The following is a 288,358-nucleotide window of genomic DNA, read 5'->3' on the forward strand; positions in this document are numbered from 1 at the left end:
ACTACCACTAATATCCCACATCATCCCATCAGCCAGAGCCACCGACTACTACCCCTAATATCCCACATCATCCCATCAGCCAGAGCCACCTGACTACTACCCCTAATATCCCACATCATCCTGTCAGCCAGAGCCACCTGACTACTACCCCTAATATCCCACATCATCCCGTCAGCCAGAGCCACCGGACTACTACCCCTAATATCCCACATCATCCCATCAGCCAGAGCCACCTGACTACTACCCCTAATATCCCACATCATCCCATCAGCCAGAGCCACCTGACTACTACCCCTAATATCCCACATCATCCCGTCAGAGCCACCTGACTACTACCCCTAATATCCCACATCATCCCGTCAGAGCCACCTGACTACTACCACTAATATCCCACATCATCCCATCAGCCAGAGCCACCAGACTACTACCCCTAATATCCCACATCATCCCGTCAGCCAGAGCTACCGACTACTACCCCTAATATCCCACATCATCCCATCAGCCAGAGCCACCAGACTACTACCCCTAATATCCCACATCATCCCGTCAGCCAGAGCTACCGACTACTACCACTAATATCCCACATCATCCCGTCAGCCAGAGCTACCGACTACTACCACTAATATCCCACATCATCCCGTCAGCCAGAGCTACCGACTACTACCCCTAATATCCCACATCATCCCGTCAGCCAGAGCTACCGACTACTACCCCTAATATCCCACATCATCCCATCAGCCAGAGCTACCGACTACTACCCCTAATATCCCACTTCATCCCGTCAGCCAGAGCCATCTGACTACTACCACTAATATCCCACATCATCCCATCAGCCAGAGCCACCTGACTACTACCCCTAATATCCCACATCATCCCGTCAGCCAGAGCCACCTGACTACTACCACTAATATCCCACATCATCCCATCAGCCAGAGCCACCTGACTACTACCACTAATATCCCACATCATCCCATCAGCCAGAGCCACCTGACTACTACCCCTAATATCCCACATCATCCCATCAGCCAGAGCCACCGGACTACTACCACTAATATCCCACATCATCCCATCAGCCAGAGCTACCGACTACTACCCCTAATATCCCACATCATCCCATCAGCCAGAGCCACCTGACTACTACCACTAATATCCCACATCATCACATCAGCCAGAGCCACCGGACTACTACCCCTAATATCCCACATCATCCCGTCAGCCAGAGCCACCTGACTACTACCACTAATATCCCACATCATCCCATCAGCCAGAGCCACCTGACTACTACCCCTAATATCCCACATCATCCCATCAGCCAGAGCCACCGGACTACTACCACTAATATCCCACATCATCCCATCAGCCAGAGCTACCTGACTACTACCACTAATATCCCACATCATCACATCAGCCAGAGCCACCGGACTACTACCACTAATATCCCACATCATCCCATCAGCCAGAGCCACCGGACTACTACCCCTAATATCCCACATCATCCCATCAGCCAGAGCCACCTGACTACTACCACTAATATCCCACATCATCCCATCAGAGCCACCGGACTACTACCACTAATATCCCACATCATCACATCAGCCAGAGCCACCGGACTACTACCACTAATATCCCACATCATCCCATCAGCCAGAGCCACCGGACTACTACCCCTAATATCCCACATCATCCCATCAGCCAGAGCCACCTGACTACTACCACTAATATCCCACATCATCCCATCAGAGCCACCGGACTACTACCACTAATATCCCACATCATCCCATCAGCCAGAGCCACCTGACAACTACCACTAATATCCCACATCATCCCATCAGCCAGAGCCACCTGACTACTACCCCTAATATCCCACATCATCCCATCAGCCAGAGCCACCGGACTACTACCCCTAATATCCCACATCATCCCATCAGCCAGAGCCACCGGACTACTACCCCTAATATCCCACATCATCCCATCAGCCAGAGCCACCGGACTACTACCACTAATATCCCACATCATCCCATCAGCCAGAGCCACCTGACTACTACCACTAATATCCCACATCATCCCATCAGCCAGAGCCACCTGACTACTACCACTAATATCCCACATCATCCCATCAGCCAGAGCCACCAGACTACTACCACTAATATCCCACATCATCCTATCAGCCAGAGCCATCTGACTACTACCACTAATATCCCACATCATCACATCAGCCAGAGCCACCGGACTACTACCACTAATATCCCACATCATCCCATCAGCCAGAGCCACCGGACTACTACCCCTAATATCCCACATCATCCCATCAGCCAGAGCCACCGGACTACTACCACTAATATCCCACATCATCCCATCAGCCAGAGCCACCGGACTACTACCCCTAATATCCCACATCATCCCATCAGCCAGAGCCACCGGACTACTACCACTAATATCCCACATCATCCCATCAGCCAGAGCCACCTGACTACTACCACTAATATCCCACATCATCCCATCAGCCAGAGCCACCTGACTACTACCACTAATATCCCACATCATCCCATCAGCCAGAGCCACCTGACTACTACCCCTAATATCCCACATCATCCCATCAGCCAGAGCCACCTGACTACTACCCCTAATATCCCACATCATCCCATCAGCCAGAGCCACCGGACTACTACCCCTAATATCCCACATCATCACATCAGCCAGAGCCACCAGACTACTACCACTAATATCCCACATCATCCCATCAGCCAGAGCCACCGGACTACTACCACTAATATCCCACATCATCCCATCAGCCAGAGCCACCGGACTACTACCCCTAATATCCCACATCATCCCATCAGCCAGAGCCACCGGACTACTACCACTAATATCCCACATCATCCCATCAGCCAGAGCCACCTGACTACTACCACTAATATCCCACATCATCCCATCAGCCAGAGCCACCTGACTACTACCACTAATATCCCACATCATCCCATCAGCCAGAGCCACCAGACTACTACCACTAATATCCCACATCATCCCGTCAGCCAGAGCCATCTGACTACTACCACTAATATCCCACATCATCACATCAGCCAGAGCCACCGGACTACTACCACTAATATCCCACATCATCCCATCAGCCAGAGCCACCAGACTACTACCACTAATATCCCACATCATCCCGTCAGCCAGAGCCATCTGACTACTACCACTAATATCCCACATCATCACATCAGCCAGAGCCACCGGACTACTACCACTAATATCCCACATCATCCCATCAGCCAGAGCCACCTGACTACTACCCCTAATATCCCACATCATCCCATCAGCCAGAGCCACCTGACTACTACCACTAATATCCCACATCATCCCATCAGCCAGAGCCACCTGACTACTACCACTAATATCCCACATCATCCCATCAGCCAGAGCTACCTGACTACTACCACTAATATCCCACATCATCCCATCAGCCAGAGCTACCTGACTACTACCACTAATATCCCACATCATCACATCAGCCAGAGCCACCGGACTACTACCACTAATATCCCACATCATCCCATCAGCCAGAGCTACCTGACTACTACCACTAATATCCCACATCATCCCATCAGAGCCACCTGACTACTACCACTAATATCCCACATCATCCCATCAGCCAGAGCTACCTGACTACTACCACTAATATCCCACATCATCCCATCAGCCAGAGCCATCTGACTACTACCACTAATATCCCACATCATCACATCAGCCAGAGCCACCGGACTACTACCACTAATATCCCACATCATCCCATCAGCCAGAGCCACCAGACTACTACCACTAATATCCCACATCATCCCGTCAGCCAGAGCCATCTGACTACTACCACTAATATCCCACATCATCACATCAGCCAGAGCCACCGGACTACTACCACTAATATCCCACATCATCCCATCAGCCAGAGCCACCTGACTACTACCCCTAATATCCCACATCATCCCATCAGCCAGAGCCACCTGACTACTACCACTAATATCCCACATCATCCCATCAGCCAGAGCCACCTGACTACTACCACTAATATCCCACATCATCCCATCAGCCAGAGCCATCTGACTACTACCCCTAATATCCCACATCATCCCATCAGCCAGAGCTACCTGACTACTACCACTAATATCCCACATCATCACATCAGCCAGAGCCACCGGACTACTACCACTAATATCCCACATCATCACATCAGCCAGAGCCACCTGACTACTACCCCTAATATCCCACATCATCCCATCAGCCAGAGCCACCTGACTACTACGCCTAATATCCCACATCATCCCATCAGCCAGAGCCACCTGACTACTACGCCTAATATCCCACATCATCCCATCAGCCAGAGCCACCTGACTACTACCCCTAATATCCCACATCATCCCATCAGCCAGAGCCATCTGACTACTACCCCTAATATCCCACATCATCCCGTCAGCCAGAGCCATCTGACTACTACCCCTAATATCCCACATCATCCCATCAGCCAGAGCCATCTGACTACTACCACTAATATCCCACATCATCCCGTCAGCCAGAGCCACCGGACTACTACCCCTAATATCCCACATCATCCCATCAGCCAGAGCCACCTGACTACTACCACTAATATCCCACATCATCCCATCAGCCAGAGCCATCTGACTACTACCACTAATATCCCACATCATCCCATCAGCCAGAGCCATCTGACTACTACCACTAATATCCCACATCATCCCGTCAGCCAGAGCCACCGGACTACTACCCCTAATATCCCACATCATCCCATCAGCCAGAGCCACCTGACTACTACGCCTAATATCCCACATCATCCCATCAGCCAGAGCCACCTGACTACTACGCCTAATATCCCACATCATCCCATCAGCCAGAGCCACCTGACTACTACCCCTAATATCCCACATCATCCCGTCAGCCAGAGCCACCGGACTACTACCACTAATATCCCACATCATCCCATCAGCCAGAGCCATCTGACTACTACTACTAATATCCCACATCATCCCATCAGCCAGAGCCACCGACTACTACCCCTAATATCCCACATCATCCCGTCAGCCAGAGCCATCTGACTACTACCCCTAATATCCCACATCATCCCATCAGAGCCACCTGACTACTACCACTAATATCCCACATCATCCCATCAGCCAGAGCCATCTGACTACTACCACTAATATCCCACATCATCCCATCAGCCAGAGCCATCTGACTACTACCACTAATATCCCACATCATCCCGTCAGCCAGAGCCATCTGACTACTACCCCTAATATCCCACATCATCCCGTCAGCCAGAGCCACCTGACTACTACCCCTAATATCCCACATCATCCCATCAGTCAGAGCCACCGGACTACTACTACTAATATCCCACATCATCCCGTCAGCCAGAGCCACCTGACTACTACCCCTAATATCCCACATCATCCCATCAGTCAGAGCCACCGGACTACTACTACTAATATCCCACATCATCCCGTCAGCCAGAGCCACCTGACTACTACCCCTAATATCCCACATCATCCCATCAGTCAGAGCCACCTGACTACTACCACTAATATCCCACATCATCCCGTCAGCCAGAGCCACCTGACTACTACCACTAATATCCCACATCATCCCATCAGCCAGAGCCACCTGACTACTACCCCTAATATCCCACATCATCCCGTCAGCCAGAGCCACCTGACTACTACCCCTAATATCCCACATCATCCCGTCAGCCAGAGCCACCTGACTACTACCCCTAATATCCCACATCATCCCATCAGCCAGAGCCACCGGACTACTACCCCTAATATCCCACATCATCCTGTCAGCCAGAGCCACCGGACTACTACCACTAATATCCCACATCATCCCGTCAGCCAGAGCCACCTGACTACTACCACTAATATCCCACATCATCCCATCAGCCAGAGCCATCTGACTACTACCCCTAATATCCCACATCATCCCGTCAGCCAGAGCCACCTGACTACTACCCCTAATATCCCACATCATCCCATCAGCCAGAGCCACCTGACTACTACCCCTAATATCTCACATCATCCCATCAGAGCCACCTGACTACTACCCCTAATATCCCACATCATCCCGTCAGCCAGAGCCACCTGACTACTACCACTAATATCCCACATCATCCCATCAGCCAGAGCCATCTGACTACTACCCCTAATATCCCACATCATCCCATCAGCCAGAGCCACCTGACTACTACCCCTAATATCCCACATCATCCCATCAGCCAGAGCCACCTGACTACTACCCCTAATATCCCACATCATCCCATCAGCCAGAGCCACCTGACTACTACCACTAATATCCCACATCATCCCATCAGCCAGAGCCACCTGACTACTACCCCTAATATCCCACATCATCCCATCAGCCAGAGCCACCTGACTACTACCCCTAATATCCCACATCATCCCATCAGCCAGAGCCATCTGACTACTACCCCTAATATCCCACATCATCCCATCAGCCAGAGCCACCTGACTACTACCCCTAATATCCCACATCATCCCATCAGCCAGAGCCACCTGACTACTACCCCTAATATCCCACATCATCCCGTCAGCCAGAGCCACCTGACTACTACCAATAATATCCCACATCATCCCATCAGCCAGAGCCACCGACTACTACCCCTAATATCCCACATCATCCCATCAGCCAGAGCCACCTGACTACTACCCCTAATATCCCACATCATCCCGTCAGCCAGAGCCACCTGACTACTACCACTAATATCCCACATCATCCCATCAGCCAGAGCCATCTGACTACTACCCCTAATATCCCACATCATCCCATCAGCCAGAGCCACCTGACTACTACCCCTAATATCCCACATCATCCCATCAGCCAGAGCCACCTGACTACTACCCCTAATATCCCACATCATCCCATCAGCCAGAGCCACCTGACTACTACCCCTAATATCCCACATCATCCCATCAGCCAGAGCCACCTGACTACTACCCCTAATATCCCACATCATCCCATCAGCCAGAGCCACCTGACTACTACCCCTAATATCCCACATCATCCCATCAGCCAGAGCCACCTGACTACTACCCCTAATATCCCACATCATCCCATCAGCCAGAGCCACCTGACTACTACCACTAATATCCCACATCATCCCATCAGCCAGAGCCACCTGACTACTACCACTAATATCCCACATCATCCCATCAGCCAGAGCCATCTGACTACTACCCCTAATATCCCACATCATCCCATCAGCCAGAGCCACCTGACTACTACCCCTAATATCCCACATCATCCCATCAGCCAGAGCCACCTGACTACTACCCCTAATATCCCACATCATCCCATCAGCCAGAGCCACCTGACTACTACCCCTAATATCCCACATCATCCCATCAGCCAGAGCCACCTGACTACTACCACTAATATCCCACATCATCCCATCAGCCAGAGCCACCGGACTACTACCACTAATATCCCACATCATCCCGTCAGCCAGAGCCACCTGACTACTACCCCTAATATCCCACATCATCCCATCAGCCAGAGCCATCTGACTACTACCCCTAATATCCCACATCATCCCGTCAGCCAGAGCCACCTGACTACTACCCCTAATATCCCACATCATCCCATCAGCCAGAGCCACCTGACTACTACCACTAATATCCCACATCATCCCATCAGCCAGAGCCACCGGACTACTACCACTAATATCCCACATCATCCCGTCAGCCAGAGCCACCTGACTACTACCACTAATATCCCACATCATCCCATCAGCCAGAGCCATCTGACTACTACCCCTAATATCCCACATCATCCCGTCAGCCAGAGCCACCTGACTACTACCCCTAATATCCCACATCATCCCGTCAGCCAGAGCCACCTGACTACTACCCCTAATATCTCACATCATCCCATCAGAGCCACCTGACTACTACCCCTAATATCCCACATCATCCCGTCAGCCAGAGCCACCTGACTACTACCACTAATATCCCACATCATCCCATCAGCCAGAGCCATCTGACTACTACCCCTAATATCCCACATCATCCCATCAGCCAGAGCCACCTGACTACTACCCCTAATATCCCACATCATCCCATCAGCCAGAGCCACCTGACTACTACCCCTAATATCCCACATCATCCCATCAGCCAGAGCCACCTGACTACTACCCCTAATATCCCACATCATCCCATCAGCCAGAGCCACCTGACTACTACCACTAATATCCCACATCATCCCATCAGCCAGAGCCACCGGACTACTACCACTAATATCCCACATCATCCCGTCAGCCAGAGCCACCTGACTACTACCCCTAATATCCCACATCATCCCATCAGCCAGAGACACCTGACTACTACCACTAATATCCCACATCATCCCGTCAGCCAGAGCCACCTGACTACTACCCCTAATATCCCACATCATCCCATCAGCCAGAGACACCTGACTACTACCACTAATATCCCACATCATCCCATCAGCCAGAGCCATCTGACTACTACCCCTAATATCCCACATCATCCCATCAGCCAGAGCCACCTGACTACTACCCCTAATATCCCACATCATCCCATCAGCCAGAGCCATCTGACTACTACCCCTAATATCCCACATCATCCCGTCAGCCAGAGCCACCTGACTACTACCCCTAATATCCCACATCATCCCATCAGCCAGAGACACCTGACTACTACCACTAATATCCCACATCATCCCATCAGCCAGAGCCATCTGACTACTACCACTAATATCCCACATCATCCCGTCAGCCAGAGCCACCTGACTACTACCCCTAATATCCCACATCATCCCATCAGCCAGAGACACCTGACTACTACCACTAATATCCCACATCATCCCATCAGCCAGAGCCATCTGACTACTACCACTAATATCCCACATCATCCCATCAGCCAGAGACACCTGACTACTACCCCTAATATCCCACATCATCCCATCAGCCAGAGCCACCGGACTACTACCCCTAATATCCCACATCATCCCATCAGCCAGAGCCACCTGACTACTACCACTAATATCCCACATCATCCCGTCAGCCAGAGCCATCTGACTACTACCACTAATATCCCACATCATCCCATCAGCCAGAGCCATCTGACTACTACCACTAATATCCCACATCATCCCATCAGCCAGAGACACCTGACTACTACCACTAATATCCCACATCATCCCATCAGCCAGAGCCATCTGACTACTACCACTAATATCCCACATCATCCCATCAGCCAGAGACACCTGACTACTACCACTAATATCCCACATCATCCCATCAGCCAGAGCCATCTGACTACTACCACTAATATCCCACATCATCCCATCAGCCAGAGACACCTGACTACTACCACTAATATCCCACATCATCCCGTCAGCCAGAGCCACCTGACTACTACCCCTAATATCCCACATCATCCCGTCAGCCAGAGCCACCTGACTACTACCCCTAATATCCCACATCATCCCATCAGCCAGAGCCATCTGACTACTACCACTAATATCCCACATCATCCCATCAGCCAGAGCCACCTGACTACTACCACTAATATCCCACATCATCCCGTCAGCCAGAGCCACCTGACTACTACCACTAATATCCCACATCATCCCATCAGCCAGAGCCACCTGACTACTACCCCTAATATCCCACATCATCCCGTCAGCCAGAGCCACCTGACTACTACCACTAATATCCCACATCATCCCATCAGCCAGAGCCACCTCACTACTACTACTAATATCCCACATCATCCCATCAGCCAGAGCCACCTGACTACTACCCCTAATATCCCACATCATCCCGTCAGCCAGAGCCACCTGACTACTACCCCTAATATCCCACATCATCCCATCAGCCAGAGCCATCTGACTACTACCACTAATATCCCACATCATCCCGTCAGCCAGAGCCACCTGACTACTACCCCTAATATCCCACATCATCCCATCAGAGCCACCTGACTACTACCCCTAATATCCCACATCATCCCGTCAGCCAGAGCCACCTGACTACTACCCCTAATATCCCACATCATCCCGTCAGCCAGAGCCACCTGACTACTACCCCTAATATCCCACATCATCCCATCAGAGCCACCTGACTACTACCCCTAATATCCCACATCATCCCGTCAGCCAGAGCCACCTGACTACTACCCCTAATATCCCACATCATCCCATCAGCCAGAGCCACCTGACTACTACCACTAATATCCCACATCATCCCATCAGCCAGAGCCACCTGACTACTACCACTAATATCCCACATCATCCCATCAGAGCCACCTGACTACTACCCCTAATATCCCACATCATCCCATCAGCCAGAGCCACCTGACTACTACCCCTAATATCCCACATCATCCCGTCAGCCAGAGCCATCTGACTACTACCACTAATATCCCACATCATCCCATCAGCCAGAGCCACCTGACTACTACCACTAATATCCCACATCATCCCATCAGCCAGAGCCATCTGACTACTACCACTAATATCCCACATCATCCCATCAGCCAGAGCCACCTGACTACTACCCCTAATATCCCACATCATCCCATCAGCCAGAGCCATCTGACTACTACCACTAATATCCCACATCATCCCGTCAGCCAGAGCCACCTGACTACTACCCCTAATATCCCACATCATCCCATCAGAGCCACCTGACTACTACCCCTAATATCCCACATCATCCCGTCAGCCAGAGCCACCTGACTACTACCCCTAATATCCCACATCATCCCGTCAGCCAGAGCCACCTGACTACTACCCCTAATATCCCACATCATCCCATCAGAGCCACCTGACTACTACCCCTAATATCCCACATCATCCCGTCAGCCAGAGCCACCTGACTACTACCCCTAATATCCCACATCATCCCGTCAGCCAGAGCCACCTGACTACTACCACTAATATCCCACATCATCCCGTCAGCCAGAGCCACCTGACTACTACCCCTAATATCCCACATCATCCCGTCAGCCAGAGCCACCTGACTACTACCCCTAATATCCCACATCATCCCGTCAGCCAGAGCCACCTGACTACTACCCCTAATATCCCACATCATCCCATCAGAGCCACCTGACTACTACCCCTAATATCCCACATCATCCCGTCAGCCAGAGCCACCTGACTACTACCCCTAATATCCCACATCATCCCGTCAGCCAGAGCCACCTGACTACTACCACTAATATCCCACATCATCCCGTCAGCCAGAGCCACCTGACTACTACCCCTAATATCCCACATCATCCCATCAGCCAGAGCCACCTGACTACTACCACTAATATCCCACATCATCCCATCAGCCAGAGCCACCTGACTACTACCCCTAATATCCCACATCATCCCATCAGCCAGAGCCACCTGACTACTACCACTAATATCCCACATCATCCCATCAGAGCCACCTGACTACTACCCCTAATATCCCACATCATCCCGTCAGCCAGAGCCACCGGACTACTACCACTAATATCCCACATCATCCCGTCAGCCAGAGCCACCGGACTACTACCACTAATATCCCACATCATCCCGTCAGCCAGAGCCACCGGACTACTACCACTAATATCCCACATCATCCCATCAGCCAGAGCCACCTGACTACTACCCCTAATATCCCACATCATCCCATCAGCCAGAGCCACCTGACTACTACCCCTAATATCCCACATCATCCCATCAGCCAGAGCTACCGACTACTACCCCTAATATCCCACATCATCCCGTCAGCCAGAGCCACCTGACTACTACCACTAATATCCCACATCATCCCGTCAGCCAGAGCCACCTGACTACTACCACTAATATCCCACATCATCCCATCAGCCAGAGCCACCGACTACTACCCCTAATATCCCACATCATCCCGTCAGCCAGAGCCACCGACTACTACCCCTAATATCCCACATCATCCCATCAGCCAGAGCCACCTGACTACTACCACTAATATCCCACATCATCCCATCAGAGCCACCTGACTACTACCCCTAATATCCCACATCATCCCGTCAGCCAGAGCCACCGGACTACTACCACTAATATCCCACATCATCCCGTCAGCCAGAGCCACCGGACTACTACCACTAATATCCCACATCATCCCGTCAGCCAGAGCCACCGGACTACTACCACTAATATCCCACATCATCCCATCAGCCAGAGCCATCTGACTACTACCACTAATATCCCACATCATCCCGTCAGCCAGAGCCATCTGACTACTACCACTAATATCCCACATCATCCCGTCAGCCAGAGCCATCTGACTACTACCCCTAATATCCCACATCATCCCATCAGCCAGAGCCACCTGACTACTACCACTAATATCCCACATCATCCCGTCAGCCAGAGCCATCTGACTACTACCACTAATATCCCACATCATCCCGTCAGCCAGAGCCACCTGACTACTACCACTAATATCCCACATCATCCCGTCAGCCAGAGCCACCTGACTACTACCCCTAATATCCCACATCATCCCGTCAGCCAGAGCCACCTGACTACTACCCCTAATATCCCACATCATCCCATCAGCCAGAGCCACCTGACTACTACCACTAATATCCCACATCATCCCATCAGCCAGAGCCACCTGACTACTACCACTAATATCCCACATCATCCCATCAGCCAGAGCCACCGACTACTACCCCTAATATCCCACATCATCCCGTCAGCCAGAGCCACCGACTACTACCCCTAATATCCCACATCATCCCATCAGCCAGAGCCACCTGACTACTACCACTAATATCCCACATCATCCCATCAGAGCCACCTGACTACTACCCCTAATATCCCACATCATCCCGTCAGCCAGAGCCACCGGACTACTACCACTAATATCCCACATCATCCCGTCAGCCAGAGCCACCGGACTACTACCACTAATATCCCACATCATCCCGTCAGCCAGAGCCACCGGACTACTACCACTAATATCCCACATCATCCCATCAGCCAGAGCCATCTGACTACTACCACTAATATCCCACATCATCCCGTCAGCCAGAGCCACCTGACTACTACCACTAATATCCCACATCATCCCGTCAGCCAGAGCCACCTGACTACTACCCCTAATATCCCACATCATCCCGTCAGCCAGAGCCACCTGACTACTACCCCTAATATCCCACATCATCCCATCAGCCAGAGCCACCTGACTACTACCACTAATATCCCACATCATCCCATCAGCCAGAGCCATCTGACTACTACCACTAATATCCCACATCATCCCGTCAGCCAGAGCCATCTGACTACTACCACTAATATCCCACATCATCCCATCAGCCAGAGCCACCTGACTACTACCACTAATATCCCACATCATCCCGTCAGCCAGAGCCATCTGACTACTACCACTAATATCCCACATCATCCCGTCAGCCAGAGCCACCTGACTACTACCACTAATATCCCACATCATCCCGTCAGCCAGAGCCACCTGACTACTACCCCTAATATCCCACATCATCCCGTCAGCCAGAGCCACCTGACTACTACCACTAATATCCCACATCATCCCATCAGCCAGAGCCACCTGACTACTACCACTAATATCCCACATCATCCCATCAGCCAGAGCCACCTGACTACTACCCCTAATATCCCACATCATCCCGTCAGCCAGAGCCACCTGACTACTACCACTAATATCCCACATCATCCCATCAGCCAGAGCCACCTGACTACTACCCCTAATATCCCACATCATCCCATCAGCCAGAGCCACCTGACTACTACCCCTAATATCCCACATCATCCCATCAGCCAGAGCCACCTGACTACTACCCCTAATATCCCACATCATCCCGTCAGCCAGAGCCATCTGACTACTACCACTAATATCCCACATCATCCCATCAGCCAGAGCCACCTGACTACTACCACTAATATCCCACATCATCCCGTCAGCCAGAGCCACCTGACTACTACCCCTAATATCCCACATCATCCCATCAGCCAGAGCCATCTGACTACTACCACTAATATCCCACATCATCCCGTCAGCCAGAGCCACCTGACTACTACCACTAATATCCCACATCATCCCATCAGAGCCACCTGACTACTAACCCTAATATCCCACATCATCCCGTCAGCCAGAGCCACCTGACTACTACCCCTAATATCCCACATCATCCCATCAGAGCCACCTGACTACTACCCCTAATATCCCACATCATCCCGTCAGCCAGAGCCACCTGACTACTACCCCTAATATCCCACATCATCCCGTCAGCCAGAGCCACCTGACTACTACCACTAATATCCCACATCATCCCGTCAGCCAGAGCCACCTGACTACTACCACTAATATCCCACATCATCCCGTCAGCCAGAGCCACCTGACTACTACCCCTAATATCCCACATCATCCCGTCAGCCAGAGCCACCTGACTACTACCCCTAATATCCCACATCATCCCATCAGCCAGAGCCACCTGACTACTACCACTAATATCCCACATCATCCCATCAGCCAGAGCCACCTGACTACTACCCCTAATATCCCACATCATCCCATCAGCCAGAGCCACCTGACTACTACCACTAATATCCCACATCATCCCATCAGAGCCACCTGACTACTACCCCTAATATCCCACATCATCCCGTCAGCCAGAGCCACCGGACTACTACCACTAATATCCCACATCATCCCGTCAGCCAGAGCCACCGGACTACTACCACTAATATCCCACATCATCCCGTCAGCCAGAGCCACCGGACTACTACCACTAATATCCCACATCATCCCGTCAGCCAGAGCCACCTGACTACTACCACTAATATCCCACATCATCCCATCAGCCAGAGCCACCTGACTACTACCCCTAATATCCCACATCATCCCATCAGCCAGAGCCACCTGACTACTACCCCTAATATCCCACATCATCCCATCAGCCAGAGCTACCGACTACTACCCCTAATATCCCACATCATCCCATCAGCCAGAGACACCTGACTACTACCACTAATATCCCACATCATCCCGTCAGCCAGAGCCACCTGACTACTACCACTAATATCCCACATCATCCCATCAGCCAGAGCCACCGACTACTACCCCTAATATCCCACATCATCCCGTCAGCCAGAGCCACCGACTACTACCCCTAATATCCCACATCATCCCATCAGCCAGAGCCACCTGACTACTACCACTAATATCCCACATCATCCCATCAGAGCCACCTGACTACTACCCCTAATATCCCACATCATCCCGTCAGCCAGAGCCACCGGACTACTACCCCTAATATCCCACATCATCCCATCAGCCAGAGCCACCGGACTACTACCCCTAATATCCCACATCATCCCATCAGCCAGAGCCACCGACTACTACCCCTAATATCCCACATCATCCCATCAGCCAGAGCCACCGGACTACTACCCCTAATATCCCACATCATCCCATCAGCCAGAGCCACCGACTACTACCCCTAATATCCCACATCATCCCATCAGCCAGAGCCACTGGACTACTACCACTAATATCCCACATCATCCCATCAGCCAGAGCCATCTGACTACTACCCCTAATATCCCACATCATCCCATCAGCCAGAGCCACCTGACTACTACCCCTAATATCCCACATCATCCCGTCAGCCAGAGCCACCTGACTACTACCACTAATATCCCACATCATCCCGTCAGCCAGAGCTACCGACTACTACCCCTAATATCCCACATCATCCCGTCAGCCAGAGCCACCTGACTACTACCCCTAATATCCCACATCATCCCATCAGCCAGAGCCATCTGACTACTACCCCTAATATCCCACATCATCCCATCAGCCAGAGCCATCTGACTACTACCCCTAATATCCCACATCATCCCATCAGCCAGAGCCACCTGACTACTACCACTAATATCCCACATCATCCCGTCAGCCAGAGCTACCGACTACTACCCCTAATATCCCACATCATCCCGTCAGCCAGAGCCACCTGACTACTACCCCTAATATCCCACATCATCCCGTCAGCCAGAGCCACCGGACTACTACCCCTAATATCCCACATCATCCCATCAGCCAGAGCCACCGACTACTACCCCTAATATCCCACATCATCCCATCAGCCAGAGCCACCGGACTACTACCCCTAATATCCCACATCATCCCATCAGCCAGAGCCACCGGACTACTACCCCTAATATCCCACATCATCCCATCAGCCAGAGCCACCGACTACTACCCCTAATATCCCACATCATCCCATCAGCCAGAGCCACCGGACTACTACCCCTAATATCCCACATCATCCCATCAGCCAGAGCCACCGACTACTACCCCTAATATCCCACATCATCCCATCAGCCAGAGCCACCGGACTACTACCCCTAATATCCCACATCATCCCATCAGCCAGAGCCACCGACTACTACCCCTAATATCCCACATCATCCCGTCAGCCAGAGCCACCGGACTACTACCCCTAATATCCCACATCATCCCGTCAGAGCTACCGACTACTACCCCTAATATCCCACATCATCCCGTCAGAGCCACCTGACTACTACCCCTAATATCCCATATCATCCCATCAGCCAGAGCTACCGACTACTACCCCTAATATCCCACATCATCCCATCAGCCAGAGCCACTGGACTACTACCCCTAATATCCCACATCATCCCGTCAGCCAGAGCTACCGACTACTACCCCTAATATCCCACATCATCCCGTCAGAGCCACCGGACTACTACCCCTAATATCCCACATCATCCCGTCAGAGCCACCGGACTACTACCCCTAATATCCCATATCATCCCATCAGCCAGAGTGTTGGAATAAGTTTAAATGCAACAACTCCATTCCTGTTGTAGTCTGCATTGAATGTCTATGAGTGTTCATTTGTCAGCTATGCTGTGATTGTTAAAGTTTGTACAAAAAAAAAAAAGGTCAGAGGACTCTCACTGATTGCATCATTCTGCTGCTGTTTCCTTCACAGAGAGACATGTGTTACATGGACTAGATTATATCGGTAGTTACTGTCAAAGCTTTCTTATTTTGTTCCAGTTCAAGCTGCATATATTAAACACAGTTTGCCTTACGTTGGATTCTGCTGCTTATATGAAGTAACACGCGCTGCTGTGGTAATACTCCGGCTAACAGGTTATGGGCCCAGCCACCGGAAAGTAAATGGTAAAAAGCCCAGTCACCGGAATAAGCAGCGAGCCAAGCGCAGACAGCACAGAGGAACCCCCGGAATACAAGGACACCGGAACGCAAAGGTACCGCAGTGTACAGAGCACCGGACAGCGCAGCTTAAAGGGCCAGTAACAAACAAAAAAGGTACAAGAGACAAGAATGTCTACAGAAAGGAATGCAGTGAAGTACACAGTGCCAAGTCTCACAAATCACAATTACAGCTCCTGGAAATTCAAGGTAAAGATGTTACTTATAAGAGAGGGTACATGGAAATGTATTGAACAGCCTGTGCCTGACCCAGTACCGGGTGATTGGCTAGAGACTGATCAGAAAGCACAAAGCACTATTTCCCTCAGCATAGATGATAACCAGATTGTACATGTATGCAAATGTGATACTGCAAAGAAAATGTGGGAAGAATTACAGAAAGTGCATGAAAGGTCAAATCTCAGCAATAAGCTATATCTTATGAGAAAGCTGTATCAGTCTAAATTAAGTGATGGCCAGCATATGCAGGACTATATCAGAAACACCCTAGAGATTGTGGAGCGCCTAAGGGGTATTGGTGAAGAAATTAAAGATTTTCATGTTGCTGCATTACTATTAAGTGGTCTTCCAGAAAGTTATGACACGCTTGTGACTGCATTAGATGCCAGACCAGATGATGAACTCACACTAGAATATGTGAAAGGGAAACTTGCAGATGAATACAAGAGAAAGTCAGAGACTATTAGCAATAATATATGCAAAGCAGAAGCAGCATTAAAGACACAGTACTTTTCTAAAGCTCAGAGTCATTTAAAGGAAACTCGTGAATGTTTTGTCTGTAAAAAGCCTGGTCACCTTAAAGCAGACTGCAGAGTGTGGAAAGCAAGAATGAATCAGTTTAAAAAGCAGGACAGTCATCAAAAGGTTAAAACAGCTGTAAAGAAGGAAGATGCATGTATTGCGACTGCATTTGGGGTCAGCACAAGCCCATATGCAAACCATGTTTGGTGTATTGACTCTGGAGCGACTGCTCACATGACACGTGATAAAGATTTCTTCATTAATCTAGATGAAAGCAAGTCTGAAAAGGTAATTTTAGCTAATGGTCACTATATGACATCAGAAGGAATAGGAGATGGTTATCTCCATTGTCAAGTTCAATCCTCAGCACAAGTCAGAAAAATCCCAGTTAAAGACGTGCTGTATGTTCCCAAACTTGAAAGTAACCTTTTATCTGTAAAGAAGCTTGCACAACAGGGAAATATAGTTACATTTAAGGATGACAGATGCATCATTTCAAAGAAGGGTCATACCCTTGCCGAAGGAAAAATCAAAGATGAACTTTATCAGCTGAAATGCAATGAAACTGTTTACAGTGCTAGACAAGATTTTCATAAGGACTGTATTCATGTGTGGCACAGACGCCTAGGCCACAGAGATCCAGAAGCAGTAAAGAAACTAGCTCAACTTGCAAATGGTATTGCAATCAACCAGTGTAATCAAACAATGAAGTGCACAAGTTGCCTAAAAGGGAAAATGTCCAGAAAATCGTTTCCTAAAGTAAGCACTACTAAATCTGCACAGATACTGGATTTGATACATACAGATGTGTGTGGTCCAATGAGTGTTCTTACTCCCAGCAAGAAGAGATATTTTCTCACATTCATTGATGATTATTCCAGATATACTGTTACTTACCTACTTCAAAGTAAAGATGAAGTTCCACAGAAACTTGAAGAATATCTTGCTGCAGTTCTTAACAAATTTGGAAGAATACCAAAGGTACTGCGAGCAGATAATGGAACTGAATATACAAGTGGTAAAGTGCAAACCATCCTGAAAAAGAATGGAATCGTGTTCCAGACAACCGTTCCATACAACCCAGAGCAGAATGGCACAGCAGAGAGAAAGAACCGAACTCTTTGTGAAAGTGGAAGAAGTATGCTATTTGATGGAAACCTACCTACAACATATTGGGGAGAAGCCATCATGACTGCTACCTATCTTCAAAATCGACTGCCAAGTAAAGCTACAAGTAAAACTCCATATGAGCTATGGAACTGTGAGAAGCCCAACCTGAAGCATCTCAGGATATTCGGAAGCAAAACTTTTGTGCATGTTCCCAAAGAAAAACGTTCTAAGTGGGAATCTCATGCAAAGGAAGGAGTTCTTGTGGGGTACAGTGAAACTCAGAAAGGATACAGAATCCTGCACCCACAGACCAACACAGTAACAATCAGCAGAGATGTAGTGATTGATGAAAACTCAGTATCGCTCAAATTTCATGAGGTTACGCAAATAATTCAACCTAAGGAACAAGAATTTCAGTCAGTGATTCCAGACATTGAAGAGAATCTCAAAGAAAATACTGAAGTCTGGATATGCTCTGAAAGTACTGAAAAAGAAACAGAAGAACCAAGCCAACCTCAGGAGATCAGAAGATCAGAAAGATCAAATAAAGGAATTCCAGCTAAACGCCTTTCTTATATGGTCAGATCAATTCCAGAAGAAGAGCCACAGTCATGGCAGGAAATGCAAAAACTGCCTATTCATAAGAAGCAAAAATGGATAAAAGCTGCTGATGAAGAAATGGAATCCCTTCATAAGCTCAAAACATGGGAGCTCACAGAGCTACCTCAAGGCAAGAAAGCAATTGGATGTAAGTGGGTCTTTAAGAACAAATATGACTCCGAAGGTAATGTTCACCGTTTTAAAGCAAGATTGGTCGCAAAAGGATATTCACAAAAATATGGTGAAGATTATGATGCTACTTTTGCTCCAGTTGCCAAGCAAACTACATTCAGAACTTTATTATCCATAGCTGCTGTTCAGCAGATGAAAGTAAGACATTTTGACATCAAAACAGCCTTTCTACATGGAGACATTGAAGAAGAGCTGTACATGACTCAACCAGAAGGCTATGTTAAAAGGGGTAAAGAGAACCTTGTTTGCAGAATGCAAAAATCTCTCTACGGCCTTAAGCAATCAGCAAGAGCATGGAACACTAAGATGAACAAAGTGTTAATCGACGAAGGATTTAAAAGGTCTCAAGCGGATCCATGTTTGTATACAAAAGGTGTATCACAAGATTGGATGTATGTTATTCTATATGTGGATGATGTAATAATAGCGCATCAAGAAGAGAGAGAAATTTCAAAACTAGGTCAAATTCTGAACAAGCATTTCGAGACCAAGGACCTTGGAGATGTGACATACTATTTGGGAATCCAAATCCAGAGAGAGGAAGATGGAAGTTTTCTTCTTAATCAAAATTCTAAAATCTCCACAGTTCTAAACCAGTTTGGAATGTCAGAAGCCAAAGGCATATCAACTCCAATGGATCCATCTTACCTAAAATTGGAAGGAGAAGAAGATCTGCTACCCACAAATGACAGTTACAGACAAGCAGTGGGGGCACTTCTATACATAGCAACCACAACCCGTCCAGATATCTCAGCCACAGTGGGAATTCTCTGCCGACGTGTAAGCAAGCCACGCCAAAGAGATTGGAATGCAATTAAGAGACTTCTTCAGTATCTTAAGGCAACCCAAGAGTTAAGTCTAAAGATTTCTGCATCAGGAGATCTAATTCTCAGAGGATATGTAGATGCAGATTGGGCTGGAGACTCAAGTGATCGAAGATCAACAAGTGGTTACTTGTTCAAGTTAGGACACACTTCAATCTCATGGTCCAGTAGAAAACAAGTGTCAGTTGCATTGTCTTCTACAGAAGCAGAATATACATCAGCTGCTCATGCAAGTCAAGAGTTAATTTGGTTGAAGCAACTTTTGGAAGAATTCGGCAAACCACTAGCTGAACCAACTGTTATCTATGAGGACAACCAAGGATGTATCAAGCTCGCCAGCAGTGAAAGGATAAGTGCAAGAACAAAGCACATTGATGTTAAACATCATCACTTGCGTGACTTAGTAGAGCGTGAAGTTCTAAAGTTTGTTTACTGTGAATCTGACAAGATGTTAGCAGATGTTTTGACAAAGCCATTGTCAAGAGCCAAGTTTGAAGAATTCAGAACTGCAATGGGACTAACAGGATAAGCAGTTGTTGAGTGGGGGTGTTGGAATAAGTTTAAATGCAACAACTCCATTCCTGTTGTAGTCTGCATTGAATGTCTATGAGTGTTCATTTGTCAGCTATGCTGTGATTGTTAAAGTTTGTACAAAAAAAAAAAAGGTCAGAGGACTCTCACTGATTGCATCATTCTGCTGCTGTTTCCTTCACAGAGAGACATGTGTTACATGGACTAGATTATATCGGTAGTTACTGTCAAAGCTTTCTTATTTTGTTCCAGTTCAAGCTGCATATATTAAACACAGTTTGCCTTACGTTGGATTCTGCTGCTTATATGAAGTAACACGCGCTGCTGTGGTAATACTCCGGCTAACACAGAGCTACCGACTACTACCCCTAATATCCCACATCATCCCGTCAGCCAGAGCTACCGACTACTACCCCTAATATCCCACATCATCCCGTCAGAGCCACCGGACTACTACCACTAATATCCCACATCATCCCGTCAGCCAGAGCCACCGGACTACTACCCCTAATATCCCACATCATCCCGTCAGAGCCACCGGACTACTACCCCTAATATCCCACATCATCCCGTCAGAGCCACCTGACTACTACCCCTAATATCCCACATCATCCCGTCAGAGCCACCGGACTACTACCCCTAATATCCCACATCATCCCGTCAGAGCCACCGGACTACTACCCCTAATATCCCATATCATCCCATCAGCCAGAGCTACCGACTACTACCCCTAATATCCCACATCATCCCGTCAGCCAGAGCTACCGACTACTACCCCTAATATCCCACATCATCCCGTCAGAGCCACCGGACTACTACCCCTAATATCCCATATCATCCCATCAGCCAGAGCTACCGACTACTACCACTAATATCCCACATCATCCCGTCAGCCAGAGCCACCGGACTACTACCCCTAATATCCCACATCATCCCGTCAGAGCCACCGGACTACTACCCCTAATATCCCACATCATCCCGTCAGAGCCACCTGACTACTACCCCTAATATCCCACATCATCCCGTCAGAGCCACCGGACTACTACCCCTAATATCCCACATCATCCCGTCAGAGCCACCGGACTACTACCCCTAATATCCCACATCATCCCGTCAGAGCCACCGGACTGCTACCACTAATATCCCACATCATCCCGTCAGAGCCACCGGACTACTACCCCTAATATCCCACATCATCCCGTCAGAGCCACCGGACTACTACAAATAAAAATAAAGAGAACATTAAAATCCCACATCCTAGATATCACTGGATGAAATATTCCAGTTGTAAATCTTTATTCATTACATAGTGGAATGTGTTGAGAACAATAAAACCGAAAAACGATCAATGTAAATCACAACTAATATCCCACGGAGGTCTGGAGTTGGAATGATGCTCATAATCAAAGTGGAAAATGAAGTTACAGGCTGATACAACTTCAGTGGAAATGCCTCAAGACAAGAAAATGATGCTCAGTATTGTGTGTGGCCTCCACGTGCCTGTATGACCTCCCTACAATGCCTGAGCATGCTCCTGATGAAACGGCAGATAGTCTCCTGAGGGATCTCCTCCCAGACCTGGACTAAAGCATCCGCCAACTCCTGGACAGTCTGTGGTGCAACGTGACGTTGGTGGATGGAGTGAGACATGATGTCCCAGATGTGATCAATCGGATTCAGGTCTGGGGAACGGGCGGCCAGTCCATAGCTTCAATGCCTTCATCTTGCAGGAACTGCTGCCACACTCCAGCCACATGAGGTCTGGCATTGTCCTGCATTAGGAGGAACCCAGGGCCAACCGCACCAGCATATGGTCTCACAAGGGGTCTGAGGATCTCATCTCGGTACCTAATGGCAATCAGGCTACCTATAGCGAGCACATGGGGGGCTGTGCGGCCCTCCAAAGAAATGCCCCCCACACCATTACTGACCCACTGCCAAACCAGTCATGCTGAAGGATGTTGCAGGCAGATCGCTCTCCACGGCGTCTCCAGACTTTGTCACATGTGCTCCGTGTGAACCTGCTTTCATCTGTGAAGAGCACAGGGCACCCGTGGTGAATTTGCCAATACTGGTGTTCTGTGGCAAATGTCAAGAGTCCTGCACGGTGTTGGGCAGTGAGCACAGCCCCCATCTGTGGACGTCGGGCACTCAGACCATCCTCATGGAGTCAGTTTCTAACCATTTGTGCAGACACATGCACATTTGTGGCCTGCTGGAGGTCATTTTGCAAGGGTCTGGCGGTGCCCCTCTGGTTAGTCCTTGCCCAAAAGCTGAGGTAGCGATCCTGCTGCTGGGATGTTGCCCTCCTATGGCCCCCTCCACATTTCCTGGTGTACTGGCCTGTCTCCTGGTAGCCCCTCCAGCCTCTGGACACTACGCTGACAGTCACAGCAAGCTTTTTTGCCACAGCTCGCATTGATGTGCCGTCCTGGATGAGCTGCACTACCTGAGCCACTTGTATGGGTTGTAGAGTCTGTCTCATGCTACCACGAGTGTGAAAGCACAACCAACATTCAAAGTGACCAAAACATCAGCCAGAAAGCATTGGTACTGAGATGTGGTCTGTGGTCCCCACCTGCAGAACCGCTCCTTTATTGAGGGTGTCTTGATAATTGCCAATAATAATAATAATTTTTATTTATATAGCGCCAACATATTCCGCAGCGCTTTACAAATTATAGAGGGGACTTGTACAGACAATAGACATTACAGCATAACAGAAATCACAGTTCAAAATAGATACAGGAGGAATGAGGGCCCTGCTCGCAAGCTACAAACTATGAGGAAAAGGGGAGACACGAGAGGTGGATAATTTCCATCTGTTGTCTATTCCATTTGCACATCATGTGAAATTGATTGTCAATCAGTGTTGCTTCCTAAGTGGACAGTTTGATTTCACAGAAGTTTGATTTACTAGGAGTTATATTCTGTTGTTTAAGTGTTCCCTTTATATTTTTGAGCAGTGTATACACACACAAATATACACACACACACTGACTGCACCTACAATGGTACACAAATGCACACAGTCATTTATACATATATACACAGTGGGGAAAATAAGTATTTGATAAACTCACGATTTTGCAGGTTTTGCACCCTACAAAGAATGGCGAGGTCTGTAATTTTTATTATAGGCACACTTCACCTGTGAGAGTCAATCTAAAAATGAGAACCAGAAAATCACATAGTATGTATTTTACATAATTCATTTGCATTTTATTGAATTAAAAAAGTATTTGATACAAAAGAAAAACAGAACTTTTGTGTGTAAATGGGTTAGTAACTGGCTTGGTGATAGAAAGCAGAGGGTGGTTATAAATGGCATAGTCTCTAACTGGGTCGCTGTGACCAGTGGGGTACCGCAGGGGTCGGTATTGGGACCTGTTCTCTTCAACATATTCATTAATGATCTGGTAGAAGGTTTACACAGTAAAACATCGATATTTGCAGATGATACAAAACTATGTAAAGCAGTTAATACAAGAGAAGATAGTATTCTGCTACAGATGGATCTGGATAAGTTGGAAACTTGGGCTGAAAGGTGGCAGATGAGGTTTAACAATGATAAATGTAAGGTTATACACATGGGAAGAGGGAATCAATATCACCATTACACACTGAATGGGAAACCACTGGGTAAATCTGACAGGGAGAAGGACTTGGGGATCCTAGTTAATGATAAACTTACCTGGAGCAGCCAGTGCCAGGCAGCAGCTGCCAAGGCAAACAGGATCATGGGGTGCATTAAAAGAGGTCTGGATACACATGATGAGAGCATTATACTGCCTCTGTACAAATCCCTAGTTAGACCGCACATGGAGTACTGTGTCCAGTTTTGGGCACCGGTGCTCAGGAAGGATATAATGGAGCTAGAGAGAGTACAAAGGAGGGCAACAAAATTAATAAAGGGGATGGGAGAACTACAATACCCAGATAGATTAGCGAAATTAGGATTATTTAGTCTAGAAAAAAGACGACTGAGGGGCGATCTAATAACCATGTATAAGTATATAAGCGGACAATACAAATATCTCGCTGAGGATCTGTTTATACCAAGGAAGGTGACGGGCACAAGGGGGCATTCTTTGCGTCTGGAGGAGAGAAGGTTTTTCCACCAACATAGAAGAGGATTCTTTACTGTTAGGGCAGTGAGAATCTGGAATTGCTTGCCTGAGGAGGTGGTGATGGCGAACTCAGTCGAGGGGTTCAAGAGAGGCCTGGATGTCTTCCTGGAGCAGAACAATATTGTATCATACAATTATTAGGTTCTGTAGAAGGACGTAGATCTGAGGATTTATTATGATGGAATATAGGCTGAACTGGATGGACAAATGTCTTTTTTCAGCCTTACTAACTATGTTACTATGTCTTACTAACTATATAGAACTTAATATTTGATACAGAAACTTTTGATTGCGATTACAGAGGTTAGACGTTTCTTGTAGTTCTTGACCAGGTTTGCACACACTGCTGCAGGGATTTTGGCCCCCTCCTCCATACCGATCTTCTCCAGATCTTTCAGGTTTCGGGGCTGTCACTGAGGAACAATGAGTTTCAGCTCCCTCCCAAGATTTTCTATTGGGTTCAGGTCTGGAGACTAGCTAGGCCCCTCCAGGACCTTGAAATGGTTCTTTTGGAGCCACACCTTAGTTGCCCTGGCCATGTGTTTCGGGTTATTGTCATGCTGGAAGAAACAGCCATGACCCATCTCCAATGCTCTTACTTAGAGAAGACTGTTTGATAAAATCTTGCGATACAGGACCTCAACCATCTTCCCTTTAATATGCTGCAGTTGTCCTGTCCCCTTTGCAGAAAAGCACCTCCAAACTATGCTGTTACCCCCACCAAACTATGCTGTTACCCCCACCATGCTTCACAGTTGGGATCGTATTCTTGGGGTTGTACTCATCCTTCGTCCTACAAACAAAGCGAGTGGAGATGATACCAAAAAGTTCTAGTTTGGTCTCATCTGATCACATGACCGTCTCCAATGCCTCCTCTGGATCATCATCAAGATGGTCATTACCAAAGCTCAGACGTTCCCTGTAGTTCTTGGCCACAGAAACTTTTGTTTGCAATTACAAATATTAAGTTCTGTTTTTCTTTTGTATCAAATACTTATTTCATGCAATAAAACGCAAATTATATACAAATCATACAGTGTGATTCTTCTAGTTTTTATTTTTAGATTGTCTCACAGGTGAAGTGTACCTATGAGAAAAATTACAGACCTATCCATAAAAATTCACACTCACCTGTGGCAGCCAATCAGGGTGCAAGAAACTAATCACAACGTCATGACAAGGTCTTCTGTGATTGGCTGCCGAATTCACATGTCCCTGGCCATATAAAAAGCAGACATCTTGTTTTGCTGGCACCATTGTCTCAGTGTCAGAGTGCAGAGAAGCCACACCTGATAGTACTGCTGCAAGGGAACCTGTCAGTGAGCGAGATACGATCCTGTCCTATATTAAATCAATCTTCCAGCATCGAACAAGATTGTGCACAAAATGTGTGGCAGTCTCCAGAAGCCCCATTAGCTACACCAAATAGCTTGAGATAAAACGGTTTCAGAGTCAAATCAGGAGGCCAGATTTCCACTAAAACACGGTTAGGTATAACAGTGTTCTTCAGGCACACTAAGAAAATAAATCGTGTTTGTTCATTTAGTGACAGGTGACTGACAGCTGTGGGCCTAAGGGTGTAAAACAGCAGGGTACAAGAGGGGAAGGCTACAGAGAACATTAGTGGGAAAGAGTGAGGTTGTGGTGGAAGGGGGAATAAGCAAAGTCTCGTCCTATCCAAAGACCACTGACAACAAGTGTTACTGGACAGGCTTCTCGACTCCCTTCCTTTGGAAGCCGCACAGCAGTACACCTTGTAGATGAGGCTCAGAAAGAGCATGCGCTACAGTGGATGGCAAGCAATGAATCAAGTTGACTCTCCTCCTCTTCCTCCACCTTAACATCACACACACAGTACAATCCTCAGAGGTGCCACCCCAATTTCCCCTGCCGCAAAGATTTTCAAACACCCAACTGACTGTGGGGAATCACAGAAGGGCCATTCTGCATAGCTGTCCACACATTCTATTCCATGGGCATCAGCAGTCTGCTCCAAAGAATCACGGAATCCAGAAGAGGAAAGCATATGAACCGATGCCCAAAATTATTTCATGTTGGATTCGGGGCAGCACGAAGTAAGGTTGGAGCACAATCAAGACCCTCGACACCAGACGTTAACCACCAAGGGTAGAGTTGATCCTGATGAGGCTTAGATACCAGATGTGCACATGGACTATTATGGTGTCAGGGCAGGAAGAGTAGTAGGGTGATTCTCAGGGTGAGGAGTGTGAGAACAGAGAGGTTGACGATGAGGTAGTAGATCTCACATGTTGTGAACCCAGAGGGAGGAACACAGGTGAGTAGCTTAGCAGAGGAGGAGGAAGATGAGGAGGTTACATTGCATCTTCCCACACAGACATGAAGTGACGCAACCACGAAAAGCACTGCATCCTCAGCCCCCACTCTGGCTGTGGCCAGCATCGGTCGCGAGTGTGCAATTTGCAGAGGCAGCAAGGGTTGCCTAGCCTGGGCCTTTATTGAGACCGCAAATGATGACAACACATGTTATCTGTGAAATTTGCAAAAAAAAAACTCAGTAGAGGCAAAAAATGCAATAATTTGAAAACTACATGTGCAATCAACATGCCTTAGTGTTGGAATCTCACTGCGCTAAAATGTGGACTAGCGGGACTCACCAACCACCAACCGTCCCATCAACCCCATCTGCTGCTTCATCCTCCTCCAAAGTTTTCTCACACAGGTATCCAGCTGCAGAAACTACACTTGTTTACCCCCTACAGTTGGGGTGAGTGAGAGCCCATCAGCTGTTATGGAAGCAGACAAGACTGCTGCTTTTGTGTCAACTCTCATGAGCATAACACATCTTTCTCAATCCACCATAGCATCTCCACTTGCACCTCACTCAGTCCAGAATTTTGTACTGTTCTCTGTCCTCCACCCTCTCAGCACAGCAGCCAGCTCCCAAGTCGCAGGGTTGTGGTCACATAAAAACATTTTTCCCCCTACTCATGCCAAAGATAAGAGCTTGAACTCCACCATCTCCAATCTGTTGGGCACAAAAATGCTGCCTTTCTGCCTGGTGGATACAGACAATTTGAGAAAAAGTTGATGGCCGTCAGAGAGCCAAAGGTGACTAGGCAACTGGTACTGGGGAACTCAGAAAGCTGTGCCTGCGCTACACCAGCATGTCGCCGACAATATCACCCGTTCCCTGAAAAAATCTATGCCTGCCAGGGTGCATTTCACCACTGATACATGGATGAGCAAACATGGGCAGGGTCGTTATATATCAGAGACTGGGCACTGGGTGACTGGTGGCTGTGAGGGCAGGAGGTCAAGGAGCTGCTACACAAGTCTTTGAATCCTCAAGGCATGCGGGACAAACCTCTATCTAACACTATCTCCACTGCTTTTGGCTGCTCCACCTCCTCTAGGGCCTCCACCTGTGTCCTCAACCTCTCCAACACACATTCCAACTGTGCCGATAGATTCCCCCCACCTCCATAATGCGCAGCCAGGGCTCACTGCAATCAGGAAGTGTTCAAATTAAGGCTACTTTCACACTAGCGTCGTACTCGGCCCGTCGCAGTGCGTCGGGCCGACATACCAACGCTAGCAGTGAATGCGCCGCACAATGGGGGCAGCGGATGCATTTTTCCAGCCCATCTGCTGCCCCATTGTGAGGTGCGGGGAGGTGGGGGCGGAGTTCCGACCGCACATGCGCGGTCGGAAATGGCGGACCGTCGGCAGCAAAAAACGTTACATGTAACGTATTTTGCAGCCGACGGTCCGCCACAACACGGCGCAACCGTCGCATGACGGTTGCGACGTGTGGCAAAGTGTTGCAATGTGACGCTAATGCAAGTCAATGGATAAAAAATGCATCCTGCAAGCACTTTTGCAGGATGCGTTTTTTCTACAAAACGATGCATAGCAACGTGCAGTGCACGACGCTAGTGTGAAAGTAGCCTAATATGACTTGGAGATCACAGTCAAACAGCTCAAGAGTTGTGCAAAACAATCTAGGCTAAGTTAGAGCAAAAGCTGTCTCCACTGAATCTGGAGCCAGTGAAGTGTTATGAACTGGTGATTCAGAAACACAATGGACCTGGTGGTTAAGAGCACACAAAGTGACCTGATAGTTACTAATAACATAGGACGAGCTCTGAGACGTGGGAACTCTGCTGACCGCAATCCCTAATCCTATCACACCACACTAGAGGTAGCCGTGGAGCGCTCCTGACCAGACCTAGGCGCCTCGGGCACAGCCTGAGAAACTAGCTAGCCCTGAAGATAGAAAAATAAGCCTACCTTGCCTCAGAGAAATTCCCCAAAGGAAAAGGCAGCCCCCCACGTATAATGACTGTGAGTAAAGATGAAAATACAAACACAGAGATGAAATAGGTTTTAGCAAAGTGAGGCCCGACTTACTGAATAGACCGAGGATAGTAAAGATAGCTTTGCGGTCAGCACAAAAACCTACAAACAACCACGCAGCGGGCGCAAAAAGACCCTCCGTACCGACTAACGGCACGGAGGTGCTCCCTCTGCGTCCCAGAGCTTCCAGCAAGCAAGAAAAACCAATATAGCAAGCTGAACAGAAAAAATAGCAAACAAAAGTAACACAAGCAGAACTTAGCTTATGTAGGGCAGACAGGCCACAAGAACGATCCAGGAGAGAGCAAGACCAATACTGGAACATTGACTGGAGGCCAGGAACAAAGAACTAGGTGGAGTTAAATAGAGCAGCACCTAACGACTTAACCTCGTCACCTGAGGAAGGAATCCCAGAAGCCGCAGCCCCACTCACTCATAGACAGAACCAGCCAAAGTACCACTCATGACCACAGGAGGGAGCTTGACCACAGAATTCACAACAGTGAAGGCCATGTGCAAAAACAGTGCAAACCTGGTTGCGGTCCCTATGCTGGGGCAACCTCACACACGTGCCTTGCATGGCTCTTGTCTTGAACCTGGTGGTACGCCAATTTCTCCTCGACTATCCTGGCCTGGATGTGCTGATGCAGAAAGCACGGTCGCTGTGTGGTCACTTCTGATGATCGCACCATGCAGGTCATCGACTTACATCGCTACAGAGATTTTTTGGCCCACCAGTTAACCGTTTGATTTGCAATGTTCTGTCATGGTGGAATTCCACTCTGCACATTTTGTAGTAATGAGCCCTGGTGCAGTATGTTCTTTTGCATAGCCTGTGCCACTGTACTCAGGATGTGGTGCAAATCACGCTTGCGTAGTGAGCACAGAAGATGGACCTCTGCACCCTTCTGCACAGTTTTTAAATGGCCACTAAGATGGTTAGCACTGACGATGCCATCATCAGCATCACTATTCCGGTCATCAACATGCTGGTTCACACCTTGGATAGTCTGTGTGAGGAGGTGATGGTCCAAGAGGTGGAAGCAGAGGAGGATGTAAAGGAAGCACCCTTTAGTGTTACCCCGCCACCAAAGCACTACGGACTTGGACCTCATGGAAGTGCCCAACACATGAGTGCAGCACTATTGAGGCTGACTACTGGGTTGTGACTTGTTTTCCCCAAGACAGCAGTGAGGCACACAGTGTGCATTGCAGTTCAAGATGCCCAACTCTGGGAACGTCAAGGCGTTATCACAAAAACATACACTGCTGATGTTGCTAAAGTGGCATAAGCAATTTCTATGAGTAGTTTAACACATTTTTTTAGACCAGTCCATACACCAGCAGAACACAGTACAAGTCTGACACGTGAACAACTGGAGAGGATGGTGCAGGAGTATCTGGAGCTCAAAATCAATGCCATCAGGGAAGGTTTGGACCCTTTTGCATTTTGGTCTTGAAAAATGGAAGAGTATCCTGAGCTAGCCTGTCACACCTTGGAGGTTTTGCCATGCCAGGCAGCCAGCATTCTCTTAGAACATGTCTTCATTGCTGCTGGTGGTGTCTCGACGGATAAGTGCATCTGTCTGTCCCCTAAAAGTAGAGACTGCCTAAAGTTCAAAATGAACAAGTGTAGGATCTCCAATGACTTTTGCACCCCAGTCACAGACTGGGCAGACTAGGCGATGTTGTAGTTTTTGGTGTGATGCATTGATCTGGCATTATTGCAGTCTGTACCATCTTTGTGGTGTCTTCTGTGTCTGCTGTTGTGACAACTGCTGATGTTACAATTTTTTGAAATGTGGAGACTCCAAGATAGGTCTCCATGTGGAGAATTGCCTGTGGTGGAAGGTGTGTCCGAGGCCTATCATCATTTTTCTGCTCTGTGGAAATTGATGCCACTTTAGTGCTGTATGACAATTATTTTTTGAAATGTGGAGACTACAGGTTGGGTCTCCATCTGGTGGGTTGCCTGTGTAGGTAGGTCTCCTAGACAGACAGGCTGCACTTACTTTCACTCAACTTCCTGTGTTACTTCCCTTACATTTTTCTAGCCATAGTACTGTATGAAACTCTAAATCAACATGGGAGAAGGGGGAAAAGGGATTTTCACAGTGCTCACCAGAGTATCACAGGACCACGGGTGCCAAGTTCAATGTGGCTGGAGTCCACTTGTAAATGCAAGCAAAAAAGGAAAAACAGCACCAGGTGATTTCCATAAAACTTCAAATTTTGTCTTATTTAATCCATTGTTTGTAAAAAGATAAAAACATACAGTACATCATAGAAGGTCAAGGGGCAAACATCCCCCGCACAACTCATGCATTTCGGACTAGTGTATGGCACATGGCTTCTACTACCAGGGGCCCCCAGTGTATGGCACACGGCTCCTAATACCAGGGCCCCCAGTGTATGGCACACGGCTCCTTATTCCATGCCTCCATCCTGTTGTGCAAACCTTGCTTCTCAGAGACCCCGCTCTTCTTGTCACAGGCAGAAATGGTGCCTGGGGGCCTGTGCCAATCATTGGATGAGCGATCACTGGCATCAGAGTCCCCAGTGATGAGAAGAGTGTCTGCTGAGCTGTCAGGTCGGCCATGTTAGCCGTTAGGGAAGAGAAATCTTCTTCCACCTTCATAGGCGACTCTGCTACTTGAAGTTTCCATAAGTCTCGAAAGAATCCAGATAAGTGCGAGCGAGCGAGAAACAGAAGGAGAACTGCGCCTGCAAAGACAGGACACAGAGTGAGATCCGTAAACAGCAGGTGACATGTCCGCCCCCATCGCAGTCAACTGTGAACCCCTCATACACAGCTCTTACCTTACTAGGGATGAACTGGCAGCGTCTCTTCCTGAGAGAGCGGACGGCCTGCGACACGTCTACCATTCCATCACTGCGGATCTGATCACACAGCACCATACCGGCACAGAACAGCCCGCAGCGGCTCGCCCCATCCCTGCAGAGACAGAGGGTCAGAATGATCTGTGCCTGACCCTACAGAGCGGAAACTGGGACCAGCAGCAGCTGACAAGTAAAGATCGCTATGTATCATCACATCCTCCATACACAAACTCCTAATCACCTCCAGAGCTGCGCTCACTATTCTGTCATTAAATCATGTCTTCTCCTCCAGTCACCTCCAGAGCAGCACTCACTATTCTGTCATGAAATCATGTCTTCTCCTCATAGATGTTGCCAGGCTGAATGTGTTTGATCATCTAAAAAAAAACCCTGGTGTGCTGGCCCCAGCTGCCAAATTATCCTCAACCAGTTCCCACAATCCATCTCTTCTGACTCAGCATTCTGGACTATAAATTTAGAAACATCCTTAGGGGTGCACACATGTGGGGGTGCACGCAAGCATCCCAGAAGCAAAGTGTCATGAAGCTAAGGGTCATGATACAGCAGTTATTCCATGGCAGTTAGTCAGGGCAGGAGTCAGGTAACCCACACTCTGCTCTCCCATCTATCCATGTGCTTTGTTCCTATCCTCCTGTGTTCCCTTGCAATCCACTTTCACCGCCCCATCCCCCCTCCATCACAACTCATATACATCAGCTCATCTCTCCTTCCCTCTACCATTACAGCTCCCATGCACTTCTCACCTTCCTGAAAAACCTCAGTCCATCTTACCCAAGCACTCTGCACAAAAAAACTTCATACAATTCCACAAACTACTTGCTTTTTATCTTCCTTCTCCTACTGATTTCAGGGGACATCTCCCCCAACCCTGGTCCACCATCCACCAACCTCAACCCCTACCCTACCTCACATCGAAACCTTAATAATCTTACTAATATTACTTGCACTCCCTCATCTCCTCCTTTTAATTGTGCCCTTTGGAATCCACGGTCTGTATGCAACAAGCTTCCTTTCCTACACAATTACTTTCTGAAAAACTCTCTGAATTTGTCAGAATCCTGAATCCAGGTTTCTGTGAGGGCCAACACTGTCTCTCCTGCTGCCATTTCCCATGGTGGCTTACAATTCTCACATTCCCCGAGACCCACAAACAGACCTGGTGGTCTAGACGGCATACTTATGTCCCCACAAAGCACTTTCCAGATCATCCCTCCAGCTCCATCACTCTTATTCCCTTCTTTTGAGGTCCACACCATCAGGCTCTTTCGTACCCTCTCCCTCAGAGAAGCGGTCATATACTGGCCCCCAGGCTCACCCATCCACTTCCTGGACCATTTCTCTGCCTGGCTGCCGCTCTTCATATCCTCAGAACTCCCAACCCTTATCCTGGGAGACTTCAACATCCCGACTAACAGCCCCACTTCCACATCTGCATCCCAGCTTCTATCACTAACCACTTCTCTAGGCCTCTCACAGCTCTCAACCTCTGAAACACACAAAGACGGTAACACCCCTGAGCTGGTCTTTGGCCGACTCTGCTCAATCTCCTACCTAGGTAACTCACCGCTTCCCCTCTCTGGCCACAACATTCTATCCTTCACACTCACAAATACTCGCCCACACCAGCACACTCCTACCTACCATACATTCAGAAATCTACACACCATTAACCCTCATATACTTTCAGAATCCATGCACTCATCATTGTCCCCAATCTCTTCTTTTTTCCTGTCCTGATCTGGCTGTACATCACTTCAATGACACTCTTAGAAGCACCCTTGACCAAGTAGCTCCCCTCACCCTCAGAACCTCCAAACACAGAGTAAAACAGCCCTGGCTAGGTGTGCTGAACGCTTATGGAGGAAATCACGCACACCAGAAGACTTCATACACTTCAGATTTATGTTAAGGACCTATAACTCTGCCCTTCACCTCGCCAAACAGACCTACTTCACCACCCTGATCTCCTCACTATCCAACAACCCCAAGAAACTTTTTGACACCTTTCACTCCCTCCTCAGGCCATAAGCACAAGCCCCTATCACAGACATTTGTGCTGATGACCTGGCCTCCCACTTTATAGAGAAAATAGACAATATCCATCAGGAAATCCGCTCCCAATCACCAAGTTCAATGACTCCCAACCCTCCCTGCATTTCCCTTGGCTCACTCCACATTCGATCCCATCACAGAAGAAGAAGTCTCCAGGCTCCTCTCCTCTTCTCGTCCGACTACATGCACCACCGACCCCATTCCCTCACACCTCTTCCAGTCTCTCTCTCCAGTCGTCACAGCTCACCTAACTACAATCTTTAATCTCTCCCTCTCCTCTGGCATTTTCCCCTCCTCCTTCAAACACTATCGTTACTCCATTACTAAAGAAACCCACGCTCGACCCATCCTGCACAAACATCTACAGACCAGTCTCCAATCTCATTTTCATCTCTAAACTCTTGGAGCGCCTGATATACTCCCGCCTCACCCGTTACCTCTCCACTCACTCCCTCCTAGACCCTTCACAGTCCGGTTTCCACCCCCTACATTCGATTGAAGCTGCACTCATCAAAGTGACCAACGACCTTCTGAAAGCAAAATGTAACGGTGACCACTCTCTGCTCATTCTTCTCGACCTTTCTGCAGCTTTCGACACTGTTGACCACCCTCTCCTACTCTCTAGGCTCCAGTCACTTGGCATTAAGGTCACTGCTCTCTCCTGGTTCTCCTCCTATCTTTCTGACCGCTCCTTCAGTGTTCTGTTCTCTGGCTCCACTTCATCTCCTCTTCCTCTCACTGTCGGGGTACCTCAGGGCTCAGTCCTTGGCCCCTTCTCTTCTCCCTCTACACGGCCCCAATTGGACAGACCATCAGCAGATTTGGCTTTCAGTACCATCTTTACGCTGATGACACACAACTATACACGTCATCCCCTGACCTTACTCCCGCTGTACTACAGAACGCCACTGACTGTCTGTCCGCAGTCTCCAACATCATGTCTGCTCTCTATCTGAAACTCAACCTCTCCAAAACTGAACTTCTTCTGCTCCCGCCATCTACTAACCTCCCTAAATCTGACATTTCCCTCTCCGTGGGTGGCACCATAATAACACCCCGGCAGCAGGTGCGCTGTCTGGGTGTTATGTCTGACTCCGATCTCTCCTTCACCTCCCATATACAATCTCTTGCCCACTCGTGCCGCTTACACCTAAAGAACATCTCTAGAATCCGCCCTTTTCTCACCATAGGAACAACAAAAACCCTCACTGTCGCCCTGATCCACTCCCGCCTGGACTACTGTAACGCTCTTTTAATTGGCCTCCCCCTTACTCGACTTTCCCCTCTCCAGTCTATCCTTAATGCAGCAGCCAGGGTCGTCCATCTGGCTAATCGTTACTCGGACACGTCCGCTCTTCGCCAGTCGTTACACTGGCTGCCCATTCATTACAGGATACAATTCAAAGTAATTGTTCTCACCCACAAAGCTCTCCACAGTGTGGCCCCCTTATTTCTCCCTCATTTCTGTCTATCGGCCTAACCGACTGCTGTGCTCTGCAAATGACTTTCGACTAACCTCAGCACTAATCCGTACCTCCCACTCCCGACTCCAAGACTTCTCCCGCGCTGCGCCAATCCTCTGGAATGCTCTACCCCAAGATATTAGGACCATCCACAATTTGCATAGTAATAGGCGCTCCCTCAAAACACATTTGTTCAGAGCGGCCTATCATGTTCCCTAATCAAAGTCATGTTATGTTTGTGTGTGTAGCCCATTCACTATCTCCATCTATCCCCCACCCCCTGAAGATGGCCGGACCCTCATTGTAAATACATCATTGTAAATACACACCTGTGCTTTGTATCTCCCCACCTCATTGTAGAGTGTAAGCTCTCACGAGCAGGGGCGGCTTATTGTGCTTTAATTATTGTATTGTTAACGTTGTTACTTATGACTGTTGTGTTTGAAACTGTTAAACTGTAAAGCGCTGTGGAATATGTTGGCGCTATATAAATAAAGATTATTATTATTATTATTCTCCTCCAATCACCTCCAGAGCTGCACGCACTATTATGTCATTAAATCAGGTCTTCTCCTCCAGGCACATCCAGAGCTGCACTCACTATTCTGCTGTTACATCACGGCTTATCCTTCAGTCACTTCCAGAGCTGTGGTCACTATTCTGCACTTTCATACGTCAATTGAGTTCAACCTTTGCACTAACTTTTTGATCCAGAGGAAATTAAAAACCCCATGAGGCAAGGGGGCCATACTGCATGTGCAGCCTATGTGGTTGCACAGGGGCCCGGAGGAGAAAATGGCAGCGGAGCGGAGCTGCAAGGATCCGCCCTGCTTCCTGGCTACGCTTCCTGTGTTACACAGTAGCGCTGCTGGATGACGTCATTATTCAGTGCACGTCTTTGTCAGACAGAAAGCTGCCGGCGACGATTATGCTTCATAGAGGTGAGTGGGTAGGTGTGTGTACATGTGTGTGCTTTTGTGTGTAGGTGTGAGTGTGTGCGTAGGTGTGTGTTTATGTTGATATATGTGTGTCTGTAGGTTTAGGGGTGTGTAGGTGTAGGTGTGTGTGTGCAGAATACTGTAGGTGTGTGTAGGTGTAGGTGTGTGTAAGTGGATGTGTGTCTCGGAGAACAATCAGAGTGGTGCTGTTTGTGGTGGAGAGGGAAATGATGGGGATGGTGGGGGAGAAGGCAATGATGGGGGTGGTGGGGAGAAGGCAATGATGGGGGTGGTGGGGAGAAGGCAATGATGGGGGTGGTGGGGAGAAGGCAATGATGGAGTGGGAGAACAATGCTTTCTTCTATTACTTCCTTGTCTCTTAGCCTTACATTATTTTCTTGTCTCTTCTCTCTTGTACTATTTTCTAGTCTCATAGAATCCTAGAATAGTAGAGTTGGAAGGGACATCCAGGGTCATCGGGACCTTCAATGTCATCGTGTCCAACCCCCTGCTCAATGCAGGACTCACTAAACCATCTCAGACAGATGTCTGTCCAGTCTCTGTTTGAAGACTTTTATTGAAGGAGAACTCACTATCCCTATTATTTTCCCTCTTGTATTATTTCCAAGACTCTTCCCTTTTGTATTATTTCCTCATCTCCTCCTTCTTGTATTATATCCTCATTTCCTCCCTGTTGTATTATTTTCTTCTCTCCTCCCTTTTGTATTATTTCCTCGTCTCCTCCCTGTTGCATTATTTCTCATGTCGCCCCTCTTGCATTACTTCCTTGTCTCTTCATTCCTACATTAATTTCTTGTCTCTTCTTGTACTATTTCCTTGTCTACTCCCTAATCTCCTCCCTCTTGTATTATTTCCTCGTCACTTTCCTTACATATATTATTTCCTCGTCACTTTCCTTACATATATTATTTCCTTGTCACTTTCCTTACATATATTATTTCCTCGTCACTTTCCTTACATGTATTATTTCCTCGTCACTTTCCTTACATGTATTATTTCCTCGTCACTTTCCTTACATGTATTATTTCCTCATCACTTTCCTTACATATATTATGTCCTCATCACTATATATATATATATATATATATATATTTTATTTCCTCAACACTTTCCTTATATATATTATTTCCTCGTCACTTTCCTCTTGTATTATTTCCTCATCTCCTCCCTCTTGTAGGATGGGTTTTAGGGATGATTTTACATATAAATAATCCCCTACCTCTCACCTTTTTTGTATGGTCATTCCTGACCACACTATATACCTGTAATATACCAGCCCAGTCATAACTCTCACCCGGTCTCATCTGCTATCTCTCGCCCGGTCTCGTCTCTGTTATCTCTCGCCCGGACTTGTCTCTTATCGGTCGTCCGGTCTTGTCTCTGTTATCGGACGTCCGGTCTTGTCTCTGTTATCCGTTGTCCGATCTTGTCTCTGCTATCGGTCGTCCGGTCTTGTCTCTGCTATCGGACGTCTGGTCTTGTCTCTGCTATCGGACGTCCGGTCTTGTCTCTGTTATCGGTCGTCCTGTCTTGTCTCTGTTATCGGACGTCCGGTCTTGTCTCTGCTATCGGACGTCCGGTCTTGTCTCTGTTATCGGTCGTCCGGTCTTGTCTCTGTTATCGGACGTCCGGTCTTGTCTCTGCTATCGGTCGTCCGGTCTTGTCTCTGCTATCGGACGTCCGGTCTTGTCTCTGCTATCGGACGTCCGGTCTTGTCTCTGCTATCGGACGTCCGGTCTTGTCTCTGCTATCGGTCGTCCGGTCTCGTCTATGTTATCGGTCGTCGGGTCTTGTCTCTGTTATCGGTCGTCCGGTCTTGTCTCTGTTATCGGTCGTCCGGTGTTGTCTCTGCTATCGGACGTCCTGTCTTGTCTCTGTTATCGGTCGTCCGGTCTCGTCTCTGCTATCGGTCGTCCGGTCTTGTCTCTGCTATCGGTCGTCCGGTCTTGTCTCTGCTATCGGACGTCCAATCTCGTCTCTGTTATCTCTCATCAGGTCTTGTCTGTGTTATCGGTCATCCGGTCTTGTCTCTGTTATCGGTCGTCCGGTCTCGTCTCTGCTATCGGTCGTCCGGTCTCGTCTCTGCTATCGGACGTCCGGTCTCGTCTCTGCTATCGGACGTCCGGTCTCGTCTCTGCTATCTCTCATCCGGTCTTGTCTCTGTTATCGGTCGTCCGGTCTCGTCTCTGTTATCGGTCGTCCGGTCTTTTCTCTGTTATCGGTCGTCCGGTCTTGTCTCTGTTATCGGACGTCCGGTCTCGTCTCTGCTATCGGACGTCCGGTCTCGTCTCTGCTATCGGTCGTCCGGTCTCGTCTCTGTTATCGGACGTCCGGTCTCGTCTCTGCTATCGGTCGTCTGGTCTTGTCTCTGTTATCGGTCGTCCGGTCTTGTCTCTGTTATCGGTCGTCCGGTCTTGTCTCTTATCAGTCGTCCGGTCTTGTCTCTGTTATCGGTCATCCGCCCGCATCTCTGTTATCTGTCATCAGGTTGTATCGCCTTCCCTCTCAGTTTCAGGTCACTATCTTCCCTCTTGTACAGGAATGAATTCCACCTTCCCCCAATTCCTGGATTAAACGCTCCTCCAAACATCTCACCGTTCTTTCCCGAACAGAGCAGCCCCCTCCCCATTGAGGAGCAGCCCATCCCTACCGTGGAGCCTGAAGCCAACAGACAAGTCGGCTCAGTTCTCCAAAAACCCCAAACATTCTTTCCTGCACCAATTCCTGAGCGATTCAACCCCCTCCCTAATCTCCCGCTGCCTCTCTGGTGTGGCGCGTGGTACAGGCAGTGTATTCTACCTTCGAGGTCCTTCCTTTAAGCTTACAGACTAATTTCCTGAAATCATTTTTATGGACCTTCCACATACCACTAACTTTGTCATTGTTGCCGATGTTCACCATGAGTCCACACCGGCACCTCCCTGTAATTTGCCCACTCGATCCTCAATGTACTGAACTTGAGGTTGGCGATCTGGTCCATCTGTGCCCCTAATAATGGAGCCCCGGACTCCTACACCTGCCTGGCCTGCTCTGATGTCCAATTTCCCTCCTTACTGGAGCAGACACTCCCCTGACATCCAGAGGACACCACCAGTGCTGCCCTGTACCGACACCACCATCATCTCCCAGATAAGGACGAGCCTCCCTGACGCGCTCATGTGGTCGCCCAGGCAGCGGGCCTCGCTGTCTTGCATCTTCGCCCACATAGTATCAAGAAATAGGGCAGCGACTCACCATTTCTTTGAGAACTATTGCACAGACTTATTCCCTGTCTCGGGTGTTAGCAAGCAGATTCCAAAGAAATTCCAATAATGTAATATATAAAATCCAGGATAAAAAAGCAACGGTCTTTATTTCAGATTTACCAGTTAAGTTTCATCATGCAAAACATCCAGATAAAATGACTAGTGATGAGCGAATATACTCGTTACTCGAGATTTCTCGAGCATGCTCAGGGGTCCTCAGAGTATTTTTTAGTGCTCAGAGTTTTAGTTTTTCTTGCCGCAGCTGAATGATTTACATCTGTTCGCCAGCATAAGTACATGTGAGGATTCCCTAGTAACCAGGCAACCCCCACATGTACTTATGCTGCTAACAGATGTAGATCATTCAGCTGCGGCAAGAAAAACAATCTCCGAGCACTAAAAAATACTCGGAGGACCCCCGAGCGTTCTCGAGAAATCTCGAGTAAAACGAGTATATTCGATCATTAGTAAAAATGACAAGTGCAATAGTTTACATGTCTTGGGGGCTTCAAACACTTGTCGTTTTATCTGGAGGTTTTGCATTTTTTGCATGATGGATTTAACTAGTAAATCGGAAATAAAAAAAAGTTTTTTAATCCTTATGCTGGACTTAATATTCCATGATTGGAAATTGTTTGGAATCTGCTACCTCCACCCCAGCGAACACCCCCTCGATGAGAGGCAAACTCTTTTACAGCTGTTCATTTACATCCAGTACCTGAAACTTCTAAAGTACAATGTGCCCACATCTCGCAAGCTATAAGCCTCACACCGCTGCTTAAGGATTACATACACGTGACAAGATGTACAAAATAGACAGCGATGTCAGTAATGGAGATTACACAACAAAGAACTAGAACAAGTAACTATAGACAGTGAATCAGTGCACGTCACTCCCAACCAAACTCCCTGATTCCGAGGTCACTGAATAACAAAACCACACTGGGCGCAAACCACACTGGGCGCAAACCACCAAACGGGGCGCAAACCACCACACTGGGCGCAAACCACCACACTGGGCGCAAACCACCACACTGGGCGCAAACCACCACACGGGGCGCAAACCACCACAAAGGGCGCAAACCACCACACGGGGCGCAAACCACCACACGGGGCGCAAACCACCACAAAGGGCGCAAACCACCACACTGGGCGCAAACCACCACACTGGGTGCAAACCACCACACGGGGCGCAAACCACCACATGGGGCGCATACCACCACAAGGGGCGCAAACCACCACAAGGGGCGCAAACCACCACACTGGGCGCAAACCACCACACGGGGCGCAAACCACCACACGGGGCGCAAACCACCACACGGGGCACAAACCACCACACTGGGCGCAAACCACCACACTGGGCACAAACCACCACACTGGGCGCAAACCACCACACTGGGCGCAAACCACCACACTGGGTGCAAACCACCACACGGGGCGCAAACCACCACACGGGGCGCAAACCACCACACGGGGAGCGAGCCACCACACGGGGCGCAAACCACCACACGTGGCACAAACCACCACACAGGGCGCAAACCACCACACTGGGCGCAAACCACCACACGGGGCGCAAACCACCACACGGGGCGCAAACCACCACACGGGGCGCAAACCACCACAAAGGGCGCAAACCACCACACTGGGCGCAAACCACCACACTGGGTGCAAACCACCACACGGGGCGCAAACCACCACATGGGGCGCATACCACCACAAGGGGCGCAAACCACCACAAGGGGCGCAAACCACCACACTGGGCGCAAACCACCACACGGGGCGCAAACCACCACACGGGGCGCAAACCACCACACGGGGCGCAAACCACCACACGGGGAGCGAGCCACCACACGGGGCGCAAACCACCACACGTGGCACAAACCACCACACAGGGCGCAAACCACCACACTGGGCGCAAACCACCACACGGGGCGCAAACCACCACACGGGGCGCAAACCACCACACTGGGCACAAACCACCACACGGGGCGCAAACCACCACAAAGGGCGCAAACCACCACACTGGGCGCAAACCACCACACAGGGCGCAAACCACCACACGGGGCGCAAAACACCACACTGGGCGCAAACCACCTCACGGGGCGCAAACCACGACACGGGGCGCAAACCACCACACTGGGCACAAACCACCACACGGGGCGCAAACCACCACATGGGGCGCAAACCACCACACGGGGCGCAAACCACCACACAGGGCGCAAACCACCACACGGGGCGCAAAACACCACACTGGGCGCAAACCACCTCACGGGGCGCAAACCACGACACGGGGCCCAAACCACCACACGGGGTGCAAACCACCACACGGGGCACAAACCACTCGCTGCTCGCTCACTCATAACAGATGAGTTACATACAGTTGCTTTTCCTTAGCTGCAACTCACTGAAATGTCTGCAGCTTTAAGATGCTGCTAATTATAGTTATTAATTAGTTACCCCTACCTGTAATTACTTAGCTCTTCAGCAGACCTGCAGCCGATCCCTCTAGTAACCCTGCTACACCACATTTTATACTCCAGTCACCTCCAGAGCTGCATCCAATATTCTGCTCGTCTCCGTGATCTTTGTTGGGTGCAGTCATCACACTGACTGTTGTCACTTGTGGTATCTAGATACACGACCCCAGGGACGGGCACTTACCCACAGGTTACCAGGATGTGGCTGCCCTCAATCTGCTGCTGACATTTTTCCACTTCCCCGATCATGGTGATGATGGCGGTTGGATTCTGAGGAAGGTCCTCGTCCAGGGGCCATGAGTCCAGCTGCCACATAGTCACGTCCAGTCTGGAGTCTGACGACTAGAAGGTAATGAGCCCCGTGATTAGTCACATGACCCTCCCACCATGCTGCCCCCCGTCTACACTCACCTCGCTCTCCCGACTCACACTCAGTGACCTCCGCCTGTAGCCGTCTCCTGACCGCTTTACAGATGCCGTGACCGTAAAGTCACCGAAACGGCAAAAACCTTCATCCGGCCAAAAGCGCATACCGATCTGGAAATGAAAAGTCATTATAGTGTATGAGTGCAGACAACTAAACACAGCAGCAAACATCTCTGTCTGTTACAATGTGTCAGTGGAAAAGAAATGTATCAGCCTGGAATCCACAGAGGATTATCTAAAAGTAACACAACTGTACCAAACCTACAGCTGTGAGAAATACTGCAAGCATCTTAGTCTCAGGATATACCGTCCTATTCACCGATAGCAGAGATCATGAAAATGGTGAAGAAACTACAACAAGAAGGTGCCAGCTCATCAATACGGGCAAAGCCCAGTCTAAAAGTGCCCAACACGTCGTGAATTTGGGCTCCTCTTCTCAGTGGCGTCCACCTCCGCGTGCTGCGCCAGAAATGCTTCTCCGCCAGCAGCCATGATGAAGTGTCCACGCGGGTGTAGCCACGCCCCATCCTGCTCAGGCTCTTCCCCATCCTGCAACATTTTGTGCAACTTTCCAGTGGGAACATTTTTGGCAACTTTTCAAAGCTTTAACGTCACTTTTTGGGAAAAGCTGCAGAATTATTCTAAGGCCATGATGAAGCTTTATTTTCACTATTTACTGATGCATCGGGGTAGGACTAATCGTGCCCGGTGACATGGTACTAACCTGCTGCAGGTCCACCGCTCGGTGCATCATCACCACTGACGTACACTTGTAGTCCCACACCAGGGACCAAAAATCCACCAGAGTGTCCTTCATGGGAAGCTGCGTGACGATCATCACATCATCTAGAGAGTTAGACTGAAAGGGGAGAAAAAAAACCTAAAGATATGAACTGGGACTATTTCTACTTATTGATTTACTGCAGCGTATTCAATCATTATAGTTCTGTCTTTGGTTTTCTTTTGAAAAAGAAAGGAGAGGCTGAGAGACCTGACATGGTGGAGGACCATGAGCTGGGACCCCAAATGTTGAGAGCTGACATGGGGGAGGACTACGAGCCGGGACCCCAAACGCTGAAAGAGCTGACATGGCGGATAACCATGAGCCAGGACCCCAAATGCTGAAAGAGCTGACATGGCGGATAACCATGAGCCAGGACCCCAAATACTGAGAGAGCTGACATAGGGGAGGACTATGAGCCAGGACCCCAAATGCTGAGAGAGCTGACATGGTGGTGTACCATGGGCCAGGGCCCAAATGCTGAGTGAGCTGACATGGTGGAGGACCATGAGCCAGGACCCCAAATGGTGAGAGAGCTGACATGGTGGAGGACCACAAGCCAGGACCCCAAATGCTCAGTGAACCGACATGGTGGCGTACCATGGGCCAGGACCCCAAATGCTGAGAGAGCTGACGTGGTGGAGAACTATGAGCAAGGACCCCAAATACAAAGAGAGCTGACATGGTGGAGGACTATGAGCCAGGACCCCAAATGCTGAGAGAGCTGACATGGTGGAGGACTATGAGCAAGGACCCCAAATACTGAGTGAGCTGACATGGTGGAGGACCATGAGCCAGGACCCCAAATACTGAGAGAGCTGACATGGTGGAGGACTATGAGCCAGGACCCCAAATGCTGAGAGAGCTGACATGGTGGAGGACCATGAGCCAGGACCCCAAATACTGAGTGAGCTGACATGGTGGAGGACCACAAGCCAGGACCCCAAATGCTGAGTGAGCTGACATGGTGGTGTACCATGGGCCAGGTCCCCAAATGCTGAGAGAGCCGATATGGTGGAGGACTACGAGCCAGGACCCCAAATGCTGAGAGAGCTGACACGGTGGAGGACCATGAGCCAGGACCCCAAATGCTGAGAGCTGACATGGTGGAGGACCATGAGCCAGGACCCCAAATGCTGAGAGAGTTGACATGGTGGAGGACCATGAGCCAGGACCCCAAATACTGAGTGAGCTGACATGGTGGAGGACCACAAGCCAGGACCCCAAATGCTGAGTGAGCTGACATGGTGGTGTACCATGGGCCAGGACCCCAAATGCTGAGAGAGCTGACATGGTGGAGGACCATGAGCAAGGACCCCAAATGGTGAGAGAGCTGACATGGTGGAGGACCACAAGCCAGGACCCCAAATGCTGAGAGAGCTGACATGGTGGAGGACCACAAGCCAGGACCCCAAATGCTGAGTGAGCCGACATGGTGGCTTACCATGGGCCAGGACCCCAAATGCTGAGAGAGCTGATGTGGTGGAGAACTATGAGCAAGGACCCCAAATGCAAAGAGAGCTGACATGGTGGAGGACTATGAGCCAGGACCCCAAATGCTGAGAGAGCGGATATGGTACAGAACCATGAACCAGGACCCCAAATGCTGAGAGAGCTGACATGGTGGAGGACCATGAGCCAGGACCCCAAATGCTGAGAGAGCTGACATGGTGGAGGACCATGAGCCAGGACCCCAAATGCTCAGAGAGCAGACATGGTGGAGGATCATGAGCCAGGACCCCAAATGCTGAGAGAGCTGACATGGTGGAGGTCCAGGAGTCAGAACCCCAAATGCTGAGAGAGCTGACATGGTGGAGGACTATGAGCCAGGACCCCAAATGCTGAGAGAGCTGACATGGTGGAGGACTATGAGCAAGGACCCCAAATACTGAGTGAGCTGACATGGTGGAGGACCATGAGCCAGGACCCCAAATACTGAGAGAGCTGACATGGTGGAGGACTATGAGCCAGGACCCCAAATGCTGAGAGAGCTGACATGGTGGAGGACCATGAGCCAGGACCCCAAATACTGAGTGAGCTGACATGGTGGAGGACCACAAGCCAGGACCCCAAATGCTGAGTGAGCTGACATGGTGGTGTACCATGGGCCAGGTCCCCAAATGCTGAGAGAGCCGATATGGTGGAGGACTACGAGCCAGGACCCCAAATGCTGAGAGAGCTGACACGGTGGAGGACCATGAGCCAGGACCCCAAATGCTGAGAGCTGACATGGTGGAGGACCATGAGCCAGGACCCCAAATGCTGAGAGAGTTGACATGGTGGAGGACCATGAGCCAGGACCCCAAATACTGAGTGAGCTGACATGGTGGAGGACCACAAGCCAGGACCCCAAATGCTGAGTGAGCTGACATGGTGGTGTACCATGGGCCAGGACCCCAAATGCTGAGAGAGCTGACATGGTGGAGGACCATGAGCAAGGACCCCAAATGGTGAGAGAGCTGACATGGTGGAGGACCACAAGCCAGGACCCCAAATGCTGAGAGAGCTGACATGGTGGAGGACCACAAGCCAGGACCCCAAATGCTGAGTGAGCCGACATGGTGGCTTACCATGGGCCAGGACCCCAAATGCTGAGAGAGCTGACGTGGTGGAGAACTATGAGCAAGGACCCCAAATGCAAAGAGAGCTGACATGGTGGAGGACTATGAGCCAGGACCCCAAATGCTGAGAGAGCGGATATGGTACAGAACCATGAACCAGGACCCCAAATGCTGAGAGAGCTGACATGGTGGAGGACCATGAGCCAGGACCCCAAATGCTGAGAGAGCTGACATGGTGGAGGACCATGAGCCAGGACCCCAAATGCTCAGAGAGCAGACATGGTGGAGGATCATGAGCCAGGACCCCAAATGCTGAGAGAGCTGACATGGTGGAGGTCCAGGAGTCAGAACCCCAAATGCTGAGAGAGCTGACATGGTGGAGGACCATGAGCCAGGACCCCAAATGCTGAGGGAGCTGATATGGTGGAGGTCCAGGAGCCGGAACCCTAAATGCTGAGTGAGGGACCAAGAGTTGGGCCCTAAAAAGCTAAGCATTTGGTCATGAAGTTTTATGAGGCAGGAGGACCAGAAGTTGGGACACACTGGCCCCGCTTCGTCATTGTCTTGGGCTTGGCGCTTGTCTTTTGTAGTTTTGTGCATTTTTTTTTTTTATGTGCGCTAGTGTGTTTTTGTTTTCTGCATTGGAGGCAGAGTGTAGAGATCTCAGATGTTTTCAGCAGATTCATCAATTGCGACTTTTTAAAAAGTCTCAAAATTTAAACAATGTCACCCCAGTCCTCCCTGGTGTATTTCTGAGCACACTAGTCATTTAGAGCATTTTGTGTGATTTTGGGTGGCAAAAGAAGCTCATGGTGTGAAAAAGAATATTTTTTAATTGCTGCCAAATTCATGAAACCAATGCGCAATTTTCAATGAATTTGGCAGCAAAAATGGAAATGAATATCACAATCTAAAGAGAAGGAAAGTAACGAAAAGATGCAACCGATGAATCGGCCCACTGTGTTCTGGAGGAGCTCAGTGCTTCCTGTAGGACTCGATAACCAGTGGTGTCTGGCCCACCATTCACTGCACCGGTCGGAGAGACTGGGACCCAGAAGTCCTGAAGGTCCATGGACATCGTAGCCTGAGGCCCCTAAATATTAGAACTGAAGAGTCCATACAGGGGTCCATATTCTAGAAGTATTCTCCTTACATTCACAAACACAGCATTGATGTAGCCGGGGGCGCCATGTTGTGCCAATACCGAAAACAGGATGGGTCGAAAGTGATCACCTGAGGAGAGAAGAGGAGAAACATCAGTAAGAGTCCATGACACTCACCTCACGCCCAGACTCATCCACACTGACGAGGTCATAAAACCAAAAAAAACACCACAAGAAAAAAATACCTCCCCAGAAAGAAGGTCCCTTTACCAATCTGTGGATCTGGTGATCTCCTTTATGTGATGATGGACACTAAAATCCAAATAAATATTTGTCTATCACAGAGTGATACAGAAATCACTCCCATTATGAAAGGACGGGATTCTTTACTGTAAGAGCAGTGATTGTGTGGAGCTCTCTGCCCGGAGGAGTTGTCATGGGGATTCCCTATAAGAGCTGTAGAGGGGCCGGGATGTCTGTCCGGAGGGGAATAATATTCCCGGTTATGGCCCCAGATTACTGGACACGTTACTGATCCCAGGATGTCATCTTTACGAGCTCCCCCAAGCTCCGCACCCACACACAGTGTGCCGACAGGATGGTGATGGCGGCACTGCAGTACCAGGTACGGTCTGAGCACGGTTAGTACCTGGCAGGATCCTGGGGTTGCGGTTCTTCCTCTGGTTTTCTGGTTTCTTCGCCTCTTTACATTGATAGATCTGATATACTTGTGTGATCTCCTCCAGAGCCTGAAAAGCAGAACGTGTGATCATTGGGGGCCACGTCTGGTGCCAGGATCGGGCGTTACCAGGGCGTGCGTACAGTAGTAGTCAATAACCGCCCTGGACAGACCACCCCAATCCTGAGACAATATATTCTGGAGGAGCCATGTTACAGAGCATCCTCCCAATGATGGCCCCAGAGGTGGGTATAACGCCCGATATCTCTGGTCACCCTGACCGGACCTCCACGATCTCACTACATTATTATCAGGTGGACCCCACCTGGCGCTCCACAGGTGGATATAACACCTGGTGTGTCGGGTCACCCTGACCGGGCCTCCCAGATCTCACCACATTATCAGGAGGATCCCACATGGCGGCCCCAGATGTGGATATAACACTCATTGTCTTGTGTCACCCTGACCAGACCTCCCAGATCTCACTGCATTATCAGGAGGACCCCACGTGGTGCCCCAGAGGTGGATATAACACCCGGTGTGTCTGGTCACCCTGACCGGACCTCACTGCATTATCAGGAGGACCTCACATGGCAGCCCTAGAGGTGCATATAACGCTTGGTGCCTTGTGTCACCCTGACCGGACCTCCCAGATCTCACTGTATTATCAGGTGGACCCCATGTGGTGCCCCAGGGGTGGATATAACACCCGGTGTGTCGGGTCACCCTGACCGGACCTCATTGCATTATTATTAGGTGGACCCCACGTGGCGCCCCAGAGGTGCATATAACACCCGGTGTGTCGGGTCACCCTGACCGGACCTCCATGATCTCACTGCATTATTATCAGGTGGACACACTGTAATGTCCATTGGCCCATACTCTTACCTGGAATTGCCGGTCATATCCGTCCATACCGGTGCGGGGATCTCGTCTGGTCATGTGACTGAGCTGTCTCCCCATGTCCGGCACTGGCACACTGGTGGTACCGCACAGCAGCGTCTCCAGGAGGGCGTCGTACAGGAAGGCGTACTGCTCCTGTGGTACAACACACCATCAGTCCGGCCGCTCCGCACAATGTACACTGCTAGTGATGACGCTGATATTTTATGTCTGTTGCGCTTGCTCTGGGGTAGCCATGGTAACATCTAAATACTGGCTCTGCATGCACTTCGTGTCATGCGACTTTAGCAAGATACCACAGCAAGGGTTAAGAACACCCCTTGATGGCTGATGATCATTAGTCTGCTGTGTTCTTCCTCACAGTCCTGCAGTGTAGTGATGTTACCATGGAGACCAGAGCAAGCACAACATTTCCATGAGCCGCACACAGGAGATCTGGGGATGATGAATCCTGATAGAATGAAGATATCTAAAATCCACCATTCCCTCAGAGTCGGGTTAGATACAGATATTCGAGCACATGATCTCCGCCTATCCATGTGCTACATGCACGTCCCACTACGTATGACATGTGCCACATAGTGCCCATATGGTTTACGTTCTCCCACATAACAGCCCATGTGTCACGGACATAAGGCGACATATCGTCTGTGTACCTTGTTCTGCACCATGTTCACACGGTTCTTCCGGAGCCGGAGGACACATCCGAAAACATTCACCTTCCTCACAGCCTGCGCCATTTTCAGGAGAATATCCAACGCCACCAACGACCCGGTCCGACCGATCCCCGCACTGAAAATAGGGGAATGAGAAACATGGAGGATCCAGGCATGGCTCTGATGTATGGTAATATATGGCGATAATATAAAGCGCTGGTGTATGGCATTAATATAGGTCACTGGCATATTGCAAGAATATATGGAGCCAATATCTGGCACTGCTGTATGGCACTGGTATGTGGCACTGGTATGTGGCACTGGTATATGGCGCTAATACAGTATATGGCAGTAATGCTCATATTATAGTCCCAGCCATAGTTCCCACATAATCGGCCCATGTTATAGCAGTCATGCTGCTGTAATGATAGTACCACCTAGTGCAAATATAATAAATGACCCGTATAATAACAGTGCCTTGTGGTACCAATGTTGTCGCAGCAGTCAGTAGGAGCGGCCCTGGCCACTGTGTGTCGGGTTATGACACAGTGCCCGGCACCTCGGTGCTGTGGGGCGGCCATAGTCTTATACCTGCAGTGCACTATGACAGGGCCCGATCCCGGGGTGTTACACCTGTTCATCTGCTCCACCAGCTGCACTAGACCAGACAGCGTCCGGGGCACCCCATGGTCCGGCCACTCCAAGTACTGCAGCTGTTCCACCGTCACCTGCACCATCGACTGCACCTGGGGGAGAGGGGTCACCTGTCATCAAGAGCGGGGTCACGATGGGGGGACACAGACAAGCCACAAGCCGGACAATAGAGCAAGTCAGTGTAGGGGATGTAGTGGTACATACTGTGTAATACTCCACCCCCTTCTCCTGTGATAAAGTTATTATAGCTGCTAAGTGTCTAATGTATACAGTTATATTGCTTGTACTTGTTATGTAGGGAAAGCGTAGTACCGAAGTTTGCCCACTAGTTGGAGTACCCTAGAAAAATGTACATAGTACTAGATAGGAGTTCCACATAGTTAGGAACTAGTTAATGTATGAGGGGTCAGCTGCAGCTAAGAGAAGGAGCATTTCCTAAATCGAGTTAGAAGGGCTAGGGCGCTCAGACAGTCTATGTGGGCTTAAGTGCCCAGGACAATAAGCAGCAATCATGCACCATTGTTTTATTAAGAGGAGAAAGCCCAGCCATCCAGCCATCCACAACATCAGGCCAAAACAGCGGAGGCCAGTACAGCAGCGGGAAAGGAGAAACAAGACACTACAAGGACACAGGTAGCTCCAGGATGTAGCAGCTTATAGCTTGGGCAGATGTCCTCAGTACCGGGGCGAAACGGTTACTGGGGAACTCCCAGATGCAGTGAGCTTGGAACAGGAGGACAATGAGTCACCCCAAAGCACAGTACTGAAGTGCAGGTCACTCACCAGGTGGCAACTAGCTTTGGAGATGGAAATTCTCTTGTCTGGTGAGAAACAGACTAAGGAATGTCTAACCATAGAGCTGAAATAGGACGACGCTGAGGAACCGTACGGCACCGTCTGACCCTGGTGTGCGCTGTGTGACAGGAAGGAAAGTGTAGGGAAAGAAGAGGAGATGTGTAATGCTGATCTTGTTGTAAATGCGGTGAAGAATCTGGATGTGCTGTGTAAAGCGAACAGTAAAGCTGTTTACTTGAAAGTTGAAAATGACTGTGTGTCAATCTTTATTACACAGACTGATGGGAACCTACAGTGAAACAGAGGTGACCCTGACGGCGCAGAAAGTGGAGCCACAGGTACGCAAAGTGATGGACAATGTTTTCATGTATTGGGAGGCCAGGGCACAGATGCACCGAAGTGTTCGGCCATGACTATGGCCCTGGTCGTGCCCCTTACATCAGCACAGAGTGTTTTCAGGGTGGGGTGTTGGTTGTCTGCCCCTTATAGGAGGAGGGTAGTGAAGCAATGCTGCCTGTGATCTGAGCAGTCACTATGGGGGGCTCTAGAGCTCCTGAGCAGCACGGAGGACAAAAAAAAACAGCAGACAAATCAGAAAATTGTGACCAAACACCGGAGCTCATCTGACCTTCTTCAGGCAGAAGCTTCTGGTGATGATGACGCCAGTCTGAGCCACCTTCACTAAAGACACTGTGATGTCACCGTACGTCTGGGTCTGATCTGGCCAATAGCAATGACACTTTACCTGCAGAGCGTGGATAAGAACCTGAGTCTCAGCTGTGTATATACTGTATACAGTGGATACGGAAAGTATTCCGACCCCTTTACATTTTTCACTCTTTGCTTCATTGCAGCCATTTAGTAAATTCAGTAAAGTTCATTTTTTCTCATTAATGTACACTCTGCACTCCATCTTGACTGAACAAAAACAAATGTAGAAATTTTTGAAAATTTATTTAAAAAGAAACTGAACTATCCCATGGTCATAAGTCTTCAGCCCCTTTGCTCAGAATTGAGGAGAAGCCCCTTTTTAGCTAGTACAGCCATGAGTCTTCTTGGGAATGATGCAACAAGTTTTTCACCCCTGGATTTGGGGATCTTCGGCCATTCTTCCTTGCAGATCCTCTCCAGTTCTGTCAGGTTGGATGGTGAACGTTGGTGGACTCCATTTTCAGGTCTCTCCAGAGATGCTCAGTTGGGTTTAGGTCAGGGCTCTGGCTGGGCCGGTCAAGAATGGTCACAGATAGGGTTGAGCGAAACGGGTCGGCCACTTTCAGAAGTCGCCGACTTTTGGCAAAGTCGGGTTTCATGAAACCCGACCCGACCCCTGTGTGGGGTCGGCTATGAAGTCGGCGATCTTCTGAATCTGGAATCGGAATTCCGATACTGATTCCCGATATGTTTAAGATATCGGGAATTGGTATCGGAATTCAGATTTAAGTGTAAAATAAAGAATAAAAATAAAAAATATCGCTATACTTACCCTCTGACGCGCCCTGGTACTAACCGGGAACCTTCCTTCCTTCGAATCAGCGCTTTCAGGACCACCGCGCGACCACTCAGAAGCCGTGACGTCACCGAAGGTCCTGGAAGCGCTGATTCTTAGGAAGGAAGGCTGCCGGAAAGAAGCAGGGCGCGTCCGAGGGTGAGTATATACCTAATAGGAATATACTCACCCTCGGACGCGCCCTGCTTCTTTCCGGCAGCCTTCCTTCCTAAGAATTAGCGCTTCCAGGACCTTCGGTGACGTCGCGGTGACGTCACGGCTTCTGATTGGTTGCGCGGCGGTCACATGGGCGGTCGCGCGACCAATCACAAGCCGCGACGTCACCGCAAGGTCCTGAAAGCGCTGATTCGAAGGAAGGAAGGTTCCCGGTTAGTACCAGGGCGCGTCAGAGGGTAAGTATAGCGATATTTTTTATTTTAATTCTTTATTTTACACTTAAATATGGATCCCAGGAGAGTTTCTGCTCCTTCAGACCCTGGGAACCATTGGAAACCCAATGCACTGCATTGGGTTTCGAGTTTCGGCCGACCCCGACTTTTTTATAGGATCGGCCGATTTCACTCGACCCGACTTTTGAAAAAGTCGGGTTTCGTGAAACTCGACCCGATCCTATAAAAGTAAAGGTCGCTCAACCCTAGTCACAGAGTTGTTCTGAAGCCATTCCTTTGTTATTTTAGCTGTGTGCTTAGGGTCATTGTCTTGTTGGAAGGTGAACCTTCAGCCAAGTCTGAGGTCCAGAGCACTCTGGAAGAGGTTTTCATCCAGGATATCTCTGTACTTGGCCGCATTCATGTTTCCTTCAATGACAACCAGTCGTCCTGTCCCTGCAGCTGAAAAACACCCCCATAGCATGATGCTGCCACCACCATGCTTCACTGTTGGGATTGTATTGGGCAGGTGATGAGCAGTGCCTGGTTTTATCCACACATACTGCTTAGAATTATCACCAAAAAGGTCTCTCTTCATCTCATCAGACCAGAGAATCTTATTTCTCAGTCTAGGAGTCCTTCATCAGTTTTATTTTTAGCAAACTCTATGCGGCTTTCATATGTCTTGCACTGAGGAGAGGCTTCTGTCGGGCCACTCTGCATAAAGGCCCGACTAGTGGAGGGCTGCAGTGATAGGTGACTTTGTGGAACTTTCTCTCATCTCCCTACTTCATCTCTGGAGCTCAGCCACAGCGATCTTGGGGTTCTTTACCTCTCACCAAGGCTCTTATCCCTTGATTGCTCAGTTTGGCTGAAAGGCCAGGTCTAGGAAGACTTCTGGTGGTCCCAAACTTCATCCATTTAAGGATTATGGAGGCCACTGTGCTCTAAGGCTACGTTCACATTAGCGTTGCGTCGGGGGTAGCCGCGGCAACGCATGCGTCATATGCCCCTATATTTAACATGGGGGGGCGCAAGGACATGCGTTGCTCTTGTGTTTTGTGATGCATGCGTCACTTTGGCGCAACTGTCAGGGCGCAGAGGATGCTGCATGATGCAGTGTTTCTGCGCCAAAAATCATGAAAAAATGAACGCATGCGTCACAAAATGCTGCGTTGTGCATGCGTCGCCGACGCTGCACCGCACAACGCAAATGTGAACTTAAGGAACCTTGAGTACTGCAGAAATTATTTTTTAACCTTGGCCAGATCTGTGCTTTGCCACAATTCTGTCTCTGAGCTCCTTGGCCGGTTCCTTTGGCCTCATGATTCTCCTTTGGTCTGACATGCACTGTGAGCTGTGAGGTTTTATATAGACAGGTGTGCGCCTTCCCAAATCAAGTCCTTTCAGATTAATTACACACAGCTGGACTCCAATGAAGGAGAAGAACCATCTCAAGGAGGATCACAAGGAAATGGACAGCATGGGACTTAAATATGAGTGTCTGAGCAAAGGGGCTGAAGACTTATGACCATGGGATATTTCAGTTTTTCTTTTTTAATAAATAAGCAAAAATTTCTACATTTTTTTTTTTTCAGTCAAGATGGAGTGCAGAGTGCACATTAATGAGAAAAAATGAACTTTTTTGAATTTATCAAATGGCTGCAATGAAACAGAGTGAAAAATTTTAAGGGGTCGGAATATTTTCTGTACTCCTTATATATGTGCGATAGTATCCATTGATTACAATGGGGACAATAAGTATTTGATACACTGACGATTTTTCACATTTTCCCCTTACAAAGAATGGAGAGGTCTGTAATTAATTTTTACCCTAGGTACACTTCATCTGTGAGAGACTTGATCTAAAAATAAAATCCAGAAAATCCCATTGTATGATTGTTACATTATTAATTTGCATGTTATTGCATGAAATAAGTATTTGATACAATAGATAATAGTCAGAGGTTTCTCTTCAGCAAGTTTGCACACACTGCAGCAGGGATTTTGGCCCCCTCCTCCATACAGCTCTTCTCCAGATCTTTCAGGTTTCGGGGCTGGGTTACGGTCTGCAGACTGGGAGGCCACTCCAGGACCTTGAAATGCTTCTTACATAGCCACTCCTCGGTTGTCCTGGCTATGTGTTTCGGGTCATTGTCATGCTGGAAGACCCAGCCTTAGACCCATCTTCAATGCTCTTACTGAGGGAAGGAGGAAATTGGCCAATCGTGATAAAAACCCCATCAATCCTCTCCAATATGGTGCAGTTGTCCTGTCCCCTTTGCAGAAACGCACTTTCAGAGTATGATAGTTGCACCACCATGCTTCACAGTTGGGATGGTGTTCATGGGGTTATACTCATGCTACTTCCAAACACGGCGAGTGGATTTGATACCAAAAAGTTCTATTTTGGTCTCATCTGATCACATGACCTTCTCCCATGCCTCCTCTGGATCATCCAGATGGTCATTGACGAACTTCAAAAGGGCCTGGACATGTGCTGGTGTGGGCAGGGGGACCTTGTGTGCCCTGCAGGAGCCTCAGACTGAGGAAGGATGACAGTCATCTCGTGTTTCTTCCATTTTCTAATAATTGTGCCAACAGTTGTTGCCTCTCACCAAGCTCCTTGCTTATTGTCCTGTTGTTCATCCCAGCCTTGTGCAGGTCTATAATTTAGTCCCTGGTGTCCTTAGATCAGGGGTCCCCAACTCCAGTCCTCAAGGCCCACCAACAGGTCATGTTTTCAGGATTTCCTTTGCATTGCACAGGTGATGCAATTATTACCTGGGCAAGACTAAGGAAATCCTGAAAACATGACATGTTGGTGGGCCTTGAGGACTGGAGTTGGGGACCCCTGCCTTAGACCTCTCTTTGCTCTTGGCCATGGTGGAGATTTTGGAGGGTGATTGATTGTGTGGACAGGTGTCTTCTATACAGGTAACAAGTTCAAACAGGAGCAATTAGTACAGATAATGAGTGCAGAGTAGGAGGCTTCTTACAGAGAAACTAACAGGTCCGAGAGCACCAGAATTCTTGCTGGTTGGTCGGTGATCAGATACTTATTTCATGCAATAAAACGCAAATTAATTATGTAACAATCCTACAGTGTGATTTTCTGGATTTTATTTTTAGATTCTGTCTCACACATGTGAAGTGTACCTACGGCACAAATTACAGACCTCTCCATTTTTTGTAGATAGGACACCTGTCCCATATCAATCTCTCAGGTACACCTGTCCCAAATTATACTCTAGTACACCTGAACCCCATCATCCATTCTGGTACACCTGTCCTATATCGTCTATCTTGGTACACCTGTCCTATATCGTCTATCTTGGTACACCTGTCCTGTATCATCCATTCTGTCACACATGCCCCATGTTCTGCCCTCCGGCACACCTGCCCCATGTTCTGCCCTCCGGCACACCTGCCCCATGTTCTGCCCTCCGGCACACCTGCCCCATGTTCTGCCCTCCGGCACACCTGCCCCATGTTCTGCCCTCCGGCACACCTGCCCCATGTTCTGCCCTCCGGCACACCTGCCCCATGTTCTGCCCTCCGGCACACCTGCCCCATGTTCTGCCCTCCGGCACACCTGCCCCATGTTCTGCCCTCCGGCACACCTGCCCCATGTTCTGCCCTCCGGCACACCTGCCCCATGTTCTGCCCTCCGGCACACCTGCCCCATGTTCTGCCCTCCGGCACACCTGCCCCATGTTCTGCCCTCCGGCACACCTGCCCCATGTTCTGCCCTCCGGCACACCTGCCCCATGTTCTGCCCTCCGGCACACCTGCCCCATGTTCTGCCCTCCGGCACACCTGCCCCATGTTCTGCCCTCCGGCACACCTGCCCCATGTTCTGCCCTCTGGCACACCTGTCCTGTATTAGGCCCTGCAGTACACCTGCCCCATGTTCTACCCTCTGGCACACCTGCCCCATGTTCTGCCCTCTGTCACACCTGCCCCATGTTCTGCCCTCTGTCACACCTGCCCCATGTTCTGCCCTCCGGCACACCTGCCCCATGTTCTGCCCTCCGGCACACCTGCCCCATGTTCTGCACTCCGGCACACCTGCCCCATGTTCTGCCCTCCGGCACACCTGCCCCATGTTCTGCCCTCTGGCACACCTGCCCCATGTTCTGCCCTTCTGTACACCTGCCCCATGTTCTGCCCTCCGGTACACCTGTCCTGCATTATGCCCTGCAGTACACCTGCCTCATGTTCTACCCTCTGGCACACCTGCCCCATGTTCTGCCCTCTGGCACACCTGCCCCATGTTCTGAACTCCGGTACACCTGCCCCATGTTCTGCCCTCCGGTACACCTGTCCCATGTTCTGCCCTCCGGTACACCTGTCCCATGTTCTGCCCTCCGGCACAACTTCCCCATGTTCTGCCCTCCGGCACATCTGCCCTATGTTCTGCCCTCCGGCACACCTGTCCTGCATTATGCCCTGCAGTACACCTGCCCCATGTTCTGCCCTCTGGCACACCTGCCCCATGTTCTGCCTTGCAGTACACCTGCCCCATGTTCTACCCTCCGGCACACCTGCCCCATGTTCTGCCCTCCGGCACACCTGCCCCATGTTCTGCCCTCCGGCACACCTGCCCCATGTTCTGCCCTCCGGCACACCTGCCCCATGTTCTGCCCTCTGGCACACCTGTCCTATGTTCTGCCCTCCGGCACACCTGTCCTATGTTCTGCCCTCCGGCACACCTGTCCTATGTTCTGCCCTCCGGCACACCTGTCCTATGTTCTGCCCTCCGGCACACCTGTCCTATGTTCTGCCCTCCGGCACACCTGTCCTGCATTATGCCCTCGGCTTCCTCCATCTCACCTTATTCTGCTCCTCTAGTGCAGTCAGCATGACAATGACGGAGCTGCTCTCTTGCCACACCATGCTCCAGAAGTCAGCCACCGTCTCCGGGAGGGGACCTGCAGAGGATAATTTCACACATTAATCTAACAGACCACTGGGGTGTCTTATAATGGTCTCGAATAAAGGGATTCTCCAGGTTAAACAGTGTCTACTTGTTAGAAGGCTTCCTTGAACATAATCGGTTCACATGTCCCATTGTTTGGGCCACCAGAAATAATCTGTGAGGATACCTGGCAGCAAGTGTTCAGTTTCACTGCAGCGCCCCCACTAGGAGAATTAAGAATCACACAGTGTCCATTTATATTGGTATGGCAGGACAGAATTTCATTCATTTGGCATAAAATTAATCTGAATCAAAATTCACGAGATAAAAGCTGCAGGACAGGTGAGGGTCGAGAGAGAGGAGGGGAGCTGCAGAGGCAGGATGTGAGTGGTGGTAGACTAAAGAAGAGGTGCAGGATAGGTGAGGGTCGAGAGAGTGACTGGAGGGGAGCTGCAGGACAGGTGAGGGTCCAGAGTGACTGGAGAGGAGCTGCAGGACAGGTGAGGGTCCAGAGTGACTGGAGGGGAGCTGCAAGACAGGCGAGGGTCCAGAGTGACTGGAGGGGAGCTGCAGGACAGGTGAGGGTCCAGAGTGACTGGAGGGGAGCTGCAAGACAGGTGAGGGTCCAGAGTGACTGGAGGGGAGCTGCAGGACAGGTGAGGGTCGAGAGAGTGACTGGAGGGGAGCTGCAGGACAGGTGAGGGTCCAGAGTGACTGGAGGGGAGCTGCAGGACAGGTGAGGGTCCAGAGTGACTGGAGGGGAGCTGCAAGACAGGTGAGGGTCCAGAGTGACTGGAGGAGAGCTGCAGGACAGGTGAGGGTCGAGAGAGTGACTGGAGGGGAGCTGCAGGACAGGTGAGGGTCGAGAGAGTGACTGGAGGGGAGCTGCAGGACAGGTGAGGGTCCAGAGTGACTGGAGGGGAGCTGAAAGACAGGTGAGGATCCAGAGTGACTGGAGGGGAGCTGCAGGACAGGTGAGGGTCCAGAGTGACTGGAGAGGAGCTGCAGGACAGGTGAGGGTCCACAGTGACTGGAGGGGAGCTGCAAGACAGGCGAGGGTCCAGAGTGACTGGAGGGGAGCTGCAGGACAGGTGAGGGTCCAGAGTGACTGGAGGGGAGCTGCAAGACAGGTGAGGATCCAGAGTGACTGGAGGGGAGCTGCAGGACAGATGAGGGTCCAGAGTGACTGGAGGGGAGCTGCAAGACAGGTGAGGGTCCAGAGTGACTGGAGGGGAGCTGCAAGACAGGTGAGGGTCCAGAGTGACTGGAGGAGAGCTGCAGGACAGGTGAGGGTCAAGAGAGTGACTGGAGGGGAGCTGCAGGACAGGTGAGGGTCGAGAGAGTGACTGGAGGAGAGCTGCAGGACAGGTGAGGGTCCAGAGTGACTGGAGGGGAGCTGAAAGACAGGTGAGGATCCAGAGTGACTGGAGGGGAGCTGCAGGACAGGTGAGGGTCCAGAGTGACTGGAGAGGAGCTGCAGGACAGGTGAGGGTCCAGAGTGACTGGAGGGGAGCTGCAAGACAGGCGAGGGTCCAGAGTGACTGGAGGGGAGCTGTTGTGAATTCTGTGGCTGAATTCACTCCTGTGGTCACAAGTGGTACTGCAGCTTCTGAGCTTCCTCCCTCAGGTGTTCTGGTGAGCTCGTTGGCTGCTTTGTTATTTAACTCCACCTGATTCTGTCTTCCTTGCTCCTTGTCAATGTTCCAGTGTTGGATCTGAGCTTCTGGATCTTTCCTGTGGCCTGCTGCTCTGCTTAGATAAGTGCTTCTTTGCTTTTGTTGCTATTTTTTCTGTCCAGCTTGTATTTTCGTTTTGCTGGAAGCTCTGAGACGCAAAGGGTGTACCGCCGTGCTGTTAGTTCGGCACGGTGGGTCTTTTTGCCCCCTTTGCGTGGTTTTTTGCTTTAGGGTTTTTTGTAGACTGCATAGTTCTCTTTGCTATCCTCGCTCTATCTAGAATATCGGGCCTCACTTTGCTGAATCTATTTCATCCCTACGTTTTGTCTTTTCATCTTGCTAACAGTCATTATATGTGGGGGGCTGCCTTTTCCTTTGGGGTATTTCTCTGAGGCAAGTCAGGCTTGTATTTCTATCTTCAGGCTAGTCAGTTCCTCAGGCTGTGCCGAGTTGCATAGGTAGTGTCAGGCGCAATCCACAGCTGCCTTTAGTTGTGTTTAGGATAGGTTCAGGTATTGCGGTCTACAGAGATTCCACGTCTCAGAGCTCGTTCTATTGTTTTTGGGTTATTGTCAGATCACTGTATGTGCTCTGATTGCTGGCACACTGTGTCACTGGATTGCCTACATAACAGTACAAGGAGCCAACCTAATGATTCTCAATAGAGGGAAAAAAGAAGTTCTGACATCATTTTTTTTTCTCAGCTCTGTGTTCAGTCTTTTTTTTCCCCTAGACATTTGGGTGTTTCAGGACACAGGTGTGGACATGGATATTCAGGGTCTGTGCTCTTCAATGGATAATCTCGTTACAAATGTACAAAGGATTCAAGATACTATTGATCAGAAATCTATGTTAGAACCAAGAATTCCTATTCCTGATTTGTTTTTTGGTGATAGAACTAAGTTTCTTAATTTCAAAAATAATTGTAAGCTATTTCTGGCCTTGAAACCTCATTCTTCTGGTAATCCTATTCAACAGGTTTTGATTATTATTTCTTTTTTGCGCGGCGACCCTCAGGACTGGGCATTTTCTCTTGCGCCAGGAGACCCTGCATTGAGTAATGTCAATGCGTTTTTCCTGGCGCTCGGATTGCTTTACGATGAGCCTAATTCAGTGGATCAGGCTGAAAAAAAATTTGCTGGCTTTGTGCCAGGGTCAGGATGATATAGAAGTATATTGTCAGAAATTTAGGAAGTGGTCAGTACTCACTCTGTGGAATGAATCTGCGCTGGCAGCTTTGTTCAGAAAGGGTCTCTCTGAGGCTCTTAAGGATGTCATGGTGGGTTTTCCTATGCCTGCTGGTTTGAATGAGTCTATGTCTTTGGCCATTCAGATCGGTCGACGCTTGCGCGAGCGTAAATCTGTGCACCATTTGGCGGTATTGTCTAAGATTAAACCTGAGCCTATGCAGTGCGATAGGACTATGACCAGAGTTGAACGGCAAGAACACAGACGTCTGAATGGCCTGTGTTTCTACTGTGGTGATTCCACTCATGCTATTTCTGATTGTCCTAAGCGCACTAAGCGGTTCGATAGGTCTGCCGTCATTGGTACTGTACAATCCAAATTCCTTCTGTCCATTACCTTGATATGCTCTTTGTCATCGTATTCTAGTAACATAGTAACATAGTAACATAGTTAGTAAGGCCGAAAAAAGACATTTGTCCATCCAGTTCAGCCTATATTCCATCATAATAAATCCCCAGATCTACGTCCTTCTACAGAACCTAATAATTGTATGATACAATATTGTTCTGCTCCAGGAAGACATCCAGGCCTCTCTTGAACCCCTCGACTGAGTTCGCCATCACCACCTCCTCAGGCAAGCAATTCCAGATTCTCACTGCCCTAACAGTAAAGAATCCTCTTCTATGTTGGTGGAAAAACCTTCTCTCCTCCAGACGCAAAGAATGCCCCCTTGTGCCCGTCACCTTCCTTGGTATAAACAGATCCTCAGCGAGATATTTGTATTGTCCCCTTATATACTTAAACATGGTTATTAGATCGCCCCTCAGTCGTCTTTTTTCTAGACTAAATAATCCTAATTTCGCTAATCTATCTGGGTATTGTAGTTCTCCCATCCCCTTTATTAATTTTGTTGCCCTCCTTTGTACTCTCTCTAGTTCTGTCATGGCGTTTGTGGATTCAGGCGCTGCCCTGAATCTGATGGATTTGGATTATGCTAAACGTTGTGGGTTTTTCTTGGAGCCTTTGCGGTGTCCTATTCCGTTGAGAGGAATTGATGCTACACCTTTGGCCAAGAATAAACCTCAGTACTGGGCCCAGCTGACCATGTGCATGGCTCCTGCACATCAGGAAGTTATTCGCTTTCTGGTGCTACATAATCTGCATGATGTGGTCGTGTTGGGGTTGCCATGGCTACAAACCCATAATCCAGTATTGGATTGGAACTCTATGTCGGTATCCAGCTGGGGTTGTCAGGGGGTACATGGTGATGTTCCATTTTTGTCTATTTCGTCATCCACTCCTTCTGAGGTCCCAGAGTTCTTGTCTGATTATCAGGATGTATTTGAGGAGCCCAAGTCCGATGCTCTACCTCCGCATAGGGATTGTGATTGTGCTATCAATTTGATTCCTGGTAGTAAATTCCCTAAAGGTCGATTATTTAATTTATCCGTGCCCGAACACGCCGCTATGCGCAGTTATGTGAAGGAATCCCTGGAGAAGGGACATATTCGCCCATCGTCATCACCACTGGGAGCAGGGTTCTTTTTTGTAGCCAAGAAGCATGGTTCGCTGAGACCGTGTATTGATTACCGCCTTCTTAATAAGATCACTGTTAAATTTCAGTATCCCTTGCCATTGTTATCTGACTTGTTTGCTCGGATTAAGGGGGCTAGTTGGTTCACTAAGATAGATCTTCGTGGTGCGTATAATCTGGTGAGAATCAGGCAAGGAGATGAATGGAAAACTGCATTCAATACGCCCGAGGGTCACTTTGAGTATCTAGTGATGCCGTTCGGACTTGCCAATGCTCCATCTGTGTTTCAGTCTTTTATGCATGACATCTTCCGTGAGTATCTGGATAAATTCCTGATTGTTTACTTGGATGACATTTTGATCTTCTCAGATGATTGGGACTCTCATGTGAAGCAGGTCAGAATGGTTTTCCAGGTCCTGCGTGCTAATTCTTTGTTTGTGAAGGGATCAAAGTGTCTCTTCGGTGTGCAGAAAGTTTCATTTTTGGGGTTCATCTTTTCCCCTTCTACTATCGAGATGGATCCAGTTAAGGTCCAAGCCATCCAGGATTGGACGCAGCCGACATCTCTGAAAAGTCTGCAAAAATTCCTGGGCTTTGCTAATTTTTATCGTCGCTTCATCTGTAATTTTTCTAGCATTGCCAAACCATTGACCGATTTGACCAAGAAGGGTGCTGATTTGGTTAATTGGTCTTCTGCTGCTGTGGAAGCTTTTCAGGAGTGGAAGCATCGTTTTTGTTCTGCCCCTGTGTTGTGTCAACCAGATGTTTCTCTTCCGTTCCAGGTCGAGGTTGATGCTTCTGAGATTGGAGCAGGGGCGGTTTTGTCACAGAGAGGTTCTGGTTGCTCAGTATTGAAACCATGTGCTTTCTTTTCCAGGAAGTTTTCAGCTGCTGAGCGTAATTATGATGTGGGCAACCGAGAGTTGCTGGCCATGAAGTGGGCATTCGAGGAATGGCGTCATTGGCTTGAAGGAGCTAAGCATCGCGTGGTGGTATTGACTGATCATAAGAACCTTACTTATCTCGAGTCTGCCAAGCGCTTGAATCCTAGACAGGCCCGTTGGTCGTTATTTTTTGCCCGCTTCGATTTTGTGATTTCATACCTTCCGGGCTCTAAAAATGTGAAGGCGGATGCTCTGTCTAGGAGTTTTGTGCCCGACTGTCCGGGTTCATCCGAGCCGGCGAGTATCCTCCAGGAAGGAGTCATTGTGTCTGCCATCTCCCCTGATTTGCGGCGAGTGTTGCAAAAATTTCAGGCGAATAAACCTGATCGTTGTCCGGCGGAGAAACTGTTCGTCCCTGATAGGTGGACTAGTAAAGTTATCTCTGAACTTCATTGTTCGGTGTTGGCTGGTCATCCTGGAATCTTTGGTACCAGAGAGTTAGTGGCTAGATCCTTCTGGTGGCCATCTCTGTCACGGGATGTGCGTGCTTTTGTGCAGTCCTGTGGGATTTGTGCTAGGGCTAAGCCCTGCTGTTCACGTGCCAGTGGGTTGCTTTTGCCCTTGCCGGTCCCAAAGAGGCCTTGGACACATATTTTGATGGATTTCATTTCTGACCTTCCCGTTTCTCAAAAGATGTCAGTCATTTGGGTGGTCTGTGATCGCTTTTCTAAAATGGTCCATCTGGTGCCCTTGGTTAAATTGCCTTCCTCCTCTGATTTGGTGCCTTTGTTCTTCCAGCATGTGGTTCGTTTGCATGGCATTCCTGAGAATATTGTTTCTGACAGAGGTTCCCAGTTTGTTTCAAGGTTTTGGCGAGCCTTTTGTGGTAGGATGGGCATTGACCTATCTTTTTCCTCGGCTTTCCATCCTCAGACTAATGGCCAGACCGAACGAACCAATCAGACCTTGGAAACATATCTGAGGTGTTTTGTTTCTGCAGACCAGGATGATTGGGTGTCCTTTTTGCCGTTGGCTGAGTTCGCCCTTAATAATCGGGCCAGCTCGGCTACCTTGGTCTCTCCATTTTTCTGCAATTCTGGGTTCCATCCTCGTTTCTCTTCAGGACAGGTTGAGTCTTCGGACTGTCCTGGTGTGGATTCTGTGGTGGACAGGTTGCAGCAGATCTGGACTCAGGTAGTGGACAATTTGACCTTGTCCCAGGAGAAGGCTCAACTTTTCGCTAATCGCAGACGCCGTGTGGGTCCCCGACTTCGTGTTGGGGATCTGGTTTGGTTATCTTCTCGTCATATTCCTATGAAGGTTTCCTCTCCTAAATTTAAACCTCGTTTTATTGGTCCGTATAGGATTTCTGAGATTCTCAATCCTGTGTCTTTTCGTCTGACCCTCCCAGACTCCTTTTCCATACATAATGTATTCCATAGGTCGTTGTTGCGGAGATACGTGGCACCTATGGTTCCATCTGTTGAGCCTCCTGCCCCGGTTTTGGTGGAGGGGGAATTGGAGTATATTGTGGAGAAAATTTTGGATTCTCGTATTTCTAGACGGAAACTCCAGTATCTGGTTAAATGGAAGGGTTATGCTCAGGAAGATAATTCCTGGGTTTTTGCCTCTGATGTCCATGCTCCAGATCTTGTTCGTGCCTTTCATGTGGCTCATCCTGGTCGGCCTGGGGGCTCTGGTGAGGGTTCGGTGACCCCTCCTCAAGGGGGGGGTACTGTTGTGAATTCTGTGGCTGAATTCACTCCTGTGGTCACAAGTGGTACTGCAGCTTCTGAGCTTCCTCCCTCAGGTGTTCTGGTGAGCACGTTGGCTGCTTTGTTATTTAACTCCACCTGATTCTGTCTTCCTTGCTCCTTGTCAATGTTCCAGTGTTGGATCTGAGCTTCTGGATCTTTCCTGTGGCCTGCTGCTCTGCTTAGATAAGTGCTTCTTTGCTTTTGTTGCTATTTTTTCTGTCCAGCTTGTATTTTCGTTTTGCTGGAAGCTCTGAGACGCAAAGGGTGTACCGCCGTGCCGTTAGTTCGGCACGGTGGGTCTTTTTGCCCCCTTTGCGTGGTTTTTTGCTTTAGGGTTTTTTGTAGACTGCAAAGTTCTCTTTGCTATCCTCGCTCTATCTAGAATATCGGGCCTCACTTTGCTGAATCTATTTCATCCCTACGTTTTGTCTTTTCATCTTGCTAACAGTCATTATATGTGGGGGGCTGCCTTTTCCTTTGGGGTATTTCTCTGAGGCAAGTCAGGCTTGTATTTCTATCTTCAGGCTAGTCAGTTCCTCAGGCTGTGCCGAGTTGCATAGGTAGTGTCAGGCGCAATCCACAGCTGCCTTTAGTTGTGTTTAGGATAGGTTCAGGTATTGCGGTCTACAGAGATTCCACGTCTCAGAGCTCGTTCTATTGTTTTTGGGTTATTGTCAGATCACTGTATGTGCTCTGATTGCTGGCACACTGTGTCACTGGATTGCCTACATAACAGGGAGCTGCAGGACAGGTGAGGGTCCAGAGTGACTGGAGGGGAGCTGCAAGACAGGTGAGGATCCAGAGTGACTGGAGGCGAGCTGCAGGACAGATGAGGGTCCAGAGTGACTGGAGGGGAGCTGCAAGACAGGTGAGGGTCCAGAGTGACTGGAGGGGAGCTGCAAGACAGGTGAGGGTCCAGAGTGACTGGAGGAGAGCTGCAGGACAGGTGAGGGTCGAGAGAGTGACTGGAGGGGAGCTGCAGGACAGGTGAGGGTCGAGAGAGTGACTGGAGGGGAGCTGCAGGACAGGTGAGGGTCCAGAGTGACTGGAGGGGAGCTGAAAGACAGGTGAGGATCCAGAGTGACTGGAGGGGAGCTGCAGGACAGGTGAGGGTCGAGAGAGTGACTGGAGGGGAGCTGCAGGACAGGTGAGGGTCGAGAGAGTGACTGGAGGGGAGCTGCAGGACAGGTGAGGGTCGAGAGAGTGACTGGAGGGGAGCTGCAGGACAGGTGAGGATCCAGAGTGACTGGAGGGGAGCTGCAGGACAGGTGAGGGTCCAGAGTGACTGGAGGGGAGCTGCAGGACAGGTGAGGGTCCAGAGTGACTGGAGGGGAGCTGCAGGACAGGTGAGGGTCCAGAGTGACTGGAGGGGAGCTGCAAGACAGGTGAGGGTCCAGAGTGACTGGAGGGGAGCTGCAGGACAGGTGAGGGTCCAGAGTGACTGGAGGGGAGCTGCAGGACAGGTGAGGGTCCAGAGTGACTGGAGGGGAGCTGCAAGACAGGTGAGGGTCCAGAGTGACTGGAGGAGAGCTGCAGGACAGGTGAGGGTCGAGAGAGTGACTGGAGGGGAGCTGCAGGACAGGTGAGGGTCCAGAGTGACTGGAGGGGAGCTGCAAGACAGGTGAGGATCCAGAGTGACTGGAGGGGAGCTGCAAGACAGGTGAGGATCCAGAGTGACTGGAGAGGAGCTGCAGGACAGATGAGGGTCCAGAGTGACTGGAGGGGAGCTGCAAGACAGGTGAGGGTCCAGAGTGACTGGAGGGGAGCTGCAAGACAGGTGAGGGTCCAGAGTGACTGGAGGGGAGCTGCAGGACAGGTGAGGGTCCAGAGAGTGACTGGAGGGGAGCTGCAGGACAGGTGAGGAGAGGTTCGTACAAGCATTTGGCACTTTTTTAATCTTTTTCCGGCCTTATAAAAAGTCCAGCCTTACGTCGGCCAACTAGCTGATTATGTTACTTGCTTTGTGGGAATCAAATGACAAAAATACAGATTTGTGTGAATCCAAAACGTTGTCCCCAAGTGTTTCTCATTGGAAAAGTTATTTAGTGGGATGAGTGTCGTAAAGGATGCCAACAATCACTTTGTACAGCAACCTTCATGGAGGAACCTCACAGGTCTGTGGTGCCTCTTCGCTGAAGCCCTTCTGGCAGTCTCACATCACAATAATTCCACCTCCCCGTGGGATGAATGATGCCGTCACTTACCCTGAGTTGCTATGTAGAATTTTGGGGCTCTGTAACCCTGTACATAGAGATACACTGTGAGGATACATTGTTACATACACAGGGCGTATATATAGTACATAAGACATATACAACCAGCTGTAGGATATCACATACATCAATGTAAGAAGCGTTGATATAATCGGATTCAGAGGGCCCCGATCTCAGAATCACCCGGGAACCATCATCTGTAAAACCAAGATGAGAACAATCAGAACCTGTCAGTTGTGAACTATCAGGTCCATCACAGAGAATGATCATGATAACGTCCTCCATGATGAGTCTGGAGTCACCACCTGAAGCCTTGACATGTATCGTGTCTGTTATCCATCACTAATCTCCTGATCAATGGACTGATATCTCGCCCATCCACAATTTCACCTCCCATTATTGTGTATCACGTGCTGGTTTGAATATAAAACATTTGATTATATTCATAGTAGAGATGTGAAAATCCAACTTGGGTAGAATTTTTAGGAATTTGCCGAATCCGGTGTTTTGCCTAAAATGGTGCATGATGCACTGTCAAAGGTTGGAAAGGAATCACCTGACCTCGCATGCAATCATAATGTCTTGCAGTTATTACATCACATGGTATACATAGCTCTTCCAATCAGGAGGAATTATTATAGCCAGTAAAAAAGCTGAGGCAGAGAGTGCAGCAGCCGCTTTGTTGTGACTCTAGATAATAAAGGTCATCGCAGTTCAGTAATAGAGACAGGAAGAAAAAGCCTTAAACACTGAAGAATGTATGAAAGCACAACAGGGAAGAAGATTTGTGAGGAGGAGAATAATACAAAATGAAATGATAGAGAGGAGAGCAGATAAAGTCTGTGAGGCCGGCCAGGGAGGGACACAGCTGCTTTAGAATTAAAAGATTCGCCTCTAATTTATAGTCAGCAATTTTGTAAATTAAGGGTTAAATAGACGCGATACATTGCACTCACAGGGCACTACTGTTTTATACCGGTTTTTCTTCTGGTTTTCCTCGGCTTCCGCTACTTTGCGCGAATACAATAACCCACTGGGAAGTTCCTGGAGAAACACAGGAGAATAAACAATGGGCACTGGATGACGGACATAACAGGTATAGTCAGACGGCAGTAACCTTGTACTCCAGGTAACGGCCTACGGGTAAGATATTGGCGTTCTCCTCCTCCTCCTCCTCTTCATAGTCACACATTTCCTTGTAGCGCAACGTTTTAACGACGTTCAACAAGTTCTCAACAGGAATGTCCTTCATCTTACCTGGAGATGTAAATCATAATCTTATCACTTATATTATTATGAATTCCTATCACCAAGAAGATGGGAGACGTGGCGGGCATCGAGGGTCAGTGGTCACTCTTCTTGTACCAGTAAAGAATGATATTCAACGTGTTAAGGCCATTTTTCGCTTGGCCAACGGCTCCCGATTAATGAAAACCAACAGCTTTCTGTCTGGTCTCAAGTAGGTGGCACGTTGGAGTCAGACGCTTTGGATTCATGAAGAGGCGCACGCCTGTGAATGAAGCCTGCGTGTCTGTCTGGTGGCACAAGAAGTCTAGGCTGTTAAATATCACATCTCGTAATGAATTAGATAAGCTGTAGCACCACAGCCCTGCTTCACCCCTGTCCCGGCCCAGCTACGACCATTTCGTTGGAGCTGAGAAATACTTCCACGTCAAGTCACAAAAAATTGGCAACTTTTCAAACCAATTAACTTACAAATTTAGGTCAAATTGCTTTGATCAATCATGACCAATAAGTTTTCTTTATTTTTGCTGTATGTGGGATGAGTTTTAAATAACAAAAAAGTCCCAATAAGTATTCAAACCAATAGGTCACGGGGTCACTTCAAAATATATAATCGTCAAAAAAATATCCCAATCCAATATCCCTGGAAATAGAGTGAAGAGTAGACCACTGATGGTTCTAAAATAGAATCTTTGTTAGAATATAGTAAAATAACATTATAAAATAAGGTGCCTAAAATAGGAGGGACACGGGACAAGATCTTTTTAATACCCATAAGTAAACAAACAGGTTATAAACAATAGCATCAGACAAGAGTGACTGATATCTAATTGTTCAATAGCTATTACAGATCTGCATTTGCATGGACAGACTTCAGCCTATTATATATTTACCAGATTGTGAATCGCAGGAGAGCTTGTACTGTATTCTCATGTGTCCCTCACCCCGACGCGCGTTTCATACCACTTCATCAGCGGGCGCCCATATTAGCGAAGTCAGTTCTCCACTGGATGATTTGGAGAAGAGGTAATTTCTACATCTGATGCAAGATTTAGAAGCAGCACGATTTTCACCACATTGGATCCACTAGTAATAGAAGCATTAATCTCAGAATGCTCCATCCAATGTATTTTTGTTTTTTTTAGATTTTTCCCTTACCAACTCCAGATCTCACAAACACGTCAAAACAGCATCAAATCCCATCAAAATAATTTTTTACGACTGTCGCCCATTATAGGAACACAGCGGAACCAGAAGGGCTCGAGAAAAAGAAAGCTAGGTATAGAGGCAGCAGGGGGGGGAATTCAGAAAAATACAAAAATCTAATATAAGATCTGGAACAGGGTTAGAAAAGATATCAGACACTTAAAAGGAAATATTCAATCTATCACCACGTTCTCTTACTGGTCAGTAAACATCTGTTCTACAGAAGGGCCTCTCATATTGTCCTTCTCAAGATGTTAATAAGATGGAGCTTTTTATAGAACTCAAGGTCTTCACAAGGAAATTCACTCTTGGGGCATTATGAGATCTCTAAAAATAATTGAACCCCACTAGTCACTAGATCAGATGGAGACAATATTCCCCTGGAAGATCCGTTCACACATGTCAATGTTACTGGTGGTTCATTTCTGCCTACACCACCATGAGGACCATTGTTTACAGGCGATTTACAATCTCACTCAAGAGGAGTTCCAGGATTTGCAAACAGGAAGAAAACAAATGCAAATATAAATAATAAAAAGTTTAAAAATAATTGGACTAGTAATGAAATCCATTCATTGAATAAACTGTGCCCACAAGCCATCCCGAAGACCAAACAGTCTGTGTCTATGATGAGGAACAGGTTTGTGCTTTGGTTCAGCCTGTGGACGGGTCTGTGCGTGGGTCTGCTGGAGTGGCAGTGGGTGGTCTGTGGTCAGGTCTCTCCTTGGGTTTCTCTGGCTTAGAGCAGGAAGATAAAACCTTGCCTACAGTCCCGCCCACAGGCCGCCTACTGTCCCGACCATAGGCCACCTACAGTCCCGCCAACAGGCCGCCTACAGTCCCGCCCATAGGCCACCTACAGTCCCGCCCACAGGCCACCTACAGTCCTGCCACCTACAGTCCCGCCCATATGCCACCTACAGTCCCGCCAACAGGCCACCTACAGTCCTGCCCACAGGCCACCTACAGTCCTGCCCATAGGCCGCCTACAGTCCCGCACACAGGCCACCTACAGTCCCGCCCACAGGCAGTCTACAGTCCCACCCAACAGCACGAGCATCTCTAACTGAAAACTTCTAAACCAGCTATCATTTTAATCAATGTAACAGCGGCAAGCTGACAATGTCTGTAGTTACTGAGTACAATCCTGCTGATGACAGGTTCTCTAACTGTTGCATAACTATTGACTTGGATTATGGTAAAGACAATGATTTAACAGACAATTCTACGTATCATAATAAATTGCAATCATGGCGCCTGGACTACGTGTGAAAAACCACCATAAACAGCTTGTCCTCGGCAAACATAGAAGTTTGAGATTTCCCACTATTTTGCAGAAGAGGGGAATTTTATGTCCATGTCTCCCATCTGGTGGGCCAAATATTACTCAACATTTCCAAAAACAGGGATGTCATGGAGCCACAGATGATTAACACAAAAATATGTTTAGAACTGAATTTTAAACTCAGAAAGACATATTTAAATCAGCATGGAGAGGTATATCGAGGATAAATATACAGTACAGACCAAAAGTTTGGACACACCTCATTTAAAGATTTTTCTGTATTTTCAGGACTATGAAAATTGTACATTCACACTGAAGGCATCAAAACTATGAATTAACACATGTGGAATTATATACTTAAGTGTGAAACAACTGAAAATGTCTTATATTCTAGGTTGCTTTGATGACTGCTTTGCACACTCTTGGCATTCTCTTGATGAGCTTCAAGAGGTAGTCACTGGGAATGGTCTTCCAAGAGTCTTGAAGGAGTTCCCAGAGATGCTTAGCACTTGTTGGCCCTTTTGCCTTGACTCTGCAGTCCAGCTCACCCCAAACCATCTCGATTTGGTTCAGGTCTGGTGACTGTGGAGGCCAGGTCATCTGGCGTAGCACCCCGTCAAGAGAATGCCAAGAGTGTACAAAGCAGTCAAAGTAAAAGGTGGCTACTTTGAAGAACCTAGAATATAAGACATATTTTCAGTTGTTTCACACTTTTTTGTTAAGTATATAATTCCACATGTGTTAATTCATAGTTTTTGTTGCCTTCAGTGTGAATTTACAATTTTCATAGCCATGAAAATACAGAAAAATCTTAATAAATGAGAGGGTGTCCAAACTTTTGGTCTGTACTGTATATATTACTAAACAACCATCATTTGTCTTGTAAGTCATGACATCCAAAAACAGTCATCTGACAACATATATTGCATAGGTAAATTGGAGTCCAATAGAATTTGTGTTGAGACTCTGCATAAACTGTGAGAACATCTCATGTGGGCCCCTCCATAGTATAAAACACATAATCAATAAATTATACCTCAAATCAATATGTGCGGTGAAGTTTACATTGGTATCCATGAAGACAAGTGTCTTCCCACCAGGCCAGGGACAGATTAGCATAACTGGGGGCACATGGGTTCCCTATAGCTGGGCACCTGAGCTGGTGGTACGTTGTGCCATGGGGGATGGAGGAGTAGCGCCTCAACATCTATACTTACCAGGCAGACCTCATCCTCCACTGGAACACCATGCAGTCTATTGAGGAGGTCCATAGTGTCCCTGATATAAGAGGGCAGGGCTACCACAAATGGTCATAGAACTCTATCCAAATAGATCCCCACCTTGTCAATCCCTGATCAATCATTTTATTTTGAAGGCATAAAAGTTAGCCATAACTGGATAAGAGGAGGTCACGTAGTCAAATTCATCTTTATCCATAAGATTTGTTCTTTTTGCTTCAGAGAGGAAGTTGGATAATTTATGGACCAAATCAGATATCTGATTTTTGGTATATACAGCAAATGTCAGTCGGTCCCCCAAAATGGTAAGACACATGTTCCGATATCCGTTTGTATCTAAAATGACTACACCCCCCCCCTTTTGTCCTATTGTTTAATTGTGATGAGAGGATGTTTCTCCAAAGAGCACAAAGCCGTCATTTGTTGTTTGGAAGGATTATACTCGTTCCCTAGGTCTTTTATTTCCATAATCTCTTTAGTAACCAAATTGAGGAATACATCAATGGAAGGGAGGTCACACGTGGGTGGAGGCATTTTAGGACTCTGTTTTTTAGGTTTGTAAAGGGTCCCAATCCGAGAGGAGACAGTAAGAGGTTTGTCAAGGTCGGCCAATAATTTAACGCCAGGAAGGATGTCTATGGGTATATTTTTCACACATTTTTCTGTCCTTTTGGGCATAAAGCTTCAACCATCTCAACCTCTTGATAAACAGGTTATCTTTAATCCTTTCGAATGCTGAAAAGTTACTTGCAGGTACAAATCTGGGTCCTTTGCTTAGTACTGACATCTCCACGTTGTTAAGTGGTCTCTTGGAGAAATTGATCGCCTGTAATTGTGATCCTATTACTTGTGTGGTGGGGTGCGATTCTGGAGTGAACAATTCCATTTTTACAAATAAAATGTCTATAATACCCTGTGTTTTATTCTCTTTGTCGCCCTCGGACTGGTCTGTCACCTGTTGCGGTTTAAGTCCCAATACATCATCGCCTCTTTTTATTTCCATCATATTTTCTACATAGACAATTTGTTCTTCATTTAGAAATGATCATTAAATCTAGCACCAGAACTCACACAGTTCCTTAATAACAACGATTGGGGACTGCCATTAACTTCTCACATCAGCCAAGAATCCATGATATTTCTCGATTTAGTAGTGGGACACCAATCCATGGGTCACATCACCACCATAACCCATTGTAAAAAGGTGGATTCTAATAGCTTCCTAAATATTGGATAACTACAGCAAAACTGACTAAAGGGAACATTGTGTGTCCATTTCTTGTATTAGCAAGAACTCTTAAAAAAATGGTGGACTACGAGAAGCAATCTCCTTTACGCTCTAGGCTATCAGCTCAAGGACCTCCAAAAAGCCAGCGAATGTGGTGAGGACCAAACCGATATCGCGAAGTAGATGGTGGAGTCCTGGACAGACTGCATGAATCCAATCAATACCATTCCCCACACAAACCCTAACAGGTTCAAGACTCTGGGAAGTGGGAATCCTGTTGGATCCTTAAAGCACCTCTCCAGCATTTTTTTTCTTTCAGTGCTGGAGTTGCATTTTAAACGTAAGCCCCCAGCCCTGCTCACATCCAATGGAGCCATCTTGTGCCCATAATGACTGGCTGGAAATCAGAGGCTGCTCTCATAAGAGCTCAATGCAAGTCTATGAGAGCCAGAACGAGGACAGAACGAGATGTATTGAAAAGTAACCTCCGCGCCGCTCCATGAAACACTGGAGAACTGTGGGAGCGATGCTGGGAAAGGATGACGGTGGCGGCAGGTGAGTACGAGATGGGGCCGGGGAATTACATATAAAGCAACACTCCAGCGGTGCATAGCGGGATCATGGTACTAATGGTTCAGGTGAGGCGTTAGTGTCTACAAGCTGAAGAAATGCCCATTTACATAACTGACGACTATCTGTGGCATTAGCCTCAAAGATCACGGATGGTGGGTGACACGCGTTGCCGTCGTTGGTTTTAGCGCTCAGTTGTACCATTTGAGGGAAATTTGACATTTTTATATACCGGTAAGTGCTGGTACTAAAAGCACAAATTCTGTCCTTTTCAATTGTGACTTTTTTTCGGTATTCCCCTGATGGGATGAATATTTGTAAATGTTATTAGTTTGGATAATTTTGCCCACATTAATACCACATATGTATTATTATTATTTTACATTTTTAATTTATGTTTGGAGAAAAGAGGGCTGACTTAAATGTTTAGATTTATTTTTTAATATTTTTAAATATTTTTGACATTTTTAAGTAGTCTCCTTCAAGGAATCAAATCTACAATCACTTGATTGCGTACAGCATGCACTACAATGCTCCAGTATAGAAGTCTATTGTGACATTGATGGTCTCCAACAAAGACAAACAGCGGGCGAAGGGGTAACGGCTCTCAGAATTCATGGCCACCACTGTCATGCTGGAGAGCAGCATTTAAAAGTTTAAAAAGTTTCAGTTCGAGCTCACCCCGATTGCTGCAAGTACTGTCAGGTGCCGGCTGTACAGCGCAGTAACATTGTCATTATAAAGTATTAACACATAAGTGCAGGTAATATAGAATGTGTACACTACCCACTGCAGACTTCAGAGGGATTTCTTTCCTTTGTAACTTTCTGCCAAAAAATAAAAATGAGATGAAATATTAGCGACACAAATAATATTGTAGAAAACCAGAAAACTTGTAGAAGTTCCGACATAAGGATGAAAGAAGCGAGAAGAGCAGTGAATATATCAGTGTCCATAAAGACGAGCCTGATCGAGTGATGTCCTTACAATAGTGTCTCTACATCAGTGTCCAGACAGAGGTGTCATCCCCAGTAATGTCCTTTAGTGATGGGCGAGCAATAAAATGTTCGGGTGCTCATTGCTCGGGTCGAGCAGAGTGGAATACTCGGGTACTCGGCCAGAACAACTAGACCAATGTAAGTCTATGGGAGACCCGAGTATTGTTACCACGATCCCCCCGGGGTCCTTTTAAGGTCTAAAAACGTCTGAAAATGATGGAAACACTGCTCAAATGAGACAGGGACCTGTAAGGCCAAATAAGGGACTCAAAGTCACAGAGCCTATTTTTACTGGTGCATCAGGCGGCATTAATTTTCTTAAAGGGCCATTATTAAACAGTGGGTGTCCTAAACTGTTATTGCCTATGCTGTGAGTGGATGGGCTGCCATGAATTACAATGCACCACAATACCCCCATCATAAGATGTCCAGGGGGACTCCTGAAAAAGTGTTGCGCTGAATTCAAGGCCTGCCCTGATAGCAATTCATATGCAACCCAATAAGCCTTTTAACCCACATACTGGATGGGCCCATGAAAATCCACTTCACAAGATGCATTTTGTACTCCTTGGTTTTACACATTGGCACAAAAGCCAGCCCTGCTGCATAGTCAGTCATATGCACCCCATTAGGCCTTGGAACCCACATACTGAATGAGCCCCTGAAAATTCTCTCGTATTTTGTAATGGTGTGATGGTTCTCTCTTTGCACAATTATTTACAGGAGAATTTGGCAATTTTATTTGACATGTTTTTAACACCAAGGTTCAGATACGGCTTTAAAAAAGGCTAATACTTGCAATACAAGGCAATTTTATTGCAAACTACAAAATTCAAGGAATAGTATGATTGAATAGTGTGAGTGCATATACTTTTGTATATGTTAACAATAACATACACAGGTTAATAAGTACATATAAGGATTAAATAAATATAGTGATTACGTATATGTGAAGATTAACTACATGCAGTATAGGAGCTGCGGAGACACCATCACGTGTTTCTCAACGCAGGCAGTGAATAGCCAGGCCTTTCACCGGGAAGGAACAACCAAGGGAAGGGCAGCATCCAATAAAGGAAAACCACCTATGCCAAGCATGGTATCCATCCACAGACAGCTGTTTCGGGGTTTTTGCCCCTCATCAGTGTGGAGTAGGAAACTGGCTATCAGGAGCAGTGCCTAGTAGAAAGTCTATAAAGGCACGGATGATTGACCTCGTGGAGACCAAAACATCCAACACCGCGGAGACACCATCACGTGTTTCTCAACGCTGTGATCCAGAACACTGCCCCCAAATATGCAAATGCAAGTAGAGGAGCTGCGGAGACACCATCACGTGTTTCTCAACGTGATGGTGTCTCCGCGGTGTTGGATGTTTTGGTCTCCACGAGGTCAATCATCCGTGCCTTTATAGACTTTCTACTAGGCACTGCTCCTGATAGCCAGTTTCCTACTCCACACTGATGAGGGGCAAAAACCCCGAAACAGCTGTCTGTGGATGGATACCATGCTTGGCATAGGTGGTTTTCCTTTATTGGATGCTGCCCTTCCCTTGGTTGTTCCTTCCCGGTGAAAGGCCTGGCTATTCACTGCCTGCGTTGAGAAACACGTGATGGTGTCTCCGCAGCTCCTCTACTTGCATTTGCATATTTGGGGGCAGTGTTCTGGATCACTGCGTTGAGAAACACGTGATGGTGTCTCTGCGGTGTTGGATGTTTTGGTCTCCACGAGGTCAATCATCCGTGCCTTTATATACATGCAGTATAGTTAGATCATCACCAAGAGGCTTTTAAACATCATCCGTCTGGAATATCAGAGAAGCAACACCAAGACAGAACCCCTGGGGGATTACCTACACTGGATGGGCGTCCCCAATTATGCAGGTATCAGCACACTGTACATGTACAGGTACCTCAGTTTTGGCATCTATCTTAGTCATGTTTCTCTGGTCTTATATAGTGATTTACACTATGTAGTAACTCTAGTTTCAACCAGACCTTCAAGTGGCCAGCTTTTCAAGGTTGGATTAAACTGAGATATCATGGAGTCATCAGACGAGGGGCCATAAACCCCTAGAAAAGATTTAGATCAAACCACCACTGGCATAGTTTCAGTAAACCTTAATGTTTTACAATGACAAACAGCAAACATATAGAGGCTCAGAACTGTTTGTTAAGTGAATAAACAGACATTTATCAAGATTGTGTCACTATGAACATTGTCTGTCACATCTGTAAATGTTTTGCAAGAAATGCAGCTGCGATTGTCTGAATGCATTCGGTGGACAGTATTTCAATCTTATCTACAAATCGCCATTTGTATATTGTTTATTCACCATTTGTACATTTGAGGAAGAGTAAGTTATCGCTCTCAAGGAGAGAAATTAATGTAGTCGACAAAGAAATATTTGTAATGAACTACTGAGCCAAACTAACAGCATTGCTTTATCAAATTTATATGAAGTGTATTGTGTCCAATGTGAGCAACCAGGCAACACAAAAAGGAGCTTTTCAAGTGAGCTCTTTACGGTTCACAAATGTTATGAAGTGTTTGCCAACAAGGATGTAGTTTCACAAATGTGGGGTACCTTTTTTAAAAATATACTAGTGCCATCGCAGCCCCCCTTGCCCAAACTTCATTGGCCTATAACAGTACAGAACACATTGACCCTGATGATCTAGTGGTAGTTAAACAAGAGACATTGCAGGAGACAGAGTTAAGAAATAGGCCCAGTGTAATGGTGTGTTTCTCGGAGACTTCTAATGCAGATCATGATCTGCCAAACAATTCCCCAATGTGGGGTACCTTTTTTAAGAATATACTAGTGCCATCACAGCCCCCCTTGCCAAAACTTCACCAGCCTATAACAGTACAAAGCACGTTCACCCTGGTGATCCACTGGCAGGTACAGGACAGGTTGTAGGAGACAGAGTTCAGAAGTAGGCCCAATGTAATGTCATGCCCAATTCCCCAATGTGTTGTCCTTTTTGGACTTAAAAATATAGTTCCATCACAGCCCCCTTGCCCAAAATTCAATGGCCTATAACAGTGTAGGTCACGTTCACCCTGGTGATATAGTGGTTCTGGATGAGGAGGATGAGGATAAGGAGGAGGATAAGAACAAACAGACCAAATGTGGAAGCGTATACCCATGTGTGGTTGTGAAGAGGTGCATGAGAATACACCGCCCCAAAAGAGAGAATGTATTTGAGGTTATGTTTCGCTGTTTTCACTCGGTGGTGTGCAGAAGTCTTTCCCAATCCAGCCCTTGTTCATTTTTATAAGAGTCAGCCAGTCAGCATTTTCAGTTGACAGGTGGATGCGCTTATCTGTTATAATTACACCAGCAGCACTAAAAACCCTCTCTGACAGAACGATAGCAGCAGGACAGGCCAGGACCTCCAAGGCATAGAGAGTGTTACACCAGGTCCGTTTCCTGTACCTCTTAAGGGTCCCCGTCAAGACTCCCACTCTGTGCCGGCTTCACGCTGTCTGAATGCAGCTCCTTCCCCTCCTTCCTCTCCTGCTTCTTGGTGTGCAGCCAGCGGGTTCCCAGGCAGGGTTCTTAGGTCGCGCGCGCGCTCGCTCCCGGTCTCTTAAAGAGACAGTGTGCATTTTCCAAAAGTTGCCTCTAACCAATAGCGTGTGGCTGGTTACTATTTCTAGCTCCTCCACCTTAGGGAGGGCATCGGAGCAAAAAGTATCCACTGTTGCTAACTTCCGGTTCCTGTTAACAATAATTTCTGTTAGGCTTGGTTCCCATTGCGTTAATGGGAAAGCGCTAACGGACAGCGTTGCACGGCGAAATTAACGCCGTGGAACGTGTCCGTTAGCGCGCCCATTCACGGCAGTGGGAACGCGCAGCACTAGCGCGTGCCATGTTCGGCACGCGCTAGCAACGTGCCGGTGTTTCCTGGCGCGCCGCGGACGCTGCTTGCAGCGTCCGAGGCGCGCCCGCGGTCCGTTCCCCGCTAAAGACGCGGCCCCATTAAAAACATTGCGTTAGTGCAACCCGCTAGCGCTAAACGGATTGCACTAACGCAATGTGACCCTAGCCTTACTGAAATATCGGCCAAGTACTCCACTTACACTGTCTGTCTCCACAGAGTCTATGCAACCTGTTACCCGGCTTATCAGGACTGCATCCGCACTGGCTAAGCTGGATCAGTCTAGTCCCGCCAGTCTGCCAGCCACTCTTCCGTACTTCGCCAGCACTCCTGGTACCAGCTACTATTCAAGCACCCGGTATCTTCCGACCTGTTCTACAGCATCTGCTAACCCTGCTGGTCCATCTGTTCTGCTGGGACAGCCGCCACGAGTTTGGGGTCTAACTGGAGATAACACCCATGTACTCCAGACATTCCACTCTGTCCCTGTTCGAGGGGACTTACTGCGTGAGCCCCAAACACCCGTAGTAACGCCTCATTCGGAGCCCCCTGTACTGTGGTCTAGTGGTTCCACATCTAACCTCAATAAATACGAATGTGAACTTATACATCTGTGCCTCCGTTTCCATTCGTTACAGATTGCTCCGGCCATGGAACCTGCTGGATCCCAGAAATCACCAGCCATGGGGTTACGTCAGGAGATCTCCCAGCTGAGGGAGCAACAGGACAAAATCATGCCTTTCCTGCACAACGTTTCTGCTCACCTGGATAGTCTGGCTTCTGTGACTGCATCTGCTCCTGCCACCAGTGTTCAGGTATCTAACTGCACAGCAAGTAAGGATACTCGCTTAGCGGCTTCCACCTGCTTCTGAGGTGATCCCGTTTTGTGTTGAGGGTTCATAAATCAGTGCACACTACACTTCGAACTGCTGGGGCATAGGTTTGCTTCTGATCGGGCCAAGGTTAGCTTCATCATGTCCCACCTAGATGGAGAGGCGCTCGCTTGGATGAATCCGTTGTTGGAGAGGGTGGATCTGTTGGTTTCTAACCTCCAGTCTTTTCTAGAAGCATTCCGCAGAACCTTTGATGAACCTGATCGTACTACGTTGACGGCTTCTGCTCTTCTTCGATTACATCAGGAATCTCTTACTGTGGCTCAGTATGCAGTGCAGTTCCGTACCCTGGCGTCTGAACTGTCCTAGAACAATGAGGCTTTGGTGGCTACCTTCTGGCAGGGGCTTTCTGGAAAAATTAAGGATGAACTGGCGGGACGAGACTTGCCTACTCACCTGGATGACCTGTTTTCCCTGGCAGTTCGGGTAGATCTACTGTTTCAGGAGCAGTCCAACGAGATCAGTCGTGAAAAAGAATCCAATCACCAGGTTGCTGTGCTCTGTTTGTTCCTTCAGTACCCTGGCAGTACATCGCAATGGACTTCATTAATAATAATAATCTTTATTTTTTTATATAGCGCTAACATATTCCGCAGCGCTTTACACACATTATCATTACTGATCTTCCTGTCTCCTCCAGCTGCTCGGTCATCTGGGTCATGGTGGATTGTTTTTTGTTATAAACTTAGTGCTAAGTGCAGTGGAGATCAGTATCATGGGTCAGAAAAGAGGCCAAGAGACAACAGGTTAAGAGTTCAATAATATTTATGATGGTATGCAGGTAAACAGCTATGACACAGCAAGTTAGTAGCAGACAGAGTTGGATAAGCAGTAAGCACGTGTACAGACCGTGGAAGTCCAAGTATGTCAGATCCAGAGACCTGGAGACCAGGCCAGGCCTCCTAGCAGGGAACAGTCCAGCAGCAGAGACGAGTGCAGAGCAGATCCAAGGAAACAAGTCTTACGATGAAGAGATGTAGATCCGGAGACAGATGGGGTATCCCAAGGTAACGAAGAAACCAGCAAGATAGCAGTTCTTCCAGCTTGATCACAAGTCCAGGAACAAGATAGTCAAGCAATGAGTAATATACAGAGCTCCCTTATATACACCACAGACAGGAACAAGGAAAGTCTGACAGGAAGCAAGATGGCCCCCGTGAGGCCAGTGACTCCATCTTAGGTAAGGGCAAAAGTAACCGAACTGAGGGCAGCAGCAGACAGGAACAGATGTACAGTCCAAATCCTTACATTTTTCTAAGATGGCTCATTTTGTTCCGTTACCTGGTCTCCCATCTGCTTCGGAGCTCGCTGACCATTTCATACAACATATCTTCAGTCTTCATGGGTTTCCTCTCCACATTGTGTCCGACAGGGGTGTCCAGTTCACCTCCAAGTTCTGGAGAGCACTTTGTAAGTCTGTACAAGTGGAGCTGGACTTCTCTTCTGCTTATCACCCTCAATCTAATGGGCCAGTAGAGAGGACCAATCATATTCTGACGGGATTCTTGCGTCACTTCGTCAACGTGCATCATGATGACTGGATCAAGTTGCTGCCTTGGGCAGAATTCTCGTACAATAATCAAGTGAGTCCTCTGGTAAATCTTACTTTCAGATTGTGTTTGGACTCCAACCCAGGATTTCGCTTACCATCTCTGGGTCTTCTGGTGTTCCTGCAGCTGATACCTGTACTGAAGAATTCTCGAAAGTATGGAGCGACACCAAGGTTGCCTTAGAGAAAGCTTCTCTACATATGAAGAAGCATGCGGACAAAAGACGTCTGGATGCTCCCTCCTTTCGGCCTGGAGATAAGGTATGGCTCTCCTCCAAGTATATCCGTCTGAAGATGCCCTGTTACAAACTGGGTCCCCGCTTCATTGGTCCATTTGAAGTCCTGAAACAAATTAACGCAGTCTCGTACAAATTGAAATTGCCAGCTTCTTTACATGTGCCTAATTCTTTCCATGTTTCCCTCCTCAAACCCATATTTTTGAGTTCTTTTTTTAAAGACCGTGGTTCCACTCCAGAACCCGTCAGTGAGGAGGATGTTTTTGAGGTAGAGAATATATTGGCCACTAAAAGGATCAGGGGTAAGATCTATTTTTTGGTGGATTGGAGGGGCTTCGGTCCTGAGGAGATGTCATCGGAGCCTAGAGAGAATATTCAAACTCCTCTTCTTCTGAAAAAATTCTACGCAAGCTTGAAAAAGAGGGGGCGTAAAGAGGGGGATACTGTTACACCCGGTCCGTTTCCTGTACCTCTTAAGGGTCCCCGTCGGGACTCCCGCTCTGTGCCGGCTTCACGCTGTCTGAATGCAGCACCTGCCCCTCCTTCCTCTCCTTCTTCCTGGCATGTGGCCAGCAGGTTCCCAGGCAGGGTTCTTAGGTCGCACGCGCGCTCGCTCCCAGTCTCTTAAAGAGACAGTGTGCATTTTCCAAAAGTTGCCTCTAACCAATAGCGTGTGGCTGGTTACTATTTCTAGCTCCTCCACCTTAAGGAGGGTGCCGAAGCAACAAGTATCCACTGTTGCTAACTTCCGGTTCCTGTTAACATGAGTTTCTGTTTCTGAAATATCTGCCAAGTACTGCGCTTACACTGTGTCTCCACAGAGTCTCTGCAACCTGTTACCCGGTTTATCAGGACTGCATCCGCACTGGCTAAGCTGGATCCGTCAAGTCCCGCCAGTCTGCCAGCCACTCTTCTGGACTTCGCCAGCACTCCTAGTACCAGCTACTATTCATGCACCCGGTATCTTCCGGCCAGCTCTGCAGCATCCGCTAACCCTGCTGGTCCATCTGTTCTGCTGGGACAGCTGCCATGAGTTTGGGGTCTAACTGGAGGTAGCACCCGTGTCCTCCAGACATTCCACTCTGTCCCTGTTCTAGGGGACTTACTACGGGTGTTTGGTGCTCACGCAGTAACGCCTCCTTTGGAGCCCCCCGGGCTGTGGTCTAGTGGTTCCACATCTAACCTCAATAAATATGAATGTGTGCAGTGGACTTGTGGCTCCAGGGGTCTCTGCAAGTCTCCGCACTGGGCTGCAGTGTTCTTGTGGCTTCAGAATCTATGCCAGTATTAGCACTGAGCTGCAGCGGTCTTGTGGCTCCAGGGGTTTCTGCAAGTCTTAGCACTGAGCTGCAGTGGTCTTGTGGCTCCGGGGGTCTCTGCCAGTCTCAGCACTGGGCTGCAGGGGTCTTGTGGGTCCGGGGGTCTCTGCCAGTCTCAGCACTGGGCTGCAGGGGTCTTGTGGGTCCGGGGGTCTCTGCCAGTCTCCGCACTGGGCTGCAGTGTTCTTGTGGCTCCAGGGATCTATGCCAGTCTTAGCACTGGGTTGCAGTGGTCTTGTGACTCCGGGGGTCCCCGTCAGTCTCAACACTGGGCTGCAAAGGTGTTGTGGCAGCACCTCATTATAGCTGCAATGTGAATAATAACTTTCAGGGACCCCGAACCATCGGCCGTGGAGCCAGAGGGGAGCAGAGTAGTTTGGGGGACATGTAGGACTTTTTTTTAATCACTTTTTATTCTGCTGTTTGTGAGGTTGGATATAGAAAAAGACGGCTATTCTGGGGTCTCTGCCAGTCTTAGCACTGAGCTGCAGTGGTCTTGTGGCTCTGGGGGTCTACGCCAGTCGTAGCACTGAGCTGCAGTGGTCTTGTGGCTCTGGGGGGCTCTGCCAGTCTTAGCACTGAGCTGCAGTGGTCTTGTGGCTCTGGGGGTCTACGCCAGTTGTAGCACTGAGCTGCAGTGGTCTTGTGGCTCCAGGGGTCTCTACCAGTCTTTGCACTGAGCTGCAGTGGTCTTGTGGCTCTGGGGGTCTATGCCAGTTGTAGCACTGAGCTGCAGTGGTCTTGTGGCTCCAGGGGTCTCTACCAGTCTTTGCACTGAGCTGCAGTGGTCTTGTGGCTCTGGGGGTCTACGCCAGTTGTAGCACTGAGCTGCAGTGGTCTTGTGGCTCTGGGGGTCTACGCCAGTCTTAGCACTGAGCTGCAGTGGTCTTGTGGCTCTGGGGGGATCTGCCAGTCTTAGCACTGAGCTGCAGTGGTCTTGTGGCTCTGGGGGGCTCTGCCAGTCTTAGCACTGAGCTGCAGTGGTCTTGTGGCTCCAGGGGTCTCTACCAGTCTTTGCACTGAGCTGCTGTGGTCTTGTGGCTCCGGGGTTTCTGCCAGTCTTAGCACTGGGCTGCAGGGGACTTGTGGCTCTGGGGGGTTTCTGCCAGTCTCCACAGTGGGCTGCAGTGGTCTTGTGGCTCCAGCGATCTATGGCAGTCTTAGCACTGGGTTGCAGTGGCCTTATGGCTCCGGGGGTCTCTGCAAGTCTCAGCACTGGGCTGCAGGGGTCTTGTGGCTCCGGGGGTCTCTGCCAGTCTCAGCATTAGGCTGCAGGGGTCTTGTGGCTCCAGGGTTCTCTGCCAGTCTCCACACTGGGCTGCAGGGGTCTTGTGACTCCGGGGGTCTTTGTCAGTCACAACACTGGGCTGCAGGGTGTTGTGGCAGCACCTTATATTATAGCTGCAATGTGAATAATAACTATCAGGGACCCCGAACCATCGGCCGCGGAACCAGAGGGGATTTAGCAGAGCAGTTTGGGGGACATGTAGGACTTTTATTCTGCGGTTTGTGAGGTTGGAGATGGCAATTCTGCAGTTTTCTATTATGTAACTGTACGGCCCCTTCACACAACCAAGTATCATGTTTTTCACGGATGTAACGTGTGCCCTGACCTACGGTGCTGCACTCATGTCCGTGTTTTCCCAGCAGCACAGATGACGAGGGCCAATACAAGTCTATGTGTCCATGTAAACATACCGTCCGTGTACCGTCCGTGTGCTGTATGAGCTTAACATGGAAAGTATGCCAGAAGCTTTGTAATTTAATTTCCAGTATTCATATCTTGATCAGGGTCATTTGGATGTGTTGGATTGTCATTATGATTTGTAAAGAGAAAACACAGTAGTCTGACAATAAATGGCTTCACCCAACCACTAACCATGAGTGGAGGAAAAGGTTTTGGTGTCATCATTCATATTCTCTGAAAAAAAAGGCCAAGAAAGCAAAAATTCTGCTGAGTTAAGTAAACTTTTGAGCACAACTGTATATATTCCAGGATAGGGATATTAGTGCAGAATTGACCACATTTTTTGCTTCAATTCTTTTTTCTAATCCCCTCCTCTAAACCTAGGGACACAAGTACAATATGAGGACCTGGATGGGGATAGGACTACAACATGGGGACATGACTAAAATAGGAGAACCTGTATGGGGACATAACTACAATATCTAGGTGCGTTTTATGGTCCGGTGCTTCTTATAGTCCAAAAAATACAGTATTTGATGCAATAGAATAACAAACCTTGATATTTAGTACGGAGACCTTTGATTGCAATTACTGAGGTCGGACGTTTCCTGTAGTTCTTGACCAAGCTTACACACTGCAGCAGGGGTTTTGGCCCCTTCCTCCATATAGATCTTCTCCAGATCTTTCAGGTTTCGGGGCTGTTGCTGGGCAACAGAGTATCAGCTCCCTCCAAAGATTTTCTATTGGGTTCAGGTCTTGAGATCGGCTGTGCCAATTTGCGACCTTGAAATGTTTTTTATGGAGCCACGCCTTAGTTTTCCAGGCTGTGTTTTGGGTCATTGTCATGCTGGAAGAATCAGCCGCGACTTCAATGCTCTTGCTGAGGGAAAGGTTGTTGGCCAAAATATCACAGTATATGACCCCATCTATCCGCTTTTCAAAATGGTGCAGTTGCCTTCTACCCTTTGCAGAAAAGCACCCTCAAAGTATGATGTTTCCCCCACCATGCTTCATGGTTGGGATGGTGTTCTTGGGTTGTACTCATCCTCTATCTTCCTTCAAACACGGTGAGATGACTTGATACTGTTTGAGACTGTGGTTCCAGCTCTCTTCAGGTGATTGACCAGATCCTCCCATGTAGTTCTGGGCCGATTACGGACCTGTCTCAGAATCATCCTTAACCCATGAGGCGAGATCTTATATGGAGCCCCAGACAGAAGAAGATTGTCCGTCATCTTGTGTTTGTTCCATTTTCTAATAATTGTGCCAACAGTTGTTGCCTTCTCACCAAGCTCCTTGCCCATTGTCCTGTAGCCCATCCCAGCCTTGTGTAGGTCTACAATTTTGTCCCTGGTGTGTTTGGACAATTCTTTGGTCTTGGCCATGGTGGAGAGGTTGGAGTGTGATTGATTGTGTGGACAGGTGTCTTTTATACAGGTAACGAGGTGCAATTAAATACAGGTAATGAGTGCAGAGTAGGAGGCTTGTTATAAATAAACTGACAGGTCTGTGAGAACCAGAATTCTTGCTGGTTGGTCGGTGATCAAATACTTATTTCATACAATAAAATGCAATTTAATTACCTAAAAATCCTACAACGTGATTTCCATGTTCTTATTTTTTAGATTATGTCTCTCACAGGTGATTTGTACCTATGGCAAAAATTACAGATCTCTCCATTCTTTGTAGGTGGGAAAACTTGCAAAATCGGCAGCGTATCAAATACTTATTGTCTCCACTGTACATATTGCAGTAATGACAACCAGATTTCATATACAGTGCCTTGAAAAAGTCTTCATACCCTGTGGAATTTTCTACATTTTTCATGTTACACCCACAAATTTAAACATCTTGCATTGGGATTTTTTATGATAAAACCAAGTAGTGAGTATTTGTGACGTGTAAAGGAAACAATACGAGGTTTTCTAACTATTGTAAAGATATAAATCTGACAATTGGGAGATGCATTTATATTCCGTGTTTGCAGACGTGTCCGTGTATACAGAGACTGCGGTAACACATATCAGTGCCCATATATTAACTGATGAAATAAACCAGGGCTGACATTGGTAAGACAGGAGCCCAGGAGCTGGTATCTCCATCAGATAATGTAACGGTGGGATCGGGAGAACATTTCACTTATAATGTCCCTTCAGGGTTTTACAAATATTTCTCAATAACTTTTGAGAAAACACAAACCGATAATATCCAGTCCTCCATAAAACAGCCAGGACCAATAAAACCAGGAGCAGGAGGAGAACCGCCACCGACCCCGCGATCATGTAACCCGCGCTGACGACAGGGTCTTTAGCTGAAAGAGAGAACAGGGAAAAAGAGAAACAAGTGGGTCAATAGCAGAAAAGGATAGACTGATCATTCTGCTGTGCCGCTGGTCGAGAAGACATGCCATGGAGATGATGGTGTTGGACAAAGAGCAGTTTCATTACTCTACGTTTTTCAGAGTTGAAAAAAAACTCCTACTTCAGGAAAAAAAAAATGCAAAGAGCCGCAGCAGCAGCTGGTATCGATATCTGCATAGTTGTGGTGGTCACAACCCAGCCAGGTGAGCAATACCAGACTACGTACAACGTTTATTGCCCGGGTGATGTGCACTTTTTGTCACTTAGCTATAAAATAAGTGGGCCACTCACTTTCTAGATACACTTCCTCCATCCCCAGTCGGGATTTACTTCCTACGGTACAGACCAAAAGTTTGGACACACCTTCTCATTTCAAGATTTTTCTGTATTTTCATGACTATGAAAATTGTACATTCACACTGAAGGCATCAAAACTATGAATTAACACATGTGGAATTATATACTTAACAAAAAAGTGTGAAACAACTGGAAATAACTCTTATATTCTAGGTTCTTCAAAGTAGCCACCTTTTGCTTTGATGACTGCTTTGCACACTCTTGGCATTCTCTTGATGAGCTTTAAGAGGCAGTCACCGGGAATGGTCTTCCAACAATCTTGAAGGAGTTCCCAGAGATGCTTAGCACTTGTTGGCCCTTTTGCCTTCACTCTGCGGTCCAGCTCACCCCAAACCATCTCGATTGGGTTCAGGTCTGGTGACTGTGGAGGCCAGGTCATCTGGTGTAGCACCCCATCACTCTCCTTCTTGGTCAAATAGCCCTTACACAGCCTGGAGGTGTGTTTGGGGTCATTGTCCTGTTGAAAAATAAATGATGGTCCAACTAAATGCAAACCAGATGGAATAGCATGCCGCTGCAAGATGCTGTGGTAGCCATGCTGGTTCAGTATGCCTTCAATTTTGAATAAATTCCCAACAATGTCACCAGCAAAGCCCCCCCACACCATCACACCTCCTCCTCCATGCTTCACGGTGGGAACCAGGCATGTAGAGTCCATCCGTTCACTTTTCTGCGTCGCTCAAAGACACGGTGGTTGGAACCAAAGATCTCAAATTTGGACTCATCAGACCAAAGCACAGATTTCCACTGGTCCAATGTCCATTCCTTGTTCTTTAGCCCAAACAAGTCTCTTCTGCTTGTTCCCTGTCCTTAGCAGTGGTTTCCTGGCAGCTATTTTACCATGAAGGCTGCTGCACAAAGTCTCCTCTTAACAGTTGTTGTAGAGATGTGTCTGCTGCTAGAACTCTGTGTGGCATTGACCTGGTCTCTAATTTGAGCTGCTGATAACCTGCGATTTCTGAGGCTGGTGACTCGGATAAACTTATCCTCAGAAGCAGAGGTGACTCTTGGTCTTCCTTTCCTGGGGCGGTCCTCATGTGAGCCGGTTTCTTTGTAGTGCTTGATGGTTTTTGCCACTGCACTTGGCGACACTTTCAAAGTTTTCCCAATTTTTTGGACTGACTGACCTTCATTTCTTAAAGTAATGATGTACACTCGTTTTTCTTTACTTAGAATTTGTATTATGGCAAGAAAAAAGCAGCAACAGTCTATTCAGTAGGACTATCAGCTGTGTATCCACCAGACTTCTGCACAACACAACTGATGGTCCCAACCCCATTTATAAGGCAAGAAATCCCACTTCGTAAACCTGACAGGGCACACCTGTGAAGTGAAAACCATTCCCGGTGACTACCTCTTGAAGCTCATCAAGAGAATGACAAGAGTGTGCAAAGCAGTCATCAAAGTAAAAGGTGGCTACTTTGAAGAGCCTAGAATATAAGACATAATTTCAGTTGTTTCACACTTCTTTGTTAAGTATATAATTCCACATGTGTTAATTCGTAGTTTTGTTGCCTTCAGTGTGAATGTACAATTTCCATAGTTATGAAAATACAGAAAAATCTTTAAATGAGAAGGTGTGTCCAAACTTTTTGTCTGTACTGTACATCCCTGACACTAAGGGTAAGAGAGTGGATTTTTTCCTACTCGTGTTACATGGCTTTTGCTGGAGTCAGACATTGCTCTACAGTCGAGCTATCTGATGATTGAACCGGAGTGAGTTTTCTTCCTTACGGAGGAAAGCAAATTTGAATACTTTTAACCAAGTAGCGCTGTCTGTAGGACAAGCCAGATATCCATATACCAATCTCCTCAAAACTTCATAAAGCCCATGATTGCTTTCATACAATCAGAGATGGGCAAACCCGAACAGTAAAGTTACGCGTCCGTACTGAACACCTATTATTCGGGCACAAACACCGGACATGGACTTCACCAGAAAGTCCAGGTTACTGTTCGGTTTCGGCTGCCCTAACACCAAGTGTTTGACGCGCTGTCATGCACTTGACAGTGCAGCAAACACTGTATGTTCGGGCCCCCATTCAAGTGAACGGTTTCTGGGTTCGGGTCCATTTACTGTTCTGGTACCCAAATGTTTTGTAACTGTTCGGCCGAACCCACCACAACTTATAAAAACAACTGGGGTGAAGGATCAGATGAAAGAATGGTCCATTATAGGAATTACACATACCTAATAAGCAATATAAAGACTTACCTGTGAAAAAGCCCAAAAATGCACACGAGGACTTCTCCTACAAAGTACAAAATACAGATGTTAAAAATAATATATAAATCAAATATTACAAAAACCCCAATGACAACAAGAGGTTTTGGATAATTTATTATAGGTGGAAAGTCCTAAATATGAACGTAACAGTGGAGGTTTCTGCATAATTGTGAATTTTCCATTATGGCTCCATATCGGAGTCTACAATAGAAGTTGAAGTAGGCTCATGACAAGGACATAACAGAAGGGATTACTATAGATGAGCAGATCTTTTGAAATCCAATTGACCAAATGTTCCAGAATATTTCAGTTTGAGGTGAAAATATGTGTAGAACAGTTCTTGGAGTCAATTCAACACATTTTAAGCTCCATAATGCAAACACAGCCTTACTATTGTCCAAATGACTTCCACCTATCTGGCTAGGAGAAAATAGATGGTAACCAGAGGTAATCAACAGCACATTTAACAACACACTGCAGTGTCAAACCTTTTAAGCTACCTATATTGTATAAACTGTCTAAAAATTATCCCTTTTTTGGGTGAGATGGCAGATGCATACATTGCTGCTATTTATAGAGAGGCAGTCCTAACATAAGAAGTCCTGGCATTTTCACATGGTTGGGTGTAACAATTATTCTTGTTTGGAGAATATCAAAGCTTTGCACTTTACTAAATGAGGAAGTTATAGCATTTTTTATTAGCCATCCAAAAATTATCCTGTTAGGGAGATAAAACAGGTGTACTGTAAAATTTTGAAGGTGAAGAAGTAATGGCCTCTCAACCAGAAGTGAAAAAGTATCTCTTTTTGTGGAGCTCCACTTTGGGGAAAAAAATTCCTTCCCGACTCCACATACGGCAATCAGACTAGTTCCCTGGATCAACGCCCTATCAAGGAATCTAGTGTATATACTCTGTAACATTATACTTTTCCAGAAAGGTATCCAGTCCCCTCTTAAATTTAAGTAATGAATCACTCATTACAACATCATACGGCAGAGAGTTCCATAGTCTCACTGCTCTTACAGTAAAGAATCCGCGTCTGTTATTATGCTTAAACCTTCTTTCCTCCAGACGTAGAGGATGCCCCCTTGTCCCTGTCTCAGGCCTGTGATTAAAAAGATCATCAGAAAGGTCTTTGTACTGTCCCCTCATATATTTATACATTAAAATAAGATCACCCCTTAGTCTTCGTTTTTCCAAACTAAATAGCCCCAAGTGTAATAACCTATCTTGGTATTGCAGACCCCCCAGTCCTCTAATAACCTTGGTTGCTCTTCTCTGCACCCGCTCCAGTTCAGCTATGTCTTTCTTATACACCGGAGACCAGAACTGTGCACAGTATTCTAAGTGTGGTCGAACTAGTGACTTGTATAGAGGTAAAATTATGTTCTCCTCATGAGCATCTATGCCTCTTTTACTGCATCCCATTATTTTATTTGCCTTTGTAGCAGCTGCCTGACACTGGCCCCTGAACATGAGTTTGTCATCCACCCATACACCCAGGTCTTTTTCATTAATGGTTTTGCCCAGAGTTTTAGAATTAAGCGCATAATTATACATCTTATTACTTCTACCCAAGTGCATGACCTTACATTTATCCCCATTAAAGCTCATTTGCCATTTATCAGCCCAAGCTTCTAGTTTACATAAATCATCCTGTAATATAAAATTGTCCTCCTCTGTATTGATTACCCTGCAGAGTTTAGTGTCATCTGCAAATATTGAAATTCTGCTCTGAATGCCCCCTACAAGGTCATTAATAAATATGTTAAAAAGAAGAGGGCCCAATACTGACCCCTGTGGTACCCCACTGCTAACCGCTACCCAGTCCGAGTGTGCTCCATTAATAACCACCCTTTGTTTCCTATCCCTGAGCCAGCTCTCAACCCACTTACACATATTTTCCCCTATCCCCATTATTCTTATTTTATGTATCAACCTTTTGTGTGGCACCGTATCAAAAGCTTTTGAAAAGTCCATATACACTACATCTACTGGGTTCCTTTGGTCCAGTCCGGAACTTACCTCTTCATAGAAACTGATCAAATTAGTCTGACATGAACGGTCCCTAGTAAACCCGTGCTGATACTGGGTCATGAGGTTATTCCTCTTCAGATACTCCAGTATAGCATCCCTTAGAATGCCCTCCAGGATTTTACCCACAGTAGAGGTTAAGCTTACTGGCCTATAATTTCCGATTTCAGTTTTTGTCCCCTTTTTGAATATTGGCACCACATTTGCAATACGCCAGTCCTGTGGTACAGACCCTGTTATTATGGAGTCTTTAAAGATTAAAAATAATGGTCTATCAATGACTGTAATTTATTCCTGCAGTACTCGGGGGTGTATCCCATCCGGGCCCGGAGATTTGTCAATTTTAGTGATTTTTAGACGCCGCCGCACTTCCTGCTGGGTTAAGCAGGTGACATTTAATTGGGAATTTTTATCACTAGTCATTTTGTCTACCATGGGATTTTCTTGAGTAAATACTGATGAAAAAAAGTCATTTAGCATATTGGCTTTTTCCTCATCCTCATCCACCATTTCACCCAGACTATTTTTAAGGGGGCCAACACTATCATTTTTTAGTTTCTTACTATTTATGTAGTTAAAGAATATTTTGGGATTATTTTTACTCTCTCTGGCAATGAGTCTCTCTGTCTCAATCTTTGCTGCCTTGATTTGCTTTTTACAGAATTTATTTAATTTTCTGTATTTAATGCCTCCTCACTACCTACTTCCTTTAATTCTCTATATTCTTTCTTTTTGTCCCTTACTGCGCCCCTTACAGCTCTATTTAGCCATATTGGTTTCCTCCTATTTCTAGTATGTTTATTCCCATATGGTATATACTGTGCACAGGTCTTATCCAGGATGCTAATAAATGTCTCCCATCTTATTTGTGTATTTTTGTGTCTCAGGATAGTATTTTTGTGTCTCAGGATATCGTCCCAGTTAATTGCACCAAGATCCTCTCTCATCCGTTGGAAATTTGCCCTCCTGAAGTTTAGTGTCCTTGTAACCCCTCTACTATAAATCTTATTAAAGGATACATGAAAACTTATTATTTTGTGATCACTATTCCCTCAGTGACCCCCAACCCTTATATTTGCTATGCGGTCTGGCCTGTTGGTTAATATTAGGTCTAGCAGTGCCCCACTTCTTGTTGGGTCCTGAACCAGTTGTCAGAGGTAATTGTCTCTCATAGTTGTCAGACCCCGATCACCTTTGCTGGAACTGCAGGTTTCTGTTCCCCAATCTATTTCAGGGTAGTTGAAGTCCCCCATAATAATGACTTCTCCTTGAGTCGCAGCTGCATCTATTTGCTTTACGAGGATATTCTCCATTGCTTCCATTATTTTTGGAGATTTATAACAAACCCCTATCAGTAATTTATTATTTTTTCCCCCTCCCCTTATCTCCACCCACAGGGATTCTACATTTTCATTACATTCACCTATATTATCACGCCGGATGGGTTTTAAGGACGATTTTACATATAGACACACCCCACCCCCTCGCTTATCTGTACGGTCATTTCTGAACAGACTATAACCCTGTAAATTAACAGCCCAGTCATGGCTCTCATCCAGCCACGTTTCAGATATCCCCACCATGTCATAATTATGCTCCAACACCATTAATTCTAATTCCTCCATGTTGCTGGCGAGGCTTCTGGCATTAGTATACATGCACTTGATGTTCCTCTCTGTACCTCTATTCTTTCTTAAATTATTAACTGTTCTGACCCCACCCCCCATGCCACCGCCACCCCCAACTTCCTTATTTGTGCCCAGGTCTCTATCTGCCTTATCTTCCCCTCCTATAAAATGAATACCCTCCCCCCCAATTCCTAGATTAAACACTCCTCCAACCTTCTAGCCATTTTCTCCCCCAGCACAGCTGCACCTTCCCCATTGAGGTGCAGCCCGTCCCTAGCGTAGAGCCTGTAGCCAACTGAGAAGTCGGCCCAGTTCTGCAGGAACCCAAACCTCTCCTTCCTACACCAATTCATGAGCCACTTATTAACCTCCCTAATCTCCCGTTGCCTCTCTGGCGTGGCGCGTGGTACAGGCAGGATTTCGGAGAATACCACGTTGGAGGTCCTTGCTTTCAGCTTGTGGCCTAATTCCCTGAAATCATCTTTAAGGACCTTCCACCTACCTCTAATTTTGTCATTTGTGCCAATGTGCACCATGACCGCTGGGTCCTCACCAGCCTCTCCCAGTAATCTGTCCACCCGATCAGCGATGTGTCGGACTCGAGCGCCAGGTAGGCAGCACACCGCTTGACGATCCCTGTCTTTGTGACAGATTGCCCTATCTGTTCCCCTAATAATTGAGTCCCCCACTACCAGCACCTGTCTGGCCTGCCCTGCTCTCCTATTTCCCTCCTTACTGGAACAGTCACTCCTCCGGCTTTCAGAGGACATGCCTGGCTGCAGCAGTGCTACCCCTGTACTGTCACCCCCCTCATCTGCCAACTTAGCAAAGTTATTGGGGTGAGCCAGATCAGGACTAGCCTCCCTGGCACTCTTCCCTCTGCCCTGCTTTCTAACTGTCACCCAGCTTGCTACTTCACCGTCCTGCAGCTCCATCCTACCATCCCCCCCCTCATCTGTCCCATTGAGCGTCTGCTCCGTGAGCAGAAGACTCCTCTCCATGTTGTCAATGGATCTCAGTGTTGCCAGCTGCACATTTAGATCCAGAATCCGGGCTTCCAAATGCACAACGTGCTCACATCTCGCACAGCAGTGTGCACCCTCGACCGGCTGCTCAAGGACTGCATACATGTGGCAAGACGTGCACTGGATGGCATTAACAATCGTGGAGCACATTGCCTAATGGGGATTGCACCAGACAGAACCGTTAAATAAAAAACAACAAATGCAAAGTATTAATAAAATACAGACAGCAATTCAGTAATTCCTCCCTCGGAAACTCCCTGAATCCAAAGTCACTGAAGGTAACAGACTAATCCTGGGGGTAAACCAATATGCCTGCTAAAAATATTGCAGAACATAGCTTGCGTTGTTCGCCAGAACCATCTAGTGCCCCATTGCTTCATTGTCATAACCCACTGCCATGGTTGGTTATGGCCAGCCTTGTAGTTATCATCTTTACTCTGACTTTCTGCCTCCTCCCTGCTTGAACCAAATATATATTTTCTCCACTTCCACCTGGTGCTTCTCTTCCATCTTCAAATCTTGGCTGCAGCATCTGACATGAACCTTGAGGGTCCTCAACAGATGCAGGGTAGCACTGTGCAAATTAGTGTTTTTCATCCAGTTCCTCTTGCTGATGTTTTTACCAGGATGAATGTAATATGGAGAGTACATAATTGATTTCACTAATGTCCCTACTGACAATTTTTTTGGTCTCTTCAAATAGCTTCAGTAGGCGACACACAACCCTCAATAGCTACAAATTTTGGATCTCAGAAAAACCCACCCATCCAGATTGACTCCTACATGATGTAGTCTGTCACGCTGTTTGTGCAATTGCAGCACCCAGAGTCCTGGTCGTTGCAGTAATGTTATTCTTCCACTAGGGGAAGTGATGTTACGTCTGGTGGCACCAAAGGAGTTCACCATACCAGGTATCACAAAACACACAACACACTTCACACTCCAGTCCACCAGGGGGAGCCTTGCTCCTATCTACTAGGGCACTCCTCACATTAGGGTAAAACTGGTGGGTTGGATAGAAAATTAGGCAGAAGCTGACTGGAGGGAGTAGGAGTCAGAAGTCAGAAGCTGACTGGGCTTTGCGCAGACAACACCTGTCAGGCAGACAGAGGGAAAAGGAGGAACATCGAAGCTGCAGACAGAGGGTCCCTGTCAGGGGTGGGATCCGGACAGAGGTCTAGCAAGACAGAGACACGGAGCTGTGCCTGCCCCACGTGCGGCAGCATCCTAAGAAAGGACACGAAGAGAATTGTATTGTAGGGAGTGAGAAACGAAGTCATAGCACAAGGAGAACAAAACCAGAAGGAGCCCTGTCCTGGGGGAGGCTGCCTCCTTCTGGAGCGCGGGCCGGTGGCCGGAACACCGAGGGAGTAATAGACTCTATGCTTTACTTCAGGGACCGGCAGGACAGTCAATTCCAAGTTGGCTGCCCGACCTTAATACCTAAGAAGACACGGTGGCAAATTGTGGGGGTCGGGGCGTCTCTAGGGTCCCTATAAACAAGCCTCAGGCCATCAGTCATACGAGTTTGTCCTATCCATACCAACTGGGGGACAGAGAGGAAGACATAACATCTACAACAGTTGTGAGGACATTACCGAGTTGCTCAGCAGGGAGGTACTACAACGCATGAGCGCTATAGGAAGGCTATTGAATTCCACCTGAATAAGGGAACTCTGGACTTTCCTTCAGACAGGCCGGACTCTGCCTACCCTGTGATCCGGTGTTAGGGCTAGCGGAACGCACCAAGTAAATATAGATGTTTTTATTGTTATTGGTGCGTTCGCAGCCCGGGGTCCACCGTGCAGGAGAACCTGCTGCTAGCAAACGGCGGCACTATATGGCGGTATGGACTAACTCTGTTAATTCACAGAGTAGCCGTGAAAGCAAAGCACTTTGCCATGTTAGACTTCACAGAGGCACAGGCTAACTACCCAAACAGAGAGCAGTCAGTGGTCATGCATGCACACAAAACTCCTCGCCAGAGGTGCCAGCATTCTAGGGGCTTATTTCAGCCAGGTCCCTGAATACATACAAATAGAATCTCCTCGCCGGAGGTGCCAGCATTCTAGGGGCTTATTTCAGCCGGGTCCCTGAACACAATCTTACGTGACCACACTGCGGCCATGCGAGCCTTAAATAGTTGCAGCATGTACAGGACCTTCCTAGAAGGACCAAGGAGAGACTGCCACAGAGTGTGAGCACCTACAGGACCTTCCTGAAGGACCAATATCCTTAGCTGCAGTATCTGATCATGTGACCCTCGATCTCCACTGAGAGATCTTACTATGGGCATGCTCAGAACGAGAAAAGCAGGACTTAGTCCCAGAAGCGTCTGCTTGCCGCTGCCCAGCACTGACTCCAATGGCAGAAGCAGGAAAATCAACAGTAACTCTTTGTACAGAGTCAGACTGAGCAAGATGCTGGGACCGACGTCTCCGCTGAGCAGGCTCCACTGCGGCAGGAGAAGAATGGGAGACTGCAGCGGAGATGGCCTGAGATTCCCCCTGTGCAGAGGTGGGAACTCGACCCCTAACATTACCCCCCTCTCCTAAGGCACCCCCTCCTTGGGCCTCGCTACGTTCGAAGGCAGCAATGAGCTGCGGAGCCCGAATGTGCTCAGCAGGCTCTCAGGACCGTAACCCTTCCTGTCCACCAATTAAAATTTTTTGCCATGTCCCAAAGGAAAAAGGATAATTTTTGATCCGTTTCTATAATGTAAAGTGCCTCTGTCAGCAGGATTGTTCTCAGTAACTACACACAGTGTCAGTACTGACTACACTGATACCTGGTGATGAAATCCGTCTTGTGGTTGTTGTGTAATCTTTATTTTCAGTTTTGAGTTAATGACATACTCGTGCTCCAGGGAGGCCTGTGGGAGAGGCTTTATGTGGTGCTCTGATTAGCTATTCATAATGCAGACTGCTGACAGGTCACTTATCCCTCACTGCCCCCTAGTTTACATAATGAATTTTATATATACATATTTGGAAAAAAAACCTTCTGCTTTTGTAATGTGTATATAATTAATATGGTGGCGGTTACCTCATTTAAAATAAATCCATTTGAAAATGGCGCCCGCCGAGCCTGCGCAGTAGCAGCTCTTGGTGATCTGATAGCAGCTACTGTTCAGGCGCCATTTTCAAATGGATTGTTTTTTTTTTTTTTATCAGGATAACCTCAACCATATTAATTAAATACACATTACACATGCAATTTTGCTGCAGCGCAGGGGCCACGGCCAGCTCTGGCCTGCAGAAGGGTTTGTTTTTTTTAGTATGTATATATAATATTCATCACATAAACTAGGGGGCGGGTTAGTGATGAAGCAGTGTCCTGTCAGCAGTCTGCATTATGAATAATCACAGCATCTCATGAAGACCCGCCCACAGCCCCGCCCAGGAGCACGAGCATATCATTAACTCAACTGAAAACAAAGATTACACTGCAACCACAAAATGGATTTCATTACCAGGTATCAGTGCAATCAGTATAATGGCACCAACATGACACGTCTGTGGGTTACTGTGCACAATAAGGCTGACAGAGGCAGTTTAAATGATAGAAACTGTTCAAAAATTATCCTTTTTTGGTAAATTACAGCTTTAGAGGCTCCTTCAACTCTTCATCAGGCATAGAATAACAAAAAAAAAAATCTGAAGAGTGGCACATTTATACACAACAGGAAACAAGAATAATGCAAAAGATAAGACAAGTGATGTGAAGCAGAACTACCATTATGGGAGAGGGATAAACAGTTGTGGCAGTAAATATTGGAACAGTTCATTGATAGGGAGTGTGAAAGTTTTATTGTCCTCTGACTGGGGTCTGGTTCATGGTCCTGATGCCCCCACCATGTCTGAGGAGCTAATTTCTAAATCGATGTAAAAAGACATAAATCCATGTGACACATTCATTCCTGCACTGAGACTGTCAAAGGTCATCATCCGCTTATATTCCCAGACTCTTCTGTCTCTCTGAGATTGTTAGTTACCTTTTAATACATGTAATTTCATGTCCATAATGCTGTGATCAGAGAGACAGAAATGTATTGCCACAGGTAACATAGTAACATGCATAGTAACATAGTTAGTAAGGCCGAAAAAAGACATTTGTCCATCCAGTTCAGCCTATATTCCATCATAATAAATCCCCAGATCTACGTCCTTCTACAGAACCTAATAATTGTATGATACAATATTGTTCTGCTCCAGGAAGACATCCAGGCCTCTCTTGAACCCTTCGACTGAGTTCGCCATCACCACCTCCTCAGGCAAGCAATTCCAGATTCTCACTGCCCTAACAGTAAAGAATCCTCTTCTATGTTGGTGGAAAAACCTTCTCTCCTCCAGATGCAAAGAATGCCCCCTTGTGCCCGTCACCTTCCTTGGTATAAACAGATCCTCAGCGAGATATTTGTATTGTCCCCTTATATACTTATACATGGTTATTAGATCGCCCCTCAGTCGTCTTTTTTCTAGACTAAATAATCCTAATTTCGCTAATCTATCTGGGTATTGTAGTTCTCCCATCCCCTTTATTAATTTTGTTGCCCTCCTTTGTACTCTCTCTAGTTCCATTATATCCTTCCTGAGCACCGGTGCCCAAAACTGGACACAGTACTCCATGTGCGGTCTAACTAGGGATTTGTACAGAGGCAGTATAATGCTCTCATCATGTGTATCCAGACCTCTTTTAATGCACCCCATGATCCTGTTTGCCTTGGCAGCTGCTGCCTGGCACTGGCTGCTCCAGGTAAGTTTATCATTAACTAGGATCCCCAAGTCCTTCTCCATGTCAGATTTACCCAGTGGTTTCCCGTTCAGTGTGTAATGTAGATCAATTCTTTTTTCTCTTATTGTATGGCGATGAGAGTTCATCCTTGTTCTCAGTTTCTGCCCTGTCTCCCCCACATACAGACCCCCAGTTGGACAGTTGGAGCGCCCCCAGACACAGGGCCACAAGTTCTCGGTACCGGGCCTCTCTGGTTCGGTTCTGAGGCTGTCATGGTGGCTAGACCCGGTCCGCGACCCTGCTAAGGGGCGTCCAATAAAGGTGGTGCAGTCTATCAGGGGTTCGTGACGCCACCTGTGGTGTTCGGTCAGGGTGACCGACGCTGCTGTGGGGTCCGCTGGGGTGATGGAATGGCAGCTGGATGGTATACCTTCCCACAGGTGAAGTATATCCCCAGGGCTTCCCAGTAAGGTGGATGGTAATGGTGTGAGGTGCAGTCAATAACGAGGACTCAAGATTGCAGTCTCTTTACCTCTTTACTGAAGACTTCAAGATCCTCAATCCAGAGCACGCTTAACAGGGCTATCAGAGACCGGCCGGTCCGATGGGCACTTCCAGAGTTTCCCTCGCAGATGGAAATCATTGCCTACCACTAGCGCCTATGTGTTGTAGTCCTACCCTGCTGAGCATTCAGAATAGTCCTCACAACTGCTGTTCTCGTTCGTTCGTTCTCTACAGCTCTCTCTCTCTTTCTTTTGGTTCCAGATTTTTCTAGTTCAACGTCCCCCAGGTATGTTATGGCTAGGACGCACCCATATGACGGGAAGGCTTGGAGTTCTTCCGGGACCCTAGAGACGCCCCTCTCCCACAGTTGCCCCCTATGTCTTCGTAGGTGTTTAGGTGAGACAGCCAACCTATAATTAACTGTCCTGCGGAGTTCGAAGTAAGGCCTAGAGTCAGTTACTCCCGTGGTGTTCCGGCCACCAGCTACGCGCCTCAGTAGGATGTTGCCTCGGTCTCACGGCACGACTCTTACTGGTTCTCCTTTGTGCTTGATCTCGTTTACACTGTTCCACAATATCCTTCCCTTCGTGTCTCTCTCTTGGATACCGCCGCGGGGTGTGCAGGTGCGGTTCCATTACGTTCTGTTCTGTTTGCTAGGCACCTGCCAGGTTCCCACGCCTGACAGGGGCCCCCCTGTGCCTTCTCCCTGCAACACCCCCTGCCACGGGATGTTGCCTGAATCCAACCCAGTCAGCTTCTAACTAACTTCCTATCCAACCCCTAGTTTTACCAATGTGAGAAGTGGCCAAGTAAATAAAGCCCTTTGCTCCCCCTAGTGGCCGGAGTGTGAAGTGTAATGTGTTCTGGTGATACCTGGTCAGGAGAACTCCTTCAGTGCCATCAGACGTACCATCACTCCCCTTAGTGGCAGAGTGTCATACTGCAACGACCAGGTCTCTGGGGCGCTGCACATTTAGTACAAATAATTAGGTACACCACATTAGAAGTGATGCAGCTGAAAGTACCTGGGATCTTGTAGTCCTGATGTGAATTGGTGATCTTTATCTTGTCCGTAGTCATTATAAATGGACAGGTTTTACATTTTTTCTGGTTGCAAGGAAAGGTTCCTGCAGCTGATGGGGAGGACAATGATACTTCTTAGATTTGGGGGATGCCTAAAACACAGTAGTGGGGGGTCTGGAAAAATGGATTGTAAGTGGGCACCTTTTTGTAGTAAGGGTATGTGCACATGCTGCGGATCCGCAGCTGCGGGTCCGCAGCGGTTTCCCATGCGTTTACAGTATAATGTAAACCTATGGGAAACGAAATCTGCAGTGCCCATGCTGCAGAAAAAACGCACGGAAATGCAGCGGTTTACATTCCGCAGCATGTCAATTCTTTGTGCGGATTCTGCTGCGGGTTTAAACCTGCTCCAATAGAAAACTGCAGGAGTAAACCCGCAGCGGAATCCGCAATAGAAACTGGGATAAATCCGCAGGAAAAAGCGCAGCCCTCACAGATACAGTTAGGGCCAGAAATATTTGGACAGTGACACAATTTTCGCGAGTTGGGCTCTGCATGCCACCACATTGGATTTGAAATGAAACCTCTACAACAGAATTCAAGTGCAGATTGTAACGTTTAATTTGAAGGGTTGAACAAAAATATCTGATAGAAAATGTAGGAATTGTACACATTTCTTTACAAACACTCCACATTTTAGGAGGTCAAAAGTTATTGGACAAATAAACATAACCCAAACAAAATATTTTTTTTTCAATATTTTGTTGCAAATCCTTTGGAGGCAATCACTGCCTTAAGTCTGGAACCCATGGACATCACCAAACGCTGGGTTTCCTCCTTCTTAATGCTTTGCCAGGCCTTTACAGCCGCAGCCTTCAGGTCTTGCTTGTTTGTGGGTCTTTCCGTCTTAAGTCTGGATTTGAGCAAGTGAAATGCATGCTCAATTGGGTTTAGATCTGGAGATTGACTTGGCCATTGCAGAATGTTCCACTTTTTGGCACTCATGAACTCCTGGGTAGCTTTGGCTGTATGCTTGGGGTCATTGTCCATCTGTACTATGAAGCGCCGTCCAATCAACTTTGCAGCATTTGGCTGAATCTGGGCTGAAAGTATATCCCGGTACACTTCAGAATTCATCCGGCTACTCTTGTCTGCTCTTATGTCATCAATAAACACAAGTGACCCAGTGCCATTGAAAGCCATGCATGCCCATGCCATCACGTTGCCTCCACCATGTTTTACAGAGGATGTGGTGTGCCTTGGATCATGTGCCGTTCCCTTTTTTCTTCCCATCATTCTGGTACAGGTTGATCTTTGTCTCATCTGTCCATAGAATACTTTTCCAGAACTGAGCTGGCTTCTTGAGGCGTTTTTCTGTCTATTTTTGTTATTGATGAATGGTTTGCATCTAGATGTGAACCCTTTGTATTTACTGTCATGGAGTCTTCTCTTTACTGTTGACTTAGAGACAGATACACCTACTTCACTGAGAGTGTTCTGGACTTCAGTTGATGTTGTGAACGGGTTCTTCTTCACCAAATTAAGTATGCGGCGATCATCCACCACTGTTGTCATCCGTGGACGCCCAGGCCTTTTTGAGTTCCCAAGCTCACCAGTCAATTCCTTTTTTCTCAGAATGTACCCAACTGTTGATTTTGCTACTCCAAGCATGTCTGCTATCTCTCTGATGGATTTTTTCTTTTTTTTCAGCCTCAGGATGTTCTGCTTCACCTCAATTGAGAATTCCTTTGACCGCATGTTGTCTGCTCACAGCAACAGCTTCCAAATGCAAAACCACACACCTGGAATCCACCCCTGACCTTTTAACTACTTCATTGATTACAGGTTAACGAGGGAGACGCCTTCAGAGTTAATTGCAGCCCTTAGAGTCCATTGTCCAATTACTTTTGGTCCCTTGAAAAAGAGGACGCTATGCATTACAGAGCTATGATTCCTAAACCCTTTCTCCGATTTGGATGTGGAAACTATCATATTGCAGCTGGGAGTGAGCACTTTCAGCCCATATTACATATATAATTGTATTTCTGAACATGTTTTTGTAAACAGCTAAAATAACAAAACTTGTGTCACTGTCCAAATATTTCTGGCCCTAACTGTACGTGTGCACATAACCTAATGGTTGTAATTTCCGTGCAGCTCCCCTTAGCACCTCCAGATTTGGATTGTAGGTGACTACTAGAGGCTCCCGGTTATTTTCTTCTTTAGATTTGTAATGTAGCAGGTGATTCCTTGATATTCTGGTGGCTCTTGTGATCTGGTTTTGAATTGTTCTTGGATGGTCGCCCTGATTCAAAAAGATCTTTCTGAGGCGACCAAGGTGCTCATCCCAATCCATGGGGTTGGAACATATATGATTGTATCTGATGGCTTGGCTGTAGATAATAGAGTTTTTTATGTGTTTTGAATGGAAACTGTCCCATTTAAGGTATGTTGGACGGTCGATTGGCTTCTGATACAGGGATGTCTCTATTTTATTGTTCTGCAGCTTAATGATGGTGTCTAGGGTTGAGCGAAACGGATCGTTCATTTTCAAAAGTCGCCGACTTTTGGCAAAGTCGGGTTTCATGAAACCCGACCTGACCCCTGTGTGGGGTCGGCCATGCGGTACGCGACTTTCGCGCCAAAGTCGCGTTTCAATGACGCAAAAAGCGCCATTTCTCAGCCAATGAAGGTGAACGCAGAGTGTGGGCAGCGTGATGACATAGGTCCTGGTCCCCACCATCTTAGAGAAGGGCATTGCAGTGATTGGCTTGCTGTCTGCGGCGTCACAGGGGCTATAAAGGGGCGTTCCCGCCGACCGCCATCTTACTGCTGCTGATCTGAGCATAGAGAGGTTGCTGCCGCTTTGTCAGAAGCAGGGATAGCGTTAGGCAGGGTCCATTAACCCCCAAACCGCTTGTGCTGTAGCGATTTCCACAGCCCAACACCACCTTCGGTGTGCAGGGATAGTGGAAGCTACATTTTTTTTTTTTCCCTCAGCGCTGTAGCTCATTGGGCTGCCCTAGAAGGCTCCCCGATAGCTGCATTGCTGTGTGTACGCCGCTGTGCAAACCAACTGCTTTTTTCAAAGCACAAATCCTCTTGTTCCTTCCTTTCTGCACAGCTATCTTGTTTGTTTGTCCACACTTTTTATTTAATTTGTGCATCAGTCCACTCCTTATTGCTGCCTGCCATACCTGGCTGAGATTACTGCAGGGAGATAGTAATTGTAGGACAGTTCCTTTTTTTTTTTTTTTTTCCCCTAAAAAATAAGTTGTGGGAGATTAAGATTTGCATTTCTGCTAGAGTGCCATCCCTGTGTGTGCCATCTCTCTCACATAGTGGGCCATAGAAAGCCTTTTTATTTTTCTGTTTTTTTTTGTGGGGTTTAAAAATTCTCCCTGAAAAAAAAAAAGCAGTGGGAGATTAATATTGGCCTTTGGGCTTGTGTGCCAGTCCTGAGTGTGCCATCTCTCTCTCAAATAGTGGGCCATAGAAAGCCTATTTTTTTTTTTTTTGTTATTGGGTTTCTAAATTCTCCCTGAAAAAATAACAAAAAAATCAGTGGGAGATTAATATTGCCCTTTCTGCTTGTGTGCCACTCCTGACTTCAGGGTGTGCCATCTCTCTCTCAAATAGTAGGCCATAGAAAGCCTATTTGTTTTTTTTTATTTGGTTTCTAAATTCTCCCTGAAAAAATCATTTTTTTAAATTTTGTTTCTATAGTCTCCCTGAAAAAATAAAAAAAATCAGTGGGAGATTAATATTGCCCTTTCTGCTTGTGTGCCAGTCTTGACTCCTGGGTGTGCCATCTCTCTCTCTCAAATAGTGGGCCATAGAAAGCCTTTTTTTTTTAATTTGGTTTCTAAATTCTCCCTGAAAAAATCCAAAAACAAAGTGGGAGATCAATATTGACATTTCTGCTTGAGTGACAGTCCTGCGTGTGTGGCATCTCTCTCATTTGGTGCCACCGAAAACAGAGTGTGTAACATTGTGCCTGATTTTCGTTGTGGTCTCACCCACCTGTAAAGGGATATCTAAATCATAGTGAAGTTATAGCTCACCGTGTAAGTTGTTTGACAGCAACAAATACCGTTACTTTGGTTACGTTTTTAAAACAATGAGGAAGTCTGGTGGAAGAGGTCGTGGCCGTGGGCGTTCATTGTCAGCTGGTAATGATGGTAGTGGTAGTGGAGCATCAGGTGGTCGTGGGAAAAAAAATATTGCACCTAAGTCTGGAGCTGTGGAGCCAGGTTCGTCGTCTGGCTACAGAAGGCCTCGAACGCTCCCTTTTCTTGGAGTAGGAAAACCGCTTTTAAAGCCGGAGCAGCAAGAGCAAGTTTTGGCTTACCTTGCTGACTCAGCCTCTAGCTCTTTTGCCTCCTCTTTTGAAACTGGTAAATGTAAAAGCAGCGCGTCGTTAGTGGATGTTCACGGTCAGGGACAAGTCGCTTCCTTGTCCTTTTCAGCAAAAACAACAACAGAGAAGGATGCAGCAGGCGACACAACGGGTTACTCCATGGAGCTCTTTACACATACCGTCCCTGGCTTAGAAAGTGAAGCAGTTAACAGGCCATGCCCATTACAAGTTGAATCTGACATGGAGTGCACTGATGCACAGCCACAGCCAGACTACTATGCTGGTCCTTTGACTCAGACCACAACATTGCCCTCGCAGGGTAATGATCAAGAATCAGACCCTGATGAGACTATGTTGCCCCGTCACGAAAGCTCTACCACCGACCGACACGGTGACACAGACGAAGTTGCACACGAGCTACAAGAAGAGGTAATAGATGACCCAGTTGTTGACCCCGATTGGCAGCCATTGGGGGAACAGGGTGCAGGCGGCAGTAGTTCTGAAGAGGAGGAGGAGGGGCCGCAGCAGGCATCAACATCGCAACAGGTTCCATCTGCCGGGCCCGTAGATGGGACAAAACGGGTGGCAAAGCCAAAAACTGTTGGAGGACAGCGTGTCCATCCGGTTAAAGCTCAGTCTGCAATGCCTGAAAAGGGATCCGAGGCTCGAAAGAGTGAAGTCTGGCATTTTTTTAAACAACATCCAATTGATCAGCACAAAGTCATCTGTCAAAAATGTTCAACTACCTTAAGCAGAGGACAGAATCTGAAAAGTCTCAATACAAGTTGCATGCATAGACATTTAACCACCATGCATTTGCAAGCCTGGACTAACTACCAATCGTCCCTTAAGGTTGTAGCACCCTCGGCCAATGAAGCTAGTCACCAACGCTACATCCCTGCCGTCACTGTAAAGCCACCATTTTCCGCACCACCTGCAGTATCTGTGCAGGTTTCTTTGCCAGGCCAAAGCAGTCAGGGTCAGGGAATCACCAGTTTCGTAGTAGGAAACACTGCATCTAGGGCACAGGCGGAAACAATGCCGTCTACAACCGTCTCTCAGTCTGCCATGTCCACCGGCACACCCGCTAGTTCCACGATCTCCAGCTCTCCAGTCCAGCTCACCCTACATGAGACTCTGGTTAGAAAAAGGAAGTACTTATCCTCGCATCCGCGTACACAGGCTTTGAACGCCCACATAGCTAGACTAATCTCGTTAGAGATGATGCCCTACCGGTTAGTTGAAAGTGAAGCTTTCAAAGCCCTGATGGACTACGCTGTACCACGCTACGAGCTTCCCAGTCGACACTTCTTTTCGAGAAAAGCCATCCCAGCCCTCCACCAGCATGTTAAAGAGCGCATCGTCCATGCACTCAGGCAATCTGTGAGTACAAAGGTGCCCCTGACAACAGATGCATGGACCAGTAGGCATGGCCAGGGACGTTACGTGTCCATCACGGCACACTGGGTGAATGTGGTGGATGCAGGGTCCACAGGGGACAGCAATTTCGGGACAGTTCTGCCTAGCCCACGGTCTAGGAAACAGTTGGCTGTAGGTGTTCGCACCCCCTCCTCCTCCTCCTCCTCTTCGTCCTTCCGCAGAAGCGAGAGCTCGTCAACAAACCGCAGTCGCCAAACCACTCCATCCGCAGCTGGCACTGTTGCACACCAGTTGTCCCATTATGGGGCAGCTACTGGCAAGCGTCAGCAGGCTGTATTGGCTATGAAGTGTTTGGGCGACAACAGACACACCGCGGAAGTTCTGTCCGAGTTCTTGCAGACAAACGCAGTCGTGGCTGGGCACAGTAGATCTTGAGGCAGGCAAGGTAGTGAGTGATAACGGAAGGAATTTCATGGCTGCCATCTCCCTTTCCCAACTGAAACACATTCCTTGCCTGGCTCACACCTTAAACCTGGTGGTGCAGTGCTTCCTGAAAAGTTATCCGGGGTTATCCGGCCTGCTCCTCAAAGTGCGCGGACTTTGCTCACATATCCGCCGTTCGCCCGTACACTCCAGCCGTATGCAGACCTATCAGCGGTCTTTGAAACTTCCCCAGCATCGCCTAATCATAGACGTTGCAACAAGGTGGAACTCCACACTGCACATGCTTCAGAGACTGTGTGAACAGAGGCGGGCTGTTATGTTTTTGTGGGAGGATACACATACACGGGCAGGCAGTAGGATGGCCGACATGGAGTTGTCAGGTGTGCAGTGGTCGAAGATACAAGACATGTGTCAAGTCCTTCAGTGTTTTGAGGAATGCACATGGCTGGTTAGTGCAGACAACGCCATAATAAGCATGAGCATCCCCCTAATGCGTCTGCTGATGCAAAGTTTGACGCACATAAAGGAGCAGGCATCTGCAGCCGAGGAAGAGGAAAGCCTTGACGACAGTCAGCCATTGTCTGGTCAGGGCAGTGTACAGGACGAGGTAGCGGGCGAACAGGAGGAGGAGGACGAGGAGGATGATGGGGATGAGTATTTTTTTATTGAGGAAGCTTCTCCGGGGCCACTGGAAATTGGTGGCGTGGCAAGGCCGGGTTCTGGGTTTCTGAGGGACACAAGTGACGTAGATGTGCCTGAAACTGCCCCTCAACCAAGCACAACCGCAGATTTGACAACTGGAACTTTGGCACACATGGCGGATTATGCCTTACGTATCCTCAAAAGGGACACACGCATTACGAAAATGATGAACGATGACAATTACTGGTTGGCCTGCCTCCTTGATCCTCGCTATAAAGGCAAATTGCAAAATATTATGCCACATGACAACTTGGAACTAATATTAGCAACCAAACAATCAACTCTTGTTGACCGTTTGCTTCAGGCATTCCCAGCACACAGCGCCCGTGATCGTTCTCACACGAGCTGCAGGGGGCAGCAGACCAGAGGAGTTAGAGGGGCAGAAATCAGAAGTGGCGTTGGACAGAGGGGTTTTCTGACCAGGTTGTGGAGTGATTTTGCTATGACCGCAGACAGGACAGGTACTGCAGCATCAATTCAAAGTGACAGGAGACAGCATTTGTCCAGTATGGTTACTAACTATTTTTCATCCCTTATCGATGTTCTACCTCAACCGTCATTCCCATTTGATTACTGGGCATCAAAATTAGACACCTGGCCAGAATTGGCAGAATATGCATTGCAGGAGCTTGCTTGCCCGGCAGCTAGTGTCCTATCAGAAAGAGTATTCAGTGCTGCAGGTTCAATATTAACCGAAAAAAGGACTCGTCTGGCCACCCAAAATGTTGATGATCTAACCTTCATTAAAATGAACCACAACTGGATTTCGAATTCTTTTGCCCCACCTTGCCCGGCCAACACCTAGCTTTCCTATGAAAAGGTATTGCCTGTGGACTACTCTGAATGACTTTACCAATCTCGTAATTTGCAGCAGCTGATTGTCCAGCATACGACATGTTTACACCTCCCTAAATGGCCAAACTCCCCACACGGGGCTGTGGTATCGCGACTTGGCGCAAGCACCCGTGAGAGTGCAGTTTGTCTGAAGAGGTGGGTGTGCCCGCTTTTGGTGGACGGCATTGCCACTGGGTCCCTCATAGTACAATAAAGTGTCTCTGGCGGTGGTGGTGCGCACCCAACGTCAGACACACTGTTGTAACATGAGGGGCCCTGGGCCTGTACCGCCGGCCACAAGAGAGTTCACCCACCCCCAGCTCAAACATTGCTCTACCACTTGCACAATTATCTCACAGTTACACCTATGTTTAGTCTATGCGCTGACATCCGTAAATTCCTGCCACTGACAATACCATTGTGTTGACATGTATGATGGTACTTAACATAGTCAGGGGCAGTGTCCTATATTTACCCAAGTAAATACTTTGTGCCAAATTACTAGGTCTGAAACTACGCAGAGGAGCCCAACCCTGTACCTAATGATTGCACCCTTTTGGTTTTTCTTTTTGTTGTAATGCGAGACATTAACATGTATTGATTTTTTGGGACTACTAACTGGCAGACACTCATTACAATCGTCCGCCGCTGACAACACCAATGGTGCCCACTGCCTGTGTACCCCTGCAAGAGAATTCAAAGTGCCTACAGCCCAATTTTATTATGTTAGGTCTTCGAAGCCTGTCTGCGGTCCCTTCTTTCTACTACTCCTCCACTGACCAGACCACTGCTGCCCGTGTACCCCTGGAACCTATTTAAAAGTGCCTACAGCCCAATGTTATTATGTTAGGCCTTCGAAGCCTGTCTGCGGTCCGTTCTTTCTACTACTCCTCCACTGACCAGAACACTGCTGCCCGTGTACCCCTGGAACCAATGTTAAAGTGCCTACAGCCCAATTTTATTATGTTAGGCCTTCGAAGCCTGTCTGCGGTCCGTTCTTTCTACTACTCCTCCACTGACCAGACCACTGCTGCCCGTGTACCCCTGGAACCAATTATAAAGTGCCTGCAGCCCAATTTTATTATGTTAGGCCTTCGAAGCATGTCTGCAGTCCCTTCTTTGTACTACTCCTCCACTGACCAGACCACTGCTGCCCGTGTACCCCTGGAACCAATTATAAAGTGCCTACAGCCCAATGTTATTATGTTAGGCCTTCGAAGCCTGTCTGCGGTCCGTTCTTTCTACTACTCCTCCACTGACCAGAACACTGCTGCCCGTGTACCCCTGGAACCAATTATAAAGTGCCTACAGCCCAATGTTATTATGTTAGGCCTTCGAAGCCTGTCTGCGGTCCGTTCTTTCTACTACTCCTCCACTGACCAGACCACTGCTGCCCGTGTACCCCTGGAACCAATGTTAAAGTGCCCACAGCCCTAATTTATTATGTTAGGCCTTCGAAGCCTGTCTGCGGTCCCTCCTTCCACTAGGCCTCCACTGACCTGTCTACTGCTGCCCGTGTTCCCCTGGAACCAAATTTAAAGTTCCTACAGCCCAATTTTATTATGTTAGGCCTTCGAAGCCTGTCTGCAGTCCCTCCTTCCACTAGGCCTCCACTGACCTGTCTACTGCTGCCCGTGTTCCCCTGGAACCAATGTTAAAGTGCCTACAGCCCAATTTTATTATGTTAGGCCTTCGAAGCCTGTCTGCGGTCCATTCTTTCTACTACTCCTCCACTGACCAGACCACTGCTGCCCGTGTACCCCTGGAACCAATGTTAAAGTGCCTACAGCCCAATTTTTTTTGTTAGGCATTCGAAGCCTGTCTGCAGTCCTTCCTTCCAATAGTTCTCCACTGACCAGACCAATGCTGGCCGTGTACCCCTGGAACCCAGCTGAAAGTGCATGGAGCCTCCTTTTTTTCTTTGTTTTATATTTAGAAAGCCCAGATGAACTACGCTGTACCACGGTTCAAGCTACCCAGTCGAAATTTCTTTTGCGAGAAAAGCCATCCCAGCCCTCCACCGGCATGAAAAAGTCTGCATTGTCATAGCACTCAGGCAATCAAACAGTAGAAAGGTGCACCTGACAAGAGACGCATGGACCAGTAGGCATGTCCACAAAAAGTTACGTGTCCATTAGGGTGCGCTGGGTTAATGTGTTGGATGCATGGTCCACAGGGGACAGCCTACAAAGTCTGTCTGCAGTCCCTAATTCAAATTGTCCTCCGCTGACCACACCACTGCTGCACGTGTACCCCTGGAACCAATTTTAAAGTGCCTACAACCTAATTTTGTTATGTTAGGCCTACTACGCCTGTCTGCGGTCCCTCCTTCCAATACTCGTCCACTGACCACATCACTGCTGCCCGTGTACCCCTGGAACCAATTTTAAAGTACCTACAGCCAAATTTTGTTATGTTAGGCCTACTACGCCTGTCTGCGGTCCCTCCTTCCACTAGTCCTCCACTGACCTGACCACTGCTGCCCGTGTACCCCTGGAACCTTTTTTAAACTGCATTGAGGCAATTGTTTTGTTTAAGGCCTACTACCTGTGTCTGTCTGCGCCACTCAATACAGCTGTCCTCCTTTTAAAAAAGCTGAGCGTCAATAGTCTGGTTTTCAGCCTATAGGAATTTGACAACTGCATTGGGGCTACTACTTCGCTACGGCCTACTAACGGTGTCTTCCGCTCCAAGGTGTTCCCCAGGTTTCCTCGCCATTGCTTCAATCTTCTAGCTCATCTTAAGTAGTTGTTGAAAACAACACTGCATTAGGCCTACAAGTTGGGTCTGGGGTGTAGAGACGGTGTGTTCCACTCCAAGGTGTTCCCCAGGTTGCCTCTCCATTGCTTCAATCTTCATGCTCTCGTTTAGTAGTTGTTGAAAACAACACTGCATTAGGCCTACTAGTTGGGTCTGGGGTGTAGAGACGGTGTGTTCCACTCCAAGGTGTTCCCCAAGTTTCGTCCACATTGCTTCGATCTTCCTACTCTCGTTTAGTAGTTGTTGAAAACTACACTGCATTAGGCCTACAAGTTGGGTCTGGGTTGTAGAGACGGTGTCTTCCGCTCCAAGGTGTTCTCCAGGTTGCCTCTCCATAGCTTCGATCTTCTAGCTCTCGTTAAGTAGTTGTTGAAACAACACTGCATTAGGCCTACAAGTTGGGTCTGGGTTGTAGAGACGGTGTCTTCCGCTCCAAGGTGTTCTCCAGGTTGCCTTTCCTGAGCTTCTATCTTCAGGCTCTTGTTAAATAGTTGTTAAATGGAACAACTGCATTTGGCGTACTAGTTGGTTTGGGGCCTACAAACAGTGTCTGCCGCTCCTTGCTGTTCTCCTGGTTTCCTGTCCTGAAATTCCATTTTCAGGCTCTCGTTAAGTAGTTGTTAATGTTAGACTTCATTTGGCCTACTAGTTGGGTTGGGGCCTACTATCGGTGTCTGCCACTCCTTGCTGTTCTCCTCCACTGAACAAAGCTGTGCCGCCTGTTTACTACTGTTGCCAATTTTGAACTGCATTTAGACTACTTACTGATTTGGGCCTATTCTCTGTGTCAGCCTCTCATTCCAGTTGTCCTCCACTGAACAAAGCAATGCCCCCTGGTTAGTCCTGTTACCAATTTTGAACTGCATTTAGCCCACTTTATTCTTTGGGCCCATATCTGTTTCCCCCTCATCCTGCCCATTGCCCAGCCAGTGATAGATGAGTCTGCTGGTACATTGACCCATAACGCAACATTCCCCGTGCACGCTACACAGCAAGATTGTGACCCTGCTGAAAGTCAGGTTCCTCTTCCCGCATACCATACCACCTTACACGGGGACAAAGAGGAAGGTGCAGATGAAAGTGCAGGTTCCTTCATCAGGTGGGGGGAGGAATACTAGTTGGCGACGTCACTGGCACAGGGCCTCTCATAGTACTCAAAAGTGTTGCTGCCGGTGGGAGGCGCCCCCGCCGTACAAACACACCGCTGTACTTTGAGGGGCCCTGTGCCAGTGCCAATGCCAACGAGTGGGCCCCCCCTGCTTGCTCAGGATCACAGCACTTGCAAAGTTGAAATACTTACCTCTCCCTGCTCCACTGCCGTGACGTGGTCCAGATTTCCTGGGCCCACTAATTACTTGAACCAGCCCTACCCCCCACAACTTTAGCCAAATGACCCCCAATTTCAAATGCCTTCCAATTATTATAAGCTAAATTACGATTGACAAGCTTCTGTAACAAGAATGGATGTTTTTGCCATTAAAATGGGCAGTGTAGGTGTTTTCCTGGCCTCCACTCACTGCCGACTATGCTCCCCCATTGACTTGCATTGGGTTTCGTGTTTCGGTCGATCCCGACTTTACGTCATAATCGGCCGATTCCACTCGACTCGACTTTTGAGATAGTCGGGTTTCGCGAAACACGGCTCGACTCTAAAAAGGTCAAGGTCGCTCAACCCTAATTGTGTCCAATAAGTTAATTTCAGTGCAGGAGTAGTTGAGTGTCAAGTTGATGGTGGGATGAAATTGTATAAACTGTTCATGGAACGTCTTTAGCTGCGGCTCAGACTCCGTCCAGATGATTAAAATGTCATCAATGTTGCGGTAGTACGCCAGAGGCCTGATGGGACATGAGGACAAAAAGTCGCTTTCAAGCTTGGCCATGAAAAGATTTGCATACTGGGTGGCCATCTTACTTCCCATCGCTGTGCCAGTCTCCTGTAGATAGATCTTCTTGTCAAACTCAAAGTAATTGTGGGTGAGGATGAATATTATAAGTTTCACCACAGAATTTGCATCGGTCCCTGCGTTTTCCAGGAAGAATTTGCAGGCATTTAATCCATCCTGGTGTGGGATATTGGAGTACAAAGATTCCACATCCATGGTGGCCAGGATGGTTCCTTCTGGTAGAAGACCTATTGCTGATAGTTTATTCAATAGGCCAGTTGTGTCCTGAATGAAGCTGGGTGTATCCTTTACCAGGGGTTTAAGAATACCCTCTACCCACCCAGATACCTGCTCAGTAAGGTGCCCACACATGAGATAATTGGTCTTCCTGGATTTCCAGATTTGTGGATTTTGTTAAGCCCTTGGACATTAATAAGGCTGTCTTTGTATTACAAAGCTCAACAGGGATTCAATACAGTCCTACGATAATTTCAAGTGTTACACATCTATTTCTATAACACACTGGAATACATTTATCTTTAGGACATTTGGGATTTGTGACAAATTTATTCATTTCAAATCAAATTCTCAAGGACAATTGGGCAAAGTCAGCGAGTTCGAATTTCAAATGGTTCAATCATCTCTAGTTCTAGGACATTGTGAGGAACGCTAGTAATATCGGGGACAGGAGCAGAAAACACCATGATGGAGATCAGAAATAACAAAAAGCACAGTCACTGGACACTGGTCCAACAGGTTCTAGGGTTGCAAAAAGAAAATCTTCAAAAACGTTCGCACAAAATGGTTATCAGACAAGGATCTCATACCTGCTTCCACTTGCTGGTGACCCGCACATACGCAGCATACTTCAGCTCTGGGGTGAGAGGAGCATTAAGGAAGCTGCCATATTGATGATTATCTCCAAGTGTTACTGACCCGGTAAGGTTGTGTGCTGGAAGAAGTGCCGCAGTGTAGTGACTGGGAGTGGAGTTGTAATGAGCGGGGGTGACTTTCAGGCAGCCACTTGTGTTACTCCCCAATTCACTAGAGACAATTATTTCATAATGGCTGCATAAAAAAAAAAATATAGACATCAGTCAAGATAAATCCTTACTGGATAATTAGTTTCATCCATCACAATTACCAACAGAAAAGGAAAAAAATTAAACCCATATAACCTTACTAGTAAAAAAAAGTAAAAATGTTACCGACCGTTCCTCCAGCTTAGACACTCCGAAAAAGTCGTAAAGGCAATCTGTCAGCAGGATTTCACCTAAACTTTTTATGTGTTAATGTATTTCTTCCAAAGACGAGTGCAGCAATAACTTTACATCGCCGGACCTTTCCTCCACTACTGAAAAATCTGCGTTTTAAACGTATATGAAAATGAGGCTGAAGAGCTATTGTAGATAAGTCTCCACCACTCCAGCTCTATTCCCCACCCTGCGCTGCCTCCTCCTTGTCTTTGAAAAAGCTACATGTGCATGTAAATAGTATGAGCAACCAGCCTTGTTAAAGCAGACAGCTGGGGGCTAGTATTCTCAGGTTGGTAAGTGCCCCCCCCCCAGCCTAAAAATAGTAGTCCACAGTCACCCAGAAAAGGCTCATCTATTATATGTGCCAGCTCTGGCGCTTTGCCCAGCTCTTCCCACCTTCCCTGTAGCGGTGGCAAGTGGGGTTCATATTTGTGGGGTTGATGTCATCTTTGTATTGTCAGGTAACATCAAGCCCGTGGATTACTAATGGAGTGGTGTCTATAAGGACCTATCCTTTACTAATCCTATAATTACTTGGTAAATAAAGACACAGCCAGAATAAAGTCCTTTATTAGAAATAAGATAAACAGAGTTTTCCATTTTATTTAAAAATAACAAACAGTTATACTCCCCTATCGCCTATTCCACCGAAGCACTCATTCTCCTGTAATAAAAGTAAAATAAAAAAACAATATACCATACCTGCAGGCGCGGGCTGGGCCGGGTGGCAAAGGGGCATGTGCCCCCCGGGCCGGTCACCCAGCAGCTGATTCGGGCTGCTGGTGGCCGGTGCTGTGTTCTCTATGTCCTGGCAGCTGCCTCACAGTGGAGCCGACACGCCCCCTGCTCCCTGTGTGCGGCCGGCTGCTGAGCAGTTACATGCAGAGGGGACACTGCTGCATGTGTAACTGCTGGAGATCTGCATGTGGATCATGGCCCAGACATCAGTGAGTACAGTAGTAACCTTCAGCTCTCTGTGTGGTGAGGAGGTGAACGCTGCTGCTCACCTCCCGATAAGTCCAGGTCCGGGCTCTATAGTATCAGTGGCCGCTCTGCTGATGCTCACAGATTTATTGCAGGGGTCTGAACTGTCACCCTGTCAGTGCCAGGTCATCGGCTCCAGGGTCACCAGACTGCAGGAAAGTTCAGTCTCCTGCAATAAATCTCCCTATACCGAGAGTGAGCACAGACTGTCTACAGAATCCAGCACTGGGGTGATCACACCTGAACCTGGTGACTGGACATCACATGCTATATACATGGCCCTGTATATATACAGTGCATGTATGTCCAGGGCCAGGTGCAGGATTGATCCATCCAGTGTATATAATATTGCATATCTGTGCCTATGGTATACCACTATCAGGGGCGTAACTACAGAGGTTGCAGCGGGGCCCGGAGTGCTAAGGGGCCCCTAAGCATGCTGAGCTACAAAATGGGCAGCTGAGCTACAAAATGGGCCGCCGGCCCCTTTAAAATCCTCTCCACAGGCCCTGGTGCGTGCTCTCTTGGTGAACGCTCTGACCAAGGCCGTGGCGGCCCACATGAGCACGGCCCTCGTTCGTGCTTGCGTACACGGCTGCAGCCTTTGTCAGTGAAGGCAAACAGGAGAGCGCACGCACCAGGGCCTGTGCAAAGGTTTGAAAAGTCCGCCACTGTGTGCACAGACGCCCGAGCCTCACTGTGTCTGACGCTGGCCAGAACCAGCGTCAGAGAACAGTGCTCTCCTCACCAATCCCCGGCCGGCATCCGCCCCACATCCTCAGCACCTCCGATGCCGGCTGGACAGTGGACCCTCCTCATCCTCCACTATCTCAGGTGAGAACCAAGATGAAAACTTTTTTATGTATATGCAGCATTTGAAGTTTGACCTGTCTACTGTATATATACACTGTTGTATATACAATATATAAGTGATACTGCGATTATATACCGCAGTAGCAGTATCACCTATATAATGTATGTACAGCAGTCTATATACATTATATAGGTGAAACTGCGGTACATACATTATATAGGTGATACCATTGTGTGTAATAAGAATGCAATTACATCGTACTTTTTTCCCCCTATGTGGTAAGGGATTTACTTGCTGCTTTTTTGTGCATTTTCACTAGCGCCGCTACATCTTTTCTATAAACCATTGTGTGTAATGTACTGCGACCGCTATGTATAGCCCATGTAGGTCAGCCACAGTGTGTGTGTGTGTATATATATATATATACCTACACACACACACAGCACCTAGCCTATATGGGCTATACATAGCAGTCACAGTATATTACACACACAGTGGTATCACCTATATAATGTACGTACTGCAGTCGCAGTTCCACCTATATAATGTGTGAGTGTGTGTGTGTGTGCGTGTGCATGTATGTATGTGTGTCTATGTGTGCTTATGTATGTGTGTGTATATATATATATATATATATATATGTGTGTGTGTGTGCATGTATGTATGCGTGTCTATGTATGTATGTGTTTGTATATATATACATATATATGTGTGTGTGCGTGTATGTATGTGTGACTATGTATGTGTGTGTATATATATATGCTTACCGGGGGTTGTGGGTGCAGTGAAGGGGGGTCTCAGGGTCGTTGCTGGAGGAGGCAGGAGTGGGGTGATGCTGCAGGCCAGGATGAGGGGGGCACTGATGTGCGGCGTGATGGTGTAGGGGGTCTTGTGCTGGTGCATGTCCGGTGCTGCTGCCGGGTGTCTCTGGGTGCCTGGCGGTTGCTGGCCGGTGCTGCGGGTGTCTCCGGTGCCCAGCAGTGCTGCGTGGGTGTCCGGCGCTGCCATTTTGCCCCGGTAATTCCACGGTTCCCTGTGTGGGTTTGCGGTGGACTCCGAGAATATGGCAGAGAATATGGGCTAATAAAGAGTCCACTGCTTAAAGGGATTGTCTCCCACTAGGACAACCTCGTCTTAAACTGAATGTTCGGCCGCGATAAATTGATAAAGCCTATACTCACCTCCTGTGCCAGCGCCATTCCCACAGAGGCTGTTATGTGGTGTTATGACACGTGTTGCCCGGAACCAATCAGTGCTGGTGTCACTGTCTTCGCCTTCAGACAAACTGAACATGAAGAGGACGTGCAGGATGAGCTGCTTGATCCCAGACGTCCTCTTCATGTTCAGATTGTGCGAAGATTGAGACAGTGACACCAGCACTGATTGGTTCCGGGCATCACGTGTCATAACACCACATAACAGCCTCTGTGGGAACGGCGCTGGCACAGGAGGTGAGTATAGGCTTTATTAATTTATCAGGGCCTGCGTGGTGTAAATCTAAGTATCTGTGTATGTACACCGCCAGTACCACTCCTCCTGTCCTGTATATATACACTGCACAGTACCACGCCTCCTGTCCTGTATACATACCCTGCACAGTACCGCTCCTCCTGTCCTGTATATATACACTGCACAGTACCACTCCTCCTGTCCTGTATATATACACTGCACAGTACCGCTTCTCCTGTATATATACACTGCACAGCACCGCTCCTCCTGTCCTGTATATATACACTGCACAGTACCGCTCCTCCTGTCCTGTATACATACCCTGCACAGTACCGCTCCTCCTGTCCTGTATATATACACTGCACAGTACCACTCCTCCTGTCCTGTATATATACACTGCACAGTACCACTCCTCCTGTCCTGTATATATACACTGCACAGTACCACTCCTCCTGTCCTGTATATATACACTGCACAGTACTACTCCTCCTGTCCTGTATATATACAATGCACAGTACCACTTCTCCTGCCCTGTATACATACCCTGCACAGTACTACTCCTCCTGTCCTGTATATATACAATGCACAGTACCACTTCTCCTGCCCTGTATACATACCCTGCACAGTACCACTCCTCCTGTCCTGTATATATACAATGCACAGTACCACTTCTCCTGCCCTGTATACATACCCTGCACAGTACCACTCCTCCTGTCCTGTATATATACAATGCACAGTACCACTCCTCCTGCCAATCCTGTTCCTGTCCTGTTCTCGGATAGGTGACATTGGTCTTTGGGAGGGTTAATATTGGTTTAATATTTTCAGGAATACTATGGGAAAATAAAAAATATATATATTGGAAAACACATTTAAATGGATTATACCAAGTAATCCCCTTTCCCGAGCGAGAACTATGTAGTTGCTGGGGTCCGACCGCTGGGACCCCCATGATCCTGAGAACCGGCGCTCTAAAGAAGCGGTCAATCGTGCGCACTGTGACGGCATTCACACATGGCTCTTCAAATAACGCCTTTAAGAGGAGCGTTGAAGGGCACAACACAGTATAGGAAAATCCACTGATTGGGTGTGGGGGGAGTGTTATAGTATGGGCTGGTGGGGTTTGTGTGGCATTGCTCCTTTTTTGTCCCAGTACGGCCCTGGACAGCTCTGCATACTTTGTACTGGTTTAAAGGTACCGTCACACTCATCAACTTTGCAACGAGAACGACAACAATCTGTGACGTTGCAGCGTCCTGGATAGCGATCTCGTTGTGTTTGACACGCAGCAGCGATCTGGATCCCGCTGTGCCATCGCTGGTCGGAGCTAGAAGGCCAGAACTTTATTTCGTCACCAGGTCGGCGTGTATCGTCATGTTTGACATCAAAAGCAACGACTCCAGCAATGAGCATAGGGCCCCTAGATGTGTGTCGGATCGGTACACTCCGGCTGTTTTACATGGAGCGAACAACCAGTGAGAACGATAAGTGAGTCGCCGTAACGTCACTGGATCGCTCCTGCATCGTTCTGGAGTTGCTGTGTTTGACGTCTCTACAGCGACCTAAACAGAGACGCTCCAGCGATCTAGTTTAGGTCGGCTCGTTGTTTATATCGCTGCAGCGTCGCTGAGTGTGACGGTTCCTTTACTCCCTGCATATTGTGGGGCAGCTGAAGGGTTCAGGTAGCAGTGTCATCGCCCTGTGTTGTTCTGTAGCCCACATTCCCACACTGACTATATACAGTGGGCAACTAAGGGGTAGACAGCAGTTCCTTATGAATAGTAGGGTCAGTGGGTAAATGTGTCTACCTGTTTTACAATGGTATGGCCCAAATGTGAGCTGAGGTAAAACATTGCCAGAAGCTAAGAGGGACCAAGCTTTCTTCTCTCTAGCCTCTGACATGTCCATACCCAGGCACTAATGCCCTCACACTTCTGCCAGTATGTACTGCCGTGTGTGTGGCAGTAGTTTTTCTAATAGTCTTATCACACCTGTCTACCATACTTCCTTGAGGCAGGACGGGAACCAAAGTTGACGTGTTCTAATATTGAGCTCCCATTTCCCAGCTCTGGAAATTCACCACTTACGGTTGGAGGATTGGCAGTGATTGCATGGTTTAGAGGAGCACACTTCCATTTATAAGGGGTTGTCCCCATCAAGCTGGGTTTACAGGAGGGATACCCTCCGCGGGGCTGGGGGTTGTGGTGTGTATACAGAATGTAAACTTCACTCTTGTGAACCCAGCCTACAACTAATTATGTAATGGTGCATGTATTACTAATGCAGATGACGTTTGTGTGTGTCGCCATTTCTAATTCATCTATATATTTTACTATATTATACTGCTCTGTAGTAAGCTCGGTTCTGCGCCCATATGTCTGTAGTAAGCTCGGTTCTGCGCCCATATGTCTGTAGTAAGCTCCGTTCTGCTCCCATATCTCTGCAGTAAGCTCGGTTCTGCTCCTATATCTCTGTAGGAAGCTCTGTTCTGCTCCCATGTCTCTGAAGTAAGCTCGGTTCTGCTCCCATATCTCTGTAGTAAGCTCGGTTCTGCTCCCATATCTCTGTACCAGCCTGTTTTTAAAGCCTGTTATTTCTGCTGCTTTAATGCAATGGCCAGAGGTAAGCAGGGAAAAGGAGGGCCACCGTAACTCGAGGGCCACTGCCTTGTGATTGCCCCCCAGGCTGAAAAGTGCCAGCCAGCCCCTGCATACCTGTCTGTCATTCTGTCCCATGCCGTAATCAATGTCTGGGGGATTAATAGTTTTTAACCTGGACGGTGCCAAGATACGACCGTCCAGGCTGAGAACCACAAGTGAATGAGCTGCTGGGAGCGCAGCCTCAGTGACTAGCGGTGACGTCATCGAGGTTAGGTACGGTCACTGAGGCTGCAATCCCAGCAGGGCTGAACTGTTGTGACCTCAGCACTGTGGGAAAAAGTCAGTAATGAGGTCAACGCAGTTCAAGCTCAGTGACTTCACCGCAGATCATGGTGAGAAATTCTCATGGTGATCTGCTGTGAATCCACTCAGCTTGAACTGTGGTGAACTCAGTGACTTTTTCTCATGGTGCTAGCGGGGATCTCACAGAGGTCACAGCAGTTCAGCCCGGCTGGGAACTCAGCCTCAGTGACCGGATGTAAACTCGATGTCACCGACAGTCACTGAGGCTCCGCTCACAGTAGTGGTGCTCAGCCTGGACAGTTGCATCTTGGTATCATCCAGGTTGAAAACTATTTATCCCCCAAACATGGATTACGGCATGGGACAGAAGGGTGGAATTAGGCATTAGGTGAGTACCACTGTGTTTGTTATTTTTAAATAAAAATGGAAAACTGTGTTTAGTCTTATTTCTTATTAAGGACTTTATTCTGATTGTGTCTTTATTTACCATACAACTATAGGATTAGCATAGGATCGGTGTTTCATAGACGCCTCTCCATTACTAATCTGTGGGCTTGATGTCACCTGGTCATACAGAGGTGACATTAACCCCACAAATATGAACCCCACTTGCCACCGCTACATGGCAAGTGGATAGAGCTGGGCAAAACACCAGAATTGGCACATCTAATAGATGTGGCTTTTCTGGGCAGTTGCAGGCTGTTATGTTTAGGCTGGGGGTCAATATCCATGGCCCCTTACCAGCCTGGGAATACCAGCTCCCAGCTGCCTGCTACAGCAAGGCTGGTTGTCAAAAATGGAGGAACACCACGCAGTTTTATTTAAATTATTTATTTAAATAATTAAAAATATGGCATGGGGACCCCTCTATTCTTGATAACCAACATTGCTGAAGCTGACATCTGCGGGTTGCAGCCCCCAGCTATGAGTTTTGCCTGGCTGGTTATCAAAAATACAGGGGAACCCACACAGTGTTTTTATAAAAAAATATTTATTTACAGTTCTGGAGTAGCTGATGAATACTCCCATCTACCACTCCTGCTCTCACTGTTATTAGCGGCAGCAAGTGTCAGCTGATGGGAGTTGTAGTGCCATTAGCTGATACCCAGTGACCGGAGGTAACCTTGGTGACTTCACTGCCTGTCACTGACGCTGCGTTCCCAGCATCTCATTCACCGGTGGTTCTCAGCTTGGATGGTCGCATCTTGGCACCATCCAAGGTGAAAACTATTAATCCCCCAGATATGGATTACGGCGTGAGACAGAACGACAGACAGGTATGGTATATTGTTTTTTTATTTTAGTTTTATTACAGAATGAAGACTTCGGTGGAATTAGGGATTAGGTGAGTGTAACCGTTTGCTATTTTTAAATAAAATGTTAAACTGTGTTTGTCTTATTTCTAATAAAGGACTTTATTCTGGCTGTGTCTTTATTTTCCATGTAACTATAGGATTAGTAATGGATAGGTTCTTATAGACGGCTCTCCATTACTAAGCCGTGGGCTTGATGTCACCTGACAATACAAAAGGTGACATCAACCCCACAAATATGAACCCCACTTGCCACTGCTACAGGGCAAGTGGGAAGAGCCGGGCAAAGAGCCAGGATTGGCGCATCTAATAGAAGTGCCTTTTCTGGGCAGTTGCGGGCTGCTATTTTTAGGCTGGGGGGGCTATATCCATGGTCCCTTACCAGCCTGAGAATACCAGCCCCCAGCTGTCTGCTTGAACAAGGCTGGTTCTCAAAAATGGGGGGACCCAACGCCGTTTTTTAAAAATTATTTATTTAAATAATTAAAAAATATGATGTGGGGATGCCTCTATTCTTGATAACCATCCTTGCTGAAGCAGACAGCTGAGGATTGCAGCCCCCAGCTCTGATTTTTGCCTGGCTGGTAATCAAAATACAGGGGAACCCAAGCTGTTTTTTTTTTAATTATTTATTTACAGCGCAGGAGCAGCTGATGAATACTCCCATCTGCCACTCCTGCTCTCACTGTTATTAGCGGCAGCAGGTGTCAGATGATGGGAGCTGTAGCCCCATCAGCTGACTCCAGTGATCCGAGGTAAACTTTATACCTCCTATCACAGCTGAGCGCTCACACTCTGCTCTGACAGCATGGGAACTCCGGCTCTCTGACCGGTGAGGATGATTTCACCGCCGATCAGAAGCACTACATCGGTGTTTCCCATGCTGACACACAATGACCTCTCTCGACTCCCTCAAACACACGTTCAGCTTAACCAAATATTCGTGTTTTCAATGCCGAATGTGGAGGAATCTTCTGCCAGAAACCTCCTCATCTTCAAGAGAACAAAAGGTTGTGCGATTTCAGACTGCCCAGTCTCATCCCTCCTAACATCATCTGTTGGAGAAAAGTCTGGAGACCATCAGACATCTTAGGTAGAGATAGGTGAACCTGAACAGTAAAGTTCAGCTTCCATACTGAACACCTAATGTTCAGACATGGACACCAGGAAGTCCGTATTACTGTTTGGGTTTGGCCCACCAAACACTCGCTGTTTGTCATGTTGTCATGTGCATGACAGTGAGACAAACAACGCTTCAGATCAGCGGTAAGATTATCACCGCCGGTCAGACAGATGCGGTTCCCATACTGTCAAAAAACAGTGAGCATACAGCTGTTATTGGAGGTATAAAGTTTAACTCCAGTCACTGGTGTCGGTTGATGGGACTACTGCTCCCATCAGCTGACACCTGCTGCCACTACTAAGAGTGAGGGCAGGCGGCTGATGGGAGTATTCATCAGCCACCACTGTAAGTAAATACTTAAAAAAAAAAAAAAAAAGTAGTGGGTTAACCTTTGTTTTTGATAACCAGCCAGGCAAAACTCACAGCTGGGGGCTGCAGCCCTCAGCTGTCAGCTTCACCAAGTTTGGTTTTCAAGAATAGAGGGGTCCCCACGCCGTATTTTTAATTATTTAAATATTTTTTTTTTTAAATGGTGCGGTGTCACCCCATTTTTGACAACCAGCCTTGCTAAAGCAGACAGCTGGGGGCTGGTATTCTCAGGCTGGTGAGGGGCCATGGATATTGCCGCCCAGCCTAAAAATAGCAGCCCACAGTCACCCAGAAAAGGCACATCTATTAGATGCACCAATTCTGGTGCTTTGCCCGGCTCTTTCCACTTGCCCTGTAGCAGTGGCAAGTGGGGTTCATATTTGTGGGGTTGATGTCCCATTGTATTTTCAGGTGGCATCAAGCCCACGGATTAGTAATGGAGAAGCATCTATAAGACACCTATTCATTACTAATCCTATAGTTATATGGTAAATAAAGACACAGCCAGAATAAAGTCCTTTATTAGAAATAAAACTAAACACAGTTTTCCATTATTATTTAAAAATAACAAAAACAGCTATAGTCACCTAACGCCTAATTCCACCAAAGCCCTCATCTCCTGTAATAAAACTAAAATAAAATACAACCATATACCATACCTGTCTGTTCTGTCCCACACCGTAATCCATGTCTGGGGGAAAAACAGTTTTCAACCTGGACGGTGCCAAGATGTGACCGTCCAGGCTGAGAACCGCTGATGGATAAACTTTTTGTAACTGATCGGCTGAACCCGAAAATCCAGGTGTCTGCCCATCTCTAATCGTATGGGGGCTTCTAGAGTCCTGCCCCTCAATCTAGTGATTGACAGCTTTCCTTCAGTACTGTCATATAATGGCCTGGACACCTTAGACCAGGGGTCTCAAACTGCATTCCTCAAGGGCTGCAAACAGGTCATGTTTTCCGGATTTCTTTGTATTGCACAGGTGACTGCACAGATAATGATTCCAGCACCTTGTGCAATGCTAAGGAAATCGTGAAGACACGAATGGTTTGCAGCCCTCGAGGAATGCAGTTTGAGACCCCTGCCTTAGACCATGAGGTTTATTCATTAATATTGGCTTATCTTGTTCAGCTGCTTCTCACCTTATTGGCCCATGGACATCCGGCACCGGGTGAAGTTGAACGGTGAAATCCTTTTTCTCAAACTTTGGATCAGGAGGATCTGAAATAAAAACGAAAACAGACTGTCAGCTCTGCAGGATCCTTTACCACTAGATCTCATTTACACGACCATCAGCCATGCCTCCCTTTTATTATAACATTTGAGCACTCATCCTTCAGCCAATCATATCCGAGCGTTCTGTGGTTGACAGACGTTAGGTTTTCAGTGAGGGTGTCTCCTTTTGTCAGCCAATCATGTCCAAGCATTTTTTATTATGGGATTTGGGCAGCCAGCCATATCTGAGAGTTTTTTGATTAGTAGAACGGGTGGGTGTTATGGGGGTTTATTTTCCAGCCTTCATTTAATCTTATAAGATCGCTCTTTTGTTGTTGGAGATGACAACTGGTGGATGTCTATTGTCGTTACATCGTCTAGGAATACATGAGCATTTCTTTCTTCTCAGAGAGGGCAGGTTGGTCGGGATATTCTTATGTCCTTAACCCATCATATCTGAGTGTTCTTCGGTTGTTGGGCGTGACAAGTGATGGTGGGGTCACCCTCTTGCCTTAACCAGTCATATCCTAGAGTTCTTTTGTTGTCAGATAGAACAAGTGGTGGTGACGCTATCCTATCACATCAGAGTTTTTCGGTTCTTAGAGAGAACACGTGGTGGTGGGGCTATGTTCTTGTCTCAGCCAATCAGAAAGCTCAACCAAAGAACTCTTGTATAGAAGTCATTATACAGAGATAATACAGAACATTTGATGGTGAAATGGCATGGGTCACATGGGGTCAGTTTTAGTACTTGTGTGAGCAGGTTGCGGGATGCTGTGACAGACAGGAGGCAGAGCAAGAGTTAATCATTTTAATTAACACTGGATTACTCCGTGCAAGGAGATAAACTGTGAACGGGGAGGTAGACAGTTCAAAATGTGAATAGTATGAAGGGGTAAAGAACAGTGGAAAAAGGTATTAACAGTTCTTGTTGGGTCAACTTATCCTGTCAGTCATTTTCTAGGACGAGGTGGACCACAGAGCAGGTGACGGCGCCCACAATGGCTGGAGCGACGCTTGTCCGATGAGGTCCTGAAGGCAACGATGTTCCGTCTTCTCGTGGCAGCGGTCGGTCTCCGGTACCTTCCACTGAGCCTCTAGTCCATATAGTGATGTGGCCGGGGAAGCTTGGGCCACTGCACTGTCTGAGCTCACCATGGTCCAGCAGATATACACTGGGGAATCAGGACGCAGATGGCGGTCCTGCACCCGGTCTCTTAGGCAGCACGGGCACAGGATTCATGGGCCCGGAGCGTTTGGCACCTCGCTTCGTGGTGGTCAATGGGCACACTGCACGCCTCACCTCACAGTGTCAGCAGTGATGATGGCGATTCGCGGGCGCGGGCCTGCACTGCACCGATACTCACAGGCCGGGCCTCTCACTTCTACCTGCTGCGCGCTGTCTGTTCCCCCAAACCTTCCTGTTTCCATGAACGCTGAGGCTGTGTACCCTTGGCTACACCCCCTGCTTCTGCCTGCAGGATTGGTCCTGTCTCTTAAGCTTCCCCCAGATGACAGAGAAGACCGCCCCAACACTTCTGGAATTGATACAGAATAGGTATCCGCGTCACGGTCCCTCTTACACTTGCAGTGCTTGTACCCATTAGTGTAGAAACACAAAAGTGCCATTCCAGGCCAGCTGGAGAGAGAGAGAGCAGACAGAGGAGGAACAATTTGTACTACCCAGCAGAAAGCCGGTGTCCCAGCTAATAGTGGGGGTGAGTAGCACTCACTGCTAACCTGCAGCCAATTTTCATGTTTGAATAAAACTAGGATGAAAAAGACAAAAGTCGGGTTTTATTTTCCTCTGTCTGAATTTTCATTTTTGCACATTCGTTTTTTCCATACCTCTTTACGAAAGCCATTTCTCTTATTTTTCTGTCAACATAGAAGTCTAAGGATTTATTTTTGTGGGACAAGTGGTAGTTTTGGATAATCCCACCATCCCTTATAGTATATAATGTTCTGGTGTCAGGAATTCTCCGCTCAGTGAGTGATTGCTATGCTGGTCTATGGACACTGTCTTGCTGAGTTCCCTATGTCTTGATTGACAGCTTAGCTGTCCAGTACTGTGATTGGCTTGCTGGGCTGTTGGTGCTTTGATTGACAGCTCAGCTGCCCAATCTGTGACTGGGAGGTTCGGGACTTTCCCCAGGTGTTCGGTGTCCTGGTGATTTCCTGGTTGCTTGGCTGAGCTGTCTGCCTGTGATCCCTGCCAGATGTAGTTTGTGCTTCCTGGTGAGTGATAGCCTGATTCCAGTGCCTGACCCTTTGGACCGTGTTCTGACTACCCCTTTGTCTTGTCCTTCAGCTTTGATCCGCTATCTCTTGTTATTGACCCTGGACTGTGACCTGACTTACAGCTTTGTCTTTTCCCTTGGTTAACTGCGTACTCTCTTGGTATCGACCCCCGAAGATCTGAATATTCTGCCTCACGGTCTGTCCTTGAGTAGTGACAAGCATCACAACTGGAAGTGAAATGGTCAAAAATGCAAAACTCTGAGTCTAAAAGGTTCCATGGGTTTTGTTAGTACAGCAATACACTCTGCCGCTGCATGGTTTCTCTATGTCTGCAGTGTGAATACGCCCGTGTACTTCCAATATGTAATGTGCCAATACTTATGTAAGTGAAATTGACCAATCAGCAATATTCTCCAGGCCAGTCTGAATACGGCCATTCTAAACATGTAGAGTTTATTTTCTGTTAGCTCAGTAATGAAGAAAATTAGGAAATTAAAAAAATGGTTAGACAGTGATGCCATTTTCTGAGACACAATTATTTTTATTTAGGTGGTGTGCAGACCAAAAAGACTACGTTCAATTTTAAGTTTTTTATTTATTTATTTTTTAACCTGTAAATCATCCGTCTGCTTGTTATCTGCACTGTAATCATCGACTACTGCAGTATTTAGCAAAAATCACACTCTCCTATGAAGCCAAACCAAAGGCTAAGCTTGAAGTACCAATATGGAAGACATAGGGATAGCTTCTCCCAGCAGTGGCAGCAGAGACAGAATGTTATCATACATGTTATTGTGTATCTCTGTATACAGGGAGCTCCCCCTAGTGGTGGCTGCAGACAGGATCTTATCATGTATCTCTGTATACAGGGAGCTCCCACTAGTGGTGGCTGCAGACAGGATCTTATCATGTATCTCTGTATACAGGGAGCTCCCCCTAGTGGTGACTGAATACAGGATCTTATCATGTATCTCTGTATACAGGGAGCTCCCCCTAGTGGTGACTGCAGACAGGATCTTATCATGTATCTCTGTATACAGGGAGCTCCCCCTAGTGGTGACTGAATACAGGATCTTATCATGTATCTCTGTATACAGGGAGCTCCTACTAGTGGTGACTGAATACAGGATCTTATCATGTATCTCTGTATACAGGGAGCTCCCCCTAGTGGTGACTGAATACAGGATCTTATCATGTATCTCTGTATACAGGGAGCTCCCCCTAGTGGTGACTGCAGACAGGATCTTATCATGTATCTCTGTATACAGGGAGCTCCCACTAGTGGAGACTGCAGACAGGATCTTATCATGTATCTCTGTATACAGGGAGCTCCCCCTAGTGGTGGCTGCAGACAGAATCTTATGTATCTCTATATACAGGGAGCTCCCCCTAGTGGTGACTGCAGACAGGATCTTATCATGTATCTCTGTATACAGGGAGCTCCCACTAGTGGAGACTGCAGACAGGATCTTACCATGTATCTCTGTATACAGGGAGCTCCCCCTAGTGGTGGCTGCAGACAGGATCTTATCATGTATCTCTGTATACAGGGAGCTCCCCCTAGTGGTGGCTGCAGACAGGATCTTATCATGTATCCCTCTATACAGGGAGCTCCCCCTAGTGGTGACTGCAGACAGAATCTTATGTATCTCTATATACAGGGAGCTCCTCCTAGTGGTGGCTGCAGACAGGATCTTATCATGTATCTCTGTATACAGGGAGCTCCCCCTAGTGGTGACTGCAGACAGGATCTTATCATGTATCTCTGTATACAGGGAGCTCCCCCTAGTGGTGACTGCAGACAGGATCTTATCATGTATCTCTATATACAGGGAGCTCCCCCTAGTGGTGGCTGCAGACAGAATCTTATCATGTATCCCTCTATACAGGGAGCTTCCCCTAGTGGTGGCTGCAGACAGGATCTTATCATGTATCTCTGTATACAGGGAGCTCCCCCTAGTGGTGACTGCAGACAGGATCTTATCATGTATCTCTGTATACAGGGAGCTCCCCCTAGTGGTGACTGCAGACAGAATCTTATGTATCTCTATATACAGGGAGCTCCTCCTAGTGGTGGCTGCAGACAGGATCTTATCATGTATCCCTCTATACAGGGAGCTCCCCCTAGTGGTGACTGCAGACAGAATCTTATGTATCTCTATATACAGGGAGCTCCCCCTAGTGGTGGCTGCAGACAGGATCTTATCATGTATCTCTGTATACAGGGAGCTCCCCCTAGTGGTGACTGCAGACAGGATCTTATCATGTATCTCTGTATACAGGGAGCTCCCCCTAGTGGTGGCTGCAGACAGGATCTTATCACGTATCTCTGTATACAGGGAGCTCCCCCTAGTGGTGACTGCAGACAGGATCTTATCATGTATCTCTGTATACAGGGAGCTCCCCTAGTGGTGACTGCAGACAGGATCTTATCATGTATCTCTGTATACAGGGAGCTCCCCCTAGTGGTGGCTGCAGACAGAATATTATCATGTATCTCTGTATACAGGGAGCTCCCCCTAGTGGTGGCTGCGGGCAGGGTCTTATGTATCTTTGTATACGGGGAGCTCCCCCTAGTGGTGACTGCAGACAGGATCTTATCATGTATCTCTGTATACAGGGAGCTCCCCCTAGTGGAGACTGCAGACAGGATCTTATCATGTATCTCTGTATACAGGGAGCTCCCCCTAGTGGTGGCTGCAGACAGGATCTTATCATGTATCTCTGTATACAGGGAGCTCCCCCTAGTGGTGGCTGCAGACAGGATCTTATCATGTATCCCTCTATACAGGGAGCTCCCCCTAGTGGTGACTGCAGACAGAATCTTATGTATCTCTATATACAGGGAGCTCCCCCTAGTGGTGACTGCAGACAGGATCTTATCATGTATCTCTGTATACAGGGAGCTCCCCTAGTGGTGACTGCAGACAGGATCTTATCATGTATCTCTGTATACAGGGAGCTCCCCCTAGTGGTGGCTGCAGACAGAATATTATCATGTATCTCTGTATACAGGGAGCTCCCCCTAGTGGTGACTGCAGACAGGATCTTATCATGTATCTCTGTATACAGGGAGCTCCCCCTAGTGGTGGCTGCAGACAGGATCTTATCATGTATCTCTGTATACAGGGAGCTCCCCCTAAAGGAGACTGCAGACAGGATCTTATCATGTATCTCTGTATACAGGGAGCTCCCCCTAGTGGTGACTGCAGACAGGATCTTATCATGTATCCCTCTATACAGGGAGCTCCCCCTAGTGGTGACTGCAGACAGGATCTTATCATGTATCTCTGTATACAGGGAGCTCCCCCTAGTGGTGACTGCAGACAGGATCTTATCATGTATCTCTATATACAGGGAGCTCCCCCTAGTGGTGACTGCAGACAGGATCTTATCATGTATCTCTGTATACAGGGAGCTCCCCTAGTGGTGACTGCAGACAGGATCTTATCATGTATCTCTGTATACAGGGAGCTCCCCCTAGTGGTGTCTGCAGACAGGATCTTATCATGTATCTCTGTATACAGGGAGCTCCCCTAGTGGTGACTGCAGACAGGATCTTATCATGTATCTCTGTATACAGGGAGCTCCCCCTAGTGGTGACTGCAGACAGGATCTTATCATGTATCTCTGTATACAGGGAGCTCCCCCTAGTGGTGACTGCAGACAGGATCTTATCATGTATCTCTGTATACAGGGAGCTCCCCTAGTGGAGACTGCAGACAGGATCGTATCATGTATCTCTGTATACAGGGAGCTCCCCCTAGTGGTGGCTGCAGACAGGATCTTATCATGTATCTCTGTATACAGGGAGCTCCCCCTAGTGGTGGCTGCAGACAGGATCTTATCATGTATCTCTGTATACAGGGAGCTCCCCCTAGTGGTGGCTGCAGACAGGATCTTATCATGTATCTCTGTATAGAGGGAGCTCCCCCTAGTGGTGGCTGCAGACAGGATCTTATCATGTATCTCTGTATACAGGGAGCTCCCCCTAGTGGTGGCTGCAGACAGGATCTTATCATGTATCTCTGTATACAGGGAGCTCCCCCTAGTGGTGGCTGCAGACAGGATCTTATCATGTATCTCTGTATACAGGGAGCTCCCCCTAATGGTGACTGCAGACAGGATCTTATCATGTATCTCTATATACAGGGAGCTCCCCCTAGTGGTGACTGCAGACAGGATCTTATCTTATGTATCTCTGTATACAGGGAGCTCCCCCTAGTGGTGGCTGCAGACAGGATCTTATCATGTATCTCTGTATACAGGGAGCTCCCCCTAGTGGTGGCTGCAGACAGGATCTTATCATGTATCCCTCTATACAGGGAGCTCCCCCTAGTGGTGACTGCAGACAGAATCTTATTTATCTCTATATACAGGGAGCTCCCCCTAGTGGTGACTGCAGACAGGATCTTATCATGTATCTCTGTATACAGGGAGCTTCCCCTAGTGGTGGCTGCAGACAGGATCTTATCATGTATCTCTGTATACAGGGAGCTCCCCCTAGTGGTGGCTGCAGACAGGATCTTATCATGTATCTCTGTATACAGGGAGCTCCCCCTAGTGGTGGCTGCAGACAGGATCTTATCATGTATCTCTGTATAGAGGGAGCTCCCCCTAGTGGTGGCTGCAGACAGGATCTTATCATGTATCTCTGTATACAGGGAGCTCCCCCTAATGGTGACTGCAGACAGGATCTTATCATGTATCTCTATATACAGGGAGCTCCCCCTAGTGGTGACTGCAGACAGGATCTTATCATGTATCTCTGTATACAGGGAGCTCCCCCTAGTGGAGACTGCAGACAGGATCTTATCATGTATCTCTGTATACAGGGAGCTCCCCCTAGTGGTGGCTGCAGACAGGATCTTATCATGTATCTCTGTATACAGGGAGCTCCCCCTAGTGGTGGCTGCAGACAGGATCTTATCATGTATCCCTCTATACAGGGAGCTCCCCCTAGTGGTGACTGCAGACAGAATCTTATTTATCTCTATATACAGGGAGCTCCCCCTAGTGGTGACTGCAGACAGGATCTTATCATGTATCTCTGTATACAGGGAGCTCCCCTAGTGGTGACTGCAGACAGGATCTTATCATGTATCTCTGTATACAGGGAGCTCCCCCTAGTGGTGGCTGCAGACAGAATATTATCATGTATCTCTGTATACAGGGAGCTCCCCCTAGTGGTGACTGCAGACAGGATCTTATCATGTATCTCTGTATACAGGGAGCTCCCCCTAGTGGTGACTGCAGACAGGATCTTATCATGCATCTCTGTATACAGGGAGCTCCCCCTAGTGGTGGCTGCAGCCAGGATCTTCTCATATATCTCTGTATACAGGGAGCTCCCCCTAGTGGTGGCTGCAGACAGGATCTTATCATGTGTCTCTGTATACAGGGAGCTCCCCCTAGTGGTGACTGCAGACAGGATCTTATCATGTATCTCTGTATACAGGGAGCTCCCCCTAGTGGTGGCTGCAGACAGGATCTTATCATGTATCTCTGTATACAGGGAGCTCCCCCTAGTGGTGACTGCAGACAGGGTCTTATCATGTATCTCTGTATACAGGGAGCTCCCCCTAGTAGTGGCTGCAGACAGGATCTTATCATGTATCTCTGTATACAGGGAGCTCCCCCTAGTGGTGACTGCAGACAGGATCTTATCATGTATCTCTGTATACAGGGAGCTCCCCCTAGTGGTGGCTGCAGCCAGGATCTTCTCATATATCTCTGTATACAGGGAGCTCCCCCTAGTGGTGACTGCAGACAGGATCTTATCATGTATCTCTGTACACAGGGAGCTCCCCCTAGTGGTGGCTGCAGACAGAATCTTATCATGTATCTCTGTATACAGGGAGCTCCCCCTAGTGGTGGCAGCAGACAGAATCTTATCATGTATCTCTGTATACAGGGAGCTCCCTCTAGTGGTGGCTGCAGACAGGATCTTATCATGCATCTCTGTATACAGGGAGCTCCCCCTAGTGGTGGCTGCAGCCAGGATCTTCTCATATATCTCTGTATACAGGGAGCTCCCCCTAGTGGTGACTGCAGACAGGATCTTATCATGTATCTCTGTATACAGGGAGCTCCCCCTAGTGGTGGCTGCAGACAGGGTCTTATCATGTATCTCTGTATACAGGGAGCTCCCCCTAGTAGTGGCTGCAGACAGGATCTTATCATGTATCTCTGTATACAGGGAGCTCCCCCTAGTGGTGACTGCAGACAGGATCTTATCATGTATCTCTGTATACAGGGAGCTCCCCCTAGTGGTGGCTGCAGCCAGGATCTTCTCATATATCTCTGTATACAGGGAGCTCCCCCTAGTGGTGACTGCAGACAGGATCTTATCATGTATCTCTGTATACAGGGAGCTCCCCCTAGTGGTGGCAGCAGACAGAATCTTATCATGTATCTCTGTATACAGGGAGCTCCCTCTAGTGGTGGCTGCAGACAGGATCTTATCATGTATCTCTGTATACAGGGAGTTCCTCCTAGTGGTGACTGCAGACAGGATCTTATCATGTATCTCTGTATACAGGGAGCTCCCCCTAGTGGTGGCAGCAGACAGAATCTTATCATGTATCTCTGTATACAGGGAGCTCCCCCTAGTGGTGGCAGCAGACAGGATCTTATCATGTATCTCTGTATACAGGGAGCTCCTCCTAGTGGTGACTGCAGGCAGGATCTTATCATGTATCTCTGTATACAGTGAGCTCCCCCTAGTGGTGGCTGCAGACAGGATCTTATCATGTATCTCTGTATACAGGGAGCTCCCCCTAGTGGTGGCTGCAGACAGGATCTTATCATGTATCTCTGTATACAGGGAGCTCCCCCTAGTGGTGACTGCAGACAGGATGTTATCATGTATCTCTGTATACAGGGAGCTCCCCCTAGTGGTGGCTGCAGACAGGATCTTATCATGTATCTCTGTATACAGGGAGCTCCCCCTAGTGGTGACTGCAGACAGGATGTTATCATGTATCTCTGTATACAGGGAGCTCCCCCTAGTGGTGGCTGCAGACAGGATCTTATCATGTATCTCTGTATACAGGGAGCTCCCCCTAGTGGTGGCTGCAGACAGGATGTTATCATGTATCTCTGTATACAGGGAGCTCCCCCTAGTGGTGGCTGCAGACAGGATCTTATCATGTATCTCTGTATACAGGGAGCTCCCCCTAGTGGTGGCTGCAGACAGGATCTTATCATGTATCTCTGTATACAGGGAGCTCCCCCTAGTGGTGGCTGCAGACAGGATCTTATCATGTATCTCTGTATACATGGAGCTCCCTCTAGTGGTGACTGCAGACAGGATCTCATCATGTATCTCTGTATACAGGGAGCTCCCCCTAGTGGTGACTGCGGACAGGATCTTATCATGTATCTCTGTATACAGGGAGCTCCCCCTAGTGGTAGCTGCAGACAGGATCTTATCATGTATCTCTGTATACAGGGAGCTCCCCCTAGTGGTGACTGCAGATGGAATCTTATCATGTATCTCTGTGTACAGGGAGCTCCCCCTAGTGGTGGCTGCAGACAGGATCTTATCATGTATCTCTGTATACAGGGAGCTCCCCCTAGTGGTGGCTGCAGACAGGATCTTATCATGTATCTCTGTATACAGGGAGCTCCCCCTAGTGGTGGCTGCAGACAGGATCTTATCATGTATCTCTGTATACAGGGAGCTCCCCCTAGTGGTGGCTGCAGACAGGATCTTATATATCACTGTATACAGGGAGCTCCCCCTAGTGGTGGCTGCAGACAGGATCTTATCATGTATCTCTGTATACAGGGAGCTCCCCCTAGTGGTGGCTGCAGACAGGATCTTATGTATCTCTGTATACAGGGAGCTCCTCCTAGTGGTGACTGCAGACAGGATCTTATCATGTATCTCTGTATACAGGGAGCTCCCCCTAGTGGTGACTGCAGACAGGATCTTATCATGTATCTCTGTATACAGGGAGCTCCCCCTAGTGGTGGCTGCAGACAGGATCTTATCATGTATCTCTGTATACAGGGAGCTCCCCCTAGTGGTGGCTGCAGACAGGATCTTATGTATCTCTGTATACAGGGAGCTCCTCCTAGTGGTGACTGCAGACAGGATCTTATCATGTATCTCTGTATACAGGGAGCTCCCCCTAGTGGTGGCTGCAGACAGGATCTTATCATGTATCTCTGTATACAGGGAGCTCCCCCTAGTGGTGGCTGCGGGCAGGGTCTTATGTATCTCTGTATACAGGGAGCTCCCCCTAGTGGTGGCTGCAGACAGAATAGTGTTATTCGTATTACTTGTGTTATAATAAACATTTATTATTACCCTGCAAGATAATATAAGAATAATGCTAATGGATATGCTTTGTTTTTATTACCTCCAATAGGAGTTTCCAATGCGATTTTTCTATATTTTCCACCTCTTACAGAAGTGAATCCTCGGAGATGAAGTGTGTAGTTGGTCCCGTGTTGCAGATTGATGCTGTACTGGGTGACATTGGGGGGGAATCGCCGAGTCACATTTATTGAGAAGGAATGATTGTAATCTCTCCAGGCCATGATGTTCAGCTACAGGAAACAAGAGAAAGAAGAAAAGTCACATTGTGAGAGGAGCATAGAGCGTCTGTGATTGCACATGTCATCCGGGCCCGGTGCTCACGGACACTCGCTACATTTGGCCTCTCCAGGTTTTGGGATGACGGTGGCCAATCTGTGATGCTCAGGTGTGAGTGAGCCGAGTGTTCCCCCGCTGACGCTCCGTGCTCCTGGGAATCTGCGGTGAGTGCGGCTGGATTTGTCGGGGACTCTGTTCTCTCGGCGCGGCTCTCCATTTTGCATTTACAAGTGCAGTTAGTGGCCGGGCACCTCAGGATCTTCTTCATGTTATTGGTGTTTTTGTTTCTACTGACATGTGCAGGACAAATAAAACCTGTTGTGATGGTTGCATCAAATGTTCCGGGTGTAGGACTCATGCTTGCCGCACCCATGAGCCCCTAGAGATGGCGATCGCCTCCCCTAATCCCCCGTTATATGTCTACACCTAGACTAGCAGAGCAGTACACGGAGCAGATCATGAAAAGAAGGTCGTGAAGTGGATCTGTTTCCAGGATCTACTATACTTTACAGATCTCCAGCTTGATGGGGCTGCTGTTCTTACACTGAAAACCCATGCAGTAATGGCTGCACAATCCTTCATGGAAACTTCCCTGCTCCTTCCAAGATCACACGCACTGTGCGCAGGTAGAATACGCAGAGGATAACGCAGGTGTCTACGTCTGCGTCTCCTGAAGCATGAGCAGATGACAGCAATGGCTGACCTCCTCTATCAGACGGATCACATGAGCAGACACTCCGTGACCTAGTGATCGATGGGATCAATAAGGGCAGCGTCAGCTCTGTAGAATATGGCCTCCTAATGGCCAGCATAGGAAGGAGTAGTGGTGGTCAGTAAGAGGTTAAGACTTCAACCCCTCAGTCTTTGTGAATTTGCCATTTCCTCAGTAATTTGTACTTTATAATAATCCTTCCCCCTCTGTAATAATAATTCTTCTCTGCTGACTGTTTCCCACTGAGCTGTCATACACTGGAAGAAATCTAAGGAGGCGGAGCTAAATGAAGAGGGAGGGAGCAGCATGGACCAATGATGAGACAGTGGGTGTGTCTTGGACTACACTGGACCTCTGCAGGTCCTGCATCTAAAGGCTCCTATATACATTACAGTGAATCTAGCTGTACCGGGCGACCATATAATGAGAATGTGGACCGTCCGACCCCAGCAACAGATGATGGAATAGACAAGGAGCAGACAGCTATTAGTTTCAAAGTCCATTGTATTTGTTCTAGCTAGCAATATCAAGAAACAAGGGGGTCTGGAGGAGGATAGAGGGGTCTAGACAAGGAAAAGGGGTCTAGAGGAGGATGAGGAAATTTTGAACATGACCAAGGGGAGGTCAAGAGCGTTGAGGGTGTAGAGGAGAAGGAGGACAGAGGAATCAGATAGTGGATTGGTATGATATGTATTTTTACAGTGCAAGAGTTTTGTTTTTATCTCATTTTTATTTGTTAGATAACTTCTTTAAGCTCAAAAATTGCTAAAATTTGAGAATTATGTGAGAAGTAAAGGAAAATTAGCTGGAAATGTTCAATTCACTTCATCAATAAATCCATAAATACCATAAAAACTGAGATAGGGCGAGAAGGAAATGTTGCTTTTGTAGACTTGCCTCATAACCACGCTGGTCGCTCGAGCTCCATCATACATGCGGCAGGTGATCATCTGAACTAAGGAGCTTCCCTTTATTGGCTTGATATTCTGAGGCTTCTGTGTCTACGATAACTCATTTACCATAACTGATGGACATAAACCCACATTGTTCTGTACATCTCCAGCTTCAGTGTTTTATAAGAGAATTTCTGCGTAAATCAGGTCAGTTTCATTAAGACCACAGATGTCTTACCTCAAATCCAGTGATGTTCCCCTTGTCACTATCCAGCCTCCAGATGATGGTACCGTCCTCCATGCTGGGGGTCTGCACAAACTCCGGAGTTCCGGGGACTGAAGAGAAAAAGGGGGAAAATCTAATCAGCCGCCAACACTCACTGGATGATCAACCTTTATGACGTGAGGAGAGTTCATCCTCACCATCTACCGGTGTCTTACTGCTCTACATCCGATAACCATTCACAGTGGCCTATGGAGAAACCAGATGAGGCCTCCATAGTGGAGCGCCCCCAGACACAGGGCCACGAGTTCTCAGTACAGGGCCTCTCTGGTTCAGTTCTGAGACTGTCATGGTGGCTAGACCCGGTCCGCGACCCTGCTAAGGGGCGTCCAATAAAGGTGGTACAGTTTATCAGGGGTTTGTGATGCCACCTGTGGTATTCGGTCAGGGTGACCGGCGTTGCTGTGGGGTCCGCTGAGGTGATGGAATGGCAGCTGGATGGTATACCTTCCTACAGGTGAAGTATGTCCCCAGGGCTTCCCAGTAAGGTGGATGGTGATGGTGTGAGGTGCAGTCAATAACCAGGACACAAGGTTGCAGTCTCTTTACCTCTTTACTGAAGACTTCAGGATCCGCAATCCAGAGCACGTTTAACAGGGCTATCAGAGACCGGCCGGTCCGATGGGCACATCCAGAGTTTCCTTTGCAGGTGGAAATCGTTGCCTACCACTAGCACCTGTGTGTTGTAGTCCTACCCTGCTGAGCATTCGGAATAGTCCTCACAACTGCTGTTCTCGTTTGTTCGTTCTCTACAGCGCTCTCTCTCGCTTGTTCCAGATGTTAATAGTTTCTCGTCCCCCAGTATGTTATGGCTAGGACGCACCCGTATGACGGGAAGGCTCGGAGCTCTTCCGGAACCCTAGAGACGTCCCTCTCCACGCGTTGCCCCTATGTCTTCGTAGGAAATTTAAGGTAGACAGCCAACCTATAATTAACTGTCCTGCGGAGTTCGGAGTAAGGCCTAGAGTCAGTTACTCCCGCGGTGTTCCGGCCACCGGCTACGCGCCTCAGTAGGATGTTGCCTCGGTCTCACGGCACGACTCCTACTGGCTCTCCTTTGTGCTGATCTCGTTTCTCACTGTTCCACAATATCCTTCCTTTCGTGTCACTTTCTTAGGATACCGCCGCGGGGTGTGCAGGTGCGGTTCCGTTACGTTCTGTTCTGTTCGCTAGGCTCCTGCCAGGTTCCCACGCCCGACAGGGACCCCCCTGTGTCTTCTCCCTGCAACACCCCCTGCCACGGGATGTTGCCCGAATCCAACCCAGTCAGCTTCTGACTAACTTCCTCCCCAGGCCCTAGTTTTACCAGTGTGAGTGGCCCAATAAATAAAGCCTTTTTCTCCCCCTAGTGGCCGGAGTGTGAAGTGTAATGTGTTCTGGTGATACCTGGTCAGGTGAACTCCTTCAGTGCCATCAGACGTACCATCACTCCCCTTAGCGGCAGAGTGTCAAACTGCAATGGCCAGATCTCTCGGGCCTTGCAATAGTGCCGGAGATGTCCACCTCTATCCTTGTGAGCTTGTTGGGCCTGGCATCATCATGCACATTATTACATTTCCTATCGTCCCTCTCACAGAAATTACCTTCATTATGCCTCACCATAAAAAGATAGAATATATCACTGTGTCCTGCACCATCTGCTGCCCAGCAGGAGAAACCTCCAGAGACAAGGAAAAGAGGAGAACAAGGAGCAGTGGGCATGTGTGATATGTGACTATGATAAACCCCAAAATGGCAGTCATGTGACTGTAGGTGAGGATGCCAAACAGACACATCACATTATTAAGTGACTGATCTTACCGCATGTTAGACATTTACACTAGTGATGAGTGGACATGCTTGGATAACGTCTTATCAGAGCATGCTCGGGTGTTATCTGAGCATGCTCGTGTATTATGTTTACGTCTACATGATTAGACAACCTCAACGCATGCATGGGCTGCCTGTTAGGGAATTCTAACGTGCGGTGTCTAACAGTCGCAAATCATGCAGCCGCGGGGACTCGAACAAGGACTCCCAGATGATCGGATACCACCCGAGTGTGCTCCGATAAGACGCTGTCCGAGCACATTCGCTCATCTCTAATTTACACATGATTTTTTAAAGACTAACTGTACTTTCAAGCAACTTTTCATAATCAGCTGTCCTGTGTGAGTACAGGAGGAATAACACTATTCAGTCCATTGTATGACTTATTCTGCATTTTCACCAGTTTTTACTCTCAGAAAGCTTCATTTATAATTTGCAATCTCAGAGCTGGCAGAAGGAGAGAGATGGATTTAGGTCCTTCATTCCTTTTTGTAACGGGGTCTACCAAGCTGGGGTACCTCTTTCAGTACCACCCCGTGTTTCAGGAAGTCCACTCTGCTTTTGCTTTGTTCTGAATGAAGGACGCTGGCAGGAATTTCTTGATTACATGAGAGCATATAAAAGCTGACTGCTTCTCCACGTATTTCCAGTCTAAGAACACCCTTTATTTACAGCACACAGAATATATAACACAGATACACAGGGCAGGCCAATAGGAAAACAGCAGGCCAGACATACATTACAATAGCCGCAGGGGGCCGGAGCTGGCCGATATTTACTGTGGAAATTACAAAGGTGGGGGGAGGAAAGAAAGAGAATATCTTGTCCAGGGGCGCAGCCTGTGGACTGATGCATTTCACATGGAAACTATTATACATACATATACTGCATAACATTCTTGGTGCTGGGGGGGTTCTGTAACACTTTTAAAAAAACAAACTTTTTAGCATACAGAAACCAGCAGCAGCATGAAATACTGAGCTGTGTTTCTGTGACTCCAGCACTAGAGTGAGGAAAAAGTTGTTAGAAAGCTCAGCACAATATTTGTGTCTCCCTCTGCCTGCTTCCTCACTCTGCTGACGAAAGAGAAACCAGACAGCAGCAGCTTGGAGGAAAATAAACCGCAGTACTGAGCCATGTGGCTGTGACTTCGCCTCTGAAGCGAGGTTACATACTTGATAGACATCTCAGCTCGATCTTTCTGTATCTTCCTCTGCTTTTTTGTGTCTGATAAGTAGATACGTTGATTTCCCTGATAAGATCTATTATCAAGCTTACTATATTCCCCTGTACTATTGATTTATGCAACTTTTGTTGAAAGTACGGTTCTTATTTAAAAATCACAGAAAACCCCTGGAAAAGTTTTCTGGAACCAGGGATTATGGGCTAAAATCATTATTCCATTATCCATAAGCTTTTTGAAATGTACTGAGCGCAGTGATTCTGTGTGTGCAGAAGTGTAGCCCGATAATCTCCATGTGACGATAAGAGCTCGCTCTGTGCCATGGACTCTGCCCAAACATGTGACTGGTGCATTACAGGTCATGTGCAGAAGGAGGTCCGAACCAGCGCAGCGCTGGGGCAGGAAATGTCAATCATCTTAGTCATTATAGCGGGAAATTCCAGTTGGCGGTCCCGCCCAGCACGGTACTACAGACTCCACCCATCACAGGGTGTTTGGCTATAGTGATGTCACATACATGGGAATGACGAGGGAAGGATGGTCATGAAGCCCAGAACGGAGGCATTGTATACTGACAATGAGAGCCCCAGGGAGGAGCGGTGGGCGGGCATGGCATGCTGAAGCTCGGAGGGTCGGTAACAGTGCTGCCTGTGAACTGAGCGCTATGGATCATGGGACACGTGGTTTCCATCAGACCATGAGAAGTCCCACATTTCAACAACTGAGCGTGAGGCGGTGACTTCAGAGAGCCAAGAGCGGAGGTCGGACTGAGATCTGACACTTGTCCATCCGTTCCTGGCGATACATTGTGGGATGATGTGATATACGAGGGCCGGGGTACAGATGTTATCAGTACGGTGGTCTCACCTGATTCCCCAGTAGTGATGGTTAATGTCTGCAGAGGGAGCGATGACCCACCAGAGACTCGTTTAACGTGGATTTCATACTGTGTAACTGCCACCAGACCGGAGAAGGTCACATCTTTTCCAGTCTTACATCCTTTGTGGACCCCTCTGAGGCATATACAGGAGGATATATATGATGTCCCGGGGTTGTGGCACTGATCCGGGGAGCACACGATGCGCAGGCTGATGCTGGTGGAGGTCACCTCCAGGGCCGTCACATTCACTCCTAACAGAAAACAGAGAAACGTTCATGTCAGATGTTCCATCATCCATAGAAGTGATGTAAAGCGAATAATGAACCTCAAGTGTACAAGGAGGGCTGCGGACCCCAATAAACAGACAGCAGGGGCATCTGCGCTCCGTCATGTTTCTGGAGTTATCTATGAGGACAGGCGTCAACAAATGAAGACATTCATAATTGTCGATCTATGGAATTCACATCTGAAGCTTTCACAGATTTTTGAGCAAGACAAAAAAAAATAGTTTTCAGTTGTTTTAACCAAAAATCTGTCAAAATTAAAAAAAAAAAAAAGTTTTAAAATTGCACATTAAGTGTGACTGTACCTGCGGATGGAAAGACATCACCACAAACGGGGCAGGTGAGGCTCAGTAACCCTGAGGTGGAAATACAAGGAAGGAAATGGAGATCGGCCCGAAACTGATTGCATGGATAATTGGCCAAGAAATTGAACAAGAGTGTGTTCACACATTGCATCTGGGCAGTGTAAGAGTGGGCCAGGACCGTAGTCATGGCCGAGGACACCGGGGCTTCTGTGTCCTGGCCTCCCCTCACAGAAAAATAACATTCCTCCGTCAGCAAGCATACCCGTGTCTTCTTTCTCCACACCGTCAGGAACTCTCTGTAAGGCCTCTTTCACACGTCAGTGTCTCCGGTACGTGTAGTGACAGTTCTCTCACGTACCGGAGACACTGACACACATAGACCCATTCGGATCTATGTGTTTCTGCACATGTGCGTGTTTTCACACGGACTGTGTGTCCGTGTGCTAAACACGTAGACATGTCCGTTTTTTACCGGCAGCACGGACCACAATACGGACAGCACACGTGCACACAGAGAACAGTGTGCACTCTCCTCCGTGTGCACGTACCGCCCGCAGGAGAGACAGCGCTACAGTAAGCGCTGTCCCCCCTGCGTGTGGTGCTGAAGCCGATATTCATCCCTTCTCCCCAGCAGCGTTGGCTGGAGAGAAGGAATGAAAAATCAATGTTTTTTTTAAATTTTCCCTTAAAAAATAAAGTTTGTGCGTCCCCTCCCGCCTCCCATCCCCTGTGCGCCCCCCCCCTGCACTTGCCTGCCGGGAAATACTCACCCAGCTCCTGCGATGTCTCCTCTCAGCGCCAGCAGCAGGTCCTGTGTGAGCGGTCACATGGTCCCGCTCATTACAGTGAGGAATATGCGCATATCCCTCACTGTAATGAGCAGGACCACGTGACCGCTCACACAGGGCCTGCTGCCAGCACTGAGAGCATACATCGCAGGAGCTTGGTGAGTATTTCCCGGCAGGCAAGCAGTGTGGGGGGGTGGGAGGGCGCACAGGGGATGGGAGGTGGGAGGGGACGCACAAACTTTATTTTTTAAGGGAAAATAAAAAAAACATTGATTTTTCATTCCTTCTCTCCAGCCAACGCTGCCGGGGAGAAGGGATGAATATCGGCTTCAGCACCACAAGCAGGAAGGACAGCGCTTACTGTAGCACTGTCCCCTGCACTGTCCGTGTGGTCCTCAGTCGGCACACGGCTGCCGCACGTGTGCCACACTGATGTGCTACGTGAGCACACGGACACGGATAATTCCGGTACCGATTTCTCCAGTACCGGAATTATCTGGACATGTTAAAGAGGCCTAATAGATTTCACAAGAACTGAGACAATGTCCAGTTCAATTGCAAAACTAAGAACTTTACTCGATACACTTTATGCGGATTCTGACAAGAATGTGCTGCAAACGTCAGGCTCCATAAAGTACACATCCTGCAGCTTTCCTGTACTCAATTCTACGTCGTTCAGTACATTACGGGGTGATAACGCATTAGGCGGTACCGCAGCATTCTCCTTGTCCAGACTCACCATTTCTGTGGTATCCCTCATCCGTTTCGCCCTGGATCTGAGTGTATCTGCCCATGCAATGATCTGCCACATCTTGAACCATCTGCACCCTGTACGTTCCTGGACCGCTTCTTTTCCTCCACTCCAAACTGCTGTAGCGCTGCTGCTATACACTTTACTTCTGTCCCTATAGCACACTGTATGGCTGTGTTCTCTTTTCAAACGATATGTGGCTGCTGCGGTGTCCTGGGCTTAGTGCCTATGTGGTCGCTTCGGGCGCCTAGGCCCTACTACTCCTCCTAATCTAAAACACAGCAGCCCCTCCTACAATTACCCATCTACTTACACTAAGTTCCTGTCTATACTATGAATGCTATAGTGCCCACATCTAGTGGCCATAACTGAGCACTAAACTTTCCCTATTCTAAACATAGCATCACTAATATGCGCTATACAAAATATACATTAAGCAAGATGATAACTGGAAAAGCTATTTAAGTGGGCACCATCACACAATAGTCTATAGGTACTTGTCTGGGATCACTACCATGCATGTAGAAATTTACTACAAGAACCATTAGAGAGACAGGTACATGCATATAATTGTAGGATCACCGCAAGACAAAGGGATAATTTTCAAAAAGAACTTAAATTTTATTAAACACACCACAGAAAAACAGACAATACACACTGTTAAAAACATTTAAAACTTGTTCCACATAGAACAAAAAATAGATCCAAGTCAATTACATATGGTATATGATGGTATAAATCAAATAACAACAACACTGCCCGGCTGTGTAATATTATAAATACAGGGAAACACACAGTCGTATTTCCTATTAATTCAAATGCACCAAGTTATAAGAATAGACCAATTATAATGGACTGGAGTGGTTTATAGGGTATGCAGTAGACCCCCCTTTCCTTTCAAGGAGACAACATCTCAGATTATAATCTACTCAGTCTTGGACTATTGCAATGCTAAAGCCAAGTGCCCTAGTGTACGTATTACACCCTGATGTTACAAGCAATACTTTCTGATATAGAAGGAGTCCTAGGGCACAGGCTTGCCCACAGATGCTTCCCTCTGTCCTATAGGTCACAGACTGATAGTACACTGCCTAACTTATAAGTGGTAATACTTCACCCTATACCGTCTCAAAGTCCACTACCGTCCTTATGGTCCTAGGTGCAGTGCTATAGTCCAGGCAGGATTACTGGACCCACGCGTTCCGACACACCCTGTGTCTTTCTCAAGGTGGTAATGCCTGAGTTTTACCGGTTGTGTCTATTTATAAATACCTTAATTTGTGTTTGTATTTCAGCTTTAAGAAGCGGCTTGTGGTTAAGCAGATGGATCTGACCGCTATCAACCCGGAAGTAAGGCTCCCCGGTCACGTGGATTGCCTCTTTGACGCCGAGAACAATACAATTGGGGGCGTTCCACACATAATCCCCATGTCATGGAGTGCGCATGCGCAGCTATTTAGGTTTTGTATGGACTCAGCTTTAGTCCTAGCATTCGGTGTATACAAAGAGGTGGCCCCTATTCCCATCAATATTCGTGCGCCTTTTACATCAACATTTATTTTATTCATGGTGTTTAAAGTGCAATCTCCACCAAATTCCATAGTGCGCACGCGCAGGTACTCAGGGCCCATGCGGGCGCAAATGGCGTACGTTGAGTGCGTGTAGCCAAGTATCCCCTATTGCCATGAGCACGCAGGCGCCTTTAATCCGTTAGAGGCGCTCAGGATACGGTCCCCATCATATACAGTGCGCCTGCGTAGTTACTTGGGGCCTATGCGGGCGCAAATGGCGTAAGTGCTGACGTTGGATACGTACAGTAAGGTTTCCCCTTTTGCCATATGCGCGCAGACGCCATAGGTCCCTTAAGAGCGCTCGAGATCCAGTACCTGCAGTATATCATATGCACCCACAGTCATAATAGATCTGTGTGGGCGCAAGTGGCTCAGGTCCTCGCATTACATGCGCACAGCAGCATTTCCCCTCAACCAATTATGCGCAAGCGCCTTGCGTTCCCCACATTTGTACAGTACGCATGCGTAGTCCCTTAAAGACCCATGTGGGCGCAGACGACGTAAATCCTAATGCTGGGTACGTATAGTAGCATTACCCCCTTGCTACATATGCGCAAGTGCTTTTTTATCCATTAGGGGCGCTTGGTGTTGTGAATTCTGTTGTCAAGCTCCCTCCTATGGTCGTGAATGGTAATTCGGCTGGTTCTGTCCATGGGCTTCCTCTGGTGGTTGTGAGTGGGGCTGCGGCTTCTGAGTTTCCTTCCACAGGTGACGAGGTTAATTCGTTAGCTGGCTGCTCTATTTAACTCCACTTAGATCTTTGCTCCTTGCCTCCAGTCAATGTTCCAGTATTGGTCTTGTTCACTCCTGGATCGTTCTTGTGACCTGTCTTCCCAGCAGAAGCTAAGTTCCTGCTTGTTTTTCTGTTTGCTGTTTTTCTGTCCAGCTTGCTATTTTGAGTTTGTCTTGCTTGCTGGAAGCTCTGGGACGCAGAGGGAGCGCCTCCGCACCGTGAGTCGGTGCGGAGGGTCTTTTTGCGCCCTCTGCATGGTCTTTTTGTAGTTTTTTGTGCTGACCACAAAGTTGCCTTTCCTATCCTCAGTCTGTTCAGTAAGTCGGGCCTCACTTTGCTAAATCTATTTCATCTCTGTGTTTGTGATTTTCATCTTTGCTCACAGTCATATGTGGGGGGCTGCCTTTTCCTTTGGGGAATTTCTCTGAGGCAAGGTAGGCTTATTTTTCTATCTTCAGGGCTAGCTAGTTTCTAAGGCTGTGACGAGTTGCATAGGGAGCGTTAGGAGCAATCCACGGCTATTTCTAGTGTGTGTGATAGGATTAGGGATTGCGGTCAGCAGAGTTTCCACGTCTCAGATCTCGTCCTATATGATTAATAACTATCAGGTCATTCCGTGTGCTCTTAACCACCAGGTCCATTATTGTACTAACCATCAGGTCATAACAGCTTGGGATATTATATCCACAATAGCTAGTTAGTGCACATGCCTGGTCTCTTGAGGCATGTATGGGCGCCAATGACTTAGATACTGACGTTTAGTACGTCCCCTTTTGCCATACAGGCGCAGGCGCCTATGGGCCCATAGGGGCGCTCAGGATCCACTCCCCCTGGTATACCGTACATTCGCACCTATAGCCTGTATGGGCGCACATGGCGTAGGTGCTGACGTTTGAATGCGTGCAGCAGAGTTTCCCCTTGATCATAGTTGCGCAAACACATGCGGCTTTGAGTACCTGCGCGTGCGCACTATGGAATTTGGTGGAGATTGCACTTTAAACACCATGAATAAAATAAATGTTGATGTAAAAGGCGCACGAATATTGATGGGAATAGGGGCCACCTCTTTGTATACACCGAATGCTAGGACTAAAGCTGAGTCCATACAAAACCTAAATAGCTGCGCATGCGCACTCCATGACATGGGGATTATGTGTGGAACGCCCCCAATTGTATTGTTCTCGGCGTCAAAGAGGCAATCCACGTGACCGGGGAGCCTTACTTCCGGGTTGATAGCGGTCAGATCCATCTGCTTAACCACAAGCCGCTTCTTAAAGCTGAAATACAAACACAAATTAAGGTATTTATAAATAGACACAACCGGTAAAACTCAGGCATTACCACCTTGAGAAAGACACAGGGTGTGTCGGAACGCGTGGGTCCAGTAATCCTGCCTGGACTATAGCACTGCACCTAGGACCATAAGGACGGTAGTGGACTTTGAGACGGTATAGGGTGAAGTATTACCACTTATAAGTTAGGCAGTGTACTATCAGTCTGTGACATATAGGACAGAGGGAAGCATCTGTGGGCAAGCCTGTGCCCTAGGACTCCTTCTATATCAGAAAGTATTGCTTGTAACATCAGGGTGTAATACGTACACTAGGGCACTTGGCTTTAGCATTGCAATAGTCCAAGACTGAGTAGATTATAATCTGAGATGTTGTCTCCTTGAAAGGAAAGGGGGGTCTACTGCATACCCTATAAACCACTCCAGTCCATTATAATTGGTCTATTCTTATAACTTGGTGCATTTGAATTAATAGGAAATACGACTGTGTTTCCCTGTATTTATAATATTACACAGCCGGGCAGTGTTGTTGTTATTTGATTTATACCATCATATACCATATGTAATTGACTTGGATCTATTTTTTGTTCTATGTGGAACAAGTTTTAAATGTTTTTAACAGTGTGTATTGTCTGTTTTTCTGTGGTGTGTTTAATAAAATTTAAGTTCTTTTTGAAAATTATCCCTTTGTCTTGCGGTGATCCTACAATTATATGCATGTACCTGTCTCTCTAAGCAAGATGATAATGCACTTTACAGCGTAGCAGTACCATTATATAGCCTTAGTAACATACTTACTCATGTAGCAATACCAACACACGTTCACTAATAATACAACACTGATAATCTGTGGGCAACGGGACAAGGGGATGAAGCGAGGGTATAAATGTAATATATCAGACCCCCTACAGCAGCAATCTCTCCTGTACCTACAGTAATCCCAGAACAGTCACATTTGTGCAGCGTTTTCCCATTTTTATTAGACTGGTTGAGAAAATGTTAAAAGAATCGAGATGCCGCAGGTTTCATAAAACCCCCAGCAGCTGAAAATACTCAAAAAAACTCAAACCTGAGCCTGTGGATGGGATTTTAAAAATCTCATTCACTTTGTTTGTACTGGAACATGCAGCTTTTTGCTGCAAAATCACACATATAAAAACAATTGGCAAGTGTGAACAAGCTCCAATACATCAGGCTGCAGCCAGAAATCCCGAGAAGTGACTCCATTCTGGAGAGCAGCCCCCTCGATGACTTCAGACCTGTCCGCCCGGAGCCTTGTGCACCCCAAGCCTTGTGCACCCCGACACTGCTAAGCTCATGGTATGGAAACAGTTGAGGATGTCACCGTTTTGGATACATATTATGTTCACTCATTCCGATTTTTGGGCGCAGATTGTCTAAATCCCAGCCATTCCGGTAAGTATTTTTACGACGTCCTTTGTGCGGTATAAGTAATAGAGCGACTTTATTCTCTGGTCTTTGCGATTACAGCGACACCAGATTTATAGCATTTTTTATGTTTTGTTTCCTTTCAAACCTAAAACTAATATGTCCCCAAACACAGTCCCCATAATCTGAGCCGTGACTTATTTCTTTTCTGTTCGGAGCTCTGTCCGGCCTCGTTAATGTGATTTCAGCTGATTTTTTATCTCTTTCTAGCTCAGATTTTACATCTCAGTATTGTGAGAATTTACACATTTTGTGTATTTTTCATTTTTACTGTTCTCATCGTACGGGATAATTATAAAACTTTTACATTTCAGGTTGTTCTGCAAACCACAATACAAATTATATATTTATATAAAAGCGACATTTTTACAGGTGAAACTGTTTCACTTAGGAATTTTTGTACGTTTTCTTACATTTTAACAAAATTACTTTTTTTTTAGCATTTTTACTTAGTCCTCTATGTGACTTGAATATTTTTATGGTTTGGCTGCTGAACACCGACCTAACAGTCCGTACCCGATAACTTGGCCTCAGTATTCAATGGCGGCGATCAGGTCCTGAGACGGAGATCACAAGGTCTCATCAGAATTTAAAAACCAAGCCCTCTCCATGGGTTAATAATCTATGCGCCTCTGTCACAATAGATGGCGCCTTCTAGGGGGTTAAAGTCGGTGGTTGTAATACTGATCGTGGCTGAGTCAGCTGTAATTCACACTCGCGGTGTTTTCCTCTCTACTCACTTGACTGTTAATGACCGTCATGTATTGGTGGCCATGAGGGGGTTAAAGTAGAGTTGGACTGAGCATCAGGCAAATGTGGGATGTGCCGGCCCGGCCGCAGGCTGCACAAACTTCAACAATGCCTGAGGTCAACTGTTATCAGCTGTGCCAGAACCGGCACACACGGGGTCACCAGTGACGTCACTGCCTCACTCTGACCACTGCTTGATGAGAAAAATGAGGAGACAGTGGGTGGAGAGGATGGGAACGAGGATTGGGGGATGCAGGATTTTATTAAATTATACTGTAGGTAGGGGGCCATCACACTGTATGGAGGGGGCCATCACACTGTACATAGGGGGCCATCACACTGTACGTAGGGGGCCATCACACTGTACGTAGGGGGCCATCACACTGTACGTAGGGGGCCATCACACTGTAGGTAGGGGGCCATCACACTGTATGGAGGGGGCCATCACACTGTAGATAGGGGGCCATCACACTGTACGTAGGGGGCCATCACACTGTACGTAGGGGGCCGTCACACTGTACGTAGGGGGCCGTCACACTGTACGTAGGGGGCCGTCACACTGTAGGTAGGGGGCCGTCACACTGTAGGTAGGGGGCCGTCACACTGTAGGTAGGGGGCCGTCACACTGTAGGTAGGGGGCCGTCACACTGTAGGTAGGGGGCCGTCACACTGTAGGTAGGGAGCCGTCACACTGTAGGTAGGGGGCCATCACACTGTAGGTAGGGAGCCGTCACACTGTATGTAGGGGGCCGTCACACTGTAGGTAGGGGGCCGTCACACTGTAGGTAGGGAGCCGTCACACTGTATGTAGGGGGCCGTCACACTATGTAGGGGGCCGTCACACTGTAGGTAGGGGGCCGTCACACTGTATGTGGGGGGCCGTCACACTGTAGGTAGGGGGCCGTCACACTGTATGGAGGGGGCCGTCACACTGTAGGTAGGAGGTCGTCACACTGTAGGTAGGGGGCCGTCACACTGTAGGTAGGAGGCCGTCACACTGTAGGTAGGGGGCCGTCACACTGTAGGTAGGGGGCCGTCACACTGTAGGTAGGGGGCCGTCACACTGTAGGTAGGGAGCCGTCACACTGTAGGTAGGGGGCCGTCACACTGTAGGTAGGGGGCCGTCACACTGTAGGTAGGGGGCCGTCACACTGTAGGTAGGGAGCCGTCACACTGTATGTAGGGGGCCGTCACACTATGTAGGGGGCCGTCACACTGTAGGTAGGGGGCCGTCACACTGTAGGTAGGGGGTCGTCACACTGTAGGTAGGGGGCCGTCACACTGTAGGTAGGGGGCCGTCACACTGTAGGTAGGGAGCCGTCACACTGTATGTAGGGGGCCGTCACACTATGTAGGGGGCCGTCACACTGTAGGTAGGGGGCCGTCACACTGTAGGTAGGGGGCCATCACACTGTAGGTAGGGGGCCGTCACACTGTAGGTAGGGGGCCGTCACACTGTAGGTAGGGGGCCGTCACACTGTAGGTAGGGGGCCGTCACACTGTATGTAGGGGGCCGTCACACTGTATGTAGGGGGCCGTCACACTGTAGGTAGGGAGCCGTCACACTGTAGGTAGGGAGCCGTCACACTGTAGGTAGGGGGCCGTCACACTGTAGGTAGGGGGCCGTCACACTGTAGGTAGGAGGCCGTCACACTGTAGGTAGGGGGCCGTCACACTGTAGGTAGGGGGCCGTCACACTGTATGGAGGGGGCCATCACACTGTAGGTAGGGAGCCATCACACTGTAGGTAAGGGGCCATCACACTGCAGGTAGGGGGTCATCATACTAAATGCAACCCACTGTCTTCCTCTAATCCTTATAAAAAGCTCTATATGAAGGACAGGGCAAGGTTCAGGTATTGGTCTAGTGTAAAAAAAATTGTACTCCCCAATACATACCGTACACAACGAATTGGAGTCATACTCTCCCATGCATACAGGTCACATGGGGGTCGTACTCTCCTATACAGACAGGACACGCGGGGCCATACTCTCCTATACAGACAGGACACGTGGCGTCACACTTTCCTATACAGACAGGACACGTGGGGTCACACTCTCCTATACAGACAGGACACGCGGGGCCATACTCTCCTATACAGACAGGACACGCGGGGCCATACTCTCCTATACAGACAGGACACGAGGGGCCATACTCTCCTATACAGACAGGACACGCGGGGTCATACATACAGGACACATGGGGGTTGTACAGTCCTATACTTATGAGTCGCCCCGCCAGGGCCGTGTTGTACTCGGTGCCAGGTCCAGCGCTCACAGGGGGATGTCACGGCGGCGACCCGGTCCATGGCCCTGGGCGCCCATGTGAAAGGGAAAGGTCTTTAAAGGGAATAAAGTTTATGTTCGTGACGCCACCTGTGGTATTCGGTCAGTGGGGACCGACGATGATTTAAGGGGTCCTCTGAGGTGATGTTATGGCAGCTAGATGGTATACCTTCCCACAAGTGAAGTATTTCCCCAGGGCTTCCCAGTGTGTAGATGGAAGATGGTGAGAGGCGCAGTGAAGAACGAGGACACAGGTTGCAGTCTCTTTACCTTTACTGAAGGCTTCAGGCAGCCACAGTCCAGGGCACCAGATCACAGGGCAGGCAGAGTCCGACCGGCTTGGAGGCAAGTTGGGAGTCCCCTTACCCAGGTGGAAATCAAAGCCTTCCTCCAGCGCCATGGTGTTATAGTCTCTTACTGCCAATGGCTTCAAATAAGGTCCTCACTGGTATTCTCTTGCTCTCTCTGTCCCCCATATAGGATAGGACATGACTGGTGACTTGAGGCGGTTTATAGAGACTCTAGCACGCCCCGGCCTCTAAGAGTGTCACCTAGCCTCCTGGGTACTATGGCCGACAGGTAACGTAGAGTTCAGCTGTTCTGCTGGTCTCTGATGCAAGTCGTGGAGGGCCTTACAATCCTCGGTGTTCCGGCCACCTGTTTCTGCGCCACAGAAGGAGGCAGCCTGCTCTGGGTTGATCTCCCCCTTATATCCTCTCTTGTGCTTTGCTCTCCTGCAAGTTCACTGCAATGTATTCGGCTTTCTGAATGTCTCAATCTGGGAACTGCTGCACTGCGACTACACAGCTCCGTAAACCCTCTTCTGCCTCAGACTGATCCAGTCTGCTTCCTGGCAAGAACTGACTAACTTTCTTTACATGCTAAAATATATATGGGGAGTCACCTTGTAAATAGGATCAAAAGCTCCCCCTGGTGGCCTAGAGTGTGAATGTGTTGCATGCTGGTGTTACCTGGTTAAAGTTATCCCTTCTTGCCTTCAAGCGTAACATCACTCTCCCCGTGAGGAAAGCAATGCTACTGTGACGACCAGGACCCAGAGGCGCGACACATACAGGACATGCAGGGGTCATACTCTCCTATACAGACAGGACACGCAGGGTCATATTCCCCTATACATATACATGGGGTTTATACTCTCCTTTACATACAGGACACGCGGGGGCCATACTCTCCCATACATACAGGTCACACGTGGGCGTCGTACTCTCCTATACACACAGGTCACACGAGGGGGTCGTACTCTCCTATACACAGAGGTCACACGTGGGGGTCGTACTCTCCTATACACACAGGTCACACGAGGGGGTCGTACTCTCCTATACACAGAGGTCACACGTGGGGGTCGTACTCTCCTATACACACAGGTCACATGTGGGGGTCGTACTCTCCCATACATACATGACATGCGGGGGTCGTACTCTCCCATACATACAGGACACGCGGGGGTCGTACTCTCCCATACATACAGGACACGCGGGGGTCGTACTCTCCCATACATACAGGACACGCGGGGGTCGTACTCTCCCATACATACAGGTCACACGTGGGGGTCGTACTCTCCTATACACACAGGTCACACGTTGGAGTCGTACTCTCCTATACACACAGGTCACACGTGGGGGTCGTACTCTCCTATACACACAGGTCACACGTGGGGGTCGTACTCTCCTATACAAACAGGTCACACGTTGGAGTCGTACTCTCCTATATACACAGGTCACACGTTGGGGTCGTACTCTCCTATACACACAGGTCACACGTGGGGGGGTCGCACTCTCCTATACACAGAGGTCATATGCCGGGTCATACTCTCCTATACATGCAGGACACATGGGGTCGTACTCTCCTCTACACACAGGTCACACGTGGGGGTCGTACTCTTCTATACATGCAGGACACATGGGGTCGTACTCTCCTCTACACACAGGTCACACAGGGGGTCGTACTCTCCTCTACACACAGGTCACACAGGGGGTCGTACTCTCCTCTACACACAGGTCACACAGGGGGTCGTACTCTCCTCTACACACAGGTCACACGCGGGGGTTGTACTCTCCTCTACACACAGGTCACACAGGGGGGTCGTACTCTCCTCTACACACAGGTCACACAGGGGGTCGTACTCTCCTCTACACACAGGTCACACAGGGGGGTCGTACTCTCCTCTACACACAGGTCACACAGGGGGTCGTACTCTCCTCTACACACAGGTCACACAGGGGGGTCGTACTCTCCTCTACACACAGGTCACACGCGGGGGTTGTACTCTCCTCTACACACAGGTCACACAGGGGGGTCGTACTCTCCTCTACACACAGGTCACACAGGGGGTCGTACTCTCCTCTACACACAGGTCACACAGGGGGGTCGTACTCTCCTCTACACACAGGTCACACGTGGGGGTTGTTGCAGAGTGTGTATTCTTGCAGTCACCGCTGTACTTAGGAGAGCTTCAATCAGCAAGATACCTTGAGTTAACAGTATTTACTTCATACTGGATAAACATGAGATACAATTCAGTGTCACACAGTCCGTGCACTGAACACAACACATTCATGAAGAAAAGCAAAACAGGAAGTAAGAAAAACAACCAACAACTGAGAGCTTCCCTCCCCACATTACAGCAAGTATATAACTTTACACACTATCGCCATCTGCTGTCTGGTTAGTATAAAGTCCTCCTTTCACTTATAATAAGTTCTAATCTGTTGCATATGCCAACACCCTTTCTCAACAGTAAGGACTTATTCAATCAAACCCAACTTTTTTTTATTAGTCTCTGATGTTTATCAGCATTCAACGCCTTCGTGAAAATGTCTGCTGTCATTTCTTCAGTAGGACAGTACTCTAACTTCAAGACTCCTTGTTCCTGATGATCTCTCAAGAAATGATATTTCACATCAATATGCTTGGTTCTTGGATTGACTCTTTCCATCTGAGCAAGAACAAGACATCCTTGATTGTCCTCTTTCAGTTTTGTTGGTGCCAACTGTGGTTGTCCTAATTCTGTCAACAATCGTCTTAACCACAGTACTTCTTGACTCGCATGTGCTGCGGCAACATATTCTGCTTCTGTTGAAGATAGTGTCACAATTGACTGTTTCTTACTTGTCCAACTTATTGGTCCACCTGAGAGGAAAAAAATATGTCCACTGGTAGATCTTCTGTCAGTTGGATCTCCAGCCCAATCTGCATCAACATATCCTGTTAAAACGCAATCATCGCTTGTGGGTAATTTCAGCTTAACATTGCTAGTTCCTTTCAAATAACACATTACTCTCTTCACGGCATTCCAATCAGCTTTATTTGGTTTTGATACCTTTCTACTCAGGATTCCTACTGCTGCTGCGATGTCTGGTCTTGTAACGTTCGCTAGATACAGTAGTTTTCCTATTGCTGTTCTGTATTCTTCATTATTTGGTGGCATATTTTGTTCACTGTTCATCTCTTTGAGATAATTAGTTTCCATTGGAGACTTTACTGTTTTTGCATCTTTTAATCCAAATTTTTCTGTTATGTCTTGAATCATGTGATTTTGATTCAGTAGGAAACTTCCATCTTCTTCTCTTTCTACTTGTATTCCTAGATATTGTTTTACATTTCCCAAGTCTTTAATTTCGAAATGTTGCTTCAGGATTTTTAGAATGTTTTCGTTATCCCTTTCTTGTTCAAAACAAATCAAAATGTCGTCCACATATATGAGTATGTAAATCCATCTATTAATCAGCCTTTTTGTGTATAAGCATGTATCAGCTTTGCTTCTTTGAAATTTTTCATTTGTAAGTACTTCCGTGATTTTGTCATTCCACGTTTTAGCTGCTTGCTTTAAACCATATATGCTTTTCTGTAGTTTACAAACTTTGTTTGGATTTCTTTCATCTTTGAATCCTGTAGGTTGTTCCATATAAATGTCTTCTGTTAAATCTCCATTCAGAAAAGCTGTCTTTACATCCAGATGTCTCAGTTGCATCTGTTTCATTGCTGCAACTGTAAGTAAAGTTCTTATTGTAGTGTGTTTGACAACTGGAGCAAATGTCTCATCATAGTCTTCTCCATATTTTTGAGAATACCCTTTAGCTACGAGTCTTGCTCGGTATCTTTCAGCTGTGCCATCTGTTTTGTATTTAACTTTAAAAATCCATTTACATCCTATGGTTTTTCTTCCTTCTGGTAAATCTGTCAGTGTCCATGTATTTGAATCTTGCATGGATTTAATTTCCGTTTCTGTTGCTTCTATCCATTTATTAGCTTCTTCTACAGGAAGTTTAGATATTTCTTCCCAAGAAGTAGGCTCAGATTTTTCTTGTGCTTGTCTTGTATGAGAGACGTTTCGGTGGTTTTCCTTTGTTCTCTCTCATTGAACGTCTTGGTTCTGTGTCTGTTTGTAGTTGTGATTCTTCACTTTCAGTATTTTGTTCTTCATTAATTTCTACTTCTTTCTCATCAGATATTTCTTCAGTTGTGTCATTATTGGTTTTCTCATTTTTTGTTTCAACTGAAATCATAATGTCTTCATTTAAATCTTCAATGAATGTCACACTGTTACTCACCGTAACTCTGTTTTGGGATCTAGCATTCTGTATCCTTTGCAATTTTCACTATATCCAACAAATATTCCTTCCATGGATCTGTTTTGAAATTTGGAACGTTTTTCTGTTGGAATGAATATGAAAACTTTACATCCAAAAACTTTTAAATGATTGACACTTGGTTTCATACCTTGCCACAGTTCATATGGAGTTTTCGTCAGTTTTCTGGAAAAAAGTCGGTTCTGTAGATAAGTAGCTGTCATTGCTGCCTCACCCCAATATTTCTCTGGTAGTTTGGAATCTGTCAGCATACATCTGATCATCTCTGTTAGAGTTCTGTTTTTTCTTTCTGCTACTCCATTTTGTTCAGGTGTGTATGGAACCGTTTTCTGGTGTTCTATTCCATTTTGTCTTAAGTAGTCTTCTATTCTGTGACCTGTAAATTCACCTCCATTATCACTTCTGATGACAATTGGCTTCCTTTGAAATTTGTTACTTGATCTTGTTACATAGTCTACAAGTTTATCAAAAACTTCACTTTTGTTTTTAATTAAGTATGTGACTGTGTATCTTGAGTAATCGTCTATAAAACTCAACATGTATCTATTGCCTCCTGATGTAGTCACTTTCATGGGTCCACATACGTCAGTATGCACCAAATCAAGTGGTCTTTCATTTTTCATCTCACTATCTTTTGGAATAGATATCCTTGTGGCTTTGGATTTTATACAACAATCACATCTTATGGTAATTGAGCAATCTGATATCTTTAAATCTTTTGTCAATTCTTTTCTCTGTAGTTCCCTTATACTGTCAGGGTGTCTATGTCCTAGACGTCTATGTCACATGTGAATACAGTTTTTGCGATCATGTGTACATACCTTCATCTGTTCCTTTGGTGTGTCAAAATGATATAATTGTTCATCTGCCTTGACTTTGGTTATCACCTTGTTTCCTGCAATAATTGCACACTCATTGTCTTTGAATTTCACTGTAAGGGTACCGTCACACAGTGGCATTTTGATCGCTACGACGGCACGATTCGTGACGTTCCAGCGATATAGTTACGATCTCGCAGTGTCTGACACGCTCCTGCGATCAGGGACCCCGCTGAGAATCGTACGTCGTAGCAGATCGTTTGAAACTTTCTTTCGTCGTCTAGTGTCCCGCTGTGGCGGCATGATCGCATGGTGTAACAAAGGTGTGCACGATATTGTATACGATGTGCGCATAGTAACCAACGGCTTCTACATCGCACATACGTCATGAAATTATCGCTCCAGCGTCGTACATTGCAAAGTGTGACCGCAGTCTACGACGCTGGAGCGATATTGTTACGATGCTGGAGCGTCACGGATTGTGCCGTCGTAGCGATCAAAATGCCACTGTGTGACGGTACCCTTAGTCCTTTTGCTGTTAAACGTTTCACAGATAATAATCCGCCTTCCAATTTTGGAACATACAACACATCTTGTACAAGTATCTTTGAATCTTGTCCGAACTTGTTTGAACAATTTAGCATACCTTGTCCGATACCTTCTGCGGTTATTTTGCTTCCATCTGCGAGATAAATGGCTTCTTTCTTATCTAAATCAAGATCAGTAAAGAAATTCTTGTCACTTGTCATATGACTCGTTGCTCCTGAATCAATAAACCAACCAAGTGATGATTTCTTGTCTGTTACTTTAAATGTGCCATTCCAATTATTCTCACATGAATCGGAAATTGTGTTTTTTACTTTCTGTGTATGCTTATTATGTTGTAATTTTTGTTGTTCTGCTTTCCATATGGTACAGTCTTTCTTTAAATTACCTTTTTTCTTACATCTGAAGCATTCTCTTGTCTCTTTATTATAGGGTTTTTGAAATTCTGTAGCTTTAAGAGGATTTCCACTGTCCTTTTCAGTAGAAGAATAATTTCTTTGTTCTTTTCTTCTCTGATATTCATCTATTAGTCTTGTTTTCACAAAATCTAATGTAATGTCAGTTTCTGGTCTCGTCTTAAGGGCATTTATCAAGGCTGTATATGAATCTGGTAAACTGCACAACAATATAGCTGCTACATGACTTTCTTTAATATCTTCACCAATAGATCTTAGCTGTGATATCACTTCCATCATTGAGAATATGTGCTTCTGCATATCGTCATTTGCACTCAATCTCATACTGTACAAGTTTCTTAATAAAAATAACTTGTGATTCAAGCTAGGTCTTTCATACAGTTTTCTTAATGCTTCCCACATTCCCTTAGCTGTTTCTTCATTTCTTATATGTATTAATTGAGCATCATCCACTAATAAGCTAATGGTGGCTCTCGCTTGTATATTCTTCTTATCCCATGTCGGATTATCTTGATCTGGTCTTGCTGTAACAATTACTTCCCATAGATCATCCTTAGATAACAACATCTCTACTTTGAATTTCCATAACTGATAATTTTCACTATTCAGTTTAGCTACTGTAAATTTCAGTTCTGTGTTACTCATCATCTTTATAAAGTCTTAAGGTACCGTCACACTAAACGGTATCGCTAGCGATCCGTGACGTTGCAGCGTCCTGGCTAGCGATATCGTTCAGTTTGACACAGCAGCGATCAGAATCCTGCTGTGATGTCGTTGGTCGCTGCAGAAAGTCCAGCACTTTATTTCGTCGCTGGACCTCCTGCTGACTTCGCTGAATCGGCGTGTGTGATGCCGATTCAGCGATGTCTTCACTGGTAACCAGGGTAAACATCGGGTTACTAAGCGCAGGGCAGCGCTTAGTAACCCGATGTTTACCCTGGTTACCAGCGTAAAAGAAAAAAAAAACCAAACACTACATACTTACCTACCGCTGTCTGCCCCTCGGCGCTCTGCTTCTCTGCCCTGTGTAAGCACAGCGGCCGGAAAGCAGAGCGGTGACATCACTGCTCTGCTTTCCGGCCGCTGTACTTACACAGGGCAGAGAAACAGAGCGCCGAGGGACAGACAGCGGAAGGCAAGTATGTAGTGTTTGTTTTTTTTTTACTTTTACGCTGGAAACCAGGGTAAACATCGGGTTACTAAGCGCGGCCCTGCGCTTAGTAACCCGATGTTTACCCTGGTTACCGGCATAGTTGGTCGCTAGAGAGCTGTCTGTGTGACAGCTCTCCAGCGACCAAACAGCGACGCTGCAGCGATCCGGATTGTTGTTGGTATCGCTGCAGCGTCGCTTAGTGTGACGGTACCTTTACTTGTTTAGAGAGTTGTACTGAAGATATTCTCCTGTATGTCCTGTGAATTCTCTGCAATTATATCCAGCTCCTGGGATGGTGAATTCCTCTGTCACTCTGTATCTGGATTTAGTTCCTTCTGTTTACAGAGCTTATCTGTGTGCTCCGTTATCTGGGTGTAAGGATTCCGGACTTCCCTTGTTCCTGTTCGCCCTGATCCAAGATGGAGTCTTGGATCTCACACTGTCATGGAACTTCCTGTCAGTCTTGATTATTTAAGTCTTTTGTGCTGCTGGCTCCTGAGCTTCTGCCTGTGGTCTGGGGATCTCCCTGCTTCAGCTGCCTCGTCTCTTTGAGCTGTGTCTCACTTCTGTTACTGCTGCGACTGGCCGTACACCTTTGGAAGGATTTCCCTTGTTTGCCAAGACTTTCCCAGTGTTGTGCCTCTTTGCACAACCACACCAGGTGAGCAAGTTTCCAGTGTTGCTTATCTCACCAAGAGTGTTGTACTCATCTACTACGCTTAGATAGCGTTCTCCCTCTTTTTCCCTTAATCCTCTTTCACCAGGACTTCATGCTCAATGCACCACCTGCTTATTATTGAACTTCCACAAACTAGTGCTGTGCGCACGTGGGATCAAGTTTTGCTGGACTTCCTCATAAGTACTGTGTGCATTTCTACTTCACTTCTGCTGGATCCTCAAGTTTAAGTTCTGAGTGCATTTCCACTAATCTACTGGACTTCCTTGTCAAGTGTCTTGTTTGCTCCCTCGTCACATCCTTGCTGGACTGGTTCATATAAGCGGTCGCGTCCCGCTATTCACTGTGCGGTGATTACCATATTGTGCTGAGCACGTTGTTACAATTGCAGGAATATCTGTGTTAGTTCTGTTTGCTTTTCTGTTTACCATATTGTTCTGAGCGCCTCGTTTCAATTGCAGGAATATCTGTGTTAGCTTTGTTTGCTTTTCTGTTTACCATATTGTGCTGAGCACCTCGTTTCAATTGCAGGAATATCTGTGTTAGCTTTGTTTGCTTTTCTGTTTTGTTTAAATACATCTTTTACTGCAGCTTTGCTCTCAGACTGGTTTTATCCCACGCTATCAGATTCCTTAGTACCTATGTATTGTTACACTGGGGTTATAAACCAGGATCCTGCTGCCTGAGCTTGTAGTGCAGACCTGTAGTGTCTGGGGTGCCTGGGCCCATAAACTGTTGCAGAGTGCGTCTTCTTGCAGTCACCCCTGTAGGAGAGCTTCAATCAGCAAGATATCTTGAGTAAACAGTATTTACTTCATACTGAATAAACATGAGATACAATTCAGTGTCACACAGTCCGTGCACTGAAGACAACACATTCATGAAGAAAAGCAAAACAGGAAGTAAGAAAACAACCAACAACTGAGAGCTTCCCTCCCCACATTACAGCAAGTATATGACTTTACACACTATCGCCATCTGCTGTCTGGTTAGTATAAAGTCCTCCTTTCACTGATAATAAGTTCTAATCTGTTGCATATGCCAACACCCTTTCTCAACAGTAAGGACTTATTCAATCAAACCCAACTTTTTTTTATTAGTCTCTGATGTTTATCAGCATTCAACGCCTTCGTGAAAATGTCTGCTGTCATTTCTTCAGTAGGACCTAATCTGTTGCATATGCCAACAGGGGTCGCACTCTCCTATACACAGGTCATATGCTGGGTCGTACTCTCCTATACACACAGGTCACACGTGGGGGTCGTACTCTCCTCTACACACAGGTCACACGTGGGGGTCGTACTCTCCTCTACACACAGGTCACACGTGGGGGTCGCAGTCTCCTCTACACACAGGTCACACGTGGGGGTCGCAGTCTCCTCTACACACAGGTCACACGTGGGGGTCGTACTCTCCTCTACACACAGGTCATATGCCGGGTTGTACTCTCCTCTACACACAGGTCACACGCGGGGGTCATACTCTCCTCTACACACAGGTCACACGTGGGGGTCATACTCTCCTATACACACAGGTCATATGCCGGGTTGTACTCTCCTCTACACACAGGTCACACGCGGGGGTCGCACTCTCCTATACACACAGGTCACACGTGGGGGTCGCAGTCTCCTATACACACAGGTCACACGAGGGGGTCGTACTCTCCTCTACACACAGGTCACACGTGGGGGTCATACTCTCCTCTACACACAGGTCACATGCGGGGGTCGTACTCTCCTATACACAGGTCATATGCCGGGTCGTACTCTCCTCTACACACAGGTCACACGTGGGGGTCATACTCTCCTCTACACACAGGTCACATGCGGGGGTCGTACTCTCCTATACACACAGGTCACACGTGGGGGTCGTACTCTCCTATACACACAGGTCACACGTTGGGGTCGTACTCTCCTATACACAGAGGTCACACGTGGGGGTCGCACTCTCCTATACACACAGGTCACACGTGGAGGTCGTACTCTCCTCCACACACAGGTCATATGCCGGGTCGTACTCTCCTCTACACAGGTCACATGCGGGGGTCGTACTCTCCTCTACACACAGGTCACACGTGGGGGTCGCACTCTCCTATACACACAGGTCACACGTGGGGGTCGTACTCTCCTCTACACACAGGTCACACGTGGGGGTTGTTGCAGAGTGTGTATTCTTGCAGTCACCGCTGTACTTAGGAGAGCTTCAATCAGCAAGATATCTTGAGTAAACAGTATTTACTTCATACTGAATAAACATGAGATACAATTCAGTGTCACACAGTCCGTGCACTGAAGACAACACATTCATGAAGAAAAGCAAAACAGGAAGTAAGAAAACAACCAACAACTGAGAGCTTCCCTCCCCACATTACAGCAAGTATATGACTTTACACACTATCGCCATCTGCTGTCTGGTTAGTATAAAGTCCTCCTTTCACTGATAATAAGTTCTAATCTGTTGCATATGCCAACACCCTTTCTCAACAGTAAGGACTTATTCAATCAAACCCAACTTTTTTTTATTAGTCTCTGATGTTTATCAGCATTCAACGCCTTCGTGAAAATGTCTGCTGTCATTTCTTCAGTAGGACCTAATCTGTTGCATATGCCAACAGGGGTCGCACTCTCCTATACACAGGTCATATGCTGGGTCGTACTCTCCTATACACACAGGTCACACGTGGGGGTCGTACTCTCCTCTACACACAGGTCACACGGTGGGGTCGCAGTCTCCTCTACACACAGGTCACACGTGGGGGTCGTACTCTCCTCTACACACAGGTCACACGTGGGGGTCATACTCTCCTATACACACAGGTCATATGCTGGGTTGTACTCTCCTCTACACACAGGTCACACGTGGGGGTCGCAGTCTCCTATACACACAGGTCACACGAGGGGGTCGTACTCTCCTCTACACACAGGTCACATGAGGGGGTCGTACTCTCCTATACACAGGTCATATGCCGGGTCGTACTCTCCTCTACACACAGGTCACACGTGGGGGTCATACTCTCCTCTACACACAGGTCACATGCGGGGGTCGTACTCTCCTATACACACAGGTCACATGCGGGGGTCGTACTCTCCTATACACACAGGTCACACGTGGGGGTTGTACTCTCCTATACACACAGGTCACACGTTGGGGTCGTACTCTCCTATACACACAGGCCACACGTGGAGGTCGTACTCTCCTCCACGCACAGGTCATATGCCGGGTCGTACTCTCCTCTACACACAGGTCACACGTGGGGGTCGCACTCTCCTATACACACAGGTCATATGCCGGGTCATACTCTCCTATACACACAGGTCACACGTGGGGGTCATACTCTCCTATACACACAGGTCACACGTGGGGGGTCATACTCTCCTATACACAGGTCATATGCCGGGTCATACTCTCCTATACACACAGGTCACACGTGGGGGTTGTACTCTCCTATACACACAGGTCACACGTGGGGGTCGTACTCTCCTATACACACATGTCACACGTGGGGGTTGTACTCTCCTATACACACAGGTCACACGTGGGGGTCGCAGTCTCCTATACACACAGGTCACACGAGGGGGTCGTACTCTCCTATACACACAGGTCATATGCTGGGTTGTACTCTCCTCTACACACAGGTCACACGCGGGGGTCGCACTCTCCTATACACACAGGTCACACGTGGGGGTCGCAGTCTCCTATACACACAGGTCACACGAGGGGGTCGTACTCTCCTCTACACACAGGTCACATGAGGGGGTCGTACTCTCCTATACACAGGTCATATGCCGGGTCGTACTCTCCTCTACACACAGGTCACATGCGGGGGTCGTACTCTCCTATACACACAGGTCACACGTGGGGGTCGTACTCTCCTATACACACACAGGTCACACGTTGGGGTCGTACTCTCCTATACACAGAGGTCACACGTGGGGGTCGCACTCTCCTATACACACAGGTCACACGTGGAGGTCGTACTCTCCTCCACACACAGGTCATATGCCGGGTCGTACTCTCCTCTACACAGGTCATATGCCGGGTCGTACTCTCCTCTACACACAGGTCATATGCCGGGTCATACTCTCCTATACACACAGGTCACACGTGGGGGTCGCACTCTCCTATACACACAGGTCACACGTGGGGGTCATACTCTCCTATACACACAGGTCACACGTGGGGGTCATACTCTCCTATACACACAGGTCATATGTCGGGTTGTACTCTCCTCTACACACAGGTCACACGCGGGGGTCGCACTTTCCTATACACACACAGGTCACACGTGGGGGTCGCAGTCTCCTATACACACAGGTCACACGAGGGGGTCGTACTCTCCTCTACACACAGGTCACATGAGGGGGTCGTACTCTCCTATACACAGGTCATATGCCGGGTCGTACTCTCCTATACACACAGGTCACACGTGGGGGTCGTACTCTCCTCTACACACAGGTCACACTCTCCTGTACACACAGGTCATATGCCGAGTCGTACTCTCCTGTACACACAGGTCACACGGGGGGGGGGGTCGTACTCTCCTCTACACACAGGTCACATGCGGGGGTCGTACTCTCCTATACACACAGGTCACACGTGGGGGTTGTACTCTCCTATACACACAGGTCACACGTTGGGGTCGTACTCTCCTATACACACAGGTCACACGTGGAGGTCGTACTCTCCTCCACGCACAGGTCATATGCCGGGTCGTACTCTCCTCTACACACAGGTCACACGTGGGGGTCGTACTCTCCTATACACACAGGTCACACGTGGAGGTCGTACTCTCCTCCACGCACAGGTCATATGCCGGGTCGTACTCTCCTCTACACACAGGTCACACGTGGGGGTCGCACTCTCCTATACACACAGGTCATATGCCGGGTCATACTCTCCTATACACACAGGTCACACGTGGGGGTCATACTCTCCTATACACACAGGTCACACGTGGGGGGTCATACTCTCCTATACACAGGTCATATGCCGGGTCATACTCTCCTATACACACAGGTCACACGTGGGGGTTGTACTCTCCTATACACACAGGTCACACGTGGGGGTCGTACTCTCCTATACACACGTCACACGTGGGGGTTGTACTCTCCTATACACAGGTCATATGCTGGGTCGTACTCTCCTCTACACACAGGTCACACTCTCCTCTACACACAGGTCACACGGGGGGGGGGGGGGTCGTACTCCTATACACACAGGTCACATGCGGGGGTCGTACTCTCCTATACACACAGGTCACACGTGGGGGTCGTACTCTCCTATACACACAGGTCACACGGGGGGGGTCGTACTCTCCTATACACACAGGTCACACGGGGGGGGGGGGGTCGTACTCTCCTATACACACAGGTCACACGGGGGGGTTCGTACTCTCCTATACACACAGGTCACACGTGGAGGTCGTACTCTCCTCCACACACAGGTCATATGCCGGGTCGTACTCTCCTCTACACACAGGTCATATGCCGGGTCATACTCTCCTATACACACAGGTCATATGCCGGGTCATACTCTCCTATATACACAGGTCACACGTGGGGGTCGCACTCTCCTATACACACTATCTGGTGGGACCAATAGTAAAATCTGCCCGGGGCCATCAGCACATATTAGTAGTCGTAGACTACGCCACCCGGTATCCAGAGGCGATACCGCTCCGGCACACTTCGGCTAAACTAATAGCCCGTGAACTGTTTGCCATGTTTTGTCGTCTTGGGCTCCCCAAGGAGATCCTTACAGATCAGGGAACCCCTTTTATGTCTAAAGTGACTAGAGAGCTATGTAAATTGCTCCAAATTAAACAGTTGCGTACGTCAGTGTACCATCCACAAACCGATGGGTTGGTCGAGAGGTTTAATAAGACCCTCAAGGCCATGCTCAAAAAGGTGGTCACCAAGGATGGGAGGGATTGGGATATGTTATTGCCATATTTAATGTTCGCCATACGCGAGGTACCGCAGGCGTCCACGGGGTTCTCCCCATTTGAGCTATTGTATGGCAGGCACCCGAGGGGGCTGCTGGATGTAGCCAAAGAGACATGGGAACAGGAGCCCACTCCACATAAGAGTGTTATCGAGTATGTGGCAAGTATGCAGGATCGGATTGCAGTCGTGCAACCCATCGTAAAGGAGCATCTGTTGGATGCCCAGGCCGCTCAGAGCCATACGTATAATAAAAGGGCCACGGTCAGGTCCTTTAAAGAAGGAGACCGGGTGTTGGTACTAGTACCCACCCCAGAGCGTAAACTCATGGCCAAGTGGCAAGGGCCTTATGAGATACGGGGGAAGGTGGGGGAAGTGAATTACAAAGTGTACCAACCCGGGAAAAGAAAACCCGAGCAGTTGTACCATGTAAACCTGCTAAAGGCCTGGAAGGACTGAGAATGTTTGGTCACAGATGCAACTACGGTCATACAATCGGAGGTCCCTCTGGCCCTGGCCAAGGACACAGCCAGGTGTGAGGTAAAAGTCAATGATGCCCTCACAAAACAGCAGCGGCGGGAGGCTCGAGCTTTGGTACAGCAGAATATGGATGTATTCTCAGAGCTGCCGGGGCGAACCTCAGTGATTCAGCATGACATTGTCACTGAGCCCCGGGTAAAGGTGCGGATGAAACCGTACCGAGTGCCAGAAGCCCGAAGGCAAGCCATCGCGGCCGAGGTAAAGCAAATGCTTCAGTTGGGAGTCATTGAGGAGTCCCGAAGTGAGTGGGCTAGCCCCATTGTACTTATACCAAAACCTGATGGGTCATTATGCTTCTGTAATGACTTTAGGAAGTTAAATGAAGTGTCAAAATTTGACCTGTATCCCATGCCATGGGTGGACGAGCTAATTGAGAGACTGGGGAAGGCCCAGTACTTCACCACGCTGGATCTCACGAAAGGTTACTGGCAGGTTCCCTTAACAGAGTCAGCGAAGGAAAAGACTGCTTTTATAACCCCAGAGGGTCTCTTTCAATACGTTGTCCTACCTTTTGGGTTACATGGAGCTCCGGCCACATTTCAGAGGCTGATGGACATTGTGTTAGCACCACATAGAGATTACGCATCGGCCTATTTGGATGACAGTCATCTTTAGTACCGACTGGGATACCCATCTGTCCCAGGTACAAGCAGTGCTAGAGTCTCTTAGAGCCGCAGGGTTAACAGCAAACCCAAAGAAATGTGCGATAGGTCTCACGGAAGCCCGGTACTTGGGATACGTGATCGGCCGGGGGGTTATCATACCTCAAGTGAACAAAATTGAGGCCATTCAAAACTGGCCCAAGCCCTTAAGTTCCAAACAAGTGAGGGCATTCCTTGGCATCATTGGGTATTACCGTCGGTTTATACCCAATTTTGCTGGTAAATCGGCTTCCCTAACGGACCTGTTAAAAGGGAAGAAAACGGTGATGGTCAAGTGGAATCCTCAAGCAGAGGAAGCGTTCCAGTCTCTGAAGTCGGCGTTGTGTGGACAGCCGGTCCTCATCAGCCCCGACTTCAAGAAAACCTTTATTGTGCAAACCGATGCCTCAGAGGTAGGCTTAGGAGCGGTGCTGTCGCAAGAGGTGAATGGGGATGAGCATCCAGTCACCTATTTAAGCAGGAAACTGACCCCGGCAGAGAAAAATTATAGCGTAGTGGAGAAGGAGTGCTTGGCGATCAAATGGGCCTTGGAGTCCCTACGCTACTATTTGCTCGGGCGTCAGTTTCGGTTGGTAACAGACCATTCACCCCTTGTCTGGATGAGAAATGCAAAGGAAAGGAATGCCCGAGTCACCAGATGGTTCTTGTCCCTACAAAATTTCAGCTTCTCTGTGGAACATCGGGCTGGGAAATCACAGGGAAATGCAGATGCCCTGTCACGGGCACCATGTATGCTGACAAATGTTCAACCCCACAAGTCTGAACAGAGGGGGAGGGGTATGTGAGGCAGTGACCGGTGCCATATGTGAGGGTCGCTATGTGTCCCCCAGGATGTGCTTGGAAGCATATTAGATCCGCTGGAGTGCCCGGTGCTCACAGCAGGTTGCCTGTGAGACACAGGGAAGAATAAAAGTAAGTGTGAACTGGGTCAAGTTATTTGTCCCAGAATTTATTCAGGAAAACCTGGTATGGGCTTTTATTTTGAAACGGACTGCAGGATGGTAGTGGGGCCGGTCCGTTTCCTCCAGCCCAGATCTTATAGTGGCCCATGGCCATAGAATCAGGAGGATAGAAAAAAAAAACCCAGCAAGAGAGTTTGGGTGTGTCAGTCTGGTCTGGGAGTCAGACCTAGCAGGAGGCTTATGCAGAGCTCCTTCCGTGTGGAGAAACACGGGCCAGGCAGAGCCTGAAAAGCCAGACACCCCAGCGTACACAGTGGTGTAATACGCTCACGGCAGCGGACTGTGGACTGTTGTTTTTTTTCCCGGCTGCATACCGAAGGACTTGTTTGCTTTCTTTTCCGGTTTGTGAGTATGCTGTAAAATAAACAAGACTTTGTTTGAACTTTATATGGGTCACTGCCTATTCACTGCACAGCAAGGACATCGCTACATCACATCTCCTATACATGCAGGTCACACGCCGAGGTTGTACTCACCTATACACACAGGTCACACGCCGAGGTTGTACTCACCTATACACACAGCTGTTGGTGTCCAGTCAACCCGGTCTCCATTATATTTGCACTGGATTCTTGGAGTTGAGGGATAATATCCAGATTTACATGTTATTGTGATCTTTTGGTTCAGATTATAATATTCCTTGAATTTTGTGATGTTTTCCAAGTTATTTATTGAGGGTTTTTTACATTGTTCTGTAATAGAAAAGAAAATTTGCCCCTTGGTAACAATGTGATTGCAGGTGATCTTTCCGGTCTATATATGTACAATTCTAGAGCCGACGTCACACCCCTATATTATTAACCACCGGCCTCCGCCATACGGCGAGTACATACTTCTCCCGATAACGTCCGGTCACTTCCACCCAGGGCTGCCATCTCAATCCTGCTGGCTGCAGAGATGAAATCTCAGTATGGCTGCCGTCACACCATCAGTATGTGGTCAGTATTTTACATCAGTATTTGTAGCCAAAACCAGGAGTGGAACAATTAGAGGAAAAGTATAATAAATACAGAAGTGGTGCAGATGTTTCTATCACCCACTCCTGGTTTTGGCTACAAATACTGATGTAAAATACTGACCAAATACTGATAGTGTGACGGCAGCCTAATCCTGACTGTCAGAAGAGTGGAAACATCTCCCTGATCACATCGCTCCCAAACTACAAGGTTTAGCGGGAAATGGACTTATTTCTCTGGAAGACGCATATGTAGAATAATTTTGCTCTCCTGTGACTTGTGACACGAGTCAGAGTTAACTCGGATTTACGCCATAAAGTGACATAACAGACATTGCACAGCTGGGGTAGGTTTTATTTTATGGTGCCTGAAGACACAATAAATGGGCGAAACGGGGTCGTCCCATATGGAAGTGTGATGCAGTGAGCCATGTTACAGCCAGGGGGCGCTGTACGTGCTCCTCAGGATAAGCATGGAGGCGTATCTGTAGTAGTGATAATGAGACCGTCTCCGGCATGATCGTAAATGGCCGGTCTGTGTCGCAGAGGGAGTCTGCGCTATAAGCCTGCAGTATTGCTGTTCTGGGACCTGTAGTCGCACAAGTATTTGTATAGTTAAAAGGGCGGCCTGCAGGGTTAGTCAGAGAGCTGGGCGGGACTGGCTAACCACTCACACCACCCATCTACAGCTACATAATGTGACCAGAGTTTGGGTCACATGTTCATAGTGTATGGGCCGGAATGGTCAGTGTGTAACCAGGTCCTGGAGCGGCCTAGCCAGACTCCAGACCTGAACCCAATAGAAAATCTGTGGAGGGAACTGAAACTCAGTGTTGCCCAGCGACAGCCCCGAAATCTGAAAGATCTGGTGAAGATCTGTAAGGAGGAGGGGGCCAAAATCCCTGCTGCAGTGTCTGCAAACCGGGTCAAGAACTGCAGGAAACATCTGACCTCTGTAATTACAAAGGTTTCTGCACCAAATATTAAGATCTGTTTTTCTGTTGTATCAAGTACTTATTTCATGCAATAAAATGCAAATTACCGTATATACTCGAGTATAAGCCGAGATTTTCAGCCCATTTTTGGGGGCTGAAAGTCCCCCTCTCGGCTTACACTCGAGTCATACCCAGGGACTGGGAGGGAAGGGGGAGCGGGGGCTATCTAATTATACTCACCTGCTCCTGGCGCAGTCCCTGCAGGTCCCTGGTTCCCCGACGCCGCAGCTTCTTCCTGTAGTGAGCCGTCACATGGTACCGCTCATTACAGTAATGAATATGTGGCTCCACCTCCCATAGGGGTGGAGCCGCATATTCATTACTGTAATGAGCGGTAACTGTGACCGCTCAATACAGGAAGAAGCTGTCAGTGCCGGGGAATAGATGTGCAGGGACCGCGCCAGGAGCAGGTGAGTATAACGGGGAGGGGGAGCGCTGCGCAATATTCACCTGCTCCTCATTCCGGCGCGGCTCTGTCTTCAGCATCTTCCGCAGTGACGCTCAGGTCAGAGGATGCGGTGATGTGGTTAGTGCGTGCCCTCTGCCTGAACGTCAGTGCAGAAGACGCTGAAGACGGAGCGGCACCGGAATGAGGAAAAGCGAGTATGGCAAGTGCCGGGGGCCTGAGTGTGTGATTCTTTTTTTATCGCAGCAACAGCATATGGGGCAAATGACTGTACGGAGCATCTTATGAGGCCATAATCAGCATTAATGGAGCATTATATGGGGCAAATGTGTCTATGGAGCATCTTATGGGGCCATTATTAACCTTTATGCAGGATTATATGGGGCATATTTTAATATGAAGCATCTTATGGGCCCATCAAACTTTATGGAGCATTATATGGGGCTCCTGATTCAATAGGGATATTCAAAAACACTTCACCTACTGATCTGACTTTTGACATTCACCGGTAGCTGCCGCATTTCCCACCCTAGGCTTATACTCGAGTCATTAAGTTTTCCCTATTTTTTTTTTGTGGCAAAATTGGGGGGAAGGGGGTCGGCTTATACTCGAGTATATACGGTAATTATGTAGCATCATACAATGGGGTTTTCTAGTTTTTATTTTTAGATTTTCTCTCTCACACTTGAAGTTAAAAAAAATAAATAAATGCACACCTCTCCATTCTTTGTAGATGGGAAAACTTACAAAATCGTCCGTGTATCATAGACGTAGGCTACGTTCACATTAGCGTTTTGCGTGTTTGCGTCGGGCGACGCAGCAGCGACACATGCGTCAAGCCCCTATATTTGACATGGAGGACGCATGGACATGCGTTGTGCTGCGTTGTGCGACGCATGCGGTTTTTTTGCCGCAAGCGTCGGGCGCAGAAAACGCAACAAGTTGCATTTTTCTTGCGTCCAAATTTCGGCAAAAAAGGACGGATGCGTCGCAAAACACAGCGTTTTTGCGTGCGTTTTGGTGCGTTTTTATTTGCGTTGTGCGTTGCGTCGCCGACGCAGTGGCGCACAACGCAAATGTGAACGTAGCCTTATTTTCCCCACTGTATATGTATAGGATATATACAGCGGGCACTCACCTATACACCGGGGAGCATTATCCCACTGGTCCTTATTGTGTCCGGTCACACATGTAATCTCCTGTTATATAATGGATGGTGCGGCATTATCCGCTCTATGTCTGGAGCAGTCGGATGTCGTCCACGACCACGTATTACATATATGTACAGGATATATAGAGCGCGCACTCACCTATACAGCGGGGAGCATTATCCCACTGGTCCTTATTGTGCCCGGTCACACATGTAATCTCCTGTTATATAATGGACGGTGCGGCATTATCCGCTCTATGTCTGGAGCAGTCGGTTGTTGTCCACGACCACGTATTACATATATGTATAGGATATATAGAGCGGGCACTCACCTATACACCGGGGAGCATTATCCCACTGGTCCTTATTGTGCCCGGTCACACATGTAATCTCCTGTTATATAATGGATGGTGCGGCATTATCCGCTCTATGTCTGGAGCAGTCGGTTGTTGTCCACGACCACGTATTACATATATGTATAGGATATATACAGCGGGCACTCACCTATACACCGGGGAGGATTATCCCACTGGTCCTTATTGTGCCCGGTCACACATGTAATCTCCTGTTATATAATGGATGGTGCGCCATTATCCGCTCTATGTCTGGAGCAGTCGGTTGTCGTCCACGACCACGTATTACATATATGTATAGGATATATAGAGCGGGCACTCACCTATACACCGGGGAGCATTATCCCACTGGTCCTTATTGTGCCCGGTCACACATGTAATCTCCTGTTATATAATGGACGGTGCGGCATTATCCGCTCTATGTCTGGAGCAGTCGGTTGTCGTCCACGACCACATATTACATATATGTATAGGATATATACAGCGGGCACTCACCTATACACCGGGGAGCATTATCCCACTGGTCCTTATTGTGCCCGGTCACACATGTAATCTCCTGTTATATAATGGACGGTGCGGCATTATCCGCTCTATGTCTGGAGCAGTCGGATGTCGTCCACGACCACGTATTACATATATGTATAGGATATATACAGCGGACACTCACCTATACACCGGGGAGCATTATCCCACTGGTCCTTATTGTGCCCGGTCACACATGTAATCTCCTGTTATATAATGGACGGTGCGGCATTATCCGCTCTATGTCTGCAGCAGTCGGTTGTCGTCCACGACCACGTATTACATATATGTATAGGATATATACAGCGGGCACTCACCTATACACCGGGGAGGATTATCCCACAGGTCCTTATTGTGCCCGGTCACACATGTAATCTCCTGTTATATAATGGACGGTGCGGCATTATCCGCTCTATGTCTGGAGCAGTCGGTTGTCGTCCACGACCACGTATTACATATATGTATAGGATATATACAGCGGGCACTCACCTATACACCGGGGAGCATTATCCCACTGGTCCTTATTGTGCCCGGTCACACATGTAATCTCCTGTTATATAATGGACGGTGCGGCATTATCCGCTCTATGTCTGCAGCAGTCGGTTGTCGTCCACGACCACGTATTACATATATGTATAGGATATATACAGCGGGCACTCACCTATACACCGGGGAGGATTATCCCACTGGTCCTTATTGTGCCCGGTCACACATGTAATCTCCTGTTATATAATGGATGGTGCGGCATTATCCGCTCTATGTCTGCAGCAGTCGGTTGTTGTCCACGACCACGTATTACATATATGTATAGGATATATACAGCGGGCACTCACCTATACACCGGGGAGCATTATCCCACTGGTCCTTATTGTGCCCGGTCACACATGTAATCTCCTGTTATATAATGGACGGCGCGGCATTATCCGCTCTATGTCTGGAGCAGTCGGTTGTCGTCCACGACCACGTATTACATATATGTATAGGATATATACAGCGGGCACTCACCTATACACCGGGGAGCATTATCCCACTGGTCCTTATTGTGCCCGGTCACACATGTGATCTCCTGTTATATAATGGACGGTGCGGCATTATCCGCTCTATGTCTGGAGCAGTCGGTTGTCGTCCACGACCACGTATTACATATATGTATAGGATATATAGAGCGGGCACTCACCTATACACCGGGGAGCATTATCCCACTGGTCCTTATTGTGCCCGGTCACACATGTAATCTCCTGTTATATAATGGACGGCGCGGCATTATCCGCTCTATGTCTGGAGCAGTCGGTTGTTGTCCACGACCACGTATTACATATATGTATAGGATATATACAGCGGACACTCACCTATACACCGGGAAGGATTATCCCACTGGTCCTTATTGTGCCCGGTCACACATGTAATCTCCTGTTATATAATGGACGGTGCGGCATTATCCGCTCTATGTCTGCAGCAGTCGGTTGTCGTCCACGACCACGTATTACATATATGTATAGGATATATACAGCGGGCACTCACCTATACACCGGGGAGCATTATCTCACTGGTCCTTATTGTGCCCGGTCACACATGTAATCTCCTGTTATATAATGGACGGTGCGGCATTATCCGCTCTATGTCTGGAGCAGTCGGTTGTCGTCCACGACCACGTATTACATATATGTATAGGATATATAGAGCGGGCACTCACCTATACACCGGGGAGCATTATCCCACTGGTCCTTATTATGCCCGGTCACACATGTAATCTCCTGTTATATAATGGACGGCGCGGCATTATCCGCTCTATGTCTGGAGCAGTCGGTTGTTGTCCACGACCACGTATTACATATATGTATAGGATATATAGAGCAGGCACTCACCTATACACCGGGGAGGATTATCCCACTGGTCCTTATTGTGCCCGGTCACACATGTAATCTCCTGTTATATAATGGATGGTGCGGCATTATCCGCTCTATGTCTGGAGCAGTCGGTTGTCGTCCACGACCACGTATTACATATATGTATAGGATATATAGAGCGGGCACTCACCTATACACCGGGGAGCATTATCCCACTGGTCCTTATTGTGCCCGGTCACACATGTAATCTCCTGTTATATAATGGACGGTGCGGCATTATCCGCTCTATGTCTGGAGCAGTCGGTTGTTGTCCACGACCACGTATTACATATATGTATAGGATATATACAGCGGGCACTCACCTATACACCGGGGAGGATTATCCCACTGGTCCTTATTGTGCCCGGTCACACATGTAATCTCCTGTTATATAATGGACGGTGCGGCATTATCCGCTCTATGTCTGGAGCAGTCGGTTGTCGCCCACGACCACGTATTACATATATGTATAGGATATATACAGCGGGCACTCACCTATACACCGGGGAGCATTATCCCACTGGTCCTTATTGTGCCCGGTCACACATGTAATCTCCTGTTATATAATGGACGGTGCGGCATTATCCGCTCTATGTCTGGAGCAGTCGGATGTCGTCCACGACCACGTATTACATATATGTATAGGATATATACAGCGGACACTCACCTATACACCGGGGAGCATTATCCCACTGGTCCTTATTGTGCCCGGTCACACATGTAATCTCCTGTTATATAATGGACGGTGCGGCATTATCCGCTCTATGTCTGCAGCAGTCGGTTGTCGTCCACGACCACGTATTACATATATGTATAGGATATATACAGCGGGCACTCACCTATACACCGGGGAGGATTATCCCACTGGTCCTTATTGTGCCCGGTCACACATGTAATCTCCTGTTATATAATGGACGGTGCGGCATTATCCGCTCTATGTCTGCAGCAGTCGGTTGTCGTCCACGACCACGTATTACATATATGTATAGGATATATACAGCGGGCACTCACCTATACACCGGGGAGCATTATCCCACTGGTCCTTATTGTGCCCGGTCACACATGTAATCTCCTGTTATATAATGGATGGTGCGGCATTATCCGCTCTATGTCTGGAGCAGTCGGTTGTTGTCCACGACCACGTATTACATATATGTATAGGATATATACAGCGGGCACTCACCTATACACCGGGGAGCATTATCCCACTGGTCCTTATTGTGCCCGGTCACACATGTAATCTCCTGTTATATAATGGACGGCGCGGCATTATCCGCTCTATGTCTGGAGCAGTCGGTTGTCGTCCACGACCACGTATTACATATATGTATAGGATATATACAGCGGGCACTCACCTATACACCGGGGAGCATTATCCCACTGGTCCTTATTGTGCCCGGTCACACATGTAATCTCCTGTTATATAATGGACGGTGCGGCATTATCCGCTCTATGTCTGGAGCAGTCGGTTGTCGTCCACGACCACATATTACATATATGTATAGGATATATACAGCGGGCACTCACCTATACACCGGGGAGCATTATCCCACTGGTCCTTATTGTGCCCGGTCACACATGTAATCTCCTGTTATATAATGGACGGTGCGGCATTATCCGCTCTATGTCTGGAGCAGTCGGTTGTCGTCCACGACCACGTATTACATATATGTATAGGATATATAGAGCGGGCACTCACCTATACACCGGGGAGCATTATCCCACTGGTCCTTATTGTGCCCGGTCACACATGTAATCTCCTGTTATATAATGGACGGTGCGGCATTATCCGCTCTATGTCTGGAGCAGTCGGTTGTCGTCCACGACCACATATTACATATATGTATAGGATATATACAGCGGGCACTCACCTATACACCGGGGAGCATTATCTCACTGGTCCTTATTGTGCCCGGTCACACATGTAATCTCCTGTTATATAATGGACGGTGCGGCATTATCCGCTCTATGTCTGCAGCAGTCGGTTGTCGTCCACGACCACGTATTACATATATGTATAGGATATATACAGCGGGCACTCACCTATACACCGGGGAGGATTATCCCACAGGTCCTTATTGTGCCCGGTCACACATGTAATCTCCTGTTATATAATGGACGGTGCGGCATTATCCGCTCTATGTCTGCAGCAGTCGGTTGTCGTCCACGACCACGTATTACATATATGTATAGGATATATACAGCGGGCACTCACCTATACACCGGGGAGCATTATCCCACTGGTCCTTATTGTGCCCGGTCACACATGTAATCTCCTGTTATATAATGGACGGTGCGGCATTATCCGCTCTATGTCTGGAGCAGTCGGTTGTCGTCCACGACCACATATTACATATATGTATAGGATATATACAGCGGGCACTCACCTATACACCGGGGAGGATTATCCCACTGGTCCTTATTGTGCCCGGTCACACATGTAATCTCCTGTTATATAATGGACGGTGCGGCATTATCCGCTCTATGTCTGGAGCAGTCAGTTGTCGTCCACGACCACGTATTACATATATGTATAGGATATATAGAGCGGGCACTCACCTATACACCGGGGAGCATTATCCCACTGGTCCTTATTGTGCCCGGTCACACATGTAATCTCCTGTTATATAATGGACGGCGCGGCATTATCCGCTCTATGTCTGGAGCAGTCGGTTGTTGTCCACGACCACGTATTACATATATGTATAGGATATATACAGCGGGCACTCACCTATACACCGGGGAGGATTATCCCACTGGTCCTTATTGTGCCCGGTCACACATGTAATCTCCTGTTATATAATGGACGGCGCGGCATTATCCGCTCTATGTCTGGAGCAGTCGGTTGTCGTCCACGACCACGTATTACATATATGTACAGGATATATAGAGCGGGCACTCACCTATACACCGGGGAGCATTATCCCACTGGTCCTTATTGTGCCCGGTCACACATGTAATCTCCTGTTATATAATGGACGGCGCGGCATTATCCGCTCTATGTCTGGAGCAGTCGGTTGTTGTCCACGACCACGTATTACATATATGTACAGGATATATACAGCGGGCACTCACCTATACACCGGGGAGGATTATCCCACTGGTCCTTATTGTGCCCGGTCACACATGTAATCTCCTGTTATATAATGGACGGTGCGGCATTATCCGCTCTATGTCTGCAGCAGTCGGTTGTCGTCCACGACCACGTATTACATATATGTATAGGATATATACAGCGGGCACTCACCTATACACCGGGGAGCATTATCCCACTGGTCCTTATTGTGCCCGGTCACACATGTAATCTCCTGTTATATAATGGACGGTGCGGCATTATCCGCTCTATGTCTGGAGCAGTCGGTTGTCGTCCACGACCACGTATTACATATATGTATAGGATATATACAGCGGGCACTCACCTATACACCGGGGAGCATTATCCCACTGGTCCTTATTGTGCCCGGTCACACATGTAATCTCCTGTTATATAAGGGACGGCGCAGCATTATCCGCTCTATGTCTGGAGCAGTCGGTTGTCGTCCACGACCACGTATTACATATATGTATAGGATATATACAGCGGGCACTCACCTATACACCGGGGAGCATTATCTCACTGGTCCTTATTGTGCCCGGTCACACATGTAATCTCCTGTTATATAATGGACGGTGCGGCATTATCCGCTCTATGTCTGGAGCAGTCGGTTGTCGTCCACGACCACGTATTACATATATGTATAGGATATATAGAGCGGGCACTTACCTATACACCGGGGAGCATTATCCCACTGGTCTTTATTGTGCCCGGTCACACATGTGATCTCCTGTTATATAATGGACGGTGCGGCATTATCCGCTCTATGTCTGGAGCAGTCGGTTGTCGTCCACGACCACGTATTACATATATGTATAGGATACATACAGCGGGCACTCACCTATACACCGGGGAGCATTATCCCACTGGTCCTTATTGTGCCCGGTCACACATGTAATCTCCTGTTATATAATGGACGGCGCGGCATTATCCGCTCTATGTCTGGAGCAGTCGGTTGTCGTCCACGACCACGTATTACATATATGTATAGGATACATACAGCGGGCACTCACCTATACACCGGGGAGCATTATCCCACTGGTCCTTATTGTGCCCGGTCACACATGTAATCTCCTGTTATATAATGGACGGCGCGGCATTATCCGCTCTATGTCTGCAGCAGTCGGTTGTCGTCCACGACCACGTATTACATATATGTATAGGATATATACAGCGGGCACTCACCTATACACCGGGGAGCATTATCCCACTGGTCCTTATTGTGCCCGGTCACACATGTAATCTCCTGTTATATAATGGACGGTGCGGCATTATCCGCTCTGTCTGGAGCAGTCGGTTGTCGTCCACGACCACGTATTACATATATGTATAGGATATATACAGCGGGCACTCACCTATACAGCGGGGAGCATTATCCCACTGGTCCTTATTGTGCCCGGTCACACATGTAATCTCCTGTTATATAATGGACGGTGCGGCATTATCCGCTCTATGTCTGGAGCAGTCGGTTGTCGTCCACGACCACGTATTACATATATGTATAGGATATATACAGCGGGCACTCACCTATACACCGGGGAGCATTATCCCACTGGTCCTTATTGTGCCCGGTCACACATGTAATCTCCTGTTATATAATGGACGGTGCGGCATTATCCGCTCTATATCTGGAGCAGTCGGTTGTCGTCCACGACCACGTATTACATATATGTATAGGATATATAGAGCGGGCACTCACCTATACATCGGGGAGCATTATCCCACTGGTCCTTATTGTGCCCGGTCACACATGTAATCTCCTGTTATATAATGGACGGCGCGGCATTATCCGCTCTATGTCTGGAGCAGTCTGTTGTCGTCCACGACCACGTATTACATATATGTATAGGATATATACAGCAGGCACTCACCTATACAGCGGGGAGCATTATCCCACTGGTCCTTATTGTGCCCGGTCACACATGTAATCTCCTGTTATATAATGGACGAAGCGGCATTATCCGCTCTATGTCTGGAGCAGTCGGTTGTCGTCCACGACCACGTATTACATATATGTATAGGATATATACAGCGGGCACTCAACTATACACCGGGGAGCATTATCCCACTGGTCCTTATTGTGCCCGGTCACACATGTAATTTTCTGTTATATAATGGACGGTGCGGCATTATCCGCTCTATGTCTGCAGCAGTCGGTTGTCGTCTATGACCATGTATTACATATATGTATAGGATATATACAGCGGGCACTCACCTATACACCGGGGAGCATTATCCCACTGGTCCTTATTGTGCCCGGTCACACATGTAATCTCCTGTTATATAATGGACGGTGCGGCATTATCCGCTCTATGTCTGCAGCAGTCGGTTGTTGTCCACGACCACGTATTACATATATGTATAGGATATATACAGCGGGCACTCACCTATACACCGGGGAGGATTATCCCACTGGTCCTTATTGTGCCCGGTCACACATGTGATCTCCTGTTATATAATGGACGGTGCGGCATTATCCGCTCTGTCTGGAGCTGTCGGTTGTCGTCCACGACCACGTATTACATATATGTATAGGATATATACAGCGGGCACTCACCTATACACCGGGGAGGATTATCCCACTGGTCCTTATTGTGCCCGGTCACACATGTAATCTCCTGTTATATAATGGACGGTGCGGCATTATCCGCTCTATGTCTGGAGCAGTCGGTTGTTGTCCACGACCACGTATTACATATATGTATAGGATATATAGAGCGGGCACTCACCTATACACCGGGGAGCATTATCCCACTGGTCCTTATTGTGCCCGGTCACACATGTAATCTCCTGTTATATAATGGACGGCGCGGCATTATCCGCTCTATGTCTGCAGCAGTCGGTTGTCGTCCACGACCACGTATTACATATATGTATAGGATATATACAGCGGGCACTCACCTATACACCAGGGAGCATTATCCCACTGGTCCTTATTGTGCCCGGTCACACATGTAATCTCCTGTTATATAATGGACGGTGCGGCATTATCCGCTCTATGTCTGGAGCAGTCGGTTGTCGTCCACGACCTCGTATTACATATATGTATAGGATATATAGAGCGGGCACTCACCTATACACCGGGGAGCATTATCCCACTGGTCCTTATTGTGCCCGGTACCACATGTAATCTCCTGTTATATAATGGACAGCGCGGCATTATCTGCTCTATGTCTGGAGCAGTCGGTTGTCGCCCACGACCACGTATTACATATATGTATAGGATATATACAGCGGGCACTCACCTATACAGCGGGGAGGATTATCCCACTGGTCCTTATTGTGCCTGGTCACACATGTAATCTCCTGTTATATAATGGACGGCGCGGCATTATCCGCTCTATGTCTGGAGCAGTCGGTTGTTGTCCACGACCACGTATTACATATATGTATAGGATATATAGAGCGGGCACTCACCTATACACCGGGGAGCATTATCCCACTGGTCCTTATTGTGCCCGGTCACACATGTAATCTCCTGTTATATAATGGACGGCGTGGCATTATCCGCTCTATGTCTGGAGCAGTCGGTTGTCGTCCACGACCACGTATTACATATATGTATAGGATATATACAGCAGGCACTCACCTATACACCGGGGAGCATTATCCCACTGGTCCTTATTGTGTCCGGTCACACATGTAATCTCCTGTTATATAATGGACGGTGCGGCATTATCCGCTCTATGTCTGGAGCAGTCGGTTGTCGTCCACGACCACGTATTACATATATGTATAGGATATATAGAGCGGGCACTCACCTATACACCGGGGAGCATTATCCCACTGGTCCTTATTGTGTCCGGTCACACATGTAATCTCCTGTTATATAATGGACGGCGCGGCATTATCCGCTCTATGTCTGGAGCAGTCGGTTGTCGTCCACGACCACGTATTACATATATGTATAGGATATATAGAGCGGGCACTCACCTATACACCGGGGAGCATTATCCCACTTGTCCTTATTGTGTCCGGTCACACATGTAATCTCCTGTTATATAATGGACGGCGCGGCATTATCCGCTCTATGTCTGGAGCAGTCGGTTGTCGTCCACGACCACGTATTACATATATGTATAGGATATATAGAGCGGGCACTCACCTATACACCGGGGAGCATTATCCCACTTGTCCTTATTGTGTCCGGTCACACATGTAATCTCCTGTTATATAATGGACGGCGCGGCATTATCCGCTCTATGTCTGGAGCAGTCGGTTGTCGTCCACGACCACGTATTACATATATGTATAGGATATATACAGCGGGCACTCACCTATACACCGGGGAGCATTATCCCACTGGTCCTTATTGTGCCCGGTCACACATGTAATCTCCTGTTATATAATGGACGGCGTGGCATTATCCGCTCTATGTCTGGAGCAGTCGGTTGTCGTCCACGACCACGTATTACATATATGTATAGGATATATACAGCAGGCACTCACCTATACACCGGGGAGCATTATCCCACTGGTCCTTATTGTGTCCGGTCACACATGTAATCTCCTGTTATATAATGGACGGTGCGGCATTATCCGCTCTATGTCTGGAGCAGTCGGTTGTCGTCCACGACCACGTATTACATATATGTATAGGATATATAGAGCGGGCACTCACCTATACAGCGGGGAGCATTATCCCACTGGTCCTTATTGTGTCCGGTCACACATGTAATCTCCTGTTATATAATGGATGGTGCGGCATTATCCGCTCTATGTCTGCAGCAGTCGGTTGTCGTCCACGACCACGTATTACATATATGTATAGGATATATAGAGCGGGCACTCACCTATACACCGGGGAGCATTATCCCACTGGTCCTTATTGTGCCCGGTCACACATGTAATCTCCTGTTATATAATGGACGGCGTGGCATTATCCGCTCTATGTCTGGAGCAGTCGGTTGTCGTCCACGACCACGTATTACATATATGTATAGGATATATACAGCAGGCACTCACCTATACACCGGGGAGCATTATCCCACTGGTCCTTATTGTGTCCGGTCACACATGTAATCTCCTGTTATATAATGGACGGTGCGGCATTATCCGCTCTATGTCTGGAGCAGTCGGTTGTCGTCCACGACCACGTATTACATATATGTATAGGATATATAGAGCGGGCACTCACCTATACACCGGGGAGCATTATCCCACTGGTCCTTATTGTGTCCGGTCACACATGTAATCTCCTGTTATATAATGGACGGCGCGGCATTATCCGCTCTATGTCTGGAGCAGTCGGTTGTCGTCCACGACCACGTATTACATATATGTATAGGATATATAGAGCGGGCACTCACCTATACACCGGGGAGCATTATCCCACTTGTCCTTATTGTGTCCGGTCACACATGTAATCTCCTGTTATATAATGGACGGCGCGGCATTATCCGCTCTATGTCTGGAGCAGTCGGTTGTCGTCCACGACCACGTATTACATATATGTATAGGATATATAGAGCGGGCACTCACCTATACACCGGGGAGCATTATCCCACTTGTCCTTATTGTGTCCGGTCACACATGTAATCTCCTGTTATATAATGGACGGCGCGGCATTATCCGCTCTATGTCTGGAGCAGTCGGTTGTCGTCCACGACCACGTATTACATATATGTATAGGATATATACAGCGGGCACTCACCTATACACCGGGGAGCATTATCCCACTGGTCCTTATTGTGCCCGGTCACACATGTAATCTCCTGTTATATAATGGACGGCGCGGCATTATCCGCTCTATGTCTGGAGCAGTCGGTTGTTGTCCACGACCACGTATTACATATGTATAGGATATATACAGCGGGCACTCACCTATACACCGGGGAGGATTATCCCACTGGTCCTTATTGTGCCCGGTCACACATGTAATCTCCTGTTATATAATGGACGGCGCGGCATTATCCGCTCTATGTCTGGAGCAGTCGGTTGTCGTCCACGACCACGTATTACATATATGTATAGGATATATACAGCGGGCACTCACCTATACACCGGGGAGCATTATCCCACTGGTCCTTATTGTGCCCGGTCACACATGTAATCTCCTGTTATATAATGGACGGTGCGGCATTATCCGCTCTATGTCTGGAGCAGTCGGTTGTCGTCCACGACCACGTATTACATATATGTATAGTATATATACAGCCGGCACTCACCTATACACCAGGGAGCATTATCCCACTGGTCCTTATTGTGCCCGGTCACACATGTAATCTCCTGTTATATAATGGACAGCGCGGCATTATCTGCTCTATGTCTGGAGCAGTCGGTTGTCGCCCACGACCACGTATTCCATACATGTATAGGATATATAGAGCGGGCACTCACCTATACACCGGGGAGCATTATCCCACTGGTCCTTATTGTGCCCGGTCACACATGTAATCTCCTGTTATATAATGGACGGTGCGGCATTATCCGCTCTATGTCTGGAGCAGTCGGTTGTCGTCCACGACCACGTATTACATATATGTATAGGATATATACAGCGGGCACTCACCTATACACCGGGGAGCATTATCCCACTGGTCCTTATTGTGCCCGGTCACACATGTAATCTCCTGTTATATAATGGACGGCGCGGCATTATCCGCTCTATGTCTGGAGCAGTCGGTTGTTGTCCACGACCACGTATTACATATATGTATAGGATATATACAGCGGGCACTCACCTATACACCGGGGAGGATTATCCCACTGGTCCTTATTGTGCCCGGTCACACATGTAATCTCCTGTTATATAATGGATGGTGCGGCATTATCCGCTCTATGTCTGCAGCAGTCGGTTGTCGTCCACGACCACGTATTACATATATGTATAGGATATATACAGCGGGCACTCACCTATACACCGGGGAGCATTATCCCACTGGTCCTTATTGTGCCCGGTCACACATGTAATCTCCTGTTATATAATGGACGGTGCGGCATTATCCGCTCTATGTCTGGAGCAGTCGGTTGTCGTCCACGACCACGTATTACATATATGTATAGGATATATAGAGCGGGCACTCACCTATACACCGGGGAGCATTATCCCACTGGTCCTTATTGTGTCCGGTCACACATGTAATCTCCTGTTATATAATGGACGGTGCGGCATTATCCGCTCTGTCTGGAGCTGTCGGTTGTCGAACACGACAACGTATTACATATATGTATAGGATATATAGAGCGGGCACTCACCTATACACCGGGGAGCATTATCCCACTGGTCCTTATTGTGCCCGGTCACACATGTGATCTCCTGTTATATAATGGACGGTGCAGCATTATCCGCTCTATGTCTGGAGCAGTCAGTTGTCGTCCACGACCACGTATTACATATATGTATAGGATATATACAGCGGGCACTCACCTATACAGCGGGGAGCATTATCCCACTGGTCCTTATTGTACCCGGTCACACATGTAATCTCCTGTTATATAATGGACGGTGCGGCATTATCCGCTCTATGTCTGGAGCAGTCGGTTGTCGTCCACGACCACGTATTACATATATGTATAGGATATATACAGCGGGCACTCACCTATACACCGGGGAGCATTATCCCACTGGTCCTTATTGTGCCCGGTCACACATGTAATCTCCTGTTATATAATGGACGGTGCGGCATTATCCGCTCTATGTCTGGAGCAGTCGGTTGTCGTCCACGACCACGTATTACATATATGTATAGGATATATACAGCGGGCACTTACCTATACACCGGGGAGGATTATCCCACTGGTCCTTATTGTGCCCGGTCACACATGTAATCTCCTGTTATATAATGGACGGTGCGGCATTATCCGCTCTATGTCTGGAGCAGTCGGTTGTCGTCCACGACCACGTATTACATATATGTATAGTATATATACAGCGGGCACTCACCTATACACCGGGGAGCATTATCCCACTGGTCCTTATTGTGTCCGGTCACACATGTAATCTCCTGTTATATAATGGACGGTGCGGCATTATCCGCTCTATGTCTGCAGCAGTCGGTTGTCGTCCACGACCACGTATTACATATATGTATAGTATATATACAGCGGGCACTCACCTATACAGCGGGGAGCATTATCCCACTGGTCCTTATTGTACCCGGTCACACATGTAATCTCCTGTTATATAATGGACGGTGCGGCATTATCCGCTCTATGTCTGGAGCAGTCGGTTGTCGTCCACGACCACGTATTACATATATGTATAGGATATATACAGCGGGCACTCACCTATACACCGGGGAGCATTATCCCACTGGTCCTTATTGTGCCCGGTCACACATGTAATCTCCTGTTATACAATGGCCGGTGCGGCATTATCCGCTCTATGTCTGCAGCAGTCGGTTGTCGTCCACGACCACGTATTACATATATGTATAGGATATATACAGCGGGCACTCACCTATACACCGGGGAGGATTATCCCACTGGTCCTTATTGTGCTCGGTCACACATGTAATCTCCTGTTATATAATGGACGGTGCGGCATTATCCGCTCTATGTCTGGAGCAGTCGGTTGTCGTCCACGACCACGTATTACATATATGTATAGGATATATAGAGCGGGCACTCACCTATACACCGGGGAGCATTATCCCACTGGTCCTTATTGTGCCCGGTCACACATGTAATCTCCTGTTATATAGTGGACGGTGCGGCATTATCCGCTCTATGTCTGGAGCAGTCGGTTGTCGTCCACGACCACGTATTACATATATGTATAGGATATATACAGCGGGCACTCACCTATACACCGGGGAGCATTATCCCACTGGTCCTTATTGTGTCCGGTCACACATGTAATCTCCTGTTATATAATGGACGGTGCGGCATTATCCGCTCTATGTCTGGAGCAGTCGGTTGTCGTCCACGACCACGTATTACATATATGTATAGGATATATACAGCGGGCACTCACCTATACACCGGGGAGCATTATCCCACTGGTCCTTATTGTGCCCGGTCACACATGTAATCTCCTGTTATATAATGGACGGTGCGGCATTATCCGCTCTATGTCTGGAGCAGTCGGTTGTCGTCCACGACCACGTATTACATATATGTATAGTATATATACAGCGGGCACTCACCTATACACCGGGGAGCATTATCCCACTGGTCCTTATTGTGCCCGGTCACACATGTAATCTCCTGTTATATAATGGACGGTGCGGCATTATCCGCTCTATGTCTGGAGCAGTCGGTTGTCGTCCACGACCACGTATTACATATATGTATAGGATATATACAGCGGGCACTCACCTATACACCGGGGAGGATTATCCCACTGGTCCTTATTGTGCCCGGTCACACATGTAATCTCCTGTTATATAATGGACGGTGCGGCATTATCCGCTCTATGTCTGGAGCAGTCGGTTGTCGTCCACGACCACGTATTACATATATGTATAGGATATATACAGCGGGCACTCACCTATACACCGGGGAGGATTATCCCACTGGTCCTTATTGTGCCCGGTCACACATGTAATCTCCTGTTATATAATGGACGGTGCGGCATTATCCGCTCTATGTCTGGAGCAGTCGGTTGTCGTCCACGACCACGTATTACATATATGTATAGGATATATACAGCGGGCACTCACCTATACACCGGGGAGCATTATCCCACTGGTCCTTATTGTGTCCGGTCACACATGTAATCTCCTGTTATATAATGGACGGTGCGGCATTATCCGCTCTATGTCTGCAGCAGTCGGTTGTCGTCCACGACCACGTATTACATATATGTATAGTATATATACAGCGGGCACTCACCTATACAGCGGGGAGCATTATCCCACTGGTCCTTATTGTACCCGGTCACACATGTAATCTCCTGTTATATAATGGACGGTGCGGCATTATCCGCTCTATGTCTGGAGCAGTCGGTTGTCGTCCACGACCACGTATTACATATATGTATAGGATATATACAGCGGGCACTCACCTATACACCGGGGAGCATTATCCCACTGGTCCTTATTGTGCCCGGTCACACATGTAATCTCCTGTTATATAATGGACGGTGCGGCATTATCCGCTCTATGTCTGGAGCAGTCGGTTGTCGTCCACGACCACGTATTACATATATGTATAGGATATATAGAGCGGGCACTCACCTATACACCGGGGAGCATTATCCCACTGGTCCTTATTGTGCCCGGTCACACATGTAATCTCCTGTTATATAGTGGACGGTGCGGCATTATCCGCTCTATGTCTGGAGCAGTCGGTTGTCGTCCACGACCACGTATTACATATATGTATAGGATATATACAGCGGGCACTCACCTATACACCGGGGAGCATTATCCCACTGGTCCTTATTGTACCCGGTCACACATGTAATCTCCTGTTATATAATGGACGGTGCGGCATTATCCGCTCTATGTCTGGAGCAGTCGGTTGTCGTCCACGACCACGTATTACATATATGTATAGGATATATACAGCGGGCACTCACCTATACACCGGGGAGCATTATCCCACTGGTCCTTATTGTGCCCGGTCACACATGTAATCTCCTGTTATATAATGGACGGTGCGGCATTATCCGCTCTATGTCTGCAGCAGTCGGTTGTCGTCCACGACCACGTATTACATATATGTATAGTATATATACAGCGGGCACTCACCTATACACCGGGGAGCATTATCCCACTGGTCCTTATTGTGCCCGGTCACACATGTAATCTCCTGTTATATAATGGACGGCGCGGCATTATCCGCTCTATGTCTGCAGCAGTCGGTTGTTGTCCACGACCACGTATTACATATATGTATAGGATATATAGAGCGGGCACTCACCTATACACCGGGGAGCATTATCCCACTGGTCCTTATTGTGCCCGGTCACACATGTAATCTCCTGTTATATAATGGACGGTGCGGCATTATCCGCTCTATGTCTGGAGCAGTCGGTTGTTGTCCACGACCTCGTATTACATATATGTATAGGATATATACAGCGGGCACTCACCTATACACCGGGGAGCATTATCCCACTGGTCCTTATTGTGCCCGGTCACACATGTAATCTCCTGTTATATAATGGACGGTGCGGCATTATCCGCTCTATGTCTGGAGCAGTCGGTTGTTGTCCACGACCACGTATTACATATATGTATAGGATATATAGAGCGGGCACTCACCTATACACCGGGGAGCATTATCCCACTGGTCCTTATTGTGCCCGGTCACACATGTAATCTCCTGTTATATAATGGACGGTGCGGCATTATCCGCTCTATGTCTGGAGCAGTCGGTTGTTGTCCACGACCACGTATTACATATATGTATAGGATATATACAGCGGGCACTCACCTATACACCGGGGAGCATTATCCCACTGGTCCTTATTGTGCCCGGTCACACATGTAATCTCCTGTTATATAATGGACGGCGCGGCATTATCCGCTCTATGTCTGCAGCAGTCGGTTGTTGTCCACGACCTCGTATTACATATATGTATAGGATATATACAGCGGGCACTCACCTATACACCGGGGAGGATTATCCCACTGGTCCTTATTGTGCCCGGTCACACATGTAATCTCCTGTTATATAGTGGACGGTGCGGCATTATCCGCTCTATGTCTGGAGCAGTCGGTTGTTGTCCACGACCTCGTATTACATATATGTATAGTATATATACAGCGGGCACTCACCTATACACCGGGGAGCATTATCCCACTGGTCCTTATTGTGCCCGGTCACACATGTAATCGTCCCATACAATGGCCGGTGCGGCATTATCCGCTCTATGTCTGGAGCAGTCGGTTGTTGTCCACGACCTCGTATTACATATATGTATAGGATATATACAGCGGGCACTCACCTATACACCGGGGAGCATTATCCCACTGGTCCTTATTGTGTCCGGTCACACATGTAATCGTCCCATACAATGGCCGGTATCCAGTTATACATCGCACTGATACAGATTCCCGAACATTATAATACGTTTTCTCTCCTGATATCGTGAACCGGTCGGTATTTTCCGGCTTCTTACATTGAGCTGTGGGATAAAAGTGATAAATATTAGTATAATTACACAGATCTGACCCCACAACCTGCACATAACTACGGACCCCAGTATTCACCTGTCCTGACCATATATCCCCCGATATCACATGTATAGGTATTATGCGTCACCACACTGCGACTAACTGAGGGACAATTTGGCCCATCATGGTGAAGAGAGAGTTATTAATTCTGTGACATGTGTCACTTTATGCTGTTACCTCTGGGCGGTTTCAATGTATCACAGTGATCTTGACATGGTTTTTTTTCATGACATTTTTCTTTATGTTGATGAAAATTTAAAAAAAAAAAATTTGGAAATTCTATACTTTGTATTCTTATACTCCTAAACCAGACAGTCATACCACAGAAACAAGTTAATAAATAACATTTCCCATAAGTTTACAGCAACAATTTTTTTTTAAAAGTTTTTCTTTAACATCTGAAAAGAAAAAAGGGTTTTAAAAATCAAATTTTCATTTGCAAGGAAATTTACTAAAATTTATATATTTAGTCGCTTATTCATTTTTGTAGTGACTTCAAGTGGTCTATATCTAAGAAAAAATATTAACGAGCGATAACATTTTAAGAACTACAACCCTCAAAGTATTCAAAACTGCTGTCTGGAATTGTGTTAAAGGAGTTGTCTATACCTGGGTTCAAGTCTGCAGTCACTATGTGACATGTGAATCCTAACCGTGCGTACAGTGCACGCTGTGAGGATTCACTAGTCTGCAGTCAGAGTAACTGCACAAAAATAAAACCAAAAACACATGGGCTACTTGCACAGTGAACAAGTCTGTTAAGCTGCTCCACCAATCGCCAAGGTATACCCATATAGAGCAGTCCTATCCAATGTACATAATCCCTATCTGATGTATTTAAAAACCTGATCATCTGTATAGTACCTGTATGAACAGGGCTCAGAGAGAAAATATCCATGTGGAACATGCAGGATGGAACAGCTACAATGCAGATGACCCACAGAGGAGTGGTGGACTCCCCAGTCTTGTAGAAACAAGAGAACAATTATAAAACCAATTATGGGTATACCTTGGCGATTGGTGGAGCAGCTTAACATACTTTTTTTGCAAAAAAACGTATTAACTAAATACCCTGTATTTTTTTTTATTTTTTGACTAGCACTTGCTTATTTACTGTGACTTTTTTTTACAACAGAGTATTTTTTGACCTCTCTGTGCGCTTTTGTGTCTTTAACTGCACACTTGAACTACGAGCCTGGGCAGCCAGTTTACCCTTTTCACGCCAGAGCCTGTTTTCGCCTTTGAGACCGGGCCATTTTTATCAGTTCTGACCAGTGTCACTTTATGAGGAAATAACTCTGGAGCTTCATCAGCTCTTCCCGATTCGGATATTAATTTTTTTATTTTACTTTATGATATTGATAAAATTTGTTCGATAGGACTTAAGTTTCCGATATTTTCAGAAAAAAAACGCGACAAAACTTTTGAAAATTTTACAATTTTCAAACTTAATTTTTATGCCCTTAAATCACAGAGATATGTCACACAAAATAGTTAAACAACATTTCTCACTTGTCTACTTTACATCAGCACAATTATTTTTGGAACATAATTTTTTATTACGAAATTAGAAGGGTTAAAAGTTGACCAGCCGTTTCTCATTTTTCCATAAAATTTGCAAAACCATTTTTTTTTTTTTTTTTAGGGACCACCTCACATTTGAAGTGACTTTCAAGGGTCCATACGACAGAAAATACCCAAAATTGACACCATTCTAAAAACTGCACCCCTCAAGGTGCTCAAAACCACATTCAAGAAGTTTATTAACCCTTCAGGAGCTTCACAGGAATTAATGGAATGTGGGAAAAAATGAACATTTAACTTTTTCCCACAAAAATGTTGCTCATTTTTTTCCAACATTCTTTACTTTTTTCTTTTGCATTCTCTGACATTTAACACGGCATTCTGCAGAATGGATATTGTTTGGGATCTCGCATATCCAACACAGTGCACCTATTGAATTAGACTAACTATGTACTTTACTGCCCGTACCCATGCACGCATGTATGTGTATTTTTGAGGAGCTGTTAATAGATATATATAATATAATATAATATATGTAATGTATGTAATATATATACTGCTCAAAATAAAGGGAACACAAACAACAGAATCTAACTCCTGTCGGCTGCCTTTGACACAGTGGACCATTCCCTATTATTACAGACCCTCTCATCCCTTGGCATCACAGACTTGGCCCTATCCTGGATCTCATCATACCTAACAGACAGGACATTCAGCGTCTCCCACTCACACACCACCTCCTCACCTCGCCCCCTATCTGTCAGAGTCCCACAAGGTTCAGTCCTTGGGCCCCTGCTCTTCTCCATTTACACCTTTGGCCTGGGACAGCTCATAGAATCTCATGGTTTTCAGTATCATCTCTACGCTGATGACACACAGATCTACATCTCTGGACCAGATATCACCTCCCTTCTAACCAGAATCCCTCAATGTCTGTCCACTATTTCATCCTTCTTCTCCGCTAGGTTTCTGAAACTTAACATGGACAAAACAGAATTCATCATCTTTCCCCCATCTCACACGACCCCCCCCCCTCAACGAACCTATCCATTACAGTAAACGGCTGCCCTCTCTCCCCAGTCGCACAAGCTCGCTGCCTCGGGGTGATCCTTGATGCTGATCTCTCCTTCAAACCACATATCCAAGCCCTTTCCACTTCCTGCCGACTTCAACTCAAAAATATTTCACAAATCCGTTCATTCCTCAACCATGAATCTGCAAAAACCCTAGTCCATGCCCTCATCATCTCTTGCCTTGACTACTGCAACCTCCTGCTCTGTGTGTTCTGTCTCCGCCATCTAATATTGCTACCCTGATTATTTGCTTGCATAATTGCAGTTTCCTCAGTATACAGTATTGATATATTCATGCCTTTATTCATCTGTGATGCTTTGGCTCCCTCTAGCGGTCAGAGTTATGTTGGCAGTTCAATCTTGTTTTTGTATTATCCATGTCTGATTCTCCTCCTCCTTTGCAATGCATTATGGTAGCTCAGCCTCCATTTCCCTCCATTTTTCCTTTCACTTTCTTCAGTTTGCCTTCAAGGAAAGACGCTTCACTTCATCCTCCTTGCGATTGCATTGCCGGTATGTCTTTATGCTCTATATTAGCTTAGTTTAACCAGTTGTACTCCTAGTTTAGTCACTAGCTTTCTAAATGTTATGCATAATGTATATCATGTGTATTATGTATCTGTTCTATGCCATGCACTGATTCTATGTATATCATTGTTCACAGTTTCACCGCATCAATATACCACTACGTTTAATAAAGCACAGACTCAACCACAGTCTCCTTATTGGACCCCGGTATAGCGGTTTAGCTGACTGTATAGCTACGTATGAGCCTGCCTCAGCTAGTGAGGACAGAACAGTGAAACGGCAGCCATCCAGCTAGTGGGATTCAAGTCACCGGCTACTCAGAGACTAAATACAGCTGCAGCAATCTCTGCACAGCCAAGCACTTTCCCAAGACACCATGTCTCACAAATCACATAGGACAAGATCTGTTACTTCCGTCTCCTCAAAGACAACATCCATCAGCAGCGCAGTCGCCATTGCCCGCGCAAATGCTGAAGCCGCCAAAATACGAGCGAACTTTGCTGACCAAGAGATGCAACTTAAATTAGAAAAAGCACGCCTAGATGACGAAGAGAGAAGGTCACTCTTAGAGAGAGACGAGCAAGAGAGAAGGTCGCGCTTAGAGAGAGACGAGCAAGAGAGAAGGTCGCGCTTAGAGAGACGCTTAGAGAGACGAGCAAGAGAGAAGGTCGCGCTTAGAGAGAGATGAGCAAGAGAGAAGAATGCAGTTAGAGAGAGCCAACCAAGAGAGAAGAATGCAGTTAGAGAGAGCCGACCAAGAGAGAAGAACGCAGTTAGAGAAGCCCAGCCCAGCTCCATGGAGTACACAAAACACGCCAGCTGACAGTGAGCATGGCGGGGAGGAAAGGAACACTGATACAGCTACGCCAGAGATCACTTCACAATGTACCGAGGTCTGCAAAGGGACAATAGACAGTAGGTCCTGTTCAAAAATATGCCTCGTCAAAGTATACCCGAAGGGCCATAGAGACCAAGCTGTAAGACTGTATGCTATCTTAGATGACCAAAGTAATCGATCCTTGGCTAGATCAACGTTCTTTGACCTATTCAACATCAAAGGGCCAAGCACTCCCTACTCCTTAAAGACGTGTGCAGGTACTGTGACAACAGCAGGCAGGAAAGCTACTGACTACCAGATCGAGTCTTTAGACGGACAATTCTGCCTACCACTACCTACGATCATCGAATGTAACCAGATCCCAGACAACAGATCTGAAATCCCTACGCCAGATGTAGCAATCCATCACGCTCACTTTAAACGAATAGCACACCTCATACCGGAACTCGACCATCAGGCCCAGATAATTCTGCTGTTGGGGAGAGATATCCTACAGGTTCATAAAGTGAGACGTCATATCAACGGACTCCACAATGCTCCCTATGCCCAAAGGCTAGACCTAGGATGGGTCATAATTGGCAACGTATGCTTGGGACGCATGCACGCCCCATCTTCTGTGACAAGCATGCTGACAAATACATTGGAGAAAGGACGTCCATCTCTGTTTCAACCTTGTAACAATGAGTTCCATGTCAGGGAACTGCCACACAGCATCCAACTACCTGATCATTTAATAGACTTTACTCACGACAGCAGTATAGTGTCGGGAAGCTATGAGGATCAGTTAGGGGGCACAGTCTTCCAGAGAACTAAGCAGGACAACCAAGTGGCAATGTCGGTAGAGGACAAGTTGTTCTTAGAGGTAATGGACAAGGGACTCGTTAAAGATGAGACCAACAGCTGGGTCGCACCTCTTCCCTTCAAAACCCACAGACCACGTCTACCGAACAACAGAAATCAGGCATTACAACGTTTCTCCTCTCTCATTCGTAATCTGCAAAAGAAACCAGAGATGAAAGATCACTTTTTCTCCTTCATGTCAAAGATTTTTGAAAACCGTCACGCAGAACTAGCTCCCACTCTCAAAGACTCTGAAGAATGCTGGTTCCTACCCATGTTCGGAGTATACCACCCTAAAAAACCAGGCCAGATCAGAGTCGTGTTTGATTCCAGTGCTAAATTTAATGATGTCTCCCTGAATGACGTTCTGCTGACAGGACCAGACCTCAATAACAAACTACTGGGTGTACTTATGCGCTTCCATAAGGATTCCATTGCCTTCATCGCTGACATCCAGCAAATGTTCCATTGTTTCCTTGTGAGAGAGAGAGACAGGAACTTCCTAAGATTCTTCTGGTACAGAGACAATGATCCTACTAAAGAAGTCACAGAGTATCGCATGAGAGTGCACATCTTTGGCAACAGTCCTTCACCTGTAGTCGCCATTTACGGACTCAAAAGGTCGGCTCAGGAAGGAGAACCAGAATACGGAGCAGATGTCAGACAATTCATAGAAAAGGACTTTTAAGTCGACGACTGTCTAAAAGCCATGCCTTCAAATGAGACTGCCATCAGTCTTCTCAGGAGAGCCCGGGACATGCTTGCCTGCTCGAACCTTAGGCTTCATAAAATAGCCTCAAACAGCCAAGAATTCATGGAAGCGTTCCCTTCTCAGGACCTATGTAATGGTCTCAGAGACCTGGACCTGGGGTCAGACCCCACACCAATGCAACGCAGCCTCGGGCTTCTCTGGAATCTACAGTCAGACACTTTCACCTTTCAGGACAACCAGGAAGAAAGGCCTTTCACACGTAGAGGCGTCCTGTCTACCATCAACAGTCTGTACGATCCCTTGGGTTTCGCAGCTCTTGTTACTATACAAGGCAAGGCCCTACTAAGAGACTTAACTAGGGAAAAATTTGACTGGGATGCACCTCTGCCACCTGTGAAGAGGATCCAGTGGGAAGAGTGGAAGAACTCGTTAGCGGCACTCTCCAACCTGAATGTGCCGAGACCGTACACCCCTGTGCCATCTACTGAGATACAGAGCCAAAGACTGTACGTATTTGCAGATGCTTCTGTCAAAGCAATTGCCGCTGTTGCCTACCTCAAAACTGTAGACTCCAAATGTCAGTGCCACATTGGTTTCGTCATGGGAAAGGCCAAACTCGCACCACAACCAGAGTACACTATACCCAGGTTAGAGCTTTGTGCCGCAGTCTTAGCCGTTGAGTTAGCGGAGTTCATCGCATCCGAAATGGATATCGACCTGACACAGGCCAAGTTCTACTCAGACAGCAAAGTAGTCCTGGGATATATCCACAACGAAACCAGGCGATTCTACGTTTATGTCAATAACAGAGTGCTACGAATCAGGAGATCAGTTCACCCACAGCAGTGGCATTACATACCCACAGACCAGAATCCCGCAGATCATGCAACTAGAGCAGTTGACGCAAGTCGACTAGGAAGCACAACGTGGCTCTCGGGACCAAAACTATTGTACATTGAGGAATGTTTTCCAGACACCTTTGAACTAGTAGGAGAGGACTCAGATGCTGAAATCCGCTCTCAGGTGTCTACACTACATACAATGACCTCTGTTATCCAGCTCGGATCTTGCAGGTTCGACAGATTCTCAAGTTGGAAGTCACGTACTCGAGCCATTACCTGCCTGACTCATATAGCTCGCTCATTCAGGACCACCAGAACTCGTGACATGGAAAAATGTAAAGGAGCAGCGAGGCTTACCCACGAAAGCCTAATCACCTTCATGGCTGAAACTGCAGCTATAATCAATGCAAGACGCCTGGTTCCAGTTCCTAACGACCCTGAGGAACCCTTGTTATTGACTCCAGCTACTCTACTTACCCAGAAAACGGGACTGTCCAGTGCCCCTCCAGGAGGATTCGACGCTAAGGACCTCTACAAGCGCCAATGGAGACAGGTACAAAGTCTTGCAAATACTTTCTGGGACAGGTGGCGCAAACAATATTTGTCTACCCTGCAGCCACGGACGAAGTGGCAATCTACTAAACCTAATCTGAACATAGGTGACCTTGTTCTTGTGAAAGACTGTCAGATTCACCGGAACCAGTGGCCACTTGGTCTAGTTACCGCAACGTTCCCGAGCAAGGACGGCAACGTCCGCAAAGTTGAGCTAAGGATGACCAAAGGGAATGAACCTAAGACATTTTCCAGACCGGTATCTGAACTGGTCCTATTGTTGCCTTCGGAAGAAAGGAGTAGTGACATCCGTTGATGCCAGACGGGGAGTGTTCTGTCTCCGCCATCTAATATTGTTACCCTGATTATTTGCTTGCATAATTGCAGTTTCCTCAGTATACAGTATTGATATATTCATGCCTTTATTCATCTGTGATGCTTTGGCTCCCTCTAGCGGTCAGAGTTATGTTGGCAGTTCAATCTTGTTTTTGTATTATCCATGTCTGATTCTCCTCCTCCTTTGCAATGCATTATGGTAGCTCAGCCTCCATTTCCCTCCATTTTTCCTTTCACTTTCTTCAGTTTGCCTTCAAGGAAAGACGCTTCACTTCATCCTCCTTGCGATTGCATTGCCGGTATGTCTTTATGCTTCATATAGATATTCCTGCTCTATATTAGCTTAGTTTAACCAGTTGTACTCCCAGTTTAGTCACTAGCTTTCTAAATGTTATGCATAATGTATATCATGTGTATTATGTATCTGTTCTATGCCATGCACTGATTCTATGTATATCATTGTTCACAGTTTCACCGCATCAATATACCACTACGTTTAATAAAGCACAGACTCAACCACAGTCTCCTTATTGGACCCCGGTATAGCGGTTTAGCTGACTGTATAGCTACGTATGAGCCTGCCTCAGCTAGTGAGGACAGAACACTGTGGCCTCCCCTCTAACACTCTCGCACCCCTCCAATCTATTCTAAACTCTGCTGCCCGACTAATCCACCTGTCCCCCCGCTATTCCCCGGCCTCTCCCCTCTGTCAATCCCTTCACTGGCTCCCCATTGCCCAGAGACTCCAGTACAAAAGCCTAACCATGACGTACAAAGCCATCCACAATCTGTCTCCTCCATACATCTGTGACCTTGTCTCCTGGTACTTACCTACACGCAACCTCCGATCCTCACAAGATCTCCTACTCTACTCCCCTCTTATCTCCTCTTCCCACAATCGTATACAAGATTTCTCTCGCGTATCACTCCTACTCTGGAACCCTCTACCGCAACACATCAGACTCTCGCCTACCATCGAAACCTTCAAAAAGAACCTGAAGACCCACCTCTTCCGACAAGCCTACAACCTGCAGTAACCGCCGATCGACCAAACCGCTGCATGACCATCTCTACCCTCACCTACTGTATTCTCACCCATCCCTTGTAGATTGTGAGCCCTCGCGGGCAGGGTCCTCACTCCTCCTGTATTCTCACCCATCCCTTGTAGATTGTGAGCCTTCGCGGGCAGGGTTCTCACTCCTCCTGTACCAGTTATGACTTGTATTGTTTAAGATTATTGTACTTGTTTTTATTATGTATACCCCTCCTCACATGTAAAGCGCCATGGAATAAATGGCGCTATAATAAATAATAATAATAACTCCAAGTAAATCAAACTTCTGTGAAATCACACTGTCCACTTAGGAAGCAACACTGATTGACAATCAATATCACATGCTGTTGTGCAAATGGAATAGACAACAGATGGAAATTATTGACAATCATCAAGACACCCTCAATAAAGGAGTGGTTCTGCAAGTAGGGGCCACAGACCACATCTCAGTACCAATGCTTCCTGGCTGATGTTTTGGTCACTTTTGAATGTTGGTTGTGACTTCACACTCGTGGTAGCATGAGACGGACTCTACAACCCACACCAGTGGCTCAGGCAGTGCAGCTCATCCAGGATGGCACATCAATGCGAGCTGTGGCAAGAAGGTTTTCTGTGTCTGTCAGCGTAGTGTCCAGAGGCTGGAGGCGCTACCAGGAGACAGGCCAGTACACCAGAAGATGTGGAGGGGGCCATAGGAGGGCAACAACCCAGCTGCAAGACCGCTACCTCAGCCTTTGTGCAAGGAGGAACAGGAGGAGCACTGCCAGAGCTCTGCAAAATGACCTTCAGCAGGCCACAAATGTGCATGTGCATACACAAATAGTTAGACCATGCTCATGGAGTCAGTTTCTGAGTGCCCGACGTCCACAGATGGGGGTTGTGCCTACAGCCCCACACCGTGCAGGACGCTTGGCATTTACCACAGAACACCAGGATTGGCAAATTTGCCACTGGCGCCCTGTGCTCTTAACAGATGAAAGCAAGTTCATACTGAGCACATGTGACAGACGTGACAGAGTCTGGAGACGCTGTGGAGAGTGATCTGCTGCCTGCAACATTCTTCAGCATGACCGGTTTGGCAGTAGGTCAGTAATGGTGTGGGGTGGCATTTATTTGGAGGGCCGCACAGCCCTCCATGTGCTCACCAGAGGTAGCCTGACTGCCATTAGGTACCGAGATGAGATCCTCAGACCCCTTGTGAGACCATATGCTGGTGCCGTTGGCCCTGGGTTCCTCCTAATGCAGGACAATGCCAGACCTCATGTGGCTGGAGTGTGTCAGCAGTTCCTGCAAGATGAAGGAATTAAAGCTATGGACTGGCCCGCCCGTTCCCCAGACCTGAATCCGATTGAGCACATCTGGGATGTCATGCTCCATCCATCAATGTCACGTTGCACCACAAACTGCCCAGGCGTTGGCAGATGCTTTAGTCCAAGTCTGGGAGGAGACCATCTATCGCTTCATCAGGAGCATGCCTAGGCGTTGTAGGGAGGTCATACAGGCACGTGGAGGCCACACACAATACTGAGCATCATTTTCTTGTCTTGAGGCATTTCCACTGAAGTTGGATCAGTCTGTAACTTCATTTTTCACTTTGATTTTGAGCATCATTCCAACTCCAGACCTCCGTGGGATATTAGTTGCGGTTTACATTGATCATTTTTAGGTTTTATTGTTCTCAACACATTGCACTATGTAATGAATTAATATTTACAACTGGAATATTTCATTTGGTTATATCTAGGAGGTAGCATTTTAGTGTTCCCTTTATTTTTTTGAGCAGTGTATATTGGCCCTTCATGATGAAGATAAAGTTTTTAATTCTGTAACATTTGTGACTTTATGCTTTGTTACCTCTGGACGGTTTCAGTGTATCGCAGCAATTCTGAAATTGTTTTTTCATTACACATTTTTCCTTATGTTGCTGAAAATTTTAAAAAATGTGACATTTTCATACTTTGCATTTTTATGCTCTTAAATCAGGTAGTCATGCCACAGAAAAAAGTTAATAAATGTGTAACATTTCCCATAAGTCTACTTTCCAGCAGCAATTTTTCAAGGTATTTTTCTTTTTTTTTCCTTTTAAAATGTTAAAAGGTTTTAAAATTACATTTTCATTTTCAAGGAAATTTACAAGACCTATATATTTACAATGGGTACGGAAAGTATTCAAACCCCTTTACATTTTTCACTCGAATTTACCAAATGGCTGCAATGAAACAAAGTTCCTGTTTTCTCAGTAATGTGCACTCTGCACCCCATCATGACTGAAAAAAAAAAAAAAACAAATGTAGAAATTTTTGCAAATTTATTAAAAAAGAAAAACTGAAATATCCCATGGTCATAAGTCTTCAGACTCTCTGCTCAGACACTCATATATAAGTCACATGCTGTCCATTTCCTTGTGATCCTCCATGAGATGGTTCTACTCCTTCATTGGAGTCCAGCTGTGTGTAATTACACTGATAGGATGTGATTTGGAAAGTCGCACACCTGTCTATATAAGACCTCACAGCTCACAGTGCATGTCAGACCAAAGGAGAATCATGAGGCCAAAGGAACTGGCCAAGGAGCTCAGAGACAGAATTGTGGCAAGGCTAAGATCTGACCAAGGTTAAAACAGAATGTCTGCAGCACTCAAGGCTCCTAAGAGCACAGAGGCCTCCATAATCCTTAAATGGAAGAAGTTTGGGACCACCAGAAGTCTTCCTAGACCTGGCCAACCAGCCAAACTGAGAAATCATGGGAGAAGAGCCTTGGTGAGAGGTAAAGAAGAACCCCAAGATCACTGTGGCTGAGCTCCAGAGATGCAGTAGGGAGACGGCAGAAAGTTCCACAAAGTCAACTATCACTGCAGCCTCAGTCTGGCCTTTATGGCAGAGTGGCCCGACAGAAGCCTCTCCTTAGTGCAAGACATATGAAAGCCCGCAAAGAGTTTGCTAAAAAACACATGAAGAACTCCTGGACTGAGGAATAAGATTCACTGGTCTGATGAGATGAAGATATACCGCTTAGAATTATCACCAAAAAGGTCTGTGTGGAGAAAACCAGTCACTGCTCATCACCTGCCCAATACAATCCCAACAGTGAAACATGGTGGTGGCAGCATCATGCTATGGGGGTGTTTTTCAGCTGTAGGGTCAGGACGACTGGTTGTTATTGAAGGAAACATGAATGCGGCCAAGTACAGAGATATCCTGGATGAAAACCTCTTCCAGAGTGCTCTGGACCTCAGACTTGGCCAAAGGTTCACCTTCCAACAAGACAATGACCCTAAGCACACAGCTAAAATAACAAAGGAGTGGCTTCAGAACAACTCTGTGATCATTCTTGACCGGCCCAGCCAGAGCCTGACCTAAACCCAATGGAGCATCTCTGGAGAGACCTGAAAATGGCGTCCACCAACGTTCACCATCCAACCTGACGGAACTGGAGAGGATCTGCAAGGAAGAATGGCCGAGGATCCCCAAATCCTGGTGTGAAAAACTTGTTGCTTCATTCCCAAGAAGACTCATGGCTGTACTAGCGCAAAAGGTGCTTCTACCCCATACTGAGCAAAGGGGCTGAAGACTTATGGCCATGTGAGATTTCAGTTTATATTTTTTGATACATTTGCAAAAAATTCTACATTTTTGTTTTATCTCAGTCAAAATGGGGTGCAGAGTGCACATTAACCCTATCGTGCTTGAACCTGCTTTTGCCTTCGTGACCGGGCCAATGTTTACAATTCTGACCACTGTCAATTTATGAAGTTATAACTCTGGAAAGCTTCAGTGGATCCCAGTGATTCTGAGATTGTTTTCTCGTGACATATTGTACTTCATGTTAGTGGTAAAATTTCTTCGATATGACTTGCGTTTTTTTGTGAAAAAATGGAAGTTTGGTGAAAATCTTGAAAATTTTGCAATTGTCAATTTTTTAATTTTTATGCCCTTAAATCAGATAGTGACAAAATTGACACCATTCTAAAAACTGCACCCCTCAAGGTGCGCAAAACCACATTCAAGAAGTTTATTAACCCTTCAGGTACTTCACAGGAATTAATGGAATGTGGAAGGTAAAAATAAACATTTATTTTTCTCTCACAAAAATTTTCCTTTAGATCTATTTTTTTTTTACTTTTGCAAAGGTAACAGGAGAAAATTAACTAAACATTTTGTTTTTCAATTACTCCTTAACATGCTGATTCCCCATAGGTGGGGGAAATCTACTGTTTGGGCGCACAGCAGAGCTTGGAAGGGAAGGAGCACCATTTGACTTGCTGGAATAATTAATGACACCATTTTGCAAACTAGACCCCTTAGGGAACTTATCTTGATGTGTATTGAACACCTTGAACCCACAGGTGCTTCAGGGAAGTTTATAACGTAGAGCTGTGGAAATAAAAAAAATAAATCACATTTTTCCCAAATAAAATCTTCTTTAGCTCCATATTTTGCATTTTCATAAGGGTAAAAGGTGAAATTGCTCCATGCATTGTGTTGTGCAATTTCTCTTGAGCACGCTGATACACCATATGTGGGGGAATACTACTGTTTGGGTGCATGGCAGGGCTCGGAAGGGAAGGAGCACCATTTGACTTTTGGAATGCAAAATTGGCTGGAATAGATAGCGGATGCCATGTTGTGTTTGGAGAATCCTAAACGGTGGAAACCCCCCATAAGTGACCCCATTTTGGAAACTAGACCCCTGAAGGAATGTATCTAGATGTCTGGTGAGCACCTTGATCCTCCAGGAGTTTCAAAGAATTGTATAATATTGAGCTGTCAAAAAAAAAAAACATTTTAGCACAAAAATGCTATTTTAGCCCCCACTTTTTTATTTTCAAGAGGGTATCAAGAAAAAGTGGACCCCAAAGTTTGTTGTGCAATTTCTCCTGAGTACGCCAATACCCAGTATGTGGCGGAAAACTACTCTCTGGGAGCATGGCAGGACATGAAAGGGAAGGAGCGCCATATTACAGTGCAAGTATTGCTGCATTGGTTTAACCCCTTAGTGACAGAGCCAATTTGGTACTTAATGACCGAGCCAATTTTTGCAATTCTGACCACTGTCACTTTATGAGGTTATAACTCTGGAACGCTTCAACGGATCCCGCTGATTCTGAGATTGTTTTTTCGTGACATATTGTACTTCATGTTAGTGGTAACATTTCTTCGATATTACTTGCGATTATTTATGAAAAAAACGGAAATATGGCGAAAATTTTTAAAATTTTGCAATTTTCAAACTTTGTATTTTTATGCCCTTAAATCCGAGAGATATGTCACGAAAAATAGTTAATAAATAACATTTCCCACAAGGCTACTTTACATCAGCACAATTTTGGAAACAACATTTTTTTTTGTTAGGGAGTTATAAGGGTTAAAAGTTGACCAGCAATTTCTCATTTTTACAACACCATTTTTTTTTAGGGACCACATCACATTTGAAGTCATTTTGAGGGGTCTATATGATCGAAAATACCCAAGTGTGACACCATTCTAAAAACTGCACCCCTCAAGGTTCTCAAAACCACATTCAAGAAGTTTATTAACCCTTTACGTGCTTCACAGGAACTGAAACAATGTGGAAGGAAAAAATGAACATTTAACTTTTTTTTGCAAACATCTTAATTCAGAACCATTTTTTTTATTTTCACAAGTGTAAAAACAGAAATGTAACCATAAATTTTGTTATGCAATTTCTCCTGAATACGCCAATATCCCATATGTGGGGGTAAACCACTTTTTGGGCGCACCGCAGAACTGAAGGAGCGCAGTTTGACTTTTTCAATGCAGAATTGGCTGGAATTGAGATTGGACGCCATGTCACCTTTAGAGAGCCCCTGATGTGCCTAAACAGTGGAAACCCCCCACAAGTGACACCATTTTGGAAACTAGACCCCTTAAGGAACTTATCTAGATGTGTGGCGAGCACTTTGAACCCCCATGTGCTTCACAGAAGTTTATAACGTAGAGCCGTGAAAATAAAAAATATTTTTTTTTCCACAAAAAAGATTTTTTAGCCCCCAAGTTTTTATTTTCACAAGGGTAACAAGAGAAATTGGACCCCAAAAGTTGTTGTCCAATTTGTCCTGAGTATGCTGGTACCCCATATGTGGGGGTAAACCACTGTTTGGGCGCACGGCAGAGCTCGGAAGGGAAGGAGCGCCTTTTTGGAATGCAGACTTTGATAGAATGGTCTGTGGGCATTATGTTGCGATTGCAGAGCCCCTGATGTACCTAAACAGTAGTAACCCCCCACAAGTGACCCCATTTTGGAAACTAGACCCCCCAAGGAACTTATCTAGATGTGTGGTGAGAACTTTGAATGCCCAAATGCTTCACAGAAGTTTAGAATGCAGAGTCGTGAAAATAAAAAATATTTTTTTTTCACAAAAAAGATATTGTAGCCCCCAAGTTTTTATTTTCACAAGGGTAACGAGAAATTGGACCCCAGAAGTTGTTGTCCAATTTATCCCGAGTACGCTGATGCCCCATATGTGGGGGTAACCCACTGTTTGGGCGCACGGCAGAGCTCAGAAGGGAGGGAGCACCATTTGACTTTTTGAGCGCAAAATTGGCTGTCGTGTTTGGAGACCCCCTGATGTACCTAAACAGTGGAAACCCCCCAATTCTAGCTCCAACCCTAACCCCAACACACACCTAACCCTAATCCCAACCTGATCCATAATCCTAATCACTAACCCTAACCATAATCACAACCCTTACCCCAAAACAACCCTAATGTCAACCCTAACCATAACCCTAATCAAAATCCTAAATCCAACACACCCCTAATCCTAATCTCAACCCTAACCTCAAACCTAACCCTAATCCCAATACACCCCTAATCACAACCCTAACCTTAACCCTAATCCCAAACCTAACCCAATCCCAAGCGTAACCCTAATGCCAACCCTAACCCTAATACCAACCCTAATCCAAACCCTAACCCTAATCCCAGCTCTAACCCTAACTTTAGCCCCAACCCTAACCCTAGCCCTAAGGCTACTTTCACACTTGCGTCGTTTGGCATTCCATCGCAATCCGTCGTTTTGGACAAGCAACGGATCCTGCAAATGTGCCCGCAGGATGCGTTTTTTGCCCATAGACTTGTATTGCCGACGGATCGTGATGGATGGCCATCCGTCGTGCACTGGATCAGTTGTGTTTTGGCGGACCGTCGGCACAAAAAAACGTTCAATGAAACTTTTTTTGTATGTCGCATCCGCCATTTCTGACCGCGCATGCGTGGCTGTAACTCCGCCCCCTCCTCCCCAGGACATAGATTGGGCAGCGGATGCGTTGAAAAACTACATCCGCTGCCCACGTTGTGCACAATTTTCACAACGTGCGTCGGTATGTCGGGCCGACGCATTGCGACGGCCCCGTACCGACGTAAGTGTGAAAGAAGCCTAACCCTAAATTTAGCCCCAATCCTAACCCTAAATTTAGCCCCAACCCTAGCCCTAACCCTAACCCTACCCCTAACCTAACCCTAACCCTAACCCTACCCCTACCCCTACCCCTAACCCTACCCCTAACCCTAACCTAACCCTACCCCTAACCCTACCCCTAACCCTACCCCTACCCCAAACCCTAACCTAACCCTACCCCTAACCCTAACCCTAATTTTAGCCCCAACTGCTGTTCTCCTGCCGGCCGGCAGATGGAGACAGATGGCGGGCGCACTGGGCATGCGTCCGCCATGTTCCTCCAGGAGGAGCAGCAAGAGGATCCAGGGACACAGGTGAGTATGCTAGGGTCCCCGAATCCCCCTATTTCTCTGTCCTCTGATGTGCGATCACATCAGAGGACAGAGAATTACACTTGGAGTTTTTTTTTTTTTTTTTTGCGGTCGCCGGTAAACAGTTAATTACCGGCGATCGCAAAACAGGGGTCGGTAAAACCGACCCCGATCATGCTCTTTGGGGTCTCGGCTACCCCCGGCAGCCGAGACCCCAAAGATTCTCCCGCTGCCGGCCGGCGGGCGCACTGCGCATGCGCCCGCCATTTTGAAGATGGCGGCGCCCACCGGGAGACACGAGGAGCATCGGGGGAGCTAGGTGAGTATTGGGGGGCCACCTGGGACCCCTTTTCTCTGTCCTCCGATGTGTGATCACATCGGAGGACAGAGAAATTAAAAAGAGATCGTTTTTTTTTTTTTTTTTTTTGCGATCGCCGGTAAACGGTTAATTACCGGCGATCGCAAATGCGGGGTGGGTTAAAACCCCCCCGAATCATGTTCTCTGGGGTCTCGGTTACCCTCGGCAGCCGAGACCCCAGAGAAAATCGGCCTCTGGGGGGCGCTATTGACTTTTTCCACAGCGCCGTTAATTAACGGCGCTGTGGTTTAAGTACCCTTAGCGGCCACCGTTAAAAGGCGTATCGGCGGTCGCTAAGGGGTTAAGGGGGCCATGTCACATTGGCAGAGCCCCTGAGGAGCCAGAACAGCAGAAACCCCCGGAAAGTGACCCCATTTTACAAACTACACATCTGAATGAGTTCATCTAGGGGTTCAGTGATCATATTGACACCACAAGTGTGTCACAGAATGTGATACCATAGGGCAGTGAAGAAAAAATAATTACATTTTTTTACCAAAAAAAAATTCTTAGAACCCTAGATTTTACATTTTCACACTGGGAAATAGGTAAAAGTGGTGCCAAAATGTATTACATAATTTCTTCTGAACTTGGCAACACCCCATATGTGGCGGTACAGTACTGCTTAGCCACACAGCAAGACTCTGGAGGGATGGAGCGCTATTTGACTCTTGGAGAACAAATTATTATAGAAAAGCAGAATTCCCCCTCGAGTAACCCCAGTTTGGAAATTATACCCCTTTAGGATCACAGGTCCTATGGCATCCACAGTGCCTCCATCTGCCTCATTATAGGGAATCTTCCGCCAGAGATTCTCTCTGCATCACGTATTTCAGAGATTTACATGGAAACCCCGGTGTAAGCGCTCAGCAGAGAGCGCAGGATAAATGTGCGCCAAGCCTTACTGCGATCTTTGGGAGCCAGAAATTTAAAAAAATCCACAGCATGTGAAGAATTGGTTTTATTTATTTTTTACACCGTTCCTCATGCGGTATAAGTGATTAGGCGACTTTATTCTTTGGGTCAGTGCGATCACAAGGATACCAGATTTATATCGGGTTTTTATGTTCGGCAGCTGTTACACACTAAAAGACGCTTTTTATTGCAAAAACAAGTTTTTGCATCATCATTTTGAGAGCTAAAATAAGTCATGTGAGGTCTTGTTTTTTGTGGGATGAGTTGACGTTTTTATTGGTACCATTTTCGGGCTCATGCCATTTTTTGATCGCTTTCTATTCTGATTTTTGGGAGACAACAATCAAACACTAGGAATTTTTTTTTATGATGTTCCATGTGTAGTAAAATGAATAAGACAGCTTTATTCTTCGGGTCAGTAGGATTACAGTGATACCTCATTTATATTTTATTTACGTTTTACCACTTAATCACAATAAAAACTATTTTATAGCTTTCAGAATAAAGCAATGCAAAAACAATTGTTTTTTCTATAACTTATTTTTCTGCTGTTGGAGCTGTATGGCGGCTCGTTTTTTGCTGGTCAAGATGACGTTTTCAGCGATACCATTTTTATTTTGATATGACTGATCTTGTTTTATTCTACTTTTTGTGTTGAGGCATGATGAAAAAGCAAAGGTTTTTGCTCAATTTTTTTTTTTTTTTTACGGTGGGCACTGAAGAAGGAGTGAACAATTACGTCCGTTTTATAGGTTGGCTCGTTCCGGATGCAGCGATACCAAATGTGTACTTTTTTTGTTTGTACAGTGATCCACCCCCTCACGTATCACTCCCACTATATATTAATATTAGCGATGCATACCCTCACCCATCACGCGCTCTTCACACACTCACCATTACATCCTTTTTTCCCCCCACACACCACTCTTCAACCACATACATTGGCCCATACGTTTGGGCATATTAGTGATTCAGTTCCCCCCATCTTCCATTCTCACTACACTCCCCACCCTTACACCTCATCATCAATGTTATCCTCCTATTTTAGTCTTTATGCCTAATGGAGGACATTGGTTTATCCTGTATAGGCCTACACAGAACATCCCGGCTTGTATGAACTTTGGAGTCATCTAGTCTCCATTTTCTTGTTCATCATTCACCTGACCATTTAATGATTTTCACGCACACCTCTAAACACATACACTTTATTATTTTGTTAATTGAGTTTTCTATTACCCGCAACATAGAATAACTGTGTAGCCCGTAGTGACATCACAATGTGTGCGATATTCTTAGCCTCGAACACCATCACCGTGGATAATGCGCATGCGCTTTTTTCTTCTCTCTATGACGTCTGTTCTTGTGCACCTGAAATGCATGAGGTCCAAGCCTGGGAACCAGAAGTCACTGCTGCCACCAATGAGAGGCCAGCAGGCGCTTCCTGGGCCATAAATATCCTTGAGGAAGGTGGATATACAGATATACGGCATCCAAATACTGACTAGTTCATAGTAGTTAAAGAGCACCATCCCCAGTGCTTGCCAATGCCACCAAGAAGCGTGGCCAAACGGCAGCGTCAGCTTCTTGGCATGTGGACTTCCCTTTACCACACTAGTTATGTACGTATATCATGCACATATATCTTGAATGTCTATACTGAGTTTACGCTTTGGCAATCACATGGTGGCATTCTATAACACAGGCTTATTATGAGGCTATTACACTATGTTATTTACTATTAAGTTAGCACTTGCACTTTACCTCGATCCTGAATTGAGAATTCACTTTTCACATAAGTCAAGTCATTTATATGAATGGATACAAAAAAACCTTTTCCACGTTGCCTTGTTAGCTGTGGGTTCTTCTGCTTTTTTGTTATGATATATTTTCCACGTATTTATCATTAATAAAAATAGCTTTTAATTTTCTGAAGCCAGTGTCCCTTCATAACCCGATTATATTTATAATTTGGATTTTCTAGATGAAAGGATTCTGATATTTCTGGTGTACTTGGTATATTTGTTGTTTTTTCTTACACAGACTAATAGGATGCATTTTAAAAGACTGAGTTTTTACTCTAAATAGATGCCAAATAAGTGAAGGGGCATCTTGTATTTTGTGCAAAAGTTATAAGCGTTGGGCCCCGTTTGACGATTTTGATGCAATATTCATTCAATATTCAGAAAAGTGGCTAAAAATCCCTCAATTGATGACTCGGGGCCTCGGAGATCAGTCTGCACCAGTCTTTACATTCTTGTTTCTTTAGCATATATGATGCTCCTCGGTTTTCAGCTTCTCCTCAAATTTACAGTCTGGTCAATGTTATGTGAATTTCGAAGTCTCCATCTAGAAAAGCTGATCGGTCCTTGGGTCAAGGTCCTTTATAGTAAGGGTAAATGTGATGGTGTATACTGGGTCAACACTGTATATACAAAGGAGTTGTATCTTACACCACTTACCGATACACTGCGGGGAACGATCCCACTCCTTAACTGTCCGGGGGTTTGTACATTGGGTCCACCAGTATGATGATGACAGACGATATCCATCCTGACATCTCATATATACATCTTCTCCCTTATCATAAAACTCCTTCTCTGCCGGGAACACCCCCTCACCAGCCGGACGCCGACACTGAGCTGTAATATAAGAAGGATAATCACTGGACTAACGATGATTGTCCACATCCCCATGTGCTGACATCATGACAGCCAATCAAGGAGACTCCAAAGTTCTCCATTCTAGAAGATGCCATAGATGGCAGTGGTGACCTGACCGTAGAGGACAGGGGAGGCCGCCGCCATGAATACGTTTTACCTGCTCCTCCATTTTGAATCCAGCAAAATGCTATGTTTGTTTGAGTCTAATGATAAAATAATTGGATTCTGACAAATTTTGTAGGAATTCCGTTCACCCTGAAGCCATTCGCTCCTCTCTGCACTGAAGCATCTGGTTGTCGACCACAGATCTTTTGGGCACAGATTTTGTATTATTATTTATTGATATAGCGCCATTTATTCCATGGCACTTTACATGTGAGGAGGGGTATACATAAAAACAAGTACAATAATCTTAAACAATACAAGTCATAACTGGTACAGGAGGAGAGAGGACCCTGCCCGTGAGGGCTCACAATCTACAAGGGATGGGTGAGGATACAGGAGGAGAGAGGACCCTGCCCGCGAGGGCTCACAATCTACAAGGGATGGGTGAGAATACAGGAGGAGAGAGGACCCTGCCCGCGAGGGCTCACAATCTACAAGGGATGGGTGAGAATACAGGAGGATAGAGGACCCTGCCCGCGAGGGCTCACAATCTACAAGGGATGGGTGAGAATACAGGAGGATAGAGGACCCTGCCCGCGAGGGCTCACAATCTACAAGGGATGGGTGAGGATACAGGAGGAGAGAGGACCCTGCCCGCGAGGGCTCACAATCTACAAGGGATGGGTGAGAATACAGGAGGATAGAGGACCCTGCCCGCGAGGGCTCACAATCTACAAGGGATGGGTGAGAATACAGGAGGAGAGAGGACCCTGCCCGCGAGGGCTCACAATCTACAAGTGATGGGTGAGGATACAGGAGGAGAGAGGACCCTGCCCGCGAGGGCTCACAATCTACAAGGGATGGGTGAGGATACAGGAGGAGAGAGGACCCTGCCCGCGAGGGCTCACAATCTACAAGTGATGGGTGAGGATACAGGAGGAGAGAGGACCCTGCCCGTGAGGGCTCACAATCTACAAGGGATGGGTGAAGATACAGGAGGAGAGAGGACCCTGCCCACGAGGGCTCACAATCTACAAGGGATGGGTGAGGATACAGGAGGAGAGAGGACCCTGCCCGCGAGGGCTCACAATCTACAAGGGATAGGTGAGGATACAGGAGGAGAGAGGACTCTGCCCGCGAGGGCTCACAATCTGCAAGGGATGGGTGAGGATACAGGAGGAGAGAGGACCCTGCCCGCGAGGGCTCACAATTTACAAGGGATGGGTGAGGATACAGGAGGAGAGAGGACCCTGCCCGCGAGGGCTCACAATCTACAAGGGATGGGTGAGAATACAGGAGGAGAGAGGGCCCTGCCCGCGAGGGCTCACAAACTACAAGGGATGGGTGAGGATACAGGAGGAGAGAGGACCCTGCCCGCGAGGGCTTACAGTCTACAAGGGATGGGTGAGGATACAGTAGGCGAAAGTAGAGATGGTCATGCAGCGGTTTAGTCGATCCGTGGTTACTGCAGGTTGTAGGCTTGTCGGAAGAGGTGGGTCTTCAGGTTCTTTTTGAAGGTTTCGATGGTAGGCGAGAGTCTGATATGTTGTGGTAGAGGGTTCCAGAGTAGGGGTGATACGCGAGAGATATCTTGTATGCGATTGTGGGAAGAGGAGGTAAGAGGGGAGTAGAGAAGGAGATCTTGTGAGGATCGGAGGTTGCTTGCAGGAAGGTACCGGGAGACGAGGTCACAGATGTATGGAGGAGACAGGTTGTGGATGGCTTTGTATGTCATGGTTAGGGTTTTGTAGTAGAGTCTCTGGGCAATGGGGAGCCAGTGAAGGGATTGACAAAGTGAAGCGATGGCCGGGGGATCACCACGGTGCAGGAAGACTACTGTACACAAGATGAGGTGCAAACAACAAAGGGTTGATTTATTAGAAGGCAAGGAATGAAGGGAATGAGGAAGATGCAAACAGGGGTTTACAATGGCAAAAGACAATGTACATGTGTTATCTTTCCTGTAAAATAGCACGGTGCTAGAACTATTACAGACTCAGAATATGTCTTACAAGCAAGTTTAAACAATTAACAAATAACGATGCTACTCTATGTATAACCTCCCTGGCCTTTACTAAGCAGGCCACACGGCTCCTGTGTACTGACTACTGAAGCCTACACTAGGCCCTAACAGGTGCACCAAACAGGAACAGACTCACGGTGATGTTGGGGACTCAGGTCCAGTCCCAGGGGGCCCCCAGAAGTCCAACATGGTGGTGCGCACGGCTTTGTCAGCTCTGTGAAACATGGTCTTCTCCTTGCTTCTGGATCCTAGGGATGCTCCTGGAAACCGTAAGTCCCTTTCTCAGTATCTTCGTGGCTTCACAAACTAGCACAGGACAGCCACCTTTGCTGTACCAGGAAAAAGTCTTGCAAATTTCACAAGTAAACTTCATCCCAAGCTGTGGGACCTTTCTTGTAGCAAACAGCACACAGTTTTCTCTCTAGCAGCTTCAGCTCACACACAAAGTTCAGGCACAACTCCTCCCCTCATCCTAGGGCAGTTTATCTTCACCATCTATCGCAGGGGGAAGCAGGACATTCCATCGGACCAGACAAGGGGGTGCTGTTTCTTAAAGTGGCAGCGTGTTACTGTACATAACAGCACTACCCTCTTACAAGAGGGGAGAGGCTGGGGAATAGCGGGGGGGGGGATAGGTGAATTAGTCGGGCAGCTGAGTTTAGAATAGATTGGAGGAGTGTGAGAGTGTTAGAGGGGAGGCCACAGAGCAGGAGGTTGCAGTAGTTGAGGCGGGAGATGATAAGGGTATGGACTAGGGTTTTTGCAGATTCTTGGTTTAGGAATGTACGGATTCGTGAAATATTTTTGAGTTGAAGTCGGCAGGAAGTGGAAAGGGCTTGGATATGTGGTTTGAAGGAGAAATCAGCATCAAGGATTACCCCGAGGCAGCGAGCTTGTGGGACTGGGGAGAGTGGGCAGCCATTTACTGTAATGGATAGGTTCGTTGGGGGGGTCGCGTGAGATGGGGGAAAGATGATGAATTCTGTTTTGTCCATGTTAAGTTTCAGAAATGTATCAGCGACACCATTATGGAGAGTGACCACACATGACATGGAGAGCAGAGATCGGGTAACCCTGCTATCATCTTACTGCATGTGTATCTGGGGGATCTGATGTTTTAATCTGTCAGGAGGATTTCACTCAAACACATTTATATGTTCATGTAGCTCTGTCAAAGACAAGTCCAGCAATACCTTTACATGTCTACAGGTCCTTCTCAAAAAATTAGCATATAGTGTTAAATTTCATTATTTCCCATAATGTAATGATTACAATTAAACTTTCATATATTATAGATTCATTATCCACCAACTGAAATTTGTCAGGTCTTTTATTGTTTTAATACTGATGATTTTGGCATACAACTCCTGATAACCCAAAAAACCTGTCTCAATAAATTAGCATATCAAGAAAAGGTTCTCTAAACGACCTATTACCCTAATCTTCTGAATCAACTAATTAACTCTAAACACTTGCAAAAGATACCTGAGGCTTTTATAAACTCCCTGCCTGGTTCATTACTCAAAACCCCCATCATGGGTAAGACTAGCGACCTGACAGATGTCAAGAAGGCCATCATTGACACCCTCAAGCAAGAGGGTAAGACCCAGAAAGAAATTTCTCAACAAATAGGCTGTTCCCAGAGTGCTGTATCAAGGCACCTCAATGGTAAGTCTGTTGGAAAGAAACAATGTGGCAGAAAACGCTGTACAACGAGAAGAGGAGACCGGACCCTGAGGAAGATTGTGGAGAAGGACCGATTCCAGACCTTGGGGAACCTGAGGAAGCAGTGGACTGAGTCTGGTGTGGAAACATCCAGAGCCACCGTGCACAGGCGTGTGCAGGAAATGGGCTACAGGTGCCGCATTCCCCAGGTAAAGCCACTTTTGAACCATAAACAGCGGCAGAGGCGCCTGACCTGGGCTACAGAGAAGCAGCACTGGACTGTTGCTAAGTGGTCCCAAGTACTTTTTTCTGATGAAAGCAAATTTTGCATGTCATTCGGAAATCAAGGTGCCAGAGTCTGGAGGAAGACTGGGGAGAAGGAAATGCCAAAATGCCTGAAGTCCAGTGTCAAGTACCCACAGTCAGTGATGGTGTGGCGTGCCATGTCAGCTGCTGGTGTTGGTCCACTGTGTTTCATCAAGGGCAGGGTCAATGCAGCTAGCTATCAGGAGATTTTGGAGCACTTCATGCTTCCATCGGCTGAAATGCTTTATGGAGATGAAGATTTCATTTTTCAGCACGACCTGGCACCTGCTCACAGTGCCAAAACCACTGGTAAATGGTTTACTGACCATGGTATTACTGTGCTCAATTGGCCTGCCAACTCTCCTGACCTGAACCCCATAGAGAATCTGTGGGATATTGTGAAGAGAAAGTTGAGAGACGCAAGACCCAACACTCTGGATGAGCTTAAGGCTGCTATTGAAGCATCCTGGGCCTCCATAACATCTCAGCAGTGTCACAGGCTGATTGCCTCCATGCCACGCCGCATTGAAGCAGTCATTTCTGCCAAAGGATTCCCGACCAAGTATTGAGTGCATAACTGAACATTATTATTTGATGGTTTTTTTGTTTGTTATTAAAAAACACTTTTATTTGATTGGATGGGTGAAATATGCTAATTTACTGAGACAGGTTTTTTGGGTTATCAGGAGTTGTATGCCAAAATCATCAGTATTAAAACAATAAAAGACCTGACAAATTTCAGTTGGTGGATAATGAATCTATAATATATGAAAGTTTAATTGTAATCATTACATTATGGTAAATAATGAAATTTAACACTATATGCTAATTTTTTGAGAAGGACCTGTAGTTTGTTCCTCCATTACAGAGTAATCAGCGTTTGAATGGATATGCAAATCATAGGATTTTTCAAATAAACATATTGCAGTGATTCTGTTTCTGCTTGATCATCTTCTGGTATTGTTCTGATCCCGCACTTCTGGACAATGATGGGATCAACATGTTACAGACGTCAGTCTTTATTGGTGGTGTGGCTACAAGACCGGTGTTTCTCCCTGTGATAGTGACGCCTCATGAATGGAGAGGTTAGGGTGGACTAACTCCATGTAATCATTGCGTCATACCGATCAGCTCTCTGGAAGTGGTTGGTGGGCACTGCATGCTGGAGGGCCGGTAACAACACTGCTGGTAGTTCTTGGCTATAAACCTTAAGTGCTGCATGTGAACAAACCGATCATGAGATGTTGGCTTCAGAGGGCCAAGAACGAAGGTCAGACTGGGATCTGATACTTGGCCATCTGTTCCTCACGATATATTATGAAGAGTCTGTTCATGCAGATTTTAATGAGAAATTTCATTTAATGTCCCGTAATATGCTTTGAAATCTCCCCAGACCCCCGGGCACCAATAAATGTAACATGTAAAAAATAAACAAAAAAATTGTCATACTATGCTTCAAACGCAAGAGGATTCATGACATTGACGTGGGCCGGGACCTTTGCAAGCGCATGCACAGAGCCAAAGGAGGCTTATATCTCAGTAGCCTCAACTTCTTGCACGTGCCCTTATAAGCGGCTCACAGAGTTGAATATTTAGAAAAGTGTGACTTAGATGGTTGTTTTGACTGCTCGGTGGACTCAAATGCGAGATGACGTCTCTGCCATTTCTGCAATTCTTACCTCGTTCTTGGACTTGAGATCAGGCACTATGTGGCCTCTCTCTGCAGTTCTTTAAGAGCATCGTGTGTATTAAGCTTCTTCAGAGTTACAACCTATTCCCTATTCTTCCTTGTATAAAGGTCAGTCTACACATAGTTGTCCTAGACGTGCCTCTAGAGGTAGTTTGTGAGAAGTCAGCTGAAACATTAGGTTGATGTGACTATATTTTCCATAAGTCTCATACATTACAAGAAAGTTCATGTTTAGCCTTTTCAAAGTTTTCTTTAGCTTCCCATGTGAGCTTAGTGGAGCATTTAGCCTCCTTAGCCTGGATTTAACTGCTGATCTATTCTGCATCTGATTGTGGATCTTGGAAGGTCCGTAGAGCTTTTCCATCAGCCACTGTACTTCACAGGCAGAATACATCTGTATAGGATGGGAGCTGCTGGATTCTAGAAGGTTCTGTACTGAGGGAGACTGTGCTGCGACTGCTATACACACTGATGAATGCTCATGTGCTGGGAGCAGACATTCTGAGGTCTGTGCTGTATCTCTAGAGTAGCTATAGTCTGGAACGTGAAACACCATTTCTAGGCTGTCTCACATGAACAGGTATCATCAGATAGCTTGAACTCGACTGCAGGGGGCACATATTAAGATTACAGAAGGTGGTTTATATTTAACCATAATTCTGATAGTATGCACATTTACAGCAGCAGGAACAGCTGCAGCAGGTAAAGACCAATCTGACCCAGATCGGCAAGACGTGTGGCTTCATAACATGGCTGCCAAACGCACAATGAACACAAAGAAATGGAGCTGCCGACATCAGAACTAGGGAGGTGGACAGGGAGAGAAGGAGGGCAAACTTCTAAAAGGAATCCTAACAATACAATACAATACAATCCTGTATGATTCCCAAATTATGGGACCTGAGAGTATTTCTGTCAACATTCAGTCTCTTGTTTGGAATCATAGCAGCTCATTGAGAAGTGTCGAAATTTGCTGGCTCCTCCTTGCAACAGCTACACATCTGTCAGATTGCGGGGCATCTCCTGTGTACAGCGTCCTCTTCAGGTCACCACAGATTGCGGGGACATCTCCTGTGTACAGCGTCCTCTTCAGGTCACCACAGATAGCGGGGACATCTCCTGTGTACAGCGCCCTCTTCAGGTCACCACTGATTGTCTCTTGGGTTCCAGTCTGGGCTGTGCTGTTCTAGAACTTCCATCTTCTACTGGAAAAACCATTCTTTTGGTAATTTGGAGGTCACTTATGGTCGTTGTCTGCTGAAAGGTGAAATTCATCCTCATCATCAGCTTTTTAGAGAAGGCCGGAGGGTTCGGAGGTAAAATTGGACTGTTCAAAATATCCCTCTCTCATGACTAAAGCCCCAGTTCCTGCTGCCACAAAACACAATGTTGCCTCCACCATGCTTCATCTGATGGCATTATGTTTTTTTGGTGATGAACAGTGTTGGCTTTACACCTTTTAGAATTATGGCCAAAAAGTTCCCCCTTGTACTCCTCAGATATAACATTTCTGGTTTTGTCAGATTTGATGGCTTATTTGTCCTTCCATAGCCAGGCCTAGATGTTTTGCTTCAGTTTCTTTCTCCGACCCCTCAAGCTGAACATATGAAGAATACGGAGATTGTTGGGTGCATGAAGGACACAACCAGGATTGGTCATGCACCTCTTATTGTTGCTGTTGGCCTCTTGGAAATCTCCAGCACCAATTTTCTCCTTGTTCCCACTTGCGATAAAATCGGATGAATGCAATCTGATTAAACATTGGATTACATTTGTACCAATTTAATCCCATGTTTGTGTTCTCAATTGCATTATTTCCTGCTCAGAAGGGATCGTGATCGCACAGGAAAAAAAAAATTGCAGTTATATGCGGAATGATACATTTATGGGTGCACTGCACTCGGATATCACCTGAGTGCTGTGCGATTTCCACCAACAATGGCAGAAGAGGAGAAGGAGACGTTAATTTCTCCGTCTCCTCTGCAGCTCTGTTGCTATTCTTTCTTGAGAACGGATGGGAGCGCAGAGCATGGTCACTCGGATCACAATCCCAGCAGAGCAGGAGCCGAGGGTCATTAGCAGATCGCATATGATGTGATTCACTAGTGGGACCCCGGCCCATGGGAGACATTAAACGCGAAAAAAGGATTTTCTTGCATGACAAAATTTGGGGATTTTTTATCAGGAAAAGCTTCACAGGACAAGGTAATTTATAATCAGGAGAAATGTGATGACGATGTATATGGGGTGGAGATGTGTATACCCTGGGGCTATGTCTTAGGCCGGTGTCACACTAGCGAGTTTTACGGACGTATGAGCGCATAAAATACGTCCGTAAAACACGCATTACACACGGCACAATTATTCTCTATGCCCCTGCTCCTATCTGCCGTATTTTACTGATCTGTATTATACGGCTTTCTACGGCCGTAGAAAATCGCAGCATGCTGTTACCGTATTGCGCAAAAAAGAAATCGCCAATGAAAGTCTATGGAAGCCAGAAAAATACGGATCTCACACGGACCAGCAGTGTGACTTGCGAGAAATACGCAGCGGTGTTAGCGAGAAAAGCCGGTAATTCAGTGCGGTGTACAGTAAAATCACACTGACAGCTTACAGTAGAATAGGTAGAATAAATGTGTACACATAGAATATATATATATATATATATATATATATATTCTATCAGTAGACACATATGTATATATATTAATATTTCATCCAGCGCGACATAGCAGAAAGCCGGTAATTCAATTGCCGGCTTTTGCTATCTCCTTCCTAAACCCGACATGATATGAGACATGTTACATACAGTAAACCATCTCATATCACCATTTTTTTGCATATTCCACACTACTAATGTCAGTAGTGTGTATGTGCAAAATTTGGCCGTTCTAGCTATTAAACTAAAGGCTTAAATGGCGGAAACAATTGGCGTGGGCTCCCGCACAATTTTCTCCGCCAGAGTAGTAAAGCCAGTGACTGAGGGCAGATATTAATAGCCTGGAGAGGGTCCATGGTTATTGGCCCCCCCTGACCAAAAACATCTGCCCCCAGCCACCCCAGAAAAGGCACATCTGGAAGATGCGCCTATTCTGGCACTTGGCCAACTCTCTTCCCATTCCCGTGTAGCGGTGGGATATGGGGTAATGAAGGGTTAATGTCACCTTGCTATTGTAAGGTGACATTAAGCCAAATTAATTATGGAGAGGCGTCAATTATGACACCTATCCATTATTAATCCAATACTAGTAAAGGGTTAAAAAAGCACACATTATTAAAAAGTATTTTAATGAAATAAACACAAAGGTTGTTGTACTAATTTATTCTTCGCTCAATCCATCTGAAAACCCTCGCTCTGTTACAAAGAAAAAATAATAAACCAACAATATACATACCTTCCGAAGATCTGTAACGTCCCACGATGTAAATCCATCTGAAGGGGTTAAAATATTTTACAGCCAGGAGCTCTGCTAATGCAGCGGTGCTCGTGGCTGTAAAACCCGGGGAATGAAGGTAAAGTAGGTCAATAACCTATATTTACCTGCATTTGCGGTGAGGCGCCCTCTGCTGGTTGTCCCTCGAGCGTGGGAACTTTCCTAGAAAGCTCCCAGGCTCGAGTTCATATGAGGACAACCAGCAGTGGGCGCATCACCGCGAATGAAGGTAAATATAGGTCATTGACCTACTTTACCTTCATTCCCCGGGGTTTTACAGCCACGAGCACCGCTGCATTAGCAGAGCTCCTGGCTGTAAAATATTTTAACCCCTTCAGATGGATTTACATCGTGGGACGTTACAGATCTTCGGAAGGTATGTATATTGTTGGTTTATTATTTTTTCTTTGTTACAGAGCGGTCTTCAGATGGATTGAGCGAAGAATAAAATATTACAACAACCTTTGTGATTTTTTCATTAAAATACTTTTTAATAATGTGTGTGTGTTTTTTTACCCCTTTACTAGTATTGGATTAATAATGGATAGGTGTCATAATTGACGCCTCTCTATTATTAATTTGGCTTAATGTCACCTTACAATAGCAAGGTGACATTAACCCTTCATTACCCCATATCCCACCGCTACACGGGAATGGGAAGAGAGTGGCCAAGTGCCAGAATAGGCGCATCTTCCAGATGTGCCTTTTCTGGGGTGGCTGGGGGCAGGTGTTTTTAGCCAGGGGGGGGCCAATAAGCATGGACCCTCTCCAGGCTATTAATATCTGCCCTCAGTCACTGGCTTTACTACTCTGGTGGAGAAAATTGCGCGGGAGCCCACGCCAATTTTTTCCGCCATTTAACCCTTTAATTTAATAGCTAGAATGGCCAAATATTGCACATACACACTACTAACATTAGTAGTGTGGAATATGCAAAAAAAAAGGGGGATATGAGATGGTTTACTGTATGTAATCATGTCACATATCATGTCGGGTTTAGGAAGGAGAAAGCAAAAGCCGGTAATTGAATTACCGGCTTTAAAGCTATCACGCGCTGTATGAAATATTAATATATATACATATATGTGTCTACTGATATATATATATATATATATATAGACAGTATATATGTTTTTATGTTGTTTTTTTACACATGGATCCCTTGTATAGCCGTATGTCGGTTTTGCAAGCCAGCGATAAAAACACGCAGTACGGATGACATAGGAATTACATACGGAGGATGCCATGCGCAAAATACGCTGATACACCCTGCCTACGGAGGAGCTACGGACCACTATTTTGGGGACTTTTCTGCGTATTACGGCCGTAATATACGGACCGTATTGTCTTATGCCGAGTGTGACGCTGGCCTTACTCTACTCACCGATACACTGCGGGGAAGGATCCCACTCCTTATCTGTCCAGGGGTCTGTACATCGGGTCCACCCGTTTGATGATGACCGACGATATCCATTCTTACATTTCACTTCTAGATTTTCACCCTTATCATAAAACCCCTTCCCTGCCGCAATCACCCCCTCACCACCCGGACGCTGACACTGAGCTGTAATATAAGAAGTATTATTACCGATTCATCATAAATTATATTCTGAGAAATCAAATTTTCTAGGAATTCCATTCACCCTGAAGCCATTCGCTCCTCTGTACAGTGAAGTATCTGGTTGTCCACCACCGATCTTTTGGGGACACATTTTGTATCATTGACACTATTATAGAGCGTGACCACACATGACATGAAGTTTGGGGACGGTTTAACCCTGTTATCAGGATTGTTCAGCCATCATCTTACTGAATGTGTATCTGGTGGATCAGCTGTTTTTCTTAAAGTGAATCCGTCAGCAGGATTTTACCCTTCAAACCATGTATACACTACTCACGGATACACTGCGGGGAAGGCTCCCACTCCTTATCTGTCCGGGGGTCTGTACATCGGGTCCACCCGTATGGTGACAGACGATATCCATCCTGACATCTCACTTGTAGATCTTCACCCTTATAATAAAACTCCTTCTCTGCCGGGATCACCCCCTCACCATCCGGACGCCGACACTGAGCTGTAATATAAGAAGGATAATCACTGGATGGACGATGACGATTGTCCACAGTCCACATCCTCATGTGCTGACATCATGACTTAGCCAATCAAGGAGACTCCAAAGTTCTCCATTCCAGAAGATGCCAAAGATGGCAGCGGTGACCTGACCGTAGAGGACAGCGGAGGCCCCCATGAATATGTTTTACCTGCTCCTCCATTTTGAATCCAGCAGAACACTATATTTGTGCAAGTTTAATCATAAAATAATTGGATTCTGACAAATTTTCTAGGAATTCCATTCACCCTGAAGCCATTCGCTCCTCTACACTGAAGCATCTTGTTTTCCACCACCGATCTTTTGGGCACATATTTTGTATCAACGACACCATTATGGAAAGTGACCACACATGACATGGAGAGCAGAGACCGGATAACCCTGCTATTATCTTACTGCATGCGTATCTGGCGGATCTGCTGTTTTTCTAAAAGTGAATCCGTCAGCAGGATTTCACTCATAAAACCATTTATATGTGCCTGTAGCTCTATCAAAGACAAGTCCAGCGATACCTTTACATGGCCAGTCCGTTCCTCCATTACTGGGTAATTAGTGTTTGAATACAAATGCAAATGAGACTGAAGAGCTATGGTAGATCGGAAGCCTCTGTCACTCCAGCTCTATTGACTGCCCAGTGCCTCCTCCTCCTGCTCGACTGACAGTCTCTATACTGTGTGACCTCAGGGTAAGGAGTCATCAGTCAAATAGGAGGAGGTGGCACTAAGCAGGGAACTGAGTGACAGAGGCTTCAGATCTACCATAGCTCTTCAGCCTCATTTACATACTTTAGTTTCTCAGTAACGGAAAAACAAACTAACCATTGAAAGGGATTGCGGGACCTGACAGAGATAAAAGCTCATATAAATCGCATTGGGGTGAGATCCTGCTGACAGATTCCCATTAACCACAGGTCATCTTCTCTGCAGCCATTTAAAGGGAATTCAGATTAGATTGCACCATTATAAGATTAACCCCTTTATGACCTTGAATTTATCCACACGTCCAGGTTGGCTGGTACGTGCCGATTTTGGACATATGGATCCTTCATAGCAATTTGCATGCGTGATCACCGCTGGGTGTCAGCTGATTCTGACAGCGAACACTCGGCACCAGGAGCTCTGCCCGCACGGCTCTCAGCACTTTAACCCCGTAAATACAGTGATCGCTAGCGATAGCAGCATTTAGCAGGCACGCAGCGGGAGGGAGCCCCATCTGCCACGTCATCATGGGGGCCCAATCGTTACCATGGTGACCTGATGTCATCATGACAACATCCGGGTCACCAGGCACTAGCAAGTTAGAGTAGAGCAGTGCATGATCTAACTAACTTGTGTCTGCGGGGCTGACCGTGCCTAGCAATACATTAGAAATGCGATCAGACTGCAGAAAGTGAAATTCCCATACAGGGACTTCACAAAAAAAAGTTTTTAAAAAAAGGTAAAAATATTTTTGTTTTAAAAATGACAAGATAAAAATATATATATATATACAGTATGTTGTGCCCATAAATAAATATTTTTAGATAAAAAAAAGTACAAATTTGGTATTGCCACATTCCGAACGACCCGACCTCTAAATCTTTCCCACCAGTTAACCCCTTCTGTGAAAACCTTAAAAAAAAATGAGGAAAAAAATTATGCTTTTCATCATACAGCCAAAGAAAAAGTGGAATAAAACCTGATCAAAAAACAAATGTAAAAAAACACGGAACAGCTGAAAACGTCATCTTGTTTCATAAAAAACGAGCCCCCATACAGCTCCATCAGCGGAAAAATAAAGTTATAGCCCTCAGAATAAAGCAATGGAAATATAATTTTTTCTCTATAAAATAATTGTTATTGCTTAAAAGCACAAAAACAAACAAAATACTATAAATGAGGTATCGCTGTCATCGTACTGACCTGAAGAATTAAACTGCCTTATCAATTTTACCAAAAGCAGATCATTAAAAAAAAACACCAAAAAAAATACCTGAATTGCTGATGTTTTTTCCCTCCGCCTCCCAAAAACAAAAAGAAAGCGATCAAAAAGTGTCGTGTCCAAAAATATCAATAAAAAAGTCAACTCATCCTGCAAAAAACAAGACCTCACATGACTCTGTGGGCCAAAATATGGAAAAATTAGAGCTCTCAAAATTCGGCGAAACAAAAACTAGTTTCTGCAAAAAAAAAAGTGACTTTTAGGCTTTGTGCGCACGTTGCGTATTTGCTGGCAGAAATTTCTGCAAGGTTTCTGCATCTCTCGACAGAAGGAGCCAATAGTGAAAAGGTTCCCAATCTTAATATCAGCTCACAACTGTTTGCTTACCCTTTACTGGCTAGTTTGCAGGGGATCCCCGGAAAAAAATTGACATGGGGTCCCCCTATAAAACCGAACCAGCAAAGGCTAGGCAGCTGTGAACGCTGAACCGCGCGCTCAAACTGCGGACCAGGATAGCACTGCCCCCCTCATGGAATGCGCTCCGCATGGCCAGATGAGGGGGGTCTGCACGCAGGACACCCCCGACGCTGCTTCCGGGCCGCCGATTCTGCCGTTCCTTAGAGACACCGCACAGAGGCATGGTGGACCCGGGTAAGTCCATCCTGCAAGCTCCCGCCGTCCGGACAGGAACCCAAAACTGGAGTGGTGAGGGGGACCGCCCCTTTAAATCCTGTAGGTTCCTGTCCGGAAGGTGGGTGGATCCCCTCTCTCGTTGGGGTGCTGTCGTAGCGATAGGAAAATATAATTTTTTTGTGGGAAATTTTTAAAAAAATTTCACGGCTCTACGTTGTAAACGTCTGTGAAGCACCTGGGGGTTCAAAGTGCTCACCACACATCTAGATAAATTCTCTGAAGCGGTCTAGTTTCCAAAATGGGGTCACTTGTGTGGTGTTTCTATTGTTTAGGCAAATCAGGGGCTCTCCAAACATGAAATAGCGTCCACTAAATATTCCATCAAACTTTGCATTCAATAACAAATGGCGCTCCTTCCCTTCCGAGCCCTACTGTGCGCCCAAACAGTAGATTTCCCCCGCAGATGGGGTATCTGCGTACTCAGGAGAAATTGCACAACAAATTGTATAGTGTAATTTCTCCTGTCACACTTATAAAAAAGTAAAATTTGGGGCTAAATAAGATAAAAAAAATTTTTCCACAAAAATGCTTTTTTTTATTTTTGCAGCTCAACGTTCTAAACTTCTATGAAGTTCCTGGGGGTTCAAGGTGCTCATCACACATAGATAAGTTCCAAACACAATCTCCAAACATAAGTCTACTATCAGGTGCCGAAATCTTCTCCTTCCAATCCTCTACCATTTCATCACATGTAATCATAGGATCTCACAATTACAGTTTCAAATCATTGAACATATACCATATCCCAGAAGGCGTGGCAGCGATGGATAAAACTACTAAAACGCCGCGAAGCATACTGGATCCACATCCAAGACTCCCTTCATCCTAAGGGCCTCAATAAGTTGTTATTGGTACATACTGTATGTGCTACATTTATTTTCAAAAAGTAGAATGTGTCATGTTACTATATACTTCTATACGTAACTGCTTGCCTCATGTCACTAAGTCTTAGCCTCCTTTTTCAGAGCCGCATATATTGATGCTTCTTGAATTTGCGGTTTTGTCCAGATCCCTGTCCACGCCGACACACCTGCCGGTCACTATCCGCTATTATTTATAAATCGCTTTCCATAGTATCACCTTCCTGGATATGCCATTTCCGGTACTTGGCACGCACCGTTATCCTGGAATGCATAGGCTGCTACTGTGGAACGCACGGCCATGTTCTTCCTGTGACGCCACTTCCGCCGGCCAATACATAGCACTGATAGGCGGCTCACCCGGTCGCTAGCCCCGACTCTCAACCATTTAAACTCTGCATGGTGTTTACAGACACAGCTGACTAGCGGTGGATACTGCGTCCTCTGCATGACACACCGGTACGCTACTCTTTATGGTAAGCACTCTTGGCCTCTTTGGCCAACACTAGGGGACATATGGGTCTTGTTATAAGATACTTATCCTAAAGGTGATAGATGTTGTATAACTCCTTATACCGGGATCCCTGGTTGGACCATTCTCTGAAATAGCCACATAAGCCGGAAGGCATTTTTGGCCTCATTCCTTTTTTTCTTAACTACAGTTAGGTCCATATATATTTGGACAGAGACAACATTTTTCTAATTTTGGTTATAGACATTACCACAATGAATTTTAAACAAAACAATTCAGATGCAGTTGAAGTTCAGACTTTCAGCTTTCATTTGAGGGGATCCACATTAAAATTGGATGAAGGGTTTAGGAGTTTCAGCTCCTTAACATGTGCCACCCTGTTTTTAAAGGGACCAAAAGTAATTGGACAATTGACTCCATGGTAATTTCATGGAAAGGTGTGGGCAATCCCTTCGTTATGTCATTCTCAATTAAGCAGATAAAAGGCCTGGAGTTGATTTGAGGTGTGGTGCTTGCATTTGGAAGGTTTTGCTGTGAAATAAACATGCGGTCAAAGGAGCTCTCCGTGCAGGTGAAACAAGCCATCCTTATGCTGCGAAAACAGAAAAAACCCATCCGGGAAACTGCTACAATATTAGGAGTGGTAAAATCTACAATTTGGTACATTCTGAGAAAGAAAGAAAGAAAGCACTGGTGAACTCATCAATGCAAAAAGACCTGGGCGCCCACGGAAGACAACAGTGGTGGATGATCACAGAATAATCTCCATGGTCAAGAGAAACCCCTTCACAACAGCCAACCAAGTGACCAACACTCTCCAGGAGGTCGGCGGATCAATATCCAAATCTACCATAAAGAGAAGACTGCATGAAAGTAAATACAGAGGGTTCACTGCACGGTGCAGCCACTCATAAGCATCAAGAATAAAAAGGCTAGACTGGACTTTGCTAAAAACCATCTAAAAAAGCCGCACAGTTCTGGAAGAACATTCTTTGGACAGATTAAACCAAGATCAACCTCTGCCAGAATGATGGAAAGAGAAAAGTATGGCGAAGGCGTGGTACTGCTCATGATCCAAAGCATACCACATCATCTGTAAAACACGGCGGAGGCAGTGTGATGGCTTGGGCATGCATGGCTGCCAGTGGCACTGGGTCACTAGTGTTTATTGATGATGTGACACAGGACAGAAGCAGCCGAATGAATTCTGAGGTCTTCAGAGCCGCCATACTGTGTGCTCAGATCCAGCCAAATGCAGCCAAACTGATTGGTCGTCATTTCATACTACAGATGGACAATGACCCAAAACATAAAGCCAAAGCAACCCAGGAGTTTATTAAAGCAAAGTGGAATATTCTTGAATGGCCAAGTCAGTCACCTGATCTCAACCCAATTGAGCTGCATTTCAATTGTTAAAGACTAAACTTCAGACAGAAAGGCCACAAACAAACAGCAACTGAAAACCACCACAGTGAAGGCTGTTATGTAGGCAATCCAGTGACACAGTGTGCCAGCAATCAGAGCACATACAGTGATCTGACAATAACCCAAAAACAATAGAACGAGCTCTGAGACGTGGAATCTCTGTAGACCGCAATACCTGAACCTAACCTAAACACAACTAAAGGCAGCTGTGGATTGCGCCTGACACTACCTATGCAACTCGGCACAGCCTGAGGAGCTGACTAGCCTGAAGATAGAAAAACAAGCCTGACTTGCCTCAGAGAAATACCCCAAAGGAAAAGGCAGCCCCCCACATATAATGACTGTTAGCAAGATGAAAAGACAAAACGTAGGGATGAAATAGATTCAGCAAAGTGAGGCCCGATATTCTAGATAGAGCGAGGATAGCAAAGAGAACTTTGCAGTCTACAAAAAACCCTAAAGCAAAAAACCACGCAAAGGGGGCAAAAAGACCCACCGTGCCGAACTAACGGCACGGCGGTACACCCTTTGCGTCTCAGAGCTTCCAGCAAAACGAAATGACAAGCTGGACAGAAAAAATAGCAACAAAAGCAAAGAAGCACTTATCTAAGCAGAGCAGCAGGCCACAGGAAAGATCCAGAAGCTCAGATCCAACACTGGAACATTGACAAGGAGCAAGGAAGACAGAATCAGGTGGAGTTAAATAACAAAGCAGCCAACGAGCTCACCAGAACACCTGAGGGAGGAAGCTCAGAAGCTGCAGTACCACTTGTGACCACAGGAGTGAATTCAGCCACAGAATTCACAACAGTACCCCCCCCTTGAGGAGGGGTCACCGAACCCTCACCAGAGCCCCCAGGCCGACCAGGATGAGCCACATGAAAGGCACGAACAAGATCTGGAGCATGGACATCAGAGGCAAAAACCCAGGAATTATCTTCCTGAGCATAACCCTTCCATTTAACCAGATACTGGAGTTTCCGTCTAGAAACACGAGAATCCAAAATTTTCTCCACAATATACTCCAATTCCCCCTCCACCAAAACCGGGGCAGGAGGCTCAACAGATGGAACCATAGGTGCCACGTATCTCCGCAACAACGACCTATGGAATACATTATGTATGGAAAAGGAGTCTGGGAGGGTCAGACGAAAAGACACAGGATTGAGAATCTCAGAAATCCTATACGGACCAATAAAACGAGGTTTAAATTTAGGAGAGGAAACCTTCATAGGAATATGACGAGAAGATAACCAAACCAGATCCCCAACACGAAGTCGGGGACCCACACGGCGTCTGCGATTAGCGAAAAGTTGAGCCTTCTCCTGGGACAAGGTCAAATTGTCCACTACCTGAGTCCAGATCTGCTGCAACCTGTCTACCACAGAATCCACACCAGGACAGTCCGAAGACTCAACCTGTCCTGAAGAGAAACGAGGATGGAACCCAGAATTACAGAAAAATGGAGAGACCAAGGTAGCCGAGCTGGCCCGATTATTAAGGGCGAACTCAGCCAACGGCAAAAAGGACACCCAATCATCCTGGTCTGCAGAAACAAAACATCTCAGATATGTTTCCAAGGTCTGATTGGTTCGTTCGGTCTGGCCATTAGTCTGAGGATGGAAAGCCGAGGAAAAAGACAAGTCAATGCCCATCCTACCACAAAAGGCTCGCCAAAACCTTGAAACAAACTGGGAACCTCTGTCAGAAACAATATTCTCAGGAATGCCATGCAAACGAACCACATGCTGGAAGAACAAAGGCACCAAATCAGAGGAGGAAGGCAATTTAACCAAGGGCACCAGATGGACCATTTTAGAAAAGCGATCACAGACCACCCAAATGACTGACATCTTTTGAGAAACGGGAAGGTCAGAAATGAAATCCATCGAAATATGTGTCCAAGGCCTCTTTGGGACCGGCAAGGGCAAAAGCAACCCACTGGCACGTGAACAGCAGGGCTTAGCCCTAGCACAAATCCCACAGGACTGCACAAAAGTACGTACATCCCGTGACAGAGATGGCCACCAGAAGGATCTAGCCACTAACTCTCTGGTACCAAAGATTCCAGGATGACCAGCCAACACCGAACAATGAAGTTCAGAGATAAGTTTATTAGTCCACCTATCAGGGACGAACAGTTTCTCCGCCGGACAACGATCAGGTTTATTCGCCTGAAATTTTTGCAACACTCGCCGCAAATCAGGGGAGATGGCAGACACAATGACTCCTTCCTTGAGGATACTCGCCGGCTCAGATGAACCCGGAGAGTCGGGCACAAAACTCCTAGACAGAGCATCCGCCTTCACATTTTTAGAGCCCGGAAGGTACGAAATCACAAAATCGAAGCGGGCAAAAAATAACGACCAACGGGCCTGTCTAGGATTCAAGCGCTTGGCAGACTCGAGATAAGTAAGGTTCTTATGATCAGTCAATACCACCACGCGATGCTTAGCTCCTTCAAGCCAATGACGCCATTCCTCGAATGCCCACTTCATGGCCAGCAACTCTCGGTTGCCCACATCATAATTACACTCAGCAGCCGAAAACTTCCTGGAAAAGAAAGCACATGGTTTCAGCACTGAGCAACCAGAACCTCTCTGTGACAAAACCGCCCCTGCTCCAATCTCAGAAGCATCAACCTCGACCTGGAACGGAAGAGAAACATCTGGTTGACACAACACAGGGGCAGAACAAAAACGATGCTTCAACTCCTGAAAAGCTTCCACAGCAGCAGAAGACCAATTAACCAAATCAGCACCCTTCTTGGTCAAATCGGTCAATGGTTTGGCAATGCTAGAAAAATTACAGATGAAGCGACGATAAAAATTAGCAAAGCCCAGGAATTTTTGCAGACTTTTCAGAGATGTCGGCTGAGTCCAATCCTGGATGGCTTGGACCTTAACCGGATCCATCTCGATAGTAGAAGGGGAAAAGATGAACCCCAAAAATGAAACTTTCTGCACACCGAAGAGACACTTTGATCCCTTCACAAACAAAGAATTAGCACGCAGGACCTGGAAAACCATTCTGACCTGCTTCACATGAGAGTCCCAATCATTTGAGAAGATCAAAATGTCATCCAAGTAAACAATCAGGAATTTATCCAGATACTCACGGAAGATGTCATGCATAAAAGACTGAAATACAGATGGAGCATTGGCAAGTCCGAACGGCATCACTAGATACTCAAAATGACCCTCGGGCGTATTAAATGCAGTTTTCCATTCATCTCCTTGCCTGATTCTCACCAGATTATACGCACCACGAAGATCTATCTTAGTGAACCAACTAGCCCCCTTAATCCGAGCAAACAAGTCAGATAACAATGGCAAGGGGTACTGAAATTTAACAGTGATCTTATTAAGAAGGCGGTAATCAATACACGGTCTCAGCGAACCATCCTTCTTGGCTACAAAAAAGAACCCTGCTCCCAGTGGTGATGACGATGGGCGAATATGTCCCTTCTCCAGGGATTCCTTCACATAACTGCGCATAGCGGCGTGTTCAGGCACGGATAAATTAAATAATCGACCTTTAGGGAATTTACTACCAGGAATCAAATTGATAGCACACTCACAATCCCTATGCGGAGGTAGGGCATCGGACTTGGGCTCTTCAAATACATCCTGATAATCAGACAAGAACTCTGGGACCTCAGAAGGGGTGGATGACGAAATTGACAAAAATGGAACATCACCATGTACCCCCTGACAACCCCAGCTGGATACCGACATAGAGTTCCAATCCAATACTGGATTATGGGTTTGCAGCCATGGCAACCCCAACACGACCACATCATGCAGATTATGTAGCACCAGAAAGCGAATTAACTCCTGATGTGCAGGAGCCATGCACATGGTCAGCTGGGTCCAGTACTGAGGTTTATTCTTGGCCAAAGGTGTAGCATCAATTCCTCTCAACGGAATAGGACACCGCAAAGGCTCCAAGAAAAACCCACAACGTTTAGCATAATCCAAATCCATCAGATTCAGGGCAGCGCCTGAATCCACAAACGCCATGACAGAATACGATGACAAAGAGCATATCAAGGTAATGGACAGAAGGAATTTGGATTGTACAGTACCAATGACGGCAGACCTATCGAACTGCTTAGTGCGCTTAGGACAATCAGAAATAGCATGAGTGGAATCACCACAGTAGAAACACAGACCATTCAGACGTCTGTGTTCTTGCCGTTCAACTCTGGTCATAGTCCTATCGCACTGCATAGGCTCAGGTTTAATCTTAGACAATACCGCCAAATGGTGCACAGATTTACGCTCGCGCAAGCGTCGACCGATCTGAATGGCCAAAGACATAGACTCATTCAAACCAGCAGGCATAGGAAAACCCACCATGACATCCTTAAGAGCCTCAGAGAGACCCTTTCTGAACAAAGCTGCCAGCGCAGATTCATTCCACAGAGTGAGTACTGACCACTTCCTAAATTTCTGACAATATACTTCTATATCATCCTGACCCTGGCACAAAGCCAGCAAATTTTTCTCAGCCTGATCCACTGAATTAGGCTCATCGTAAAGTAATCCGAGAGCCAGGAAAAACGCATTGACATTACTCAATGCAGGGTCTCCTGGCGCAAGAGAAAATGCCCAGTCCTGAGGGTCGCCGCGCAAAAAAGAAATAATAATCAAAACCTGTTGAATAGGATTACCAGAAGAATGAGGTTTCAAGGCCAGAAATAGCTTACAATTATTTTTGAAATTAAGAAACTTAGTTCTATCACCAAAAAACAAATCAGGAATAGGAATTCTTGGTTCTAACATAGATTTCTGATCAATAGTATCTTGAATCCTTTGTACATGTGTAACGAGATTATCCATTGAAGAGCACAGACCCTGAATATCCATGTCCACACCTGTGTCCTGAAGCACCCAAATGTCTAGGGGAAAAAAAAGACTGAACACAGAGCTGAGAAAAAAAAATGATGTCAGAACTTCTTTTTTCCCTCTATTGAGAATCATTAGGTTGTCTCCTTGTACTGTTATGTAGGCAATCCAGTGACACAGTGTGCCAGCAATCAGAGCACATACAGTGATCTGACAATAACCCAAAAACAATAGAATGAGCTCTGAGACGTGGAATCTCTGTAGACCGCAATACCTGAACCTAACCTAAACACAACTAAAGGCAGCTGTGGATTGCGCCTGACACTACCTATTCAACTCGGCACAGCCTGAGGAACTGACTAGCCTGAAGATAGAAATACAAGCCTGACTTGCCTCAGAGAAATACCCCAAAGGAAAAGGCAGCCCCCCACATATAATGACTGTTAGCAAGATGAAAAGACAAAACGTAGGGATGAAATAGATTCAGCAAAGTGAGGCCCGATATTCTAGATAGAGCGAGGATAGCAAAGAGAACTTTGCAGTCTACAAAAAACCCTAAAGCAAAAAACCACGCAAAGGGGGCAAAAAGACCCACCGTGCCGAACTAACGGCACGGCGGTACACCCTTTGCGTCTCAGAGCTTCCAGCAAAACGAAATGACAAGCTGGACAGAAAAAGTAGCAACAAAAGCAAAGAAGCACTTATCTAAGCAGAGCAGCAGGCCACAGGAAAGATCCAGAAGCTCAGATCCAACACTGGAACATTGACAAGGAGCAAGGAAGACAGAATCAGGTGGAGTTAAATAACAAAGCAGCCAACGAGCTCACCAGAACACCTGAGGGAGGAAGCTCAGAAGCTGCAGTACCACTTGTGACCACAGGAGTGAATTCAGCCACAGAATTCACAACAGAAGGCCTGGCAGAGCATCAAAAAGGAGGAAACACAGCGTCTGGTGATGTCCATGAGTTCAAGACTTCAGGCAGTCATTGCCAACAAAGGGTTTTCAACCAAGTACTAAAAATGAACATTTTATTTAAAATTATTGAATCTGTCCAATTACAGCTGAAACTCCTAAACCCTTCATCCAATTTTAATGTGGATACCCTCAAATGAAAGCTGAAAGTCTGAACTTCAACTGCATCTGAATTGTTTTGTTTAAAATTCATTGTGGTAATGTCTATAAATAAAATTAGAAAAATGTTGTCTCTGTCCAAATATATATGGACCTAACTGTATATACATTAACTGGGATGGATGCTTTTCTTCCCGCTATAACACCATTACGCACCTCCTCCCACTACGGTCTGGTATATATATTGAGAATTCTCTTTTCAGTACAATTTTTGAATTGTACGGTTTCCCAACACCCTATTAACCATTAGCTATGACTATTGGAAGTATTCTGCGTATATTCATATAGTACAACAGTTTTCTCTTATTTTGCAAATACTTTGTTTCTATTATGATATACCATATTTGGTTATTGTATTTATTTTTGTTCGGTCTTCAATTTTTCTGTTCTGTAGTAACAGATGAAGGCCGATTGTGACCAAAACAAAACGTTTTTGTAGACTACTTTGAACCCATCAAAACTTCATAACAAAGCTGAGTGCCAAGTCTATTTCTCCCCAGAATTGCAGGATAGTCACTCATGGTGGTTTTTACCTTTGGTTTTTCTCATATCTTTGGCAGTTATTCTGTTGGTCTCAAGGTTTTTAAATAATTTTTGTTACAATTATTCATTCTTGTCTTGACTACTGCAACTCTCTACTAATTGGTCTCATTCTTACTAAACTCTCCCCTCTACAATCCGTCCTGAAAGCAGCAGCCAGGATCATATTCCTTTCCATCATTACACCAATGACTTCTCCCTGAGCCAGCTATTGCACTGGTTGCCCATCCGTTCTAGAGTTTAATATAATCTTATCACTCTCACCTACAAATCGCTCCACAGTTCTGCACCACCCTACATCTCCTCCTAATCTCTGTCTACCACCCTACCCATCCTCTCAACAGTCCTGAACCACCCTACATCTCCTCCTCATCTCTCTACCACCTTACATGTCCTCTCCACAGTTCAGCACCGCCCTCATCTCCTCCTCATCTCAATCTTAATATTGATATTGGTAAGTGGGTTTTGTTCAGTAATCGTGCAGTGTATAGTGATATTATGCTGTCTGACTTATTTAAGTGTTCCTTACAAGATTATTTTATTGCTGCGTTTTCAGTGAGAATCATGTGCTGTACTTGTATAACATTTATATTATAGACTAGTAACGCCACTGGTGCCAACGTATCTGACCAACATGTGAATGCTGGGGGTCCACATGTTGACCTGGATCTCTTAGGACTCCAATAACAGCCCCGAACCTGAGAGATTTCCAGGTCCCATATGTATATATGGAGTTACAGTGATATTTCTGTAGTTATATCTTGCACTACTCACCGATACACTGCGGGGAAGGATCCCACTCGTTATCTGTCTGGGGGTTTGTACATCGGGTCCACCCGTATGATGACAGACGATATCCATCCTGACATCTCACTTGCAGATATTCATATTTATTATAAAACTGCTTCTCTGCCGGGATCACCCCCTCACCAGCCGGACGCCGACACTGAGCTGTAATATAAGAAGGATAATCACTGGACGGACGAGGATTGTCCACATCTTGGAGGCCATGTGTGATCTCATCCACCACACCGGCTCTGACTAGGTCAGGACAATCCACCACATTACCGGACCCGTCGGTTTCAGCCTCAGTGTACAAAACCTGAACACATGCGGTGTAGGAGATAGAGGAGACATGTAGGGTGAGAATGCTCATCAATCGGAGTAATTTCAAGACATTTGTACCCATTGTCTCCATCAGGTGTGGAAATTTCGCATCTAACTATATTTTGGGATGTCAACATTAAAAAAACAAATAAAACATTTATCTGCAAAGTGATTATGGATTTGTACTTCCCGAAAATCCAGTTTTTGAAAGAAATTCCCAGTAGGGGCTTCATCCTGTTCACCCCCATCCCGTGCATCTCTACAAGCTCCTCAAAATACATGGTAGATTTGAAAACTTCTCCAATAATTTCAGTTATTGTCACCCAAAGGCCTGTACTTTATTGCTGCAGGGTTCAAGGTGTGAACAGCACCAGTTTTCACAGGACTGAGCTTGGGAGTAAAAGCTGGTTGTAGGATCGATACCTGCTTGGACTGAAGGCAAGTGAGTACAGCTACTATGTAGTAGTATTTCTTACCACCTCAATACTCAGGCAGCACATGGCTGCCTGAGCAGCCTTAAAAGCCATTGGGCAATGACGTAGATGTTCTGATGTTTTACCACCATATCCCAGCAAGGCATAGCGTAAGGAGGTGATGGAGGCAGTCGTATGCTTCCCTCCCTTTGAACATTGTTCACATTTGATGCATGTGGTGCCAGAGCATTTATAAGTGTTGATGTAATGTGAATGTATTTCATATGTGTCGTGCACAGAGTTAGAGACAGGATAGAAGGTATCATAGGAGAAAAGTGGGATTAGAATAGAGGGGGCAAACTAGAGATACGGAATAGGAGCATTAGCTTAGGTATAGGCAACATAGGGGTTTTCCAGATCGGGAGGAGTTCGAGAAATGTAGTGCAGAGCATGGGGTTTAGTGCTGGGATTTCCTGGTTAGAGTTAGTAGAGATGCAACAGTGAACAGGGACAGTATGCCAGCCATGGGGATAAGGTTGGTTTGGCAAGAAGGGGCCCCAGGCTGGGTGTCGTGCAGGCGGTCACCAGCTTAAACGGAAGCCATTCCAAAGAGGATCCGGGGCATACGGCCGAGATTAGGTGCAGCTGAGATGGCAAACCTTTTACTTTTTCCTTTTAAACCGGATAAGGGGAATGGCAGGAAGCTTGTGGGCCTAAAGGCACGGACGGGACAGAGATTGCCAGAAGAGAGGCCGAGATTGCCAGAAGCGAGGCCGAGATTGCCAGAAGCGAGGCCGAGATTTCCAGAAGCGAGGCCGAGATTGCCAGAAGCGAGGCAGAGACTGCCAGAAGCGAGGCCGAGATTGCCAGAAGCGAGGCAGAGACTGCCAGAAGCGAGGCAGAGACTGCCAGAAGCGAGGCCGAGATTGCCAGAAGCGAGGCCGAGATTGCCAGAAGCGAGGCCCATATTGCCAGAAGCGAGGCCGAGATTGCCAGAAGCGAGGCCGAGATTGCCAGAAGCGAGGCCCATATTGCCAGAAGCGAGGCCGAGATTGCCAGAAGCGAGGCCGAGATTGCCAGACGCGAGGCAGAGATTGCCAGACGCGAGGCAGAGATTGCCAGACGCGAGGCAGAGATTGCCAGACGCGAGGCAGAGATTGCCAGACGCGAGGCAGAGATTGCCAGAAGCGAGGCCCATATTGCCAGAAGCGAGGCCGAGATTGCCAGAAGCGAGGCCGAGATTGCCAGAAGCGAGGCCGAGATTGCCAGAAGCGAGGCAGAGACTGCCAGAAGCGAGGCAGAGACTGCCAGAAGCGAGGCCCAGATTGCCAGAAGCGAGGCCCAGATTGCCAGAAGCGAGGCCGAGACTGCCAGAAGCGAGGCCGAGACTGCCAGAAGCGAGGCAGAGACTGCCAGAAGCGAGGCAGAGACTGCCAGAAGCGAGGCAGAGACTGCCAGAAGTGAGGCCGAGACTGCCAGAAGCGAGGCAGAGACTGCCAGAAGCGAGGCAGAGACTGCCAGAAGCGAGGCCCAGATTGCCAGAAGCGAGGCCCAGATTGCCAGAAGCGAGGCCCAGATTGCCAGAAGCGAGGCCGAGATTGCCAGAAGCGAGGCCGAGATTGCCAGAAGCGAGGCCGAGATTGCCAGAAGCGAGGCCGAGACTGCCAGAAGCGAGGCCGAGACTGCCAGAAGCGAGGCCGAGACTGCCAGAAGCGAGGCCGAGACTGCCAGAAGCGAGGCAGAGACTGCCAGAAGCGAGGCCCAGATTGCCAGAAGCGAGGCCCAGATTGCCAGAAGCGAGGCCCAGATTGCCAGAAGCGAGGCCGAGACTGCCAGAAGCGAGGCCGAGACTGCCAGAAGCGAGGCAGAGACTGCCAGAAGCGAGGCAGAGACTGCCAGAAGCGAGGCAGAGACTGCCAGAAGTGAGGCCGAGACTGCCAGAAGCGAGGCAGAGACTGCCAGAAGCGAGGCAGAGACTGCCAGAAGCGAGGCCCAGATTGCCAGAAGCGAGGCCCAGATTGCCAGAAGCGAGGCCCAGATTGCCAGAAGCGAGGCCGAGATTGCCAGAAGCGAGGCCGAGATTGCCAGAAGCGAGGCCGAGATTGCCAGAAGCGAGGCCGAGACTGCCAGAAGCGAGGCCGAGACTGCCAGAAGCGAGGCCGAGACTGCCAGAAGCGAGGCCGATACTGCCAGAAGCGAGGCAGAGACTGCCAGAAGCGAGGCAGAGACTGCCAGAAGCGAGGCCCAGATTGCCAGAAGCGAGGCCCAGATTGCCAGAAGCGAGGCCCAGACTGCCAGAAGCGAGGCCCAGATTGCCAGAAGCGAGGCCCAGATTGCCAGAAGCGAGGCCCAGATTGCCAGAAGCGAGGCCCAGATTGCCAGAAGCAAGGCAGGGACTGCCAGAAGCGAGGCCGAGATTGCCAGAAGAGAGGCAGGGACTGCCAGAAGCGAGGCAGAGACTGCCAGAAGCGAGGCCCAGATTGCCAGAAGCGAGGCCCAGATTGCCAGAAGCGAGGCCCAGATTGCCAGAAGCGAGGCCCAGATTGCCAGAAGCGAGGCCGAGATTGCCAGGAATAACAGAGGTTGCCAGGAAGGCAGGGAAAGCCATAGAAAGGTCACGCTGTATACACTGTGCTGCATTTGTACTGAAAACCCTACTGTTAAGCAAAGTTAACTTGTTAAGAATAGGCATGGTCTCCAGAGATGTTTGTGAGGCCCATGGAGCTGAAGATGAGATGAGAAACAGAAGGGACTCCGACAACTAATGCTAGTGTCCTGTGGCGCACATTACACACAGCAGAAAGGACATAATGTTTCATTTGTGAGGCTCCAGGGTGTGGGAACACTACAGCTCCTTGGCACAACTACCACCCCGACGTCTTACAACTGCACAGAAGAAGTTGGCATAGGTGAAGGGAGCAAAGCCCGACACTGGAGCCGGAACAGACACATTACCACACCTTGGACACTCTGCTACAGGTGGTAACCCGTTTTGTCCCAGCCATCGGGGAGTATGAGAGATTGACTGTGTGGAGGAAGGAACAATTAGTCGAGTGAGTGCAACATTGCTAATAAAGCAGCCAACCAAACTGCTGAGACCAGAGGTGGAGTCACATCCCTGAGCAATGTGGTCCGGTGGTCCGGGTCTATACCATCAATAGAAGTACAATGCTTTCACGGTCAGCCGGAGTACAGAGTACACGTGTACTAATATGTGCTGGTGACTTCACAATGGTGTCTGTTGCAGGTTTAAAGTGTATTCTAAAACAATGTTTATATGTTGTTACCAAATAAGCCTGAGATTTGAGGTTTTTTTGCTCTTTTTCTATTTTTGCAGTTTTGGTGTATCCAAGGCAGTGCTGTAATTTTTTATCTACAGACTTCTGACTGGTGACAGATCTGAGGGAGACGTTACGATTCCTCTGGAATCTGATGGGATTCTGGGGAGAATCTATAACTAACAGACGTTACCGGTCACTATTGCCGTCTCCTCTTTGTGATGAGGATATCCATGTTGCCTCCTGACCTCCCACCTTTTGTGCTCAGTGTAATGGCTGTCAGAGTGGGATCAGTATGTAATCAGGAAGTACGGTTTCTAACTCATCCAGTGACAAAGATTTTTTTGTACGGACTTAAGGTAGAGGAGGAGCTTCCTACTATACATGCAGTTAGGGGAGAGGCTTGCTACTGCAACTGTATTAAGAGGGAGGAGCTTTCTGCTGCATAAAGAGGGAGAGGGAGGAGTTTTCTACTGCACATGTATGAAGGGGAGGCGCTTTCTGCTGCATAAAGAAGGAGGAGCTTACTACTGCACATTAAGGGTAGAGGAGGAGCTTCCTACTGCATATGGAAGGAGAGGGGAACCTTACTACTGAAGTGTGTGGAAGCAGCTTCCTACTGCATATAGAGGGGATGGGGAGCGTCCTACCACATATAGAGGGGATGGGGGCACTTTCTACTGCATATAGAGGGGATGGGGGAGCCTTCTATTGCATATAGAGGGGATGGGGAGCGTCCTACCACATATAGAGGGGATGGGGGAGCTTTCTACTGCATATAGAGGGGATGGGGGAGCTTTCTACTGCATATAGAGGGGATGGGGAGCGTCCTACCACATATAGAGGGGATGGGGAGCTTCCTACTGCATATAGAGGGGATGGGGGAGCGTCCTACCACATATAGAGGGGATGGGGGAGCTTTCTACTGCATATAGAGGGGATGGGGAGCGTCCTACCACATATAGAGGGGATGGGGAGCTTCCTACTGCATATAGAGGGGATGGGGGAGCGTCCTACCACATATAGAGGGGATGGGGGAGCTTTCTACTGCATATAGAGGGGATGGGGAGCGTCCTACCACATATAGAGGGGATGGGGAGCTTCCTACTGCATATAGAGGGGATGGGGGAGCTTTCTACTGCATATAGAGGGGATGGGGGAGCTTTCTACTGCATTTGGAGGGATGGGGGAGCTTCCTACTGCATATAGAGGGGGTGGAGGAGCTTCCTACTGCATATAGAGGGGATGGGGAGCTTTCTACTGCATATAGAGGGATGGAGGAGCTTTCTACTGCATATAGAGGGATGGAGGAGATTTCTACTGCATATAGAGGGGATGGGGAGCTTTCTACTGCATATAGAGGGGATGGGGAGCTTTCTACTGCATATAGAGGGGATGGAGGAGCTTCCTACTGCATATAGAGGGGATGGAGGAGATTTCTACTGCATATAGAGGGGATGGAGGAGCTTCCTACTGCATATAGAGGGGATGGAGGAGATTTCTACTGCATATAGAGGGATGGAGGAGCTTTCTACTGCATATAGAGGGATGGAGGAGCTTTCTACTGGATATAGAGGGATGGAGGAGCTTTCTACTGGATATAGAGGGATGGAGGAGCTTTCTACTGCATATAGAGGGATGGAGGAGCTTTCTACTGCATATAGAGGGATGGAGGAGCTTCCTACTGCATATAGAGGGGATGGAGGAGATTTCTACTGCATATAGAGGGATGGAGGAGCTTTCTACTGGATATAGAGGGATGGAGGAGCTTTCTACTGCATATAGAGGGATGGAGGAGCTTTCTACTGGATATAGAGGGATGGAGGAGCTTTCTACTGCATATAGAGGGATGGAGGAGCTTTCTACTGGATATAGAGGGATGGAGGAGCTTTCTACTGCATATAGAGGGATGGAGGAGCTTTCTACTTCATTTGGAGGGAGAGGGAGGAGCTTCATACTGCACATGCTCACTGGCTTTTGCTCCATTAACATTCTGTCACAGGTTTCCTCTATATAATAAAATAATAGCCGCCTTAATTCTATATTCAATAGCAATTTCCTCCCTGGATAAAACCAGTGTGATTTGCCAAGTTAAAAAAATGTAGTAATGTATTTCCTTTAGTGATCTATTAAAGGGGTTTTCTAGAGAATAGAAAAATAGAGATCTGTAGGAGCTACTCACCGATACACGTCGGAGAAGGATCCCACTGATGAGCAGTCTGTCTGTTTATACATGTGATGCTCTCCTGTGACGGATAATATCCAGCCGCACATTGGACGGTCAGAGAATCGCTCACATTATAATACTCCTCCTTTGCTGGGATCATTCCTTCACCAGACGGACGCAGACACCAACCTGCAAAACAAGAAATCACCATGACTGGACCGCAGACAATGAGGTGAATGTGACCAAAGTCTACATCCTGCTGGAGAGGCCTTCAAATGAAGATCGCGCACAGGAAGAACTTTCTGGTCATATTCATGGCAGGACAAAACCTCATGACCGGTGATGGCTAGAACCATAAGACCACGGTCTGGGGGAGGAAGCACTGCTATGAGCTCCGGGGTTCTTCCACGCCGGGACGGGAGTGGGTAAGTAGGACAAAATCTTCCACCGTGTTCAGCATGAGGGTCCCTGTCAGGACAGGAGACCCAACTGAAGCGACGGAGTGGTACCACCTTCTCTCGGGTGTGCCGTCATGGGGGAAGTGAAAAAACACCTAGACATGTTTGGTGTCTATGATCTCGTAATGACCTGGAGAATCATAATGGCAGGTCAGTTTGAGAATTTGAAAAGTATAGTAAAGAAAATCGTAAAAACACTTGTGGACTTGTACTTTTTTTTTTTGCAATTTCAACACTTGGAATTTTTTCCCCGTTTGAGTACATGACATGGTAAAACCAATGGTGTCGTTCAAAAGTAAAACTCGTCTCGCAAAAAACAAGCCCCACATGGCCATATTGACAGAAAAATTAAAAAAAGTTATGGCTCTGGGAAGAAGGGGAGCAAAAAACAAAAACGAAAAAGGTCTATCATGAAGGGGTTAAATAATGTATAAGGCACAAAGTTCACTATCAGAGCCATCATACTGCAGACAAATACCGTTCAATGAAGTGGGGTCTAGGGTCGAACATTTAGTGGTCACAATTTAAAGATGAGTTACCAATAATACATGAGATAAAGCCAAGCATGAAGCAAAGCCGACTGCTCGGAGGATTAATAGAAGGCGCATCGCTTAACCTGTCAGACCCATAACTGCTGGAAACCAACACTATAGCGCTGTACGTGGAGATTACTGCGTTCTAGTGAAGTCTTATGTGTCACTGTCATTTTACTCTGCAGGTTGGTAAGTGAAAAATTAGTCACCACTAGACTTGCAGGGAGACACTTCCACAGAGGTTGTCCTGCCTTCCCTCCTCTAATCTCATGGTGACATGTGATGGATAGGGCTCCGCTTCCCCCCGGACTAGTCCTACCTCTAACCTCAGTGTGACATGTGATTGATAGGGGGCCTCTTACCCTGGACTTATACTTTGAAGTTAGAGGAGCCAAGACATGACCTGTGTTGGGTAGTAAGCCATTTCTCCACGATTATTCCTACCTTGGCTCCTCTAACCTCATGCTGGGTATTTGTGATGGGTAGGATGCTGCTTCCCTCAGACTAGTCCTACTTTGGCTCCTCTAACCTCATGCTGGGTCTTTGAAGGAAGCAGCGTCCTACCCATCACAGACTAGTCCTGCTTTGGATCCTCTACCTTGATACTGGGACACTTGATGTGGAGACATTAGGGAAATGATGGAGAATCTTCCACATATTTATAGCACAATTACAGTAACACCAGAGAAGAGTGTGCCAACGTCCTGCTGTATCTCCATATCTCCAGTGTCAGCACAATTACGGGAGGATTTTTTTTCTTTTCACTTACAAAAAGCTTAATCATCAAGTTGGGAAAAGTTCTGCAACTTTCGAAGGGACTTTCAATTCCTCATTATTTAGAAAATAAAAACGTTCTAATGACATTCAGATACAGAAAACCTGCCCTGATGACGATGTGTTTTTGAGATTATATACGTTGCCTTTTGGCCTCCAAACTCAGTATGTATTATGGTATCCAAAAGGTTCAGTTTTGGCGTCACCTGAACAGATTGTATTCTCCCAGTATTTCACCATGTTGTCTAAATGTTGTGGCGCAGACTAAGTGCGCTTGAACATGCTTTTTGTCCAGCAATGGATTCTTGCAAAGCAATCTGAAACAAAGAGGTATAGGTATCTCTGATAGGATTGGAGGATGCGGCGATTACTTAGTCATAAGGGAGGTACTACATCATTAAAGGGACCCATCACGTGATTTTAGTTCTTTATGAGGAATCTGTATTTGCCTTTGGAAATTTGGTGCAGGACGTGTTTGTGACGCCGGCGGAGACGCCAATGTTTTTCTAGGAGACGCCACTTCAGCAGCGAGACTGCGGTCTTTTTCCTGAGGTGACGTCGCCGTTGGTTCTGCTGTCCCTTTCAGGTGGCTCCTCCGCCGACGTCTTTTTCCTTTACTTTTAGCTATAAAGACTTTGTGACTTCCAAGCGAACCACCGAAGAATGAACACGGAGCTTATTTTCACCTCTTCTCGATTTCTGATCCCTGAAGTGGTTAATAGGAGGCTGAACATGTATGTGACAGTTTTGTTTTCACATTGCTGCGCATTATGGTCATTTTTGGGCGGTTTTGAGGCATTTTTCAGACAGATGATGAAAAGAAAATCATATGCACATACCAAAAAAAAAATAATAATTTTTGACCGACCGTCTTGAGAATTCTCCTTGTGCTCTTATGGCACTATTCTGTAAGTTTTATTTAGGGGGAGTTGTAAGAGATTTCACTTTCATTTTATTGGTGAAACTAAAAAGTTTTCTCAACTCTGAAGTTGAGGAGAGTCATCACCACCAGCTTACCCTCATTCCTCACACATCACTTCATGTCATGTCTGTCTAGGACCAGAAGTTCAGCTCATCATCATGTGGACAAGGGTGGACACATCCTCGGAAAACAAGTACAGACCCCTTTATTTACGAGTGTGGTGTGTGGAGAGAAGACCCCAGTCTGGTCCTGCTCGGGGGGCCGCAAAAGCTCCCAGGACGGCCTCATTCGCAGTTCAGAGCAGGGTCGGCGTTTATCATATATCTGTTCATTCCAGAATCCGGAGAAGGTTCAGGAAAGTAATGAAGTTACTAGATCGCATCTGTATTTAGGATTCACCCTTGGCTTTGGCTTAAAAGCATAAATTAGTGGAGGGCCTACAACATACAAGAAGCCCTAAACTAAAAACACTGACATAAGACCACCGTGAGAACCTGAGAAGATCCCTACCTGCTCCTCCAGTTCCGTGATCATCTCCCAATCCACAGATGACCAAGTCTATGAGGCTCAGCAGATAAAACCCTATGGGGGACATGATGAGCCGGGATCGGTCAGCAGCTCTGGTCCCGGAGTCTCAGAATTGTGTTCAGTTCATTACTCGGTTCATCTCATTACAGGGAAACCAGCTCAGTGAGGAGGAACCCAGCGAACAATGTGCAGCTGCTTTCTTCCTCCTTTGTGGTTTGTCTTCAGCTCCACCACATCTGCCGAAACCCGGAAACTCTACGAATGAAGAGAATTCACTCCGCCGAGACCACGCTCTATTGTATTCTCATCCTCAGTGCAGTTCATGGAATCAATGGTGCTATATAAATAAATAATAATAATAATAATGCCCGCGCATTAACGCGGATGGGGAGACGGTAAATAAAATGTTCCGCGCAGAGATAAAATATATCTTTTACGTTGTCACAGAACATTTCAAGATTATGAATTCGGATATTCTAAGGTTAAAATATCATCAGAGCAAGAGATCTCCCATGTTCTGCTCTAAGTACTCCGTGCTGAATTATGTATATATTATATATACCCTGCGTGCCATTATTAGACAATTTGTATTTTTGAGGATTCAATTTATTGTTGACCTCCAACACGGTCATGAGTCCAAAAGGTTAATAAACCGGAATATTTCAGAAAGTCACGGTGCAGTTACGCCACAGGAGCATATCTCTATGTGCAAAGTTATTGGGCGACTGAAAAACAAATTTTCCACCTCAATTGATTTTTTTCATCTGTAGCTGTGAGAATAAGAGCGAAACAGCTCAAAATGGGCAAAGTACATCTGACATTTCATAAAAAAGGTCAGTGACCAATATATTAATATGTTCAAAGATAAAAAAAAAACAGGTATCTACGTAAAATTCTGGCTTTATGGATAATCCATTAAAAATAGTCACAGCAGAATGATCTTCACTAAACAGTCTTAAGACTTGATCTGTGATGGACGTACAGTGATGGCCGAAAGTGTTGGAATCCTTGAAATTGCTCCAGAAAATGAAGTATTTCTCCCTTAAAATTACAGCAATTACACATTTCACATAAACTCCCAAAATTAGTCTAATAAAATTGTTGGCACCTTTCCAAATTTGAGGAAAAAAAAAAAACAGTTTCACGCATATGATGCTCGTTCACACTCACCCATGGCAAGTAACAGGTGTGGGCAATATGATGATCACACCTGAAACCAGATAAAAAGGGGAGAAGCCTCAATTTGCATCGTGCCTTTGTGTGCCACACTAAGCATGAAGAACAGAAAGGGGAGAAAAGAACTGTAAGGACTTGAAAACCACCCAAAAAAAAAAGAAGAACAATATCAGCAATCTCAAGGATACAAGTCCATCTCAGAGATTTTCATGTTCCAGAGTCTCACTGCTTACACAATAAAGAATCCAGAGTCTCTCTGCTTATACAATAAAGAATCCAGAGTCTCTCTGCTTATACAGTAAAGAATCCAGAGTCTCGCTGCTTATACAATAAAGAATCCAGAGTCTCGCTGCTTATACAATAAAGAACCCAGAGTCTCTCTGCTTATACAATAAAGAATACAGAGTCTCTCTGCTTATACAATAAAGAACCCAGAGTCTCACTGCTTATACAATAAAGAATCCAGAGTCTCGCTGCTTATACAGTAAAGAACCCAGAGTCTCGCTGCTTATACAGTAAAGAATCCAGAGTCTCGCTGCTTATACAATAAAGAATCCAGAGTCTCTCTGCTTATACAATAAAGAACCCAGAGTCTCACTGCTTATACAATAAAGAATCCAGAGTCTCGCTGCTTATACAGTAAAGAACCCAGAGTCTCGCTGCTTATACAGTAAAGAATCCAGAGTCTCGCTGCTTATACAATAAAGAATCCAGAGTCTCTCTGCTTATACAATAAAGAACCCAGAGTCTCGCTGCTTATACAGTAAAGAATCCAGATTATCGCTGCTTATACAATAAAGAATCAAGAGTCTCACTGCTTATACAGTAAAGAACGCAGAGTCTCGCTGCTTATACAATAAAGAATCCAGAGTCTCGCTGCTTATACAATAAAGAATCCAGAGTCTCTCTGCTTATACAATAAAGAATCCAGAGTCTCTCTGCTTATACAATAAAGAACCCAGAGTCTCACTGCTTATACAATAAAGAATCCAGAGCCTCGCTGCTTATACAATAAAGAACCCAGAGTCTCACTGCTTATACAATAAAGAATCCAGAGTCTCGCTGCTTATACAGTAAAGAATCCAGAGTCTCGCTGCTTATACAATAAAGAATCCAGAGTCTCGCTGCTTATACAGTAAAGAACCCAGAGTCTCGCTGCTTATACAATAAAGAATCCAGAGTCTCACTGCTTATACAATAAAGAACCCAGAGTCTCGCTGCTTATACAATAAAGAATCCAGAGTCTCACTGCTTATACAGTAAAGAATCCAGAGTCTTGTTGCTTATACAGTAAAGAATCCAGAGTCTCGTTGCTTATACAGTAAAGAACCCAGAGTCTCGCTGCTTATACAATAAAGAATCCAGAGTCTCGCTGCTTATACAATAAAGAATCCAGAGTCTCTCTGCTTATACAATAAAGAATCCAGAGTCTCTCTGCTTATACAATAAAGAATACAGAGTCTCTCTGCTTATACAATAAAGAACCCAGAGTCTCACTGCTTATACAATAAAGAATCCAGAGTCTCGCTGCTTATACAGTAAAGAATCCAGAGTCTCGCTGCTTATACAAGAATCAAGAGTCTCACTGCTTATACAGTAAAGAACCCAGAGTCTCGCTGCTTATACAATAAAGAATCCAGAGTCTCGCTGCTTATACAATAAAGAATCCAGAGTCTCTCTGCTTATACAATAAAGAATCCAGAGTCTCTCTGCTTATACAATAAAGAATACAGAGTCTCTCTGCTTATACAATAAAGAACCCAGAGTCTCACTGCTTATACAATAAAGAATCCAGAGTCTCGCTGCTTATACAGTAAAGAACCCAGAGTCTCGCTGCTTATACAGTAAAGAATCCAGAGTCTCGCTGCTTATACAATAAAGAATCCAGAGTCTCGCTGCTTATACAGTAAAGAATCCAGAGTCTCGCTGCTTATACAATAAAGAATCCAGAGTCTCACTGCTTATACAGTAAAGAACGCAGAGTCTCGCTGCTTATACAATAAAGAATCCAGAGTCTCGCTGCTTATACAATAAAGAATCCAGAGTCTCTCTGCTTATACAATAAAGAATCCAGAGTCTCTCTGCTTATACAATAAAGAACCCAGAGTCTCACTGCTTATACAATAAAGAATCCAGAGTCTCGCTGCTTATACAGTAAAGAACCCAGAGTCTCGCTGCTTATACAATAAAGAATCCAGAGTCTCACTGCTTATACAATAAAGAACCCAGAGTCTCGCTGCTTATACAATAAAGAATCCAGAGTCTCACTGCTTATACAGTAAAGAATCCAGAGTCTTGTTGCTTATACAGTAAAGAACCCAGAGTCTCGCTGCTTATACAATAAAGAATCCAGAGTCTCGCTGCTTATACAGTAAAGAATCCAGAGTCTCACTGCTTATACAATAAAGAATCCAGAGTCTTGCTGCTTATACAGTAAAGAACCCAGAGTCTTGCTGCTTTTACAGTAAAGAAGCAGAAGAGTTATTGCTGTGGCGCTTTGTGCCTCACAATCTTGTGTTGGTTGATTCTCTACACCAGCACACGGGGTCCGGATGCCTTTCTTGATAAATATAACCTGTGGTGGGGCGCTGATCCCATGAGTAATGATGAGGAATGATTCCCCTAATATGGTTCTGCTTTTTGTCATTTTGTGTCATTTTTTATTTTTGTTTCTACATACAGTATAAGTCACTGACATTTAATAATAGTGTCATTTTTTTAGTGATCTGGATCCTGCGCTGCCCGGAGCAGATGAGGAGGAGCGAGGAGCAGGAGGAGATGTCGGACCCGATTCTCTGGATCTGATCCAGTCCTGTAGAGAAGAAGCAATCTGAAATTATCCACCAGCCCACAAAGCCTCCCCGGCCGCCGTCTCCCCAGTGATGTCGCTCCATGTGTGCACTCGTTGCGTTTTTAATCGCGGTTTTGCGCTATAAAAACGTGGAAAAAAAACGCGTACATTATGCATCCCATCATTTAGAATGCATTCTGCAATTTTTTTGTGTACATGATGCATTTTTTTCCCACGAAAAAGAAACGCATCGCGGTTCGCGGTAAAAACGCAGCATGTTTATTAATTTTTCGGATTTTTTTTTGCAGATTTCCCCACTATATTATTGCATTGGGAACCTCCGGAAAAATCCGCAAAAAAACGCACCACAAAATGCGGTAAAATCACGGTAAAAACGCATGCGGATTTCTTGCAGAAAATGTCCCGTTTTGCACAGGAAATTTCTGCAAGAAATCCTGACCGTGTGCACACAGCCTTACAGTCCGGATTCCTGGAGAATCGCAGTCACAGGATCTCCAGTTCCTCTTCGAGAAAACTCCAGATAAGACTTTCCTGGTGCACCAGCAAATCCCGAATTCTGCTTCCTCTCCTTCTGTCACTCACTATAGGTCCTAAGATCAGACAAACAGCACGACTGTCACCAGACATCACACGACAAGCTGCACACGGTATTAACCCCTTGATGACTAGGCCAGAATGGCCGACTACAGGCAGACTTTTTTGCCCGTCCCATTTTCAGTCCCATTTTCAGCATCTTTTTTTCTTTTTTTTGCTGCTGCTGCGTTGGATTATTGTTTGTCCTGCACCAAGCACTTATTGTTTTTAGTGTTCTATTCAGGTACATTATATATTATTGTGTAATTTATACACTTTGTGGTGCAAATATTGAAAAAAAAAAAACCTTTTGGGTTTAGTCTATTTTTTTGTTTAAATATTTTTTACTGTTCACATTTCCCACCAGATAATCTGCTGATTATAATCTCAGGATTATTATGGTTATATGCATATTTTTGGTTTTGAGAGACTTTATTTTTTTCTTCTACATATTTATATTTTTGACATGATTTGTCTCCAAAGAGATAAAGGATTTTTGGAGAACTTCATTTTTCTTTATTGCTTTTTTTTTTTACCCCTATAGTGACAAGTCGCAGGCAGGGCCGAGCTGGGTGTGCTAGGACAAAGCCGCTCTGCCGCAGTCACCCGGCGGCCACATAATCCCAGGTCCTGTAGAAGTATTGGAAGATTTCATTCTTCTGCTCCCTTCATGGTCATCACTGAACATCATGGGGCAAGTAATAGAAGACAGACGCAGTTTATCTCCGCTTCCGTCTTCTCCCCAGTGATGCCAGAACGGCTCCTGTTAGATTGCAGGAGATTTATTTCCACACCAGAAATGTAAAAAGATGCAGGGTTAAAGCCCTGGGAGCAAGCACGGCGCATGTACGAGGCTTGGCCGTCACCAGTTTCAATAACTCCCTTACACCCGGTGAGGCTGGAGGAATTTTTTGACAATCCATGACTAAATAGCTGCATCATCATTTGGTTCCAGATGATATTTTATGATTTTATTATCTGGCAAAGAACTTTTCACAAGAAATTATACAGCTATTGTGACATGGATTTTCAAAGTAAGCACACCAGTCTCATCAGGTCTAACAGTTCTATGTAAGATGGCATGCAGTTTGTAATACTGATAGTGGATCTGTCAGCAGTTTCACAGTACAAAGTATAGCCTCCATATGCGACTACTGGAAATCCACTACATTACCATTGAATGAAAAAGGGGTGGCTGCCACCGGGAAAATGTATAGCAAGTCCTCAGGATGTTCCACAAATAGAGGAGGATCCCAGTGGTGGAATTCATAGCTCTCATACATCTCCAAAACGGGGCCCTGCTTCATGCCGTTGCTGGGAACGGCTGTACGTGTAAGGTCTCAGGTCCCTTGTATAAGAGTTCTGACAATTGCGCATTCTCCAGTTCTGAGAACTTCCAGACAAACTGAGAGGCGTGTATGTGCTGCCACCTCTAACTCTGGAGGCACGGAGCCGTATTCTGGAGACTCATCTTGGTCTCAGGTCCCTGGTATAAGAGTTCTGACAATTGCGCATTCTCCAGTTCTGAGAACTTCCAGACAAACTGAGAGGCGTGTATGTGCTGCCACCTCTAACCCTGGAGGCACAGAGCCGTATTCTGGAGACTCATCTTGGTCTCAGGTCCCTGGTATAAGAGTTCTGACAATTGCGCATTCTCCAGTTCTGAGAACTTCCAGACAAACTGAGAGGCGTGTATGTGCTGCCACCTCTAACCCTGGAGGCACAGAGCCGTATTCTGGAGACTCATCTTGGTCTCAGGTCCGTGGTATAAGAGTTCTGACAATTGCGCATTCTCCAGTTCTGAGAACGTCCAGACAAACTGAGAGGCGTGTATGTGCTGCCACCTCTAACCCTGGAGGCACAGAGCCGTATTCTGGAGACTCATCTTGGTCTCAGGTCCCTTGTATAAGAGTTCTGACAATTGCTCATTCTCCAGTTCTGAGAACTTCCAGACAAACTGAGAGGTGTGTATGTGCTGCCACCTCTAACCCTGGAGGCACAGAGCCGTATTCTGGAGACTCATCTTGGTCTCAGGTCCCTGGTATAAGAGTTCTGACAATTGCTCATTCTCCAGTTCTGAGAACTTCCAGACAAACTGAGAGGTGTGTATGTGCTGCCACCTCTAACCCTGGAGGCACAGAGCCGTATTCTGGAGACTCATCTTGGTCTCAGGTCCGTGGTATAAGAGTTCTGACAATTGCGCATTCTCCAGTTCTGAGAACGTCCAGACAAACTGAGAGGCGTGTATGTGCTGCCACCTCTAACCCTGGAGGCACAGAGCCGTATTCTGGAGACTCATCTTGGTCTCAGGTCCCTTGTATAAGAGTTCTGACAATTGCTCATTCTCCAGTTCTGAGAACTTCCAGACAAACTGAGAGGTGTGTATGTGCTGCCACCTCTAACCCTGGAGGCACAGAGCCGTATTCTGGAGACTCATCTTGGTCTCAGGTCCCTGGTATAAGAGTTCTGACAATTGCGCATTCTCCAGTTCTGAGAACTTCCAGACAAACTGAGAGGCGTGTATGTGCGGCCACCTCTAACCCTGGAGGCACGGAGCCGTATTCTGGAGACTCATCTTGGTCTCAGGTCCCTGGTATAAGAGTTCTGACAATTGCACATTCTCCAGTTCTGAGAACTTCCAGACAAACTGAGAGGCGTGTATGTGCCGCCACCTCTAACCCTGGAGGCACAGAGCCGTATTCTGGAGACTCATCTTGGTCTCAGGTCCCTGGTATAAGAGTTCTGACAATTGCACATTCTCCAGTTCTGAGAACTTCCAGACAAACTGAGAGGCGTGTATGTGCCGCCACCTCTAACCCTGGAGGCACAGAGCCGTATTCTGGAGACTCATCTTGGTCTCAGGTCCCTGGTATAAGAGTTCTGACAATTGCACATTCTCCAGTTCTGAGAACTTCCAGACAAACTGAGAGGCGTGTATGTGCCGCCACCTCTAACCCTGGAGGCACAGAGCCGTATTCTGGAGACTCATCTTGGTCTCAGGTCCCTGGTATAAGAGTTCTGACAATTGCACATTCTCCAGTTCTGAGAACTTCCAGACAAACTGAGAGGCGTGTATGTGCTGCCACCTCTAACCCTGGAGGCACAGAGCCGTATTCTGGAGACTCATCTTGGTCTCAGGTCCGTGGTATAAGAGTTCTGACAATTGCGCATTCTCCAGTTCTGAGAACGTCCAGACAAACTGAGAGGCGTGTATGTGCTGCCACCTCTAACCCTGGAGGCACAGAGCCGTATTCTGGAGACTCATCTTGGTCTCAGGTCCCTGGTATAAGAGTTCTGACAATTGCGCATTCTCCAGTTCTGAGAACTTCCAGACAAACTGAGAGGCGTGTATGTGCTGCCACCTCTAACTCTGGAGGCACAGAGTCGTATTCTGGAGAGTCATCTTGGTCTCAGGATCCGCATCCATCAACCATTTATACTATATTCTCTGTGGATTACTTTCATCTCTCTGAGTACGCCGTTTTCTTGATGCTGTGCACCCTTAAACATAAATCGACACATTATCTCTAGTTTGGCCACAGAGGAATGAATGTAACCAGGAGACAATTCAAGAATACTTTACTCACAAAGCTGCAACAAGATGGAGGGCAGCAAAGGTAACATCTTAAGGAGTTCTCTGAGAATGAGATAAAATGGTGCCTATGATAGAACTGGAACTGCAGCCTGTACTATTCCTGTGTCAGGCTGAAAACATACTGCTCCTGAGACCTGTGCCTCAACTGACTGAAGAATCAGATTACAACTACCTAATTCAGATGGGAACATTGCTGTGATATGTGAGAAAACATCTTCTCGCAGACCACAACGAGGGTTTTCTCCAGCTCCATACTCCACAGAAAGGAAGTGCAAATAAATATTTGTGGAGTCAGTCTCCATGCCATAAAGCTGTCTGACATAGCAGGGTGAGGGTGAAGCTGGAGACAACACCTGTTATGCTCAGTGAGAGAAGATGATGATATATTTCTCTACATATCACAGCCCTGCTCCTGGATAACTGATGTAAGTGTGACCCAGCTCTTCCATTATTATGGCGCAGGTCGCAGAAGCAGTATGTCTTCAGTCCAACATGTAACTAGTACAGGCTGCAGCTTAAATATCAGGGGTGCCGTTTTATCACATTAATGGAGAACCCCTTTAAAAAGAGGTAACTGGTAAGTTGGGATATGCAACTTAGTGGACTTACATCTGCAGCACATTACACCACCGGCTGACAGACGCCAGAGCAGCGTCTCCTTTTCCGGGGCAGAGTCTCTCCATCTCTCCTGTTCCATCAGACAAGCGCTCAGCCTGCCTTCACACGCCCTTTTGGTCTCCATTCTTGGCAGCTGTGATCTGTCTCACACCTTTACCACATGTCGGTCAATCACACTCAGCTGCCTGGGAGGTGGCATAGACCTCAGCATACAGACGCCCTCGCTCTTGTGGAAGGCCAACCACCTCTGCCCTCAGCAGCAGACACTGACTGTGGTCCCTGTGCAGGACTTGTGTCTAGGACTCCTCCGTCAGGCCCACTTGTCTAGACACAGGGACATGCGTATTCACATTAGACACAGAACACAAAACATGACAACATTATTGTGATGTGTTCTGAGACGACCAGATCATTTTTGGTTTGCTCATTCATAGTTGTAACAGCCATAACTCATTTTTAGGTAAGCTTCGTCATATCAGGCAGGGCCGGACTAATGCCAGAAGGGCCGGAGCCAGTAGTGGGCTCTGCATGCCGATTCACATCCCCCCCAGTGCCGCCGCTTCCGCATTCAACTACAGTGTGAGTATAGTTCAACTGTACAGTTCAATGTAATTATGGAGGAGAGAGCGCCACCTGATGCTCCCTCTCCCCTCATTCCCCGCTCTGACTCTGACCCTGCGGGTGTGCGCGCACCCAGTGTCCTAGACAGTGCAGCCGCCGAGACAGGAGCAGGGAGCACCGCAGGCACGAGGAGAGGTGAGGTTTTTTTTTACTGGATTGTGGGGCCATTCTAGGGGGGAGGGAGAGATGTGGGCTCTGCTGTATACTACTATGTGCGCTGTGCTATACACTACTGTGTGGACTGTGCTATATACTACTGTGTGGGCTCTGCTGTATACTACTGTGTGAGCTCTGCTGTATACTAATATGTGGGCTCTGCTGTATAATACTATGTGGGCTGTGCTGTATACTACTATGCGGGGCAGCACGGTGGCGCAGTGGTTAGCACAGCAGCCTTGCAGCGCTGGAGTCCTGGGTTCAAGCCTCACTAAGAACAACATCTGCAAAGAGTTTGTATGTTCTCTCCGTGTTTGCGTGGGTTTCCTCCGGGCACTCCGGCTTCCTCCCACATTCCAAAGACATACTGACAGGGAATTTAGATTGTGAGCCCCAATGGGGACAGCAATGATAATGTGTGTAAAGCGCTGCGGAATATGTTAGCGCTATATAAAAATAAAGATTATTATAAAAAAATAAAGATTATTATTATTATTATGTGGGCTGTGCTATACACTACTGTGTGGACTGTGCTATATACTATTGTGTGGGCTGTGCTGTATACTACAGTGTTCTGTGCTGTATACTACTGTGTGTGCTGTGCTATGTACTACTATGCGGGCTGTGCTGTATACTACTATGTGGGCTGTGCTATACACTACTATGTGGGCTCTGCTGTATACTACTATGTAGGCAGTGCTGTACGTTATACTATATGAAGAACTATGGGGTGCATTATACTATTGGAAGTGAATTGTACTACATGGATGACAATGGCGGTGCATTATACTATATGGAGCACTATGAGGAGGGTATTATACTATAAGGAGGACTATGAGGAGTGTATTATACTATGTGGAGGACTGAGCAGTGTATTTTAATATATGAAGGACTATAGGGAGTGTTTTATACTATATGGAGGACTGTGGTGCACATTATAATATATGGAGGCCTATGGGGTGTATTTTACTAAACAAGTAAAATGCTGCATATTCAGATTGTTTTTGCTTGAACAAAAATCATTGTTCTCAGCAGCACATCGCCGGTGTAAACTGTAGATGTGCTGCTGATAACATGATACTGTATGGTGATCTGTTAGTGATCTATTAGTGATCGTTCTGTACCATCATTATTGATCAGATGGTGGAAAGAGGCCGGGAAACAAGTGTTGAACAACTTCAGTATTGTCGATCAAACTCATTTAGCGGCATGAACGCAGCGCTTGTAAATACAACCGAAATGCTTTTGTGTGATGTGCAATATGTCAGCATTTGGGGCCCCAGTTTAAACTTTGCCTAGGGCCCCACTTTGCACACTTGTAGGCAGGGCCGGTTTTAGGCAAAGATATTATACAGTCACCATGTGACAAGTGGACCTGTGTATCTTCAAATGCCAGGGCTGAATATTAGTCCCAGTCCGGCCCTGATATCAGGTCATTTCGGGGGCCATTTTGCCAATCATTTATGTAAATGTTACATTGGTATTTATCTTTATGGGTCTAATGGAGAAACACAATCCATGACCAATGAATGAATATTCTGTTTTGTGTATTGTACAAGTTGTTCCGTTACAGAAATAACACATTCTGTATGAAAATGTTATTTAAGGATTTGTAAAGGAAAAGAACAGAGGGATCCCTCCTGCGCTGCTGTAATCCAATATTTGGTGAAATGAAAACACATATTAAAATCGGTTTAAAAGTCAATGTGTTTCGAGGTCACGCAGGGCCTGTTTATCAGGACTAGTGATGAGCCACCTCCCTAGTGTTCGGGTTCGGTTTGGTTCGTCGAACAGGGACGTGTTCGACGAACTGTTCGTCGAACGTTCTACGAACACCATCGAACCCCATTGAAACCAATGGCAGGCAAACACAAACACATAAAAACACATAGAAAACACATAGAAAACACCTTAAAAGGTGTCCAAAAGTTGACAAACTGCTGAGAAGACACAACAAACACATGGAAAAGTAACAAGTTCATATAGTCATGCGAAAAGAAAAAAAGAGGTAGAGGAGTAAAAAGAGGAGGAGACAGAGATATAGGCATGTCGTGCCCTTCTAAAATCAAGAAAGGCTGGAGTAAAAATCTAAAATCACTCTACCAACACCCAGACGTCTTGACAAAAAAAAGAAAATAAGAAATATCTTTAGGTGGAATGGCGGCGGGTCCATTCAGAACACTTTCCTTAGAAGACGTAGTGGTATCCCCCTTGGGAGTTGTGCCAAAAAATGAACCCAATACATTCAGACTAATCCACCATTTGTCATATCCAAGGGGCAGATCAGTAAACGACAACATCGACGCGGAACCAAGTACAGTACTATGTACTGTGCCTCCTTTGACGAGGCAATCAGGTGGGTCAAGAAGTTGGTAAGGGGCACCCTAACGGCCAAAACAGGCATTGAGGGGCGTTCTGGTTACTACTTGTGCCTCCGAATAGTGTCCTCCCATTGGGCTGCTTCTGTGAAGGAGCATACTACACAGATCGCTGTTTGCCCATGGGGTGCTCCATATCCTGCTCACTATTTGAGGCGTTTAGTTGCTTCCTCAAATATATCGTCATGGACGTTTGTAAGGCGGCACATATTATCCATTACCTCGACGACTTCTTATGCCTGGGCCCAAAAGATTTGCCACAGTGTGAAAACACACGATAGTCCACCTGTGAGAAGGAGAGAGTTGGAGGGAGAGTTGACACCCCAGAGCCGAGGAGTTCGATTGGGAAAGAAAGAAGGCGGTGTAGTTTGCTTCATGGGTGGGGTACGCTGCTGAGTAGCACTAAATTCTACTAGACCCAAAAGGATTTCCTGGGCTAGATGCCGTTACAAAATAGTAGTTAGGTAAACAGGCGGTGTAGCTTGCTTCATGGGTGGGGTACGCTGCTGAGTAGCACCAAATTCTACTAGGCCCAAAAGGATTTCCTGGGCTAGATGCCGTTATAAAATAGTAGTTAGGTAAACAGGTGGTGTAGCTTGCTTCGGTGGTTGACCCGGCCCAGTAGGCCGCATTGTAGCACAGTGAGCTTTCCACTGCAACTTATGCCTCATATCCATGTGACGGTTCATGCATGAAGTACTCAAGCTAGTGATTTTTTGGCCTCTACTGAGATTTTGTTGACAAATCTTACAGACAACATGAGTTGGATCATCCTTTGCGATGTCAAAAAATGCCCAGGCTATGCAAGGCTTAGAGCCCGTGCGATCTGAAGAGCCACCACGACTTCTGGTCTGAGGCACAGTTGGGGTTGAGAGGGCAGTTGTTGATGTGCTTCCAGTGCTCAGTCTCTGTCCATGAAGGTGCACCGTTACCTCATCGTCAGACTCGTCACTAGCATCCTCCTCCACCTCCTCTGCTGACCTCATGGACTGGCGGACTGGGGGTTGACAGTAAGTGGGGTCTACAACCTCATAATCATCCTGTGTGTTCTCACACCCGTCGTCCTCAGAGCCAACCTCTTCCTGCCCCGACCGAAAAGTCACGTTTTCGTTCCAATCAGGTATCTCAGTCACATCATCTTCCTCATTGTCTCCACCAACAGGAGTTAGTTTGGGAACGAGGCTCAACATTATGCTCAGAACCTTCATCTGGGCCTGTATCCAACTCAAAGATTCTGGGCATCAGTAGTGTTGAGCGATACCTTCCGATATCGGAAAGTATCGTTATCGGATTGGATCAGCCGATATTCAAAAAATATCGGATATCGCCGATACCGATACCCGATCCCAATGCAAGTCAATGGGACCAAAATATCGGAATTAAAATAAACCCTTTCTTGCCTTGTAGGTTCATTCTACATGAAGGAAAACAACTAAGAATAATGCCGGATGTATTTGGGGAGGTGGCGGAGACATTAAAGTCATAGAGGTTTATCCCAATCAAATAGAATATCATGTTTTTTGTTTTTTTTTTAAGACGTTCGGAGTGACAAAGATATTCACTATGTAAATTTTTTTTTTTATTTTGTCAGATATTGATGTTTCACTATTCCACGCCCTTCCCCTTCTTTTTTTTCTTTTTTTTTTTTTTTCTTTTCCCACACTTTCATCTTCATCATCATCAGCATCTTTGACATCAACTTCTTCTTCACCTTATTCATCTTCTTCTTCATCCTTTACCTTTTTTTTTTTTTTTTGATTACATTCTTCATATTCATTTTATTCAACTATTATTATTCTTCCTATTCTACATATTCTTTTTATTCCACTGTTATTATTCTTCCTATTCTACTTCTTCATCATATTCTCATTTGTGACAGGCATTCCCGTAGTTGTTATCTATAAAAGTTGTAAGATTACACCTTCCGTTCTGCCAGTCACAAAAGTTACATTTGTCCGCGTTCAGTTTGGCTTGCAGCATCAGGCTTTATCCAGGGGCACCACGAGGAGGAACGGACTCACCCCCATACACTGCTTAGTCTTCTTCTGCATATAATTTAGATAATATCTTTTGCTCTGATATTAAGTGTTATGCTTAATGTTCTTCTGCTCTTTGTTCTGCAGCCTCTTGTTCTTCTGCTTCTCGGTCTTCCATGTTGTCGTCTCCAGGGTCGTCGTCTCCAGTGTCGTCATCTCCGCCGTCGTCGTCTCAGCCGTCGTCGTCTCCGCCGTCGTCATCGGGGTGGTCTTCCGGGTCGTCGTCGTCGTCGTCATCGGGGTGGTCTTCCGGGTCGTCGACTTTAGGGTCTTCAACTTGGAAATGTAGCAGAAGGTACAAGAAGGCTGAGAAAATGCCAAGAACCAGCTGATGGAACTGGAACTCGGATGGCTACCCGAAGGTTCAAGAGCCTATGGAACTACCGAGGACCAGCTGACGTTACTGGAACCCGGTTACTAAGCAGGAGGTACCCGTGCTAAAAAGCACTACCAAGGACCGCCTGACGTTGGCGGAACTCGGATACCCAGAAGGAGGCACCTAAGCCAAAGGCTCTGCCCGGAACCAGCTGACGGTACTGGAACCAGGATGGGGAGCAGAAGGTACAAGAGCAAAAGACACTGCCGAGAACCAGCTGACGGTGCTGGAACCAGGTGGTGGACCCGAAGGCCCACAGGAGAGGAGAGAACAGCTAGGCCGCGAGGCAGCCGCAGTTACCGAACCCCAACAGTCCTACAGGGGGAGCTGGGCCTACTGGCACTACAGAACCAGCCTTGACTACCAGTTCACGCAGCCCACATAGGAAGCTCCTAAACTGGAGGCACCCTGGAGTTGGCTAACCCGACCGCACCACGACGGGGCAAGCATAGGCGTCTCAGTGAGCTTGACACAACCCGGAAACAGCTGACGGTGCTGAAACCAGGCTTGGCACGAGGGAGTACCTGTGTCAAAAACACTGCCGAGAACCAGCTGGCGTTGCTGGAACCCAGATGCGTTGCCCCAGTGTACAAGAGCCAATGGCACGACCGAGGACCAGCTGGCGGTGCTGGAACCCGGTTACTAAGCTGTAGGTGCCCGCGCTTAAAAGCACTACCAAGGACCGCCTGACGTTGGCAGAACTCGGATACCCAGGAGGAGGCACCTAAGCCAAAGGCTCGGCCTGGAACCAGCTGACGGTGCTGGAACCAGGTGGTGGACCCAAAGGCCCACAGGAGAGGAGAGAACAGCTAGGCCGCGAGGCAGCCGCAGTTACCGAACCCCAACAGTCCTACAGGGGGAGCTGGGCCTACTGGCACTACAGAACCAGCCTTGACTACCAGTTCACGCAGCCCACATAGGAAGCTCCTAAACTGGAGGCACCCTGGAGTTGGCTAACCCGACCGCACCACGACGGGGCAAGCATAGGCGTCTCAGTGAGCTTGACACTACCCGGAAACAGCTGACGGTGCTGGAACCAGGTTTGGCACGAGGGAGTACCAGTGACAAAAACACTGCCGAGAACCAGCTGGCGGTGCTGGAACCCAGATGCGTTGCCTATTAAAGATTGTCTTCCTAGAGCCCCAACTAGCGGTGCTGGAGCAAAGGGTAAGCAGGGAGAGCATAGTGTAGGCCGAAGCATGCACTGGAGGCAGCTTTGTGTCAGCGTTGCGTTTGCAGGACACTTTGCCGGCTACACAGTGTGGGAACAGCTGGCGTTGCTGAACCCCACTAACTCAATGGCGGGTGTTTTTCTCTGTGCAGCTAGCACTTGCGGGCAAAAACTATCGATGTTAGAGCCCGTGTTGAAGCAGGAGGAGGAGGAGAGGAGCAGAGTGTAGGCCGAAGCCTAGTGGAACCAATTTCAAAGGAAACCTTTAACCCCCCCTCAGGTGTTACAAAGTACAAGAGACACACCTTGTGCAGTATTAATGCTGCACAAGTGAAAGGTTGCTCTATTAATTTGTCTACTTGCACACGCTGAATGAAAGACATACACAATTTAGCCCATTCTACAGTCAAACTGTAGTGGATGCGTGACTTGGCTTTTTAAGGAGACGCAGCACAGGTGTCCCAAATAACGCCTTGGTGCTTGGCGCAGCTTCCTGAGCGTTGTTATTTGCTGTACAGGAGTCTGCACTCTTGTGTTATCCCTTGGCAATGCCCTGTTAGAGCTGCCCGTCTTATGACCTCATTTCATGTTGGCCGGTGCGGTTAACGATGGCCATAAATCCCAGATCCACAGTGCCTTTTCATAAAGTCACACTGCGGTGCTGGGATTCGTGGCCTTGAGCAGTAAATATTTTGGCCGCTCACACACGTCCTTACACCTGCTTCAGACTGGGCGGCCTCAGCTGATCCCTTCTCGCATGCCGCGGCCATGAGGCTGCACAGTCTGAAGAAGGCGGAAGGAGAGGAGTTAAGACAGGCGAAGATATGCACTGCTCGTGCCCATCAATCACACCCTCGCAGTCAAAATAAGTAAGACAACGAGGGGCGTTGTGTCGGGCATGGCGGACGCACAGGCACAGCCAGCCAACCAATGATGTCAGAAGACGGGCAGCGCTAACAATGGGGGTGCTGCGTGTCATTAGAAAGGAAAGTCACACCTCAGGGACAGTGGAATGGTCTCTAATGAGACACATTTTGTACGTGTTGAGTTCCACGTGGGCAAGGAGAAAAAGTCAGCCACCTTGTACAAATGCAGCAGTACTGCTGTACAAGGTGGCTGTTATACATAGAAACACCTGGGGGTGGGGGGCAGGCTCCCTTCAATTTCAGTTCATGTGCCTGCGTGGCGTTTGCAGGACACGTTGCCGGCTACACAGCAGGGGAACAGCTGGCGGTGCTGAACCCCACTAACACATTGGCTGGTGTTTTTCTCTGTGCAGCTAGCACTTCCGGGCAGAAACTGGAGGTGTTTGAGCCCAGGGTCAGCAGGAGGAGGAGAGGAGCAGAGTGTAGGCCGAAGCCTGCACTGGTGGCAGCTTTTGGTCAGTTGTGCCAGCGTGGCTTGTGCTGGACACGATGCCGGCTACACAGCGGGGGAACAGCTGGCGGTGCTGAACCCCACTAACACATTGGCTGGTGTTTTTCTCTGTGCAGCTAGCACTTCCGGGCAGAAACTGGAGGTGTTTGAGCCCAGGGTCAGCAGGAGGAGGAGAGGAGCAGAGTGTAGGCCGAAGCCTGCACTGGTGGCAGCTTTTGGTCAGTTGTGCCAGCGTGGCTTGTGCTGGACACGATGCCGGCTACACAGCAGGGGAACAGCTGGCGGTGCTGAACCCCACTGACACATCACCTAGTGTTTTTTCTGTGTAGACAACACTTCCAGGTGGCAACTGACAGTGTTGAAACCCAGGGAATCAAAGAGGAGCAGAGTGTAGGCCGAAGCCTGCAGTGGAGCAAGTTGAAAGGGAACCTTTAACCCCCCCCCCCCAGGCATTTGTTGCTGAAAGAGCCATCTTGTACAGCAGTAATACTGCACATGGAAAATGGTGGCTCCGAAAAATATGCTCCTTGCAAACGCTGAAGTACACACTCATATAATGTGTCCCCTCACACCGTCAAACCATCCCGGAAGTGGGACTTTCCTTTGTAATGTGACACAGCACAGCCGTCATTCCAACCCCCTTGGTGCCGGGCGCCACCTCCTCAACGTTGTTTGGTTCTGTCACGGAGCCCGCGCTGTAATGTTATCCCTTGGCCATGCACAGTTAGCGGTGCCCGTCTTCTGACATCATGTAGGTGTCAGGCTGGCAGTGCCTGTGCGTCCAAGCTGCCCGAGATCCAACCTTGCAGTGTAATCTAATGTAGTCCCACTGCGGGCCAGGGATCTATGGGCATGCGCAGTGCATATCATCGCCTCTCACTCACCTCCTTCCTGCTTCTTCAGACTGTGCGGCGTCACGGCCGTGGCATGCTATTAGGGATCAGCTGACGCCGCCTAGTCTGAAGAAGCGTGAAGAAGGGGAGTGAGAGGCTAGTAGATGCACTGCGCATGGCCATGGATACCAGGCCCACTGTGGGATCACATTAGACGACACTGCGAGGTGTGATTTCGGGCAGCGTGGACGCACAGGCGCAGCCAGGACGACAACAAATGATGTCAGAGGACGGGCAGCGCAAACTGTGCATGGCCAAGGGATAACATAACAGCGCAGGGTCCATGACGGAATCAAACAACGCTAAGGAGGCAGCGCACGGTGCCAAGGGGGTAGCAATGACAGCTGTGCTGCGTCACATTACAAAGGAAAGTCCCACCTCCGGGACGGTTGGACGGTGTGAGGGGACACATTACATGAGTGTGTAGTTCAGCGTTTGCAAGGAGCATAATTTCAAGAGCGACCTTTCCCTTGTGCAGTATTAGTGCTGCACATGGTGGCTCTTTCAGTAACAAACGTCTAGGGGGGGGGGGGGGGGGGACAGGTCCCCTTACATTTTAGTTGTGCCAGCGTGGCGGTCGCATGACACGTTGCCGGATACACAGCTTGGGATCAGCTGACGTTACTGAACCCCAATAACAGAGGAGCGACTGTTGACTGTGCACACAGCACTTCCAGGCACCAACTGGCGGTGTTAGAGCCCAGGGACAGCAGGAGGAGCAGATTGGAGGTATTGCCGCACACACAGCTGGGGATCAGCTGACGTTACTGAACCCCAATAACAGAGGAGCGACTGTTGACTGTGCACAAAGCACTTCCAGGCACCAACTGGCGGTGTTAGAGCCCAGGGACAGCAGGAGGAGCAGATTGGAGGTATTGCCGCACACACAGCTGGGGATCAGCTGACGTTACTGAACCCCAATAACAGAGGAGCGACTGTTGACTGTGCACACAGCACTTCCAGGCACCAACTGGCGGTGTTAGAGCCCAGGGACAGCAGGAGGAGCAGATTGGAGTTATTGCCGCACACACAGCTGGGGATCAGCTGACGTTACTGAACCCCAATAACAGAGGAGCGACTGTTGACTGTGCACACAGCACTTCCAGGCACCAACTGGCAGTGTTAGAGCCCAGGGACAGCAGGAGGAGCAGAGGAACAGAGTGTAGGCCGAAGCCTGATTGGAGCAAGTTGAAAGGGAACCTTTAACCCCCCCCCAAGACGTTTGTAGCTGAAAGAGCCATCTTGTGCAGCCTAACGATGCAAAAGGAAAAGGTGGTTCTTTTAATTATGCTCCTTGCAAACACCGAAGTAAACACTAAAAATGTGTCCCCTTATACCGTTAAACTGTCCCGGAGGTGCGAATTTCCTTCGTAATGGGACACAGCACAGCTGTCATTCCTATCCCCTTGGTGCCGTGCGCTGCCTCCTCAGCGTTGTTTTAAGCGGTCACGGAGCCTGCGCTGTTCTGTTAGCCCTTGGCCATGCCCAATTAGCGCTGCCTGTCTTCTGACATAATTTGGTGTCAGGCTGTCACTGCCTGTGCGTCGACGCTGCTCCAGATCCCACCTCGCAGTCTCGTCCAACGTAATCCCACTGCGGGCCTTGGAACCATGGACATGCACAGTGCATATCCTCGACTCTCACTCCCCTCCTTCCCTCTTCTTCAGACTGTGCGGTGTCACGGCCGTGGCATGCTATTAGGGATCAGCTGACGGCGCACAGTCTAAAGAAGGCGGAGGGAAATGAGCGAGAGCCCGAGGGGAAGATATGCACTGCGCATGCCCATGGATCCCAGGCCCGCAGTGTGACTCAATCAGAAGACACAGCGAGGCGGGATCTCGGGCAGCGCGGCCGCACAGGCGCAGCCAGCCTGACACCAAATTATGTCAGAAGACAGGCAGCGCAAATAGGGCATGCCCAAGGGATAACAGAACAGCGCAGGCTCCGTGACAGCTTAAAACAACGCTGAGGAGGCAGCGCATGGCACCAAGGGGGTAGGAATGACGGCTGTGCTGCGTCACATTGCGAAGGAAAGTCCCAGCTCCGGGACAGTATAACGGTATCAGTGAACACATTTTAGAAGTGTTAAGTTCTGCGTGTGCAAGGAGCTAAACTAAAAGAGCTACCTTTTCCTTGTGCAGCATTACTGCTGCACAAGATGGCTCTTTCAGTAACAAACGACGGGGGGGGGGGGGGGGTACAGGTTCCCTTACATTTAGGTTGTTGTGCCAGCGTGGCGGTCGCAGGACACATTGCCGGCTACACAGCTGGGGATCAGCTGACGTTACTGAAACCCAATAACACTGGGTCGTATGTTTTTACTGTGCAGCCTGCACTTCTGAGCCGCAACTGGTGGTGTTGGAGCCCAGGAATAGCAGTTCAGGTGGTAGAAAGATGAACACAGCAGGAGACCTGGATGACACCCAATTACTTAATCAGGCAGAGGAGTGGCAAATTCCTGCGAGATCCAGGCCTGGTTCATTTTCAGGAAAGTAAGCCGGTCAACGTTATCGGAGGATAGTCGCATGCGACGGTCTGTTAGTACACCACCTGCGGCACTAAAGACACGTTCCGATAAGACACTAGCCGCAGGGCAAGCCAGCACCTCCAATGCATACTGGCTTAGCTCTGGCCATGTATCCAGCTTAGAGACCCAAAACTTGAACGGGGAAGAGCCGTCTGGGAGTACAGTAAGAGGGCAAGCCATGTAGTCTGTCACCATCTGACGGAACCGTTGCCTCCTGCTGACTGGAGCCGCCGGTGATGGTGTAGACATTTGGGGCGGGCACACAAAAGTGTGCCAGAGTTGTGCCATACTGGGCTTGCCTTGGGCAGAGGCACTGCTTCTGCTCCCTCTTTGGGCAGAGCCTCCCCCACTGCCTCGACGCACTGAGCTGCTTTGTAAAGCACTAGCAGCACTCCTCTCAGTTGGACAGGAGAAGATGATGGAATTCACCAGTGTGTCGTGGTACTCCCGCAATTTACGCTCCCGGGTCAACGCAGGGATGAGGTTTTGGACGTTGTCCCGGTAGCGAGGATCGAGGAGGGTGAACACCCAATAATCAGGCATGTTGAGAATGTGGTCGATGCGGCGGTCGTTTCTCAGGCACTGCAGCATGAAATCCACCATGTGCTGCAGAGTGCCAACTGGCCCAGAAACGCTGTCCCCTGCTTGAGACATGATCTCTGCCCGCTCGTCATCACCCCACCCTCGCTGTACACACTGACCACTGGACAATTGTGTCGCTCCCTCCTCTGGACGGAGCTCTTCCTCCTCCATTGCCTCCTCCTCATCCTCCTCACAAATTGGCCCCTGCGTACCCCTTTGTGAGGAACCACGTGGCGCTGACTCTCCAGAAGCTGATGGAAAAGGTGACTCCTCATCCTCCACCTCTTCCACCACATCATCCCTTAACCCTTGCAAAGTTTGCTGAAGCAGGCAGATAAGGGGGACAGTCATGCTGACTAGTGCATCATCTGCACTTGCCATCCGCGTGGAATAATCAAAAGGACGCAAAACCTGGCAGACGTCCTTCATAGTGGCCCACTCTGTGGTTGTGAAGTCTGATCGGCGCTGACTGCGACTTCTTTGCGCCTGATGCAGCTGGTACTCCATAACTGCTTGCTGCTGCTCACACAACCGCTCCAACATATGTAACGTGGAATTCCACCGGGTAGGTAGGTCACATATGATGCGGTGTTCCGGAAGGCGGAATCGGCGCTGCAGAGCAGCAATGCGGGATCTGGCCAAGCTGGAACGCCGCAAGTGAGCACACTCTAGGCGGACCTTGTGCAGCAGGGCATCAAGATCCGGATAGTCCCTCAGAAAACTCTGCACAACCAAATTGAGCACATGTGCCAGACATGGGATGTGAGTGAGGTTGCCAAGGGCCAAAGCTGCCACCAGATTTCGGCCATTGTCACACACTACCATGCCTGGCTGGAGATTTGCTGGCAGTAACCACACATCGCTCTCCTGCTTGATGGCATTCCAGAGCTCCTGCGCTGTGTGGCTTCGATGCCCCAATGAAACTAGTTTCAAGACGGCCTGCTGACGTTTGGCCACGGCTGTGCTCATGTCGGTCATAGGTAAACTTTCACGGGTCCATGTGGGGGTGGACTGTGACGAATCCTGCAGAGAGGAATCAGAGGAACTGGTGTAAGAGGAGGAGTCGATGCGTACAGACTGGATTCCTGCAATCCTTGGAGTGGGCAGGACACGTCCTGCGCCACTCGCACGATCTGTACCTGGCTCAACAACATTAACCCAATGGGCAGTAAGGGAAACATATCGCCCCTGTCCATGCTGACTGGTCCACGCATCGGTGGTGAGGTGGACCTTGCTACTGACGGCGTTCAGTAGCGCATGTTTTATGTTTGCCTCAACATGCCTGTGCAGGGCAGGGACAGCCTGCCTGCTGAAGTAAAAGCGGCTGGGCACCTTGTACTGTGGGACTGCCAATGCCATCAAGTCACGGAAGCTGTCAGTCTCCACAAGCCTGAACGAGAGCATTTCCAGGGACAACAGTTTGGCAATGACTGCATTCAGAGCCTGTGCTCGGGGGTGGTTGGCCGAGAATGCCCGCCTTTTCTCCCATGCCTGTACTACCGATGGCTGTAGAGTAGACTGGGAGTGTGAGGATGACTGGGAAGGTGGTGCTGTGGGTGGAATTACACAAGGTCTCTGGGAGGAAGCCAAACCAGCTGTGCGTGAGCTGGAGGAAGAGGCAACACGAGCTGAAGAGGTGGTAGCTGCCGCTGTTGGTTGGCCTACATCTTCAGTGTGTTTCTGTAACTCCACCGCGTGCCTGGTCCGCACATGTTTCCACATATTTGTGGTATTGAGGTTGCTGACATTTTTCCCTCTTTTTACTTTATGATGACACAGCTTGCATTTGACAAAACAAATGTCATCTGCAACTGTGTCAAAAAAGGACCAGGCACTGCAAGTCTTGGGAGCGCCCTTTTTGGCTTTGGAAAGAGACAGGCTCCTAACGGGTGCCAAAGTGGAGGCTACAGGCTCCGCAGTCTTCCCCCTCCCTCTTTGGCCCGTAAGGGGAAGCTCTTCCTCAGAGCTGCTCCCACCACCTTCCTGTTCCTCACGCCACGATGGGTCAAGGACCTCATCATCTCCACTACCCTCTGCCACCAACTGCTCCTCCTGGGTAGTCTCGGCAGCACAGTACGCATCAGAAAGCGGCACCTGAGTTTCATCATCAGATGCGTACTGTGCTGTGGTCACCGGAGGCACTGGCCCACCTGCCTCTTCAGAGTCAGAGAGAAAAAGCTGTTGGGCATCACTGCACACTGCCTCTTCTTCCATTTCTCCAATGCTGCTTGGCTGGCCCCCTGTTTCCAAGCCAAGAGATTCAGAGAACAGAAGTAGAGACGGCTCCTGTCCTGGGCTCTCTGACTGCCTGGCCAATTTGGCAGGTGGTGAAGAGACAGATGGCTGCTCTCCAGTGCTCTGTGCCTGAGAGGATGTGGCACTAACTGAAGTCGATGCCGAGGCATTAGCTGCCATCCACCCGACAACGGCTTCAATTTGGTCTTCACGCAGCAGCGGTGCACGGCGCTCTCCGACAAAGCTGCGCATGAAGGACTGTTCCCTGCTGAAACTGAGTGACGACGAGTCACCGGCGCCCGCAGCAGGCACAGAATCACCACGTCCTCTCCCTGCTCCTCTCCCTGCTCCGCGCCCACGCCCACGCCCACGTGCCTTACTCCCTGCCCTCTTCATCTTGGTTGACAGATAAAGATAAGCAGAAAAGTACTAAGGCCTTAGCGTGCTTATTCCTGAAATGCTCCTCCTAACAGGTGTAAGAAACACTAATGTTGTAAAGTGTGGACTAAACTTTATTATTTTTCAAATGTGGCCTACACAAGTGTTAAGTGGTGTTTGGTGAACTTTACTTTTTTTGTGTGCAGATCGGGCTACAGAGCTAGTTTAAATCACACGGAGACCGTGCAGACAGCCGTAAACAGCGCTGCAAGGCCAAAAAACCCTCCTCTAGGTTATCCTATGTAGTGTTTTTCCACTATTTAGCTGGATACGAGTGGAAAAACACTAATAGGGAATTTTTTTTTAAATTTTTAAACAGGCTGCACTATTTGAAAAAAAGGAAAATTTTTCTCAAGGTATGAGCCAGTAACGAACCCTGAGCTGAATCCAACCGGCTATGGCTGCACAGAGACTACAGGGCGAGCTGGGCTCACACGGAGACCGTGCAGACAGCCGTAAACGGCGCTGCAAGGCCCAAAAACCCCCCTCTAGGTTATCCTATGTAGTGTTTTTCCACAATTTAGCTGGAGACGGGTGGAAAAACACTAATAGGAAATTTGAGAAAAAATGTGCAGCAGGCTGCACTATGAGCAAAAAAGGACAACTGTGTGAGGCAGTGTGAACCCCCCCTGAGCTGAATACAACCGGGTATATGGCTGCACACAGACTACAGAGTGAGCTGCACACACACACACACACACACACACACACACACACAGAGACCTTGCAGAACGCTGTTAAAACAGCGCTGCAAGGCAAGAGCAAGGTGAACAGTGAAGAACACACAGCGTTTTGCTAAATTAGCCTTTGGAAAGGAAAATAAAGCAATTAGCTATCTCAACTGGCCCTCAGTTAGAACACAGCGTCCTGTCCCTAACTGAAATCACAGCAGAGTGAGCGCAAAATGGCGGCAGCGTTTTTTATAGTGCAGAGTGACATCATTTCAGCAGCCAATCACAGCCTTGCAAGTACTTACATGCCCACCATGCTAAACAGGATGTGCCCACACTTCCAATCATTCCTCATTGGCTGCTGCGTGCAGTTTGAATTCTGGGAACTTCCGATTCCGGTATCCGATACGCGGGAAGTATCGGAATTCGGTATCGGAATTCCGATACCGCAAATATCGGCCGATACCCGATACTTGCGGTATCGGAATGCTCAACACTAGGCATCAGTGCAGATCATTTCCTCATCTGGATTCACAGAAGCTCTGGAGCCGACCTCGGATTCCCAGGCTATAGTATGAGTTAACAGCTCTACAGACTAACCATCTGTGTTACCCCATGCTCAGACGGGCTACTGGAGACTTGGGAGCTGTGAGTAAGCAAGTGCGATTGGGGTGACAACTCTGAGGACTGGAGTATTTGTGATGTTGAAGTTGACATGGAGGAGAGCCCACTTGAACAAGCACTTGATATCCGTTCAAGCACCTGCTGTTTTTGTGCCTCATCTGGAATTTTTGGCGATGCTTGTAGCGATGGTCGTAAGAAAGGGATCATATCAGATTGTCCACGCAAAGAAGTAGGCATCTTACTTTGGCTGGAAGATGGTCTTTCTTCTGCAGATGTTACTGTAGCTTTACCACCTACCCCACGGACACAACCTTTTTTTTCCCTTTCCAACATGCCTATTCCCCTTTCCACCAAAAGCAGGCCTTTTGCCCACTCATTTAGTGGTTAACTAATTGGCAACTCTGTATCTGTAGTTGTTGGCACAACAACCGATGGATGAAAACCGAGCAGAATTGAGTGGACAATCTGTGGTACTAGGCCCAAAACTAATAACTGGATTAGATGCAGTGAAAATTGAGATACACAGACGGTATAGTTTGTTTCACAGGCGGGCTACTCTGCTGACGTGCAGACATTACTCCTAGGCCCCAAACTAATGACTGGATTAGATGCCGTGAAAATAGAGATACACAGGTGTTGTAGCTAGCTTCACAGGCAAGCTACTCAGATGACTATCAGACAATGCTACTGCAGCGCCCCAGAGTATGTCATTGTTGATATTCACCGACGTAACCCCATGATACTACTCGCTACTCGCTACTCGCTGTTATCTGCCGCCTCTAATCATGTACCTTCCCCTTTAATGGTACGAACATCTCTGCTACTCGCTGTTATCTGCCGCCTCTAATCCTGTACCTTCCCCTTTAATGGTACGAACATCTCTGCTACTCGCTGTTATCTGCTGCCTCTAATCCTGTACCTTCCCCTTTAATGTGCCTGTTGAATGTATGCTAAATGCATTTGTTGCATTGTATTACTTACTGCTGTCCATCCATGCTGGGGTCACAGGAGGTATTATTGTGTTCAAGGTGTTAGAGCAAATGTTTGCAGCCAGGTCTAGTGCCTTTGATCTTGTAACCTCCCCTGGGGTGTTGGCCAATTGCTAATTTATCCCAAATAAGGACCCACAATCCCTCTCACCTGATCCTTAAGTCAGTCCTATAAATTTAGTAGCATCTTAAGGGGTGCACGCGTGTGGGGTCAGGCACGCACATCCCTGCAGCAAAGCATCACGGCAGCTAAGCATACAGACGCCGCAGTTATTTCAATGGCAGTTAGTCAGGACCCCACTCTATGTTCTGTTTCTTCTGGGTGCGTCTTCCGAGTAAGCACTTCTTATTACTTGGATCTAGTTTTTCTATTAACCCATCTTACTCCTTCACCATGTTTACATATGCCCTTACAGTGTTTGCTCCACTAATCCTCTCTCTCCTTCGCTATCACAAATCCCAGCACCCTCTAACCTAATAATCATCTTCCCTTCCCTCTTACCTCCCCACCTGTCCTCCTCTGCTGACCTGCTCCTCAACCTCAAATCTGTCCAACAAACACATAAAACAAGTCGGCCACTCTCCCTTCTCCCACCTGCTCTCCCTCTCTCTGCTTCTCCTCACTGCTGGAGACATATCTCCCATCCCTGGACCCCCACATCTCATACCTCCCATTACTACTCCCTCCTATCACTCCCTATCCAACATGAACTTCCGCAATCTTTCCAACATAAAACCCGTGCCCCTGACGCCCACCCCCCTGCTCCCTCTCTCTGGAGCACTCTGGAATGCCCGCTCAATCTGCAATAAGCTTCATGTGATTCACAACCTTTTTCTCTCCCACAATCTTGCCTTCTTTGGCCTCACAGAAACATGGCTAACACCCTCTGACACCGCCTCCCCTGCTGCGCTGTGTTACGGAGGCCTCCACTTCACCCACACCCCTCGACCCGGCAACAAACATGGTGGAGGAGTGGGTCTTCTGCTTTCTTCAAACTGCACCTTTAACCCAATCCCACCTCTTCCCTCCCTTATCCTCCCCTCTTTTGAAGTCCATTCTGTCCGCATCTACTCTCCCTCCAACCTCCAAGTGGCCGTCATATACCGACCTCCGGGCCCGGCCACTGCCTTTATTGACCAATTCTCCACCTGGCTTCTTCACTTTCTCTCTGCTGACACTCCCACCATCATCATGGGTGACTTCAACATCCCCATTGATACCCTTCAGTCAACAGCCTCCAAACTTCTGTCCCTTACCTCATCCTTTGGACTTACTCAGTGGTCCTCCGCAGCCACCCACACGGATGGGCATACACTAGACCTGGTATTCACCCGTCTCTGCTCTCTATCTAACTTCACCACCTCCCCTCTCCCTCTATCCGACCACCATCTGCTCACCTTCTCATCCCTGTCCTCCTCACCGGTCACCCATGTCCAGCAACATGCGCACCCACGCAGAAACCTTGCACACCTAGACACCCACACACTCTCTGACTCCATCCTACCACTAGCATCCATATCCTCACTCCACGACACAGACACTGCCACTGCTTTCTACAATGCCACTCTCGCATCAGCTATTGACACGGTTGCCCCTCTCGTCCATGGCAGAGCACGACGTATCAATAGACAACCTTGGCATAATAACACCACCAAAAAGCTAAGGCAAGTGTCCAGGGTTGCGGAGCGGCGTTGGAAAAGAACACACTCGCAAGACGACTTCACTGTATTCTAACAAGCAACACTCGCTTTTAAATCTGCACTCACCTCTGCTAAACAGGCCTACTTCACAACCCTCATATCTTCCCTATCCCACAACCCTAAACAGTTATTCAAAACATTTAACTCCCTCCTCCGCCCCCCACTGCCCCCTCCAACCTCCCTCATCTCTGCTGAGGACTTTGCCACACACTTTAAAAATAAGATCGACCAGACAAGGCAAGACTTTATTGTTCAACCACCACAACCCCTTTGTATACCAGACCAATGCCCAAAACCCATAACCTCCCTATCCAACATCACTAAAGGGGGACTTAATTGTCTCCTCTCCAAATCCCACCTCACCACCTGTGCGCTCGACCCCATCCCATCCCACCTCCTCCCCAACCTCACCACCACACTTATCCCATCCCTAACCCACCTCTTCAACCTATCACTAACTTCTGGCACCTTCCCCTCTGCGTTCAAACATGCCACAATCACGCCTATCCTTAAAAAGCCAGCCCTCGATCCAACTGCTATGTCCAGCTATCGCCCAATATCGCTGCTCCCATTTGCTTCCAAACTCCTGGAGCAGCACGTCCATGCTGAACTCTCCTCCCACCTCTCATCTAACTTGTTGTACGACAATCTACAATCTGGTTTCCGCCCCCATCACTCAACTGAGACTGCCCTGACCAAAATCACTAACGACCTACTTACCGCCAAAGCTACTGGACAATACTCTGTACTCCTCCTTCTAGACCTGTCCTCTGCTTTCGACACAGTTGACCACTGCCTCCTACTGCAGATGCTCTCCTCCTTTGGCATCAAAGACCTCGCCCTATCCTGGATCGCCTCGTACCTTTCCAACCGCACATTTAGCGTCTCCCACTCCCATACTACCTCCTCATCCCACCCGCTCTCTGTTGGAGTCCCCAAAGGCTCTGTTCTAGGACCCCTACTCTTCTTAATCTATACACTTGGCTTGGGACAACTCATAAAGTCCCATGGATTCCAGTACCACCTCTATGCTGACGACACTCAGATCTACCTCTCTGGCCCAGACGTCACCACTCTGCTGTCCAGAATCCCAGAGTGCCTATCAGCCATATCCTCCTCCTCCTCTCGCATCCTCAAACTCAATGTGGACAAATCTGAACTCATCATCTTTCCTCCATCCCACAAATCTTCCTTACCTGACCTATCTATCGCAGTCAATGACATCATGCTTTCCCCTGTACCCGAAGTCCGCTGCCTCGGAGTAACCTTCGACTCTGCCCTGTCCTTCAAACCACACATCCAAGCTCTTTCCACCTCCTGTCACCTCCAGCTCAAAAATATCTCCAGGATCCATCCCTTCCTCAACCCCCAATCTACTAAAATGCTTGTGCACGCCCTCATTTCCCGCCTTGACTACTGCAACATCATTTTCTGTGGCCTCCTTGCTATCACCCTTGCACCTCTCCAGTCCATCCTTAACTCTGCTGCCCGACTAATCCATCTCTCTCCTCGCTACTCCTCCGCTTCCCCCCTCTGCAAATCTCTTCACTGGCTCCCATTCCCTCAGCGTATCCAGTTCAAATTACTAATACTGACCTACAAAGCCATCCACAACCTGTCTCCTCCATATATCTCTGAACTAATCTCTCGATATCTTCCCTCACGTGATCTCCGGTCCTCCCAAGACCTCCTTCTCTCCTCCACACTTATTCGCTCCTCATCCAATCGCCTCCAAGACTTCTCCCGAATATCCCCCATCCTCTGGAACTCTCTGCCCCAACACGTCCGACTATCAACCACAGTCGGATCCTTCAGACGGAACCTGAAAACTCATCTCTTCAGGAAAGCCTACAGCCTGCACTGACACCGCTGCTGCCTCATCACTATCGAAGCTACCGCCTCACCAACACCGGAGCCACCGCCTCACCAACACCGGAGCTACCGCCTCACCAACACCGGAGCTACCGCCTCACCAACACCGGAGCTCCTGCAACCCTCAACCTACTGTCTCCTTCCCCATAATCCTGTAGAATATAAGCCCGCAAGGGCAGGGTCCTCGCCCCTCTATCAGTCCGTCATTGTTAGTTTGTTTACTGTATGTGATATTTGTAACTTGTATGTAACCCCTTCTCATGTACAGCACCATGGAATCAATGGTGCTATAGAAATAAATAATAATAATAATAATAATAATAATAATGACCATCGGCACTAATGTCATAGAAAATTGTCTTGCAGAAGTTATTGTCTTGTTGCAGTAAGTAGCAGAGACAGCTGGTTACAGTGAACAACGTGCCTTGCAGAAAGAAATCAGAGCCCTAATGCGGAGACAGCAAGTGGAGCTGACTGGTGGTGAAATTGGCTGGGTCACAGTGAGTGATTCGAACCCCATTGCAATACCCCCCAGGAGTGAAATGTTAACATGGTGTCGGGCAGACATAGACCTCAGGGGTAAAGACTATCAGGCCCTGGTAGAACCCCTGTATTAGGAGGGTAGGCCTATTCTCCGGACAGCCAGAGGGGTGGTTGACGTCCGCAAGTGGAGGGTGCCGATACGTGTTCTTAACTGCAGGGAGGAGGAAGTCCATGTAACCAAATATGTCACACTTGCTAAGCTGTTTACTGTTAATAGTGGGATACAGGCACCCGGGCCCTTGGGGAGGGCCTACAGGGTGGTTCACGAGTATGAGCGGGTATTCAGCAAACCCCCTTGATTTCGGGCGGGTTAAAGGGATTCAAAATCACATCCCCACAGGAGATCACCCACCCGTAAAAGAAAGATACCGTCCTGTACCCCCAGCTCATTATCAGTGTGCCAAGGACATGTTGCGAGAGATGAAGGAGGCTGGGGTAGTGAGAGACAGCTGTAGCCCCAGGGCAGCTCCATTAGCCCTCGTTAGGAAGAAAGATGGCACCATGAGGATGTGTGTGGATTATAGGCAATTAAACCGCATTACACGTAAGGACGCATACCCCCTGCCTAGGATAGAGGAGTCCTTGGCTGCATTAAAGTCTGATAATTACTCTACCTTAGATCTCATCAGTGGGTACTGGCAGGTTCCCGTGGCAGAGCCGGACAAGGAAAAGACAGCCTTCACGACGCCGATGGGTCTCTGCGAGTTCAACTACATGCCCTTCGGATTGTGTAACGCCCCGGGGATGTTCCAGAGCGGTGCTGTCCCAGTAATCGCTTACGCCAGCAGGAAGCTTCGCCCCACTGAAAGGAACCCAGACAACTACAGTTCCTTTAAGCTGGAGTTCCTCGCCGTCGTTTGGGCCGTGACGGAGAGGTTCAAGCACTATCTGTCCTCAGCAAAATTCACAGTCTTCACGGATAATAATCCACTAACACACTTGGACACAGCGAAACTCGGCACCTTGGAGCAGCGGGGGATGGTACGGTTGTCCAATTACGACTTCACCATCAAGTACCGGGCGGGGCACAAGAATGCGAATGCCGATGCATTGTCCCGAATGCCTCACCTGCCCAAAACGGAGGAAGATCCAGAAGCATTTGAAGAAGTGGAGCTGCCCGCCTTCCAAGGCAACTCAGTGTTCCCATCAGGTGGAGAACAGGCGCAGAAACAAACAGGGCGCTCCATTGAATCCCCTGCCCCACCACGGGTGGACAGAGAACCAGGATGGTGACCCTGCGGTCCGTCGGGTGAAAGAGCTCCTGACTAGGGTTGAGTGAAACGGTTCGGCCACTTTCAGAAGTCGCCGACTTTTTCATGAAACCCGACCCGACCCCCGTGTGGGGTCGGCCATGAAGTCGGCGATCTTCTGAATGTGGTATCAGAATTCAGATCCCCGATATGTTTGCAATATCGGAAATCGGTATCGGAATCCATATTTAATGTAAAATAAAGAATTAAAATAAAAAATATCGCTATACTTACCCTCTGACGCGCCCTGGTACTAACCGGGAACCTGCCTTCCTTCGAATCAGCGCTTCCAGGACCTTGCGGTGACGTCGCGGCTTGTGATTGATCGCGCGGCCGCCCATGTGACCGCTCGCGCGACCAATCACAAGCCGGGACATCATGCAAGGTCCTGCAAGCGCTGATTCTTAGGAAGGAAGGCTGCCAGAAAGAAGCAGGGCGCGTCCGAGGGTGAATATATACCTAATAGGAATATACTCACCCTCGGACGCGCCCTGCTTCTTTCCGGCAGCCTTCCTTCCTATCAGCGCTTGCAGGACCTTGCGTGACGTCGCGGTGACGTCGCGGCTTGTGATTGGTCGCGCGAGCGGTCACATGGGCGGCCGCGCGATAAATCACAAGCCGCGACGTCACCGCAAGGTCCTGGAAGCGCTGATTCGAAGGAAGGAAGGTTCCTGGTTAGTACCAGGGCGCGTCAGAGGGTAAGTATAGCGATATTTTTTATTTTAATTCTTTATTTTACACTTAAATATGGATCCCAGGGCCTGAAGGAGAGTTTCCGCTCCTTCAGACCCTGGGAACCATTGGAAATCCAATGCACTGCATTGGGTTTCGGACGACCCCGACTTTTTTATAGGATCGGCCGATTTCACTCGACCCGACTATTTCAAAAGTCGGGTTTTGTGAAACCCGACCCGATCCTATAAAAGTAAAGGTCGCTCAACCCTACTCCTGACGCAGGCAGGTTTGCATCCCGGCCTGGATGATCCACCGGAGGCATTACAGTTGTGGAAAGAGAGGGGCAAACTATTTATTCATGATGGCAATCTGTGCCGAAGGAGCATCAACCCCCGCACTCACGAATTGGTGTGGCAGATCGTGGTCCCCGACAAGATGTGCCAATGGTCCTGGGAGCATACCACGATGGGGCAGGACACTTCGGATGGAAGAAGCTGGAGAGGCTACTCCGTGGGAGGTTCTACTGGATTGGCATGAAGAAAGCCATCGAGAAGTGGTGTCGAGAGTGTGGCCCCTGTAGCCTATGCCGGAAGGATCGTGACAGCCAACGGGCTCCCTTGCAGCCCATCATCACCAAACGGCCGCTCGAGCTGGTCGCGCTGGATCACGTAAAACTAACACCTAGCCGGTCAGGTAATATCTACGCTCTCACCATTGTGGACCACTATTCCAGATTCCTGGTAGTCGTACCAGTCAAAGATCTAACGGCTAGGACAGCTGCCAAAATCTTCCAGCAGTACTTCTGTCAACCCCATGGGTACCCAGAGAAGGTGTTGACCGATCAGGGGCCAGCATTTGAAGCGGAGGTGTTCCAGGTGTTCTGCAATTTGTACAGGTGTAAGAAGATCAGAACCATGCCGTACCATCCACAGACCAACGGGATGTGTGAGAAGATGAACCAAGTGGTGATCGACTTACTAAAGACCTTACCTGTAGAGGAGCGGAACTTGTGGCCTACAAAGTTACCAGACTTGGTAGATATGTACAACCACATCCCGGTGAATTCCACCAACTGAACCCCAGCATACCTGATGCGAGGAAGGTCTAGCAAGTTACACGTCGATCTGGATATGGGGGTCCTGACCCCCAAAGATATATCGCCAGATGCAGATTGGGATACCGAGAGGCAGCAGAGGTACCGCAAAGTACAGGAATGTGTAGAAAGGAGTCTCGCTCAAGCCAGACAGAAGCAAGAGAGGGACTACAACCAGTTTGCTCCCGCGGCTCCATTGGCACCTGGTGAGCAGGTACTCAAACGAAAGGAGACTACACAAGCTTGATGACCAATGGGAAACGGAACCGTATATCATTCTGTCCTCCGATTTCGACAATACGAAGGTCTGTCTCATCAGTAAAGATGGAGGGGAAACCTCATTGGCCATATCCAGAGACCACCTGAAAATATGCCCTGATAAGCTGAAAGATGGGGAAACAGATCCCAGGGCTTCTCCGACCGTGGAAGAAGAGAAGATGATACACACTGTTCTTTGCGATTTTCCCCAGTCCTGGACTCAGGTACCACAATGGCCTGATTTATTTGTCTTAATGTTTCATCAACCGAGACCGCCAGAACTAAATGTGGTGCCAAGGCATCTGGACCCGCAAGCGCAGCCGACCCCACCAGAAGATGCGATGCCAACGGTCGAACCAGCGGGCCCTCCCTCTGCCATCGGTGAATCTGCCATGCCCACCACTAATAGTGGCAGCACTGAACTCCAGCATGCCAGTGATGCCCAGACTCACAAGAAGTGTAGCTAGAAGACAGTGCACTACACCAGCGATAGCAAGCGTAGCGGACCCGGTTAGGCCAATAGCCACCCCTGCGCTGCGAAGGTCTACGCGTAGTACTAAGAATCAGACTCCACTCCACTATAAAATGTGGAGATATTAACGATAGTTGCTATTCAGTTGAAAATGCTTGTGTAAATATCTGTGTTATAAGTTTAAAAATGGACAATGGCGTGATGGACAGTGAATCACTCCAAAACTTTCACAGGGGCCCCTTTGTTTACCCGGGTCCCTGCTGTTCTATGGTTGCACCTACTGAACTGGGAGTCATGGACTGTGCATGACCAATCTTTTGTAACGTTCAAGCGTCCTTGCCTTCCATAACAGAAAGCACTGTTATATTTACTTGTTCATAGAATGTAAATATTTTGTGTGTTTTCTGTTAACACGTATTGTTATTCTTCTTTTCCTAGTCCGGGAGTACTGGATTTAACCGGGGGGGGGGGGGGGAGGGGGAGTGCCCCAGAGTCCTGGTCGTTGCAGTAATGTCGCTCTGCCACTAAGGGGAGTGATGGTACGTCTGATTGCACTAAAGGAGTTCATCTGACCACGTATCAGTGTCACACAATACACTTCACACTCCGGCCACCAGGGGGAGCAAAAGGTTCTATTTATTAGGCCACTCCTCACACTGGTAAAACTGGGGGTTGGATAGGAAGTTAGGAAGAACGCAGCCTGGGAGAGCTCCAGGGAGGACCTCTCAGAACTGGGAATCTGGCAGGTACCTAGCAGAAAGGACAGATTGTTACGGGACCGCGTCTGCACTACCTTGCGGCAGTATCTCAAGAAAGGACACGAAGCAAAGTATATTGTGGAGAAGTGAGTAGTGGGATCATAGTACGAAGGAGATAGAACCAGAAGGAGTCGTGCCCCGAGATTGGCAACATCCTTTTGAGGCGCGTAGCCGGTGGCCGGAGCACCGAGGAAGTAACAGACACTACGCATTACTTCAAACAGCGGCAGGACAGTTAATTACAGGTTGGCTGTCTACCATACATCACCTAAGACGACATAGGAGGAAATCGTGGGAGAGGGGCGTCTCTAGGGTCCCAGAATAACTCCAGGCCTACCTGTCATAAAGGTGCGTCCTAGCCATAACAAACCTGGCAGACGGAGAGAGAAAGATCTAGAAAGAACGAGAACAGAAGTTATGAGGACTATCCCGAATGCCCAGCAGTGAAGAACTACAACACACAGGCGCTAGTAGGCACTGATTTCCACCTGCAAAGGGAACTCTGGATGTGCCTTTGGACCGGCCGGTCTCAGACAGCCCCGTTAGCAGTGCTCTGGATTGAGGATCCTGAAGCCTTCAGTAAAAGATAAAGAGACTGCAACCCCATGTCCTCGTTATTCCTCGCACCTTGCACCACGCACCATCACCTCTTATTGGACGCCCCTTACCAGGGTCACGGACCGGGTCTAGCCACCGTGACCACCCCGGACCGAGTATCCCGCGGCCCTGCGTCTGGGGGCACTCTACTACTAGCCCCAAAGGGTTGTCTGAGCTACATTACACCAAATGCTGTGACAAACACTTGCACAGCACTGGCACAGACCTGCCTGGCAAACAGTGATATGAACTGCTGTAACCTACCCTGAAAAGTGCTGATATTACAACTAGTCCCGACACCCTAAACCTATCTCTCAGAAAATGCGCTTGCATAAAAAAGGACTCTGACTGTATAGCGCCCACGGCAGCAGCGGTGCCATCTAACACTAAGCTGCAGCAGTGAGGAAATGGTGGAGACGGGGAAAATGGCTGGTTCTTATAGGGCAAGGACATGTGACATACACAGCCAATGACATGCCCCTGCTTGCACATTGCTGTGTCCGCACTGCTGATAGGCTGAGAGACTGCACCGCCCCACTGTAAATGAGGGAAAGAAAAAGAAAAAAATGGAGATCGGCGTTATTTCAGCACAGATCTATCCCCCCCTTCCCGCCCACTATACACTGAAACAGTCTATTAACAATGATAAACAGTTTTAATGTGCAAATCAAGTTAGGCTTTTGGTGAACGAACAGTTATCGAACAGAAACTTGAACAGCCGAATTATAAGCAAATTGTTCGGGTTCGTCGAACGACTCCAACACCGCCCCAAAACAGTTCGAATTTGAAATTGGCGAGCAGTTCGACTTGAACACTGCTCATCTCTAGTTACTACTTCCCACCATCTTTGATTTTTGGTTTAGGCCGGTTTCACATGTCCTGATAGTGTCCGTGTGCCACCCGTGGGCTGAATCAGGACCACACGGATGGCTGCCGGGGAACAATCACTACAGTAAGCGCTGTCCCCCGACAGCTGGTGCTGAAGCCAGCTTTCATCCATTCTCCCTGCTCTGCCACGATCAGCGCGAGTATAGGAGAGTGAATGAGAAACTGACCTGCTGCGACCTCCGGACCATGCGATAATGCAAGAGATGAGGTCACAGCAGTTCAAGCTCTGTCACAGTGACCTCATCTCTTGCATTCTCACACGGTCCGGGGGTCGCAGCAGGTCAGTTTCTCATTCATTCATTCATTCGTCCCTGCTCGCCTGAAGAGCAGGAGAGAAAAATGACAGCCTTGATCAGCACCAGCCGTCGGGGAGAGCGGCTTACATTAGCGCTACTTCCCAGCCGGCAGCCGTGCACATGGAGGACATCAAAGTGTGTGGTACGTATGGGTACGTGTGCAGCACGGTTTGCGCTATAAAGCTTTAGAAAAACAACTTATTAACTTACATATTCCTATGATAATGAGGGCTCCAGGTTACGGCGTAGAACTGTATAACCAACAGTCAGCTGATGCACCAGGTGACCTTATAAAGGATGGTGGGAGTGGTCACAAACATCAGCTGACCCAGCAGCAATGCAATAACACCAGCGGCCACCGGGGGGAGAAAACTGCATTAACCCCCAATGACCAGAAAGGAAAAAAGGTTTAAATCTGAGGGAAACCAGATCCGCCACAGATCCAAACATGGATCATGACACCGGAGCCTGGGAGTTCCAGTGCCCATCAGGAGACTGACCCTCCTGCAGAAGAGGTTTCAAGTGTAAATGAATCAGCTGTACTTCCAGGGATTAGTCATGATCCCGCAGAATGGCTGCTAAATAATGCTACAAGAGATTATGTGGCCATCAACGGCTTTAATCAAAACATGGATGCTGACTTCTGCAAATCAAGAAAGCAGTTTGGCACCAAGTACGGGATGCTGACCCAAAATATGTTTGAAAAACAGCTAATGAATGATGAAAAGAAAACACGTCCCTACCTGGTATATCCTGAAAGTACTGGCAGGCTTTTTTGTGCCCAGTGTCGACTATTTGGTGGCAAAGCAGCTATTGCACTAATTGGTTTTAATGACTGGAAAAATAGTGGCTCAAGACTAAATGAACATGAGCAGTCAATGGAGCATAGAACATGTGTACTCGCTTTTCATACACGGGGAAGCACATTGGGAAACATAAAATGCTTACTGAGGAATTGACTTGTGAAATAAATTATTGGAGAAAGTTGTCTGTGGTACGGGCACTTGGTACACACGGACTCGCCTTCAGAGGGAGTAATGACCGCTTTGGTTCCAAACATAGTGGGAACTTTAAAATGCTTCTGGAAGCCATAGCAGAGTATAACCCTTTCTTGGCTGATCAGATCACTTGTTTTGGGAAAGACATCATACCTATCGTTTGACACATGTGAGGAATTTATCAATGTGATGGCTGATGAAGTCACCAAAAATATCATCAAAGAGATCAAGACTGAGAAATATTTCTCCATCAGTGTGGACTCCACTCGTGATATTTCACATGTTGACCAGCTTGCTTTTAGAATACGTTATGTCAAGGATGATGGGACACCTATGGAACGTTTTCTACTCTTCGATCAGAAAGGCTGACAGAAGCGGTGATTATCACACTGAAGCATTTCGACTTGGACATCAGAAATTGTCGAGGGCAGTCATATGACAATGCCAACAACGTCTCTGGTCACTACAGTGGTCTGCAAGCAAGAATTAAGCAAATCAACCCACCTGCCGTCTATATTCCCTGCTATGCACATTCCCTGAATTTAATCGGTACATGTGCAGCTGAGAGCTGTAAGGAAGCGCGTTCTTTCTTTGAACGTTTACAGCACTTGCATGTGTTTTTCACAGCCTCCACAGACCGTTGGGATGTTTTACAAAAAGAATTATCTGCAGATCCAGGAATTTTAACTGTAAAAAGATTGTCAGAGACACGCTGGTCTGCTCGTGAGGAGGCCTGTCGCAGTTTGAACAAGGACTTTGAACAAATATTAAAAGCACTGTCTGCAATCTCAGAAGACAACAGTGAAAAAGCTGGTACACGATGTTCTGCTGATGGGCTACTTCGTCAACTACAACGACTTGAAATTGTATTCATGGCACACTTTTGGGGGTCCATTTTGGAAAGATTTCAAGCGGTTAGTCGCAAATTACAACAAATAGATATAGATATATGTTTAGTAATAGAACTGTCTGATTCTCTTGTGCAGTTTGCGAAGCAGATCAGGGAGATGTTTGACACATGTGAGTCGAGTGCAATGGCTAAATCAAGTGTGAAAGAATATGATCTGCGATTCAGGAAAAGGAAGCGCAACACTACGGAAAGTCAAGAAGACATACAAAAAGATTTCCACGTAAACAATTTGTCATCTGTGACAATCTAATATCGGAACTGGAACGGAGAAAGTCAGCCTAGGAGGAATTTTTCGAAAAATTTCAATTTCTGCCAAATTTAACCAAACTATAAGGGAACAAGCTGAAAAACTTGGAGAGGTTTACAAAACAGACATTGAAGCAACTGACTGTTGAACAATGCCTACACTTGCGTGGACACCTTTTGATTCTGGAGGAAGAATATAAGTCTTCTTTGAGTATCCTTAGGAAAATTCGTAAAGACGACCTTCATACCATTTATCCAAATGTGGATATTGCTTTGAGAATGTTTCTGTGCACACCAGCAACTAACTGCTCAGCAGAACACTCGTTTTCTGCATTAAAGCGAATTATAAATCATTTGAGGTCTAGCATGCGTGAAGATCGCCTAAATGCTCTTGCAATGTTGGCCATTGAAAGTGATCTTGTTAGGTCGCTGAATTATGACTAAATCATTGACCATTCTGCAGCCCAAAGGGCACGCCGTAAGAATACAAAGATGTGTGCAAAATGCACAGTTACTTTCCTTATTACCAATCGCACTGGGTCTTGCTCTATATTTTGTTAATTTTGATTATTTTCACCACATTTTTGAAGATAAGCAAGGTTACAAAGAAAGTTTATAATTGCACTAGTTCTTGTATGTTAATATTATTTGTTAATTGCCATTATATAACAACTAGCTATTGAACCCATTCTACGCCCGGGTGGCGAGCATTTATATTGGTATATGGTCTCCATCCTGGTATGTGCTGCTCCATCCTGCGTCCCCATCCTGTTATGTGCTGCTCCATCCTGCGCCCCCATCCTGTCATGTGCTGCACCCATCCTGCGCCCCCATCCTGTCATGTGCTGCTCCATCCTGCGTCCCCATCCTGTCATGTGCTGCTCCATCCTGCGTCCCCATCCTGTCATGTGCTGCACCCATCCTGCGCCCCCATCCTGTCATGTGCTGCTCCATCCTGCGTCCCCATCCTGTCATGTGCTGCACCCATCCTGCGCCCCCATCCTGTCATGTGCTGCACCCATCCTGCGTCCCCATCCTGTCATGAGCTGCTCCATCCTGCGTCCCCATCCTGTCATGTGCTGCTCCATCCTGCGTCCCCATCCTGTCATGCGCTGCTCCCATCCTGCGTCCCCATCCTGTCATGCGCTGCTCCCATCCTGCGTCCCCATCCTGTCATGAGCTGCTCCATCCTGCGTCCCCATCCTGTCATGCGCTGCTCCCATCCTGCGTCCCCATCCTGTCATGCGCTGCTCCCATCCTGTGTCCCCATCCTGTCATGTGCTGCTCCATCCTGCGTCCCCATCCTGTCATGTGCTGCTCCCATCCTGCCACACTCAGCTCTGCTACATCTGCCACACTCTGCTCTACTACTTCTGCCACACTCTGCTCTGCTACGTTTGCCACACTCTGCTCTGCTACATCTGCCACACTCTGCTCTGACCCGCTGCCTCTGACCAACTCGGCCCCGCTGACTCTGACCCGCTCGGCTCCGAGTGCTGGGGGGCCTGAGCAGGCGGGGACACCGGCGCGCTGTGGGGGTCAGGTGCCGGTATCGCCGCTAGCTCAGGCCCCCCAGCACTTACTATATTCACCTGTCCTCCGTTCCACCGCTTCGCGTCGCCATCTTCCCGGTCCTCTGGCTGTGACTGGTCAGTCAGAGGGCGGCGCCGGCGCGCATTAAGCGTGTCATCGCGCCCTCTGAACTGAAGGTCACAGGCTGAAGACCGGGAAGATGGCGGCGCTCAGCGGTGGAACGGGACAGGTGAATATGGCCGATACTCACCCTCCTTGCGGTCCCTGACTCTCCGGTGGAGATCGCGGTGTGCGTTGAGTGTTAACGCATACCGCGATCTCCTGGGAGCGTCACTCTGAGGCCCAGACTGCGCCGGCGCTTGCGCAGTCTATAAAGGCTTCGGACAGAGTGACGCTCCCAGCGTTATATTATAGATATAATATTATTGTTATTGATATTATAATGTAGCATTGATTTGCACATAAACCAATAAAATCATTAAAAATTATTTTTTGGATTTATTTAAAGGCAGTCTGTCTGCAGGATTTCACCCCCTCAAACTTTTTATATGTGCATGTATGCAGTGGCGTAGGAAGGGGGATGCGGGGGGGCCCCCCCCTCATGCCAACGTGGGCATCAGGCCCCCATTCTAATACTCACCTCTCCTGGTTCCTGCGGCAGCTGCAGCATCTTCAGCGTCCTCTGACTCTGCGACGTCTCAGGGCAGGGGGCGCGATGAGGTCATCACTGTGCGCGCCGCTCAACCTCTCTGTCCTGAGCGTCGCAGAGCCGGAGAGACGCTGACTGGCTACACCGGACCTGCGCTAGGAACGGGAGAGGTGAGGATTTTACTTTTTTTTTTCTTTATGTCTGACTGTCTGGGGGCAATGCTGGGCACACTGGGGCAATACTGGAGACCATGGGGCAGATTGCTGGACACACTGGGGCAATACTGGAGACCATGGGGCAGATTGCTGGACACACTGGGGCAATACTGGAGACCATGGGGCAGATTGCTGGACACACTGGGGCAATACTGGAGACCATGGGGCAGATTGCTGGACACTGGGGCAATACTGGAGACCATGGGGCAGATTGCTGGACACACTGGGGCAATACTGGAGACCATGGGGCAGATTGCTGGACACACTGGGGCAATACTGGAGACCATGGGGCAGATTGCTGGACACACTGGGGCAATACAGGAGACCATGGGGCAGATTGCTGGACACTGGGGCAATACTGGAGACCCCGAGTCAGATTTCTGGACACATTGAGGCAATGCTGGAGACCCTGGGGCAGATTTCTGGACATACAGGGGCAATGCTGGACACTGGGGCAGATTGCTGCACACGCTGGGGCAGATTGCTGTGCACACTGGGGCAGATTGCTGGACACACTGAGGGCAATGCTGGAGACCCTGAGGCAATGCTGGAGACCCTGGGGCAATGCTGGACACACTGGGGGCAATGTTGGACACTCTGGGGGCAATGCTGGACACACTGGGGGCAATGCTGGACACACTGGGGGCAATGCTGGACACACTGGGGCAGATTTCTGGACACACTGGGGCAGATTGCTGGACACACTGGGGCACATTGCTGGACACACTGGGGGCAGTGCTGGACATACTGGGCAGATTGCTGGACACACTGGGGGTAATATTCTGGACACACTGGGGCAATGCTGGACACACTGGGGGCAATGCTGGACACTGGGGCAGATTGCTGGACACACTGGGGGTAATATGCTGGACACACTGGGGCAGATTGCAGGACACACTGGGGGTAATATGCTGGACACACTGGGGGTAATATGCTGGACACACTGGGGCAGATTGCTGGACACAATGTCCAGGGGCAATAATGGACACACTGGGGCAATATGCTTGATATACTGGGGCAGATTGCTGGACACACTGTCTGGGGGCAATGTGGGACACACTGGGGCAGATTGCTGGACACTGGGGCAATATGCTGGACATACTGGGGCAGGTTGCTGGACACTGGGGTAATATGCTGGACACACTGGGGCAGATTGCTGGACACACTGGGGGCAGGACTGGAGGCATGGGCAGAATGTAGATACGGGGCATGATTGGAGACACGGAGCAGAATGAAAGACATGGGGCAGGATTGGATTATGGGGCAGGATGGATACGATGGAGACTTATGGGGCAGGATGGGGAGATCATATGGGGTAGAATGGATACTCATGAGGGCAGGATGCGAGAACATATGGCTGGAGCCAGGAATGAGATAAACGGGGCCAGGGTGGGGAATATTATTACCGTAGGGGCTAATTAAGGGATATTATTACTGCAGTGATGTGTTATTTTATTTTTTGAGTATACTGTTTTAAATGGGGGGGCAGTCCTGTTACTGTGTTTTTCTTCATGTGGTGTAATGTAGAAGTTGTGAAAAATTAAGTAATGTGTTCTGCAAGCGGAGCTCGAAATAACTGTTATTTCCTGCAGAAACGAGTCCTGGCTGGAAGAAATGATGGCGGTCTGTGCTGGATGAAAGATGAAGGACTTCACCTAGAGATGTCACTGGTGAGTCAGTGTTACCAATACACTGACACTATACACTGTATACTATATACAGCGGTCCTGTGTACAATGTCACCAGTGATCTCTGTATTACCTCTACACAGACACTGCATACTAAGTACAGATCTCCTGTGAATACTGGCACTTATGGTGATAGTATTGTGTTTGTTTGTTTTTTATTACTGTGTTTTGTTTTGTTTTTTATTACTGATCAGTTTATAATTGCACTAGTTCTTGTATGTTAATATTATTTGTTAATTGCCATTATATAACAATATAATGTTATTGTTATTGATATTATAATGTAGCATTGATTATTAGCACGTTATTGTTGCCTTTTGCACATAAACCAATAAAATCATTAAAAATTATTTTTTGGATTTATTTAAAGGCAGTCTGTCTGCAGGATTTCACCCCTTCAAACTTTTTATATGTGCATGTATGCAGTGGCGTAGGAAGTGGGTTGCGTGGGGGTGGCACAATGCGGGGGGCGGCCGGCGCTGCAGGAGGAGGAAGATAAAAAAAAAAAAAAGAGACGCGGGCCCTTTAAATCTTCGGGCGGCGCCGTCCGCTGCCACGACCAGGCTCCCCCCCCCCCCTGGCACCGGGTCCCCGTTCTAATACTCACCTCTCCCGGTTCCTGCGGCAGCTGCAGCGTCTTGAGCGCCCTCTGACTCTGCGACGTCTCAGTGCAGGGGGCGCGATGACGTCATCACTGTGCGCGCTGCTCAGCCTCTCTGTCCTGAGCGTTGCAGAGCCGGAGAGACGTCGACTGCACCGGACCTGCGCTAGGAACGGGAGAGGTGAGGATTTTACTTTTTTTTTTCTTTATGTCTGACTGTCTGAGGGCAATGCTGGACACACTGGGGCAATACTGGAGACCATGGGGCAGATTGCTGGACACACTGGGGCAATACTGGAGACCATGGGGCAGAATGCTGGACACACTGGGGCAATACTGGAGACCATGGGGCAGATTGCTGGACACACTGGGGCAATACTGGAGACCATGGGGCAGAATGCTGGACACATTTTTTATTTTTATTCTTTATTTTACACATTAATATGGATCCCAGGGCCTGAAGGAGAGTTTCCTCTCCTTCTGACCCTGGGAACCATTAGTATCCCATTGCACTGCATTGGGTTTCGTGTTTCGGCTGACCCCGACTTTTCTACAGGATCGGCCGATTTCACTCGACCCGACTTGAGAAAGTCAGGTTTCGTGAAACCCGACTCGACCCTATAAAAATAAAAGTCTCTCAACCCTACTAGCGATACATTCGCATATGACATAGAATTAGTACTAATATTCTCTCTCAGGTCACTAGTTCTGCCCGGTTCCTTAGGACACCTACCATGGACCTTAGGACTAGGGATTACGAAAAGACCAAACAAACTAGTCAATTACGATCTCCATTGTACCACCTTAGCCGAGTATCATCGGCAAAATAAAATTCCCAGGGGCTTGAGGAGTAACCTACGCCCTACCCCATTTTCTGATAATCCAGAATTTTGTGATAAATATAAAAAAATTCTTAATAAGTGTTCACTTGACATTATCTTCACTGTGAAGTATCTCCAAAAGGAGATTACGGACATTAGGAAAAATATTCAGGCCATCGAGACCTAACGCACTTCCCTTTCATCTACCGAGTGGACTGCTTTAAGAAGCAAGACAGAAAATTGAGGAGCATCAGAAAACACTTCAGGAACACAAAAGACTTTAGTCTTCGTTATCCCACTGAAACTTCTCTACCAACAAACTCTACAGCTGCAGAGACTCCACAGGCACCAGGACTTGGCGACGCAACACAAGCCAACGAAAATTTGGCTCATTCAGCTCTGGCAGAGATACCTCAGTTGGATCCAGAGGATCTCATTTTTAATCCAAGGGTCGCAGGGGAGGACATCACAGCACAGACCTACCAAAAGGTCACAGAAGAAAAAATGACTACACGCTCTCAGGTAAGCCAGTGAATCTGGTAGTCAACATTTCCAGCCATTCTCTCTCCCCAGCGGAACTTGCGGTACTCCAAAAGGGACTATCCTTTTGCCCTACTCCTGGATGGGATGCCTTTCCACGCGAGAAAGAGTTGCAACGCTTTTATCGAGCGGTCAGGCTCAAAACATATTTGGCCAATGCATCTGTGACCCCAACAAATAGTGTACCTCGCATGGAAGGTGACGCTATTCCTGAGCTCTCTTATTCTATCTCTTGGCCTTAACAATTCCAGCACCTTTACTCCTCCTCACAACTACCATGCAGCTGAGACCTTTATTGCTCTTGCTGATCGTGAAGTGAGATCACTTTCACACCAACAAAAACTCAGCTTCTTTCCTACACGTGGAAACCTCCCCCTGGAGGAAAAAGCAGCTCTCACTTCACTAAGATCCAATAATGAGTTAATAATGAAAATAGGAAGACAAAGGGGGTGTGATCGTGGTCATGGACCATACACAATACTGTAATGAAATTAAACGGCAATTGTCGGATCCAGAAACCTACAGGATAATCTCCAGAGATCAAACTTTCCAGATGAGCAAAAAGATCCAAAATCTCATCAACCTTTACACTGAGAATCATACTATTGATAAAAAAAAGCTACCTTCCTCAGGAACCCTGACCCGATAACACCGGTCATCTATATACTGCCCAAAATTCACAAATGTCTGAACAATCCCCCAGGCAGACCAATCGTAGCTTCCACCAATTCCATTCTCTCACCCCTTTCTATTTTCCTAGAGAAAATTCTCGCACCCCTTGTCTAAAAAATGTCCAGTATTGAGCAAAAAGGATCTCGTTTTTTTGATATCAGAAATATACAGGTGGTACCCATCCACAGCCTATTAGTGACACTGGATGTAATATACTTCTAATTGCACATGACTAAGGCATTTTGGCTACTTGATTCCTATTGGATAATTCCAATATGCAACCCAATTCCATCCAGCTTTGTCTGGATCTTCTCAAGCTAGTCCTCTATGAGATCTTCTTTCTGTATGAGGACACACTACATACAGACACGTGGGACCGCGATGGGTTCAAATGTAGCTCCGGCCTACGCCAACTCGTTAATGAACCTGTTCGAGATCAATTATATATCTATAACAACGATCTTGTTCTAGAATATGCCACCAATTACCATCGCTGCATAGACAACATCTCCATCTGGACAGACACACCCGATTTTCCTTCAATCATTCTTTACTTACGTCAATTCAATCTGTCCTGAACTACAGTTCACAATCCACCTTGATACTACTCAAATTCTGTTTTTGGATATCCTGGTATTAAAAGATAACAGTGGCCACATCACCACATATCTATTTTCAAAACCTACAGATTGCAACAGCTTGTTGCACTACTCGAGTTGCCACCCCAAAACAACCAAAGCTAGCCTGCCACGATCGCAATTTAAGAGGGACTCACAGATTGTAACTGACCCAGAGCTACAGCGGGTTGATCTAAACACCATGAC

At 47.4% G+C, this 288,358-nt stretch overlaps 1 protein-coding gene across 1 annotated transcript; it reads right to left on the reverse strand.

The window, feature by feature from the left end:
* Positions 1-31,993: 31,993 nt before the first annotated feature.
* LOC138658224 (receptor-type tyrosine-protein phosphatase alpha-like) lies at positions 31,994-242,570 on the reverse strand. Its single transcript, XM_069745730.1, has 31 exons — positions 242,393-242,570; positions 239,211-239,384; positions 233,005-233,181; positions 220,126-220,302; positions 208,801-208,980; positions 188,810-188,989; positions 168,122-168,301; positions 141,065-141,328; positions 137,161-137,258; positions 135,082-135,271; positions 124,399-124,477; positions 113,872-114,112; positions 89,721-89,757; positions 86,988-87,099; positions 75,006-75,046; positions 68,565-68,704; positions 68,404-68,491; positions 67,574-67,644; positions 67,439-67,475; positions 58,111-58,208; positions 52,028-52,144; positions 50,542-50,696; positions 49,951-50,086; positions 49,280-49,429; positions 48,362-48,461; positions 47,763-47,842; positions 43,992-44,126; positions 43,253-43,378; positions 43,026-43,183; positions 32,604-32,739; positions 31,994-32,507 (listed from the first exon to the last, which is right to left on the reverse strand). Exons 1-31 carry the CDS (start codon positions 242,475-242,477, stop codon positions 32,433-32,435), a joined length of 4,017 nt encoding a protein of 1,338 aa, XP_069601831.1. The 5' UTR covers positions 242,478-242,570; the 3' UTR covers positions 31,994-32,432.
* Positions 242,571-288,358: the final 45,788 nt, after the last annotated feature.

This window comes from Ranitomeya imitator, chromosome 1 (genome assembly GCF_032444005.1).
Source record: "Ranitomeya imitator isolate aRanImi1 chromosome 1, aRanImi1.pri, whole genome shotgun sequence".
Classification (NCBI taxonomy): Eukaryota; Metazoa; Chordata; class Amphibia; order Anura; family Dendrobatidae; genus Ranitomeya; species Ranitomeya imitator.

Excerpts from the sequence above, each read along its gene's own strand:
- LOC138658224 (XM_069745730.1), bottom strand. The coding sequence starts at position 242,477 with ATGTCCCCCATAGGGTTTTATCTGCTGAGCCTCATAGACTTGGTCATC. Across the intron at positions 233,182-239,210 it reads TCCTTCTCCGACGTGTATCG|CTCAGTGTCGGCGTCCGGCT; the intron begins GTGAGTAGCTCC and ends CTTATATTACAG. Across the intron at positions 114,113-124,398 it reads GATGTCCATGGGCCAATAAG|CCATTATGAAATAATTGTCT; the intron begins GTGAGAAGCAGC and ends TTTTTTATGCAG.